Source organism: Myotis nattereri (genome assembly GCF_964212035.1).
Source record: "Myotis nattereri genome assembly, chromosome: 3".
Classification (NCBI taxonomy): domain Eukaryota; kingdom Metazoa; phylum Chordata; class Mammalia; order Chiroptera; family Vespertilionidae; genus Myotis; species Myotis nattereri.
This window is the reverse complement of record NC_138077.1, coordinates 128,934,507-129,222,864: the sequence shown is the minus strand read 5'-3', so window position 1 is coordinate 129,222,864 and position 288,358 is coordinate 128,934,507. Positions and strand designations below refer to the sequence as shown.

The 288,358-nt window shown below is 38.4% G+C and overlaps 1 pseudogene across 1 annotated transcript; it reads left to right on the top strand.

The window, feature by feature from the left end:
• The first annotated feature begins 85,976 nt into the window (after window positions 1–85,976).
• On the top strand, window positions 85,977–86,614 carry LOC308515483 (mediator of RNA polymerase II transcription subunit 22-like; annotated as a pseudogene). The gene has a single exon. The product of its transcript is annotated as a mediator of RNA polymerase II transcription subunit 22-like (transcript).
• Window positions 86,615–288,358: the final 201,744 nt, after the last annotated feature.

Genomic DNA, 288,358 nt, shown 5'->3' with positions numbered 1-288,358 from the left:
TTTTTTGTTTGTGCTTTAACACACACAGACACACACACACACACCGACACTAATAAAAGAGAAAGATGCAAATTGACCATACCTCCATGACACCCACCAGCCAATCAGGAGTGAGTATGCAAATTAACCCTACAAAGATGGGCAACATGCATGCAGGTGGAGAGAGCTACAGGAGCGGCACTCTGGCTGGAGCAAAGACTGAAGGCTCTGGCCACAGCGAAGGCTCCAGCCTAAGTGAAGACAGAAGGCGGCGGCCAGAGCGAAGGCCTGGGTCCCGAGTGCCAGAGAAAAACAGGTGCCAGCAGCCAGGGGAAGAAAGGCCTACTGCACGAATCTTCATGCAACGGGCCTCTAGTACACATACAATGTTGATATACATACATAATGTAGATGAATGTTCTAAGGTTATATATAATATGTAGTCTATTACAATATAAATAATAGTCTAAAAATATTAATCTATTTTACAACTCAGTAACACATTTTAATATACCTATCCATATAAAAATGGAAGCTAGTCTATCTTTCAATTTATTTCCTTCAGTGTTTTAATTTCTTGATTCCAATTTCTTTTGGGAAGAGATGGTAGAGCTACAAGGCAAAGAGAGGAACTGTTATTAATGGTGGACTTAATATCTGCAAGGATTTCCCACATGGGTTCCTCCTTTAGCCCTGAAAATAATCCTGATGGGTAGATAAAATTCTTCCTGTATCCATTGTGATGCTTTTGGCTCCAAGTAATATAAACCCACCTAGAACTGTCATGTACACAATACATAATTTCATTGGCTCACATAACTGCAAGTCCAGAGATTAGGCATGGGATTGAGGGGACCTATGATCTGTGTAGGATTCAGGAGAGATATGGCCAAGGCTGGAGCTTCTTTTCTCTGTGATCCACCCAGGTCTAATCTTTAGGAAATTTCTGCTTTGTCTTCTGGTTGTCTTCCTTCATGGGTCACAAGATGCCTAGGGTGGCAACTGGGACAGCATGCCTAGATTTATGTATAAGTGAGAGCCTAGGTTCTGAAGAAGAACTAAAATGACTAGCTCAGAAATCTCCAGAAATGTTTTACTGCATCTCTTTGACGATTATTAGGTCACATGCTTGTTACAGAAAAAAAAGGGGATAGGATACCTCTTTGGGCAATCAGATCCTCCCTTACCTTACGTGAAGTTTCCAAACTATTACCAGTAGGGCAAGGATGCCATAGATTCTGCACTTCCATCTGCAGTGCTCATTGCAAATCCTACTCTACTGAAGAAAAAGGACTCTGGCTTTTGACATGATTTGCCCACAGCCAGGAGTGAGAAAACAGCAGAGACAGGGTCTGTACCCAGCATTTCTTCTCATAAGCCCAATATTCTTTCCACTATACCCGGTGAAACTATATTACTATATTTTGTGTTATGTTTTTTAAACCATTGAATGTAATTATAAGTATGCAATTGATAGGTGAAGCATGAAAACCAGCAATATTCTATGCCTATATTACAAAATAATACCACAATTTCTATTAGAAAGTTAAATGTGGGTGTGAAAATAACCTCTCAATACAGTCTTAGCTCTAAAAGGTCCCCTTCACAATATGGAAACACTAGTGTGAGCTTTCTATGTAGAGTACCACTCAAACTCAACAGTGGCTAAAAGTTTAAAAAAATGCCTATTTGCATTTAGCATCCTGGTCAGTGACAGCAACATGGATGAAAAATATTATGTGGTTAATCTATTACTTTAAAGAAAAGGCCAATTCCTCTTTTGCTATTTTAGTTTACTTTTTAAATTCTCTTGACAGGTCATAAACTCATTATTTATTTTGATGAAGGCATAGAGAAACAGGAAGAAAGGGTGACAAAGAAGCAACTCTCAATATTACACTCAGCTTAAAATAAAAAATAACTGTTAGAAGTATTTTACAAACTTATACTTTGGATCTTCACTTAGCTTATTGGTAATTCTGAGCAAGAAAACATATAAACAAACACTATGAATACATATATCAAAAGGGCTCTGTGTCTTACCAGAGATCTCAAAAGGAAACTGCTATGGCTTAGCTTTTCCTGACCCTGTCACTTCCTGCTAGGCCAGGGTCTGTCAGCTCATCGAGGGACAGCCTGCAGACATGGAGGTAAATGTTCAGAAATAAACACATTCCAGTAAAGGTTACTTAATGGATTTCAAAATCACTTTCCAACTATGCAGGACCGAAAAAAAAATTCTGATAATTTATGTTACCCAGATGTTAAGAAACCCAACAGCTTTCACTACTCATAAATTTAACAGCATTAAACACCTGCTGGCTCCAAGCAACAATTCCTGCCAAGAAGGAAGGAAGGAGCTTTGTGATACACTAATAGGCTCCTTCCCTTGCCATCCAAGCTGAGTTCAGGTCCCAGTCCTGTCGCTTCACACCCTCCCCATCTCCCACAGAGAGATCCTGAGGCTCCGCACACCAAGAGCAGCAGCAACCTACTCTGCCAATTCTACACTGGACGCAGGAAGTGGGAATTGGAGTTGAGATATGGCTGTTTCTAAATCTCAAGGAACTCTAGCTGTTAGTGAAATTAGTAAACAAGAGAGGCATTAGAGTGAATTTAGAATAACGAACACTAAAGCTTTAAGAGTAGAATAAAATAGTAAAGGTTAATTCTGATTTTCTCTCATTGTGAGAGCCTTTAAACACATGTAAAACTTTAAAAATTTAGCCCAGAGTTTTACCTTTCTCTTCTGCCAAACCCATTAAAACATGCTAAAATGGTTAGAATTAGGTTGCACTCCTTCTTATTTTCTATTTCCCTTCTTTGATGGAAGTGTTAATGAGCATCAGAATGGCAGTAACATGGGCATATGAGAGGGATTGGATCTGAAACATATTAAAGACCAGGACTAGTGCTAACTGATTCTTATTAAAGTAGATATGGACCAAACCCACCAAAGGAAGTTGCAGATCTATAATAATTCACTTGTCTGTAGGCCTTTCATTTATGTAAGTACCAGACCTAAGCCTGACTCTCTGTCACTTAGTGAGTCAAGTCTAGCCCAAGACTCCAGTAGATATATTTCATCAACTTGAACTTTTTGTGGCAGTTCTGAGTCTTTCCATAAGGTTGGAAGGGAACTATTAGTGGTCACCATATATCTGCTCCCTCTAAGAAAGCACCAATAGGATTGATCCATTTCCCTAGTGAAGATGTGCATTATTCCATGACGGGGATCACCATCTGATATAAATGTTTGAATGAGTTTGTAACTTAAAAACATTTTTTTTCCTTAGAGACTCTAGGGATCAAATTGTATCTCCTTCCTACTGTGCCATCATCATTTGTTCATCGATGGAGAACAATATATGAAGTTCCTGCTAGTCAACCTGGAGATACAGGTATTAATCTCTAGCTGCCTGGTTTTAAAAGTATAGTTGGAGAAGCAGAAAAATAACTTTTACATGTATAGGCTGAGTGTAGTGAAAACTGTTCTAGGGGTAAAAATGCAATGCAATGGGGTAATGAGAAAATTTTAAAAGATGCAATTACTTTTGGGAGAAAATAGATTCAATCATTTTTATTGGAAAGATTGTCAATGTATTCATTTATCATAAGAACCAATATATTTAAATGCTTACATTGTGCTGGGTAGCAGAAAAAATACTTCATACGCATTATATTTGTTAATCCTTATACCAGTGCTATCAAGAATCAGGCCTGAAACTTGAGTAGTTTGCCCAAAAGCATATGGTTGAATTGAGATCTGAACCAATCTGTTATCTCTAGTGACTACTTGATACTGCCTGTGTGAACAGGGAAAATATAGTCAGTATGCACATCTATTAAAATACTTTCTTTTACCTATTACATTTCTTCAAAGATACAACTTGAAATATTTTCAGTTGGTTAAAGTAGCTACATTTGTTCCAAGTATTGCTCTCAACTGTAATGAAATATGTTGTACTAGCAATGTTGTTAGTTAATGTGATTTTCAGCAGAAGATTTGTATAAATTATTATCATTAATCATTCATGGAAAAATGCACACTGAGTGGGTGAAGTTTTAAGAAAGCATTATCTTGGGTTATTAAAATGTAAGATAATTTGTATGCACAGGAGTTACAGGGGTTGGGGAGAGAAGTATAAACTTAAGCAGAAAACAAAATCCAAATTAAATGAGTATTTCTAGTGTACTCCAGGAAAGAGTTCAATATTCAATATTAAATAGACCTTGGAAGATTATGCATTCTAAAGATTAGAATTTTAATCAAAGGAATAGGAAAACATAAATCCAATTAATAATAATAGAAAGCATTTCATCCCAGATATATCTATTACCTCATCTAACTCACTATTACAGATTAAGATAAGCCATTATATCTCTGAAGCACAGAAAGCTTATAGTAAAAAAGTACTAATAATCAGAAGGAAAATAAGACAGAATTTGTATAAATTAAAAATATCCTATATAATAAAAGCCTAATATGTTAAATATCCAGTTGTCCAGTTGGTGGTTCAACCAATCAAAGCATAATATGCTAATGATATGCTAAGGCCGCTCACTATGATGTGCACTGACCACCAGGGGGCAGACACCCCAACTGGTAGGTTAGCTTGCTGCTGGGGTCTGGCTAATCAGGACTGAGCAGGACAGGCCAGACATGCCCTGGAGCCCTTCCGTAGTCCCTCCCTGGCTAGCCAACCTCCCTTGTCCCTCCCCGGCCCCGATCATGCACTGGTGGGGTTCCTTGGTCTGGCCTGTGCCCTCTCGCAATCCAGGACCCCTCAGGGGATGTCGGAGAGCTGGTTTTGGCCTGATCTCTCAGGCCAGGGCGAGAAACTCCACTGGTGCATGAATTCATGCACCAGGCCTCTAGTATATGTATAAAAGTCAACAGAAATTCAGTGTATATACAGATCATAAAATGACTAAATATAATTTTGCAGAATTCTGAGAGAAATACAATTGGTTAGAATTGTATTTACCTCTTGGATGGAAAAGTGCATAGATTAGCACTCAAGAAATTCAACATTTCTACAGTATAATGTTAAAAAGAGTAGAAAGACATTAAAGTAATGGAAATAAAGTCATAATGGGAGGAATTTTCCCAGAATTGAACATTGTTATGAATTAGTCACAAGAGTGAGTCACTTCTCTGAGTTGCTCAGCAGGATCCACAATAAACAATCTGTGTTTGGATACATTCCAGTGAAATTGCAAACATGAAGAGTATATAAAAAAATTTAAAAACTTTAAAAGGATAAATATAGTTTACTTACAGAGAACTAAGTTTCACATTGTCATTAGATTTTGCAAGAGTGACACTAGTTACTAGACATAATGCCTTCAAATTTCCAGGAAAATACCATTAACTTGTACTCAGAATTCTGTAGCCAAATAATCAAATGCAATCTCTCTCTCTCTCTCTCTCTCTCTCTCTCTCTCTCTCTCTCTATATATATATATATATATATATATATATATATATATATATATATATATAAAGGCTAATATACTAAGTGTCCCTCCAACCATCTGACTGGTTGCTATTATGCACACTGACCACCAGGGGGCAGATTCTCAATCCAGGAGCTGCTGTGACATGCACTTGCCATTTACAAAGAAAAGGCACCGCAGACCTGGGGCCCACACATGAACACTCGGCTTCCCCCAAGTGGGACACAGGCCCTGCCACCACCCCAGAGCAACAGCCCAGCAAATCACAGCCAACACTACCAAGACCCCCTGGCACAAAATGCGGTCCACAGCCCAGCCAAGAAACAGTCCCTGGGGCGCCAGGTAATGACATCATGTAGCAACACCTGACTTGCTCTCCCTAGCAACTAGCCTCCTTGGAGTTTCTTCAGCTCAGGAACACGACTTGCTTTACAGCCAGGTGCAAACATTTTACACTTTAATTAAATGTCTGTGAAGTGTTTTCCCATGCCTCATCTCATTTGATCCTCACAGAAGTCCTGGAGTAGATAGACAGGAGACTCAGTAGAATCCCATTTTCTTTTCATTAGCAGGAAAATGGAGATTTAGAAAGTTTAGAAACTTAACCTGACTGAAAAGAAATAAGAAATGGTGACCCTTTAAAATCATTTCAGGTTTTCTCACTATGCAGAATATAGTTAAACACTGCTGCAGTTAAGTATTTACCCTTTGTTCTCCCTGGGTGATCTACAATAATAATCTTCTTTGTGTTGATATTTACTGCTGTGTTGATGACAATTACTTGAAAGAGAAGTTGAGGTGCTTCACTGGGCTGGAAAAAGTTTATCTAAATCAGAAAGCTGGTCTGATTAAGCAAGTTTATTCTATATCTATAAAAGGCTAAGTTGAGTCATGCATGTGCAATACATAGAAAGCTCTCACTGGCGCCAGTTGCATAGGTGTGTTTCTATCTGTCATTGTTGATCATGAATTTGGTTGACACTTCTATTATAGAAAAAGGATGAATAGCAATATTAAAATATTTCTTCTAATTAATTTCCTTTCAATGTGCATGAATCTGTGCACCAGGACACTAGTATAAAACCAAAGGCTAAAATGTAATAACTTGGAATTTAATCTCCTGCTATTCCTTTTTAGAGGAATAAATTAAAAATGTTCTCTTAAAATGGACAAGAATTTTTTATTGATTATTTGATTTGTATACCTGCATTATTACTATAATAATTTTAAAAATGATACTGAAAGAAGAGGGAAATTAAATAAATCATGTTCACAAAAATAGGACATGCGAGAGAGATGTAAACCATGGGTGTCAGTCTGAGTCCTTCAGGAAACGGAGATTTACTGGGGAGTGATGCTTGTGATAGGTAAAAAGAGGAAACAAGAGTGGGCATGGAGAGTCTTCAGGCAGCAGTGCCCTTCTGATACTGTGAAAGGAAAACAGATATTAAAAAGGACTGGGTAGGCAGGGTCTCTGACTATGATATAATTTGGAGAAGTTCTCAGTCAGACCACTGTAGGCCCCAAAGAAAACTCATGGAGAGGTTCTGAATTGACTGGAAATGGCCGGTGCTAATTTGCCACCATGTTTAGTCATTGGTTGAGAGCTGCCCAGCAAAAGCATGGCCTGAGCTTGAATGTGCTGCAGATCCCCCAAACATTGAGGCTGGAGGCTGTCAGCTAACTGCATTCCTCAAAGTAAGCCTGTGGGAGAGAGGTCTGAGCAACACAACCCCAGACTACGTTGGCTTGCTTGCTCTATAGTCCATATTCTCAACCACTGTCCTATGGGTAACCATTCCAAATAGTCTGATTAGAGAATCAATATGAAGTGAATGAAGATTACATTTATTTATTTCTCCTAGAATTCCTAAAATTTCTTGATTAGAGATTAGGTAAAATAATATCTTATCCTAGAAAAGATTAGCAGTATTCTATAAAATATGGCATTACAGAAGGGGGGAGGGGAGGGAGAGAGAGAGAGAGAGAGAGAGAGAGAGAGAGAGAGAGAGAGAGAGAGAGAGAGAGAATTAGAAACTACCAGAATTTCAAGTACTTCAATTTCAATTGTGATAAGGGCTATCTGAAGGAACTCTTAATTCCCTAATAATCATTCAAATTTTGATTTCCATTCCTTAGCTTTTCAATACACTTGTAGACTTAAATAATAATCCTTGGGAAGGTTAGGCTTTCTGAGTCCCTCACACAGAAAGAAGGGAACCTGGAGAATCATCAGGAGTATATTCAACCCTGATCATATGACCTATCTCATTTAATTGTTCTTTGGGTAAGACACTTTTTCTGTGTTCACTCACCAGCTTTGTTCCCCCAACAATTAATTTGTTCTCCCAAACCATCAATATGAGTATCATAAAATAGAATTTATAAGAGTTCATCCTCATATGGGGAAATAGATAAAGCATTATTTTAAAGAACCTGAGATTTCCCTTGCTGAATTTTTAATTAATAACAAATCTACAGTAGGAGCTCAAGGGCCTTAAGAGTCAGAGCTCTGCTCTAGTTTGCCTTCAGATTGGAGCAGAGACATCTGGCAAATGTCTGGCTGAAAAGGTGTTTTGCTTTTCCTGTTCAAGTAAGTCTAGAAGTTTAAGATGATTTTTCCCTCTGATTGGAACTACTTAGTCGGGGCACACATCAGCTGTGCCTAGTCTGCACATGTTCCCAGTGAATCAGAAACAATCAGATCTATGGGGTGGTCTGATGAACAAAGGATGCATACTCTCGGGGCTTGTATGCTGGGTACCTGTAAGAGAAGCACATTGCAGTTTACAGTTGGAGCCTCATCAAGTGTCTTATTTGGGGGAAAGAACCTCTGTCTCAGCATGGCATGCCTAGTCTGTTGGAGCAAGAAAACTATTACCACTTGGACAGAAAAAGTCATCTCTTACCCTCTCTTCACTTGATTGCCAGTTCACAGCCACAGTAATCTCCACTGCTGTGGAATGCTCCTGGTCTCCCAAAGGACTGGAAGCAGCAACCAGGTTGCTAAAGATCATGCACCTAAAAGCTAGAAGCTAGGCCAGCCACTCATGTGAAATATATATATATATATATATATATATATATATATATATATATATATATATATATATATTCACACACACACACACACACACACACACACACACACACACGAGGCCCAGGGCATGAAATTCATGCACGGGGTGAGGGGGTCCCCTCAGCCCAGCCTGCATTCTCTCCAATCTGGGACCCCTCAGGGGATGTCCGACTGCCGATTTAGGCCCAATCAGGCCTAAACCGGCAGTCGGACATCCCTCTCACAATCCGGGACCACTGGCTCCTAACTGCTCACCTGCCTGCCTGCCTGATCACCCCTAACTGCCCCCACCCCTGCCAGCCTGATAACCCCTAATCGCCTCTGCCTACTGGCCTGATCGCTCCTAATTGCCCCCCATGCAGGCCTGGTCACCCCCAACTGTCCCACCTGCCGGGCTGGTGGCCCCATACAGCCTGTTATTCAGTCATTTGGTTGTCCCTCACTAACCCTCCTGCAGGCCTGGTAGCCCTATGCAGCTTGCTGTTCAATATCTGTCTGGTTGTTTTGTTTTGGTCATGACAGCCCCTGGCTTTTTTTGTATTAGGATATATATATATATATATATATATATATATATATATATATATATATATATTAGAGGCCCAGTGCACAAAATTCGTGCACGGGGGGGAGGGGTGGTCCCTCAGCCCAGCCTGCACCTTCTCCAATTCAGGACCTCTCAAGGAATGTCTGGCTGCTAGTTTAGGCCTGATCCCACTGGCAGTCGGACATCCCTCTCATAATCCAGGACTGCTGGCTCCTAACCGCTCGCCTGCCTGCCTGCCTGATTGGCCCTAACCACTCTGCCTGCCAGCCTGATGCCCCTAACTTCTCTCCTGCCAGCCTGATCACCCCTAACCACCTCTGCCTGCTGGCCTGGTTGCCCCTAACTGCCCTCCCCTGCCAACCTGATTGCCCCTAACTGCTCTCCCCTGTCAGCCTGATTGCCCCTAACCACCTCTGCCTCAGCTCCCGCCACCATGGCTTTGTCTGGAAGGACGTCCAGAAGACTTCCAGTCTAATTAGCATATTACCCTTTTATTAATATAGATATTAGGATATATATATAAAAATATAGGATATATATATATATATATATATATATATATATATATATACATATGGAAAGTCCTATGTCTTTTGAATTTGGAATAAAAAAAATCTAACATAACCATTATGGGAATTTCTACTGCTCTCTTGAATTTTTAGGGTTTATTCAGGCACCAAAGATACCGAGACCCAGGCTGGTTCCAGCTATCAGAAAACTTAGCTTTCCATTAGGAAAAACCCACAGATGAACACAATCATATATACACACACATGCACAGACACATACATATATGCACACACACACTTGTTTTTCATATAATATTCCAGAAAAAAAAAGAATAAACTATTTGAGAAAAATTCTTTGAAGACCTATATTTCAATTTTAAAATGTAGCATTTCCAGAGTTTTCCACAATAAGCCAAAGAGCTACGTTATTTACAGATAAGAACTGGTAAAACTGATTCTTCTATAAAACATATCTTTTTAAAAAGTGCTGTCAGTTTACCCACCAATATGACATAGGGTTTCCATAAAACAAATTAATTTTTTCTTGAATTATGTGTTTCTGAAACACATTGCATTTAGAGTTCTAACACATTTCAGCATATATTTTTTTGAGACAGGACACTCATCTTTATGTTTTCACCCTGAAAAGCCAACAAAATGCAAGCAATAGAGCTAATTTGAAGCCAATTAGTATGTTAGTTGAAGGTTGCAAGGGTGGGGGGGGGAGGGGGGAGTGTGAACAGTGTTAACTCTGACTTTGCAAACTCAATTATTGACTAGTTTCTGTTTACAACATAAGTATATATCTCTCTGAGTTTTTACCTGAGTTAGGGATGAACCTGTAGGTATATGTGTTTGTGGTGTGTGTGTGTGTGTGTGTGTGTGTGTGTGTGTGTGTGTAGATGTGGAGAGAGAGAGAGAGAGAGAGAGAGAGAGAGAGAGAGAGAGAGAGAGAGAGAGAGAGAGAATGAGAGGATATGAAAGAGAGAGAGAAAAATATATGGTATTTTATTTAGTGTTCTGTCAGATTTCAGTTTCTCAGAAGATTGGGCTTCCTACACAAGTGAGGCTGGGTTCTTCAAGCCAAACTTAGCTGAAAGTTCAGATATGCATTTATCATAACACTTGAAATCCAATCTCTGTCCCTTTTCCTTTTTCTTTGTAAGAAGTCATTACCAAACATATTGACTTCAAACCCCAGGGACTGAGAACCAGCAAAATTTGGAGCAAGGATAATAGATAACAGGTTTTTGAGAGTTTGCTTCCCTCTTAGTAATAAAGAAAATGAAGAGAATGAGATTTAAAAAAAGAAAAAATGGTGAGCAAAAGCCCAAGACCGATGACCTCATCATTCTACAAATTAGTCCTGCATACTCTCTTTAACGGAAAGTGTCTTAGAATTTCCAGAGACATCAGTATCTTCTTTTATAGATAAGAAATATTCATCATTCACAACAAAGGGCAGTTATTTTCTGTGATGCTCTGTGCTAGACAAATAACAACTGAATTCACAATGGGGGGGGGTGTTAAATGATAGGTAATGATTTTTATTTGAGAAATGTGAACTAATATCACTGAACTGAGCACTAAAGAGAACTTAGTAAATTTAGCTGCCTTCCTAGTTCGTGCCACTGCTGTGGGATCATATTAGTGCGGGCATAGTCAGGCAGCGCCAGCCCAGCACATTCCCTGCCCCCTTTATGGGGTATTAAGAGATGCCATCCATCAGTCATTTACAAGAAGTATTAGCTTTCTGTTTTAGTTTGCACTGGGCTGCACTCTTCCAGAGGGAAGTAGCAAAGAGGGATGCAAGTGTGCAAAAACTGAAACTGCGTGAGGGACTTCAAGGCAGGCAGCAGAAACTACCCAGACCAGTCAGTGAGGCGTCCATAATGCCCCCGGTTCACGGTTCATATTTCCAGGTTTTTCCAATATGAGATATTATGGCTACTGGTAATTTTCTTCATGTCACCATGCACAGTTTTGTGTGTGTGTGTGTGTGTGTGTGTGTGTGTGTGTGTGTGTGTGTTGCAATTTAGCTGTTCACATAGGCTGGGGGGAATGTTTATGCAGTGGCATTTGAAGTGCAACCAAAAACTTTCATAATCAAATATTTTACTCCTAGGAGATACTCAAATTCAATCACTCAGAGATAAATGCTGAGAAAGCCATGTTTAAACATCATTCTTTGCTTGCCTATAGAATATAATCTTTTTTAAGGCTCATTGTTACACTGGGAAAAAATTCCCCGTCACCCATAAACACAACAGCTGCATATAAATCAAGTAAACTAGTTTATCTAAATGAATTGTATGGCATGACACTGGAAGGAAGAGAGATAAGATTTAAAATAGGTGAAAATAGTTTCTGTTTTGATTTAAGCACTGCTCTTCTCTACTGCTTCTACCCTATATCTGCAAGTTCTCAAATCGTATGCATGCTTTATCATTTTACATCAGGTATAAAAGATATCTGCAATGATGTCAGATATGGCATTTATTACATGAGAACTCATGCATCTAATATATATATTTTTAAGTTTGGGAGTTTTTTGTTAGTGTAATGGCGATTCCTAAGGATTTGTCCATCACTTATTATTTGTTTCCTGTTATTTTAAATCAAGACACCAAAAATGTCTTAATGGCCCAATGAAGGTAGCACGGTTGGATTTCAATATATTCTTCCAAATGATCTAACTTCTTGAATTATATTTGGGCATTATCATTCATTACTTTGGTTTCCTATTCTATTCTATCTAAGTACCTGCAATAAAAATGTAAAGTAAAAATTTTGATTGCCAAAGTAGTAGCAATGATATAATTTACTGAATTATTTAAAAAAATTAATGATTCTCTAGATGGAAAGAAAGAAAGAAAAAGAAAGAGGGAGATGGGGAAGGATGGAGGAAAGAAAGTAGGAAATGCACACTTATTAGAGAAAAATCTATTTAGTAGTTTGAAGTGTAGAAGTCTTATTTTATCGAATAGGAAACAAACTTCCTACATTAAAAAATTTGTATGGAAGTATTTTTCTTTGCTTTAAAAAAATAACATGCTAACATAAGACTAACTTTGCAGAAAATACAGAATTTTGTAAATGTCTTCTTATGATATATCCTCTTATTATCCATATTTCTGGCCATCAGTAAAATATTTTTCTTGATCTGAGGAAATATCATTTAAAAAAATTACTGGAGTTTTAAGGTTACATTAGCTACTCAATTAATTATAGTCACTATTAATTTTCCTAGAATTTAAAATAATAACTCAAAATGTTCTGTTTTTTTTATGAATGCGTGGTTTGGGTACCTCAAGTTTTTTTTTTTTTTTTTTAAGAGTCTTAATAACCTGCCTAGGATAAGCAGTTTCTATTTGAAAATCAATAGAGGCTGTTTGCATGTATACTATTGTTTTATAATAGAAATCTTGCTCTTCATTAAGGAGGATAAGAAGCTACCTGCACCACTGACTGCCTGAAATGAAAGAATAAGGTACGATTATACTCAGAGTAAATTAAGATGTCTTAAGAGCATGGAGCTTTAGGTAATAGTTAAATTAGGGTTCTCAGGTATGCATTTAATTAAGATATTTGATTTGAAATGTCTGTGATTTCCTTTAATTCCAATTGATCATTAAAAATAGATTTCTTTATTAAAAGAAATTAAAAGGTGAGTCGAGGATGACACGGAGTAAATGACATCAAACATTTATTCAGGACACTGCAATGATCAAAACAATGCAGCGCTGTCTGCGCCCACTCAGAAAGTTCTTCCTGTGACCTGATGCAGCCAGGCTCATGCAAAAGAAGTCAGATTCTAGAGTCCCCCCTCCTCCCACCTCCCTTAGTCACCTCCTAGAACTCCATGTACTCAGAGAAGAAAAGATGACTATGGGGAAGCATACAGACACATTTTAGTGGTAGACACATAAAGACAGCGGTGGAAGAAATGGCCCAGTACAAATCATGTTCCAAGGAGTTAGTAAGAAGATACAGTTATAAGTATAGGCCAGGGCCAAGGTGAAGACTTCAAAAGGCACTTCAGGTTGTACAGCTTTTGTCTGAAGGCCGTGGGGAGTCACTAAGATTCTCTCGTTTGTGCAGACAGGATGAAAGCAGTCCATCCACAGCTTGTTCTGGCAGGGAAGAGAGAATGATTAGATCCTACCTGGATGCTAACACCCATCAATTATTTGTTACGGGCACTCCATTTAGCTTGAAGTTCTTTTCTACATCAATGACATCTATGACACCAGGATTTTAATTTTTTTTTTTCTTGATCCATTATTTTTCTCTTTATATTCTGAATGAATGACAAAACCATACTTGGGTTATTTCTTCTCTGAAAAAGGGAGATGGTGTTGGGTCTCAGAAGACTGAAAATCTGGGTTAAAATCTGGATATCAGTACTTTGTTGTTTTTTGTTTGTATTTAATTTATCTTTATTGTTGAAAGTATTACAGATGAACTCCTCCACCCCCCACTTGACCCTCCCAGGCCCTCACCTGACTATTGCCTGTGCCCATGGGCTATGCATATATGCATGTACACGTTTCCCTGATTAATCTCTCTCCCCCTCCCACAGTCCCTCTGAAACTCATTAGTGAGCATTAGTTAACCCTTCTATTCATCAGTGTTTTTTACAAAAATCAGGAAAACTATAAAATGATAGTCTTAATGGTGAAATGAAAATATGTGAGTGTTTAAACATTGTAAAGACCTATCCTATCTAATAAAAGAGTAATATGCAAATTACTGCCACTCCCTCACTCCATCACTCCGTCACAAAGATGGTGGCGGCCACAGAGCTGGAGTGAGCAGGAGGCTTGGGTTGCCCCTGGCGATGGAGGAAGCCAAGCTTCCTGCCTGCCTTGCTGGCCCTGAGCTCCACTCAAGGCTACAAAGTTTCAATTATAGAAGATAAATAAATCCCAGATACCTGCTTCTAGCCCACGAGCGTAGCCAGCCTGAAAACGGCCAGCAGCACCTCACCCAGACTGGCCAGGCACCCCAGTGAGGAGCCCCACCCTGATCCAGGACACCCTTCAGGGCAAAAAAGCCAGGCTCCACCCATGCACCAGGCCTCTATCTACACTAATAAAAGACAAAGATGGTAATTGACCATACCTTCGCTATGCCCAAGCCAAGCCCACCAGCCAAGCAGAGCGACTATATGCAAATTAACCTAACCAAGACGGCTGCTGGCAGCCACAGAGCTGGAGCAAGCAGGAGGCTTGGTTGCCCAGGCAATGGAGGAAGCCAAGCTTCCCACCTGCTCTGGCTGGCTGTGGCCTCCGCAAAAGGTAACAAAGTTTCAATTATAGAAGCTAAGTAAATCCCAGATACCTGCTTCCAGCCAGCCTCCACTGGGAGCTTGGGTGGCTGGGGGCTGTGGCCAGCCTGCAAACAGTCATCAGCTCCTCACCCAGGTGGGCCAGGCACCCCAGGGGGGACCCCCACCGTGAAGGGGCTGTGGCCAACCTGCAAACATCCATCAGCCCATCATCCAGACTGACTAGGCACCCCAGCGGGGACCCCCACCCTGAAGGGACTGTAGCCAGCCTCCAAACAGCCATCAGCCACTCACCCAGGCTGGCCAGGCACCCTAGTAGGACCCCCCTCCATGAAGGGGATGTGGCCAGCCTGAAAACGGCCCTCAGCCCCTCACCCACGCTGGCCAGGCACCCCAGCAGGACTCCCACCCTGATCCAGGACACCCTACAGGGCAAACCAGCCAGTCCCCCACCCATGCACCAGGCCTCTATCCTATATAATAAAAGGGTAATATGCAAATTGACCCCAACAGCAGAGTGACTGGGAATCACTGGTCACTATGACACACACTGACCACCAAGGGCAGACACTCAATGCAGGAGCTGCCCCCTGGTGGTCAGTGTGCTCCCACAGGGGGAACTCTGCTCAGCCACACGCCAGGCTTATGGCTGCCAGTACAGCAGTGGTGGTGGAAGCCTCTCCCGCCTCCTCAGCAGCGCTAAGGATGTCAGACTGCAGCTAGGCCTGCTCCCTGCTGGCAAGTGGACATCCCCTGAGGACTCCCAGGCTGCCAGAGGAATGTCTGACTGCCAGCTTAGGCCTAATCCCCTAGGGAGCGGGCCTAAGCCAGCAGGTGGTCATTCCCCGAGGTGTCCCAGAATGTGAGAGGGCACAGGCCAGGCTGAGGGACCCTCCAGAATGCACAGATTTTTGTGCACCGGGTCTCTAGTCCTATATAATAAAAGGGTAATATGCAAATTGAGCCTAACAGCAGAACGATTGGAAATGACTGGTCACTATGACACACACTGACCCCCAGGGGGCAGATGCTCAATGCAGGAAATGTCCCCTGGTGGTCAGTGTGCTCCCACAGGGGGAGCTCTGCTCAGCCATAAGCCAGGCTGCCAGCTGCCAGCACAGTGGTGGTGGCGGCAGCCTCTCCTGCCTCCTCAGCAGCACTAAGGATGTCAGACTGCAGCTAGGCCTGCTCCCCAGTGGCAAGTAGACATCCCCCGAGGGCTGCTGGGCTGCCAGAGGGATGTCTTACTGCCAGCTTAAGCCTGATCCCCTGGGGAGAGGGCCTAAGCCGGCAGGATGACATCCCCTGAGGGGTCCCAGACTGTGAGAGGGCACAGGTAGGGCTGAGGGACCCCCACGGGTGCCTCTAGTCTATATATATAAAAGCCTAATCAAATGGCCAATAGGTCGACTGGCTGACCGCCAGGTAGTAGACGCTCAATGCAGGAGCTATTGAGTGACAGCAACTTTGCAGAGTGCCATCTCACACTCTGGGACCCCTCAGGGGATGTCAGACTGCCGGTTTCAGCCTGATCCCTGCAGGCCAGGCCTAGGGAGCCCACCAGTGCATGAACCCATGCACCGGGTCTCTAGTCTGACAATAACAGCCAGCAGTGGTTTGCTGCTTAATGTGTGGCAGGAGCTGAGCTGAGTAGTAGATCTACCCAAGGATATTGATTTCAGGCACTTACCTAAGTACACACAGGTATGTATGGCAAGGAGTATCAATGAGGCATGTTCTTTCCCTAGCCTCGGTGAGCAAGTAAAAGGTAGAGCAGGGTTTTGACTACAATTTGGTCTCATTCTGAAGACTACAATCCTGTCTATTATACCAGATAGCGTCTTCATTATTGACTGGTTGTTAGGACTTTATTCTCCAAACAGCCTCTCTTTGACAGTGACTACCTGCATACTGTACATTTTATTCATAACACAACTGCTTCACATTTTATTGTCTCCAACAGCTTCCTCTGCACTAAGTACTTTATCTGGCTCCAGATTATTCTTCTGAAATTGCTGTGTTGCTCATGTCATTCCACTGCTTAAAATCTTTAATTGACTTCCTGCTTCCCATTACCTGTAGAACAGCACAGAAATCCCTTCACATGATTGTCAAGGTCCTCAAATAGATTGGTTCGTTTTCATAGCTGTGTCTCTCTATACCTGTGGACACAAACCTCCTCTGCATTAACCAGTTTTCTACTTCACTGCTTCAATATGCCTGAAACTTTCTTATCAATAAGTCTTACTTGTGCCATTTCTACCCCCAGGCATATCTCCTATCGTTGGCCATATCTATCAAATGCCAGAGGAACATAGGTACCAAATGCATCAAGCCCTTTTATAAAAGTGATCAAGACATTCCCACTAGACTAGAAGATCCATTAGGGCAGTGGATGAGTTTGTCTTGGTTACCGCCACTATATTCCTAGTATCTAGCCTGGCCCATAATAAGATATACACACACATGCACAGATATATATCTATATTTGTATCTATATCTATATAATCTATAGCTATCTATATCATATATTTAATCCAATCTATCTATATTTATGCCTTCATAGTTGACCCTGTAACAACATGGGTTTAACTGTACCAGTCAACTTATATGCATTTTTTTTCAATAAATACAGGAAATATATTTTGTCTTCCTTATGATTTTCTTAATAACATTTTCTGTTTTATAGATTGCTTTATTGTAAGAATAGAGTATATAATACATATAACATAAAATATGTGCTAATTAACTGTGTGTTATTGTGAGGCTTCTGTTCCATAGTAGGCTATTAGTAGTCAAATTTAGGTGTAGTGAAAAGTTATATGCAGATTTTCTACTTTTCAGGGTCATCACCACCAACCCAGTGTGGGTCAACTGTATACACACACACACACACACACACACACACATGTGCGCACACACATGTGCATGCAAGAACTTTCCCCCCTGTATCCTCAGCTAATTTTATGCCTGAACATGTAAACAAGGCTTCCTTCATGTTCCTTGTTATCACAGCTACTGTTTCCATTCACCACCATTCCACCCAAGTCCACAGCAGCTATCACTCAGAAAGTATCAGATTGATGGCCTAGGGGAGCTCACTGAGCTTACTAATATCCTTGTCACCTTTCAGAGACTCCTAGGAGGCAAAGCCAGACCATGTTGCATGACGCTAGGCAATGGGTTGAGATCTCTGAAGATTGAGATATGAAGCAATTATTCCTTCAGTTTACCTTCTCGATGACAAACTAAAGGATAAGAACCTGCTAGGAACACAAGGACCTGTAAGAGCCTTTTAGACAGAGCAGAAATGTCATGTTAATCCTGATATTGTTTGGGGATACAAGCAGGCTTTAATATAATAAAGGAAAAAATACATGTGAAATTATGGAGACAATACAAAATGGTTCAAGAAGTAGGTCAATCAAACAGACCCAATGTGGAAAGTCAGCGAGCACCCAGGAGGTAACAGTGTAGCAGGTGGCTCAGCGGAAGATATAAACAGCTGACCATCCAAGGCAGAGGCCACTGAGCATTTGACAAAAGGTGCTGATGTTTTGTACAACAAAAATCCATTAAGGACACTGGGAGCGAGAGAGAGTGCGAGAGAGAGAGGAGGAGGAGGAGGAGGGCAGCTCACTGGCAGGCACAAACATAATTACAGCTATTACATTTTTTCCTAAAGTAGTTATTTGTGGTGACTCCAAACTCTAATGTGTTTTTATGTTGCAGCCTGTTGTGATTGGGGCAGGCTGCTTGACATTTGCAAGGTTCCATTGCTATTAAAAAGAATGATGTTATCAAGAGGAAAGCGAGGCGACAAAGCAAAATTAATTAATGCCACCATCTAACAAAGCAAAATAAATTAAACGATGGTTGACTTGCATTGTGTACTTCTAAATGGTTACTGAGGGAAAACCAAAGCTTTTAACCCCCTCCGCTCTGAGCTTAGCACTGAGGCAGACTGGGCTCCAGTGCATTGAAGGACGCTCTGTGCTCCCTGCTTGCAGGCAGGCAAGCAGATGGGTGAGCCACTCATATCCTCCAATAATAAAACTGCTGTTTTTGCCTTCCACGTAGAGGGCAGCAGATGGAAAACAGTAGGGGATGTCTTCCCAAAATTTTTTATTTCCGCCAAGCACACTTAAAAGAAATATTATTAGTTTTGCCACACGTTGAACACAGTTACAAAGCAGCTGATAAATTTTAAAACAATTGGAGTCCACTATGCTCTCAGATTCCTTGGGTTCTGTGGTCACAGTGATCTGTCACTTTGCACATGCCAGTGTACCACTAATGGCTTGAACAAGTTGCTTGGAGCTACCACAAAAATAAATAAATAAATAAATAAATAAATAAATAAATAAATAAATAAAACACATTGGCTTTCTAGAAAAACCCTATGTGGCGACATAGAAATGAATTATGTTATAAGTCAGTCATTGAATGGGAATGTATTGAATGTGTTCTCAGTGACCAGAACTGTTTTACATATGGAGAGGGACATAAGGGAAGTATAAGCCACAGCACATGGGAGCTTACCACTTGGTTACAATGCTGAGATAAGGATAGGTGCAACAAACAGAACAAATGGTCACATATATAAATACTAGAGGCCTGATGCACAGAATTTGTGCAAGGGGCTCAGCCCTCACAGCCCTGGCTGCCTCACGGCCCCGCGGCCCCACGGCCCCACCTCCTGCCCACTGGTCATTCCAGAAGGTTGTTCCAATGTCTGGTTTAATTAGCATATTAGCTCTTTATTATATAGAAAAGATGATATATACAATTTTATTAATGTATTTATAGAGAAATCATCTGTAATCTTATTAACCAACTAGGGGCCCGGTGCACGAAATTCGTGCACTGGGTGGGGGGGGGGGGAGTGTCCCTCAGCCCAGCCTGCCCCCTCTCACATACTGGGAGCCCTCAGGCGTTGACCCCCATCACCCTCCGATCGCCTGATCGGCCCCTTGCCCAGGCCTGACGCCTCCGCCAGAGGTGTCAGGCTTGGACAGGGGACCCCCATCTACCCCCGATCACTGGCTCTGGCCCACGTGAAGGCCTGAGGCCTCTGGCCCAGGAATCATGCCTGGGCAGGGGACCCCCATCTCCCTCTGATCGCTTGCTCCACCCCCCGCCCAAGCCTGACGCCTCTGACCCAGGCTTCAGGCCTGGGCAAGGGGACCATCATATCCCCCCAATCCCTGGCTCCGCCCCCTACCCAGGCCTGATGCCTCGGCCAGAGGAGTTGACCCTCATCACCCTCCGATCACCAATCACCGGATCGGACCCTTGACCAGGTCTGAGGCCACCGGCAGAGGTGTCAGGCCTGGGCAGGGGACCCCCAGCTCCCTGCGGTTGCAGGCTCTGCCCCTGCCCAGGCCTAACCCCTCTGGCCTAGGCGTCCGGCCCAGGCAGAGGGGACCTGCAGTGGCAGCGCGTGGTGCCGCGATCGTGGGCTTCGCTTTAGGCCCAGGCAAGGGACCCCTAGCTCCTGGGACTGCCAGCTTCGACCTTGCCCAGGTCCCATCACTGGCTCCACCCCTACTTCCTGCTATCACTGGCCAGGGCGGCAAAGGGGCCTGATTCTCCGATCATGGTTGGGGGGCAGGGCAAAGGCGGCCCCAGGGCCGCCTTTGCCCTGCCCCCCAGCTCTTAGCTCCCCCCTGGGTTTCAGATCACTGTCAGTGGCAGGAGGCTTCTTCCTGCTTTCCCTTTTGCCTCCCTGCATTGTGCCTGCATATGCAAATTAGCCGCCATCTTGTTGGCAGTTAACTGCCAATCTTAGTTGGCAGTTAACTGCCAATCTTAGTTGGCAGTTAACTGCCAATCTTAGTTGGCAGTTAATTTGCATATAGCCCTGATTAGCCAATGAAAAAGGTATCGCCATGCGCCAATTACCATTTTTCTCTTTTATTAGTGTAGATGTCACCCCAATAAATTTAATTACAAATTTTAAATGTCAATGAGAAGAAGGAGATCAGTATAAGTTGACAACATCAGGGCATTTTACAGAGGAGAAACACAAGGTATTTTTGGTAGCAGACACAAGTAAAGGTAAAATCTTTCCTGGCCCTGGGTTCTATCCTTGGGGAACCACTCTGATCAGATATAACCATCTGCTCCTTACAATGATTTTGTGTATTTCATCAGACATAACAGGTGCTCCTTTTTAAAATTAGTCATAAAATAGCTATTTGTTATTTAATAGGTACGTATAAAATTCCCAGAAAATAAATTTCCAAGTAAAAATGTAATGGTAAATATTTGCACATTAATAAGAATGAGTTTTTCCTAACGTCCATCAAATAATCTCAAGCCAAAGATCAATAATGTCTCTATTCCTCAAGATATTTCAGTGCCAGTAGTTTACTTATCCATTGTACCTCTAGCCAAATAACATTACCTTTTGGAGGAACTTATTCCAAAGTCTATCATGCAAAGCTATAAAAATTCTATTGTCCTATTGGAAAATTTCCAGAGCTTATTTATAAAAAAAATATATTTCTTATGTTTATTGCAATAATGAAAAAAATAGATGCAAAATACCTCCAAGTGTGTAGGAATTTTACCTATCATCAAGTCAATTATTGATCAAAGAGAACAAACAGGGGTAAGAAAATATGATTATTTATATGCAGGTTATTACTAGACGGCACTCATTAAGTTAAAAACCCCTGACGCAGTATATTTTAGAAGTTATAAAATATAGGCTATGCTTTCCAGGAATTTGTTTCCTAGTGTGTGTATGTGTGTGTGTGTTTCTTATATCTTTGCTCTTTCAAGTCTATTTTGGTCTTTATATCTCATTTTCTTATCTTACAGAGCAGACATTATTTGTGCTAATTTTTTTTAAGCTTATCCAGTTATTAAAATTGTTTAAGGAGATACAATGATTCTGCAGTATCCTCTTTGTCAAACAAGTCTCTCTTTGTCATATGGGTGTTAAAATTGAAGATAAGTGTGACCTAGTTTTGACACGTTTAGTTCCTAATTTAGAAATGGAAATGCCTTAGTTGCACTACCTATGAAATGGAAATAAGTATTTAAAGAATTCCTTAGAGTTTTATATATGAAACATGTATATATCCTCACAGACAAATGTAGGATAATAATACAAAGCATCCACCACTCTAATGCCCCTTATGTGTGTCTGATTTTTTTTTCATATTCTCAAATGGAAAACAGTACCTATTTGTTTCTCTGTATTTCATATTTCTCTATTTTTGTTTCATTGAAAACATTATGTAATAGTCTGATCATTATTTAATTTTATAATTATATTCGACTTAGCTAAAGTTAAAATCCACTTGTTTTATTTGAATATAGAGAAAGTGCCTGAAGAACAATCATTCATTGGGGAGATAATTTAAAAAGTATTTACCAAATAGCCGACCAAATAGAGGTCTGGCTTGTGCTTAGCCATGCTTTATTTTTATACAATTAGCCACAAGTAGCCCAACATCCCCTCATATGTGAACCCATTCAGATATATATATATATATACCTTCTTGCTTAACTCTATGTCAACAACAACAACAAAAACACAGAAAACACAATAATAACATTATAAATATTGATTTTAAAATATTTTGGGACCTCTGTATTTGTAAATTTGGAGACATGAAGAAAGAGGAATAGATTTGATGAAGGAATTATAATTTCTGATTTGTGAGGGCAAAGAAATTTAATATACAAATAAAATTATACTGTGTAATTATATTCACTCACTCACTCATTTACCCATCATGCATTCGAGAGCCTATTATGAATTAACTGTGACTTGCATGGTGTGTAAGTTTCCCAGGACTGGTGTAATAAACTGTCACTAACTTTGACAGCGTAAGACAACAGGACATAATTTTTTTTCAGTTCTGGGGGCTAGAAATCCAAACTCAAGATGTCAGCAGAGCCATGTTTCCACTGAGACTCTGGATAAAACCCTTCCCTGCCTTTTTCTAGCATCTAGTGGTGGCCATCAGCGGTGGGTGTTTCTTGGTTTTCAGTTGCCTCACTTCAATATCTCTGTTATTGCATAGTAATGTCATTGAGTGTCTCTGTCTTCATGTGGGATTTTCTTCTTATAGAGACACAGTCATATTCAAGTAGGGCCCTTCCTAATCAAGAATAATTACATCTTAACTTGATTACATCTGCATGAACAAATCCTAATTCCAAATAACATTGCATTTATAGATACCAGGGCGTTGGGATTTCAGCATATCTTTTTTTTTGCGGGGGGGTGGGGTGGGTGGCACACAATTCAATCAATTCAACCCACTGTCCATTGCAAGAAGATTAGATTGTATATAAGATTAACTTGTTTTCTGACCTGGCTGGTGTGACTCAGCTGGTTGAGCATCCTCTCATGCATCAAGACGTCACTGGTCTGATTCCTGGTCAGGGCACAAGCTCAGGTTGCAGGGTTCGATCCCCAATAGGGGGCATGCAGGAGGCAGCCTATCAATGATACTCTCTCATCATTGACGTTTCTATCTCTCTCTCCCTCTCCCTTCCTTCCTCTCCAAAATCAGTAAAAAAAGTGTATTAAAAAAAGAAACAGTGCTAACATTAAAAAATATTGAGTTTAAATATTTTAGCTATACTGTATGTATAAATTTGGAGACATAAATAAAGAGGAATATATTTGATGAAGGCATTACAATTTCTATTTGTGAGGATAGGAAAGTTTAATCAACATATGAATTTTCAAAATTCCTGAAGATGATGGTGGGGATATTTTCATGTATGATTGAGTTATGCTCTCCATGTGTGGTCTGTGATTTGAAAAGAAGTACGGAATCCATTACAACCAGTTTGCATGGCAAGGGGAGCCATGAAAAATGTTAGGAATTATATAAATAAGGATTATTTGCTCCAAGTTGGGGCAGCAGCAGAGTAAATTCTTTTTCTAAAGGAAATTCATGATATCTTTTTCATAATTTTTTCTATATTTTGTCATTTTTTTATTAATTTTGGGGGGTAACATTGATTAATAATCCTATATAATAAAAGCCTAATATGCAAATCAACTGAATGGCAGAATGACTGGTGGAATGACTGGTCGCTATGATGTACACTGTCCACCAGGGGGCAGACGCTCAATGCAGGAGCTGCCCCCAGCCCACAGGCCCAAGGCTAGCCAAGGTGAGAGCCAGTGGAGGGTGGGGGGTGGGGAGGGGGGCAATTGCCCCACCAGTCTCCCTGCAGATCAACCCTGATGCTGGCCAGGCTTAGGGACCCCATCCATGCACGAATTTCATGCATCAGGCCTCTAGTATTATATACATTTCAGGTGTATAACTTTATAATAGGACATCTGTATACTCTATTGTATCCTCACCACGCCAAGCCTGATCTTCCATCACCAGGCAGTCACTATGTATTTGATCCCCTTTATGCTCTTTATCTTCCCCTTCCCCTCTCCCCCTCTGGTAACCACCATTCTGTTGTGTGTATCTATGAGTTTGCTTTGTTTGTTTATTATTTTTTGTTTTTCAAAGTAAACATAGGTCCGAGGTTCTCAAAGCCTAGATTGTGCATGTGTACTAGCATAATACTGAAAACCTTTAATGATTCCCGCATATTTGCAAGATTTTTTTGCCCCTAACAAGTCTTAGGTAGGACTGCTTACTGAAATGGATATATTTCCAAATGTAGCCTATTGACTAACTGAGATTTTAAATACTTCCACTCTAAGTTTTCTGCCTTTCCCTGCTTGGATAAATACAAATTTGGACTGCTATAATAGTCACTGTTTTCAGGAATTGTCACTGAATACAGCATATGACAACTAAATTTGAAAACTATAGGATACTATACATACTTATGCAGGTATTATCTTGGTCCCATGCTTTTGTCTTTGTATATTCTTGCATCTTACTTTAAAATCAGATTAAACATTATTACTATGTCTTTAAAATTCCTCACTAAAGTATTTTAATGTTAATAGTTCATAAATGCATCTACTGAGATCTTTATTTTTAATGGCGCCTACCCAAATATTTCTCAAAAGTATTACAAGCTTAAAAATGCAGGCAACAGATATATTAATAATTGCCTCACTATCTCAGTTTAATCTCATACTTCAATTTCTAGTTTACTTTTTCAAAATGCTACTCCTTTGGAAAGCTAATTACAATCAATGATCAGTTTTTCCTGTATAAATTGTTTTCTATTTAGAGCATCTCTTGGATATGAAGAATGCTTATCCTCCATGAAAGCATATCTGTCCCTGGGACTTACTAAACAGGAAAATAAAGTTCCAAGCTCGGAGGAGACACATTTTTGAGGGGCCCTTTTGTTAATTGATTGATTTTGACAAAGTCTATTTGATTCACAGTTTAGTTCTATGTATTTTGGGAAGGGACTTCTCCTCCCTTCAAAATGCATGTGCACAGCTACCCTGTAGAGAGTTAGTGAAAGGTGTCCACTTATACACAGCAGAAAAGGGATGTAATGAATCAGAAAGGGATGTGTTTTATGCAGTAAGCACTTTCCACACTCTTTCCTGCACTGCTACATTTATGCTGAAACGGTCCATTTATTTTAATCCTAAATAGGGTCCCTAGACAAGAGCTGAGAATAGAATGAAGTAAAAGGAAAAAGAGAAGGATTTCTATTTCAGAACAAACTTAATTCAGAATAAGGAAAAAAACATAACACTCATTTAGCCCTTGGTAAAATTGAATTTTTATGGCACCTACTCTTTCCCACTATAGGAATTTGCTTTCAAAGCTCCTCCCTGACCCTCCAATCTTGATGGGCTTGCAACTAAATAAATCATCCCCGCTCTCTCATCACAAGTAGATCTAGAGTGCAGTTCTACATCTTGGAAGAATGATGGAAGGCCAAGTTAAAACCATATTTTTGAGGTACAGACCTTCAATTTTGGGTTCTAGAATGTGGGTATCAGCAGCACCTACAAAATAATCTTATATTTATCCCAATGGAGTCCATGCTCAGAGCTCACAGTACTTAATAAACCAGCCTAATTCACAATCAGAAAAGAAAGATTACTCCAGATAAAAATTCAGATGTTAGCACTGTAAGGTACCAGCCCTCTCTATACCAAATAGAAAAGTTTAAAAAAGTGTCCAGTTAATATTTATAGAAGTTAGACAGGTGGCATAACATAGAGGAGATTCAGGACATGGTAGCATATAATTACCATTATTAGGTAGACATACTTGTATCAAAGTTACAATAAATTGCCTCTCTAACTGCTACTCAGTGGTTAACTACTAAACTGTAGTAGTTGTGGTGGTTAATTTGGAAGGAAAGTAACTAATCTTTCTTACATTTATAACAGTATTTGTGCATGTAGTGGAAATTTGTCATTTTGGACTTCCCAGCACATGAACTCATTCCTATTTTGGAGGAATCTCCATTGTGAGAACCTTTGTGAAAGGAAGTCACACCTTCTTATACATCTCCACACCCCAGGCATGTGCCCCGGAAGAGACAATTAGATGCTTCCAGCTAAAACTCTGAAACTTAAGTAATATTAATATGAAGTCAGGGTTAGAATCCATTAATAGCTCCAGCACACAGCAGTCAGAGTGGTGAAGCAGTTTTGAGCAGTGGTAGCTGGAGTGTCCAGAAGGAGAAGAGGAAAAGTGCCAACAGTAGCAGCCTATTCAGGTGGTTTCTGTAGTAGAACCCTTCTGTTCTTACCACTTAGTCTTCCTTAGTTTCTGTTAATGTTATGGGCATTCTGTTGGTTTCTGTAAGCTACTAAATAATGTTCCAGCAAGTTAGTTTTCAGATTAACTTAGTATGGCTATGCTCTGTTGCATGCACTCATGAAACTACTGCATGATTTGTACAAAAGAAAACCTCAGAAACATGTAAGGATTACGACATTCGTTGTCTGTCCTAGCTGACACAAAAAGATATTCAAAGTCATCAATATTCCAGGATGGTAACATGAAGCCCAGGATACACAGTGGTTAAAAATAAGTAACTTGGAATCAAATTCCCTACAACCAAGACTTTGAGAAACCACATAATGGATTCAAAAAAGCTATAAAAAGAGTCTAAGGATTTAGGAACAACAAGGTAACAACTTAAAGAAAGAAAAGAACAATTTCAAGTCCCCATCCTTCACTAAAGCATAGAGCTTGCCCACATATCTTAAGTCTCATAACGTGTCTTACATTGCTGAAGCTAAACTCAATTACAGCAACTAGTTGCTGAATTACAACAATTGAATTCCACTTTACCATTTCTTGGTGAAAATAAGAGCACTGATTTAAGGTGAGTAGAACTTCTAGATTTTGAAAAGCATTTTGAAACCACAAAGCCCAAGAAAAGTATTTCCCTGAAAAGCATCCCCTTTTCTTATGTGGTTATTTTCCATTCGGAAGGAAGCCAGTGCTAATGTCCCAGCACCTTACTCATGTCCATATGTGTAATCAAACCCAAAGCCCAACATGCTCCAAGGAGCTAATTAAAAGCCAAATTGAGCCATAACCGGTTTAGCTCAGTGGATAGAGCGTCAGCCTGCGGACTGAAGGGTCCCAGGTTTGATTCCAGTCAAGGGCATGTACCTGGGTTGCGGGCACAACCCCACTAGGGGGCGTGCAGGAGGCAGCTGATCAATGTTTCTCTCTCATTGATATTTCTTTTCTTTTCTTTTTTTTAAAAATATATTTTATTGATTTTATACAGAGAGGAAGGGAGAGAGACAGAGAGTCATAAACATCGATGGGAGAGAAACATCGATCAGCTGCCTCCTGCACATCTCCTACTGGGGATGTGCCCGCAACCCAGATACATGCCCTTGACCGGAATCGAACCTGGGACCTTTCAGTCTGCAGGCCGACGCTCTATCCACTGAGCCAAACCGGTTTTTGCTCATTGGTATTTCTAACTCTCTATCCCTCTCCCTTCCTCTCTGTATAAAATCAATAAAATATATATTAAAAAAAAATTAAAAGCCAAATTGAGTAGGAGAAATCTTGTGTACATCGATGTATTCTTGTACTTGGCTGATTTAGATTATTGCAAAATTTACTAGTGGGAGTGTATTCTGAGGATGCCAAAAGTGGAATGTACAAATGTAACCCTAAACCCAAGACAGAGAGTGTCTGATGTGTAAGTGTGGTCCACACTAAGCAATATCACATAGCCCGTCCCAAGTAAAGGCAAAGTGTCAAAAATGTATTTGCTTGATATAGAGAAGAGAACTCACATGTAAGAGATAACATGCAGTATTTGTGTTTCTCCTTCTAGTTAATTTCACTTCGCATAATGCCCTCCAAGTTTACCCATGTTGTTGCAAATGGCAAGATTTACTTCCTTTTATGGCTGAATAATATATCACATATATAATATTTCATCCACTGATGGACACATGAACACTTAGGTTGTTTCCATATTATTTTGGCTATTGTGGATGATGTGGCAACAAACTTAGGAGAAATGGGAAGATGTAGGTCAAAGGAAACAATCTTTCAGTTATAAAATGAATAAGTTCTGAGGATCTGATGCACAGCATAATAACTATAGCTCATAATATGGAGCTGTATACTTGAAAAATGCTGAGAGTAGATTTTAGGCAATTTCATCACACATACACAAAAAAGAATGATGAAATAATCGGTATTAGACTCAGTAAGACTCTCATCAAGGAGAGAACCCCTTCTCAAATTGGGAAGTGATCTTATAAAATGCAATATATACTCAGACACCATAAACAATATATGGTGTTATTTTTCCATAGTCAGAATATAGGTTTCTAGGATTCAAGGGAGAGAAGTGTGAATATTCACTCTTAGGGAAGTGAGCCATTTACACACTTTTTTCATTCAGCTTTTTCTATGTTGAGCTCTTTGAAGTTTAGAGGTTTTAGCAATCAAGAGAGATTTCCACTGATACAAGATAATGCTTTAAGTTAGAATCTGAGACTGCTACTTAGACATTTCTGACACCCTAAACTCATGAGTACACCAGCACAACATAATAGTTGTTATATTGTTGTTTTCTGTTACTGATTTTGACTACATAAAATAATTAGAATTGCTTTGTACAATGCAGAGGGGCATGTAAATGGAATCTAGGTGAGCCTTTAGGGTTATTATCTTACTACTCTGCCCGGTGGCAAAAGATGTTGGACCATTACAATCCCATATTGAGAAGACCACCAAGGTTTGGGTTTCCACACTGGATAAAAAATCTGATCAAATGAGGTGCTAAGTAGATGCAATTGATGTGGAGAAAAGGGGAGGATGAAGTAACAGCTATCCCTCATTGTGTTCCATAACCTCTGGAGCTTTTTCTATAACTCCTCTTTTTGTTGTGCATATATGCTTTCATATACCTTAATTCCCATTTTTTTGTTTCTATCTCTATGCCCCACAGTTGTGTATAGAGATTGTTGGCTCTAGTTAACTTTACATGTTTCAAGGGTTTCAGAATGATCAGTATCATGGCAGAATAAGGAAAGGCATGACAATGACCTAGGAGATCATAACTTGGAGCCATAGCAAATATTGATGAGACATTGGGATATCTCTCCTTGGAAAGATAGATAAATATATTTAGTTCCCCATGGAGTTACAGTATATTGGGAAAGGTTTGTTTTAATATAATTGTGAGAAGAAATATGTATTTGAGAATTGGACAACTAAATAAGTTTACTATGGTTGACACTGGCTGCCTGCTAGAAACCCCCTTCCCATTGTGAGGAATTCCCCACTGGGTGAGTCCATTCACAGCCATAGCATTCAACACAAAGGGGCTGAGCAGTAATGGTAACATTAACTTCCAGCCTTGCCGAAGTATGCCTGCAGGGGTACTCGAAACAGAATGTAACCACAGGATTACCTCAGCTGTGTGCCAGGTTTCTAACCTCTCTGAATTCCTGTCCATTTCCTGGAACCAATTCTCCAATATCTCACTATTTATAAGGCTCACCTGATATACCTCCAGTCACCCATTATATTATGGGTTATCTGAAATTTATTTTCTGCTTAAATTAATAGGAGTTGCCTTCTATTGTCTGTATCTAAATCTCTTCACTATTACATAGGTATGTGTGTGAGATTCAGGATTCCTGTGTCTGCAGTGGTATACATTGGGAAGGAAAATATTCAGGGCTATGATGCTATGATTAGAGGGAAGATAAAAGTCATGTGTGTGTTTGTTTGTGTGTTTTAACTATCTAAAGAGATATTTCTTAAAGACAAGAAATATAATCAATTAAATTATTATTAGTGGATATCTGAAGTATATGTTTAATAAAATTATGGATAGCACAAAGCAAAATACAGGAAAGAGTGGGAATAGACTATGGATTACAGAACACAGTGAATAACTAAATCAGAATGAAATAGATTCACAATTGGCTTGAATCAAGGTCCAAACATAATAAGATGAAATATAGTATATATATATATGTGTGTATATATATATATATATATATATATATATATATATATATACACAAAGCAGCTACATAAGTATAATAGTATGGGAAGGAAAGAGGCAGGAGGTTTTGTCTAATCACAGTGGTTGTTTGTTTTTACATGGAGGTTGAATAATAATCCCTGAATGTGCCCACACCATACATGTTCCCTTCCCAAGTTGCTTGATGCTTGAATATCAGTTTTCTTAACCAGCTCCTCCAGTGACAGCCACTGAAAGGAAAGTGGAAAAGGCTATGTCTCCAGAGATTTTGCCTTAAGAAACACTCCTGCTCACTATTCATAGAATAGTAAGTCTCTTCCCACCTCTCTCTCTCTCTCTCTCTCTCTCTCTCTCTCTCTCTCTCTCTCTTTCTCTCTCGCCCCCGTATCTCTGTGGGCACTAATGACTTTCTGGTGTAGAATCCTGAGTATTCTTGACAGCAATTGTTGGGATTCTGTTATGCTGTTGCTTCTCATCCTGCTGGTTTGCATGCTGCTCTTCTCAGGAATGCCGAGCTGCCATGAGCTGCTTTCTTCAGAAGCCCTGGGCTCCTCTCCTCACTCTGTGACTCCATGGCAATCACTGGAGACTGTTTTCTCATGTTCCTTCTACTAAATGTCTATTCACTTCTAACAGAGCACAGTACTTCTAACATAGGCCTTAAAAAGTTCCAAGTGGGTTATTTCCATATTGGATAGGAAAAGTACCTTATCCTAATATATTATCTGTACTATCTCAATTTTGATAGAATCTAGCAAATTTTCAGTGTTTCTTTGTTCTATCCTTCCTTGTCACCACTCTGTCTCCCACCTTAAACCCATTTCTCAATGGGTATTTTTACTAAATAATATTGAATTTAACACTAAACTTTTATTTCCCATCTTCTGGTTCCTTGGGTGGGTTACTCAGAGATAAACTCTGAGAGGAAAATTTGGGCATAGGAGATTTATTGAATAGTACTCTCATGTGCACCATCCCAAAAGAAATGAGAAAGGCAAAATCTGTCAGAGAAAGTGGTCTGTGATGCATTTGCAACAGCGACCTCAGTGCATCACACAGGGTTGTGGGGCACCCTAAGCTGAGAGGATCCTCCAACGTTATCTCAGACTGAGGCAAGGCGGCTCAGCCTTTGTCCTCTCCCTACACTGAGCAGTTATCAGAAGCAGAGCATCTCAAGGAAGAGTATAACCTGAATAAGGCAACTCCCTTAAGCTGAGAGTAATTCCAAGAGAGGAACTGGACTTAAAACACGGGGAGCCATTGATGAATAAATGTCTCTGTACTGAAGGGGGCATACGAGCAGCACACTACGGCATCCACTACATCTAGAAAATATGACCCTAGTGCCCTGATGAAGAAATATTCGTTCTACAGCCATCTTGTCATAAGAGCGAGCCATACCCCTTCTCACCCCAGTGAAATTCATCATACTATTCACCCAAAGTACTCCTCTTCTTAGGATGATTCCATTTCCCTGAAAATTGTTTAATTATCCTAATGTTAGATATTTCCAGTCAGCTATCTCAGGTAGCTGTATGCAGTATGAAAGAACTGGAAAATGTATTAGTGTTTAACTCTATAAGGTGTCTGAGTAAAACTCAGCAGAGATGAACTTTCACTATGTATTTCACTGTTATATGTGTTTTTCTGTAAAAAAAGTTTAAGAAATGTCTCAGCTTTATTGTTTTTCTCAAGCTTCAGAAAACTCACAGCCAAGGTATATAACAGCAATAGAAGAACCTTAGAGATCACCGTGGCTGATCCATTTGTTTTCAGATGCTCAAAGATGAAACGCCTTACCAAAGGCCACACATCTACTTAGCACTAAAATCAAAACTATAACCCTAGTTGAGTGCTCTTTTTTCTTTCAGGAAACAATGGTGTGATGCTAGTGCTATAACATACAGCTCATTAAGTTCAGAGGTAAATGTCGTGTCTCCTCAGTGAGGCAGCAAGCTGAGACATTTCTTAAACTTTTTTTACAGAAAAACACATATAACAGTGAAATACATAGTGAAAGTTCATCTCTGCTGAGTTTTACTCAGACACCTTATAGAGTTAAACACTAATACATTTTCCAGTTCTTTCATACTGCACACTGGTGATTTTCTGGCTATAAGTTATAACAAAGTTTATCATTCAAATGGGCCCCTAAAGTGCAAGTTGTCTTAGAGGAATAAATAGTGTCTAATATATCTGTTTTTCTGGTAAAGGAGAGAAAAAAATAAAACAGAATAATATGAAAAAGAAACAGGAGGAAAAATTAAAAACACAAGTAGCAGTGGTTTTAGCCCCAGTGGAAAACATACATTTATTGGGAAGAATTCTCAGCAGAAACGGTAGAAATCTTACATTTTCTAGTTCAATTACAACATCAGGATCTTAGATATTGGTAAGAGGCTTGTTTCCAAGAACTTTGATGCTGAATCAATATAGTCCTAAGTGATGAATTAAAAGTACCGCAGAAAATGTCCTACCATTATTAATAAATTGTTCCATAACCTTCAATGTATTTTTTCTTACACATTTAGTCATTGTTTAAATTACTGTTTTACTGAAATTAAATCATGAATGTTGGGAATTTAGGAAAAATAATGTTGCAATTGTAAGCCAGCCAGTCTGGCTGTTCTGTCAACATATTTCTACAGAGGTATTAGGTGAACCACCAATTTATGATACACAATGGGTTCTTCTAGAAAATTCCAGGTCAGTCGTTTGTTATGAAAATATGCTGTCCTTTGAATTTAAATTTGAGAATACTATCCAGATATTAACTGAATATGCTTCTCTGTTGCTTTTAATGAGATTGCACTGCATCAGGCAACACTCTCCTGTGTTGAATGCCTTTGGCCTTTGGCAAATGAAAAGATCTATTCTGCTTACTACCAGCACATGAGAAAGTGCCTCTTAGACCTTTTTTGAATGCCTGATTTTTCTCCTGACATCAGCCATCTCTGAACTATGAAGTCAAGCTTTCACTCCATAGTTACAAATAAGGCTCAGAATCAAATGCCTCTGAGAGAAGAAGTTATTGGCATGAGTCTTCCAGGATACCTTTGAAGTAACATGGGGAAATGATGCAGCCCACTCTGGACTTTGAGCAGAGACAACATATGTTAAGTACTTTGACACAACATCTTGTATATTTAGTAGTAGGTATTGAAAAAAGTTCTCTTCAAATAATTAAAAAATTGAATATAGATAGGTATATTCATGTTTGCTCAAAATCTGTACTTAAAGAGTACTATGTAATGGAAAGATGTCACTGAGCAGGAACTCTCTGACATGTCACAGGAAATCTATATATTAGAGATTCAGACTTATTGTTTCTGGTAGACTATGTTTTAAAGGGATCCAGGATAGACCATTTAGTCATTATTCTCTCTTCTAGCAGCCTTTGACAGACAAGTTAATATGAATTTTACATTGTCACATAAAATTAACCTTAAAACGGAAAGTTAATAGTTTGGATACATAGACAGAGAGCCTGGTAAAGTTAATCTTATGGCTAGTTTGGCTTGGAGAAGTGAGGAGCATTAAAATTCTCTGCCTAGAATCCAAAAATATGGCCAAAAATATTATACCCTTTAAAGCAAAGTTTGATTCAAGATGGACTTGGTGTCAGAGAAAAGCACAAACCGAACTGACTTCTCTTTCCATGAACACAATCAGTTCTATTTAATTTGCAAAGACTCATAGAAGAAGAATTCTTTAGAGGCCACCTGTTTTGACTGCGTCATATCATGAATGAATGAACTGAGGTTCAGACTTATCAAAGATCGCACATCAGCCTAAGTGGGCATAGACACATTTATAATCTTACTTGGCACTAATTCACACCTACCGTTGCCTTTCAAGTTTCCTGTTTATAAGTAAAGCTTCTTTCCACTGGAGGGTGACAATGAATTAAGGGTAAATAAGTCAATTCTGAATTTATGTGTGAAGGACTAGAATGAAATCTTAAGCCTTGTATTTTATTTATACATTATCACCAAAGAACCAATGTTCAGAAACAACAGACAATAAAATATTCTGCAGGCCAGTTCTATTGGAGAAATAAGTGAGACCACTTAATGTTATCCACAGTGGATGAGAAGCAAATGGGCAAGGGTTATTAAGGATCTCAAAAGAAAAGAAAAATGATGGCATCTTGCTTTATTCTGCCCTATTCATACCTTGGGCCAAAATAATTTTCCAACTTAATTGTGTGTCAGTAAATTAGAAAGGTGTAATTATTTCCATTTTGCAGAGAATAAACTGAGGTAGTGGGAAGCAAGAGCATTTGTTTCTGGGGAGACATTACTCCGACAAGGTCAACAGAACACAGTGCTCTGAAACAAGAGAAAGTATACATGCTTCCGAGGACTCTCTCATAAGCCTCAGCCAGAAGTTTTCCTGGAAAGGGTAATGTGACCTTTAGAGGGAATTTCTGCCTCAAGTCCAAGAAGAGCAAGAAGTTCTCTGGCTTCAGAAAGACAACACGGATTTGTAGTGTGCTCTGAGAGAAATCCTATAGAAATGTGTTTGGGAATGAGATTCTTTGAAGAAAATTTTATGAGCAAAAGAGATGCTCCCTTGCCTTTGGGTTGTTAGCAATATAAGATTATGAGATGCCAGAACTGAACATTTTAATAATTCCCACAAATGTTAACTTTGTCACTTCCTTTTAACCTAACTTATAGTAAATTATTTCCTATCCTAATTGAACAATTTTTTTATATCTTCCATGTGTCAGATTTGTTTAGAATACTGAAGATTCAAAGATGCAAAGATCCCAGGCTTTGACAAACACACAGCCTAGCACCTCAAAATATGCTACAGGCTCCTGTAAACCAGTTGTTTAAACTTCTAACACTGGAAAAGGCGTAAACTGTGATGTGCAGCAGAGTTCTATGTCATTGTTACAAAAGTTAGGAATGGCCCTAGTTAAGAATGCAAAATAATGTCTCAGAAGCAACCTGATGAATTCGCAAGGGTGAATGAAATATCTCATGAGAAAAGAAGTTACGGCAAAATGGAAATAATTACACCTTTCTAATTTACTGGTTGATGGTAAAGGATCGTGGATCCTTCTGCTCATAGAGGTTTCAAGAGACCCACGTCCAGGGCTGTGAGAGAAGCTTTCGGTTCCTTGTTGCTTCTGTAATTTCAGATTTAGATGTTCCCTTTTTCTGAAACCCAAGCTACAGGTACATTTATAAATTACCTTCTCAGAGGAGGTAAATTTAGCCCTTTGAGGATGACAAGCAGAGTTTGCAAATCTTTTTCTTTCTTGCTTAATCCCTGGATTTTACCTATACTCTGAATGCAAGTAATGCACATTAGTCAATTAATAGGCTGTTAAATGACAACAGTTCCGGGCAATTTAATTACTGTTGGTAAAATAAGAAATGAATGATTGCATGTCAGTAACCAATTCCAGTTCCTTTCCTTGTAACAGATTAACTTTGAATCATGATAGTTTCTCTGGAAAATATTGATTGTTTCTGTGAACACATTGGTTGCCATGTCATGTATTACAGAAATTTGAGTTTTGGGGTGGTATTTCTTATCTAGATGGAATGTGGAACATTTATAACAACAACATTTTTAAAATAAAATAACACTAGCTACTTGAAAATAAATTACAATTGTTGGTAGAAAAGACAATGAGAGTCCTTTGACTTTCTGTCTAGTGTTTGTACCTCCCAAATCCCTGACAATTCCAGACCATTCTCTTGATTTTATTTTAAATAATTAAATAAAATCAAGAGAAATATCAAGGAGCACCAATCTGGGTTTTGGTGATTATTTCACTCATTTAACATTGTTGGTGGGGTCTGGTTTCCATATTTTTACGTTTGATTTGTTTAGTCTGTTTTCCCTCCCTGAGTCAAAATCTGATGAGGACAGTGACTTTATCTGTTTGGTTCACTGTTTATTTGAGGGTCTGGAATAGGGCCTGGCCCCAAACAGATGTTTAGAATATGTTTATTGAATGAATTGAGTAGAACAAAGAAAAGACAATGCATCAATAATTACCTATGGCTTTTAAAGTGAGCTCTGAATTGTATGGAGACTAGAGAAAAGTGAATATCTAAAACCACAACTTAGAAAAAGAAAATGGAAAATTCTACATCCTGCTAATGAAAGGAAGAATTGGATTGCATTATCTATAAAAGATAACTTGTATCTAACTAACGCTGTCAATCATCTGTTTCTACCCACCCAAAGATTAGAAGAGAATCACTTGCATCTCAGTTATCATGTAGGTTGATAAGTACACTTCGGCAGCAATTAGGTGTGTTAATACCTAGGTCTGAAGATACTTTTTTTTAGAGCAATCAAAATTTTGTAAATATATCCTTCCTCTACAATCCCCTATTATTAAATGTTCATGAAAAGCAAAGGAGATTTGTAGTTACATTTAGAAAGGATTATGGGTTTATAGTTAACTGGAACTAAACTGCATAATATCTATTTTTAATGATTGGATCAACTTGTCTTACAATTACTGTACTGCATTGACACCTGGAAGTAGAATTCTTGGATAAAGTGCCAATAAATTCACACGCATTCTCGTTCATTTTAACAGTCCTTTCATATAACATCCTATCACTGAAAGACCCCTGCATACTAGGTGTACTGCTGGATACTACACAGACAGATGTGAGTCCATCACTTCTGCCTTGGGGGGATCACTACAAAGACCTCATAACTGGTCCCTCTCTCTCCAGAAAAACCTTTGTCCAAAGTGTCCTCCCTATTTCAGAGAGTTCTCATTCTAAAATGCAGATCTGATTAGGACTCAAAATTATATCCTCGCATACTATTGGTGTAAAAATAAAATAAGTCCCTACATGTAAAGCCTTATAGAATAGTGCCTACTACTTAGTAAGTGGTCAGAAAATGTTAGTTGTTATCACTGTAATCATCTCCATTTTACAGATAAGGAAACTGAGGTTTAGAACAGTTAAATCACCTGCCAAATTTCATAAGGCTGACAGAACTTGGAAAAGAGCCACTCTGTCTAATTTTAACCACTGCCCTATATCAATATTAACATCCTCTTCTGTACCCCAGCCCCAAATCTTTTCTCAGACAATTCTGAGCCAAATGGTACACATGTATGTGTATAAGCAAAATCTCTGAAATCTGCCAGATGATATTTAGGTCATAAACGAAAAAAATTATATGTTGTTTACCTGAAATTCAAATCTGACTGATTGTCTCCTATTTGTATTTGTCAAACCTTGCCACACCACTATTTGTGTATGGTATGCTTGTGTGTGTGTGTGTGTGTGTGTGTAAAGTTGGTTGGGCTATAAAAAATATAACTCTAGGGGAGAGACAGTTCTCTGTGGTTACCTTATTGCTAGCTCTCTGGGGGTCAGCTTAAATTACAGGGCAAAGATGAAGGCAGCTATCCTGTTTCTCCCTTGTTCCAGGAGGTGCTCAGAGACGTCAGTGAGTATCGTTGATGCTAAATGAGGATAAATGGCAGAAGACACTGGTGCACACTAGCTGAAGATGGCTTAGCAAACCCATTCCAGAAAGAAGAGGTATCTGATTTCCTGAAAGTAGCTCGGGAATAACTTCAGCTCAAATGCATCATGTGGTTTTATGAGATTTCCTGTTGCAGAATATTTTAACAATGTTTATTTTTCCCTTGGCTTCCGAGATTTGATGTATGCTTATAAGTTGTGAAGAATGTGGTAACTTCTTGGTCTGCCCATTAAAACAATTTTTCCTGATGTTTATTGATTAAATGAAAGGTAACACCTTCCTAAAGTAATCTATACCCTCAAGTTCATGAACATTCTGACACTAGATTTATTTTTCGTTTCTTTCAGGGAACTCAGAGTTTTCCCAGATACCACATGAAACATCTAGACTGCTTTTATTGCAGAAGTATCATACAAAAATTTTACTTATACTAAACGGACATCCAGATATCCCACTGCTATATTCAGAAACCTAGACTCTAACAGAGAAGGTTGTTATTAGGTATGTCATATACATGTCAAAGAGTAGCATCCTTTTAAGATTTTGGGAAGAGTTTTGTAGGCTATTAAACACGATGTTTGCTTCAGAGTTCTCCCTAAGTTCTCACACTTGTTCTTCATCAGGTCAAAGATGCTGGTTCTTACTCTGAGCCTCACTAAGTGCTTCAGAACTTTATATTTTTACCTCTGCGTTCTACCTCTGCTCATTCCCTACCTGTGGGTTTCTTAGGATTCCTATTTCTTCTATTAGAGCACTTATAATGTGCTCCACAGGTGTAGAAATCTGAAGGTCCAGGCTCTTTTGGACTTCTAGCCGCCTGGCCTACCTTCTCAGGGCAGAGATTCTGCCCTCACAAGGAGAAGGGAGACCTCTCAGAGGAGAGAATGGCCATCAGAGCCGCTCTAAGCCTGGTGGTATTACCATAAAGAAGACAGACTGGTCACCTGGGTTTTCTCATTACTGCACTCAGCTGTTGTCATTGTTTTGGTCCAATTGGAAGGTATATCTGCTATTTACAAACAGTCTGATGTAAATTAACGGCAAATTATTGTTAACATTTGTATTGTACTATCTCTAGGATATCTAGTTAAGTATGATATTCTAAACAATTGCTTACTTTGAATTGTTTTAATATTTTAAAATTTTGTTTTTAAAGAAATCAAACCCAGCATCTAAGGCATGTGTGCAAATATGTAAGAAATTAATGAATAAAGTTAGGAAGGTTGCTTATTTCTCTTATCCTGTCATCTCTTACATTCTTCCATTTCAAATTCTCTGACTTAGCTTCCCTTTTTGTTACAAATTGGGTCTGAAACCTTTAATAACTGCTTTTCTTAGATAATGTTCTCTTCAGTTCCTTGGAACAGAGACTTACATCTTAGCTATCTTTTGTGAAGAACTGGTTTCCAATAATTTATTTGGGGACATTGAAATCTCAGGTCTCCTGAGTTACCCCTATTCTAGTCATAATGATGTTTTTCCCCAACTATATAAGCAAAACTTGGAAGGCTTCTCAAACAGTATCAAGCTACACAAAATAGAAGTTGGTGTTCAGCTGATAGCTGCTGACCCAATGTGAGTCATAATCATAGAGTAAAATGCAGTGGGCTCAATGGTGAGGACAACATAAAATTACCTTTTCTTGACAAGATAATGACTTTGCCTTTGCTGTGGTGTTCAGTTTGCTTCTGGCATCATGAATGGAGGAAAAGGGAAAGGATGTGTTAGGGGAGGGGGAGGAGCTGGGGGAGAACTGGGGAAAATAAGCCAGAAACATACTTTTTAAAATGCTTCAATAAAGAGCTGCTAAGGTCTTTTGATAAAGCAGGCCTAATTATTTCACTTTTATGCTTCAAGATCTCCATTAGGTCTTTTTTTTTTTTTTTTTTTTTTGGTAAAAGAAAAGTCCAAATACTTTGCATGGCTGATGAGGCACTTCAAAGCCCAGCCTGGGGCTACCTCTACAGTTGCATCTCCTCAGCCTCATCCATATGCCACTAGGCATCTTTTCCATAGAGCAGTGGTTCTCAACCTTCCTAATGCCTCGACCCTTTAATACAGTTCCTCATGTTGTGGTGACCCCCAATTTCATTGTTACAAATTGAACATAATTAAAGCACAGTGATTAATCACAAAAACAATATGTAATTATGTATGTGTTTTCCGATGGTCTTAGGCTAACCCTGAGAAAGGTTCGTTTGACCCCCAAAGGGGTCGCGACCCACAGGTTGAGAACCGATGCCATAGAGAGTCACCACTTCCCAGCTAAGATTTGGTTGACACCCCTGCTTCTTTACCTTCCACATTACAGACATTAGTGTAATTAGTGCCTTAACAATCTGTTTTCATGTCTGTTGTCCAGTGTAAACTGAAGAATATTTTCCAAAATCAAAGCAAGTTTCACTATCAATACCACTAAGAAACATATTGCCACACCCACTTCCGGCCACATTTTATTTGAATTCTGATTTCCTCATAACTAGAGCTGGGGCATGTTCATTTCCTATTGTTCATCTAGGGACAGACAGGCAGAACTTTCTTTAAAGTAGAACATTAATTCTGAGCCATGATCCTTCATTAGGCTGAGATCTTGCAGGAGCCTTCAGGATTGCTTCTGAAAATATTTCCTTAGAGATCATACCATATTTTTCAATTGTTCTTGTTTTTCTCTCTCCTCTAGTTATCATTAATAAGGTTCACCTAGTTTGTCAACTGGGCCACTTTGGTTTATTTTAGAGAAGTGGAAAAGGTACATTTTTAATTCAATATTTCAAAAAAAGATAAAATTAAATATTATATAAGTTTATTCACAATAACAACAATTATAATTAAAACTGACTTTTATCAAAAAGTGCAGGAATGTGGGGAGCCGGCACGGCCATGGAATACTCATGCCAGCTCAGCCTGGTTCGGTGACCCTGAGTGGGGGCGATGAAAGGCTTAGAAAAGATAGACAAGAGAATGAAAGCTGGGTCTCAGTGGGACACTGCCCCTCTGATGAACAGCGCCAGCACCCACAAGCCGTGTCTTTATTTTATAGCTGATGCCATGAGACAAAGTAAGGGTGTGATCAAGATGTTTACAACATTCTTATGGGTTTCAACCCTACTCAACTACATGCACCTGAACTCTATCACTCAGGCACGTGGGGCCACGTGTTCGGACCACAGGCTCGAGCTTATAACTCTAGCTGTTGGCTACAATTATGCTGGGAAGGCTCTGCCCTCCAAGCTGGGACTTGCACGTGGCAGTGAGAGGGCTATGCCCTCTCCTGAGTCCAAGGCTTGAACCTGTCCAAACACTGTAGCCGCGCCCCACATATCTCCCTTTACTTTTGTTTTTAAACACGTCTATTTACATTACCTAAAAACTCTAAACAAATTATTCAGCATAATCAGAACATCAAAACCAACTTCTGGCTATTAACAAAACCATAAGCACAGCAGTGTAAATACAGCAACAAGAGAGAACAAAACTCTGGTTAATAACAAAGCAATACTAATGCAAAACCAAACTTCATACATATTAACGTTTTCAGGATATCTTACTTAGAGTTCTTAGATTTAGCTCCGCAAGATTTTATAGAAAACTGGCAGTTCACCAACACTAGCATAGCTTCCACTTCTTGCTTTTCTAACATCTGCTTGGCCTCAGACGCCATCTTCTTCAGCTGTCTTCATGTTGATATGCCGCCGATGTGAAGATGTCCTTGATACGAAACTAGTCCCCTGGATCAGGCTGTTTGGATGGTTGGCCTTGGCACTGAGTCGGCACCAGTCCCAGTCAAATCAGCCCTGTCCACGCCGGGGGAAGTCTGGTCCCTTCACAGCTTCTTTCTTTAGCCACTGCTGCATGGAAACGAGCAGCCCTTAGTCCTGCAGAGCTGGAGACTTCCAACTCTGAGTCTGGCGTCTCACAAAGACCCAAAGTCCCAGGGAGCTATCACGTCACACACGCAAAAATAACCAAAGCCCAGAAACAAAACTGCTGCAAGGGCTTACAATCTAGGTCTAAAATAAAAGTTACTTCCTCAAACAAAATCAACCAAAGCCATTTTTTGCTTTACAGTAGCTTAAAAAAAACCTAGGAGATTTCTACCTTATTTTGTATCTCCTATTTTCTACTTTCTACCTATTTCTACCTCCTATTTCTACTACTTATTTCTACCGCTTATTTCTACCACTTATTTCTGTTTCTACTGCTTGCTTTCTGCTGCTTGCTTTCTACCACTTGTTTCCTACTTAATTTCTCCTTAAGAAATTTAAAAATGCTTCAATAAGCATTACTTTTAATGATCCCCTTCCTGGGATCCTGAATTTCCCAAGTTTTACACTGAGCTAATTTACCACACCTCTGCTCCCTACCTTACTTTCTTTTTACTTTTACTTTGCTTATCTTTACTTATTTCTCTATTTCTCTGCACGTGCCTCATTGGAGCCTCCTTTCACCTGACCACTTTTAATTTCCCCCTGAACTCAGGCCCTGTTCGGGCGCCATATGTGGGGAGCCCGAACTCAGGCCCTGTTCCTCATAACTCAGTCCCTGGTCCCAGAACTCAGTCCCTGGACCTAGAACTCAGTCCCTGTTCAGGTGCCATATGTGGGTAGCTGGCACGGCCATGGAATATTCATGCCAGCTCAGCCTGGTTCAGTGACCCTGAGTGGGGGCGATGAAAGGCTTAGAAAAGACAGACAAGAGAATGAAAGCTGGGTCTCAGTGGGACGCTGCCCCTCTGATGGACAGCACCGACACCCACAAGCCGTGTCTTTATTTTATAGCTGATGCCATGAGACAAAGTAGGGGCATGATCAAGATGTTTACAACATTCTTGTGGGTTTCAATCCCACTCCACTACATGCACCTGAACTCTATCACTCAGGCACGTGGGGCCACGTGTTCGGACCACAGGCTCGAGCTTATAACTCTAGCTGTTGGCTACAATTATGCTGGGAAGGCTCTGCCCTCCAAGCTGGGACTTGCACGTGGCAGTGAGAGGACTGTGCCCTCTCCTCAGTCCAAGGCTTGAACCTGTCCAAACACTGTAGCCGCGCCCCACACAGGAACCTTATGAAAAACATTGCAAAACTTTTTTGGATGGCGCAGCAATGACCTAGAATGAGGAGTGACAACCTTCATGAAAAAAAAAATCTACTAAGTAAAAAAATAATGTTGCTGTGAGGAAAATCAAGGTCCACAGGACTGGTTCTCTAGTGACAGGATAAAAGTTTTACAGGGGCAGGTCACACATCCACGCTGCTTCAGATTTACAGAATCGCCTTCTTTAAAAGTACTTTTCAGCTGAATGACACTTTATGTAAGATTTTTGTTCATTAAGAATATCATCCAACACCACAGAAAGTTTGACCATCATTTCAACTAAGAAACTAGTTGTGACACCCATCCCCTGATGCATTTTTTAATAGTATTTTTAAAATTCTTTATTGTTTAAAGTATTACATAAGTCTCCTTTTTCCCCCATTGACTTCTCCCTGGCTACTCCCACTCCCGAGCACATGCCCTCATCCCGCTACTGTCTGTGTCCATGGGCTATGCTTTATGCATGCATACAAGTCCTTTGATCTTACCCCCCTTCCCCTCCCTTGCCTTGCCTCTGAGGTGGGTTGGTCTGTTTGATGCTTCTGTGTCTCTGGATCTATTTTTGTTCACCAGTTTATGTTGTTCATTATATTCCACAAATGAGTGAGATCATGTGTTACAGTGGGGCCTTGACTTATGAGTTTAAATTGTTCCGTGACGGAGCTCGTAACTCAAATTACTCCTATGTCAAATCAAAAAGTGAACGAGTGAGACACGTGATGCTGGGCTGATGTTGTGGCGTTCACTGTGACGTTCGCTGCGCCAACTAGCATTGGGGTATCTGAACCTGGCTCGTAACCCAAATTTTAGCTCGCAACTCAATGCAAAAAATCGGCCTAGAGACGGCTCATATCTTGAAAAACTCGTTAGTCGGGACACTCGTAAGTCAAGGCCCCACTGCATTTGTCTTTCTCGAACTGGCTTATATAGCTTAGCATAGTGCTCTCCAGGTCCATCCATGCTGTTGCAAGTGGTAAGAGTTCCCTTTTCCTTTTTTACAGCAGTGTAGTATTCCATTGTGAGATGTACCACAGTTTGTTTGTTTTTAAATATATTTTATTGATTTTTTACAGAGAGGAAGGGAGAGGGGCAGACAGTTAGAAATATCGATGAAAGAGAAACATCGATCAGCTGCCTCCTGCATCCCCTACTGGGGATGTGCCCGCAACCAAGGTACATGCCCTTGATTGGAATTGAACCTGGGACCCTTTAGTCCGCATGCTGATGCTCTAACCACTGAGGCAAACTGATCAGGGCATACCACAGTTTTTTAATCCACTCATCTGTGGATGGGCACTTAGGCTGTTTCCAGATCTTAGCGATTGTAAATTGTGCTGCTATGAACATAGGGGTGCATATATCCTTTCTGATTGGTATTTCTGATTTCTTAGGATATATTCTTAGAAGTAGGATTACTGGATCAAATGGGAGTTCCATTTTTAATTTTTTGAGGAAACTCCATACTGTTTTCCACAGTGACTGTACCAGTCTGCATTCCCACCAACAGTGCACGAGGGTTCCTTTTTCTTCACATCCTCTCCAGCAGTTGTCATTTGTTGATGATAGCCATTTTGACAGGTGTGAGATGGTACCTCATTGTAATTTTGATTTGCATCTCTTGGATGATTAGTGACTTTGAGCATGTTTTCTTATGTCTCTTGGCCTTCTGTATGGCCTCTTTCAAAAAGTGTCTATTTAGGTTCTTTGACCATTTTTTGATTGGATCATTTATCTTCCTTTTGTTAAGTTGAATAAGTTCCCTATACATTTTGGAGATTAAGCACTTATCGAAAATAACGTTTAAATCTTAATTCTGATGTCTATAATTGTTTATTTTTTTACTGAAAGAATTGACCTTGTAAATGGGAGACCATAAACAAAACAGAGCTGTGTACCTCTCCATTTATTCTTTCAACAGATATTTACTGAATGCCAACAATACACCCTGCACAATTCCAATGTGAAGCAGTCAAAATTGTTTTTAACACCTCGGGTCTTTTTTGAATATCCAGTTACATGAACCCCACTAACCGATTTTGATTCCCAGAGCGAATCAGTCTCCCCTGCTCAAGAGTATCATCTTGCTCTTGAAGATGGTGTGGAAACCCAACACTGTGACTGCAGTTGGGACACAAATATTGCTGAAACTAGGAGGAAGCCAAATTATAGAGAGCATGTTCTTGTTGCTGCATCAATTCAGGTCTTTAACATGATTCAGCACAAGACACATGCTATTGAGATGTGCATTTTTGATGGAATTAATGAAATGTTGTACAGAGTTTTCAAAAAGTAAAAAAGCAGAAAACAAAAAGTATATTGTTTGAAATATGAGTAGAGAAGTAAAACGTGTGCCTCTAATTAAAAATTTGGGGATGAGACTGACATTATGCTTGTAGACTAAACCACAAATTATAAAATGATTAACTGTATATCAAACATACAATTCTCTGTGAATCAAGGTTGCAAGTCAAAATTTAGCAGGAAGTCTCCATATGCCTTCTCAGCTAAATATGCATAGGAAACATATAATGGGATTAATCGATAACTTCAAAAAGACTGTCATTAGGCAAAAAACACAAGACAACATCATCAAGTACAAAATACCTGCTCCAAACAGTAGAAATAATATGGGGAGAACAGAGGGTGAAGGAAGGCTGAGATTGTCAAAATGGCTTTGAAGAGGAGATGAGACTAATACAAAGGATGAATTGAGGGTTAAAAATGGGCATGAGACACCTAGGGCACTAAATAGGGAATCAGCCAGCTTGGAGAGAAAGCAGGAGTAAGAGCCTCTTACATAAAGGGCAGCCACATTCCAGAAAACCTTTTCAGTCAGCATTTGCCCTTTGGCATTTATACCTTTCTTGTCCTTTCACTGTCATATAAAAAATGCCAAATGCTGAAGGATATGAAAATGCATAGAATCAAGATTATGTTTTATATTAAAACCTGAAAGCTTCCATAGTAGAAACTGTTTACACTGGTTGCTATAGTTTTAATAAAAATAGCCCCCAAATTCTTTACACATGTCTGCTTGACACCTTTTGCCATGCCTTTTTAATGAATCTGATGTTTAGTTTACTTTCTCTCTGAGTTTGATACATTGTGGGGCATGAAATGAGGCTATTAACATTTATAATTTGGGGCCTATGAACTTGCATGGACAAAAGAGTACATTTTCATTTTCACTAATCTTTAACCAAAAGTTAGGATTCCCATTGATTATATTGGTAGACAAAAAAGTCACTTTAGTATGAGGTACACTGTGACTGCTGTATGTCAGCTGTGGAAATCACAGGGGTCTATTCCATTAGGTCGCTGAAGTTATCTTAAAATACTTCTTATATTTATCACTGCTTTGAATTGTTACTAGACTTCCCACATCGGTATTCCTGTTGGATGCATTAATGAAGTTACATATAACTATATAGTAATTTGTGAATATTGTTAACTATCTCAATAAAATTGATTTTCTTAGTAATCTTACCAAAGATGTATTTTATACTTTTAACATATGATTCTGAGAAGAATTCCAAGGGCCTCACCAGACTGCCCGAGGGAGCCATGCATAAGATGGGTTGAAGGCCCCCAACTTAGTCTATTATATGGGAGTGGTAGGGGTGCCTTCCTCAGAGGGTAGTCGTGATGATCAGATAAGCACCTACACATGAAGTACTCTGATAGTATAGCTAGTTGAGACATTGCTCATTACAACTGCTAATTATTATTATTATTATTATTATTATTATTATTATTATCTCAAGTAAAAATAAAGTCCTAATGTATCTAATGTCACTCTTTGAAAGACATAAGTATTGATTGAAATTCTTCGTCTTCCTTAGAAAGAAAGCTTAAAAGGGGACGTTGGCATGATGCCAGCTAGCTGATATGTGAAACTACTTAAATGACAATCAGGAGATAGTTTTCCATGCATCTTTTAAAAAGAAATCAACTTCTTAATCAATTTGCTCAAAACAATCCCTTTTCATTCTACCTAGTAGTGACAAAGCCTGTCAGACAAAGCAAGGTAATAAAAAGAATGTATAGTGCAATCATGAAAAGTGAGGATGCAATTTCTTTTATCTACCCTATTGTTTTTATAAAATTGAGTTAAGCTCTGTTTTTTTTTTTCCTGCTCATCTTTGTTGTCATACTTGAGAAATTTAGCATTTAGCTTAAAATGCTTCGCATGATGAATTATTAAAAATCTTTAACTGCTGGACAACCTTCCCATGGTATAAGGGTGTTTTGTTTTGTTTTGTTTCTTAAAAAAATTACCCTGTGTTTTTGCTGTGAGGGGAGACAGCTAATGAAAAATGGCCCAGAATTATTGTGAAACAATTGTCTGTAGTGTAATCAAGTCTGTTTCTGCCCTCCAACTACTCCAGGATATAATGACACATGTATCATTAAGCAGCTGCTATGGATGCCTGAGGAAACTGGTAGAAATTTGTACCTATTGTTTTCCTTTCTCCAGCCTCTCTTTCCCAGCATCACCCATATTCTCTCATCTCTCTTGTGCTTTTTGGAATATGACTGCGAAAATTTTGTAAAAAACAATCATGCATCTTCGCACATATAAATTCATGCATACACACAGGTATGTATATATTTTTCCTTTTCAAAAAGCAACAACACAATAAAACCATAGTTTTCTGGGAACTTTTTATAATTACGAAACGCATAAAGTAAGCTTTTTAGGGTGGTGCATTTTAACTCAGGAAGCAGCGATCAAGGGAGAGTGTGTGACTAATGTTCAATTAGAACAAGCTTCTAAAATAAAGCAATTATTTGTTTAATGGCTGCTAAATTTTGTGTAGCAGAAAGGCTCACACTTGATCTCTCCACTGGCTTCTCTCATGGTGTGTGTGTGTGTGTGTGTGTGAGAGAGAGAGAGAGAGAGAGAGAGAAAGAGAGAGAGAGAGAGAGAGAAAGAGAGAGATCAGGCAATTCTAAGTGTTTTTTTTTTTTTTTAATGGGGTTTAAGTCAGCATTTTTTTAATATATATTTTATTGATTTTTTACAGAGAGGAAGGAGAGGGATAGAGAGTTAGAAACATCGATGAGAGCAAAACATCCATCAGCTGCCTCCTGCACACCCCCCCGGGGATGTGCCCGCAACCAAGGTACATGCCCTTGACCAGGATCGAACCTGGGACCTTTCAGTCCGCAGGCCGATGCTCTATCTACTGAGCCAAACCAGTTAGGGCTTAAGTCAGCATTTTTAATACTACAGTCTTCCAACCCAGAGTCATACAAAGTGGGACAGATTTACCCAACAATCTCTTGCATGATAATTATAAGTTAACATCATTGGGATTACAAGTGGCCACAGCTCTTTTTCATTTTCTGTGATGGTTCCCATGCTACCAAATGTTGTAGAAAGAAGCAACATGGGACAGAGAGGGAGACAAAGCAATTCCATTTGGAGTAGATTCCTCTTGACTAGGATATAGCACAGGATGTATACATCAAAAGATTTTTCATTGAATGTTTTATATTTTCCTATATTTTCATAATCATGATAGGTCCTGATTATAAGAAAGTAATATGTTTTTAATAACAAGATGAGCATGAAGAGCATTCAATGTGATATTTGTGCAAAATGTGTTTTGGGAAAATTCGAATTATCCTGGGACAGATTTACCTTGTGCATTTATATTTGTGTTTTGTCTCTACAGCTAAAGCACACCTACTATGTGTATACAAGTGCCTTTTCATTTCCGATACATGTGTGCCTAAACTAGCCTGATTCATCTTTCAGCGATGTAAACAGTTGCCCGTTTAAACCAGTCATTTAGAACTCTGCAGAGATGCACACTGAGACAATATGGGAAACAAGCAACCTTTTAAGTGATTTGTAAATTGCCCAAGGATTTTCAAATCTTTAGGTGGACAAATCTTCCTAAAATATAACTTAATTTTAATACAAAATTTAATGTAGAGAGTAGAGTGTAGGCAGCATTTTTCAGCAACATCCAGCTTAACTAAAATGTCTCCATGTGAGGTCCCATTTGAGAAAGGGTATCTATATATACAAAAGCCTATGCTACCGACAGACTGTTAAACCATCTGGTAGCTATGATGTGCAATGGCCACCAGGGGGCAGATGCTCAACACAGGAGCTGCCAACTATGGTGACTTGGCAGCTGAGGTTGTTGGGGTGACACACCAGGAACCAGAGAGGAGGAGACCGGTTCCAGGGTGCATCACCAAGAACTGCCCTCTCGCAATCTGGGACTCCTCAGGGGATGTCAAAGAGCCAGTTTCGGCCTGATCCCTGCAGACCAGGCGGAGGAACCCCACCAGGGCACGAATCCTTGAACCGGGCCTCTAATTATAATATATTCACACATTCAGTATTAAAAAATATTACAAGAAATGGTATTTCATTATTATTTTTGCAATGACATTCAGTAATAAGAAACCAAGGGACAACTAACCCAACCAAATAAATAGTTAGATTTTAAATATGCATGAGTTAGAATATCAGCTTTAGTACTTTTGGGAATCAGAGTGCTAAAGCATAAGGTACATTCTTTAAATTCTATTATGAAGACCAGAAAAGTAGGGGAGAACAGAGGCTGAAGTGGGAAATACTATCAGAAAAGTCTCTAATCCAAACCACAGTGCTCATGGTTCACAGAGATGTTCGTCTTCAGAGGAGATTCAGTGTACCATTCAATCACCTCCTGCCAAGTCAAGAGACCAAGTGAGCCTCCAGTACGGCTCAGCCATGCTCAGCACTTCCTGTGCAGCAGTGCCAGACGGCTCCAAGCAGCTGCCCCTTTAGCAGCTATTTCTCATGTGGAGTGATAATGGTTTCTCATATCCATACCTCCTCTGACTCACATTCAAGAAGCACTAGCCACCCTCCAAAAGCATGAGAAGAGATGCTAAAGCACCATCACTGATTTTTTTTTTTTAAATAAGTCTCTTATCCTCTTATTTCAGTGTCTTATCTCATTTGTCAGAACTGATTATCACTAGCTTTGAAATTTGAATTGGTATCTAGGCCTCTGAGAAACCATAAATGTGCTATATAATTAGAAGGTTCAAAAATACTATCATCTAAAGTAAAACAGAAGTTAACTTACTATATAGGAAATATAGTAGATGTAGTCACTATGTCTCAATATTTTTTTTGAAGTCAGGTCTTAGAATAAAACTGTTATATAGTCAAAGTTGAAACTTCAGGAAAAATGTATACCTTAGCTGGACTTTCAGCCAAAGGGACAGTTTGAACTTCAAATTTCACACTGTATGTAATGGACATTTTAGGAAAATCAAATCCCAAATTTATTCAAAACTTGATTCATCTGATGAATCAAGGGGCTTTATATAAGTAACAGGTTTGAGCCTTTATTGATGCAGTGAAGCTCTGAATCAAATACCGTAATAGCAAAAGAAAAAATATGAGGGGAGAACAGTCATTCCACCAATATCCTCTGGCATTATACCATATAACCAAATCATGGGAAAGAATACTGGGTCATGAACCCCACTAAATAAATATTTAATATGATAATTGAATTCAAGAATTTACTAAAACAATGGATTTCAATAGAAAGAATAATGCCTAAGTATACTAGTTGAAATATAGCCATATATTTTCTAAAATTACTGAATAGTAACAGAATTGGAATATATGTCCCAAACCAAACCTGAGCCAATCCTCTCTCTTATTCTTCCAAAATCGAGGTCTAGATTATAAAAGTAAAATAATTAAGGGCAGGCTTAATTATCCTCTCTCTCTCTTCCTCAAGCCTACTGAAAGAAGATGGAATGCTGTGTCGAAATAGCTGGAATGCCATTCAGATGTTAGTAGAGAGATCTTCTACAATACATCAACATTTAATCTTTTGTGGTTTGTGGGAATGGAAAAACAAACACCAAATAAGCCCTGGTATTTGGAAGATGGCAGCAGGGGACATTTAGAAAATTCTCTCATGAAGGCAATTTCACAAAGACCAAAGAGCACAGAGAACCTAGCCTGGGAACGGGGTACTTGTGGCAACGAGGGCCATCAGAAAGGTTTTGCTCTCATCATAGGATTCATTGCACATGGTCCCAAATGAAAAGCTGTATTTGTAGACAAATGATACATTTCAGAGAAATTACATCTACTATAGCTATGCAAGAGTTTCAATCTCACTCACCTAAGAAATCATGAATTTTAGTACTTTTTCACACAATCAATAAAAATTGTGGGAAGTGGAACTTGGGACTGCATATTAATCTTGCATCCAGCTCCTTGCTAGCTTTCAACAGCAACTATTCATCTTGTTGAGCTTATAGAAGTGATTTGTTTCATCTGCACACTCCATGCACAGCTAAATATAAAATCAACTTCTATTTAACCAAGTGGACTAACAGCATGAGGCCTATCAGGATAGCCTACAACCTTGGTGTAATAGTGCAAATGCCTGCAGCGTGTCAGCACTGAAGCCAAGCCATTAGAATGTTGTTTAATAATGAAGCCTTATTGATAGGTTGACTAATAGGAATTTTCCATCTTAAGTTGCTGACAGACCTGGCTTTGGTTTCTTTCCAAAATACTACAGCAACTATTCTGCTGTGTGTTAAAGTTGTTCAATGACTTAATCCACTTTTTGGAAATCAAGTTAAAATTATCCTTTAAGCAAATGACTCATTCTCATTGGCTAAATAAGGAGTGCAAATGGACTTCACCTTTCACAGAAAGTGAATGCTGCTATAGCACATGTTTTCCAGTCTTTATCTGCCCTGCTGTTACTGCCTTTAATAATGGCCTTAGACCCTTGACAAGTCTGAAAATAGATTGGGATGTTGAACACCTTCCTGGAAGACTCTATTTGACTTGATACGAACATTTTTTTTGCTACTTTCAACCCTGGAGAGAAAGAGTAGATCACAATGATTGTCACCTCTCAAAACTCATCTGGGTTTTGTAAACCCACCATGACTCTCACATTCTCTAATTTACAGTGTAAGCAGCTACTCTCACATGTATACTCACACGCATGCATGCATGCATGCACACATGCACATGCATGCACACAGACACACACACACACCACAGCCTTTATTTTTTCTCATTAAAAATATGGTGCTGTAGAAGCAGTTGTAATTGCCAGCTATGATCCAAAATAAATGAGGATTTGTGGAAGGAGAGATTGATTTCAGAGTGGTTCCCATAAGTAAATGTAAGGATATTTGCAACTCATATTACAAAGCAGATAAGCAGATCTATTTTGTGTGTTTCCTGGGCAGTTGCTCTGCTGGTTTTGCCTGGGCTCACTCATATGGCTATAGACAGCAGCTTGAGGATCAGTTGGGCTGGTAGGTCCAAGATGTTTATTCACATGCATAGCTGTTGGTGCACCTTGGTTACTTGTTCTACAAGAAGCTAGACTTGTTTCCTTATGTGGTGGATTAAAAGAGACAAAAGAGGTGAAAACTAAATGCATTTCTAAGGGTGTCCCAAGCCTAAGTTCTACCCTTGGAATTTGTACCATGTCATTTCTGCCACATTTTGTCTGCCAAAGCAGTTAAAGTCCAGTCTGGAATTAAGAGATGGAGCAATAAACTGCACCACTGGATGGAAGGAGCAGCAAAGACACATAACAAGGTGTGGGGAGGGGGAGTTCAGTCTAGAATTAAATAATTGTGGCCATAATTTTCAGTCCAGAGCAATATAGAAGTTGAAGTTGAGAGAACTGTTTCTTGGGTAAGATGAACTACCTGAACACCCTCCCTTGTGGTGCTACAGTGAAGTAGAGGATCAGCATTGTCCCTTGATATTTTTTGCTATGCGGTGGCTCCAATATACTTATTAGAGGTCTGGTGTGGTCTAAAGAGGAATTAAAGTACAATTATAACTTTGTAAGCCTGTCTTTGGTTTAGGGTAGGAACTGAGCACTTTGCACAGACCCTGCCACCTAGGGTGGGGCTTAGTATAGATTTGTTAAATAAACAAATAAAAAGAGTGATGAGGTCACCACAAGGATACCTTAGTGACCCTTTCTTTCTCTGGTAGTTTAAAATTTTCAAAAACAAGGATCATGTTTATCAGAATCAAATTCAACAAAAATGTATTATAGAACCAACATTTGTCCATTAAGTACATCATCCCACTTTTATCCAAAAGGCCAATGTGCCCAGTTCTATCATGTAATTAACATGAATGGAGACATCTGAGAGGAGGAGAAGTCTAAGAAAGCATTGTTCTGGTCTTGAATGCATTACATTCCCTCCAGTCTACTCATCTCAGCTTCAGACTGACTACCAAACCATCTCACCCAACACACAATTTGGATCAATTCCCAGGGCTAATTTTATGTTTGCATTTTATCTCTTTTTGTGTTAATAGATGAAGCATACTAAGTTTATCTTACTACATAAGCATTCTATGAAATCTTTTCTTTTATCTTGCCTTACATTTTTAAAAATTGATATTTATGTGATTTATATAAGATCATCATATTATGTTTAATCCTTGAAGATTTTCTTTCAAATCAGAAAAAGTAAAAAAAAAAAGAATTCAAGAGGGTTGCTACTCAACTCAGGGAAAAGTAAAATTAAAGAGCAAAATTTTGTGCGTTACTTAAGAGAAAATAAAACCTAGTACTAAAGGGGCTGAAGAGAGAGGAGAATACAGAGATAAGTTTTCTAAAAGAGAGGTTCACCAATGGAAAATTTAATAGGATTGTGCATGTGTCTGTGTGCTTGCTAAAGAACCTAACACAATATACAACTTTTTAAGAAAATAATTTATAATACATCAGTTATTCACTTTGATGTGTTTGTCTCAGGGAACTAGGAAACAGTACCATCAAACATTATCATTTGGAGAAAGTCATGTGAAAACAACACTGTCAAGAGATTTTAAAATGAAATGATGATTTGTATGCACTTGATTCACTTCAAACAGAGACTTATATTGAAATTTTCCTAATATTGTTTATATTTCTTAAAAATGTTTTTAAGAACTGGAAAATAAGAAGACCTTGAGGTGATTGAAATCAGCACCTTAAGTGATGCCTAAAAGTACACTTACAAAATTCTCTCCAAGACATGTGTTCTTTTATAACAGCTTACTTCATCATTCTGGAGTAACTGAAGGTTCCTGCTAGTTTTCTAGAGACACCCAAAGAGATGCAAGTTGTTTAATTAAGTTATTATATAATGAAAATCCACAGGCTATAGGTCTTAAGAAACAGCATAAAGATCTCAAAGGCAGGAGCAACTACAGTTGACTTATAACCAACCTCCTTGTTCAAAGGATAAGGTCAAGCTCACACATATCTACTGCTGATCTCAGGAAATTAACGTTTTTAGGGAGGCATTCTATAGATAAAACATTTACTTTCAATTGCAGATTCCATTAGTTTCCCTTCTGATGATGTCACCTAAAATTTTTAATGAAGGATTTTATAAAACTTTGGAACAAGGAGAAGAAATATGCCCTGACCTTTATTAAATATAAAATACATCAGTGTAGTAACAACTTGACTAAACAGTATGGCTCCTGGCCTAAGCAGCATCTCCCAAGCTTCCAGTTGATTCAAATCAGTCAGAGGCCTTGTTTACACAGTTCCTGGGCCACCACCCTAGAGTTTCTGGACTTGATATTCCTGGAATGGGGGCTGAAATTTGAAGTTTTCAACAAGTTTTCAGGTGATACTGATGCTATTGGTCCCAGACACAAACTTTTAGAGCTACTGAGCTAGTGCCCCCTATAACTCAAAAGTTTTCACTGTTGTGACATTAGAATCACCTAGGGGAATGTTAAAATTATAACATCTGGCCTGGCCAGTGTGGCTCAGTTGTTGAACATCTACCTATGAACCAGGAAGCCACATTTTTGATTCCCAGTCAAGGTACATGCCCAGGTTGGAGACTTCATCCCCATAGTGGTTGTGCAGGAGGCAGCCAATCAATGATTCTCTCTCCCTCTCCCTTCCTCTCTAAAATCAAAAATAAAAAGAACAAAAACTCTAACATCTGAACTCCAACCTGGAGTAAGTCAATGAGTACGCTGTTGGGTGCAGATAATGGCATGTTAATGATTTCTCCCTATGGCTCCAATATACACATAGGGAAGAAATTCACTGATATAACTCAAAGCTGTTTGTATGATTTTTTTTTTCAGTTGTTTTGAGCTTAGCACACAAAACATCTTGTTGCTTGTTTCATTGCTGTCCCATTACCATACTCCTTGTCCTCATATACCTGTCCACCTTTCTCTCCTCCCATTCTCAGCTTTCTCTCTTCTTTTTGTTGCTTTCCCTACTCTTATCTTTTGATTTGGTGGCTTCCCCATCCTTGGTTCCACTGCCCATGTATTCATTCGCCAATGCAGGGCACCAGCCTAGAAAAGGAAGGCACTACACCAAGCACTAAGGCGCTCAAACTCTAGCTTCAGCTTTGCTATCAAACACCTTAGAACATTTGGGGAACCTTTGCACAGTAGATTTTCAACCATATAAAAGGGTAGGTGGGTTTCTTTTAAAGTTATGTAATTATTTTTTAACAGTCCATCAACTGAGAAGCGAGTCAAGTGACCTTTGGTTCAGCAGGGAGGGAGAGCCAGGGCATTAGTGACTCAAGGAGCCCCTTCTCCCCCTGCCCTGTGCCAGTGTGGGAGGCCGAGGCCGGCTGCTTCCTCCTAACTCTGTTATTATCCTGCCTTTGGCTTAGAAATCTAACTTTAAACTCCTGGCTTAGAAATCTAACTTTAAACTCCTGGGTGCTTGTCTTCATTCTGGATTAGATCCTCTGCTTCATCTATAGTCAATGTGTGTGTGTGTGTGTGTGTGTGTGTGTGTGTGTGTGTGTGTAACCACAGTCTAATGACCTAACCTGACTCCAGATTGCTCTCTGTTCTTGGGCATTTTGTTGTGGCATTTTGACTCTCCAATAAACTAGCTTGTTTTTATTTATTTTATTTTTAATCATGAAACCTTATCATTAGGTGATGGATTTCCTTATATTTATCATTAAAACCTGGGTTAGAACTGGGCTGGAGCCATTTATTAGCTCATTCCTCCATTTCCTAAGCCACGATTTCTCATCTGGAAACCAGGGAGAATAGTATCCATAAAGTAGGACTATTATGAAGACTTACTGAGGCAACATAATATAAGATAAATGGAAGTATTTCTTGTATTGAACCTGATACAAGACGATACTTGTAAAAATATCAGAAGCTGATAAAACTCCCCCCCCCCAAAAAAAAAAAAAACTAAACACACACACACACACACACACACACACACACACACCTCTTTCTCTCCTTCCCATTGACCAAAATGGTTGTCAGCCTTCAGCTGGGGTGATCATTGTGGGTTCCAGGTAGGCTATAGAGTGGGAACAGCATTTAAGCTGTGTAAGAATGAATTGAATTTAGGGAAAAACAAACAAACGAAAAACATAAGAAAGACTCTATTACTGCTTAGGTTAGGGAAGAACATGAGCCAACATAGCAGAAGTGATGTGCACTGGAGGAGAAGTGTAACTGGCTTCTGAATGGTGGAGAGACCTGATTTTTAAAATATATTTTTATTGATTTCAGAGAGAAAGGGAGAGGGAGAGAGAGATAGAAACATCAATGATGAGAGTCATATTGATGGGCTGCCTCCTGCATGCCCCCTATTGGGGATCGAGCCTGCAACCCAGGCATGTGCCCTGACCAGAAACAAACCATGGCCTCCTGATTGATAGGTCAATGCTCAACCACTAAGCCATACCCAGCCAGGCTGGGGAGATCTGAATTTTAAGCAGATATGTATGCTAAGTATGTGGCTAAATTCCATTTAGCCCTCATTCTGTGCTTGGTAGCAGCATGCTAAAGAATTTACATATGTCACTTGAATTCAAGTCTCACTATACCCCATGAATTTTTCCCCATTGTGGAGAGAAAATCTAAGCTTACAAAGGTTATATGACTTGCTGCAGGTCAAAGAGTTAAAAAACTCAAGGTCAGTTTTTAACCCTCACCCTCACATTGAAAACCTGTGGGAGTTTATACTTGATATACTACTTGAAAGAGGGAGAGAGAGAGAGAGAGAGAGAGAGAGAGAGAGAGAGAGAGAGAGAGAGAGAGACTCTTTATTTAGAAAGCAATACAGTGAAAGCAGTAGTTAAAATGAGGAGCTAGTCTATATGGCTACCTAGTTCTAGTTGCCTCTTCTTGAGAGTAATAGTCACCTTTTCATCATTCTGCACTGAGTGGCTACTGTGACTTAATAAATCGATAGCTTCTCTCAAGGGTCTAGTAGGGGAGCTCAAAGTAAATAAGTAAACAAAGAAAATAAATAAAAACAGGTGATGTGATCTAGAGAGGAATGAGCAGGGTGATATCATAGAGAAAATGTCTGAGGAGGTAACAGTGAACTGAGTCACAAGGGTAGAAATGAATCAGAAATGGCAAAAGCTGGAAAAATAATTGTCCAGGTAGGAGGAAGAGCTGAGTAAGGAAAGGACTTATTTTGTTCCAGAAACAGAAGTGAGGGTCAGTGGATCACAAAGAGCAAGAAGTATGGTATGGAATGGCTTTGGAGAAATAAGGCAAGACCCAAATTACACACGATCTTGTAGACCTAACAGCAATGAAAAGTTTATATTAAAGAGTTTGAGCAGGGGAGTTATACCACCTCACTGTGTCAGAAAAAGATCACTCTGGCTGCTGTGTAGAGAGGGCTCAGGGGAGAGAAACCAAAGCAGTAGTCCAGACAAGAAATGAAATAAGCATTGAGGAGAAAAACTTGACAACTTAAGGAGGACCAAGGTTACAGAGGACTAGAGAGGTGGGTTGAGAGATGAATATAGTGAGAATCTAGGAGTGCAACAACTGTGGAAAATACTAGTGGATTGTCAGAAATTCTCCTAAGGTAGAATAGCCAGGAGACAAGAAGATGAACTAAGGGCTGTCCCTGAGGGAGAAGATTCATGGGACCCACACACTAAGAACCAGATGCTTCAGGCACATTATAAACAAGCCATAATATTTAATATTTATTAGCACATTCAAATTTACATATGTATTGCCTATTTGAATCCCCACAATACTTTGCAAAGTAGAGATGATATTTATCATTCTTGCTTATAGCTGAAAAAGAAAAAGACTGATTTAACAGAAGTATGATGCCCTAGACAATGGAAGGAATATCCCAACTATACCATGATCTAAAGATAGCTTTGTCCTATTTCTTTAACAAAATATTTGACATGTCTTAATCCCACTGATAGATTTACTCACTTTAATACAATAGTTTCTAAACCAGTAGTTGTTGTTGACGACGAACCTGAAAAACAGGGCTAAATTGGGGATAATCCTTTATAATTTTTTTTTTTGTTTGTTTGTTTTGTTGTTTTTTTTTTAATTTTTTTATTGCTTAAAGTATTACAAAGGGTATTACATATGTGTCCATTTTATCCCCCCGCCCTAGACAGTCCCCCAGCCTCCCCTATCCCCCAGTGTCTTATGTCCATTGGTTATGCTTATATGCATGCATACAAGTCCTTTAGTTGATCTCTTACCCCCCTACCTCCTGCCCCCCAACCCTCCCCGGCCTTCCCACTGCAGTCTGACAATCTGTTTGAGGCAGCTCTGCCTCTGAATCTATTATTGTTCAAAAGTTTATAATGGTCTCTATTATCCATGAATGAGTGAGATCATGTGGTATTTTTCCTTCATTGACTGGCTTATTTCACTTAGCATAATGCTCTCCAGTTCCATCCATGACGTTGCAAATGGTAAGAGTCCCTTCCTTTTTAGAGCAGCATAGTATTCCATCGTGTAGATGTACCACAGTTTTCTAATCCATTCATCTACTGATGGGCACTTAGGCTGTTTCCAAATCTTAGCTATGGTGAATTGTGCTGCTATGAACATAGGGGTGCATATATCTTTTCTGATTGGTGTTTCTGGTTTCTTGGGATATATTCCTAGAAGTGGGATCACAGGGTCAAATGGGAGTTCCATTTTCAGTTTTTTAAGGAAACTCCATACTGTCTTCCATAGTGGCTGCACCAGTCTGCATTCCCACCAGCAGTGCACAAGTGTTCCTTTTTCTCCACATCCTCTCCAGCACTTGTCGTTTGCTGATTTGTTGATGATAGCCAGTCTGACAGGTGTGAGATGGTACCTCATTGTTGTTTTGATTTGCATCTCTCGGATGATTAGTGACTTTGAGCATGTTTTCATATGTCTCTTGGCTTTCTGAATGTCCTCTTTTGTGAGGTGTCTATTTAGGTCCTTTGCCCATTTTTTGATTGGATTGTTTATCTTCCTTTTGTTAAGTTGTATGAGTTCCCTATAGATTTTGGAGATTAGGCCCTTATCAGATATGACATTGGCAAATATGTTTTCCCACACAGTGGGTTTTCTCGTTGTTTTGTTGATGGTTTCTTTTGCTGTGCAGAAGCTTTTTATTTTGATGTAGTCCCATTTGTTCATTTTCTCTTTAGTTTCAAGTGCCCTAGGAGCTGTATCAGTGAAGAAATTGCTTCGGCATATGTCTGAGATTTTGTTGCCTTTCGATTCTTCTAGAATTTTTATGGTTTCCTGTCGTACATTTAAGTCCTTTATCCATTTTGAGTTTATTTTTGTGTATGGTGTAAGTTGGTGGTCTAGTTTCATATTCTTGCATATATCTGTCCAATTTTCCCAACACCATTTATTGAAGAGACTATCTTGGCTCCATTGTATGTTCTTGCCTCCTTTGTCAAATATTAATTGAGCATATTGGTTCGGGCCGATTTCTGGGCTCTCTATTCTATTCCATTGATCTATATGCCTATTCTTGTGCCAGTACCAGGCAGTTTTGAGAACAGTGGCTTTGTAATACAACTTGATATCTGGTATTGAGATCCCACCTACTTTGTTCTTTTTCAGGATTGCTGCAGCTATTCGGGGTCTTTTTTTATTCCAGATGAATTTTTGGAGAGTTCGTTCTAGATCTCTGAAGTATGCTGTTGGTATTTTAATGGGAAGTGCATTGAATTTATAGATTGCTTTGGGTAGTATGGACATTTTAATGATGTTGATTCTACCAATCCATGAACACGGTATGTTCTTCCATCTGTTTATGTCTTCCTCTATATCTTTTTTCAACGTCCTGTAGTTTTCTGAGTAGAGGTCTTTTACCTCTTTAGTTAAGATTATTCCTAGGTAGCTTAGTTTTTTTGGTGCGATGGTAAACGGGATTGTTTTTATAATCTCTCTTTCTGAAAGTTCACTATTGGTGTATAGAAATGCCTCAGATTTCTTCGGGTTAATTTTGTATCCTGCTACATTGCCAAATTCATGTATTAAGTCTAGTAGCTTTTTGATGGAGTCTCTAGGGTTTTGTATGTATAATATCATGTCGTCTGCAAATAAGGACAGTTTTACTTCCTCTTTTCCAATTTGGATGCCTTTTATTTCTTCTTCTTGCCGAATTGCAATGGCTAACACTTCCAGTACTATGTTGAACAGGAGTGGTGAGAGGGGGCATCCCTGTCTTGTTCCTGTTCTTAGGGGAAATGGTGTAAGTTTTTGTCCATTGAGAATGATGTTGGCTGTGGGCCTGTCATATATGGCTTTTATTATGTTGAGGTATGATCCTCCTACTCCCACCTTGCTGAGAGTTTTTATCAAAAATGGGTGTTGAATTTTGTCAAATGCTTTTTCTGCATCAATTGATATGACCATGTGGTTTTTTTCTTTCAATTTGTTTATGTGATGTATCACGTTTATTGATTTGCGGATATTGTACCATCCTTGCATCCCTGGGATAAATCCTACTTGGTCATGGTGTATGATCTTTCTGATGTACTGCTGGATCCGATTTGCTAAGATTTTGTTGAGGATTTTGGCATCTATGTTCATGAGGGATATTGGCCTGTAATTCTCTTTCATTGTGTTGTCTTTACCTGGTTTTGGTATTAGGGTGATGCTGGCTTCATAGAATGAGCTTGGAAGTGTTCCTTCCTCTTGAATTTTTTGTAGTAGTCTGAGGAGGATAGGTTTTAGTTCTTCCTTGAATGTTTGGTAAAACTCCCCTGTGAAGCCGTCTGGTCCTGGGCTTTTGTTTGCTGGAAGCTTTTTGATGACTGCTTCAATTTCTTCCATAGTTATTGGCCTGTTGAGATTTTTAGATTCTTCCTGATTGAGTTTTGGAATGTTGTATTTTTCTAGGAATTTGTCCATTTCCTCCAGGTTGTCTAGTTTGTTGGAGTAGAGCTGTCCATAGTATTTTTTAACAATCATTTGTATTTCTGTGGGGTCTGTTGTTATTTCACCTCTTTCATTTCTGATTTTGTTTATTTGGGTCCTCTCTCTTTGCTTCTTGGTGAGTCTGGCTAGAGGTTTGTCAATCTTGTTTATCCTTTCGAAGAACCAGCTCTTGGTTTCATTGATTTTCTGTATTATTTTTTTGGTCTCTATGTTATTTATTTCTGCTCTAATCTTTATTATCTCCTTCCTTCTGCTCACTCTGGGGTTTTCTTGTTGCTCTCTTTCTAATTCTTTGAGTTGTAGAGTTAGCTGATTTACTACCATTTTTTCTTGTTTTTTGAGATAGGCCTGTAGAGCTATAAACTTCCCTCTCAGGACTGCTTTCATTGTGTCCCATAGGTTTTGGATTGTTGTGTTTTCATTGTCATTAGTTTCCAGGATGTTTTGAATTTCTTCTTTGATTTCATTGGTAACCCAATCAATATTTAATAGCATGCTATTCAGCTTCCAGGTGTTTGAGTATTTTGGGTTGTTTTTATTGCAGTTTATTTCTAATATTATGCCATCGTGGTCTGCGAAGACGCTTTTTATGATTTCAATCTTCTTGAATTTGGGGATACTTTGCTTGTGACCCAATATATGGTCTATTTTTGAATATGTGTCATGAGCACTTGAGTAGAATGTATATTCCGTGGCACTGGGGTGAAGTGTTCTGAAGATGTCTATTAAGTCCATCTGATCTAGTGAGTCATTTAGTATTGCTGTATCTTTGCTGATTGTTTGTCTAGAGGACTTATCCAGTGATGACAGTGGTGTATTAAAGTCCCCTACTATGATTGTATTGTTGTCGATCTCTCCTTTGATATCTTCCAGAAGATTTTTTATGTATTTGGGTGCTCCTGCATTGGGTGCATATATGTTTATCAGGGTTATATCTTCTTGTTGTATTGATCCTTTTAGTATTATGAAGTGGCCTTCCGTATCTCTTGTTATGGCCTTCACTTTGAGGTCTATTTTGTCCGATATAAGTATTGCTACCCCAGCTTTCTTTTCTTTTCCATTAGCCTGAAAGATAGTTTTCCATCCCTTCACTTTCAGTCTGTGTGAGTCCTTTCTAATGAGGTGGGTCTCTTGTAGACAGCAAATGTATGGGTCATGATTTTTTATCCATTCAGCCACTCGATATCTTTTGGTTGGAGCATTTAGCCCGTTTACATTTAAAGTTATTATTGAAAGGTACTTGTTTGTAGCCATTTCTTTTTTTGTGTGTGTGGCTGTTTTCTTTCTGGGATTTTTATTTCTTCTTTTTACACCAGTCCCTTTAGCATTTCTTGCATTGCTGGCTTGGTGGTGATAAACTCCCTTAGCCTTTTTTTGTCTGTGAAGCTTCTTATTTCCCCTTCAATTTTGAATGATAGCCTTGCTGGATAGAGTATTCTTGGATTCAGTCCTTTTCTTTGCATCACTTTGTAAATTTCCGTCCATTCTTTTCTGGCCTGATGTGTTTCTGTTGAGAAATCATTTGATAATCTAATGGGAGATCCCTTGTATGTAACTTTCCGTCTCTCTCTTGCAGCCTGTAAGATTCTCTCTTTGTCCTGAACATTTGCCATGGTAATTATGATGTGTCTTGGTGTGGGTCTTTTCGGGTTCACCTTGTTTGGGACTCTCTGGGCTTGTGTGACTTTTTTCTTCCCCACCTCAGGGAAGTTTTCTGATATTATTTCTTCCAATAGGTTTTCTAATCCTTGTTCCTCTTTCTGTTGTTCTGGCACCCCTATTATTCGTATGTTGTTTCGTTTCATGTTGTCCCAAAGCTCCCTTAGGCTCTCCTCCTGTCTTTTAATTTTTTTCTCCAACTGAAGTACAGTTTGGGTGTGTTTTGCTTCCCTGTCTTCTAATTCACTAATTCGGTCTTCCGCTTCTCCTAGTCTACTGTTGATACTTTCAATGGTGTTCTTTATTGCAGCTATATCGCACTTCATTTCTTCTTGGGTCTTAGTTAAGTTGTCGATTTTTTCATCTGTTTCTTCTTGCTTCTTGGATAAGTTGTCGATTTTTTCCTCCATCCGGTGTATGCACTCTAGGACCCTTATTCTGAATTCTTTTTCTGTCATGTTGTATGCCTCTGTATCACTTAGCTGCTTTTCTGGTGAGTCCTCCTTTTCTTTCCTTTGGGGATTTCTTTGTCTACCCATGTTTGATCTCACTGACGTATATAGATATTGAGTCGTTCAGTGGCTGCTCCCTAGGTGGCAGTGGCTCCTCGGGCTGTGGTTGCTCCTTGGGCGGTTGTGGTAGCAGCTGCTCCTCTGTTGTTAGCGGGTCTTCTGATGGGTGCTGTTCACAGCTGTTGTGGCTCTTCTGGCTGGTGGAGGGAGGCTTCACCCACAGCAGCTGTTCCTCAGACAGAGCGTGTGGAGATCAGGAGGCCGCTGTTGCTTGGATCTGCTTTCTGTGGGGAGAAGCCGAGTTCCTCTGAGTTCACGTAGTCGCGCTCAATCCTTTATAATTTAACTAGGAGTCCAGTGCATGAATTTGTGTACCTTGAAAGGAACTGTGGGCCACTAGGCTGTGGTGGGCACAGGAGCGGGTCTCCACCCATCCTCCGTGCCCCCGCCCGGCCCCTCCTGTAGTGGCCTCCAGTCCCTTGTCTGCCAGCGGCTCTGGTGCTGGCAGTGGGTGCAAGCGGGGCCGTCCCCGGCATCGGGTGTGAGCGCCTGGTGAGACCACAGAGAGCGGGAGCAAAGATTTTCCAGTAACCACCAGAGGGTCGCCCTGATTACAGCAACTGGTGTCCTGCCTTGGTCTGGCTCCCCACTCACTTGCTCCACCATCCTGCCATGGCTGATGCCTGCTATCTTCCACGTGTACTCCCTGGTGGTCAGTGCATGTAATAGTGGCTGGTTGTTTGGTTGTTCAGTTGATCCACTGTTTGGTCTATTTGTATATTAGGGTTATATATATATATATATATATATATATATATATATATATATATAGATGAAGGGATTGAATCTCAGTAACTTCTTTTCACTCTCTAGTCCAACAGATTCAAAGTGTGGATACTAGACTAGCGGCATAAGCATCACCTTGGAACTTGTTAAAATGCAGATTCTCAGGTTCTGCCCTCAACTTACTAAATAAGAATCTCGGGGGGGGGGGGGGCGGGGCAGCAATATGCATTTTAACCAGTCTTCCAGGTGGTTCTGATGTAGGCTCCAGTTTGAGAATCACTGCTTTTCTTCAACACTATTTCCTTGACAAGGACAAGGGAGATGCAAGAGGGATGGGAGATGAGAAAAGAAATGAAAGTGACAAGCTGAAAATGCAGACACCAGCACAAAGAGGTTCTAGAAGATATAAAAGAAAAAATAAAACAAAGGCTTTGGGGAGGAGATGGATTTCAAGAGACTTCTGTTCTTATGCAGCATTCCTGATTAGGCAAAGTGCAAATTTCCTGTTGCCTTTGGAATAGGCAGTTGCAACCTTTAAAAGAAAAAGAAAGGAAGAAAGATAAAATTTCATGCAACCATATATGTACCACATAACAATGCTCCTTCCATTTTTGACAAGGATTTGTTATTTAACTTGAACCTTGAACTACACCAATCAAATTATACATCTTAGAGTATAAGTTGGATTAAACACAAAGAAAAGTAGGTGGTCTTTCTTTTCCCTTGAACTAAGAGACCTAGTAAACTTGGTACCATAGCAGCCACTTAAACGATGTGTATGTACAGACACGGTTGGGTAAACAACCTCCCCATGGAGGGAGAAAAAGAAACTCAATGAATATTTAGAAAACAGAAATGTCATTAGTTGTGTGGGTCCTGTAACTTTTTTTTGTTTCTGGTTTCACCTCTTACCTGGATTCTGTGAGCTATTCTTGTAGAGTTCAAACAAACTCTCCATTTTTACTTGTTCAAATAGACTTTTACTACTGAAGTCCAAATCATTCCTGTTACCTGGGAGCTAAATAGCTGAAGTTTTACATCTATATTAACATTCATTTTAAAAGTCATGTTGAAGCCTGTGTTGATGAAAAATAAAAAACTCATATTGTTTTGTCAGACAAAAAGAAATAGGCACCCACATCTTTGTTCAGTTTTACATCAGTCTTGTGGGCACTAGTTATAAGAAAGAAATTCTAATAACTTTTCTCCATCTCTTATGCACATGAGTTGAAAATGGCCTAAGCTAATAATAAAGCTTCCAAATTTCCATTTCTTCAGCAGAACTTGAATGCACCTGGAACTCTCTTTCAAGTTAATAGGAGCCCTAAATGTAAGCTGGCTATGCAAAGCAGCACAGAAAGTTGGCACTCCATCACAAGTGTTCTCTGTGTGTGAGCCCTTGAAAGGTGTGGTAGAGGAAAGCAAGGTGTTAATGCTTAATGTTCAATTTCCTTCTTTAGTAGAGTCAAACTGTACACACATGGTCTCATAAAATGTTTAATTCAAATTTCTATGAAATTGAAAGGGCAAGATCCTTAATTATCTTACTTATGGAAAAACCTGTCTAAAACTATATATATATATTACATTAGAAAGATCAAGATTAGCATTTTTTAACAGAATATATATTTAGTAAAGTGTATCTCAGTGGTTTATTTTCCTAAAAATATTACAAGAGTCTTTTGGTGTGTTTCTGCTGTTAGAAGCTGGACACATCTGCCATGCATATAGCTAGACATCTAATGTATGTTGGCCCCATCAACAATAGCCTTCCTTTTCATGGAACTACAGAGTTTCTTCGTGGATAGAATGTCTAATTTCAAAACCCCTCAAAACAGGTGAATCTTGGGCACATGCAAATTTTGAAACATTCTATAACCTTTAAAACGCATCCTTCACTATAGTTATTCTTCATTCACTATATATTGTGACTTCTTTATTAAGCACCTATCCCATGCAAAGCATTGAGTTGGTTGAGCCTTTTATGCCCAGTGACAAAGAAAAATCTAAAAGTGCTTGAAGTTTAACAGAGTTATGGCAGCACTGATAGAGGAACAATGTAAGCACTTATTGGAATTAAAATGTGGAATGATGTATATTTTTATGACCAGCCCCTCTTAATCTTGTAGAATATTGGCACATTTGTTTGGCTGAGAATCTATGGTTTCCTCAGGAACTTGTGTGCTCTGATCCACTTAAGAGTATTCAGTCAGCACTTTAGTTTTTATCAATTTCCTTAAGAAAACAAATGTGAAATGACATACTATTCTACTTGGTAATTAGGATTGTATTTATTTTTAAATGGATGGCATTAGTAAACACTTGAAGTAGAAACAGTGAAATGAACAAAAACAGGAGGGAAGTTTGCATAGCAACTGTATGGACCAAAGACCAACTTATACAGCTTCAGCCTTCAAATGAGATGGTTTGGTTTCCAAGTCTAAGTCTGTGCATGTTGTGCTAAGCAGGACAGGGGGGAGTGGGAGAACAGCCTGTGCAGTCAGCTATCGGACACACAGGAACTGTTTATGGGAACATCGATTTACCCAAACACTTGGGGATTTAAATGTCATCCTATTTAGCATGATTCAGATAATATGTGAGACTTTACACTAAACCCAGCCTCTCTTGGGTGATTTGATTAACCTGATGCCACCTCCATCAACACACACACACACACACACACACACACACACACACACAGACATACACACTTGTAGGGTTTTTATGCAGAACAGTGGCATAACCACTAGGCCAGTGGTCGGCAAACTCATTAGTCAACAGAGCCAAATATCAACAGTACAACGATTGAAATTTCTTTTGAGAGCCAAATTTTTTAAACTTAAACTATATAGGTAGGTACGTTGTTATTAACTTAATTAGGGTACTCCTAAGGCTTAGGAAGAGCCACAGTCAAGGGGCCAAAGAGCCGCAGTTTGCTGACCATGGCACTAGGCTATCCTGGAAAGGCTAATCTGACTACTCACCACTGAGAGGAACTAAAGGGGACTGAGGCTAGAATTGTGTAGTAAATCATTTATTCATCTAGATTTGAGATGAAACAGACCTACACCTGGGAAGTGGCAGTGACTACAGCAAAGAAAAAAAATCCAGAGGACTTGAATTCAGAAACTGGAGGGATATGTAAAAAAAAAAACACACGCTAAAACTAATTCCAAGATGTGGGTTCTTTGGTTTCTTAACCCTTCCTAAAATCTTGGAAACCTGCCAGTTCCCAAGTTTGCTTGCAAAACTGCATTCAGTTTCTGCTCCCCTCCTTTCCTTCAGCTGGTTGATTCTGGCTCAGGGATCTGCCTACAAAACTTGCAGACCTTTGTTCATTGAGATTTGTTTAGAGAGGCTGTTGTGAAAGATCAGAACTTTGTTTTATATGTCTGGTGAAGAGGTCCTCCTGGACCTGGTGAGACTGGATGCCTTGTTCTTTCAGCAACCTTGGCTCAAAGAGCAAGAGAGAGTGTTCTGTTTTATTTCTCCCTGAGACAGAAGAAGCTGTTGGAGCACCAGGAGGAAGCATCGCGAAGGCTCTTTGTGGCCCTGACTAGGAGCCTCTGGATCACGTAGATGCGCAGAGCGGCTGAGGCAAAGCCTCGCCATGGGAGTGTTGGAGTTTTCCAGTGTGTGCAGCAGCTTGCAGCTTCCATAAAGCTTTCAGAGGGGAAACGCACTCGCTGCTATCCAAGTTGTCTTCTCGGGGGTAAATTCTCTGCTTAATGTACAATTTAAATATGCAGCTCACAGTTATGAATAAAGGAACAAGGTTGAAAGAGAGAAGGAAATGAGAAGATGTGCAGATAACTAGAGAGAACAGAAGCTTATATTTGCATGCATTAATTTAATAAGAAAATTGCCTTAGAGTGAGAGGTCACTAAACCTTCCATAGTTGCAACATTTTCTTTCTGCCAACAGATTTAGTGTTGGTTTTTTGAAGCTTTTTTCCATAGAGTAGCATGAAGCCATGTAAACCAAAACCATTGTGAATTATTCTAACAGGAGACAACTACTTGGGCTTTTTTTGGTGAAAAATGGTTGATATAATTAGGATCCATTTCTAGTTATTGGCATACAAGGCCAGGGGCAGAGGGCACTTTTCCAAGTGGGGAGAGAGGAAAAGCCAAAGGCAACTATTAGAAGAGACTATTATACAATTTTAAGCTAACATATGGAATCAATAGCCAACATGAGCAGCTGTGCTCGGCTATGGAAAAGCCTGAAACAGTGGAGTCGCACTGTAACCAATAAAACAAATTATTGACTAAAAGAGAAAGCGTGTGTGTGGAGAGACAGGGCTCCAAAGCAGAATTAAGGGATGCATTTACTCTCAAGAAGTAGAGTACTAGGAAACAAACTGTGTCATGGTTTGCCTCTTGATTGACAGTAGGAACATAGCAGAGCCAGTGTTGAGAAAAGGTCTGGACCAGAGTTCTGCGGTTAATTTCCTATTCCAAGTTCACTAGAGTGCAGAATGCTTCCCCTGCCAGAAAGCAGAAATAAGCACAACGAGACGTTGCTAACATACTATGCACCCTGGATATGTTCTACCACCCAACAGAAGTACTGAAACATCACAAAATATCTTAGTCATATAAGAAGGGGAAAGAAAAACAAAAAAGGGACATGCATTATCCCAAGATGGAGTACTCTCTTTCTTAAGAACTCAGATTTGACTATTGATACATTTCACTACTAAGGGAAAGCTACCCTTATTGATGCTGTCAAAACAAAACATTAGTTTTGTGTGTTCACATGAACATTTATTTGGTAATCATTTAGCTTGGATTATACTTCCTATGTGTGCCATGACTTCTGATGTATAGTATAATGCCCAAAAGCTTATTCAAATATAGGAAGCTATAGAAAGTTTATAAACATCTTAGGAGGGAATGAAATATACATTTCCAATATCATATATATTACTTCTAGGAAAAATAATGCATGCATACATCAGTATTCCACATTAAATAACTGCTATTCTTTTTTTAAAGAGTGCTTTTATTTTCTTTATTAGAGGGTTTAACATAATTTACATTCTTTATGCATAAGCTGATAGAGCATTCACATGACTAATTACTGCCTGAATGGGATATGCTGTGATTTAGTTATATTCTATGCCTTCTGAGCGAGACTCATGGCCATGGCAAGCCAAGAACTAACTGCATTTGTTTTTTACCAAATGGGGTACTTTCTGCGCTCAAACAAGTATAAACCTCTGCACCTGTGTTTAAAAACTCTGTAAAACTCAGAGGTTGTAATCACACTGGAGTGAAAAATATTGCCTATGCATCCTTGATCCTCTCCATCAATTTTCTGTTGGTTTCTTGCCTGAAGCTATCAATAAGGAACCAATAAGCCTGAAAAATACTAAACATCAGAAAATTGGTAAACAGGTTGTTAAAAAATCATTGAAACTTCTATTTCCACTGCCCATTCGGCAAGTTTATTTGCACATGATCACTCCTCATCATGCACCTCTGATGCATGGGCAGAGCACAGGTAATTAAAACATGGCCATAAAATAATAAATTACTTAAAGTGAAGGTGTGACTAGTCCAGGTCATAGAGAAGATTCTAATCCTCAGTTTCAGATTCTCATTCTTTTCCTGGAAACACACTATGCCTAGTTCTTCAGAGCCTCTGTGAGCTGCTAAATACTCTTCATCTTTGCTGTTAGAGTTAAGGATGCATTTCCAAGTTTGAAGTATTTGATCCCTTATTATGCAATGTCCACATGCTTCACTGCCCATAAGGACGAATGTACCTAAAGACAAGGCCCATCTCAATGGGTTCTCGCACTGGGACTGTGGAACAAAAAATCCCAAGCATTTGTCCAAGTATACAGTAATAACACATTCACAAAAGGCCCAAGCTATATTATTCTGCTATTTCTTTGCTATGAAAATAGTTGATGAGGGGAGGGCAGGGAGAAGGAACAGGCTAAGCTTCAGTAATTGTTTGTGTGGGACATTTTGTGTTGAGTTTACAAGCCTCCTAAGGGCTACTGATTTCCCTATTCAATTCACAAAATTTTGGTAGGTCCTCAGTTTATTTGGACTCTCAGAGAAGAAAAATTAGTCACAAAAAAATGTTTTAGTTGCTCAAACCTGATGTTATAAACTGATTATTTTTGTTCTTCTCAAATTCATGTGTTGAAATTAGGAGCTGAGGTTTTGAGAAGGTGATTAGATTATGAGGGTGGAGACCTCATGAATGGGATTAGTGCCCTTATAAAAGGAACCCCAGAGAGCTCTCTTTCCCCTTTTGCCATGTGAGGACACTGAAAAAAAAGGGGTCTATGAACTAGAAAGGGGGCTCTCACCAGACAATCGGTCAGCTCCTTGATCTTGGACTTCCAGGCTCCAGAATTGTGCAAAATAAATTTATTTTATAAATTTCTTTATTAACCACCTAATTTATGGTATTCTGTTATAGCAGCCTGAATGAACTAAGACACCTAATATAGTGTATTGTGTACAATAGAATTTCATTCATTTACATAATAAGTTCATATAATTGAGGGGTCACCTACCTGATGACAGTCACTATGCAGGAACAAATAATCCTATATAATAATAGACAAACATGGTAATTAACCATACCTCCAACATGCTTCCCATTGGCTAAGCAGGGTGATATGCAAATTAACTGACAACCAAGATGGCGGCTGGCAGTCAGGCAGCTGAAGCGAACAGGAGGCTTGCTTGCTCCAGTGATGGAGGAAGCCAAGGTTCACCGCCTGTGGCAGCCAGGCCCTGAGCTGCACTCTAAGCAACAATGTTGTAATTATAGAAGCTAAACAATCCCCAGATACCTGCTTTCAGCCAGCTGGCCTCAGAGCTAGAGCCGCAACAAAGTTTCAATTACAGAAGGTAAATAAATCCCAGAATAAAAAAATAAATAAAAAAAGGAGAGACTGGGAGCTTCAGTTGCAGGCTTGGCCCGCCTGAAAACAGCCCTCAGCCCCTCATCCAGGCTGGCCAGGCACCTCAGTGGGGACCCCCACCCTGAAGGGGGTGCGGGCAGCCTGAAAACAGCCCTCAGCCCCTCATCCAGGCTGGCCAGGCACCCCGGTGGGGACCCCCACCCTGATCCTGGACACCTTCAGGGCAAACCAGCCGGCCCCCACCCATGCACCAGGCCTCTATCCTATATAGTAAAAGGATAATATGCAAACTGACCCCAACAGCAGAAAGACTGGGAATAACTGGTCACTATGACACACATTGACCACCAGGGGGAAGACACTCAATGCAAGAGCTGCCCTCTGGTGGTCAGTGCGCTCCCACATGGGGAAGCTCTGCTTAGCCACAAGCCAGGCTGATGGCTGCCAGTACAGTGGTGGTGGTGGGAGCCTCTCCTGCCTCCTCAGCAGCGCTAAGGATGTCCGACTGCAGCTTAGATCTGCTCCCCGCTGGCAACTGGACATCCCCAAGGGCTGCCAGAGGGATGTCTGATTGCCAGCTTAGGCCCAATCCCCTAAGGAGCAGGCCTTGGCCAGCAGATGGTCATCCCCCAAGGGGTCCCAGACTGTGAGAGGGTACAGGCCGGGCTCAGCGCCCCCCCCCCCCCACCGAGTGCACAAATTTTTGTGTACCGGGCCTCTAGTCCATATAATAAAAGCCTAAGTGACTGTTACGGCAGAAGAACCAGAACAATCGGTCACTATGATGCACACTGACCACCAGGGGGCAAACGCTCAACACAGGAGCTGCCCCCTGGTGGTCAGTGCACTGCCATAGTGGGAGTGCCACTCAGCAAGAAGTCCGGCTCACATCTGGCAAGTGCAGTGGCAGTGGCGGGAGCCTCTCCAGCCTCTGCAGCAGCGCTAAGGAGTAGCCAGACGAGCAGTAAGTTGCAGCTAGCAGGCAGGCGGTAAAGAGTGAGGGATCCTGGACAGTGAGAGGGATGTCTGCCTTCAGGCTTAGTTCTGATTCCCGGGGGGATAGGGCCTAAGCCAGCAGGCGAACATCCCTCAAGTGGTCCTTGACTGTGTGAGGGTGCAGGCTGGGCTGAGGGACCCTCCTACCCAGTGCATGAATTTCATGCACCGGGCCTCTAGCAAAAAATATAAATTTCATCTCTGTCCTTGAGTAATTTATGAGCAAGTTGGGCTTGATCAATGTCTGAGATAATACCAATTTATATTTGATTAATTTGTTTTGGTTTTCATCAAATAGATACAGCAAATTTTGAGTGGGATGCCTTTTGAATATATACTTTAAGCAGTTAAAATTAAATACTAGTGTGTTTTTGTTTTGTTTTTGAAAAGCAGACTTTGGGCACTTGATACATATCTTACTTATTTTTTGAAGTGACTTTGATATCCTAAGGAATTGGGGATTGCTAAGTTAAGTGAATGCCTTTAGTCTGTGTCTTCTGCAAAGCCCTCTCAGCACATTCCATACCATCTGAAGCTATAACAACTTCCTAAAGAGCTTCCTTTTAAAAAAAATAATTATTTATTTATTTATTTATTTTCTTTATTGATTAAGGTATTATATATGTGACCTTATCCCTCCCATTGCCCCCTCACTCATGCCTTCACCCCCCTAGTGTCTGTGTCCATTGGTTATGCTTATATGCATGCATACAAGTCCTTTGGTTGATCTTCCCCTTCCTTCACCCTCCCCTGCCTCCCCTCTGCAGTTTGATGGTCTGATCAATGCTTCTCTGTCTTTGGATCTGTTTTGTTCATCAGTTTGTGTTGTTCATTATATTCAACAAATGATTGACATCATCTTATATTTATCTTTCTCCAACTGACTTATTTCGCTTAGCATAATGCTCTCCAGGTCTATCCATGCTGTTGCAAATGGTAAGAGTTTCTTCCTTTTTACAGCAGCATAGTATTCCATTGTGTAGATGTACCATAATTTTTTAATCCACTCATCTGCTGATGGGCACTTAGGCTGTTTCCAAATCTTAGCTATTGTAAATTGTGTCGCTATGAACACAGAGGTTCATATATCCTTTCCGATTGGTGTTTCTGGTTTCTTGGGATATATTCCTAGAAGTGGTATCACTGGGTCAAATGGGAGTTCTACTTTTAGGTTTTTGAGGAAACTCCATATTGTTCTCCACAATGGCTGCACCAGTCTGCATTCCCACCAGCAATGCATTAGGGTTCCTTTTTCTCTGCATCATAGCTAGGACTTGTGGTTTGTTGATTTGTTGATGATAGCCATTCTGACAGGTGTGAGATGGTACTTCATTGTTGTTTTGATTTGCATCTCTTGGATGGCTAGTGATTTTGAGCATGTTTTCATATGTCTCTTGGCCTTCTGTATGTCTTCTTTTGAAAATATCTATTTAGGTACGTTTAGAGAGCTTCTTGCTGGTCTTCCTACTTAGATTCTAAATCTTTTGAAATCAGAAACTCATTTGTTGATGTAACAGATATTTAATGAGTAGTTACTGTGTCATGTGTGATGCTGAGTGCTAGGGCTATACAAATGGACAAGGGAGCAACATAACCTGAAGTGCCTGGTTCATAATTCTCTACAGTTTTTGTAGTGTTAACACAAACTTAGTGTTTATTAATGATTGATAAGCTGAGTTGCAGTTAATTGAAAACCTTTGTAATTCCAGTCATGATATAAGACAAGAAGGGGAGATGGTGAGATTCCTAAGAGAAAAGTATTCTAGAGTTACTCCAGCACTACACTTGGAAGAAAATCTTCATCAACATCAACAAAAGGAGAGGATTTTGTCTCTAACTCTTTTGCCAGTCTCTGACTTCTAAGGTCAAAGAGTTACCCTGTTTGAAGCCCATATGTTGTACTTTCTTAACACTGTTAAGTAATGTAAGGGGTAGAGGGGAGGAACCTTACATTTTAAGACTAAATATGTTTTTAAAGATTTTAAATGATCTCAGTGAAAACTAGGTATGTCCTAATGTCACCATTTTACTGATTCTTAAAGCATTTTATAAACATACTAGAGGTCTGAAATTCATGCACAGTGGGTGGGGTAAGGGGGTGGTCCCCCAGCCAGGCTGCACCCTCTTCAATTGGGACCCCTCAGGGAATGTCCAACTGCCTCTCGCAATCCGGGACCACTGGCTCCTAACCACTCACCTGCCTGCCTGCCTGATTGTCCCTAACCCCTCTGCCTGCCTGCCTGATTGCCCCTAAACACCTCTGCCTGCCTGGCTGATCACCCCTAACTGCCCCCCTGCTGGCCTGATTGCCCCTAACTATCTCTGCCTTGCCCCAAACCTGGGACCCAGGATTCCCACCTCTGGCCAGTCACAGGCACCCAGGACCCTAGCTTCCCTCCATCTGGCCAGCTGCAGACACCCAGGACCTGGGCCGGCTTTGGCCTGGCTGGCCGCAGCAGCAGGGGGCCATGGGTGGGTGGCTTCGCCTGGACTGAAGCCACAGATGCCTGGGACTGCAGGGCAGGTGGCTTGTTCCCTCTCCTGGGCCACAGGTGCAGATGCAGCTGCTGGCACCTGGGACCACAGGGTGGGAAACTTGTCCCTCTCCCGGGCCTCAGGCTGGCTGGTCCCCATTCCTCTCTCATGAGCTCATTTGTGCCTGGCTGGTGCCCATTCCTCTCTCCCCAGTGTTGAGTGTCTGAGCCGTTAAGGCATGCCAGCATGAGGGAGTGATGACCATTTGCATATTAGCTCTTTATTATATAGGATATAAAAGTAAATTAAGTTCCATCTAAAAACTATATTAAAAGAAAATTAAAAAGAGAAACTATGTTGAACTTCTTCCTGCAAGAATACACCCTAGGTTTTTACCTGTGCTTCTTCATTTATAGATTTAGCAATAAAAGTATCTCTAGGGAGATGAAAATTATTTGTTATTTCATAGTACAGTTTTTTATATTTTAAATGTTTACATGTAAAGATAGTTCAACTGTTCTAAAATACAAGGACATTAAAAGATGATACTATCAACAATCAATAATTTGTTTGCTGTTTGTCCTACTTTTATTTCAATAGCAACAATAGAGTAAACCATGACAGCTGATCAATGTGGACTTTCCTAATGTCAGGCAACTGGGAAAGTCTTATCATTAAAAGATTATCATAATTTAATCCACAGTATTCTTGAATTGAGAATTTTTAAAGGTAGTCAGCCCTTTTAAATGTTCTATATTGTTTCCATTCTCTGTGGGATTACTGTAACAGAGTTATGTGTATCTTAAGCTCCTTTTGAAAGATCACCCAATTATTTTGTAACAGTATTGAACTACCAATCAGAAGACCAATTACACATGTGTACCAACTTGTTCATTCAGCAAATGGGTGCATACATGGTGAAAGGAATACAAAAATGAAAAAGATGTGCCTGCTGATCTAAAAAGCTCAAATATTAGTGGGTGATGGATATGTAAATTGATAATTAATATGCATGATATTAATTTGTGTAGGAACTCTACCAATATACACAGCCTCACTGTATAATATTTAAAAAATTAAAGGCTATCTTTTTTCATTAAAATTGTTACAAAACCTGGAAAATTATTAATTTAATAAAATTAGTTAATTATTTTGAAGGAAAAGAATTTATTTTAAGATATAGAATTTTCAATGATTCATTATTCTAATAAAATTTTCCTTTTGCATTATTTTAGTTCTACTTTTCATAAAAGACAATACGTATAAGAACAATACATGTAGTATCTTGAGAAATTTTTTTATTTTAATTCATTTAATTAATTTACTTTATTTTATTATTGGCCAAATCTCAGTTTAGTCTATTATAGGCTGAGGTTATATATGCATATTTATATACTTTTTTTCAGTACATTCTATTAAGTACTTGCTATGTACAAATTTCTGTGTTTAAAACTGTGACATACACATACAGAAAGTGAATATTGTCTACCTTCAAGAATTCCTTAAACTGTAAGAAGAAAGCACATTCACAGGCTTACAGTTAAAGGTGGATGATTACACACATAGATCTTATTTTGCTTTCTTGAAACTTCACTAAAATTATTGTAAAAAAGTTGTTTTTTGAAAGAATAGGAAAAATAAGAGAGAATCAAAAGAAAATAAAGAGGAAGCTAGAGATCAGATGATGAATAAATTCAACTTAGCTGAATCCTACACCAACAATGAAGGAAAATCTAAGAACTAGTAACATTTACAATAAATAATATCCAATATTTCAAGGGTTTTTAGTACCATGTGCTAAAAGGGGGTAAAGATTGTTCTAAAATAATAAAAAAATCACTAAATGCTTTTTAAGAAGCAGTTCCAGCCGTAAATACTCTTCTGCCAAATTTTGGTAGACTCTTCTCCCACTCAGCCCAGCAGAACCCTGGGAGTTATTCTTCAGAGAGGATGAAGTTGTTTTTCTGTTTGGATGATTAAGACCCAGTTGATAGTGGAGTTGACTATTGACAGCTGAAGTATAGCGTAAAAGTGAACATGTGCACATTGAATGCGTAGGCCCCAGGCAGGATTTTGTCTTCTAGGCTGGAGGCTGTCCTGGAGAATCCGGCTCTCAGAGTGGACAAGCTCCACCAGGGGATCATAGTTTCCAATTTAATCCTCATTTTAAGGACATTAAAATGAAATAAGGTCTAATAGATATTAGAGGAAAGTCACTGACATAAAATTTGGTGACTAATACAAACAGGGAACCAAAACACATAGGAAACTGAAATTGTGCAAGCAGAAGAAATCTTTTTCCAAAAAAAACATTGTTAATATCTTCAGAAAGATTTGTTTTTTCATTATAGCAACTGGAAATAAGAACAAAATACTATTAAAAAGGGACAATGAAAACAAAGAAACAACAACAACAAAAAGAGCTCTCAGAAATTTTACATTTATAAAAATTAATCAAAAGGAAAAAGGTCAACAAAAGAGTTATAAGATAGTTAAAGAGTTTCTACCAAAAATGAATAATAAGAGATGAGATGAATATAGAAGAATAAAAGATAAAAATATTAGATAGGCAGCTTAGGAAATTCAGTACTCCCCAAAATAGAGCTTCCAAACATGTAGACCAGAAAAAAATGGGGTAAAATAATACCAAAACATTTCAGAGAAAAAAACAAGTAACACAAAAAGTATTGGAATTAAGAATGTCCTGGGATAATCTTGATGGCAGCATAGAAGCTAAGAAATAATGAAACACAGTTTCAAAATTCTGAAGAAAAATAGTTTCCAACCTAGAATTCCATACCCAGGTAACCTATGCATCATGTGTAGGGCAAATCAAAGATATTTTCATGCCCAGAAGGCACAATAGCTTATCATGCCCCCTTGCTAAAAAAACTACTAGTGCTTGTCCTATACATAAACAAAGAAGCTAAATCAAGAAAAGGGGTTGTGTGGCAGGCTGCTCATAGCATAATGTGGGGACCAGGTGGTACACTCCCTGGTAAGTTCACAAACTTGGGCATGTTGCTTTATCGCCATAAACCTAGGCTTCCATTTTAGTGAAACAGAGATAACAATCAATAGCACAACATGGGCATTGTGAGATAAAATGAGATCATGCACAGTGCTCCTTAATTGAGTCAATATTTGGTAAATAATGATCATGCTAGCACATCACTATTTCTTTCCATAAGCCTCTCTTTCGAATGTCCTTTGATGATTATTTTATTAGGAAAATTCCTCGAGTAAGCATTATATCCATTCTAGTCTACAAAACCTGGTTTCAATTTGAAATATCTCAATCTATCATGAGGATAGTATTTTAAAATGTCCTAATATAAGAGAATCTCTTGAAGTTATGTTTCTTTAATAAGAAGGGTCATTTACATGTTTTAAAAATATTATATATGAAATTTTATACTTAACCAGTTTTGTTTTGTTTTTTTTTGCTGTTATATTCCAAGTCCATCTTGTTTTCAATGATATCAGCAGCATATATTGTACAACAAGCACTCATACCAGCTTAATTTTTTTTCAATTTCTCTTACTGAAAATATTATGAAACAACATCATGCTCAGAGCTGAATACATGTTTTTGTTATCCTTCTTTCCTTTTTAATTTTTTTCCTGGAGCCTACTTCGATATTGGAAATGAAAATTTAATAAAAAAAATATAGAAGCCAATGTGTTTTTCAAGGAAATTTAATCTGTATGTTCTGATTCATTTCCATTTAAATCATCAAAATGTTACTTTATGGGAACCATTTTAAATCTAAAGAGACTATTGTGCCATTTTAGCTGTATTTTATTTTTATTAGAAAATGCACTCTCTGTTGCCTAATATACATTTGCCATGCAGTTTGGGACAAGCCCCATTCTGCTGCCCATAAGGGTTCTAAACTGGGGCAAAGTGATTCCAGACCAGTTTGCATTTCATGCTGGTATAAATTTCCCTTGGTGAGCAGTTTTACCTCACATGACGAGTGCATCCCTCTTACAAACATAGGAACTAAGAACTAATTTCGAACTCCTTCTTTTGTCTTTACTTTGCCAGACACTCAAACACAGACATTCTTCATTCTCTGATAAATGCTTGGTGTCACTCCATCCCTCCTGGGAGGTCAGGCACACAGTAGCTGGTCCAGCGACTCAGGAGTTTGCTCGGTAAGACTCCTGCAGGGCTGCCTAGCTGCTGTGCATGCTAAGGAGGCCCTGATCTCTCCAGAGGCACTTCCCTCCAGGCCTCAGGGTGCTGATTTGAGAAGCCCAATTACTCTGCTTCTTACTCCTCTACCATCGCAGAGGCTCAGAAAGAGGGATTGGTTTCTCCAAATTTATTTGTAAATAAAGCAAAAGTCAGAATTGCATGCACTTCCATAGACCAAAGATTCTACCTCTGGATATGGAGACATTCCAAGCACTGAATCATAAGGATCAGAGTGCAGAACTTTGGCTTCAACACTAATTATCCTCCTAGTAAAAAGGCATACACTGTCTTCTTATTCTTTTTGTCTCATTTTAAATGGTTTTATAATAACTTTAAAATAAGAGTTGTACTGTTTTTATGCTGCTTAATGTATGTGTTTTTAAAAACTTCCAAATTATTACCCTATGCTTTAAGAGAACCTGAAAAACTGTTTCTACTATAAGTTGGTTTAGCCAGTATTTATCTATTGACTACTTCATTATGTTATGCATTGGAATATGTAAAGTAAAACTGTAATAGAGAAATTCTGAAAATATTTTGCATCATCAAATTATTTTAATGTATTCAGTTCAGTTTTATCACTGATTATATACTCAGGGAGGAAGGAATTTCAGAGAGGAAGGGACAGGGAGAGAGAGATGAAACATCAATGATGAGAATCATTGATCGACTGCCTCCTGCACGCCCCCAACTGGGGATTGAACCCACAACCTGGGCATGTGCCCTTGAGCAGACTTGAACTTGGGACCCTTCAGTCCACAGGCAGACGCTTCACTCACCAAGCCAAACTGGCTAGGGCACTGAGTATATTTTTAAATGCTATTTATTTGAAAATTGGAAACTATAGAAGCTCTAGTTAATAATTCTCCTACCAAATAGAATTTTGGATTAGGTAGATCTTTCTTTTTTACTATAACTGCTATACTGTGCTGCCTTAATAATAACAATAGTAATTGTGGTAATGGCCAACATTTGTGGAGTTTTACCATGTCCAAGGTCCTGAGCTAAGCGGTTTACATGCTCCATCTCATATATCTGTCACAACATGCTGTGATGGTTACCAATTTTACATTTCCTTTCACAGGAGACAAAATTGAGTCCTGAAAAAATTAAGCAATTGGATAGTTTGAATTATTGTTCAACAAATATTCTTGTCATATCACAGGTAATGGAAGGGATGTATTTCCCCTGCACGTTGAATTTGGGCTTGGCCTCAGAACTTGCACTAGAACAGGGGAAGCTGGGCTTGAAATGCACTGTCACAGGGTAACTTTTCCTCTTGAGCATGTGTCGTTGCAACAGTAGAACTCAAGAACCCAGGCAAGTTCACACATCTTGCATGCTCACTGTGTCCCATGCACTGAGATAGCCCAGTCACAGCACTTACATCCCTTAACTTATCCAAGCCTCACAACAGCCCTATCTTACAGAGGAGGAAATGGAGGCATCATAGGGTACATATCTCAATAGTTTGTATAACTATTAAGTAGTGGAGCTGGCCTTAACCTCAGAAAGTCTGCTCCGAAGTATACTTATTCAACCACCACATTGCTGCCCTCAGAAACCAAGTATTACTTCAAAAACAATATCAGAATATGCTAAATTCAAGGCTAAATCTAACCCTTTTTGTGTGGAAGATACTCTGAACCTCAAAATTCTCCTCAGTAAAATCGTGATATTAATGGTACCCAGCAGTGAAGACTATTTTGAAAAATAATTGAGATTACGCAAAATATGTCCAATACATACTTAGCCATTATTATTATAGTATTATTATTGTTATATAACAAATTTAATAGAGTAAAATCCTAGTGCAAAGTGCTCTGCTAATCCAGAGACCTGACTATGCTACAGGGCACATCCGCCTTCCTCCCCCTATGTAATAGCTATAACCGAATGAATGAAGCAGGTACCATTTTGTACTCCAATCTTTGAATTATAAAACGGCTAACTCTGTTAGAAACCATTAGGAAATCTTATTATGAATGTCCATTCTTTATATATCCATGGAAACCCAGTTGGCTCCCTTGGCTGTGTTATCTGTGCTTTCAGCAACCCATTAAAAGACCAGCGAGTGCATCTGAAAGTTCTTTTGCTCAATCAATGAGCTTGTTGCCATGGCAGGCTAACACGAGGTGCCACTGATGATGACTTGATTTCCTCTCGCATCTGAAGTGGAAAGGGAGAAGACAGACTAAATGAAATCCCATCCATCTTAATGAAATACAATTATATTCTCCTTATTAATCATTTAAGAATCAATATGTCTCTTCTTGGTGAACCTCACCAGAATTTGTCATTCCATGCCAGGCCTCAATACATCTTGTCTTGTAGTGATTTTTATAAGTTCAGTCACCTGTGTCCCAGGGTAAATAACAGTGTTTTCTTGTACTGTGGAGAGCAGGCGGGAATGGCAATGACAGCGTGGATCGCAGAAATCCCCTTTGAATGTTAAGCAGCCAGCTGAATATTGCCTGCCTTCACGTGCATAATTTAAAAATGTGCTTTGTTTTATTTTTAAATAGCATGAAGGAAAATGGATTACCTTAGAGAGAGGCTTATTCTAGTAACATTAAGTGGGGAAAACTCTTGGGTATTCTTACCCATTGAATGCTATAATTTCACATAGGCTTATTAACATATTATATGTACATATATACATGTAATCTTTATATCTTCTTAATATGGTTGTAAAACTAGAATTGGAATTTATGCATTCTGTAGCTGCCTAATTGCTACTGTTTAATTAATGAGAACAAAAATAAAAATAAAGAAAAATAGGAAAAGATAGAGAAAGAAGTAAAGACAGGAATTCAGGCAGGCAGGAGAGCGAAGCAGATTGTTTTAAAGATTAAATTGGTTTTATGAGTGAGACATATATATAAAGCATTAATACAGATTAGCTATCTTTCACATCTAGGGTACATACTATCTATATATCTATTTTTACCTGCATGTTTATCTGTATCTATAGGTATTTAACAGTTTTAACAGGACTAAATTCCACTTCTTCTATAATTTAAATAAAAAAAAACTAAAGTATAATAATGTCTCCTGTTTTTAAAGTTGAAGCTTTACTCCAAGATGTGAAAATAAACACCTCACACAGAACAGCCTTTGGTGCGGCTGAGCAGTTTCCCAGAATTGTCCTCCTTGAACAACAGAAATGCAGCTGGTGAAGCATGACGGCAATGCACACCGAAGCCAATAGACTTCCAGGGCAGTGATTTTAAAAAGTAGCTGAAAAATCTGAAAAGATTGGTGCAGTTAGTTCAGCTGCAACTATCGCGCTGAGTAGGTGACTTTTATGGGTCCCATACCAGCGACTCTGAAGGGTCTGTGAAATATTTCCTCTCCTTCTGCCGTGTCACTATTCCCACCGCACCAACACTCAGCCTACCGGTGCTCTAAACGGGAGCACTCCAGTTGGTGAGGGTGAATTAACTCAATTACATGACTAGCCCATTAGTGACCTAGACCAAGGGTAAAATCCAAGAAATGCATGAATAAAACAACACAGAATGCCTTTGACCTTTCCAATGCCTGCTGTGACACCTGCCTTCTCTTCTACAAAACCTGTTTCCCATCCTCTCTGGACTTCCTGGGTGCAGCTCTCAGCCTCCTTCCATGGCTTTCTCCCAATCCATTCTTATAATGGGAAATCCCAAGACATGTGGGTGGGTAAGAGAAACATATTTTGTCTCAGCAAAAGAAAGAAAAATAAGTGATCAACAGGACAATAGGTCTTAGAAGTGACACTCTAACATCTATGCTCCAGCCCGGTGTTTAATGAATACCCACAAACTCTCCTCCAGGAAACTTTCTTGGATTTCTTTGAACAAAAAATACAGCCCAGCCAGCATGACTCAGTAGTTGAGTGTCAACCTATGAACCAGATCATGGTTGGATTCCCAGTTGGGGCACATGCCCAGATTGTGGGCTTGATCTCCAGTGTGGGGCATGCAGAAGGCAGCCAATCAAATGATTCTCTCATCATTAATGCTTATATTCTCTCTCTCCCTCTCTGAAAATCAATTAAAAATACATTTAAAAGAGATACAAAAGAACCAGAGTCTACTACAGCCCTCCAATTGACAGTCTATAAAAACCTTTTCAAAAGAGACTTTGAAGATGTTAAAAAAGGAGAAAGAATTGTCTTAGAATGTAGTGATCCTTAGAAGGTCAAATTTGGAATAACCCTGTAAATGTATTCCACTGGGGTTTATAGTGAATGCCCTGCAAATACAGTTGGGTAAAAGCCTTTCGCTGGGTAGAGAAATGCAAAGTTATTAAATAAAATGAAAATTTTCACATTTTATTTTTGAAGGAAAACTGATCACTATGCTTTATACTCTTTAGTGGCTAATTTATCCTGCCATAGATCATATGTAAATCCCTTAGTCACATGATGAGAGAAGAAAGTTCCACCTTCTGAGAAATGTCATGCTAGGAGGAAGGCTCCCCATCCCTTCTCATAGTCTGTGTGGTAATTCCCTTGTTGTCCCTGACCTTAGGGATGGTGATTAGTTTATTTTCTCTCACCAACTCCATGAGATAAGAGATTGCAATTCATCTCTGTACCCCTGACACATATCATACTACTGGGCTAATAGTATAAACTGTTAACTTAATAAACAAATATATGGCAAATGATTGTACTCCATGTAAGGCATGGTTTAATAAATGTTTTTTTTCATAGTAGGCACCATCCCTGTAGAATGGACATAACCATAATCAGCCACACTCTAAAGTGAGACATCCCACACATTAATTTTATTTGTTTTTAGTGTAGATGCAGACAATCATAAAGTTTTAAGACAAATCTAGATCATCACTCTCAATTAAAAAAAAAAGGAATGAAGTTCCTAAACTCCAGTATCCAAAAAAATCCAAGAGACTTCTTATTTCTTGTTCATAGTCCCAAACCTTTGACCTACTTTATTTGCAGGGTTATAAAACTACAGTTGGAATTGGTTTGCCTTCTCTGTGGTACCTATCATCACAGCTAAAGAGCATGAACTTAATCCACAAACAAATGAGGATCTGTTTTCCCATTGTCCCAAATAATAAAGGAGGTTTTACAATGGCAAATGGTTTACTGTGTTCAAACAGTCCCTGTACATCCATGTTTCACATGCAAGTCTTATTTATCCAGAGTTCCAACATCAAGAAAATCTAATTGTTTAGGGTCAAAATAAAGATGCTTTTCAAATGCCAAAGGAAGAGACCAGGGTTAGTCTACTTTGATGTTAATACCATGCCTTTTATAGTTTTCCTGTTTGTTTGTTTTCATCTTCCACTGTCAACATGTCACCAGATTTTATAGGCAGCTTAACACAGAGCAGATGCTGATTAAAAGAGTTGTGGTTTGAGTGTGACATTAAAAAATATCACTCTCTCTTGTCTTTATACTATAGTTCTAATGGGTTTAATTTTTATTAACTGATATATAAAAAAAACAATAAGCATACATATTATCTTAACTGAACCATGCACAACTCAATAACTGGACCATGAATAAGACAAGTAAGATTCATATTTCAATATTTCCAAAAAAAGAAGAAACAATTTTCTACTTTGTGCAAATAGTATTTGTTTCTTGACCTCTTAGCATTTTCATTAACTGTGCAAACATAACTGGTTTAACCATGGTAAAAATAGTACTGAATGTAATTTTTAAATCATCCTTAACTATAATTGTAACAAGGGTCTTTCTCCTGTTCTGATGAATGATGGCATACCAAGAGCAACATTGGGAGCCATAAATCTGAAATAAATGCGACAAAGATAAAAGTAGAGTTGGACCTTCAAAAGAGAAAAAAACAAACAAAAATATCCAATGACTTTATATAGACAACCTTCCTGCTGGAATCAGTGGCTGTATTCGACACAATTGACCACTCAGGTGCTAGAGGCATTTCCAACTGACTGAGCCAAGAAAACAATGCATTCCTACTTTTGCTGATACAGGCTTGAAAGCTTTGATGAGTAGCTGAGATAAGATACTTGACCTCAATGACCCATGACACCAAAGTAAATGATTGAGAAAGGCAAATTTTGCACACTTGGAACCAGACACTGTGTAAGGACCATAGCAAAGTGCCCATGTGATCAATATACTTTCAATGCCTGAACTTAACCCTTATGCCACATACTGTACCTAGAAATGTTCTTTTGAACTCAGATCTGTGGATAGAGCATCAGCCTGCAGACTGAAGGGTCCTGGGTTTGATTCCAGGGGCATGTACCTCGTTTTCAGGCTCCTCCTTGGCCTGGGCTCCTGCAGGAGGCAATCGATTGATGTGTTTCTTTCACACCAATGTTTCTCTCTGTTTTTCCCTCTCTCTTCCACTCTCTTTAAAAATCAATGGAAAATTATCCTCGGGTGAGGATTAAAAAAAAAAAAGTGCCTTGAAGTTTTAGCCAGTTGTAACTGAACCTTTATAGATATAGATTGGGTCTTCAATTAGCTGAAACAGCACAAAAGAAAAAAAAAAAGTGAGGTACCACCCACTTTGGCAAATTAGAGGATAATTTATCTTTCTGAGGGAGAATCTATCTTCCTGAGGAAAATACTGGCGCAAGGATACTTTTTGAAGATGTCTTTACAGCATCTGGTGTAGACTTCACATGATGATTCATGGAGCCCTAGAAAATGTAGCAGGGACTGTTTTGCATGTGAATTTATAATGTTTAGGGGAAAGTCCCATTAGTATCATCAGAAATCCCGAAAGAGTACATGATGATCCCAAGATGGTTAGAAACTACAGAAATTAAAGCAGACCCAATATTTGCAGAAGTATCCCAGAAGAAAACACACTCCATCACCCAGTATTTACATTGTGTTTCAAAGGTTTGCTGGCTTTTTCATAATTCAAGTAACTGATGAGATGTTTAAAAAATAAAAGGGAAATTACAGTATTTTAAATATTATAGATCTGTACTAAGGTAAGTGTAGCAGCTTGATTTTTTTAAATAACTGCAATGTTACCTAGGAAATATTTTCTAGTAGTGTGAACCAATTTGGGGCAAATATTAAATTCTCTAAAACGTTGCTGTAAACTGAATACTCCCCCCCAACCCCCCCACCCCCAGCCCCAGTAATATGTTTAAACCTAATCCCTTATATGATGGTATTTGGAAGTAGGGCCTTTGGGAGGTGATTAGGTCATGAGGGTGAAGACCTCATGAATGAGATTAGAGCCTTTATAAAAGGACCCCAGGCTCCGGGTGCTGAGTGGCGCCCGGAAGCCCGCACTTCCTGGGGGGTGCTTGCTTGTCCCCAGGCCCATCCTGGCCAGGTGCCCGCGGGGCCCAAGGTGTGCGGACAAGGTGCTGCCTCGTGGCCCGCGGCCCCTGCTGCCTGCACTGAGGGAGGCCCGCCATGGCCCAGCAGAGAGCCCTGCCGCAGAGCAAAGAGACGCTGCTGCAGTCCGACAACAAGCGGCTCAAGGACGACATCAAGTCAATGATGAACAACTTCACCGAGATCATCAAGACCGCCAAGATTCAGGATGAGACCCAGGTGTCCGGGGCCACCCACGGCGAGCAGGACAATTACAAGATGCACGTGCGAGCCTCCAACATCGTCAGAGCCGGTGAGTCCCTGATGAAGCTGGTCTCTGACCTCAAGCAGCTCCTGATCCTGAACGACTTCCCGTCGGTGAATGAGGCCGTCGACCAGCGCAACCAGCAGCCCTGGGCGCAGCAGGAGGAGCGCGACCGCAAGCTCACCGCCCCGCGAGACCAGGTCTCCATGGACCTCTAGGAGGGGAGGAGGCGTACTGCTCGTCCAGCTCCAGTCCCCGCGAAGCAAACGATCTGCCTCTGTGCGAAGCGAACTGGAGGCTGGACCTCGACACAGACGCTGCCGATGGCCTCGCGGCCCCCCTGCGGGCCTCCCCAGAGCCCAGCGCTGGCCCCCTGCAGCCCGCTGCCCCGGCCCACTCCCACGCTAGCGGGCGTGGCCCCACAGAGCGTGCCGGAGCCTCTCCGCTCCCTCCACCAGCCCCGGGATCTTAGCAACAAAATCTGGCGCCCCGCTCGGCCTTGGCTGCGGCTGGGGAGCGGCTGTGGCCTCCTTGGGAACCCCGTCGGCCAGGGACAGCCCTTCCAGGAGTGTGGAGGGAGAGTAGATCCCCCCATTTCCAGAGTGGCCCACTCTTCCTCCAGGCACCTCTGTTCACTACCTTCCGGGCTGCTGCTGGGACCTGAGCCTGCTGTTTAACGTGGGGAGGGGCGCTGGGTGGACAGTCCTGGCCGAGTCCACACCAGGCCCCTGTGCAGCCACCGTGCGCCTCGCCCGGGGGCCCCTGCAGCGCTGGGGCTGGGGGTGTGGTTCACACAGGAGCTGGCGCGGGCTCCTTCCTGGTTCTGCGGTACACATCCTGGTTGTTCATTTGTGTGCAAGACGGTTGAATAAAGACAGCGCTGCCCTTCAAAAAAAATTTTATATATATATATATATATATATATATCCCAGAGAGTTCCCTTGCCCCTTCTATTGTGTGAGACAGTTAGAAGGCAGCTATTTATAATCCAGAAAGTAGGCTGTTGCCAGACACCAAATCTGCCAGTGCCTTCCTCCTGGACTTCCCAGCCCACAGAACCGTAGAAATAAGTTTCTGCTGTTTATATGCTATCCAGTCTGCAATATTTTTGTTATAAAAGCCCCAAAAGACTAAGATATATGTATTTTTTCATTTATCTTTATCAAGTAATTTTCTTCACATAAATGCAGGGCTCTCTATGAGCATAATAAATAGTCACATACGTGGTAATACTTAAGAGGCATCAATATCTCTTCTGCCACAACCAATCTGTCACATTTCCACCAGGATTCCATTTATGCTCTAGTATTCCTTCTGAACTGGGCAGTATTTTCCACAGTTGGATTTTAGAAATACAAATCTACAGAAATTCATTTAAGACAAAGAAGTTTCCTGTCAAGTATGTTTAAGAAACCCCATTTGAAGATTCCCGGTGTACAGGCCTATATTAAAGGACCTGACAAGTCCTGTAGACATAAATATTTCACTAAACTTAACCCATCATTTCTTAAACCTATTTAAATCACTTATTTATTTATTTTTATTTAAACAAATGTCTAATGCAATTTATGAAATCATGCGATAGAAACAAGAAGATCCTGATAAAATGTGAACATGTTATCTGGAAGAGTGGCGCTAAATTATACCGAAAGTCTTAATGTTGTCCATAGGTTCTTGGACCGGTGGGAAAAGATGTATAATGAAACCACAGTTTTATCATAGGCTGATCAATATAAACAAGAGTTTGATTCTTACAGCATTTCATCAACGTTACAGTGAAATAACGCTGAACAAAATGACTTATTGGAGAACCTGCTGTAGCTATGAACACTTCTACAAGTCACCATGTAACACAGTGAGAGAAAGTGACCCTGAGAGAAAGAAGTCAGTCCTTCGTTGATGTTACCATGATTCCTCCTCAGAGCAGCCTGGGATAAGACGCGGGGCAGTGATTCACAGGCTTAGAAGGACAGACAATCACCGTGTGGATATATGAACCATGCAGATCCCCAGGCCCAATTTTATACACCCTGATTCAGAAGCACAGAGGTGGTGCTGGGAATCTCCCGTTTTTAGGAAGCATATCAGTGACTTAGAAGCAGGTGGTGGGTGGACACACTTTGAGAAACACTGTATGCAGGATGAAGTGGAGAAAAAAGGGAACAATAGAGAAGAAACAGCAAGAGCTGGAAGCAGCTGCCTTATTTTTTCAACCATTCAGGAAGTTCACATAGAACTTTTGCTGGGCCCAGGGAAGCTAATTGGGGTCCTTGCCATTGTCTGTCCAAGTCCTACTGGGCTGCTTCACACTGTTAAATCCAGCCTCAGCCATGGGTCATCATTTCCAAGATGATACAGAAACTCTTACGTGAGCCGATTTATTGTTACCAATATTTTCATTTAAGCACTTTGATCAATACCCAACAACTCAATTAAAGCACACAAATGCCTCCCCAGGGAAGCCCACTAAATATCCCCCCCCCAACTTCGTTTTTAAAGCTTATTTAATTTTTTAAGGAAACGCAACTTTCTAAAATGTGTGTATCCTTCTGATTCTGGTTTTAGAAGGGAAATGAAATTTGTCACACTGCCATACATCATTTCCCTCGCAGTACAATGTCCCATCTGTGTGTCAAGTACAAAAGAAAAGCATTTTGTGAAAAATTGCTAAAGAAGTAATGATTTTTGTCCTCAACTCTTTGTTTTGCCTTTCAATAAAGAAGGCGACATGTGCCACAAATGATGTATTATTGTTTAGGTACAACCCCGGTAACACAGTGCATAAGCAAAACCATGTTTCACAGCAGAGAAACTATAGTTTACTGCCCCTATGGCTCTGATGAGAATATAATGTTCTACAGTTTATAAATGCTCTGAGGTCAATACATATTTGCTTCAGCTTGTTCATCCAATGAGCAGGGGATCCAAAAATACATCAGGCTTTTAGACAGCTCCCTGGAAGCTGGACTGGGGCAGGAGTGATGGAAACGTTCCATGGAAACAAACCCCTTTGTCAGCCGGAGATGAGATAATTAGATCCAGGTAATACATTGGAGCCCCAACAGGGAGCCGCCAAGCAAACATGTCATCTTTATGGACCTTTCTTGCCCTGCACAGCAACTGTGGCCTGAGACAGTAAGCATAGAGGGATCCATTGGTGTCCAGCAATGCCCCCTGTCCCTCAGTGACCCTTACTCTCAGGAGACCTTTCCTCCTATGGACTAAACCAAAAAGGCAGAACAACAGGACCGCCTCTTTTTAATTAATTACTTTTCTTCAGTCCTCCACCAATATTTTGTTTTCTTTTTCTTTACAATATGTCTTCAGTACGATGCTTAGATTCACCTGAGACTCTAGTTATATAGGTTTTGAAAAATCCTCTCTCTCTTCTTTAAAATGGCTCTCATGTTGGGAATGCTTGTAACCTGCAGACAGAAACAGTCACTTTTGCAACTCTTTGAATTGAGTATAAAAGAACATTTTTTTTTCCTTTCACAATGATTTCAATTGGATAGTTATCAGCACGGTACCAAGCTAGGGATACAGAAATAAAAATGAGCACACTCAAGTTGGGGAAGATTTTACAATAGCATTTTGTAAGTAATAAATTTATTATGTTTGTAAGAAGCACAATGAAAGAAGCATACAGGTGCTTTCCAGGAGAGAATTAGGGACTGTTTGCGAAACCAGGGACTGCTTTCCGGAGAAAATGATGTTAGACTAAAACCTAAAGGTAAAGTAAGACTTATGTTAAGGAGGATGAATGAAAGAATGATAGCCCTTGGAATGAGGGAACTTACCTTAACAGAGGTAAATTCATGTATAAAATGCAGAGAGGTAGGAAGAGCTAGCACCAGCATCACCACCACCGTCATCATTACCACCAGTATCACTATCATTATTATCAACATTAAATTGTAGTAAAGCTACTAAAAGTCATCTCTAAAGCTTAATATTCCCTTGAAAGAGAGGTATTATGGTCCCAATTAAAAATAGGAATAATTTTCACTTTTTTTTATGTTTTAACTTGCATAGGTTAACTTGGTCATGTGTGGCAGATTGTATATTTTAACCAAATAAGTCTGATTTCGAAACTTGTGAGCTCATAATATTAATATACATTTTAAGTATAACAGGTTTCTAATACTACTTTAAATTAATATTATTGCATTTTAAATCTCAAATGCTAACCAATGTTGCATATTTAAGACATTTATTTAACTTCTTCATTACTATTATTTGACTTGAAAGTTTTCTGTAAACTTTTTCAAATGCCAAATATAAGGACTTTGACATCACTAAATAAATGTGAATACATATGCGTTGGATATTGTGAGTTGTAAAACTTAAAAAAATATAAACAAGATTGTGTAAAAGTATAAAATGTGTCTTATTAATTGAACACTCAAACACATAATTATATAGAGAGGATTTTGAAAATGACATATTACATATGATTCTAAGTAGGATATTATCTGCAATATATAATGGTATTCATTTTTTTTTTTAATTTGGATGAAACCTGGGAAGGAAAGTGACTCATATATGATCATTTCAGTTTGAGGATTTATGACAATTTATTAAGCACTTACCATGTCCTAGACTGAGTTATACAGTGGGGCTGAAATGATGACTAGAATGAGGCCCCTGCCCTTGAAAAGTTTATCATCTATCGTAGAGAAAGAATGAATTAAGACAACTTCTTTAAGATGTGATGTTAGGATAAAATTTGCAGCATGCTTTGGAAACAGAAAGAATGGACATGAGAATTTAACCAGAAGAGAAGGAATCTTTCATCCAAGCAGAGTCTAGCTTGAGTATGAATGCAAGGAAGTTCATAGAGCTTAAGGAACGAAAGCAGGCTGGTGTGCTAAAGCATGAAGAGACATGAAGAGAGGACAATAGCGAAGGTTTTAGAGACCATGACAAGCTGCTTAGACTCAGCAGTGGCAGCCCCTGAGTAGTTTTCAGCTGGAAGTGGACAGACCATATCTGTTTCTTCAGTAAACGGAAGAGATTGTATAGTGGTGCGAAGCGGAGGTCAGATTTGAAAAGGGCTAGCCTGGAGTCATTATGTCCAATTAAGAGCCAGGTGCAGTCACCCAGGCATAGAATAAAAGCAATGAGAGCAAACATGGAGATGAGATGTCCCACTGAAGAAATATAGAGAGGTAATGTCGATAGGATTTAATATTTTTATTTGAACGATTAGGTAGAGGGTGGTACATAGGGGAAAAAGAAGCATATTTAAGAGCAAAAGCATAAATGGTGGACATTTATGTTTTATGAAGTTTGGATGCCTGTAGGACTTCCAAAAATACATCAAGCAGGCAATTTACTATATAAATATTAGTCAAACATCAGTGGGAGAGCCAAGTTACACACAGAGCTCTTGATTTCCAGTCTATTATTCATTCCAATATAATTTACTATCTTCTAGGGTCACCAAGGTTTCCCCTAAGCTGCTTTTTAAGAGCTGGGATTAGAGTGTCATCTAATAAGACAACAGAAATCATATAATGAAATCGTCACTTAGCTCTTACCCATAATAAAGACTGGAAAATAAATAACTCAATGTCTCTGTGTTTGGCTCACAGTGATTGCCTTTTAGAATCAGGGCAAAACTTGTAGAATAGTCTAGTGTGCCAATTAATTAACACTCAAAAATAAATAGATGAATCTACGTATAACCCAGTTATACTGTTTGGATGGTCCCAATCCCTCTGGATATTTGAAATTGTACAATCCTTTAAAAACAAAATAAAATAGCGGGAGTCACCATCCCATGCACGGTGGGAGAATTAATGTTCTCCCTAAGATTACTATTGATGACTCAGAACAATATAGCTTTGTGGTTTAAAAGCCAGTTTTCAGGGTCAGATTGTGTTTCAATCCATAATATGCTATTTACAGCTGTGTGATTCTGAGTAAGTTTCTGACGCTCTATGTGCCTCAGTTTTCTTATATGTAAAATAAAAATATATTACCTACCAAATAAGTTTTTCAGGGGTTAAAAGAGAGATCTGTTTGGAGTGATCAGAAAAATGTCTGGAACATAGCAAACACTCAATGAATGTAACTTATGATGTTCTCATGTCACTTCTTTTACTTGTTTCCTCTGTACACTAAGTCTTAGCTCTTAGTAATGTTCCCTTCTCTTTCACTAGTCCTTGAAAACATGTCCTTCAGACTCCCCAGCCTCTATTAAAAGCACCTCTCACTTTAAGACCCAGAGAGATTTGGCTTTAATCATTCAGAATGTGCTTGAAACGTAGAAAAGGGAGGCTGCCTCTTCCATTACCATCAATGCCCATAAGGTGGTTTTCCTAGAAAAAGGGGGTGTTCTCGTCCCTGGGAGGAGGCAGAGCAGTTGATCCATAGGCCTGTGCTTTGTTTCCCTCCCTGGGGACCAAGCTTGGTGACTCCAGTCCAGGGTTATTTCTGAGACTGGGCACTGCCTTTTCCCTGTGCTTGACAACTGATGCCGATCCTGTAGCTGTTGATACAATCTGTGCATAAACTGAGGTTTCATGAAAATAAATTGATTGAGATGGAAATCTGTGAATTTTGTAAAAGTGTGTATTTTTGACAAAAGTTACATTATATAAAGGACAGAGCAGAGATATGGAATAATTTATAAGGATGATCCCAGGGGATAGTAAATAAATGACAGAGTAAAGCCTGAGCCAAACTATCTTCCATTAAAGTCTCTTCATTGTTATTCAACTGCATTTCCTCCCACTCCCAAGTGGAAACTATTTGCACAAAACAAAAATATTAGAAGTAGAATCCTAGGCATTTGGGCAGTGAAAGAAAACCTTGTTAAAACTTGAGAGTAGAGTTGGCTTTAGGCAAAATTGTCAAGATTCTCTTTGTCACCTTTCTGCATCTCTCTCATTTCCTCATTCTTTTCAAACTTTCCTCTCTCTCAGATGTCTTCATTTTCCCAGTCCAGTATGCCTGTTAATAATTAGTAATTCCTTTGGCATTAAGTGCTAGGCATTAGGTACTGGGAACACGTAGGCATATGTGTTCAGGCCTTCCAAGAGCTTCCATCAACATGTAAAAACCCAGCTAAGCTGAAAAACACAAGAAAAAATGAAACAAAACAAAATATACATACAGAGAGATATCAATAAAGCTCAGAGAAACACAGAGTTGTCCGTTGTGGTGTCAGAGTTTTTTTGTTATTCTGTGTTTGTTTAGTTGATTGGTATTCATTTTTTATTTGTTTGTTTTGTTATCTTGGTCTGGGAAATGAGCCTCTAAGATGAAAATAATCAATCTCCTTTCTCACTGGCTTTCAGATAACTGAAGAAATACCCCTGGGCTTATAATCAGTGGATTTGTCCATCCCAAAGTAAGAAGTTACTATTTTTATATCTTTAAATATTTTCAGCATCTAATGCAAGGAATAGACCTTGTGATTCTTCACTCAGCCAATCAATAGCCTGGCTGGCACACACACACAAGAGGCAAACTGAAAGCCAGTAGAATTCCACGAGTATACAAGTTGTTTACTTGCAACAAATTTGATTGATATCTTTATCTAAAAATAATTTACAGCAATTAATTTTAAAAATCACTAACATTTTAAAAACAAACAAGATACATAAAAAAGTAAAATAATAAACAAATACAATCACTAAACATTATTTATTATTTATATTTAATACATTACATTAAATTAATAAGAAACTCTATCCACTTATGAAACCAGAACAGTTTTTTATACCATACATCTTTATATGAGAACATTATACATTCCACTAAAACACATTAAAGCAAGAGAAGTAAAAGCATATAAAATTATTGTGATATTGTATCCTTTTCATTCATATGTCAAGAACTACATAATATAAATCTGTCTCATTTCTGGTGGCTTCAGCTTTAATTATTTGGTTAAGGATGTGTCTGATAGTTTTCTCTACTGTAAAGTAGCTATTTTTCCTTTGTAATTAACAAATTATTTGTAGAGCAATATTTTGATATATTTAGAAATGTTTGATATGTAAATATCATGTATCTCATTAGCATCAGCCACCAGTGTTAGCATCCATTTCCTAGTCTGAATCAAGTATTTCTATAATGATTGTCCTAGATGGTGATTTTCTAATTGCATTATTTCTTCTACATTTATCAGTTGGCATTCACATTTCCAATAGCTTTAATGTACATATATGAAATATATAATGAGAAAAAAAATAAATGCTGTTAAAATTATGAATGAACATATCGTACCTCTTTATCTGTTATAAAGTTGAGAATTCTTCATTATTTTTATTAGCAAATTAATTGACTAAAAAAAGAGATAATTCAGTCATTTAACTTCTGTTACACCAAGTCATCTATTTGAATCCCACCTCCTCTTGATTGTTTATGAGATTACTTTTTTTTATTGTTTAAAGTATTACGTGTCTCCTTTTTTCCCCGATTAACCACCCCCTCGCCAATCCCACCCCCGAGAGCAAACCCCCACCGCCCAGTGTCTGTGTCCATTGGTTATGCTAATATGCATGTATACAAGTTCTTTGGTTGATCTCTAGCCCCCCCTCCCCTGTCTTCTCCGCAAGGTTGGATGGTCTGCTCAGTGCCACCTTGTCTCTGGATCCATTTTTGTTCATCAGCTTATGTTGATCATTATATCCCCCATATGAGTGAAGTCATGTGATATTTATCTTTCTCTGACTGGCTTATTTCACTTTGCATAATGCTCTCCCAGTTCCATCCATGGAGAGCAAGAATTCCTAGTTCCAAGGCAAAATATTTATAGCATGACAACAACCAAGGAGTAGCTGACAAAGGCAGCAGTAGCATTTGTCTTTAAATTTGTCTTTATTTGCTGTTGCAAATTGTAAAAGTTCCTTCTTTTTTTATAGCAGTGTAGTATTCCATTGTGTAGATGTACCACAGCTTTCTAATCCACTCATCTGCTGATGGGCACTTAGGCTGTTTCCAGATGTTAGCTATGATGAATTGTGCTGCTATGAACATAGGGGTGCATATAACCTTTCTGATTGGTGTTTCTGGTTTCTTGGGATATAGTCCTAGACATGGGATTACTGGGTCAAATGGGAGTTCCATTTTTTTGAGGAAACTCCATACTGTTTTCCACAGTGGCTGCACCAATCTGCATTCCCACCAGCAGTGCAAGAGTGTTCCTTTTTCACCACATCCTTGCCAGCACTTGTCATTTTTTGTTTGATTTGTTGATGATAGTCATTCTGATAGGTGTGAGATGGTACCCCATTGTTGTTTTGATTTGCATCTCTTGGATGATTAGTGACTTTGAGCATGTTTTCATATGTCTCTCGGCCTTCTTTATGTCCTCTTTCGAAAAGTGTCTATTTAGGTCCTTTGCCCATTTTTTGATTGAATTGTAGGAGTTCCTGTAAATGTTGGAGATTAAACCCTTATCAGATATAACATTGGCAAATATGTTCTCCCATGCAGAGGGCTTTCTTGTTGTTTTGTTGATGGTTTCTTTTGATGTGAAGAAGCTTTTTATTTTGATGTAGCCCCATTTGCTTATTTTTTTCCTTAGTTTCCATTGACCTAGGAGCTGTATGTTGTGTCCCAGATGAAAGGAGAAACGTCTTTAAGGTAGAAGCAAGAATTTCTAGTTCCAAGGCAAAATATTTATAGCATGACAACAACCAAGGAGTAGCTGACAAAGGCAGCAGTAGCATTTGTCTTTAAATTATTTCCTAGACTAGATAGTAGGGCATGGGTCTTATTTATTGCAAATGCTGTGTAAGCAACATGACTCCTGAACTCCAGGTTGCTTCTTGCCTGTATTCTGGAAGAGTTCAACCTGCATATGGGAAATATACTGGGGAAAAATATGTTGAGATTTAATAGGAGCTACATTTTTACAGTGAGTCTAGGAAAGCCTTGCTATGCTAGCCAAAGATGTGCCTATTGAGAAAGTGAGTACTATCTGGTGCAGTTCTGCATATCTCACTCCTTTAATCAAGCCAGGACAAGTGATGACTAAAATCTGACCACACACTCTTTTAAAATGTCCTGTTCTCTCACCATTCTGGTCATCCTAGGGAAGGGATCTAAGTGTTTTGCTTTGTTTCTTCTCATCATATTATTTTGGGTGTTATTGGTGTAGATATAATGATAGAGATAGGGATAGGGACATAAACATTTTAATTGATTGTTCCTTTTAAATGTTTGCTATTTGAAGATGGGTTCATAAAGTTAATCAACATAGGTTCATTGTATAGAATTATGAGGTAAAGAGGTAAGAACAGGAAGGGCAAGTAGATGCCATCTAGTGCACCCGTCTCACTTACAAAAATAATAATAATAAGGAAATTGAGGCTCAGAAAATGAGATGTGCACAACTCATGGTGTGAAATGGAGGTAGTAATTGAGGTGCCCGTCACCTGCTACAAGGCTCAAGAACTGCCATACCTATGGCTCATCTGAACCAGGCACAACGCACCTCTGGAGCTACATTAAGAAAGTCCAACTTTCTGCAGAGGTGACGTATAAATTCACCAATTAGGATTGTCATATAAAATGAAGGATGTCCACTTATATTTGAATTTAAAATTAAAATAAAATAATTTCAGTAAGTTCTAAATATTTTATGGGACATATTTATGTTTTAAAAATTATTTCTTGTGTATATGAAACATAAAAAATAAAATGGTTACCAATAATAAATTAGTTCAAGAAACTGAAGATCACAACTTGAAAAAATACTGTTATCATTAAAAGTTATGTACAGAAAGATGAAACTTTTAAAAATATGTATTTTTAATTGATTTCAGAACAGGAGAGAGAGAGAGAGAGAGAGAGAGAGAGAGAGAGAGAGAGAGAGAGAGAGAAACATCAATAATGAGAGAGAACCATTGATCATTGATCAGCTGCCTCCTGCACTGCCCACACTGGGTATTGAGCCTGCAATCGTGCCAATGCCCTGACCAGGAATCGAACCGTGACCTGCTGGTTCATAGGTCAACACTCAACCACTGATGATCCCACTTACATGTGAAATCTAATGAACAACATAAATTAATGAACAAAACAGGTGCAGAGGCAGGAAAGCATGGAATAGACTGATGAATCTCAGAGGGAAGGGGGTAGAGATTAATAACCAAAGAACTTATATGCATATATACATAACCCATAGACACAGATGATAGTGTGGAGAAGGCCTGGGGGGCGGGCTGGACTGGGGTGGAGCAGGTCAATGGGGGAGAAAGAGGGATATCTCTAATACTTTCAAAAATCAAGACAACTAAAAAGAAATAAAGATGAAACTCAACTAACTCAGATCATTTTAATGATAAGAGAAAAGTTTATCATAATTATTTGTAATTATTTAAATGAAAATGTTATATCCAAAAAGTGGAACTATTAGTTATTTTTAACTTGTTGTTAATGCTTTTAAATTTTTTACAATACACTTTGCTAGTCAGAAAAAATCTTATATTTACTTTATGAATTTCATCAAATAAAGAAATGAACTTAATCATGCTATAGGCTTGGAAAAGTAGAATTAGAGCAATTGGGACCTCAGTCCTAAAGTACTAAAACTAAGAAACTAATTTTGCAGTTATATGATACTCTGAAGTTGTAAAAGTTTCATAGTTACTTTAGAATAGGAAATTTTCTCATGCTTGCAGATGATGATGTAAATCTTACTCTGGGGTCTTTTTACCTCTCTGTATATTTCTCATGGTGCCTAATAAATTGGTCACTGCTAAACACAAGTAGTATCTTAATGTTATAATTTTAATACAATTTGACTTAGCAAACTGTTCCTAGGCACATAGAGGATATAAAGATGAGAATTTAAATGATGCCAATTTGTACATGGGAGCATGTGAGTTGGTTAGAAGTGTTGCTCAAGTATGGATGGGAGAGTCTTCTTTTAAACACTTTCCAGAGCAGCATCTAATTTCAATAAATCCAAACTTCTCAGAGAGCAGGATGGGTGATGTCAGGAAAGAAGGCAAAAGAAAAACAACCCCTCTATCCAAGCAGGTAGAGAGTCTTTATCTTTAGAAATAGAAAGCTACAAATGAATGCAGGAAAGATCAGCTCGCCATTGGCTCACTGTCTACATGGAAGCAGCCAAGTCCTATTCAAACTGTAGAAGTGTTAAATGGCAGAGCTTTCCATTAGTACTTGCCCCCCACCCCCAAACTTGGCTGATACAAATGCCTACAAATATATATTAAAATGATGTATGTCCCAGCTCCTAGTGGGTTTAGGGAACCAAGATTAGCTGTAAATTAAAACCATACTTACTCTATCAAGCAGAGAGAGGCTCACAGTTGGCCTGATCAGGTTCTGGGTTTAGGTTTTACAGGGCTGAATCCAAGGTAATTCTGCCAGACAAATAAGAAGCAAAATCCAGAAGGCAGGCCAGGAAAAGACTGCAAGGTGGGGAAGAGGTGTGGGGGGTGAGGGGAGAGAACCATACAGTGAGAGGAGGCAAAGTGAGATGCCAAACCTAGAAGTCAGTGGTAGGAGGTCAAGTCCCAAAGTTAGGTCAGAACCAACTGATTAGGGAGTGAAATGACAGGTATGTAGTTCAGAAATGGGCTTGATTTGCTTGCGGTTCCAGGGCTAGCAGGCACCTTCATCATTAGGATAAGTCACGTTTTTCCTCTGGGTCTCAGTCTCTTCACTAATAAAAGAACAAAATATCAACTGCCCTCTTTTTCACTCCATAGTTATTTAGAAAACAAGTCTCTTAAAAAGTAAAGAGTAAGGAATTTCCTATAAAAGGAATAATGATAATTCTAATTCAAAATGTGAATATGACAGTTCAATTATTTTTAATTATTGAACACATTATAAGCTAAAAATCCCTTACCTCCTCACTCCTTGTCCCCCACCATTTGACTTTCCATCACCAAAAAGTGGCCCCTTTCCTCCTAGACAAAGTCCATCAATCTAGATTTACTGAGGATCATGCCCCTTATTCACTTATTACTTAGCTAGAGGCCCAGTGCACGAAATTTGTGCGGGGGGTCGGGGGGAGGGGGCCCTCAGCCCAGCCTGCACCCTCTCCAATCCAGGACCCCTCGGGGAATGTTTGACTGCCGGTTTAGGCCCAATCCCACAGGGATCCCACAGGGATCAGGCCTAAACTGACAGTTGGACATCCCTCTCACAATCATGGACCACTGGCTCCTAATCGCTCACCTGCCTGCCTGGTTGCCCCTAACTTCCCCCCGCTGCCGGCCAGGTTGCCCCCAACTGACCCCTCCATGCCAGCCTGGTTGACCTTAAATGCCTCCCTGCTGTCCTGGTCACCCCCAACTGCCCCCCCCCCCTGCTGGCCTGGTCACCCTCAACTGCCCCCCCTGCTGACCTTGTCACCCCTCATGACCACCCCCCACCAGCCTGGTTGCCCCACACAGCCTGCTGTTCAGTCATTTGGTCATCCCTCACTAAGCTCCCTGCCGGCCTGTCACCTCACGCAGCCTGTTCAGTCGTCCGTTTGGTTATTTCAGTTGCGTTGGTCGCTTAGGCTTTTATATATATAGATTCAACAGATCTTTCTCTCTTAATTCATTCTTTTCTTCAACTTTTTCCTCTCTTCTTGCTCCTTTTCAGAATATAAAAATGCTTATTACTCTCATCTAAAAAAATAAAAAGGTTTGTTTTGCTTGCATCTATTATAATTGCTCCATTTTTCAAATTTTTCAGAAGGACTAGTGGACAATCTTGGTTGTTTCAGAAACTGCATTATGGGTTCTGCACTCAACTTACTAAAATGATTATCACTAGAATAAAAACTAATAATGACAATAATTACAATGGTAAAGAAGCCAGCAATAAATTATACTATGTGGGAAGTACCATGAAAATGTCTCCATAGCAGCTCTAAAAAAGTAGGCAAAAATTTTACTTCCTTTTACAAATGAGGACTTGAGACCTAAAATGTTGAGATAACGCCTAAAGACACAGAACTAATCGGTGTTGGAACCAGGACTGGACCTCAGGCCTACCAAATGAATGTTTCCTCCTAAATTCCCTATTTATACAGATCCCTACTGTCCATCTTCCTCAGGCATAGCAATCTCAACAAGTCCAAAATCAAATCCATAATCTCCTCTCTAGATCTGTATCCTTTGCAAGAGACCTCACACTGCCTATCCTTTTGAAAGGTACTGATACCATTGTAATTAACCTAGTTATTTATAACAGGAAAGGAACAAAGGGAAGGCCAGATATTATAGACATATTCCCTGCAATACTTGTTTGTCAATCACACATGGGAACAAAGGTCATTGGTCAGATGGGTGTGGCCACTGCAAACACTCATAGATTTGGGATATTCAATCCCTTGAACAAAGGAATTCACTCTCTTGTGCTTTCGGGACCCCTGGGACTTTTGCTACATGGGCTGTGCTCTCCTGTATTCTTCTGTGTAGCCCATGGCTATGCAGACCCCCACACACAATGGAATAATGGATGCAACTACCTGATGCTGTACTGCACCCAATTGCAACATGGAACAGAAACTCTGGACTCTGACTTTGCTTCTGGCTTTACTGAAACTCCGGCTGCACTTCATCTATGACTGGACTAAGAGAAATGGGACTTTAGAAGCCCATTGATGTAATTCCAGGCAAGTGAAAAATCACTCATTGCCCCCCTTCCTCCAACAACAGTACCACCTTTCATGTATTCCTTCATGTGTTCAGCTCTTCCCAGTCCTACAAGAGAGCCACATGCTATTCCTAATTTTCCCTTATCTTTGAGGATTCTTCTATAATTTAATTTCACAAAACTTATTGACCAGCTGCTATGTGGGGCGGAGTTTAGAGACTACTGATACCAACCGATATAAAACATGATCTTTATACTCAACAAATATATAGTATAATCAACTGAGTTAGAAACAGCAACTCAGAATGCTTGGAGGAAACTGTACAAGTCACTTAGTTTAACCTGAAACATAACATAGAAATCCACTTTCTGATGCCCCTAATGAACGGGCATCTTCATTTTGCTTGGGCATGACCAATGAAGAGTAACCTGGGAAGTCTTCACATTAGAAATCTCTTTTTTATCCTGTGCTGATTCGTTTTGTTGTTGTTCTACCCCCTGAAACTACCAATAATAAATGTAAGCACCTTATTCTTCTTTTCCTTTAATGATTCAAAGCAGAAAACTACTGAGCCCTGCAATTATGCTTCTGGATTTCTTTATAATTCTGATTGAGCCAATGTGATAAAATACACCATATTATCATAATTATCAGTAATTATTAATTGAACCCCACTACAAGCCAAGAACTGTGCTAAGACATGTAGCATAGCTATGTACTCATATCTACTTATATAAAAACCATGGTGGTGTTCGTCACATACAGAGGAACAGCAACCAAGCCGAAGGAAGTCTGTCCTACAGGGGTTGTCTTGGCAATGGCTGCGCCCTCCCCCAAGCTGTTTCTGGGAGCTGTTTCCTGTTTGAGGCAGGAACCCGCCCTGGGAGCATGGAGGCAGATCTTTCTAAAGTGTGCCGTGCCAGCACGGGGTGAACCTGAGTGGGGAGGCTGAAAGGCTTAGAAAAGACAGACAAGAGAATGAAAGCTGGGTGTCTGTGGGACTCTGCTTCTCTGAGAGACAGCGGTCATGCCCACAGCCATGCCTTTATTTTATAGCAGATGCTACCAGGCAAAGTAAGGGCGTGACCAAGATGTTTACAAACATTCTCCTGGGTTTCAATCCTACTCAACTACATGCACCTGAATTCTATCAAGCCCACATCACTCAGGCATGTGGGGCCACACGTTCGGACCATAGGTTCAAGCTTACAACTACAACTATTGGCTATAATTGTGCTGGGAGGGCCCTGCCCTCCAAGCTGGGACTTGCAAGTGGCAATGAGAAGACTTTGCCCTCTCATCAGTCCAAGACTTGAACCTGTCCAAAACACTATAGCGGCTCCCCACAATCAAGTTTTAATTCTGTTTCTTTATTACTAATGTTGTGGCCCCACCCCATAACAATAAAACAAAGGAAAATTTCCCCATCGAATTTCTGAATAGTATTACTCCTTCGGGAATGCCGTGTCATAAATTAAAATTGAAAGTGGGTGCAATCATCATGCTATTGAGAAATCTCAATAGTAAACGGGGTCTTTGTAATGGTACCAGATTTATTATCAAAAGATTATGACCTAACATTATCGAAGCTGAAGTATTAACAGGATCTGCAGAGGGAGAGGCTGTTCTGATTCCAAGAATTAATTTGTCCCCATCTGACACTGGCCTCCCATTTAAATTGATTCTATGACGGTTTCCCGTGATGCCAGCATTTGTGATGACTATTGATAAATCACAAGGACAAACTCTAGACAAAGTAGGCATGTTCCTACCTGAACCTGTTTTTGCACATGGTCAGTTATATGTTGCTTTCTCTCGAGTTTAAAGAGCATGTGACATTACAGTTAAAGTTCTAAGTACTTCATCACAAGGGAATTAGTCAAGCACTCTGAAAGTGTTTTCACTCTTAATGTGGGGTACAGAGAGATATTAGAATAAGTTTAATCACTTTATCAATCATTGTTTGCAGCCTGTTGTTTTTATATCATGTTTTTGTTGTTTTCATATCATGTTTTTGTCATTTTTATATCATGCCTTTGTTGTTGTTATATCCTTTTGTTACTGTTTATTTATTCATAAACTTATATATTATTTTCATATACATTTTACTAATTTTCTTTCATCTCTCACATTTCTATTATAGAGAAATGGCAAATAGCAATGTTAAAATATCTCTGCTAATTAATTCCCTTTTTAAAAAAATATATTTTATTGATTTTTTTACAGAGAGGAAGGGAGAGGGATAGAGAGTTAGAAACAACAATGAGAGAGAAACATCTATCAGCTGCCTCCTGCAAACTCCCCACTGGGGATGTGCCCGCAACCAAGGTACATGCCCTTGACCGGAATCGAACCCGGGACCCTTGAGTCCGCAGGCCGATGCTCTATCCACTGAGCCAAACCGGTTAGGGCAGTAAATTCCCTTTTAGTGTGCATGAATTTTGTGCACCAGGCTACTAGTATCTATATGAGACCTAGCTCTTGTCCTCAAAGATGTTATAGTGAATTTGGAGTGATAGCATATGTACACAAAACCAGATACTACCAATGATGAAAACTGAACTAAATGTCTTGTAAGCATAATAATCTGCTCTGAGAAGAGTCAGCTGTGATCAAACATGAAATAAGTACAAGATCTGGAATAATCATTACCCAAGAGAATGTAATAGGCACTTTTACTTTTTAAACTATATTTATTTATAATATACTAGAGGCCCAGTGCACAAAATTTGTGCACTCAGGGGATGGGGGGTGGGAATCCCTCAGCCCTGCCTGCATCCTCTTGCAGTCCAGGAGCCCTTGGGGGATATCCGGCTGCTGCAGAGGTGGGAGAGGCTCCCACCACCGCTGCTGCGCTTGCCACCCGTGAGCCCAGCTTCTCGTGCTCCCCCTATGGGAGTGCACTGACCACCTGGGGGCAGTTCTTGCATTGATCATCTGCCCCCTGGTGGTCAGCGAGCATCATAGCGACTGGTCATTCTGCCATTTGGTCAATTTGCATATTAGCCTTTTATTATATAGGATGTAAGTACATATAACATATATAATACTAGAGGCCTGGTGCATGGATTTGCGCACATTGAAAGAAAATTAATTAGAAGGTGGCTGGCAGGGCAGCACTGGGGCTCAAAGGCATCGGCAGAGTAAGCAGGGTCCCTCTGGCAGGTGGGGTCCTTCGGCCCAGACTGCAGGGATTGGGTCAAAACCGGCAGTCCAACATCCCCCGAGGGGTCCTGTATTGTGAGAGGGCACTCGGCAAAGTTGCTGTTGCTTGATAGCTCCTGTGTTGAGCATCTGCCCCCTGGTGGTCAGTGCACTTCATATCTACCGGTCAGATGGTCAAATGGTCAGGCAGTTGCTTAGGCTTTTATATATATAGCTATTTATTTTATATATCTATCTTTATTACTATTTTTCTATCTACCTACCTACCTGTCTATTTATATCTTGTATGTAGAATGCTTAAAATCCAGGTTCAGTTTTGAAATACACACTTTCTAATTCTCAGAAAATCCTCAATCACCCTTGCCCATTAACACCAGGTAGTGGTTCCAACTCAATTATTCTAAGACAAAAGGTTTATAAATATAACACTTTGTATGCATATAGCAACGTCCATGCAGGAAATGAAATGGATCCTCATTAATTAAAAATCCTTTGACAAGCAAGATATAAAGAGTCAATAAAGAAAGATTAGAAAAAGGGAAAGGCTTTCTACTGGCATTACTTTGCAAACCTATCACAATATCTGTATATAAGAGTCAGGTTTGGAATTGTAATGAAATTTCTTGGAAGGTACCCATCTTTTGAAATAAAGGGTCAGGCCAATTTCAAAATCTCAAATGATTATTTGCCAAAGTAAAACAAAAACAAAGCAAGCAAAGTCATTTCCTTCATGGTAGAATGAAAACTTTAGTTTATATGAAATAAATTAAAACAATATCAAAATAAATTTCAACTTTTTTATAGATAAACATGTTTCTCCAATATAGACAGTACAAACATTTGGTACCACGTCAGTTTTCAAAAGTAAATAATAAATATAATAAAACACCTATTTGTCATAATTTCTTTCAAATATTAACTGTACATAGGAATGTCAGGTAAACTATTCATTAAAACATGAGGATAAATGTTCTAATGAGTTAAAATTGTCAGATAATATATTGAAAGAAATAAAAAAGAAGATACATATTACCATAACAAAATTAAGTTATATATTAAAAACATACTTATTTTTTTGTTTGACTTCAATTTTCTAAACTCTAATACACATTAACAAAGGCCATCTTTATTGTGGAATGATAAATCTTTTTGCGTATTTATTTTTTGTATCTCTGTGTCTTAAAAATTTAATTTAAAATAAAAAATATATATGAATAAATATATTAGTCATCTCTGTTATAAGAAAAATGACCCCAGAATTTTAAGTGGCTTTTACTTACTATTTCTTAGTCATGTCAAATGTTGGAAGCTGAGTTTCCTGTGGTTCTTCTCCATGAAACTTAACATTCTGGACTAATGAAGCACTTCTTATTTGGGACGTATATCCTCATGGCAGAGAGAAAAAGCAAGAGAACTGGCAAAAACATACAATGGCTTACCAAGTTTCTACCACACGGGCCTTCTAACTGCCTGCTCACCATCATTTCTAAGGCAAGTTCCATGACCAGGCCCAACTTCTGGAGCCCACGGGAGGCACAGATGTCACATGGCAATGAGTGGGTACTGGAAACAGTAAGGATACTGAGTGAAATAACAGCACCTACCAGAGAGTATAACTATTCCATTCTGAGGGAATTTCTAGATTGAGTAAAGTGTGTTGATCATAAAGGGAACTTTAAAAAAAAAGGATACACATATATATTTTTTAATATGATGTAAAATGTATCTAGCAAGAATAAAAACCTAAAATTATGGCCCATTAGCTCATTCAGTTGGTTAGAGCAGTGGCCGGCAAACTCATTAGTCAACAGAGCCAAATATCAACAGTACAACGATTGAAATTTCTTTTGAGAGCCAAATTTTTTACACTTAAACTGTATAGGTAGATGCACTGTTATTAACTTAATTAGGGTACTCCTAAGGCTTAGGAAGAGCCACACTCAAGGGGTCAAAGAGCCGCATGTGGCTCGCGAGCCGCAGTTTGCCGACCATGGGGTCAGAGCACCATCTCCATGTGCCAATGTTGAGGGTTCAATCTCCAGTTAGGGCACATACAAGAAGCAACCAACGAGCACTTAAATAAGTGGACTGATAAATCAATGCTTCTCTCTCTAAAAATTAATAAATTGAAATAAAAAAATAAAACAGTACACACTCTTAAAAGGGAATGAAGACACAGGGCAGTGAGACGGAGCTGGGTGCCCAGGTCCCACTGAAGAAACCCCAGCACCATAGATGGCAGAGAACAGCCGCCCTCCCCACTAGAGAAAGTCACCGTGCTGCCTTTTCCTCCCCATCATAGATATGCTCATCAACCTTAAGGAAGGTGCTCAAAGGCCACGGTCCAGCCTGACACCTGAAATACATATTGTTCGCTTTGTTAGGAAACACGACCACACATGTATAAGCTCCAAGCCACAGGTGGCCAAAGAAGGCAATGTTTGATATGAAGAAGGTATAAGCACTTGTTAAAATGGAAAGTGAGAAACACCTAAATAAACTCACTAATGTTCTTAAAGTTCTCTTATTTACTGCATATGGGGAAGATCCATGTCTTCATGCTTGTGCAGCAGGTATAGCTAAGAGATGTGGACTTAGAATTAAATGATAAAAGAAGCATAATTATAAACTTGGAAATAATTTGAATATTTTTAAAACTATTTAGAATGTGAAAACTGTTGTGATTTGCAAGTTAGAGCTGGCAGACTCAAGTCAGAGCCTTGAAAAAAGTTGCATCAAAGAATAAAAGAAAAAGAAAAAAAGATGAGAGGAATGAAAATACATATAATTTTTATTCGTTTTTTTTTTAAAATCCTGCACTCTTTAAAGGTAAGCTTTGCTTAAATACGATGCTCAGGAAGAACAGACAAATCTGATGTTGCCCTCTTTGTTTTAGGGGTGTCAAGCTGCAACGAGGAGCTTCGAAGCCTTCCATTGCATTCTTATCATAAACTATCTCATTTTTAAGTGGTTTATACCCTGTCATAAGATTTCACTCTGAAATGAGAACATAAGGTTTAAGGAGAAGCAATATTTTCATAAATGTTTAAAGATATTCCAGGCCCTGTCCAGTGTGGCTAATTGGTTGTGTGTCATCCTGGGCACCAAAAGGTAGCCCTTTCATTTTCTGGTCTGGGCACATGCGCAGGTTGTGGGCTTGATCACCAGTAGGAGGCATAGGAGAGGCAGTCGATTGATGTTTCCCTCTCCCTTCCCCTTTCTCTAAAATCAACAAAAACATATTTTTTAAAAAAATCAAAATTTTAAAGATATTCCAGGCCATTTTAGATACAAATAAAGTAGTAACTGAAAGATTGACAACTATGATTGAATTCCTTTGGGAAATCCTATGGTCTCCAGAGAAGCAGGAGAAAGTGTTTGACTTCACATCATTTTATACCAAATGGCAGTTCTGCTTTACACTTTCATGAGTTTATACAACACCATCCATTTTCTCCCCAAGACTTGTTCCTCAAAGATTAGCAGGGATCTGTTTAAAACTAAGTTATTTGGGGATTGGCTCTTCTGCCTCGCAGAATAGAATTTTATCAGATTGCTCTATCCTGGCAATTATGTCCAAGAGCAACTCACAGGCCAATAAAACAAGGTTGGCAGGCCACAATGAGAGCAACTATTTTTAATCTCAGTCCATGTTATGTCAGGGTTAATATGTGAGCATCAGTATTTTTAGGGACCTGCCCAATAGCAAAGCAAAGCAAAGCAAAGAATAATAAATATTATTATTAATTAATTAAATTTATATGTCAAATATAAATATAGTCTGTAGCTAAACTGAACTCCCCAACTGAGCCATATTAGACGTTTACATTCTTGCTCATCCTTAAGAACACAGATGAGCGAATGATGGCAATAAATCCAAGTATTTGATATCAGTGAGACAACCTCTTACTCTGTCTTCTGGTCATTGTCAGCAAACCTTGAATACATCTTCAGTAAATGCTATACAGAAAAGGTAAGAGTGAATATAGGAAACGACCCAGATGTAGTTTCAGCTCCTACGCTGCTATTGTTAGTTGAATGTTCATATGATTTTGTTGGGGGTTTCTTTTCCTGGTTTATCTTTTTAAGCCTTGATTTCTTCCCCTATAAAATAGGATTATTGAACAGGATTCTAAGTATTTTAAGCTCTAAAAATATCAGTTACCATACTTCTAGATGTTATTTCCTCCAAGAATTAGATATACAGGAGGAACTATCACATTTTTAGCAACAAAGGTATTGTGAAATTGCATTTCTTCATTTGTAAATTGGCCTATTATAAATGAAGTAATTGGACATAGATCTATATAATTGCAATCATTAAAAGTTTTTCCTGGGTCCATCTCATTGTGCTCAATAAGCCCTTATTTGTTCATAGGTGCATTGCCATAGTATTTTGCACATAGGATGAGCTCAGAATATGTGTTGAATACATAAGACATTAAAGAAATGAATGAGCCCAGGCCCTTGCAGAGTATTGTCTTTATTTGGCATCTGTAAAAATCAGGAGAGAGAGCTTACCCACAGCAATTTAATGAAAAGGAGATCTAAGGCCACCAAATTGTACTTTTTGTTAAACTATGTTGTTGACAGACCCTACTCAGGATAGTTGGCTTAGCATGAACTACCCAGACACATTATGTCCCAAGACACTCTGACCTTGACATTCCTACTGACCTTGTGTGACCCTGGCACCACACGCCACATGGCCACCATGGAGGTGCTATGAGAAATGAGAAATCCTGGAGGCAAAATCTGTTTGCAGGTGCAAAGGAATGGATGCCTCTTACCTGTCCACAGCAGGATCTCTGTGCAAGTAAAAATACTACCAATGTTTACCTAAAATCTGCTCTCCTTTTGGAAGGCACCTATTACTGACATCCAGTCATAAACAACACTTCTTATTTCACTCCGATCAAAAAGTTCAAGAGATCAAACCCACTGTTCTCTTCTGTTTGAATGACAATCCACTTTTTATTTCTTGATCAGGAAATATATGAAGGCAACACATTAAGCTCTTGTTGCCTTGTCTCACGTCCACTGTCTTCAGAGTCATACATGTATTTATCATGTCTCAATACATAAAATGAGGAAAGAGAAAAAGAAAGAAAAACTAAAAGAGAGAGAAAAAATTCTCTGTTTCAAATAATGAGCATAGCACCTTTTTGCCTCAGGCCTTCATACACAATTTAGCTAGGAAGCCAGGGTAGATCATGATTTAGCTTTTGACATCTCCTGCCTTCAGGCCAGGAGAGACTAATACCGATTTCTGACTCTGAGCACGCCACAGGAAAAAAAGTGAGAGAGAGAGAGGCCTTTTATTGACTAAATGATAAAGAGGTTTGTAATGATAAATAACAGTCATTTTATTGTGGAATTCCCCAGAAAAGATGCATTCTGCAGTATCTGAAGGAGCCTAAAAGCTGAGGTTGGTTCCCTATGGAGCCGAACCTGTTAAACTCCAATTTTTACAGCCGGGGATAGGGGTCACAAATTGCGGGGACCTCTGGCTATTGAAACTGCACACGCACACACTACATATTCCTGGTTGCAGCCTGCTCCTTGGCTCAAGGAAAATTCCCACAGGCTGCATCCCAGGATGACTGGGGGAGGGTGTGTCTGTCTGTCAGTCTGTTACCTGTCTGTCTGCGGCACCTTCTGGCTGCACACACTCAGGTTCTGAGGCAGTACAGTGCCTCTTTGCTCAGGCTGCTGGAGGAATCGCTGCCAGTTTTGATCGATAGTTTAATTGTAAACTTTGGGAACAATAATGGATAATTTAGCTTGAACTGTCCATTATGAGCAGTGTTGTCTAGGAGAAAGCCTTCAAAATTAAACAAGAGTTGGGCCACATTATTGCATTTGTACAACTCACCCAGAGTTAAATAAATTCCCTTTACAAATGCTGTCTTGGCATTCTATGGAGTTCAATAAACATAGGCCCAAGCACAGAAGAGAAAGGAAAATAGCAAAATAGACCACAGTTAAAACTATTTACCTACTCATTTCTTCTGAAATTTATTATTACAATAATTTTTAAGTACTCTTTAAATAATAAAAAATCAAAATAAGTGGCTGAATTATTTTTAATGGAAATTGAAGTCAATAAAATTAACAAAAGGTGGATATAAGTTAACTTAGAAAAAGATCCTAAAATAGCTATAGCATTGATAACTACCATAGAACAGACTTCTTGGAGAAATGTGTAAGACCATTTGGGCATCAGCTATTTCTTCATAAAGAAACTATATGTTAAAAAAAATAAGATAGCAAGGGGATTATTTAGTTACATCCAGAGTTTAGAACTAGAATCCCCAAATCACATGTTTATTCTGGAGACTCTACCATCTCTTTATGTGTGGGTGACAGGGGACGAGAAGATAAAGGAGTCTCAGTTCCAAAGTTCAGTGGGGATTTATCTCGGTGTCTCACAGGAGCATTTTCCCCAAGGAAATATCTATCAAGAGATTGAAAAAATCGAGTATGCAGAATAGAAGGACTCAATAATGTAGGAAAAAGGAAAGGGGTCTCTGGAGACACCAAGGTCCATGTGCCAGCTCCAGGGTCACCAACTGCATGACTCTGGCAAGCAGCTTAGCCTGTCTGTGCCTCAGCTTACCCAGAATGATAAGAGTACTTAGTGCATGTGGTCATCAGGAGCATTGAATACATTAAAACATGAAAAGCACATAGAACAGTAAAAGGCACATAATAACTGCTGACTTGAAGAATAAATATTATTCCTAAAGGGATGAGCTGAAAGTTTTCAACAATTTATTTTTTAAAGTCTTTGTATTTTGTCCTGGCCAGGTGGCTCGTAGTCTGGTACACCAAAAGGTTGCTAGTTGATTCCAGTCAGGGCACATACCTGAGTTTTGGGTTGGATCCGGATCCCAGCTTGGGGCACATACAAGAGGCACCAAATGATGTTTCTCTCTCACATCCATGTCTCTCTCCTCCTCCTCCTCCTCCTCCTCCTCCTCCTCCTCCTCCTCCTCCTCCTCCTCCGCTTCCTCTCTCTAAAATCAATGAAAAACATATTCTTGGGTGAAGAATAAATAAATAAATAAATAAATAAATAAATAAATAAATAAATATCTCTATTTCTGATCACAAAGATTATATCCTCCCTTTGGTGTGGGTGGAGGAGAAATTTTCTTTTGACATATTTCCATGTTTTAACCATACTGATGCTAACCTCTTCTACTGAAGCCAACATTCTAAGTTGTTACAAGATAGGAATTAAGAGTATTAATGGTTTATCTTGTACAAGGCACTCCATGTCATCCTTGTGGTTCAGTAATATCACATTGACTAGTGTGATAGTAAAATTACCTTGTTGGTTAAGTGCTAAACTTGAGTCTCCACAGGCCCCCAGCTCCTACATTCTCCCTGCTTAACCAGCTCTGATCCACAGACACCTGTCTTCACACTCAGGGCAGCTTCCAGATCCCTGGATCAATTGCAAGGTGAGGAAGCCATATTTAAGAGGCTTTGTGCACTCTGGTTATGAACAAGGGCTCCAGAAACATGTTGACCTTCCTGGGTTCCAGCTTGACTAGCTGTGTGACCTTGGTCATGTACTTTACTACTGTGAAGTCCAGTTTCCTCACTTATAAATGAAGGATAATGATACCTACCTCTCAGTACTGTAATAAGTATTCAAAAGCAATCAAGTAGATGAAACATGAAGTTATAAAATAGCAATTGGTTATTGTTATGATTAGAATTATATCTTTGATCAATAAAGTTTTATTTTAGCTAGACTCTGAGGCAATGTTCTATTATAAGGTTGTGCATTGTTCCTGGGTTCGAATTCATGCCCTGCTCTTTGTTTCTCCTAATGGGGCTTGTGCCTGTGTCCATATTCTAGAGTTCCTATGCTGGCACTATGTCCAATGTCTTTATTGAGAAAAGCAGAGTAGAGTTCACATCACTAGTACCCTGTGAATCTATGTCATAGATAACTAATAATAAGATAAAGGAAATTTCTGTTGCACTTATAGTGCCTGAATAAATAAAGGTGGAGATGCTTAGCTCTCAATGGTCAAAATACACATGGAAGATGAGGCTCCAAGTGTGAAGTGGCACCATAAAATTGAATTATGTGCAGAAGAGGGTCACCAAAATGGGAAAGGGTTTGGGAACCACACTATATAAGGAGCCATTATAAGGAGAAATAGGAGGAAATCTGGGGGCCTGGTGAGGGGGGTGGGGAGAGTTAATAGCTATCTTAAGGAGCTGTGATGGGAATTTAGATAGATGTAACTATAGTCTGAACTAATATCAATAGAAAGAAGGAGATCTCTTCAACACTGAGAGAATGAGCACCAGTAAAAATGTCTGCCCCAGAGCTAAGAGACAGCACCTTTCCTGGAGATCGCCTGCCGTGCCAGCACATGGACTGGTGTGGAGACTCTTATTTTAAGGAGAGGAATGGGATTAGATGACCCCAAATGCCAGTGTAACTCTCAGACTTTATGATCTGATCATGCTTCGGGGAATTAATGCCTTAGAGTGCTTTGCCGAGTCTTGGGAGGGAGTACTATATAATGGATTTGACATCTAAGGGCAAGAAGCGTGCAAATATCCCATGCATTTCTCAGAGCCCCTGTGACAGGCTCAGGTACAGACGTGTTTTTTTTCCTGGACCATCACAAGGTGAAGTAGGCAAAGTGACAGCAGCGTGCATGGATAATCAAAGGAAGAGCTCCTGACTCTAAAATGTTTTTCTATCCTTGGCAACTGTGCACACAAAACATTATCATTTTATTAAAATTTGCATCAAAAATATCTCACTGTGAAGAGTATGTATGTAGAATAGCATTAAATTAATTCTGTAAAAGATTTTCAATACTCTCCTAACTTGAGTACTCTTAAGAAAAACCTCCTTTGCTCTATTTGAGAAGATCTTTACTCATACACTTATTTTTCTTCATTCCTCAAAGCTCTCTTTCTATGTTATTTAAGGACATGAATCTTCCCCTAGACACAGAGATATCAAATACCTTCCATAACCAGATTTAATCGTAGACATCCTCTTCTCTTCTTCCCTTTATACACATTTGATTTAGCTTCACCCACACAGGAGCTCAGGTTGGACAAGCTATTTTTTGCATTATTATTGACAAATATTTACTTGTTATTGCAATAGATGATGGCAATAAGTTATTTTCTATTGACCAAATGTTGACAGTGCCATAAAAAATTTTAACATGAACTGACATGGGAGTAGATGATCATGCAGTCATTTCTCCTAAATAGTACCCCTGGGTGTCTAGATCCTCTTTTCCCAGAATAAAAATCCCTCCAGGGATTTGAGATGAAGGACCATTACTAACAAGATGTAACCACTCTGTAAGCTTTTTATGAAATTGTATTAAAAATGCATGTAAAATCGGAATGTTTGCAAACAGGCCTTGCCGTTCCTGATTTTTATGAGACAGCAAATTAAGGTGCTCCCTGTAGGAATGTTTGCTAAAAATACTTCTACTTGGCCTCCTTACTTGGGTGACTGACACATACATGAATCTAGTAAATTAAATCCTGTGGTCAAAAGTCTTCAAACTGCATTCAACCAAACAGTGGCCTGTGAGAATTCTCAAAAGAGCCAGGCAATGCGGTTTTGGGGTTAAATAAATGTCTTGGCTTTCGTTTATAAATGCTTTGCTTTTCCTTCTTAAGGTGGGAATCTTGAAAATCTGTTGATTTTTTTTTTTTTTTTGGTTTGTTTTCAATGGTGAGTTAAAATTTCCAACTCGTTCAGAATCAATTGGTTTCATAATTAATTGTGTTTAATTAAGGCAGACATCTTAGACAATTTTTTCACTTCTCCCTTTTTCTCTGGAACTTTAATTCTATGAACAGTTCCTCCACAGCTACAAAAGCCTTCATATCTGGAGATTCCCCAGAATAAATGGCTGCACAGGTCGCAGTGGGATGTGCTCACGGACTCCTTTGTTGCTCTCACTGAGAGACCATAGAAATTTGTCCTCATCATGGTCATGGGTATTGCATCTGAGAAAAAAAGCAAGGCTTTTGATATGTTAATTTTAGTTCCTTTTTAATGGAATATCTTTCTGCTAGAGATAATTTTTCCCAGGTGCCAAATATTTTATATTCATTTTGCTCAAAAACCAGTATGTTATAAATAATATGCCATTTAATGGAGACCCATTGGATATTGTAACTTAGAAAAATAAGTTACCAAGATACTGAAGTTCTGTGTGTTCTATTTTAAGCCCTTTGTTGGCATTTCTCACTCTAGTGGGGATAGGAGGAATATATTTACACTCAGACACACATACTTCCCAAAAGTATATAATGACATGCCCCATTGAAGTTTGGACAAAGTTTGACTAAGCAAGATTTGTCCATGGCCTTATTCATTTTCTTTTTATGTATCATTTTATACTTTTTGAGCATCATTTCTCCTTCCTGCATTCTCTAAATATCTACCCTTCCCTCCTATTTGGTAATTTTTTCTCTAATTTTTTTTTTTCTTCTTTCCAGACTATTTGGGATTGTCAGGGCACAACAAGAGTATAGCATGAGCACTGGTGCTCTGAGTCCATATATCCTTCCGAATCCTACTAATGACTCTGCCAACTGTCAGGGCAAGTTCCTTCTCAAACCCTGCTGGCTACACTAACTGTTGAGTCCAAGCCCCTCTGCCATGGACTTGATCTTCTTGGGTGCCAGGTCTTAGGCAGAGAAGCCATGAGAAGTTGTGGGTGTGTAAGAATGAGTCTTTATTGTAGGAGCCAGTGGCCACATAGCCATCAAAACAGTCTTCAAGCAGTCCATACAACAGGCAGCTGCACACCAGCTGGTGAACAAAATACATCTTTCCCATAAAAGCAGGATTAGCCTCTGTACCCACAGCTATTACCTGTGCAGCCACACGCTGCCCCTACACTCACTGTCTCACATAGTAGCAGCATCTGAGCTCTCCATTCTTGCCTCTCTGGCCTCTCCCCTCTCCCCAGCCTTTCCTGTACTCCTCTCACAGCAGCAGCAGCAGCAGTATGCTGGCTGGTCAGTACTATGTATTATACCACTTAGACAAAAGAGGCCTCGTGCCAATAGTAACATCATATTTTTGGTTTATAGGAGGACACAATGTACCGTGTGTCCTTGTACCTGTGTATGGCATCTTAGCCTTGAACATTCTGATTAAGATTCCCATATTCAGAGTGGCCTTGGCCATCTGGTGTGCTATCAACAAGGCCTCTATGTTCTAATTAGTCTTGGCTGTCTGGTGACTCTGGCATGGTTCCTGCAGGGATATATCAAGAAAGCTATAGGATCTCTCTCCAGAAAATGCACCTATTTCGAAATCCTGTGGACTTGATAATTTCTCTATTACTTTCGTTTTCTTGTTTCCAGAAAACTTAGAATATTTCAAGAAAGCTATAGCTTCCCTCCCCAGAAAATGCACATACCCACAAATCCTGTTGACAGCTTTCGGATGGTTACAAACACCTGTGCCAGAGACATCTTGATGGCCTAAGAACCTATATTCTCAACAGAAAGATTAAAAGTCTGCTATGAAATACCCTCCTAAAATTACTTTCAAAATTTAATTACTGCTTAAAGGAGCATCACAGAGATCATATGAGTAACATCCAAGGGTTTCCCAAGAATCCTAAAAATATACATATAATACAGAGTATTCAGTTCCAAAACTGTCCTGGGTTCTAATGGACTGATTTTTGAGTTGATAAAGCATGAGATAGAAGCTAATATAACTTAAAAGATTAATTTCATTTCATTTATTGAATGGTTACTGTGTGCTGAGTTGTTGAGAAATGTGGATAATGTGGCCTTGCTCTCTTAGGGACCTTTATTTTTTTTCAAATATGTTTTTTTTTTAATTTTAGAAAGAGAGGGAAGGAGAGGGAGAGAGAAAGATAGAAATATCAATGATGAGAGAGAATTATTAATTGGCTGGCCCTACTGGTGTTTGAGCCTGCAACCTGGGCATATGCCATGACCAGGAATCCAATTGTGACCTCCTGGTTCGTGGGTCAAGGCTTAACCACTGAGCAACACTAGCCAGACTCATAGGGGCCTTAATCTAGAGTGGTGCTTGATGAGTCAATAGGTAATTCTTGCTGCTTGTTGGTAGGTCTTTGATAGGGATATGTTGGGAACACTGGTGCACCCAGAAGGGCTCAGGGATGGCTCACTATGTGTGAAGTATCAGTAAAAGTTAGCCTGGCACTCTATATTGAATGTTTGTGTCCCCCCAAATGTCATGTTAAATCCTAAGGCCCAATGTGATAGTGATAGGAGGTAGAGTCCTTAGGAGATAATTAGATCATAAAGGTGGAGCCCATAAGGTTGAGAGCTCTCTTACCCCTTCTGCTGTGTGAAAACACAGTAGGAAGATGACTATCTTCAACTGGAAACTCTCACCAGACACCAAATATACCAGCACCTTCATCTTGGATTTCCAGTCCTTCTAAATGGTCAGGAATAAATCTTTGTTGTTTATGAGCCATTCAGCCTACAGTAGTCTGTTATAGCAGTCCAAACGAACTAAGATTATCTGGTTGAGAGGGAGTGAAGCAGTGTGTGTGTGTGTGTGTGTGTGTGTGTGTGTGTGTGTGTGTGTGTGCTGGGGGAGGAATGGCCTCCAGAGAGGGGGGAATTGTTCCCTTACGTGGTGGTATGAAACAACACGGTGACCCAAACAGCCATGAGTAAATAGAATTACCAGAGCACCAAGTTTAAAGGAAATAGAGATGGAAAATAAGAGGAGATATTTTGACAGTATTTTTATTTCATATTAAGAGGCTTTAAAATTTAAAAATATATGGCATGAAGATATTTGTGGGATTTTAAAGGCAAATGGCATAATGGAACTTTCACTCTACTTGCATGTCCATGGCCATGTGGCAAATCTAAATAAAGGAGCCCGTATTGGAAACAAGCAAATGATGAAGAGACAGATGCAATACAATTACCTCCTGCTAGGAAATGTTTCTTTTGCATGATGAATCATCACAAAGGACTCCGTTCTTTATGTGATAGAAAAGACTTAGAAATACAAAGAAAGTGTGTTTCTCTTTCTTCAAAGAGAGAAATTCTCTTTTGCTATTTTTAGTGTCTGCTAAAATCTTGGTCACAAGTCTTGTATTTTTTATATATTTATATGTTTTAAAGCAACTAAACATCCTTGACAGAACACCTTTGATCTTTAATGCTCCATCATTTAAATAATGGCTTTCTCCCACACATACAGAGACCTTTTCTGACAAGTGGCAATTACAGGATTATTCTCTCCTGCAAACATGGATTCTTTGAGCACTGCTCTGGTCTTTCTTTGTTTAATTGATAATTATATTTTTAAGATGCCTTCACCTGCTTTCTGGTAATGGATACTGGGATTTAATTTTTTTCTTCTTTTTCAAAGGTTTAATATAAAAATTTGTGCCATTCTGGGAATCCTGACCAGGAAGCAATTTATCTTCTAAAGTCCATCCTGTTGTTCCATCAGATGAATCTTCTAAATTGAACTAAATCTGAAAGTGAGAGAAAAAGGAGGGGAAGGAGGAAGAGAAGAAGGAGGATGGCTGGACACAAAAATAGCAGATTTTAATAGAAAATGTGGGGCAAAGAATTATTCCCCGTAACCATTCCAGGTAATAGACTACCAACAGCAGGGGCATTTTGAGGATATGAGACTGGTTACAGCTTTTATTTACCTACATTCCTCAGAAAAGACGCATTGGCTTCAGGCCTATGACCAGCTTCCTTCCCTGATACTCTAATCATCGGGACACAGTAGGATGCTGGTTATTCTTCTATAAACACCCCTGTTGAGTGCCCCAAAGGGCCCCTCAAATCTTTTCAAGTTACCTCTAGCCAAGACCTGAAGCATCCTCTTTTGTTTTATTTTGTTTTTTAACTTTTGATTTCAAATTGATTATAGATTTAACAAAGTTGCAAAATAATACAAAGATGTCTCATATACACTTACCTAGTTTTTGCCAATAGTAACAACTCATATAAGCATAGTGCCATATTCAAACCAGAAAACTAACATCAATGTTTATGTTCTTTGTCATTCTACTACATTTGAAGATTCCTATACCCACCATGCAATCCAGAGACAGAACTCTTCTATTACCATGAAGATGCTACAGCTTTATAGTAATACCCAGTGCCACTGCCCAATATCCCTACATCTTGACAACCACTAATCTGTATTTCTATAATTTCATCATTTTTAAAATACTATATAATCTACACTAATAAAAGTGAAAGATGCAAATTGACCATCCCTTCACGACACCCACCAGCCATTCAGGAGTGAGTATGCAAATTAACCCAACAAAGATGGTGGGTTAATTTGCATATGCACGTGCTGAGTGGCCGGGTGTGGGTGCTATGCGTCCCACACCTTCCCAGCCTCTCTGGGCCTCTGGGCAGCATGGGAAGGCAGAAAGGTGGCTCCAGCTGGAGCAAAGGTGGTGCGGCAGCCAGGGGAAGGAAGGCCCATTCTTGTATGAATCTTCGTGCATTGGGCCTCTAGTGTTATATAAATGGGAGCCTGCATTTATATAACCTGTTATAATTACCTCTTTCATTCAGCATAATGCCTTTGAGAGCCATCCAAGCGGTTGTTGTTACTACTAATTCTTCATTTTTTCTTATAAATATAATTTATTTTAAAAGCAATTTCAGAGCAATATTGAGCAGAAAGTACATATGAAAAACTCCCCACATATGAAAAACTTTCCCCACTATCAGTACCAAAGTAATACATTTGTTACAATCAATGAAGCTACATTGATATCATTATCACCTAAAGTCCAAAGTTGATATCAGGGTTCACACTTGGTGTTTGTACATACTATGGATTTGGACAAATGAGTAATGAACTGTACCCACCATTTTAGAATCATATAGAATAGTTCGTACTTCCCTAAAAATCCTATGTACTTTGCCAATTCATCCTTCCCTCCCCTTAATCCCTCATAACCACTGATCTTTTTTACTGTCTCCATTGTTTTGCCTTTTCCAAAATATCCTCGAGTTGGAATCATACACCGTGTAGCTTCTTTCACCTTGTAGTAAACATGAAAAGTTCCTACTTATCTTTTCAAGCTTGCTACCTTATTTCATTTTAATGCTGAATAATATTACATTTGTTGCATGTCCTAGATTTTAAAAATGTATTCACCTACTAAAGGACATCTTGGTTGCTTCTGAGTTTGACACTTATGAATAAAGCTGCTCTAAACATCTGTGTGTAGGTTTCTGTGTGTACATAACTTTTCAACTCATTTGAATAAACACCAAGAAGCGTAATTGCTAGGTTGTATGGTAAGAATATGCTTAGTTTTGTAAGGAACATCCTAACTGTCTTTAAAATTGGCTTTGACATTTTGCATTCCCACCAGCAATGAATGAGAGTTCCTGTTGCTCCACATACACCCTGGCATTTGATGTTGTCAATCAATCTTCTGGATTCTGGTTATTCTAATGTGTATAGTGGTATCTTATTGTTGTTTTAATTAGAAGTCCCCTGATGATGTGTGCAATTGGGCAGCTTTTCATATGCTTGTTTGTCATCTGTATATCTTCTTTGATGAGATCTCTGAGGTCTTTTGCCAGTTTTTAAATTGGGTTGTTGGTTTTCTTATTGTAGAGTTTTAACAATTCTCTGCATATTTCAGATAACAATCCTTTATTAGACATGCCTTTTGCACATATTTTTCCAAGTCTGTGGCTCGTCTTCTCATTCTATTGACAATGTGTTTCACAGAACAGAAGTTTTTAATTTTAATGAGGTCCAGCTTATCAATTTTTTCTTTTATGAGTACTCTTAGTGTTGTATCTAAAAAGTCAGAAACATGTCCAAGGTAATTTAGATTTTCTCATATGTTTTCTTCTTGGATTTATATAGAGTTGGATTTTATATTTAAATCTATAATCCGTTTTGGATTACATTTTGGAAAGAATGTAAGGTCTATATATAAATGTATATTTTTGCACATGGGTGTACTGTTTTTCCTATACATTAGTTTAAAAAGGCTACCTTTTATTCATTTCATTGCCATTGCTCCTTTGTAAAGATCATTTGGCTATATTTATGTGGGTCTATGTCGGGGCTCACTATTCCATTCCATTGATCTATTTGGCTATTCTTTGATCAATGCCACACTGTTTTAATCCCTGTAGCTTTACAGTAAGTATTGAAGTTGGGTAGTGTCCATTCTTCAGCTTTGTTTATCTCCTTCAATATTGTGTTGGCTAGTCTCTTTCTTGCCTTTCCATGCACAGTTGACCCTTGAACAACAGGGGTACAATCTGCCTGCACATTAGAAGCTCTGTGTATAATTTAACTCAGCCCTCCACATGGATTCCCAGCCCTTGAACAAGCATGGGTTTGAACTGCACCAGTCAATTGAACTGCCCTCTCAACACTTCAGGTCAAGGCCCTACAGAGGAGACATATGTTTCTATGTGCCTTGTTTCTGAGCTTAGCTGGAAAGCCTCTAGTTTCTCATCATTAAGTTTGATGTTAGCTGTAGGGTTTTTTTAATAAGCATTACTTATCAAGTTGAAGATCTAGCTATTACTAGTTTGCTGAGAGGTTTTTTGTTTTGTTTTGTTTTGTTTTTGTTTTTGTTTTGTTATGAATGGATATTGGATTTTGTCAAATGTCTTTTCTATATCTATTGTTAGGGTCATATGATTTTTCCCTTCAACTTGTTGATATAATAGATTGCATTAATTGATTATCAGATGTTGAACTAGTGTGCATACCTAAGATAAACTCACTTGGTCAAGGTGTATAATTCCTTTTATACACTGTTATATTCTATTTGCTAATATTTTATTGAGGTTTTGCTTCTATGTTCATGATAGATATTGGTCTGCAAGTTTTCTTATATTATATTTTTCTGTTTTTGATATTAGGGTAATACTGGCCTCATAGAATGAATTAGAAAGTGTATCCAGAAATTTCAAAAAAAACTATTTTTCTTTAATTAGTGCATGTATGTGTACACTTATTTTTCTACACCCCGTATACAAAGCACCTAAAATTTGTAAGACTATACAATAAAATAAACCAATTTTCTTACCAATTTATCCAGTGCATGCCAACATTCTTTGCATATTTATTTTTCTATCACTAAGAGGTCTACCTATAATAGATTCCCTCTCTCATTTACTACCTCTTCACTGCTTTCTCCCATGTAGAAAGTAGTTATAAACTAGGAGAGCAGTACACTATATTCCCTAATTGTCAGATAAGATGGAGAATATTCTTGTTCCATTAAATTAGATTTGTGCTACAGCTACTAGAATGTAACTTGAAATAATTAAGCAACGGGTTGATAAATCCTGAAAGTGAAAGAATGTTGGGGAAGAGAATAAAGAAAGAAATGAAAAGCACAATTGAAGAAATAATATTCAGGTGTGAATTTAAGAATAGCAACTAGATCTGTGATTGATTGCATTTAAAGTTAGTAAGGCAAAATTGCTGGATTAAAAATAATACAACTCAGTTTTAAAAATATACATTGACTTTAGGAAGGAATTCAATTGTGGTTGGGAAAAATAGAGAAAATAAAAGAAATTACTGACTCCCTTCTAAATTAAAATAATAATTAAAAATATTCAGAGATAAAATAGCAAAAATGAAGAAAATTATATTATAAATTATTATGTTTACTGTACATTTTACATGTTTCTATTTTCAATTTAATAACCTAAAAGAACAAACTCCTATAAGAAGTTCTTTAATCTGAGCAATGATTTGTATGAAAACCTAATATAATATGATTCCCTTTTTCTGTGTATTTTTTTAAAATATGTTTTTATTGATTTCAGAGAGAGGAAGAGAGGAGAGGGAGAGATAGAAACATTAATGATGACAGTGAATTATCAGTTGGTTGCTTCCTTCACACCCACTACTGGGGATTGAGCCCACAACCCTAGTATACGCCCTGACCAGAAATTGAACTGAGACCTCTTGATTCGTGGGTCAATACTCAATCACTGAGCCAAGTTGACTAGGCTGGTTTCTTATCACATACTTTTTTTAAAAATTTTATTTATTGATTAAGGTATTACATGTGTCCTTATCCCCTCATTACCCCTCCATCCCCCCCACTCATGCCCTCACCCATCTGTTGTCTGTGTCCATTGGTTAGGCTTATACGCATGCATACAGGTCCTTTGGTTGATTTCTCCCCCTTACCCCCACCCTCCCTCCCCTACCTTCCCTCTAAGGTGTGACGGTCTGATCGATGTTTCTCTGTCTCTAGCTCTGTTTTTATTCATCAGTTTATGTTTATTATATTCCATAAGTGAGTGAAATCATGTAATATTTATCTTTCTCTGATTGGCTTATTTCACTTAGCATAATGCTCTCCAGTTCCATCCAGGCTGTTGCAAATGGTAAAAACTCATTCTTTTTTATCTCAGCATACTATTCCATCATGTAGATGTACCACGGTTTTTTAATCCACTCATCTGCTGATGGGCACTTAGGCTATTTCCAAATCTTAGCTATGGTGAACTGTGCTGCTATGAACATAGGGGTGCATATATCCTTTCTAATTGGTGTTTCTAATTTCTTGGGATATATTCCTAGAAGTAGGATCACTGAGTCAAATGGGAGTTCTATTTTTAGTTTTTTGAGGAAACTCCGTACTGTTTTCCATAGTGGCTGCACCATTCTGCATTCCCACCAGCAGTGCACGAGGGTTCCTTTTTCTCCACATCCTCACCAGCACTTGTCATTTGTTGATTTGTTCATGATAGCCATTGTGACAGGTGTGAGACAGTACCGCATTGTCATTTTGATTTGCATCTCTCAGATGGTTAGTGACTTTGAGCATGCTTTCATATGTCTCTTGGCCTTCCTTCTGTCTTCTTTCAAAAAGTATCTATTTAGGTCCGTTGCCCATTTTTTGTATACTTTTTAAAATGCAAATTTTTTAAAAGAAGTCAAAACTTGAATAAGAAACCACAAAACCATAAGTGTAAGGACACTTCAATGTAACAGATACCTTTTCTACAAATTAGAAAAGGCGACAAAAACATTTTTTTGTGGTTTGTTTGTTTTGTCATTATTTCCAGAGCAAAGAAGGTGATGACTACACTGTTCTGGTTCCACTACCTAGGGATCATTGCGTCAGGTCTGTGTGTCTGGATTCAACAGGTCTTTGACGAACAAAAGTCTGAATAACAGTTGAAAAATTTAGGATGTTTAATAGGAGATGGGAAATAATGGAAATGTAAGAGCCATTTCCCAATATCTGAAGCATCATCAGGTTTAACAGACATTAGGTTTATTTATTGGGACCCTTGGAGGGCAGCATGAAAACCAAACAGTTAAAAATCGCAGAAAGATAGTATTAGTAACTCCTTGTAAAAGAAAACTGTCTAAAATTTATTTTGTCTGAAAATATGTCTAGCTTTTAAGGGACAGGGTACATTTCTCATCACTAGAAATATAAAGTGAACTTTTTTAATGAATGTTACAGAGAGTACTTATTCATCTGGTAAAATTGTACTACTAAATAATCTTGATGTTTCCTACCAAATCCAAGTTCCTGTATGTGTAAAATGGTTATTTAAAGTATATTAAATGTTTTAAATTATTTAAAATTATTCTTTTGTTTAAAAAAATCCTCAGTCCATCATTTTCTAGATTGCTGAATGAAGAAAGCTTTTGCATTATATGAAATTCTCCTAACTTTCTGTTTTGAACCTCAGTACTTTATGTAATTTGTATATAATATGATAGATAGATAGATAGATAGAGTCATTTAGTTATACTTTATATGGAATTATTCAGGCTAATAAACTAAATAAAGCAATAAAAATCAAGATTATAATTTCCATTTCACATAGCTTTATGTTACAATTTTGTTGTTGTTGTTGAAGTATATACAAGACCTAAAATAAACAAGCTTATACCCATTTTCAATTAAAAAATTTTAAATATATTTTCTAAATAAAGATTTTTGTTGTTAATAACTGAACTAATTTATGCAGAATTCCAGAAAGGTTCATAGAAAGTTACTATTTTGTGAGGGGTTTATCCTATTTACACTTAAATCTTTTCTCTTTATTTTGTTTTTAAACAGTCACATACTGGTTCCATGTTTTCACTATTTCTGTCTCTGGGAAAAGGGATATCAGAAAATACAAACAACTGGGGCTTATATAGAAAAAATAAGAATAAGGGTGGGAGGAAAGACCACTTCCAAGTCATTATTCCAGCATCTTTGGTTTCTATTTTCTCATTTATTGAAGATGAATGAGAATGAGACACTGAACTGCCCTATCAGGGACCATCATTGTCCAAAGAATTGATATAATATGAAATGATCAGAGCCAAGACTTAAAGAAAGCCAAATAAGGAATATAGATTGCAGCAGATGCCTAATGAATCAACAATATACTGTGTACCAAAACTAGTTATCACATGTAGTACTTATAAAGCAGTAGAAAATAAATCAGTTTCCAACAAATGTAAGATAACTAGGAGAACAGTCCCCAATTATGCAAGATATGGGGACTTCTAAACTGTAATTCTCAGCTACAGTCTTTTATATATATACTAGAGGCCTGGTAAACAAAAATTTGTGCACTCGCGGGGGCGGGGGGGGGTGGGGGGGTGGTGTCCCTCAGCCCGGCCTGTGCCTTCTCGCAGTCTGGGACTCCTCAGGGGATGACCAACTGCTGGCTTAGGCCCACTCCCCGGGGGATTGGGCCTAAGATGGCAATCAGACATCCCTCTGGCAGCCAGGCAGCCCTCGGGGGATGTCCACTTGCCAGCGGGGAGCAGGCCTAAACTGCAGTCAGACATCCTTAGCACTGCTGAGGAGGCAGGAGAGGCTCCCACCACCACCGCTGTACTGGTAGCCATCAGCCTGGCTTGTGGCTGAGCAGAGCTCCTCCCATGTGAGAGCGACCTGACCACCAGAGGGCAGCTCCTGCATTGAGCGTCTGCCCCCTGGTGGTCAGTGTGTGTCATAGTGAACAGTCATTCCCAGTCGTTCTGCTGTTAGGGTCAGTTTGCATATTACCCTTTTACTATATAGGATAGAGGCCTGGTGCATGGGTGGGGGCCAGCTGGTTTGCCCTGAAGGGTGTCCTGGATCAGGGTGCGGGTCCCGCTTGAGTGCCTGGCCAGCCTCAATGAGGGGATGATGGGTATTTGCAGTTGGTCACACCCCCTTCAGGGTGGCGGTCCCCACTGGGGTGCCTGGCCTGTCTGGGTGAGGGGCTGAGGGCCGTTTTCAGGATGGCGGGTGACTGAAGTGCCCAACCTCTCCTTTTTTTCTTTTTTTTTTTTTATTCTGGGATTTATTTACCTTCTATGGCTGTCACTGGAGCTGAGAGCCGGCTTTAGCTCTGAGGCTCGGCTCCAGCCCTGAGACCTCAGCTGCTGAAAGCAGGTATTTGAGCTTTGTTTGGGTTCTATAATTGTAACACTCTTGCGTCCCTGCTCACTCCAGGTCTGATGGCTGAAAGCAGGTTTCTGGGGTTTATTTACCTTCTATAATTGCAACATTGTTTCTTAGAGTGCAAGCTCAGAGCCGAGCAGCGGCAGGCGGGGAACCTTGGCTTCTTCCTTCACTGGAACAAGCAAGCCTCCTGTTCACTTCAGCTGCCTGGCTGCCGGCTGCCATCTTGGTTGGCAGTTAATTTGCATATCTCCCTGATTAGCCAATGGGAAGGGTAGTGAAATTATGGTTAATTACCATGTTTCTCTATTATTAGATAGGAGATATATATATAATTGATTTTTTTACAGAGAGGAAGGGAGAAGGATAGAAAGTTAGAAACATTGCTGAAACCGGTTTGGCTCAGTGGATAGAGCGTCAGCCTGCGGACTGAAAGGTCCCAGGTTCGATTCCAGTCAAGGGCATGTACCTGGGTTGCGGGCACATCTTCAGTAGGAGATGTGCAGTAGGCAGCTGATCGATGTTTCTCTCTCATCGATGTTTCTAACTCTCTATCTCTCTCCCTTCCTCTCTGTAAAAAATCAATAAAATATATTTAAAAAAAAAAAAGAAAGTTAGAAACATTGATGGGAGAGAAACATCGATCAGCTGACTCTTGCACACCCCCTACTGGGGATGTGCCTGCAATCAAGGTACATGCTCTTGACAGGAATCAAACCTGGGACCTTTCAGTCTGTAGGCCAGCGCTCTATCCACTGAGCAAAACCAGTTAGATCTCAGCTACAGTCTTGATACAAACATTTAAAGTAGTAGAAAAGGGGGAGGAGCTATACCTATATTTAATGGGCATTGTGTGTCACCAAAGCTCATCTTACCTATGTAACTCATCTATGGGACTACCTATGCTGCAATGATGATAATGATAAGGTGAAAATGACAAATGAACAAATTATTTAATAACCTAATGTGCTCATGAAGGTGTGCCTCTCATTTGAGCACTTTTCTTATTGGTGTCATGGAAAAAATAAAAATGCTTCCATAATACACAATCTGAAAAAATATAATTAAAATTTAGACCAAGAATCCATTTCCAATTACTGTTGTGTGAGAATATGAAGATTTTTATGTCTTCGGGCTTTGAAGAGTACTTTGCACCAACCAATGTTTGTTAAGCAACCTAAAGATACCTACTTCCTCTGTTCTCCACATCCAGAGATAACATTCTCAAACTTATACCTAATTAGGCTCTTCTAGTTCAACCCTTCAAAGTCCTCTCATTGTCATGGTCAATCAGACGCTCCACCTCTCACCACTATCCCTTTTATACTCTACTAGAAGCTCAGTGCACACATTCGTGCACTGGTGGGGTCCTCGGTCTGACCTGTGGGTATCAGTGGATCTCCGTGCTGCTGCGGCCTGGCCTTACCCGCCAGCTTGTCAGGCTCCAGTGCTATGCATGGTGATCCTGCAGAGCACAAAGTAGGGCACCGGAAGCAGCAGGTGGCCAGGGAGGAGCCTGAGCCTGGGCTGGGCACCGCACTGCTCTTACTCATCTCAGCCCCTGCTGCGCCTGTTGCTGCCGCCACTCAGTAGACTGGCTGCCGCTCTGCTGCAGCCTCTGCACCTGTCATAGGGTGATACCAGCACACCCATGACCGCACAGCCACTCGTCATCGCAGCCTCGCTCCTTGTGCGGTGCTGGAGAAGCTGCAGTGGGCTCACGCCCAGTCAGTCCCAATGCCAGGACCAGGAGCCATGAACCCAGGTGCCCATTAGTCAGCTAAGTGGTGCCCCCGCTACTGTGACCACCAGGGGGCAGCTCCTGCACTGAGCATATGGTGCCTGGTGGTCAGTGTGCAACATAGCTACCGGTCGAGCAGTCAAGCAATTGACTGGTCTTTTAGGCTTTTATATATATATAGATTATTCATGTTCTGAATTTCTCTTACCTTATGTTTCTTAGGTAAGAGAAATTCTCTCACCTTTACACTATTGCACAACCAGTTTCCTCTATATAAGACATTTTACTTCCCTTTGACTAATTCTTCTCTTTTAGGTTTCTGTCTAAATGCCCCTTTCCAGGACTTCTCGATACTCTCAACTGGAATAAACAGGCCTGCCATGCACTCCTAAAGTAGCCTGAAAGGAACCTACAAAGGCATCTAACATTTTATTATTTGATCCATATATTTTTTTATATTTATTGAAAAAGAATTATCTGATAAATGGAATGCCTTATCTCCAGTGCTTAGCACAGAGCTTACTACAAAATTGGAATACAAATATATATATTTGTTGAAAGGTGAATAAGTGAATTGAGTGGAGAAATAGAAAATATAAGTGTGGAAAAAAATGAGTTGGTTTCACAGCTGAGTGTATTTTGTCATCCATATGTAACGCATTATCCTCTTTCCTAAGAGTTTAGCCACAAGAATAGTCCTTGCAAAAAAGAAAAATGGAGGCAGAACACTTGATTGCCTCTTCTAAATCACACAATTAATTATTGGCAGAGATGGGATAAGGACACATGTCTCCAGACACTTTCTGCCCCTCCCACCAAACTTAGATTTATTTTAGTCATGCTGTCACAAAGATACCATTCCTTGGATTAACTTCCTCCAAAAAAAGAGGGGAAAGATAAATGGATCAATGTAGAAGCAAGATGTAAATGTAGAGGCTTTAGTTTCACTAACTCATTTAGGGAGGAAAAGTATTGCACAAATAATCCATGGCTATGAAATGATCCTGGTGTTGAAGGGAACTGAGAAAAGGGCTGAATTTGCCAGAGGGATTTCCAGATTAACCTGTCAGCACATCCTTTCTCCAATGGAATAGGAAGCATCAGAAATAGACATGCCCCAAACCTGATTTTTAATAACTTGATAGCTTATCAGATTTCTGGCATCATTATGTTTTCATAATTAAGCTAAATAGGCTTGCTTACACATTATAACTACATTCTACATTCAGAACACTGTGTTCTCAATTTAACAGGACTAGCTGGTGTGAAAGGAAAGAGCACTCTGGTGAGCATAAAACAAACCATACACTGCCCTCTGGTCTTGCTCTGATGATCTTATCTGCCCATTCAGATTATCCACTCCATAGGACTTTGGGCACTCATTCATTTTTGCAGCTGGTTACCTTTATGGTATAATCTGAGATCAAATATAGGAGGGAAGGAGAAATAAAAGAACGGTACTTAAAATATAATAGCCCCACTAGGAGATGTGCAACACTTAAACCTTGAACACCAATAGCCATGCAAAATGCTACCATGGTCTGAGCATCAGTCAAACACATGGCTGCGACTATTATTTATGTACCCAAAAGGCTCCCTGGTGAAAGATAAGAATCTACCCTTTTCTTTTTATACAAATTCAGTAGAAAAAAGATTAGCCTTAAAGTTGTAGCAGGAAAAAACCAAAACATTTAAAATATGTTTTCAGAAATTTGTATGAAAATGTCATACTAGATTTGTGCCCAGCAATCTATAGGCAAATGTCTAGGACTTTGGCAGGCTGAAGTTTACCATGAAGACTTAGGCACTGTTGCTTTATCCTGAGAATGTTACTCATAGCTTCTCAGAAATTTATAGCATTGGACACTTAACCCATTGCACCCTTAATACTTAATTCAGGTATTCTGGGTGGCCACAGATAGATGTTTCATGAGCTTGTTTGTTCCTCTCACTTAAAGCTGTTGCAACATGTTATGAGCATTGAGTTCGGGAAGTCTGGATGACCAAAATTGACTAGATTACTCTGACCCAGGCCATCATGTCTCTTTGGCATCTAGTAATAGTTCTATGAGAAATTTCACTAGGCTAAACCAATATTGTTTTTCAAATGCTTATTAATCCTTAAAAGAATTTCATTCTTGAAAATGTACTATAAAAACCAATAACTTATGGTGTTCCTCCATAGAGCATTACAAATTTTCAAATGGCCCTTAGTCATCTTGTTGGTGCCAATTATAGCCACTAATTTTACACCAGAATTTATTTAAACATATTAATTTACATTTGAGGATTTTTCAACACTTTCACGATGAAGAAAATTACCTGTTTCATTTCAAATTTATTTTGGTCTTTAGCTCTTTAATTATTGCTAGGGTAATAAAATAAACATTTAGTCAAAAAGATAAAAGAGGGTGGGGGAGAAACCATTCTAGGTCCATGTTTCCTACCTTATCTGTGGCAACTATTTTTGAAAACTTAATATGGTGCTCAGAAATAACTGAGTAGAGGTATTCAAAGGTTTACCAGTGAATCCAAGAAAAGAAACATAGACATATTTTATAGTGAGCCATTTTCCTCTCAGGAAAGATTAGAGAAGATGGTTTGTAATAAATGTTCATTTTCATACACACATTAAAAAATTTCATTGGTATCTATCACCCAGAGAGAAAAATTGAGTTTTCTTCTTTCAGCAATTAAGATTATCTGAGAAAATAAATATTAAATTTAGTCTTAAAGCTCTCTCCACATGTAATGGGATTTACTCTCACACATTGAACTGGCACTAACCAAGAGAATTATCTTGATTTCAGTAGGTGACACAGTGAAATGGGACAGTGTTCAAAATATCTAAATAGCATATGTTGTGTTTGTTGAACTTGTTTTGGAAGAGGATTATGTCTTCCTCTTGAGAGGAAGTATTATGAATATATGAAGTTGAAAATGTAGTCTTGTAGTCTCTGGATGTCAAGTGTTAGAATGAGCTATAATTGGTTAAAATTTTAATTTGAGCAACTTTATTCTCTAATTGAATGTCCTCTAAATCAGCCTTCATATTTGACTTCTTAAATAATCAGAAGATATTTACATTTTAACTCAGGTGGTAAAAAATAACTGGAAATATCTCTGTTATTTCCTAACTTACACCCCATGACCACCTCTCTGCACCGTGGACTTCACTCCCCAAGGCCTTGCTCAGGATGGGGCTGCTGTGGTCGTGGGAATTGCCCAGGGAAAACTCAGGATCAGCCACTGATCTAGTACTTGGTATTTTTTCTCTCACTCATGTGCGAACATTAGAAAAACCTGAACTCTATCTCTCCCTTCCCATCACTCTGTCCTCCCTAGAAGTTCAAGCAGGCCTTCCGTGGGGATCTTCATAAGCACAAGAGGAACATGAGGAGGGGCCCGGGACACTCAGAGGTTTGCAGATAAAATGCTAACAGGGCAAAGTGAGATTTCCAAAGATGAATTTCATGTCAACTTCGTGTTTAGGGTTGTTTCTGTGTTCACCAAAAAAGGAGAAAATTTTCCTTTCCCATCTTATTTTTATGGCATTTTTACTTGGAACTAAAAAGCAAACAAACAAACAAACAAAAAAAACCCACAATATGTATTACCCTTAAGAGTTTTCTGAGTGCTTCCACACATATCTTTAAGTTGAATCTGAGGATGGATGAAAAAGTTTTTCCATTTTAAAAATCTTAATTCCATTTACCAGCTGTGAGACATGGAGCAAATTATTTAACCTCTCTGTGTCTCATGTTTCTCTAAATAAAATTGTAGTACTTACCTTAGGTAATACTTACTTAGGTAAGTATTACCTAAGGTAATACTTACCTTAGAGAACTGTAAGTATTAAAAAATGCATAAAATACCAATAACCATGTCTGGTACATCCAAAGAGTTAGAGCATGGTTAATGGTATTATTATTATTATTAACAAATGAAGTTTATGAAACATGATTTAGTGAGAACCTTGTTCTCATGTTACCAAACTCATCTTCTCTCCACTGTCTCAGACTGCCTGTGGTATCCTTCCTAAATCTGCCAGATCGCTTCAGTGTACTAACTTCAAATTTAGCCATCTTTATAACATTATCTGCTGAGACCATGGGTTTGATTCCCAAACAACTTTGAAAATATAAATCATTAAAATCAGGAAGTGCTCTCTGTACTGTCATACCTGACATGTAACATAGTGTGGAGGCTAAAGGAGAAGGAATAGGAAAACCTTTTATAGCAGAAGCAACCACTGCATTAATACAAACATTTCAGAAAATCACCACATGAGTGAATCTGATAGCAAGCTTTGCGCATCAAGGGTTCTGACGAACTCTACCAGTTTGTACAAAGTAGTTACAGTTCAGTTTCATAAGTGCTTCCCAAGCATTTGGTCAAGTTCACCCCTTAGCTTTGTCCTTGTCCTAATCAAAAGCAGCACAGATGCATTTAGTCAGAACCTCTGGCTAACAATGGACCTTGCAACACTGATTATGATTTTCTTTCCTTGCAATTGTAGATGGATGGATAGGATCTCTGTGATGTGTTGAGGACCTCAGTTGTTTAATTCAAGTGAATTAAAAATTTAATAATTGAGTATTTACTATAGATTTCACTTTTTTTAAAACACAAAAGGTGCTTTAAACTCACCTTTTCCCCCTGTTCTGGTATACAGTGGGGCCTTGACTTACAAGTTTAATTCGTTCCAAGACTGAGCTCGTTAAGGAGCTCATTAAAGAGCTCGTTAACTCAAATTACTCTGTCAACTCAATGCAAAAAATCCGCCGAGAGACAGCTGGTATCTCAAAAAACTCGTTAGTTGGGACACTTGTAAGTCAAGGCCCCACTGTATACCTTTTCTGGGGCGGAGCAATAGGATACTCTGAAAAGAGCTTGGCCTTTGGAGTTTCTCAGACCTGCATGTGAATCCTATTTCTGCACCTTTGTAGCTGTGGGACTTCCAGAAATTTGCTCTCAGCTTCCCTGAGCCTGTTTTCTAAACTATAAAACAGAAGTGGAAACAGTCCATGTGAGGATTGCTGTGAGCTTTGAATGAGTGGTAACACCTGGGCTGATGCCTGACTCATGATAGGCATTTCAGACGTGCTCCTCTCCAGTCCTTTTCTCCTGTCACTAGCTGAAGTGCAGCTCCCAAGGGGGTGAGTACAGGAAAGGTATTTGTTGCCCCATTGGTCTAGAGCAGTGCTGTCAGGCCACATTCACCTATAACAACAATAGCAACAACAAAACAGGTTGTACATTCTCCCAAGCTATTTTAGTCCTCCCGATGCCACCTGCAAAGCAAAAGCCTTCCTAAGCACCTCAAATGTTTCTCAGATCCTAGAGAAAAATAATCTATTTCTACCCAGATCAAAATAGTGGCTCTTCCATTTGGACTATATGACATTTGGAAAGTTACTTAAGTTCTCTATGCTCCATTGCCTTATCTAATGGAAATAATAGACCAACCACAGAATTGTTTAGAGTATTACAAAGTTAATACAGGTAAAGCACTTAGAGCATTTCCCAGTGCATAATCAGTGCTCATTTAGTGGTCATTCTTAATATTCTGCTTCAGCTCCCTACCTGGATTTAGTGTTTGTTTGTTTTCTGTGTATTTATTAAAATCTAGTTGGCATACAGTATTCTATTAGTTTCAGGTGTACAACCTTTATATTCCTTATGATAAGATCACCACAACAAGTATAGTAACCTCTATCACCATACAAAGTTATTATAGTAATAACTAGTGTCCCAGTGCATGGATTCATGCACATTGAAAGGCAGTTAATTACAAGAAATATTTTAATATCACTATTCATCCTTACTCCATAATAGAAGAGTCAACCAAATTCATGATCAACAATGACAGATCAAAACACAGGCATGCGATTGGCGCCAGCAAGAGCTTTATATGTATTGCGCATGTGCAAATCAACTTAGCCTTTTCTATATAGAGAATAAACTTCCTTAATTAGACCTATTTTCTGATTTAGCTAAACTTTTTCTAGCCCAGTGAAGCACCACAACTTCTCTTTCAGGTAATTGTCAGCAACACAGCAGTAAATACCACATGAAGTAAATTATTATTGTAGATCATGCAGGGAGAACAAAGGGTAAAATATTTAACTATAGCAGTGTTTGACTACTATAGTATATTCTGTGCAGTGAGAAAACCTGAAGTCATTTTCAAGTTCCACCATTTCTTACTTCTTTTCAGTCAGGTTAAGTTTCTAAACATTCTAAATCTCCATTTTTCAGCTAATGAAAAGAAAATAGGATTCCACCGAGTCACCTATCCTCCTACTCCAGGACTTCTGTGAGGATCAAATGAGATGAGGCACGGGAAAATGCTTCACAGACATTTGGTTAAACTGTAAAATGTTTGCACCTGGTTATAAAGCAAGTCGTGTTCCTGGGCTGAAGAAACTCCAAGGAGGCTAGTCGCTAGGGAGAGGAAGCCAGGCGTTGCTACATGACATCATTACCTGGCGCCCACAGTCACTGTTTCTGGGCTGGGCTGGGCTATGGGCCACATTTTGCACCAGGTGGTCTTAGCAGCATTGGCTATGATTTAGTGGGGTGTCTCTCTGGGGTGGTGGCGGGGCCTGTGTCCCACTTGGGCGAAGCCGAGTGTTGTTTTGTCGGTGCTAGGTCCGCGGTACCTTTCCTTTGTAAATGGCCAATGCATGTCATGGAAGCTCCTTTGTTGAGCATCTGGCCCCTGGTGGTCAGTGCGTGTCATAGCTACCAGTCAGAAGGATGGACACTTAGCATTCTCTCTCTCTCTCTCTCTCTCTCTCTCTCTCTCTCTCTCTCTCTCTCTCTCATATATATATATATATATATATATAATTATTTTGCCTATGCTGTATGTGGATTTTTCTCAATAGATGGAGTTACACATATGTTGATATCTATGCCATTTGATATGTATGCTATTTTTTTGTATTGACAGCAAGCTTCAAAACTTCATATGTCAAATTTGCTGAAGGGGTTAACATCATAGATATTTTATGCTTAAAAATGTCAAATTTCATGCCAAAAAAAAAGAGCATTTGCAGGAAGTTTTAATTCATTATTTTGAAGAAAAGTGCTACTGAAAGTTATCATATACTTTGGGAAGCTTATGGTGAGCATGCTCCATCTCAAGATACTTGTGAACACTGGTTTAAACGCTTTAAAAGTGATGATTTTGATGTGGAAGACAAAGAAAGTCCAGGTCAACTGAAAAAGTTTGAAGACCAACAGTTATAAACATTATTGGATGAAGATGCATGTCAAACTCAAAAACACCTTGCAGAAAAATGAAACGTTGTTCAGCAAACAATTTCTGATCATTTACAAGTAATGGGAAAGATTTTAACGGAAGGAAAATGAGTGCCACATCAATTGAATGAAAAGACAAATGGAAAACCGAAAAGTCATCAGTAAATTGTTCCTTCAAGGGCAAAAAGAAAGTCTCTTTTGCACTGAATTGTGACTGGTGATGAAAAGTGGATTTATTTTGAGAATCCCAAATGCACAAAATCATGGGTTAATCCAGGTCAACCACCAACATCAACTGCAAGGTCAAATCTCTTCAGAAAGAAGACAATGCTCTGCGTTTGGTGGGATCAGGAAGGTGTGGTGTATGATGAGCTTCTAAAACCAGGTGAAACTGTTAATACTGATCACTACCGACAACAAACAATTAATTTGAACCATGCTTTGATGGTGAAACAACCAGAATGTTCCAGAAGACATGGCAAAGTAATTTTGCTTCATGATGACACACCATCACACACTTCAAAACCAGTTAAAGACACATTAAAAGATCTTGCCTATGAAGTATTAGCCCACCCGCCGTATTCACCAGCCCTTGCTCCTTCAGATTACCACTTGTTCCAATCGATGGCACACGCACATTTTGAGCAGCACTTCAAAATGTATGAAGAAGTAGAAAATTGGGTCTCTGAATGGTTTGCCTCAAAACAAGGAAAGTTCTATTGGGATGGCATCCACAAATTACCTGAAAGATGGGGGATATGTGCAGCTAGTGATAGACATTACTTTGAATAAAGCACTTTGATGTTTCTCTTGAAATTATCATGTTTTCTTTGATTACAAAATCTACATTATTAACTGGCACACCTACTATATCCCATGACTGGTTTTACAAACTGGAGGTTTGTACCTCTTAATGATTTTTCCTTGGTTTTGATGCTGCTAACATTTCCCTGCACTTACTTTGTGTAACCAGAAACTCTCCAAATTGAACCTAACTGTAGCCACTGATGCCTCTAATTCAGGGATGGGTCTTTAGGGCCTATGAGTTGAGCTTTCTGCTACCTAGAGACAGCCTGTTGCTACCACATGGTCACCCACTCCAAAGCCTTTACAGCCATGCAGCTGTGTTCCCGCAACATAGAAACATTTATTTCTGAGCTTGTGTCCCTCTTTCATAGCTCCCTTCCTAACACTCAGGCATGATCCTGTGGGGTTGGACCAGGGGGCGATTTGGATGACAAACCCTCATACAATCGCAGAATCACCCTTCCTGAACATGAGGCACTTTCCTTGGCTTCAACTTCTGTGCTTTGATTTCCCCCATCCTGGGGGCGAGCTTATTAGGAAGCCTCTTTATTACTTCCTGCAAATAAGGCTACTTCAGGTTGGCCCCACATGTCTGAGTCCTGAGTCCCCATATACTTGATGTTGCTCTTCTTGTGATGCAAGTCAGTGAAATCCCAAGCAGGAGTCTGGGGCACAAATATCCTTATTAGAAAAATAAAATATCATTTCCAGAAGCAGCCAGTGTACCTACTACTAATATAAAAAATGTAGAGGAAGCCATGGTAGATGTTACAGAAAAAGATTGTTTTCTCCCCTTTTCATATGGTCAACTTCAGTCTAATCTCAGAGAAGAATCACACATGCCTTGTATTGACATCTATATACAGACGGTCATTGGCATGTGCTAAGTTGTTGCCTAAACAGCAGAGCCCTCACCTAGAAATCTGAGCATGAGCCAATATTAACCTTGCAGGCATCCACAGCTTGTTCCTGGCAAAGGGCAAAGGAAACCATGAGCACCTAAAAGAGAAAAAGATTATCTTCTCAATTACCTTGAAGTTTAGTTTGAAACTCATATTTTTGTCAAAATTTCACCATTACAATGTGATTCCCACTAGGGCAAGAAGTTAGTCTATTATGCTTACTACATAATGGCCAACATCTAGACTGATTATTTTTGTTTATTTAGAGCTAATGATATTATCATATATGAGGTACATTCCAGGTGTATATAATTTCACCCATACTCACTTATTCTTCTGCATTCAGCAAGTATTTATTTAGAACCTAACAAAAGAACATAGAAGAATAAATGAATTAAGTGAATGAATGAGTGAAGTTTTAAATACTGAATTTAGGAAGTTTTACACATGAATTTATGAATATTTTGAACCAGTTTGGCCTCAAAATTTAGGACCCTAGAGTGATTTTTGTAAATGCTCATTCAGAGATATTGATTATTTCAAATATAAAAGGAAAACACTAAATAAAGTAACAAATGCAGTTAGTAATTGTATTTCAGAGGTAGCATCCAGCAAGATATAGGTCATATGTGTCAGAAACTAAACCTAAATATTTAACATCTATTTAATTTCAAATCTGGAAAGGTTGTGATCCAAAAATATCAAATGCACAAGTTCTTATTAAAAAATCAATGATTACTACAAGATATTGACAAACCAATGACATTATCGAACTGTCATAGAACGTGGACATGCGGCACTCTACCTTAACTCTGGATTTCCATTCTTCAGTTAGTTCTAGCTCTGATTGTAAAATATACGTGCATGAATGCTCAGTGGGAATAAAAAATTAAAGACATTGTCTTTCCTTTATTCGTCTTAGTAAGGAAAAATCTGGTTTTGACAGGTCTTACGTTTATGTGGCATTAGTAGACTTACAACTTGAATATTGCCCTGTGATATCAATGCTGTGTTTTGGTTTCATTTGCTGTTCTATTGCAATCATGGGGTAATGTTAAATTAACCATTTTAAAAAGAAATTATAGCATTTATGTGAGACATTTTTGTTAAAAACAATGATGAAAATCCTAAATAAGAAAATGAATGCTTACTTGATTATTAAATAATTTTAATTTAAAATATATCTTATACTTAATGTTCTATATTGATTCACTTTTGTCTTTATTCTTCAAAGCTGCCCATTTTCATATAATATAAAACGTTTCAATAGCTGCTTTGGTGATTATATTAAACTAAAGTAAGTTTTAATATGCAGGAGTCTTTGCAGCCTTACAGAGTTGCAGATTTAAATGTGACTTGGGGAAATGTCTTTGTTTTGACTGTGAATCTTTTCTATCTACTTGCCCTTCCTCGTGTGTGAAATTGGCTCAGTTAAAAGACATTGAGTGAAAGATGATCTGACATCTACAGAAATCTAAGATAAATACTAAAAGAGGATATCAAGCAAAAGAGTCCCAATTAAGCTTGTTTTGATTTAGCTACTTAAATAGCTAATCTCACTTTTTTTTTATATCTGTCACATTTTATACCAATCGAAAAATCTTCCAAATTATAACTGTTATCAATCTAAAAATATTTGTTCCTAACTTTTTATTAACATTGACTCCAGTACCTCTGTTACCACAATGAAATACTACTTCACATGCACAACTGAACATTTGAATGATGTGGCTTTCCAGTTCTTCTTTCTGTTATCTTTTTCCTTTTACTGAGCTCCCCCCTCCCCTCTTCTTCCTGCCTCCTCTCACTGCATGTCCCTGTTATTGAGCAAATGATTACACAGTAGAATAATGTAGAATAATAATCAGATCACAGATATGATAGAATGACCACCTGGTTCAGGTTTATTTCTCAGAAGACTGGAACACTGGCTTAGTCCCTTGTAGAAACTCCTTTCTAGGTTTGATTGGCTTTGCATAACTGGGTGCAATTTCAATTCTACTTCAAACACGGGGACCCTCAGGCACACATGGCTCATTATATATTGTCTTCTTAGAGATTTTCAAAATGCCTCTCTGTCCTCCATTAGCCAAAGGAAGCTCTTCAGACCCTAGTTTTAAGTCAGAACTGGTTGATTAGGTAAGTAAATATAAAAAATGAAGAATTGGGTTATTTCTTAAAGGTGACAAAAGAATTTGTTTTAATTGGCCCTCAAATTTAAAAAGAGATTATATATATATCATACATACATTTTTCTAAAAATCATAAAAGAAGTTGAATTGTTTTCCAGGAGAGAAGTCTTGCATATTTTTGGAATAAACATATTTAGAATTCCTAACACACATTTTTTTCTGAGAATAGACATTCTCTCTAAACTAAGCATGTTTTTGTTTGTCAGAGTAAATGAAGTGTAGCTTTATTTCCAAACTACAGAATTTCCCTAAGTTTCCCAGAAATTGGCATGTATACAGTAAGGTTCTCATTTCTTCCATACACTCAGGACCATTCTGTTCAAATGGTCTGCACTGACTATCTGTTGGAGGAAATAGCAGAACTATGAAGCTCAGTAACATACAATCCTTACCCATAAGGACCTCGCATAAATAGATGTCAGCGACTCAAATAAGCAAGGTAGAGGCTAGTTGGACAAGGAGCTCTTCTGTAGAAGTAGCTCAACCTTTCCACAACTTGCTATTCCATATAAAAACAGGAACAAAACTGTTTCCTGCCCTCTTTCCAGGGGCTACAGAGATAATGTTCATAACCTTTCAAAGAGTAATTGCTATCATAATTTGTCTTCATTTACTTGAATTAAGTTACACTTTGCCAACGTGTTGTCAGTGTGGAATACACATATACACACACACTCCTTCTGAAAAAAATTTGCATCACATCCGCCTAGCTGATTAGCTTAAAGGAGCATCATTAGAATACTTGATAGAATGTGTTTGGTGTGTGAAGTTAATTTATATTTTCCCCCACTGTTGCTCTTTAAACATGATTTCATTGTATGAACATGTGTACACATGCGTCTCTGCATAGAGCCCTAAATTTAAATTGACTTGCTGGCTAAAGTTAGAGCAAATCCTTTCCTAGCTTCTTTCTATCACTCAATAAATTATTACAGTCTGTGCACAAAACACAAATTACATGCTTTATTAGTGTGTTCTGTGGTAACCTCAAAACCACAAGTGTTTACATGTGCTGCACGCATGCACTTTGGGGCTTTTTAATAGCTGGTTGACAAGAGATTAAAGGCAGAAATATGGCATTTTATTAAAGAAAACATATCAGCATGCCTACCATGATAAAATGATCTAGTTTTCTTCAGACACAAAAGTTTCTGTTGAGTGATACCTTTGAAATTCCTTGAGGGCACCCTATTATTCACTTTCTTCAACACAGAGCAGCTGCAAATGGTCTCCAATTTTCAAAGAGTATTGCCTGGTCATTCTTTACTGTCAAAATGAAGAAGAGCATAAAAGTTAAGTCAATAAAGTAATATAAAATGCTTAATATAAAAATTCAGGAATGAATGATTAACCATTAAAAACTTACAGTAGCTATTTCATCCAGGAAAAAAAAAATTAACATTTCCCCTGAAACCTATTAACACTCCTTGTAAACAATATTCTTTTTTGAAATATATGACCTTTCCTAATGCTCTCCACACACATGGCATTTTTCTTATATCCACTTTCCGCTGCTGATATGAAGTTGAATTCCTCAGGAGAGAGTGTTCTGAGCCCCTGCCTCAGATATATGCAGTCTTCTACTAAATATTCCACATGGATGTACCGGTCAGTGTTGAATGCTAACTCTCACAACCTGTTGGTGCTGATTCAACTCCCAAATTATAGACTATGCCAGTGGAAAAACAGGAGACAGAATATACTGCCCACCTTTAAACCCATGGCTTTCCTATTAATTCAAAAAAAATTGACAAATTAATAATTTATACAAATTAATAAAAATTAGTATAAATGCCTCTCTTTTCTTGGTCACAGCCATTTCTCACTGATGTCTCTTAATACCTATGAATGTTGCATAGAGGGCTATATGCAGAGAAAGCAAAAGTAAAAATGTTTCTTTACATTTTTGAGGAAACTGTTTGAAAGATCAGGGCCTTAGTTTAGTCTAGGACTTCTTTTCAGAAATAAATCTTTAAAAAGTAAGACTGTTCAGGACCTATCCTAAAGCTAATCCTCACTACCCTGACCTGGCTAAGAAAAATAATACTCTGGAAATAATGTATATGCAGAATGACTTGGTTGCAAAATTGTAAAGTGAAATGACCAGGGTCAGTAAGACTGACTGCCCTCGGAGGCCGCTGAAGGTTCTCTATGCAATGTCTCCAGAGTCACTGAGGAAGACCCACCACGTCATCCTGAGAAAACCTTCCCCAGGCTTGTAGCAAGTTGGTTAGCCTGAGAGATGAGTGTGATTTGGTCTGGGAATAAACTCACATTGCAGGAATTTTAAGGATTTTTCTAAATATCTCCTTTCACAGAATTCACTTGCTCTAACAGATTATATGAACTGCCCTTTCCCAGAAGTTTTCTGTCAAAATATCCAGGCCATGCTCACTAACGAGGGGAAGCATATTTATAGGTGTCTTTATTAGGTTATTAAGTGTTTGTTTTGTCCCTAAGAAGGGATGGCAAAACACCTCAAAGAGAAAAGATGCCTGGAAGAGAAATAACTAAAAAGTGCACTCAAATGCTTTCAGTAGATATAGATGGGAAATGTGTCCTATATTTGTTTGCCTGATGTTGACATTTTAATAAATCCAATAGTAGGTTTGCTTCATGAGATCTACAACTTACTGCTCACAGCACTGAGGAACCTGAGCTGGCTATCCTTACCCTCTAGGAGTGATTTCCATGGTTTCTTCCTGGGCGACAGTGGGGAGGTATTATCTTGGTATGGTATCACTTATATGTGGAATTTATTTTTTAATTTAATTTCCCATCATCATTTATTCCACCTTCATACCCTCTTCCACCTCTATCCCAATCACCACTGTTGCTCATGTCAGAGTCCTTTCTCTCTCTCTGTTTTTTATTATTTTTTTTATTTTTATTGATTTCAGAGAGGAAGGGAGAGGGAGAGATTGAAACATTAATGATGCGAGAGAATCATTGACTGGCTGCCTCCTGCACACCCCTTACTGGGGTCTGAGCCCACAACCCGGGCCTGTGCTCTTGACTGGAATCAAACCTGGGACTCTTAAATCAGAGGCCAACGCTCTATCCCCTGAGACAAACCAGCTAGGGCTCTCTTTTTTTTCTTATTTTTCTCAGTCTCTCTACCCCACAGCTGTCAGCCTGCTCTCTATGTGATTCTTTGGTAAGCCATTTTAATGCAATTTTAAAATGATAAACTTTATTTATACAATCACTTTTTATTTCTCACACATTTGACTAATTGAAACACTGCTTTGCTGATGGCAAAGGAAAGTTCACCAGATGAAAATGATCCCCAGGATGAGAAGATCTCTTCCAAGATCTGCTTCTGTCAGATGGACACAAGTCACATGCTTCCTGCGAAGAGTACTGAACTACACCACTGATCATCTCTGAACTGGATACACCAGGGTACCCATCCCCTCAGTGAATGTATCTGGCCCCAATGGAAGCTGCCTCACCCAATGGCATGCCGTTTTCATGGAGGCCTCATTAAATGGCTAATCTGAGGTGCCCAGAGGCCCAGCCATGTTGTTCAAATCAAGGCAGAAGGATTATTCCTAATAGGTTGTAGTTATTTTGTAAGGTTTTATTTTGTGGGTGGTGGTAGTGCTGTTGTGTGTGCATATATATGTGTGTGTGTGTGTGTGTGTGTGTGTGTGTATGTTTTTGTGACATACTTTGTGCTACATATATAGAAGAATAAAACCAATTGCAGCAGTGAGACTGTCTAAAATCTGATTAAAACTTCAAATGCTTCTCTATAAGCCATTATGAAAATTCTGGTATTTTGCTGCCTAGGGATCCTTCTAAGATTTTTATGGTTTCTTGCTTTATGTTTAAGTCCTTTATCCATTTTGAGTTTATTTTTGTGTATGGTGTAAGTTGGTAGTCTAGTTTTATTTTTATTTTTTTGCATGGATCTGTCCAATCTTCCCAACACCCTTTATTGAAGAGACTGTCTTGACTCTATTGTAGGTTCTTGCCTCCTTTCTATTAATTGAGCATAATGACTTGGGTCGATTTCTGGGTTCTCTGTTTTGTTCCATTGGTCTATATGTCTGTCCTTGTGCCAGTACCAGGCAGTTTTAAGAACAGTGGCTTTGTAATATAGCTTGATATCTGGTATTGTGATCCCTCCAACTTTGTTCTTCTTTCTCAGGATTGCTGTAGCTATTTGGGGTCTTTTTTTTTTTTATTCCATATAAGTTTTTGGAGAGTTCATTCTAAGTCTGTGAAATATGCCATTGGTATTTTAATGGGGATTGCATTAAATCTATAGATTGCTTTGGGTATACCAATCCATGAACATGGTATATTCTTCCACTTGTTTATATCTTCCTCTATTTCTTTTTTCAAAGTCCTGTAGTTTTCCAAGTAGTGTGCTGCTGTAAGAAAGAAAGGTCTATCCATGCTATTTGCAACAGCATGGATGGACCTGGAGAGCATTATGCTAAGTGAAATAAGCCAGTCAGAGAAAGATAAATATCACATGATCTCACTCATTTGTGGAATATAATGAACACCATAAACTGATTAACTAAAATAGAACCAGATACATAGAAGTATCAAACAGACCACCGAGCCTTGGAGGGAAGGCAGGGGAGGATGGAAGAGGTGGGTAAGAGATCAACCAAAGGACTTGTATGCATGCATATAAGCATAATCAAAGGGCACTGACAGTAGTGGGCAGGGAAATGTGCTGGGGGGTAGGGGGTAGCTGGGGAGATGTCAATGGGGGAAAAGAAGACATATGTAATACTTTCAACAATAAAGAATTTAAATAAAAGCAATCTGGTAAGATTTTTCTCCCATATCTGTAACAGAGTCTCCAAAAATGTATGTTTGTGTTTTCTTATAATTTACATTCCTTATCAAACCAAAGAAACATCATAGTTATTTCTAAATGTTGCATGGTTAAATTATAAATTTAGCAAATGATATCAATTTCTTCTTTCACTTTTCTGATACTCTTTTTCTTCACAGAATGTTTTTATGCACAAACATGTTAGTCATGGTTCTAGATGTTGAAAACACAAAGGCAAATTAAACATAGAGCTGGAACTCAAAGAAATTATAGCCCAGTTTGCTAATTATTATAATAAAAATAAGTAAAAGTTTATGTAAGGTAAGTCCCAAGGATTGTTTACTGAGCTCCTGTTTTAAGATACACAGTACAATAAGTGGTTTATATGTTATACAATTTAATCCTCAGAAGTAAGAAGGATATAGTGAGAAGAAGGAAGGCCCTTTCAAAGAGGGCCTTTGGAAACGCTACCATATTTGAAGAGAAGCTCGCAAAAGAGACCAAGAATGAATTGACATGGAGGGAGAACTAAAAGTCATGCAACTCAAAGGTAAATGGCTTTGGCCCTGAAAAGGAATATACCTTCCAAGAATTACTCCTTTTTCTTATTTGAGCTCAAATTCATAATCACAGTCTCTCAGCTATTGCTGGTAGAGACCCCTATGCACTCTTCATTTCAGGAAAAATCCACAGACTAAGCTGCCAGCCTCCTGCACTGTGTTCCTGCTGTGAGTCAATCCTTAAAAGAGAGTTTCTGGAATCTATTTCAACTAATGGGCTGAGACCTTCCCTGTCTAATAAAAGTTGCACAGAGATACACAGATTTGCAAATTTACCAATCAATCCGAGTGGCTGCATAGTGACCAATCAGAACACACGATTCCAACCAATCAGGACAGTGCAATTGCAAACTGTTACGGCCAAAGGTGATCCTGAGTTGGGGGGGGTGGGGTGAAAGGATTGAGAAAAGACAGACAAGAGAATGAAAGCTGGGTCTCGGTGGGACGCTGCTCCCTGATGAGGCGACAACGCCAGTGCCCACAAGCCGTGTCTTTATTTTATAGCAGATGCCAAGAGGCAAAGTAGGGGCGTGATCACGTTGTTTACAGCATTCTCGTGAGCTCCAACCCTGCTCAACTACATGCACCTGAACTCTAGCACAAGGCAAGTGTTGAACCACAAGTTCAAGCTTACAACCACAGCCATTGGCTATGATTGTGCTGGGAGGGCCCTGCCCTTCCAGCTGGGACTTGCACGTGGCAATGAGAGGACCCTGTCCTTTCATTAGTCCGAGGCTTGAACCTGGCCAAAACACTGTAGCCGTGCCCTATAGCAAACAATCAAATGGTGCAAATGTGGATTCCATATTTTCACTTAAAAGGGCTAATCAGGGAACCAGGGCAGCCACTTCCTCTATAAAGGAAATGGGCCTCCTCTCTCTCTAAGGGGAGCACACTTTTGGCTTCCTCTGGGAGCTGCATTTCCCTAGTTTGCAAGTTATTTATCTGAATAAAGTCTCGCCTTTTTCTGCACCTCAGACCAGGGCTTTAGCTTGGTGGCAATGAACTTCTGTTGGCAAAATAAGTGATATCAAGGGCTGTGGAAAGATCAGAAATTCAAAAGGCAGTGAAGCCCGGCTGGCGTGGCTCAGTGGTTGAGCGTTGGCCTATGAACCAGGAGGTCACTGGTTCGATTCCCGGTCACAAACCCAGGTTTCCAGCTCTATCCTCAGTAGGGGGAGGGCAGGAGGCAGCCGATCAATGATTCTCTCTCATCATTGATGTTTCTATCTCTCACTCTCTCCCTTCCTTTCTGAAATCAATAAAAAGGCAGTGAAGCAATGATTTGAGGGGAAAGAAGCCATGTGTTAACCTTTGAGAAAGGAATGGAATGGAAACATTTGATTAATCATGGCAAGGAAAACAGAGATATTTATCTTTGCTCTCATAAAATTGTATTAAAATGTCTATAAAAATTAAAAACACCACAAAATAAAAAAATTGTGGAAAACATGATAACAAATGAGAAATTTTAAGAATTCCAGAAAGTTGAAAAATCAGTAGCTGTGTGATAAGCATTGTAAGTATTACTATTCTCCACTCTATTAAGGGTTTCAAGTAGAAGCAAGTTAATTCTTACCAAGCAAATCCAGAATATCTCAAAAATTTGAGGCAGCTGATACATATAAAGGCAAGGACACCCTTGGCCCATGTGGCTCAGTTGGTTGGAGCATTGCCCTGTAGACCAAAGGGTGGCAGGTTTGATTCCCAGTCAGGGCACATATCCAGGTTTCGGTTGGATCCCTGTGGGGGTGCGTGCAGGAGGTAACCAATCGATGTCTCTCTCACATCCATGTTTCGCTCTCCCTTCTTCTCTCTCTAAAAACAACAACAACAATAACAACACACACACACACACACACACACACACACCACCACCACCACCACCAACAACAACAAAAAAAACCCACCCATATCCTCAAGTGAGCATTAATGGGGAAAATTTTTAAAAACAAAATAAAATAAAAGCAAGGGCATAAGACGGGAAGAAGTAAAGGGAAATTGGTTTTTACTAATATAAACAGTAACCACACCCAGGTTCCCTCCTCCGTATGATTCCTGCATCTCTGCCACCCTACAAATGGGAGTGGAAATATTTTAAACTTGAAAAGCTCTGGGCTAACAGACAGCAGACACAGCTGAGCATAATAATAAAATACCAAGAAGAGGGAGAATAAATTATAGCGTTAAACTATGAACTTACCCCTCCCCCCCTCTTTCCCTTGTCTAGCACTCAGAACCCTGGCAGCCGAGCTAAAATTATACTCTCTCCTCTAGCCACCCTTACCCTAACCTCTCAGGCTAGAGAAGGGATTTCATTTTTCTGGGAAAATATCCCAGTCCAATAGGTAATACCAATACAGACTAGTATTTGGAAGCCTCCAACCAATAGACTGAGTTCCCATACATTCAACAAACCTACCCATTCAACCACTAGAACTTCCTGTTAGTGTATCACTGTAGCATTTGAAATATGAACAGAGAGCTAGAGATAAAAGACATTTTTAAAGCTTCCAACATGAAAGACAACAATAATGAAACACAGAGAAAATAAGACCATGAAGAAAGAGGGAAAACTGGGGGGGAAAAATAATAAAAAAAACCTTGGAATTGATGAGCTAGGGAAAAATATTAATAAAATGAGAGATGATTTATTAAACAAAGTAGGACCAGATACTATTTAAAAATATGCATAAGACAATAACTCTTGGAAATTAATAACTAGCACAAGAGAAACTAAAAAATAAATGTAAGCACTGGGAGATAAAATGGAAGAACTCTCTTAGAAGATAGAACAAACATGTATGGAAATTAAAAAATGTATAAGAAAAGAATCAATCTAGGAGTTACAGGACAAGAAAACAACGAACAGAAGGAAGAAGTTCTTCAAAATATAATTCAAGTAAATTTCTCAGAACTAAAAATAATCTAAAACATCGATTACCAGATTGAAGGGTCTGTGAAATACTCAATAAATGAAAAAGAACTCAACTAAAATCTATCATTAAAAATGTTCAGACCACCAGAGGAAAAAGATCTTGAATGTTCACAGGTGGATGTCTTCAAAGGAAACCTCAGTATAGTAATAGGTATGTGAAGGTCCTGTCAGAGAATCTGAATATAAATTATGAATATATATATATATATGAATATATATATATATATATATGAAACAACACAAAATAAGGCAATTATTAACTTTCAGAGCAGTATAAGAAAGGGTGTAATTGTAGTACTCTGCATTACTTAAATGGAAAAATATGCATATAGTCATAATGGTGTAAACAGTGACTAGTGAATATCACAAAAATTGCAATTGAAATATAGCAGACTGGGAAATAGAAGATGACAGGGTTTAGGAAGCTTCTTTGAAACAATAAGTTGCATTCTTCTGCTGTAAGAAATCAACAGACAGTCTTTCAAATAAGGAAGTCTAAAAATAGCAGTAATAAGTGTTATTTTGAAAAACAGATTTTAGTTCAAAAGGAATGTCCAAAAGAGTTTCTGAAGAGCAGTTTAGGGCAGGATGGGGCCATAAACTGCTGTTTTTATTTTTAAGCCCTTATGGTAGTGGGTAACATACATATATTAGCTAAATAAAAAAATTGAAAACATTGAATAAAGTATATATAAATTCATTGATGTCATACTATATTTAAGATATTAAGTTATATTAAGTGAGTGACAGAAAAATATAGTTGTATGATCCCAGTTTCCTTGTTAAAATTATATATTTAGATATTTACTTATATATATGTTTTTGCCTTGAAAATGGCTTAGAAGGAGCCACATCAAGCTGGGATGGTGACCCAATGGGAGGAATTTTGATTTAACTCAATATAGGTTTGATTACTTGATGTTTTTTATTTTTACAATGATTTTGAATATCACAAGTATGATTTTTAAATATTTGAAGATTTTAAATAATATTCAGTGCATATGAAACTATATGTGTATGTGCATAGGGGAACATATAAAATCATGGTCTTTGAAATACTGAGATGTGCCCTGGCCGGTTTGGCTCAGTGGATAGAGCGTCAGCCTGCGGACTGAAGGGTCCCAGGTTTGATTCCGGTCAAGGGCATGTACCTCCGTTGTGGGCACATCCCCAGGGAGGGGTGTGCGGGAGGCAGCTGACCGATGTTTCTCTCTCATCGATGTTTCTAACTCTCTATCCCTCTCCCTTCCTCTCTGTTAAAAAATCAATAAAATATATTTTTAAAAAATACTGAGATGCTGTCTCATGGTAAAGTTCACTGAATATTTACTCTGCTTTCACTATTCTCTATTGTTTTTTGTTTTTTTTGAAAAGGATAAAGCAAAAGTTAGCACACATGAGGATAAGGCAGCAATGATTTCAATATAAGCTATGATATGAGAGTATGTATACATCTAAGTAACTCCTGGAAAGAATGATAAAAAATAAACAGTTGTATTAAGATAGTATGATTATAAATAATATTTTTTAAAATCTGCCTATAATTTGCATATGTGACACTTACACAAAGAAAGAATGGCTTTGCCCCAGTAAAACAAATTTAAATAAACAGCAAAAAGACTTGGTGAATGTGGAGAGAAAATAGGGGGGTAGTGAACAGAAGAACGCATGCTTGTTTAATATTGACTATATGCTAAATATATGCTAAGCACTCTGCTAAGTATATGTTGGTGGCAGGGACAGTGGCATACACACAGGTTTTTCTCCAGTGCATTAGCATAGTGTCAGATGTTGAATAGACATCTTAGTGAAGCATTGTATTTAAGGGGGGGAGGGGAGGTAGAGGGGAGGAGAGGAAAAGATTAACCAAGAAGTTATATGCACATATGCATAACCCATGGACACAAACAATAGTGTGGTGAAGACTTGGGGAGGGTGCAAGAGCAGGAAGAAGGGAGTCAATGGGGGGAGCGTGAGGAGGGGAAATCTGAAATACTTTCAACAACAAAGATAACTTAAAAATATATATGCAAAAATAAAATAAAAACAAAACAAAAATGAATCAATACACCAATGATTTAAGGGATTTTTTTTTTTAATTTGGCAAGAAAAGAAAGAAGGAAAATGATGGTGCTGTAAGAGTAGTAATGAGTAATAGCAATATTAAGTAATGAGGTTTTGTTTGATTTTTTCAGGAGAATGAAAGCTGATTATGTTAAAGAAAGAGGGATTCCATAGATGGTTGAGATGCAGTTGTAGATGAGGTCCTGAAAGCATTTCAGAGACAGACGCAGAGCAAAAGGGAAGGGACAAGTGATACGGCAGTTGCCCAATATAAGGACAGTTACATGTGAAGGTGATCGAAGGTCTTTGGGAGAGTTCACTTTAGATTTCTCAAGCTTCACCAACTGTGCTTGGGAAGTGAGAAAAATATAAAATACATGTGTGTGTTTTTAAATCTCAAAAACTAATGTTCGTGGAATGGCTTTAAAATGTAGCTGCCAAAATAACCTTAGAAACTGTTAAGAAATGAAAATTCCAAAAACCTGGAAATGAGCTTTCACTATCAGGTTTGATAACTGTAAGGCTGTCTGTTTTGAAAAGCACATTAGATTGTATTAAATAATTTAGATATTTTGTCATAAATGCAGATTTATTTTATTGCTACCAATCAGAAGATAGAGAATCATGAAATTTAATACTGCTTTACTTCTTTCATGTAAACTATTAATAAAATTTGATATTCACTTAGGATTCATGTTAAACTCTTTAGAATTTTTATAATCTCATCTGTAAATTAGAACCCCCTCAGCTATTAGCTTTAACAGCCATAACTATGACTATAAATGGACATTATCAAAGAAATCCTTCAATAATCCCAAAATATAATAAGGGCACTTACAACACTTTCAGCTCACAGGTGAGAAATGTAACCTATAAAGGAATGTAGGCATATGATTTAGACATGGATATGATTTAGATTAAGGATGTGATAACTGTGGGGAGAATGGGAGAGATCAATAAAATCTCTCAATGACTGAATATTAAATTGAATGAAATTATTATTAATATGCAGTTGACTGAAATATTCTTGAAGATATATATCTGAGGAATGCTTTCCCTGAGCTTCTGGTTTTTAGGTGCCCTCCCAAATTTAGAACTGAAGATGTGGCCAGTGATTAAAGTAATGAGTCCCTTTAAATGAATAGATTATATGGAAATAGAGCTAAACTCAATTAAAAATAAAATAACTGAGATATTGGACATAGATCATGTGCTTATGCATTTATTTATATTTTAAAATATTCTGATTATATTCATCACTACTTCAAATTTCCTGATAATTATAACATTTAACACAAATTTTATATTTTGAATTTCAATTTTTAATGATTAGAAAAACTGGGTTAATTAAAATGGCCAATGGAAGGACAACTCTCCTATAATCTACAAATAAGGCAAAGAGGACCACAGAGAAGAATAAAGACTCTACCAATTGTCAAGATTGGAAAGATAGCATGTAAAACATCAGAAAATGATGTATTTATTTTTAAAACAGACTAAACATATTATAAGCATGACATCATGATAGAATCTGATTAAGGCTAGGATAGCATCAAACACTGACATAATAGTTCATGTCACAGGATATAAGACTTTGGAGAACATTTGGAATACTTACCAAGGACATGAACTAACTTTAAAAGTCCCATGATAAGGTATGTGTGAATAACAATAGGACTTTGTAATTTAACTGGAAATGTATTTTAACCAGGTAGTAATATTATAGGTCCCACTCAAATGCTCTTGCATGCTGAAGTTTAGAGCGATTTAAGCTTTTTTCTGTATAGTAGGTACAGATCATAGATTCTATCTTGGACTGGTATATCTCCTGGGTGTTCAGTAGACATTGCTACTTTTCTGATAGGGAAAATGAGGTTACAAAATTGCTATACTATCACTTACTCTTAGATGGAACAGGTAAAAATCCTTAGGGAAATCATGTTCATGGTCTACAGGTTTTCTAGAATTTAGCTATATGCTTGGAAAAAGAGTAGAATGCAAACTTTAGATTTGAAAAACACCCCCTTTCCAATTCCTATCATGGCAGTGTGGTTTGGTGAGATACTTTTAAATTTTGAAAAGCAGAGCCAGAAAGTACATCTTTTTAAAATAAATGTATTCAACTGAAAGCAATTTATTTTTCTTGTCATTGGTGTTCAATATAGACTTTTTGATAAAGGGACTGCTTAAAGCCAGGTATAGCTTCTTGTATGGTGATTGAGACAAATTCTTATCTTATGAGAAGATTAGAGTATGTTAAGATTTCAAATAAAACTCAGTCAGTCCATCCCAAATCCTGTAAGCAATACAGAACAGAAAAGGAGGAGGGAAAAAAGAAAAATGTTTTTTGAGCAAGGGAAGTAAAATAAACAGAAACTAATTAAAATGGGGAAAAATATAAACATTTACAACTTTCCTGTAAAACTGCTTATTCAAGCTGATTCATTTCTTTAATGGAAAAGGAACAAAGGCATTGCTTTAGTTATCTGTCTAACATAAATATCATTAGCATATCATTAGCACATGGGAAAGTTTACATCTTTACTTGCAAGCACATGGTTTGGATGGTTTTCATCAGCAATCTGTTTTAAAATTTTGTGCATGTTTGTGTATTTAATATTCCCAAATTTTCTTTCCTGAAATATCCTTCTCCAGAAAAACTACTGAATGTAGAACTCCCATTTACATTGACTTTGGAAGAAAGGCTGCCTCTTTAAATCCCTCATTTAAGGACATACAATGAAATGCCTCGTTAAGAACCTTAATTTAAAGCAGCACACAGTTCTGTGTGTCAGAGGTAATAATTACCTTCTTTAATGAGCCTGACTTTTCCCTGTGATGAGTAAGACTCTGCCTTGTTTATAGTAACTGTAAATTTATTTCTGGCTTTCTTCAAGTGCTCTTATTTTTTTTAAAAAAAATTAACATTATGTCTGTCTTCCCAGGGTCAAATTCTGCCTACTCTATACTCAAACCATGTGCAGTTCAAGCATGGTTTAAAACAATTACCTATATAACCCTGGGACATTCAGGAGACTAAAGGACTCACAATCCATACCCCAGCTTCCAACCAGAGCTACAAACTATTTCAGGCTGACAAGGGTCTACCCTATGATTTTAAATAATTTCCATGTGAAGTATATATATTTAAAATGTCCCAGCAAATCTAAGCAATAACATTGAAAGGCTCTTGAACAAATTGATTTTCTAAACATCTGTTATAATCTTAAGAATTTAAGATATATTTTTGCAGTCTGAGGATGGCTCAAAGACTGGTGCCCGAACATATGGGAAATTATCTGACAACTTGCTTAAATTATAATCTTTAGTATTTCTTGATTTTCTCAATATAGATATATCTTACCCCCATCTCACCAGCTAACCCTAGTGTTCTACCAACTTTTATTTGCAATTCATACAAAATAACTGAGAATTTAAAAAATTGTTTTTAGATTTTAGTTATTGAGTTTAAGTCATATAATATAATTCCTTTGGTTTCCAGATAGAAACCAAATAAAAAGATATTACATGATCTCACTTATATGTGGAATCTAACAAACAAAATAAACTGATGAACAAAAAAGATTGAGAGACATTGAAACATGCAACAGACTGAGTTATGTTGGGGGGTAGGAAGAGTTTAACCAATGAATTTATATCCATATATGCATAGCACAGGTACAGACAATAATAGACAATAGGGCAGGGAAGGCCTGAGGAGGGATATGGGGCCAATGGGGGTGGGGAGAAGAGACATCTGTGATACTTTCAACAATAAAGTTAAATTTAAAAAACAGTATACAATTATATACAGTACATAATACTTGATAATGATAATAAACAACTATATTGCTGGAAAATCCTATATAATAAAAGCCTAATATGCAAATTGTCCCCTTGGGCGGTCGTTTGACTAGGAATTTGACAGGGAGACTGGGAGCTCCACGGCTCCCTATGACGTGTGCTTACCACCAGGGGGCAGCATGGAACATGGTGAGTGTTGGTGATGTGGTATAGGCAGCAGGTGCCAGCCGGCTCCTATAGGCCCCTATGAGAGCAGGACCATGGTGGGATGGCGGAGCAGGTGAGCAGGCAGCACCAGGCCAAGATGGGGTGCCAGGAGGGGCTGCAGGGCTGTGATGCTGGGGCCCGATCCCTGTAGGCCACCCCGAGGGACCCCACCCGTGCATGAATTCGTGCACCGGGCCTCTAGTAAAAAATAAAGTCATATGTATGTAACAGAAGCAGAACTTGAACCCAGATATTTAGTATTTAGTATTTGTATCCAAAGTGCTCTAGTCCATTAAAATCTGCCCTTTTTTTAAGGGAAAAGAGCAAAGACAATTATTATTATTTCTAGTGTTTTTGCAAGATACATAACATCAGGTTAGGTTCACTTAAAAGAAAAGTTTTATTGTTTTCCAATTTGAAACTAGGAGTCAGGGCCATTCATTTCTTATCTCTTGTACCCTAGTGTCAAGTCAGACCCAGAATCGCAGAGTTTGGAGTTGAGAAAACCTTGCAAAGTGAAAATAAAATTGTAAAATTGACAATAATGTGCATTAAAGTGACTCTAACCCCCTAGCTCTTGTACTGGATGCAGAAGGTGCCAGCATGGATTTGCTGTAACTCCCTTTGTCCTTTGGTATTATTCCTAGTCAACCACAATAAAGTTGCTATATGAAAAGAATAAGCCAATCTGAGAAAGGTAAGTATCACATGATCTCACTCATACATGGAATCTAATAAAAAACATAAACTGATGAAAAGGGGACATATGTAATACTTTAAAAAATAAAGATTTAAAAAACAAAAATAAACTAATGAACATAATAGATACAGAGACATAGAAGCATGGAACAGATTTAGGATTCTCAGAAGGAAGGTGGGGGTGGGGGTCAAAGATTAACCACGGGAACTTATATGCGTATATGCACAGCCCATAGACACTGACAATTGTGTAGTGAAGGTCCTGGGCCGGGGGCAATGGGGAAAGGAAAGGGGGGATATTTTTAATACTTTCAATAATAAAGATAAATTTAAAAAAAGAAAGTTTGTTCTTTAAACCTCATGAATTGATCCATCCTTTTCAATATATCCTCTGGTTCTTTCACTTTAGTATTATATCAATTCTCAAAAGAGCATTGGACTTTAATTGTACTCTTCTACTACTAAAGGTGAAAAAAACATTTTAAAATCTCTTGGTGCTATAGGCTTTGTTTTAAAATTTAGAATTTAATACAGAAATCTGGAATATTATATCTCAAAAGTATCTCAATTTCAAATCTATTAACTTCAGTCTCAAAGTCAAATAGGATGTAAAGTGAAAACACTAATTAAAGGGTTCCTGTTTGCCAGTATCAACCCTGTGCATGGCTATTCTGTCTATATAGGGTTTGGCAAAAGGAGGTTTACAGTTGTGAGTATGTGAAACACAGAATTTATTCTTGTATTATTATTATTTATTAATTATTGTATTGTTTTCCATATAAACAACTGTAAATCTACTTTTGTTCCACCCTGCATTTAGAACTTATTGGGAGTGGATGATGTTGGGTGGGGACTGGAAGGATTGAGAAAAAAAAAGAGAGAGAGAGAGAGAGAGAGAGAGAGAGAGAGAGAGAGAGAAAACTTATGGACATGGACAACAGTGTGGTAATTGTGAGGTGGGGGGATGGAGGTGGAAAGGGCATAGAGGGGATAAATGGTGATGGGAAAAATAAATAGACAAGAGTGCTAAAGTTAGAATTTTCTAAAGCCTCCAAAACTGGCAGCTAAATCTGTAATGTTTGGAGAAATGAGATCACCTTAAAATGCAACTAACATTAGAATTGTTCAATTGTCTGATATTATTCTATATTAAAAAAAAGGTAATATGCAAATTGACCTTAAAGGTGGAACGTTCAGAACGACTGCTGGACCAGTCACTATGAGGTGCACTGACCACCTCTCGGTTCCTTTCCCGGCCAGGGGGCTCCAATCGCCTGATGATGAACAAGGAACCGGGAGTGGGTAGCAGGGGATGTGGGCTGTGCCAGGCCAAAGCCCCTGCCCCGCCGGTCGCCCCACACACAGAGGGCAACACACAGCAAGGGCGGGGCAGGTGAGCTGGCAGTAACAGCTGACCTCTCAGTCCCATCCCCCAGCCAGCAGGCACTGATCACCCTATGGCAAATGGGGAGCCAGGGGTGGGTGGTGGTGGGAGGTGGGTGGCAGCAGGTTTTGGGGCCGGCTATGGGCAGCCGGGAAGGATGGCCCTGATTGCAGGCCAGGCTTAGAGACCCTCACACAAAATTCGTGCACTGGGCCTCTAGTTGCTTTATAATTTTGGTGTCTCGGCAAGTTAAGTAACAAAATCCACAGAGTAATAAATATTGTGTTGGACCATCCTTGGCTGGCTAAAAGACAGGGCTCTTAAATTTTAGAAGTTAGGACCTAATTCAAGAATCAGCAGCTGACATAAATATATATATATATATATATATATATATATATATATATATATATATATATATATATATATTGCTTTTTATAATTCAATTCCTAGCCAATGGACTAACACATGGGATAATATGAAATAGCACAGAATTGAATTTAATAGAACTGTGCTTGAAACCCAATTTTGTTGCTCCCAGCTACAGGATTTAGGAAACTTTTCTAAGTCTCAGTTTCCTCATCCATAAATTAGAGATAAATACCTAATGTATACGATTTCTGTGAAGGAGAAATAAGGTAATTGATATGAAATGGTCAAACACAGTATTTGGCATGTGGTAGAAAGTGTCTGAAAGCCATGACCCAAGATTCATTTTAAAAGGAGTGGTAACATTTATAATCTAAACTAGAGGCCCAGTGTATGGACTCATGAACTGGTGGGTCCCTCAGCCTGGCCTGCACCCTCTCATAATCCGGGACCCCTCAGGAGATGTCAGATAGCCAGTTTGGCCCGATCTCTGCAGGCCTGATCTAGACAGGAGGGAGTCGGATCCTGTGCATTGAGTGTCCGTCCCCTGTTGGTCAGTGCACATCATAGCAATCGGTCGTTCCACTGTTCAGTTGATTTGCATATTCAGATTTTATTATATAGGATAATTGACATGTGTATGGTAACCTCTGATTTTCCAACAGCAGGATGTTCATTAGTCTGAAAAAAAAGGATCCAACTCCAGACTTATTTTTCTTCTCTATTTGGGTTTGAAAGTAGCAAAGCCAATCTATATAAACCTGCAGAGTTTTTGTGTGTTTTTCAGCCTGTTTATCTGAAATAATATACACTTGCATTGACATAACATTGGGTTATATATTAAATATAAATAACTTTGAAATATATACAACAAAATGCAATTCTAATCACTAAGTTGGAATCATTCAACATCAACAAATGCTTAAAATATGCATTACAACATCTAGCCCCAGCTCAGCAGAGCCTTTGCTCATGATCACCAAAGGTGTACAGCTCGGTGCCAAATAACTTAGCAGATAAGCTCAAGCACCTGGCCCCGAGTAAAATAATGGTGGTTATCAGTGCCCAAATGTGGCTTCCTGGTGTCTACATTTATATCCTTCTAGAGAAATACCAACAATAGCATCAACATATAAATACTTCAATATTTGTTAAAACAACAAGAATTTTTTTTTAAACTTTAGCCACAGCACTTGACATCTGACAGAGGCTATGCCCATATGTAATTACTTTAGAAGTTATTAACCTTTTGGCAACCAGCTACTGAAAAAAAAAAAATCACACACAGTGAAATCCACCAACTATTAAGATACAATAAGAAATTTAATTATAGCTTCCAACATTTGGAGAAAGTACAGGCTAGCATTATCCAAAATTAATTTGTATATTCAATGAAACAAATTTATTTTCTGGAACTTGATAACTTTCCCTTAATGTTTATATGAAAGAACTAAAAGGCCACCAATGGTCAATACTATTTTGAAAAAGAAAGTGGTGAGGAATTTGAACTATCAGATACAAGATGTTCCAGAAGGAGGAAGAGGAAAGAAGCAGAAGAAGGAAAAAAAGGCTCATGTAACCTAAAATGTGTGCTTATTTAGGGCTAGGAAAATAGACCAAAGGAACAGAACAAAGAGCCCAGCAATGTTTACATGGAATATCTGGTTTAGTATTCATAATATAAAAATAAAATCTACAAGAAAGGCTCAAAAGAAACCCTCTCTAGTTGTAAGTGAAATAAAAATTAAAAATACCTTTCCACACTAATCAGACTGGCCAACATTAAAAGTTGTTTTAAAAAGTTAAAAAAAGGATATGGAGAAATAGTAGAACTCTAGAGAGTTGCAAAAGGGGAATAACCCACATAGTGGAGGAGGTCATCAAGAGGACATGACCTCTGGTTGACTCTTAGGCTCAGCCTGGGCCATAGGAGGCCCCTCATTTCTCCCCTGTCCTTAGAATGTTACTTTCCATCTACAGTCCTGCATTAAGAACCATTCCAAGGACACAGCTTTGAGAGAGCAATATGTTGTTCAGAACATCTGGACTAAATACATGACTGAGCCCTGTTAAAACCTCTATATAAACTCTTAAGATTCTGGTGGGTGGGTGCAGATATCTATTTGTCTTACAGTTGACCCAACTTACAAGACTTGCATGTAAATTTTCTTATTTTTTTGAAACTGCCACCTACCAAACTAGAGCCCCTATCGTCAGTCTCTTTTTGCTCTCCTTACATAGAGACTGGTTTTAAATTTCACCTTGGAAACTCACAAGATTTCAAACCAGCCCTAGAACCAAGGCTTCCCTAATGCTAGGACCACATCCAAGCACCAGGGAAGCCTTGGATGTGGATATAAGAAAACATACCTAAGAATATTTATTGCATTATTGGTTATAATTAGAGAGTAAATGGGGCAATGAGATTGCCTAGGGCTATAATCCTGGTATCAATACTTACTAGCTCTATGAATTTAGGCAAGTTACCAATGTCCTTGTGCTGTAGTTTCCTCATGTCTAAAATAATTTCATAGTGGTTTTTTGAGGAATAGGTCTTCCACATATAATTTTAATTCTTTTTAAATATTATACTTTTTAACTAGTTTTGTTATTTATCCTTACCAGTTTTATCCACACAACGTGACAGAAAAAAATATTTATACATCTTACCCATCATTTCCTGCTCCATTGGGTCTTCACGGCTTCAACATTCATTTCAGCTTCAGAAAACCTTCTTCAACAAAAGCTTAAGTAGAAGCAGGTAACAGATTCCATGCCAGGCCTCATCTTACATAAGTCAGCATTATGTGGTTAATCTACATTAGATCACCCAACTATCAGAAATAAGCACGATTAAAGAAAACCAAATGTACCAAATCCTAAAACTAAGAACTGGAGAGATAAGGGAATGCTTTGTACTTTTTTTAAAAAGAACCACCCATTTTTCAAAAACCAAAAATTCCCATACTTAGTTTATAATGTGATTTGGTTTGCAAAAATGCACACATAAACATACAATTTGCAAAAAAAAAAAAATTAAAACTGTGCAATTCAGTGGTGATGTTTTTATGCTTTGGACTATTTCTTATATAATTACAAACATAATAGAAAATTTAAAATATTAAAAATTGAGATCTATAGAGAGTAAAAAGAATAAAAGCGTCTCTAAACTTCTTTCCTTCACTCTGAAGATGTCCTTCCTTGACATTATGCACACACACACACACACATACACGCTACATTAAATGCACATTGGATTGCAATATTCATCACATATGTATAGGACCAATTTTTGCTTTATCCTCTATTTTTTAACAGTATATTGCTCTCTTATTATGTAGATTATATATAAGGTAGGGTTGTAAATTTTTATCCATAAGTGTATTCAAGTATCTTAATATCATTTATTAAATGATTTTCCTACCGATTTAAAATGCCATTTTTACCATAGACATAGTCTCTGAAATCTAGTCTATTATACTGATCTATTTATTATTCAATTTTATGCTAAAACCATATTATTCTATTTGCTGCAGTTTTATATTATATTTTTGTATGTGTAGAAAAAGCTCCCCCTCATTTGTCCTTTAACATTTTTTTGGCATATTTCTATGCCTTCCTTCCTCTAAATAATCATTATAATTTACTTATAAAATTTCATAAAGTGTATTTTGGATATTTAGATTGGCATTTCTTTAAATTTATTGATATATTTGTAAAAATGGGATATTTTCAATATCCTAAGATTCTGTAAAAAGAATAAAGTGGATTATAAAAAAGTATACCTTTCTTGACTATTGAATGTCAAAGAAAGGTAATTTTCTAAAGATAGATAAGTAAAGGTACTCATTTTTATTGTGAAATAAGAAGAAAAGGATAAAGTGAAAAATAAAAGTGCAAACAATAAAATACATTATAGTTTAGCAGATTTGATTTTAAGGCAAGTCTATTTTACTGTGTCTGGACCAAAATGTTCTCATCTATTAAATAAGAAAGTTGGACAGGTTAAGATCTAAGGCCTTTTCCAGCTCTATAGTCTGTAATGCCCCAATTCTAGACAGTACAAATTCATAAGCCAAACCAGAAGGAGCTGAATAGAAACCCAGACAAACTTGTGTTTGGCTATACTCATACCTTATTCTGGGAGGGGAAAAAAATCTGTTGTCCTCCATACATTTGTGCTCAACCAACCTAAAAGAAGGTATTATTAATCTGATTGTTCACTTGAGAATATTGAAGTTTAGAGGGGTTAGTATGTTTTCCAAGAGCACACAGCTAGCAAAACATCATTTTAATATTAGATGTGTAACTCCAAGGCTGATTTGGTTTTCTTTCCACTGTGTGGAACAATTCTGAGTGCTTGGTAAAGCGATAATTGAATAAATTGATGGATGAATGAATTGGATTGAGGGGTGGATTGGGGGATGAAAAAATGGATGGATGGATGAAATTATCACATTTCTATTATGTGTCTCCTGATTTCAATGTAAATAAAAGAGGAAAATAAATAATATACCTTGTCTACCTAAATTTCAGATGAATATTTTTTTTTAAAAAAATATATTCTATTGATTTCAGAGAGGAAGGGAAAGGGAGAGAGAGATAGAAACATCAATGGTGAGAGAGAATCATTGATCAGCTGCCTCCTGCATGTCCCAGACTGAGGATGGAGCATGAAACCTGGACATGTGCCCTGACTGGGAATTGAGCCATCATTTCCTGGTTCATAGGTCAACACTCAATCACTGACCCATGTCGGCTGGCTAATGTTGATTTTAAATCCTCTTTAGGATTCAAACTACTATAGTCAATGCACCACTTATTTTCTGCACCCTAGAACAGGCTGTACCCCCTGACTCTATCCCCAGTGGTATAACACTCTAACTGGCAAACTGGCTGCAATCCCACACAAGAGACAACTGGATATTATAATCTCCCAATTAAAGTATAGAACACTAGTTAATAGTATTTCTTGGGGGGCGGGGGGAAACTTGCATCTATTCAAACTTACAGACCCAGCTATCAATTTGTAGGAAGCATAGGGTTCAGAACCTGCTAAATGGCATCATAAGAGACAATTGGCCAAATTCAAACTATGAGCAACTTCAAATAACAAATGATACAGATTTTTAATAAATTAATTGATGAGTGACAGAAAGGGAGAGACAGAGAAAGAAAAAGAAAGAAAGAGAGAAGGGAGAGACTTGAGATATATTAAATAATTGATATATTAAATAATTAGGTATAATCTTATTTTAATATTGATTCAAACACTCTAAAAATTACCTGAGACAATTGAGAAAATTTGAATAGTACATATACATTTAATGGTTATTAAAGCATATTGTTAATTTTATAGGCTGACAATGGCTCTGTTGTTATGTTTAATAAAAGAGTCCCTTATTTTTGTGATAAGTACTAGGAATGATATAATGATATAATACAATATAATATTTGTTTCAAAATAATCTGACATGAGGCAATCAGTGGAAGTATAGATGGAACAAAATTGGCTATGAGTTGGTGACTGTTAAAGTTGAGTGTTACATAAATGGGGATCATTATTCTATTCTCCCCACTTATGTATATACATAAAATTTCCCATAATAAAATGTTAAAAAATATTTTCCAAAGATCACAAAGCTGATGGCAATTTGAATGAAATGCAATTTGATTTTTTTAAGGGGAAGTAGATGAGAAGTTAAATAAAGGAGAAAAGGTCATTGATAGTGGAAGACCCCAGAGTAAGAAGGAGAGGATAGGACCAGGGCTCCATGGGAGGGTTAACCTTGCACTTTACAACTGAGGAAGAACACTTCTTTCTTGAAATGGGAGAGAAGAAAAGAAGAACTTGTGAGGATACTGACATGTCTATTTGTTGGGGAAAGAGAGGGGATGTGGGAAGCTTGGATGCCTTGAGCAATTCACCTCACCTCTTTGAATCTGAGGAAAGGTAGGTAAATGAGGAAAAGGGGTTCACCAGATGATCTGCAAGTCTCTTCCTACAAGTCCATCACATTTGAGTCTCTGATGTCAGTGACAGAGAATAGAACTCCTACCTTTTGAATTTCAGACTTTTTTTGTAATTACTTTGAAGGTCAGTGATTACTTTCACTGTAAACTACATCATTTTCCCCCTATTTCTCACAATATCTAGTAGAAGTTACCACGAATATTCTCCGAGAATCATCTTTTGGTGATTGAAAGTTTGTTCATTGATCTGTTATTGATTTTTGTTTACTATTAGATAATAACTTGAATTTATTACTTTACTTGGATAGTTGATAAAAACCAGGCTTCCCATCATTGGTAATTCATGAAACAGAAGGTCATCCTTGAAATAACTTCTAGCAAATTCTGACAGATATTTTTTATGGTTAGTAGAAACTGGTAAGGTTGGTTTTGTGGCAGAGATTTCAGCCCTAAAACAAGGCCCTTTGCCTGCAAACATCTGAGAACAAATGAAGTATAATTTTCATGTGGCATTTTCAGAGCACCTGAGGCAAAACTCACTGAGAAGACGGCCTGACCTACCTGAAAATTCTGAATTCATTGCTTTCCATCTACAACAGCCGTGGGAAGTGCAGCAAAGGCAACACTATTCCTGCGCCACCAAAAATATATGTTGTAGTATTTTACCTCAGGATTCAGGAGTGGAGTCCTTATAGAGACTGACACTCTGATCATGCAAACGTTGACACATCACATTGCATCACATCTCCTGAACTAAATAGGCGAAGGAAATCAGGAAAGGGTGGCCACATTCAATGATCTGAATTCTTTGGCGACAGCTCAGTACTCTGCAAGTCAAAAGAGGAATAAATTATTATAGAAGACTTCCCAAAGCAGCTGCTTCATATTAAGCACTGTCAAATAACTCCCAACTTTCTTTGATCTGAATGAATTCTCTATATTACTTTGGTGACCCCTAACACATCTCTCCTTAACTTCTAGTCTTTTCTATTTTATTCTATTTCTGCCTATAAACGTTCATTTTCACGGAGAGAGAGGACTAGAGAGATTGATCCATTATTTAGTTAGTTTTATTTTCTGGATATATAAAAACAAATAAGTGGTTTAATAACTTGAAAAAATGATAAAGGTACAAGAAATAAAAATATAATGTCCTGAGTAGTCTCCCTATAATGCAGCGGTTCTCAACCTGTGGGTCGCGAGCCCTTTGGGGGTCGAACGACCCTTTCACAGGGGTCGCCTAAGACCATCGGAAAACACATATATAATTACATATTGTTTTGTGATTAATCACTATGCTTTAATTATGTTCAATTTGTAACAATGAAAATACATCCTGCATATCAGATATTTACGATTCATAACAGTAGCAAAATTACATTTATGAAGTAGCAACGAAAATAATTTTATGGTTGGGGGTCACCACAACATGAGGAACTGTATTAAAGGGTCACGGCATTAGGAAGGCTGAGAACCACTGCTATAATGGTTTGTGGTTTAAAAAAGAAAATCAGCAAAATGTGTATCTAATGACTTAGACTTTTCCTAGGAGTAGCAATGATTCTAAACCTTCAGAAAAATTGATAAAAAAAACTATAGAGGGACACAACAGAGGATATTGAAAATAAATGCAGTGCTCTGTGGAAAATAGAAATAAAAAGGTTATACATACACCAAGAAAGAAAAAGGAGAAAACAAATTCTACAAAGTGGATTCTGTTATTTAATCCCTAAGAATGTCTGAGAATTGTAAGAACAGTATCATTTATTACAGTATGACAAATTAGCAGTTATGGCATGTTAAATATTTTATTGTTACATTTAATATCAATTTTATGCAACCCATTGCTTAAAAATAATATAAATCAATGAGTAATACATTTGTATCACGTACTAGTATTGTGGGTTAAAAGCATATCTAAGAATAACAAGAACTGTTTTTTGAAACTATTTTTTCAAACAGTGAAAATACATGACCAGTTTAAAAGTTTTAACAGGTTTTCATCTTGTTTTAAAAATCATTCGTAAGAGCTAAATAATTTTTCTGGAGTGGGAGAATGAATTTCTGTTTAAAATAAACTCAGAACAGTAATAGCCTTTGAATACATGTTTCCATATTATCTGCATGCAGGAATAAGTTATAAACATAATAAATCTAATTCACTTTTGGCAAGTATTATACTAAAAATACTAAACTATGTTAAAAATTTAGAACTGCAAATGAGTTATTTGTATAATAGATACTAAATGTACATCCAGAACTAAGTTATAATTTGGTCAGGAGTTAAAAAAAAAGATGTCATTGCCCCTATCTTCATATCACATATTGATGCCAAAACATTTCACTTAAGGTGGGCAGACAGGGGCATGGGGGAGCATCTGTAATATTGTATCAGTAAACAATTTTAAAAACTGTTAGGTATTATCACATCATTCAATAAAATTTAAGATATCCTTTTTTTTTTTAAAGGACTCCATTATTTGCCATATGCAGATAGATGACACCTAATACTCATAACATAGTCACTATTCTGTGAGACCATTATTCCTTTTAAATCAGGACAACTTTGCTCTGGCAAACATGCTGGAAATGATACATATACAATAAGTTAATATGAGTAATCTGATCAATTACAACTAAACATTTTATTTTCCTCCTCCCCATCACTTATTTACTTTTCAGTAGTTTTAAATGAAAACTAAAATGACTTTACAGTGAACATTGAGTTTTGAATAGTACATTTATCTTATCCTTGGGATACTGTTAAGAATTTTAATCCTTACTAATAAAAGCCTAAGTAGTTGTGATGCCGTGATGCCCTCACTCCGTCACAAGATGGCTGTGCGCACAGAGGGCACCACAGGTGAGCAGGGCTAGGCTTGACGCTGCATGCACTGAAAGGAGCCTGCCTGGGAGTCCCACCTCCTCCCAGCTCTGTGTGCGGAGCCAGGAGGAGGCGGGGCCCCCAGACCTGCCTGGGGGTCCCCCAGCTCTGTGTGGCGAGGCCTGCCTGAGGGTCGGCCTCCTCCCAGCTCTGCATGGTGCGGAGATGGGACCCCCGGCTTTGGCCTACCTCTTTGGGGCAATCCATCAGGAGCCCCAGATGGGTGGGTGGGGCCTACCTCGCTGGGGTTATAGATCGTGGGGCTCCTGCACTGTGACAGGGCACAGGCCAGGCTGCCCCCCCCCAAGTGTATGAATTTCATGCACTGGGCCTCTAGTTAGTTAATAATTATGAATCCTTTTTAGACCCTTACATGGAAGAAAGTACAGCATCTAAATTATTATCATCATTACAAAATTGTAAGTATAACACTGCATTAATTATAGTTTTACATAGACTATAATTATAAGGCATTTAACTCTGGAGATAATTTCAATGTTGGCAGTCCTCTTAATTTGTGAATTCATACACAATTGTTGTTGCTAGAAATGCTATACTATGGTCTTTATTAACCCATAGTGTCTCTGATTTGGTATAAATTTCTAATGTATTTTTAAACCAAGATAATGTTCTGCTATAAACTTTTTTTCTCCCAAATTCTTTCTCTCAACAACTCAATGGGGTTTTGTCATGGGAAGTAACTCTAGAATTAATTAAATTGCCTCATTGGTTTTATATCTTTTGCCAGCACTGTTTTATGTTTCTTTTTTTTTTTTTTAATATATTTTATTGATTTTCCACAGAGAGGAAGGGAGAGAGACAGAGAGTTAGAAACATCGATGAGAGAGAAACATCGATCAGCTGCCTCCTGCACATCCCCCACCGGGGATGTGCCCGCAACCCAAGCACATGCCCTTGACCGGAACCGAACCCGCGACCCCCCAGTCCGCAGGCCGACGCTCCATCCACCGAGCCAAACCGGTTTCGGCTGTTTTATGTTTCTTATACTTGAAATTAGCAGTGTTGGCCTTTTTTGTTGGGATTTGTTTCACCTACAGGGTTGATGGCATCAACACATAATTTAAGTGCCTCAGAACAATGCTATTATCATCATACTAGAGGCCCAGTGCACAAAATCCATGCACTGGTAGGATCCCTAGTGGCTTCTGGCTGCCACCCGGGGCCTCCCTCCCTTTCCCCTGCCAACCCTGGCCCCTGGTCGAACTCACAGACGAACTCCCCATTAAAGGGACAATTTGCATACTACGCTTTATTATATAGTATAAAAATACCCACTGAAGTAATATTTAACTTATACAAATCTCTTCTTCCAATTTTTTTGATTAAAATCCTTTAGTGGCTTTTCATTCCAGTAGAATAAAGTGTTAATATAAAAGAGCTTTTAACCTTGGGACCCAACCTATCTTCAATTTCTGGTGTTTCTCCATTTTATCACTTCTTCAAAATCCCCTGCATAAGTGTATGAGCACAGGTATGCACACACACACACACACACATACACACTCACAAATGTTTCAAGAATATGAGATGGCCCATGTTCCCTTGATTAGTCGTAAACTTCCTTCTCCTTAGTCTCCATAGTATCTTCTCTTTTACAAAGACTTCCTCAACATCCCAAGAAGAATCCATCCATTATGCTTTCCTATAACGTCCAGTTTACACCTCTGTCAAGCAGTTATTAATTAACTAGAGGCCCGATGCATGAAATTCATTCAAGGGGCTCAGCCCTTGCAGCTGTGGTGGCTTGCCTCAGCCCTCTGCAGCACCAGCTTCATCCAGAAGATTGTCCGGAAGGACATCTGGTCTAATTAGCATATTATGCCTTTATTATAGATATTATAACCTTACATTTTTTTCCTATTATGTCTACATCTACTCTTAATTTAGGATGTCTTGAGGAACAAGAAAGAAGGATAAAACTAATCATGTTAAGTACCTAACTAACTTTGAAATAAGCAGTATATTTCTCTTTTCCTGGAATGAAACTGAATGACATGAAGTCCAGTAATGACCAACATCACATAGCTAGTAGGTAGCAGAGTCAGAATCTTGAATTCAAGTTCATCTGACTCCCCACTTTATGACCTTCCACTGTGAAAATATGATTGCCTCTAGTTCATTTTGAACCCCAAGTCCTTTGCACAATGCCTAGAAAATAACACTAGATAACAGAGAAGATGGATGGGTAAATAAATTCCTAGAACATGAACTAGACTACCAACATGGTACGCTTGGAGGTCTCCAGGAACAAGTGAGAAGACCATAGTGATATCCAGGTCCCAAGCTCTGCTTTTAACCAGCCCAGCCCTGTACTGAGTGTTAGCATTCCCCGGATGTCACCCTTCTCCAGGAGACCCAGGACAGGGTGATGATTATTGTTCCTTAAGCCACTGCCACTTTGGCAGCATTCCATATTGGACTCCTCTTCTTCCAAACCTACATATTTTTGCACATATTCCACCACTTTATAGTTTTTCTAAAGGCAATATGAAGTTATGAAAAAAGTATTAATAATGATTCCTTCATCCTAACTCTACCCCTCACTGGCTGAATAGCCTTCAATAGGTTGCTTAACATTTCTACGTGTCCTTTTTCTCAGTGTAAAATGAGAGTAACAGTACATACTTAAGAGGGTAGTTAGGAGAATTCTATGGAAAAATGCATAAAAATTGCCCAATATAGCTCCTAAGGTAAAGTAGACCCTTCTTAAATATTAGCTTTTCGCTAGTAATCTTAAGACCATTCCTAGGCTGTGTTTCATAATTTAAATTATGTGGTGCATCACAGTGGTCTGTTTCCTACTGTCAGCCAGGTGCAGAACTTGAGCAAATTTAGTGACGTGATCATGAGCAGCTGCCGAAGATCAGGCCCAGGAAAAGACAGTGAGTACATTTATTAAAGACAGAGTTCAGAGAGAGGCCTGACCAGGGCACAATTGCTTCATCTGTTTCAACAAATTTGAGTCTCAATACAAAATCTATGTTAGATTAATAATTTTTACCTTAAGGAGGAAAAGATAGTTTAAATGAGGAATCCCCAAATGAAAGCACTGCTCATCACCTTACCGTTCCCCTCAGGAGACTCTATATCCTCCTGAGAATTCATCTATTGATCTTGTCTGAGAACTCTCCTATTGATCTTGCCTATTCAACAAAGTTATAAATCTTCCAGATGCAAATAAACTGTTACTCACTGTTCACCTCCTTATTCCCAAATACCCCAAAGTAAGTCAGGCGACTCCCGTATTATGTCTTGCTTTCACCCCTTGCCTCCTTATGCATTCAAATTGACAAATGTCCTTGTACATTATTTTTAACCTGCCCATATCTAATGCATCAGTATCTTGTTATGTTTCCTTTGATTTCATTGTTTGCAATACTAGTATAAGCAGCACAGAATTGCCAAGGCACTAAGCAGTCCAATTTTTCTTTAATTTCTCAGAAAATTGACAGTTTTATGAACTGTCTCTTTACCTATGCCTCATAAACATGTCAGGCTGTGGAAAACTATTCTAATTAAATCCCAGGGGAGCCACAATGGAAGATTATAGCTGCTTGGCAGGTTATTAAAAAACAGTTGTTCATATATACACACGTATGTGTACTGAAGCCTAACATTTGACACAACAGTCAAGGAGTTAACCCCACCGGCAACTTCAGCTAAACTTGGCTAAAGAATAAATGAGCACAGTGAATGGAAGAAGACTGTTCTATTCAGGCTTTTATTTTTATATCCTTTTTGAGTGCCTCTAGATTACCAGATAATTTAAAAAGTGTCCGGGATCATCACCTTTCTCAATGAATTTTAAATACCTGCTCAAGAAAACTTATTCAGCTTTGTCTTTCCAATGAGTAATTGCTGATACCAGGATTCTCTTGAGATACAGATAATTGCACCAGCAGAAAAGGAAACACAATAAGAAGAGCTTTTCTCTCTCACAAAGTGAGAAATCTCTAGTATATTGGAAAGTTGAATCTAAGGAGAATACAAGATAATTTTTGTTCATGTGAATATTTCCTAGCATTTCCATTCTTACCAAATGAACTATGCACTCTAACTGGATAGGTAAATATTTTAACCTAATTGGAGACAGCCATTTCTCAGATGGTTAAGTTTAAACCTCACATCAAGAAGAATGATCCAGGAAGCTTTCTCTGGGGTATATGATTTACAAAATAAGTATATTTTAATTAATTAAACTGGGAATTGTGTATCAGCTAAATGATGATTCTGGTTGACATATTCAAGAGTGGTTGAAATGTGATCCTAATACCTCCCTACTTCCCATTGAAAACAGCCTGGTGGATAAGACAGCATGCTCCTGAGTTTTCATATTCAGTCTCTAACCAGGACAGTTCCCTTTTTATCTTTCATTACCATAGAGTATACCAAAAATTTTGGCAACTATACAAAATATTCATGCCCTAGCCATTTTGGCTCAGTGGATAGAGTGTCAGCCTATGGACCAAAGGGTCCCAGGTTCGATTCTGGTCGAGGACACACACCTTGGTTGCAGGCTCCTCCCCGGCCCGGGTCCTGGTCAGTGCTCATGAAGGAGGCAACCAATCAATGTGTTTCTCTCACATCGATGCTTCTCTCTGTCTTTCCCTCTCTCTTTCACTCTCCCTAAAAATCAATGGAAAAATGTCCTCAGGTGAGGATTAACAAAATATTCATGGCCATGGTCTACAGGAAAATTGAATAAGAATTTTTGGCTGGCTCTTGCAAATTCATCATCACCTAGAATCTGAGCCAGTTGCCATATGATACTTTTATTTTTTTATTTCTATTTTTTTTTTACTTTTTTCTTTATTGATTAAGGTATGAAGAAAGTTTCCCTAAATCTGCACCGTCCAACAAAATAGCCATTAGATTCATGTGGCTATACCACTTGACATGTGGTTAGCATGGCTAAAGAACTGAAAGTTTAATTTTATTATATATTTTTATAGTAATCACTTTAATTAAATTGCCAATGTGACTAATGGTTACAGTATTGGACAGTACAAATCTAAATAATTGCTTCCATCCTTGACTTTTAATAATTAATTAGTATAGACATTTTCAGTAACAAAACGCACAAGCAAAGAACACAAACAGACAATTTACAACTAAAAATATAAAAATAAGAACTATTAACCATCTATATATTCTAAGCACTATCCTAAGATCTTTATATACATTATCTGATTTAATACACAGAATATTTATATGACTTTGGTGCTGTAAATATTTGGATTTCACAAACCAGGAAGGAATCACAGAGAAGTTAATTATACCATCTAGTAATTGGCAGTCAAGATTTGAACTCAAGTGGTCATGAAATTGGTTCTTTACCACTACATTTGCTGATGAAAAACTGCCTCACCTTCTTATTAATCAAAGAATCATAGGTAAATTAAAATAAAACAGGTCATAACTTGTCATCCATTAAATTAGTAAACACTTAGATTATAGGATCCAATAAATAAACTTATTTATTGCAGTTAGAAGATATATAACCAATTATTCTAATTTGGCAATAAGAACTAAGAATCACAATAATGCCCATAACTTTTCTCAGCTCTCATTTCTGGAAATTCATTCTAGAGTTTAAAAAAGACCACGAATACTTAAAATAGACCCAAATATTCAGGTTTATCAATAAGTATAAATTTATAGGGCATGCATTCAATGACAAGTTAACAGTTAAGTGACTACGATGCCCAAAAGAATATTAAACACATAATAAAAATAATAGTGAAGTAATATTATTCCCTTCAAAAATTTTAAAATATTGTTTCTAGCAATATTACAAGAGTAATAACTTTTGTTGGTAGACATTAGGAAGTAAAACCTGTGCTTACTATGATAACAACTTTGAAAAGGAATGATTATTCATGAAATTGTGATAATTACGCTGTAGTATAAGAAACAAAATGCTTTTCTTCCCCTTTCCAAATTATGACCACAGACATGGTTTTGAGGATGTTATTTAACTCAGAGCTATCATTGGAAAATATGTATCTTGCTACTGAAGTGAAGTTAACTTGAGAAATATTTAGAAATGCAGAAACCCAGGTTCCACTACAGAATTACTAAAACAGAATCTGCCATTTTAACAAGATTGCAGGTAACTTTTATTCCCATTAAAGTTTGAAAAACACAGATGTAGTGTGCTACAGGTAATTAGCACTCTTGCTGCTTCCTGGAATCTATCTCCAAGCTATGATAAGTAGCCACGTATTGAAGTCAATTCCATTAATTATGGAGGACTTATTTCCGTAGAGGATATCTTTATAAATGAGTACTAATCTTGCCACCACTCTTGGGAACATTACTATGTATGTAGATAATCCATGAAACACCCTGGACTTTCAGAATCTTGAACTTCTTAACTTCAAATGTTTTCTCCAGTCCACTTCCTTGCCTTACTCCAGTGGCTTGATCCTAGATATGGATCAATAAACAGGAGCTGTAAAGCCTTTACTAAAACTAGACATCCATCCTATTTTATTCATCCTACATAGAATTGCCATAAAATTCTTCTTAAAATGATGTAATATTTTACCAAGATTGCTTTTGGTTCACTTTATTTCCTTTACAGCATCTATCAGATAATTCAGTAATTTTTGTGCTTACTATATCTATTTATTTCCCCTTCCCATCTCCCAATGCTTAGGTCATAGGACGATGTTCTATCATCTGTGACAGAAATGTCTAACCCAATTCCTGTCTCAAAGAAAGTACTTAGCTTTTGAAGAATGAACATAGGCATATGTTTTGAGTATTTTCCCACTTTCAAGAACCTTTACCCTCAGCTATGTGGACCAAATACAATTATCCTTATTTAGTAAATGAGGAAAATGATGCCCATGACTTGCCAAAGATTAGAAATAAAATGATACCTAAAATTCTGCTACATGTTACTTAATACTGCCCAATTTTAGTGTCTTTCTTACTTTTCACAGCTCCAATATGCAAAATTATAATTATCTTATTTAGTTAAATAACACCAATTTCCCCAACAACAACGTTAATTTCAGTTAACGTGGCATATTAGCTGTGAGTAATTGCATAACGTAAAATTGCTGCTAACTCTCTAATTAATAAATCAATATGTAAATAACAGATGTGCATCGTGCTCAGTGACCAACCCCTTCATTTCCTTTGGAGTCTGTGTGCCTGTTACCAGTTCACAAAAAGACAGCAAAGCATGTAGTTGTATTGACTCCTTTTTTCTCAGTGATAAAACCAAGTGACATTTTACAAAAATGGATAACCATTTCCTAAAAGAGGGAATTGATTAGCAAAGATGAACATGTAGCAAAGAAATAAAAAGTGGTAACACCGAAAGCGAAAGTAGAATCAGATATAAATGGAGTTAAGGGAAAAAATAGCCGACCCTGAGAATATTGGCACTGCTATTTTTCAACATGTTCTACATATACAGCTGGAAAAACTTAGTGAAGAACAACTTATTGACACAGATGAAGAAAGTGGTTGTAATGAAAGGATGAAGGAGCTGGCAAAAAATAACTTTACAGATATTTAAAAAATGCAAAGGATAAAATATGAGAAGTTGATCCAAACTTAGAAAAGAGCATGACTATTTGCCAAGTCATAGAAGAGAAGCGTATGCTAAGAGAACAATGCAAGCACTGTCCACACCACTTGATACTTTTTATAAATAAATAAATACTTTTATTCATAATATTTTAATGTTTTCAAATACACTGTACTAAAAAATTATTAGCTTTACTAATGTTTATTCCTCTATACAGTACAAGAGTTCTAAATGTGTTAATGCTATAGGACAATGTAAATTTTTTCTACTGATTACTAAACTCTCTTTGCATGCACCACATAGGAAAAATCATCAGATTGAAAATGCAATCTGAACAACTATAGAGAATATTTGTAAACTATGTGCCTGATAAGGGATTAATGTCCAAAATACACAAGGCACTCAACTCAGCAAAAGAAAACAAATTGAATAGAAATTTCTCAAAACAAGATATACAAATGGTCATCAGGTACAGGGAAAATGCTCAACATCACTAATCACCAGGTAAAACCACAAATTAAAACCACAAATATATCACTTCACCCTGTTAGAATGACCAAAAAGACAAATGTGTTGGTGAGAATGTGGAAAAAAGGAGAACCCTGTACCCTGTTGGTGGGAATGCAAATTAGCACAGCCATTGTGGAAAACAGTATGGAGGTTGTCAAAAACTTAAAACTAGCACTACCATAGATCCAGCAATCTCACTTATGGGTATATACCAAAGGAAATGGTGGTTGCCAAGGGCAAAGGGGGAAATGGGAGATGTTGGTCAAACAGTACAAAGTTTTAGTTATGCAAGTTAACTAAATTCTAGACATCAAATGCATATCATGGTTACTATAGTCCACAATACTGTATTGCATACTTAAAATTTGCTAAAAGAGTAAATATTGCATTCTTACCACAAAAAAGGAACTATGTGAGCTAATTGATTGTAGTGATCATTCCACAGTGTATAAGTATATCAAATCATCACAATGTATAGCTTAAATAGGTACAGTTTCTTTTTGTCAACTATACCCCAGTGAAACTGAAAAGAAAAGATTTTTTGCATAAATAGTTTCAGCTTGCATATCCATATTATGGTTTCACGCTGCCAGGGAAAATGAGGACTACCTCTATTTGATTTTTATGTATCTTTGTTCTGTCTTCTTCTCAACTAGACTGTGAACTACTTGAGAATGTTAGGTAGCCTTTAATAATTTTTTAAACTGAGGGAAAGTTTACATAACATAAAAGTCATCATTTTAATCACTTTAAACTATACAAGTCAGTGGCTTCTGGGACATTCACAATGTTGTGCAACCTTCACTGCAATTTAGTTCAATAACATTTTCCTCACCTTAAAGAAACCCAATACCCATTAATTAGTCATTCTACATTCCCCCTCTTTCTTGCCCCTTGCCACCCACTAATCTACTTTTTATCTATTTGGATTTGCATATTTTGAACATTTTATATAAATGGAATCAGACAAAAAAATGTGTTGTGCCTCGCTTCTTTCATGTAGCATAATATTTTCAAGTTTCATCCATGTGATAGCATGTATCAGGTACTTCATTCCTTTTTATGGCTGAGTAATATTCTATTGTATGGATATACCATATTTGGTTTATGCATTCAAAATATGTTGGATATTGTTATTTGCCTTTTGGCAATTTCAAATTAATACTGCTATTAACATCTGTGTACATGTTTTCACTTGAATATGTTTTTAGTTCTCTTGGGTACTAGTACATGCCTAGAAGTGGAATTTCCAGGACACATAGTAATTCTATGTACAACTTTTTAGAACCATCAAACTGTTTTTCATATCAGCTGAACCAATTTAAATTCCCACCAACAATGTATAAGTGTCCTAATTTTTCCACATCACTGACAACACTTGCTATTTTCAAGTTTTTTATTATAACCATTTTACTGGCTGCAATGTGGTATCTGATTATGGTTTTGATTTGCAGCTCCTTAATGACTAAGAATGTTGAGCATATTTTTAGGTGTTGGCCATCTGCATCTTGTTTGGTGAAATGTCTATGCAAATCTTTTGCCCATTTTTAAATTGAGTTGTTTGCCTTTTTGTTGAGTTGTAGGAGTTCTTCATATATTTTAGATGATAGACTCTCATCATATATATGATTTGCAATATTTCTGTCATCTGTTTGTTGCCACTTGCTTTAAAGTGTCATTTAATGAACATGAGTATTTAATTTTGATGAAGTCAAATTTATATAACTTTAATTTTCTTGCTTCTGCTTTTGATGTCATATGTAAGAAACCATTGCCAATTATAAAGTCATGATGATGTACTCCTATGTTTTCTTCTAAGAATTTTATGTTTTAGTTCTTATATTAAAGTCATGTATATATTTAGAGTTAATTTTTGTATAACATTTTAGATAAGGGTTCAAATTCACTTTTGGCATGTGGCTATCCAGTTGCACCATTTGTTCACATGATATTTTTTCTCCACTGAATGGTATTGGTGCCTGAGTCTAACATGAAATGACTAAATAATGTGAGTTTATTTCTGGACTTTCAAATCTATTTCATTTATCTTTATCTTTATGTCCACAGTGATTTGAGTACTGTAGTTTGTAGTGAGTTTTGAAATTGTGAGATGTGAGCCCTCCAACTTTGTTATTTTTCAATATTATTTTGGATATTTGAGGTCTCTTGAAATTCCACACAAATTTTAAAATCAGCTTGTCTATATTTGAATAAAAAATATTGGGGAATTTTGATGGGTATTATATTAAATGCATAGTCTAATTTGGGGAGTATTGTTATCTTAACAATATGAAATCTTCCAATCCATTAACACAAGATGTGTTTTCATTTATTCAGGTCTTTCAATTTTTTTTCATCAATGTCATATAGTATTCAGTGTGTAAATTTTTCACATTTGGGTAAAATTTATTCCTGGATAATTTATACTTTTTGATACGAATGTAAATGGAATTTTTTGTAATAAAGCTTAATATCTGGTATTGAGATCCCACCTACTTTGTTCTTTCTCAGGATCGCTGCAGCTATTCGGGGTCGTTTTTTATTCCAGATGAATTTTTGGAGAGTTCGTTCTAGGTCTGTGAAATATGCCATTGGTATTTTAATGGGAAGTGCGTTGAATTTATAGATTGCTTTGGGCAGTATGGACATTTTAATGATGTTGATTCTACCAATCCAAGAACATGGTATGTTCTTCCATCTCTTTATGTCTTCCTCTCTCTCTTTTTTCAACGTCCTGTAGTTTTCTGAGTAGAGGTTTTTTACCTCTTTAGTTAAGTTTATTTCTAGGTAGCTTATTTTTTTTTGGTATGATGGTAAATGGGATTGCTTTTTTAGTCTCTCTTTCTGCACATTAACTATTGGTGTATAGAAATTCCATAGATTTCTTGGCATTAATTTTGTATCCTGCTACATTGCCGAATTCTTTTATTAAGTCTAATAGTTTATTGATGGAGTCTTTAGGGATTTTTAAGTATAATATCATGTCATCTGCAAATAAGGACAGTTTTAATTCTTCTTTTCCAATTTGGATGCTTTTTATTTCTTCTTCTTTTCTAATTGCAATGGCTAATACTTCCAGTACTATGTCTAACAGGAGTGGTGAGAGTGGGCATCCCTGTCTTGTTCCTGTTCTTAGGGGAAATGGTGTTAGTTTTTGTCCATTGAGTATGATGTTGGCTGTGGGCCTGTCATATATGGCTTTTATTATGTTGAGGTATGATCCTTCAATTCCCACCTTGCAGAGAGTTTTTATCAAAAATGAGTGTTGAATTTTGTCAAACGCTTTTTCTGCATCAATTGATATGACTATGTGTTTTTTTTCTTTCAATTTGTTTATGTGATGTATCACGTTTATTGATTTGCGGATATTGTACCATCCTTGCATCCCTGGGATAAATCCTACTTGGTCATGGTGTATGATCTTTCTGATGTACTGCTGGATCCGATTTGCTAAGGTTTTGTTGAGGATTTTGGCATCTATGTTCATGAGGGATATTGGCCTGTAATTCTCTTTCATTGTGTTGTCTTTACCTGGTTTTGGTATTAGGGTGATGCTGGCTTCAAAGAATGAGCTTGGAAGCGTTCCTTCCTCTTGGATTTTTGTAGTAGTCTGAGGAGGATAGGTTTTAGTTCTTCCTTGAATGTTTGGTAAAACTCCCCTGTGAAACCGTCTGGTCCTGGGCTTTTGTTTGCTGGAAGCTTTTTGATGACTGCTTCAATTTCATCCCTAGTTATTGGCCTATTGAGATTTTTAGATTCTTCCTGATTAAGTTTTGGAATGTTGTATTTTTCTAGAAATATGTCCATTTCCTCCAGATTGTCTAGTTTGTTGGAGTAGATTTGTCCATAGTATTTTTTAACAATCATTTGTATTTCTGTGGGATCTGTTGTTATTTCTCCTCTATCATTTCTGATTTTGTTTATTTGGGTCCTTTCTCTTTGCTTCTTGGTGAGCCTGGCTAGAGGTTTGTCAATCTTGTTTATCCTTTCAAAGAACCAGCTCTTTGTTTCACTGATTTTCTGTATTTTTTTTTTTGGTCTCTATGTCATTTATTTCTGCTCTAATCTTTATTATCTCCTTCCTTCTGCTCACTCTGGGCTTTTCTTGTTGCTCTCTTTCTAATTCTTTGAGCTGTAGATTTAGATGATTTACAACCATTTTTTCTTGTTTTTTGAGATAGGCCTGTAGAGCTATAAACTACCCTCTCAGGACTGCTTTCATTGTGTCCCAAAGGTTTTGGATTGTTGTGTTTTCATTGTCATTAGTTTCCAGGATGTTTTTAATTTCTTCTTTGATCTCATTGGTAACCCAATCAATATTTAATAACATGCTATTCAGCTTCCAAGTGTTTGAGTATTTTGAGTTGTTTTTATTGTAGTTTATTTCTAATTTTATGGCCTTGTGGTCTGAGAAGATGCTTGGTATGATTTCAATCTTCTTGAGTTTGGGGAGACTTTGTTTGTGACCCAATATGTGGTCTATTTTTTAAGATGTCCCATGAGCACTTGAGAAGAACGTATGTTTTGTAGCTTTGGGGTGAAGTGTTCTGAAGATATTGATTAAGTCCATCTGATCTAGTGAGTCATTTAGGATTGCTGTTTCTTTGCTGAGTTTTTGTCTAGCGGATTTATCCAGTGATGTCAGTGGTATATTAAAGTCCCTTACTATGATTGTATTGTTGTCGATTTCTCCCCTGATATCTTCCAGGAGTTTTCTTATGTATGTGGGTGCTCCTGCATTGGGTGCGTATATGTTTATCAGGGTTCTCTCCTCTTGTTGTATTGATCCCTTTAGTATTATGAAGTGGCCTTCCTTATCTCTTGTTATGGCCTTCACTTTGAGGTCTATTTTGTCCAATATAAGTATTGCTACCCCACATTTTTCTTTCATTTCCATTTCCCTGAAAGATATTTTTCCATCCCTTTACTTTCAGTCTGTGTGAGTCCCTTCTAATGAGGTGGGTCTCTTGTAAACAGCAAATATATGGGTTATGTATTTTTATCCATTCAGCCCTCGATGCCTTTTGATTGGACCATTTAATCCATTTACGTTTAAAGTTATTATTGAAAGGTACTTGTTTGTAGCCATTTGTATTTTATTTTTTTGTAGCTGTTTTCTTTCTGGGGTTTTTAGTTCTTCTTTTTACACCAGTCCCTTTAGCATTTCTTGCATTGCTGGCTTTGTAGTGATAAACTCCCTTAGCCTTTTTTTTTCTGTGAAGCTTCTTATTTCCCCTTCAATTTTGAATGATAGCCTTGCTGGATAGAGTATTCTTGGATTCAGTCCTTTGCTTTGCATCACTTTGTAAATTTCTGTCCATTCTTTTCTGGCCTGATGTGTTTCTGTTGAGAAATCATTTGATAATCTGATGGGGGATCCTTTGTAGGTAACTCTCTGTTTCTCTCTTGCAGCCTTTAAGATTCTCTCTTTGTCTTGTACATTTGCCATCGTTATTATGACATGTCTTGTTGTGGGTCTTTTGGGGTTCATCTTGCCTGGGACTCTCTGTACTTGTGTAACTTTTTTCTTCCCCATATCTGGGAAGTTTTCTGACATTATTTCTTCAAATAGATTTTCTAATCCTTGCTGCTCTTCTTGTCCTTCTTGCAGCCCTATTATGCGTATGTTACTTTGTTTCATGTTCTCCCGAAGCTCCCTTAGGCTCTCCTCCTGCTTTTTAATTTTTTTCTCCAGTTGCTGTTCAGATTGAGCTTGTTTCTCTGCCTTATCTTCTAATTCACTAATTCGGTCCTCTGCTTCTTCTAGTCTGCTGTTGAAACTTTCCATGGTGTTTTTGATTGTAGCTATATCACTTTTCATTTCTTCCTGATTCTTGCATAGGTTGTTGATTTTCTCATCCATCCGGTGAATGAATTGTACAACCATTATTCTGAATTCTTTTTCTGTCATGTTGCATGCTTCAACTTCATTAATTTCCTTTCTTGGCGACTCCTCATTGTCTTTCCTCTGGGTGTTGTGTCGTCTCTTCATTCTGATTATCTCCTGATGGTTCAAACGTCGAGTTGTGTGGGCCTGGGCCTTGTGCAGTGGGAGCCTCCCGCCACCCTAGTGTCACTGAAGAGCTCTGCCACTAAGATGCGTGGTTGTTGTGGGTTGGTGGGAACCAGGCTCGCTCAGATTCAGTGTTGTCAGCGCTCAATGTGGCCTCATGCGAGCCCTTAGAATCAGGGACCCTGCCTGCACCGTGCTGAAACAGAGACCCCCCTGAAGCGTGTTGAAAACCAGAGCCCCCTAGCATGCACCAGGAGTCAGAGTTCCCCAAGAATCCAGTATCAGAGTCTCTGTTGCTTCGCGCGACCTTGCCTTGAGAATCAGGGTCCCTGTGTGCCCTTGCACCAGGAATTGGAGTCACTGGCTCTTAGTATGAATGCACAGGGAATCAGGATCTCAGGCGCAGGTGATAAGAAACAGTCAAGTCACTGGTGCTTGGTGCTGCCTCCTGCCCAGAGAATTGGGGTCCCTGGGCCTGTGATACGCGGGACAAATTCCAGGTGTTCACCCAGCCCAGGGCTCTGAAGCCGGCAGTGCAGGTAGGATCAGCTCCCGGTGTTCACGCATTTGCTCCCAGCCCAAGGCTCCTGGGGCAGGCAGTGTGAGCAGGACCAGATCCCGGTGTTCTCAGGATTGCTCCCAGCCCAGGGCTCCGAAGCCTGCAGAGCACGTAGGACCAGTTCCCGGTGTTCGCAGGATTGCTCCCAGCCTAGTACTCCTTTACCCGGCCCTATGCGGGATCAGTTCCAAGGTGCTCGCTCACATCCAGGCTAAAGTTCCTGGAGCGCTGAGGCCCAGGCAAGGGGTGGGTCTATCAGTTAGTTATTCTGGAGTGCCCACAAGCCTGCGGGAAGGGGGGATGGCCTCTGTTACTCACGGATCTGCCGCGGGGATCTCTGAACTTTTGGTGTCCGCAGATCTGTAGCTGTGGTCATAGGTCTCTGTCCCCAGTGGCTGCAGGGTCCTGGTATGCGTCTGAGATCAGACTGGGTGATGCTGAGGCCAGGATCCTAGTCTCAAGCAGCTCTGTTTCCCCTAAATGGAATTTTTTAAAATTTAATTTTGAATTGTCTATTGATAGTTTACAGAAATACAATCTTTTCTTTAAACTGATTTGAGAGAGACAGAGAGAGACAGACTGATGTGAGAAACATCTATCGGTTGCCTCCCTCGCGTGCCCTAAGCGGAAATCAAATCCACAACCTTTTGGTGTACCTGATAATACTCCATCCAACTCAGCCACACCAGCAGACACAGCCAATTTTTGTATATTGGTCTTGTATACTGCAACTTTTATAAATTTGTGTATTAGCTCTAATAGTTTTTTGTTGTAGGGGTGGGAAGATTTTCTCTATACAAGATCATGCCATCACTAAATAGTGTTAGTTTTACTTCTTTCTTTCCAATATGATTATTTCTTTCCTTTTCCCCATTGCTCTGGCCGTAAGGGCCAGTGTAATGTTGAATAGAAGTGGCTAGAGCACTTATTTTCCCCCTGTTCCTGATCTTATGGGGAAAACTTTCACTCTTTCACTATTGACTGTGCATTTTTCATAGATGTCCTTTATTTTATTTAGGAAGTTTCCTTCTATTCTGTTATGGTTTTTCCTATCATGAAAGGGTATTGAATTGTGTCAGATGCCTTGTCTGCATCCATTGAGAGGATCATGAGTTGTTGTTTTTTAAACTTCACTCTATTAAAGTGGTGTATTACATTGATTTATGTTAGTGTATTGAACCACCAGTGCATTCTTGGGGTAAATCCCACTGGTATAATCCTTTTAATATGTTATTGAAATCAATCTGCTAGGATTTTTTGCATCTCTATGCATAAGTTATATTAGTCTGTGGTTCTTTTCTTCTGATGCCTTTGTCTGGCTTTGATATCAAAGAAATGCTGGCTTCAAAATGAGTTATAAACTAGTTAGAGTTCGAGAAGGATTGTGTTAATTCTTTGTACATTTAAATTAAAAATGTTATCATATTTTTCAGTTTGTGTGTATGTGTGTGTGTGTGCGTGTGTGTGTGTGTGTGTGTGTGTGTGTGTGTGTGTGTGTGTGACTCGCTGTGCTTAGAAGGGCACTAGGCATAGAAAAAGAAATACATAATGTGTAGAGAACTTCTATCCAAGTAAGAAAAAAATAAGTTAAATCAATTTAAAGATACAAAACTTCCTGTCATTATATCTATTGTATGAGTATGTTCATCTAACACCATCCCAGCCAGTCCTGAAATCAATTTTAAAAAGGCTAGTATGCAAGAGTGTCACAAACATTTACTATGGACAGAAAAAAAGAGAGAAATAAGCTGTACTCAGTGGCTTGAAAGAAAAACTCCATGGTAATAGACTCAACATACAAGGAGAATCTATGTAAAATTCTTAAATGGATTAAGGAGCAGAGCTGTGGCTGAAGAAAACCAGATTAGCTCAGCCAAAGATGATAGCTGTAAAATGCACCAAGAAGATGTCCAACAATAGAAATAGAAATTGTTTGCCAGTAAAAATTCATGATTCTGAAAGTGGACACCACCAGCCAGATTTAATAATTGTTGGATCCTTGATGGAAAGAAGAAGCAGGATATGATTGAATGTTTTTTTAAATTTTAATTAAAACTTAAATGGTACTTATTCCTTTGCTCCTCCATGATTCAAGCAGTTTCACAATGTACCAACTGTGAGAGGCAATGATTCCCCACACTTTCAGAAGGGGATTTTAAGAATCAAAGAAACATGGTAATTACAAGGAATAAAGTTCCACATGATCTGTCCCTGTCTGACTACTGCCTGCACGCTTCTGCAGCACCGCACATCCGCAGTGCGCCTGGCGTGAGGGCGGCCTCCTGCCTGCCGCAGTGAACCTGGGCAACGCTGCCATCGCCAGGCCTTCATTTCTCCCTGGGAAGAAGAGCGTTTTCTCTTCCATGCCCAGGAAGGAAACTTATAAGATCTCCCTCAGACATAAAGGGAAGCCAAGATTCTAAGGAGTAATTTTGGTCTGCTTGATATTTAGTGAGATATGAACCCCACTGTTAGATGTTTCTCTTTTCACTACCTGCTGGAAGAAAACAGGACCACATGCTAATTGCCAAATCCCTTTTTGAAAATCTTCTGATTCGCATGCTGTTCTTATCACTTGTCCTTAGCAGGCATCAGTCAAAATTTGTTAGCATTACTAGATGTTAGAGAACAGTTTGAAAAACTAATTTCTGTTTTAAAAAGCACTTTACAGCACCAAAAAATGTGGGGGGAGAGAGGAGGCAAATGGCCAGTGAAAATGGTTGGTAATAGGACAGCAACAGCTTTATTAGGTTTGGTGCAGTTTGAAATGATCCGGAAGCAAACATCCATGGCTTATTTGCTGTTGCAGATTTCTGAGGCCCATCTCTCATAGCTCTCAGCTTTTGGTTAAGGAAGTCAAGTTTATTCGTACGTGATTTACCAAAAAGGAGCTGGGTTGGACACAATAAATAAACTTTTGTGTGAGGTCTCTAAAAAGTGCCAACTAGAAACTTCAAGTTCTGCTCCAGGAAATTAAAGGTATTAATAAAATATATTTTTATTAAAATTTCTATTGGATTTTAGTTTGTAGAGATCTGATTCTTAAAATTAAATAAATAAGTAAAACAAAAAGCACAGAGTATGCAAATTTTGAATTGAAAATGAATCATCCAAAGAATTTTCTAAATTGGAAGAAAGGGCAAACTATACACTGATTAAATGATGTGTTCAAAGTTTATATCAATTAGTGGCAAGGACTATGGGGTCTGAGAGTTTATTAGTTAGTATATCAGATAAAAATTTAAAATTTGTCAAAATATTTCCTATTAATTAGTTAAATCAATTTCTTTATAAAGGTTTGACCAGTTCATTAACCAGTTAACTGCCACGCGTCCAAAGCTCGAACCATCCTTGCGTCTATAGATGCTTATGACATACAAAGGGTTAAACTATCTGGTTAGACACCCTTTTTGTAAGTTACATTCTTCTCCCCCTGCCCCAATTCATTGTACTTATGGTGTATGAATGGCACATATACTTACAGTGTATTAATTGACTGGTTATGAATGACAACAATCTATTCAGGCAAGTTGTAACTTAATGATAATGTAAGTATGTATATGGCATAGGTCTGTAAACTTCCACTGCCTGCCTTCCACAGCCATTATCAATCCACTTTTGTGGTATTTTGCAATAATTTACCCTTTTAGTTAATAAGACTTTTTTCATTCACATTGTCTACTTTGAACGCAGGCAATTCTTATTATCATTTTAGCAGTGGTAAAAACTAGGAGAAATTGTCTGTTCTACTAGAACTCCCCTACCTTTTGGTTTAGTGGCTCTTCTTGACACATGGTGAAGTGATTCAGAGCACGTAGACACCCGGGGCAGTCTGCTCAGTTTAAATACTGGTTCTACAATTTTCTGGCCCTATATCTTGGGAAGCTATTTAACCTCTTAATTCCTCAGTTTCCTCCCCATAAATAGGGGCAGTCACAGAACCAATCTAGCTAGAGCTGTTATTAGTTAACATTGGTAGAGTGCTTAGAACAGAACATGTCACCAGTGAAGCTCTATTCATGTGTTTATTAAATAAAATGATCTGTAAACACTTGAACTATGTTGCATTTTTTGTTTACCATGGAAACTTTATGAACTAGCTTATCTTCTGTGCTCCTTGCACTTTTATTCACTTTTTGGCCATCCACCAAGAACTCAAATTAAGAAAGATAAAACATCTAAACTAATGCAAATTTCACTTGCCAACCCTCTGCTTCTAACATCAGCATGTCACTTAGGTAGTTTCCCAAGCCATTGGTATTTTCTTCACCATCAACATAATAAATAGCATCTCCATCAGTTAAATCTTTGCAGCTGCAGTTGCCAGGCCAGAACCCTCTCCTAGGTGTGTCCAGAGACTGTGGGTATAATTTGGTGGTGGGTAAGGAGGTGACACGAGAGGCGAGGTAAGATTTTACCAGATACTACTAAGATTCGTGCAGGCAGTGGAAGGAAGCACTGATTACCAGATTGACTTCTCCCTCCTTTCTATCCATTTTCCCTAAAGCACATCCTAAAGTTAAAGATGCTATTAGATGCATGAGTAGTAGAAAGACTCACCTCCTTAACACCCAGTTAACTCTTTCACATTCTCTGGTGTTTTTTATTTTGGCCTAAATCACTCAGATCACAATTTTACAATAGCTAAAATAACTGAAATCAGGAGGTCATTTTCCTCACAGGCTAGAAGGGAAATTTAAACAGAGCACCAGTCACAGCAGCACAGTGAACTAAGAAGTGCTCAGTAAGCCACATATACACCTGTTTACAAAGTGAAAGCATCTTATAAAACCTCCTTGGCACTTTTGAGGAGAAAATAATTTCTGCCACTTTTCTAAATATCTTCTTCAATGTGCAAATAAAGCAAAAAGAAACGGACTCTGTGATTTAGACAAAACTGAAGTTAATGGCCTAAGTACTCTGTTTCTTCTTGGCCATAGAAAATCTATATGTATAAAAAGCTAATACGCTAAGTGTCCAACCATCTGACCAGTCGTTATGATGCACACTGACCCTCAGGGGGCAGACACTCAATGCAGGAGCTGCCGTGATGTGCACTGGCCATTTACAGAGAAACTTGGTGCCCACAAAGCAACTCTCAGCTTCCCCCAAGTGGGACCCAGGACCCGCCACCACCCCAGAGCAACAGCCCACCAAATCACAGCCAACTCTGTTGAGTCCCCATGGCGCAAAATGCGGCCCACAGCCCAGCCCAGCCTAGAAACAGTCACTGTGGGCACCAGGTAATGATGTCACATAGCAACACCTGGCTTCTGCTCCCTAGCAACTAGCCTCCTTGGAGTTTCTTCAGCCCAGGAACATGACTTGCTTTATAGCCAGGTGATAACATTTGACACTTTAACCAAATGTCTGTGAAGCATTTTCCCATGCCTCATCTCATTTTATCCTCATAGGAGGCCTGGATTAGGTAGATAGGAGTCTTGGTAAAATCCTATTTTCTTTTCATTAACTGAAAAACAGAGATTTAGAAAGTTTAGTAAGTTGACCGGACTGAAAAGAAGTAAGAAATGGTGGAACTTGAAAATGACTTCAGGTTTTCTCACTATGCAGAATATAGTCAAACACTGCTACAGTTAAGTTTACCCTTTCTTCTCCCTGCGTGATCTACAATAATAATCTACTTTTTGTTGATATTTACTGCTGTGTTGCTGACAATTACCTGAAAGAGAAGTTGGGGTGCTTCACTGGGCTGGAAAGAGCTTAGCTAAATCAGAAAGCAGGTCTAATTAAGCAAGTTTATTCTATATCTATAAAAGGCTAAGTTGACTTGCGCATGCACAATACATATAAAGCTCTTGCTGAAGCCAATCTCACGCATGTGTTTCCATCTGTTGTTGTCAATCATGAATTTGGTTGACACGTCTATTATAGAGAAAGAGCCAATAGCAATATTAAAATATTTCTTCTAATTAATTTCCTTTTAATGTGCACGAATTTGTGCACCAGGCCACTAATGACACTCTTTGTTGATGGGAAAGGATATATAAAATTGAAGGTTCAAATCTGGATTGTTATGTTAACTTCCTTAAAAGACAAGATGGGGTGTTGATGTAAATATAAAGCATGCATAGATCCCAAGTAGGCACAGTAGGCTTTAAGTTTTTCTCTTTATAGTCCCCAGTGTCTGCCTGGTATTCTGTACATAGTAGATACTCTGTAATGTATCAGTGTTAGTTGATTTGGTGCATAAATACTAACAATAATATGTTGTCTTTACTTGCATTGTCATGGCAGCTATATTAATAGTTAAATTGCTTATATTTTCTCCAATGATGTCAAATGAAATGTCAAATGAGATGTGTTGTTGAATGAACATACAATACAAGGATGAATGAGCACAGAGATATCTCTAGAAGTCATATTTAATTGGCTTAAAGGGACAATCACCCCTCACACCTCTATTTTATATACATGAAGATAATATTTCAGCATATATTTTCCAGTGTAGTGTAAATTGAAAGACTCAGAAAATATCTACACTAATAAAAGACAAAGATGCTAATTGACTGTACCTTTGCTACACCCACCAGCCAATCAGAGCAACTATATGCAAACTAACCCAACCAAGATGGCGGTTAATTTGCATATACTGGCTGGGAGCGAAGACTGAAGACAATGGAAAAGGAAGCCAAGCCCTGCAGAAGGGAGCAAAGTAGAGGTGGCGGAGACAGGAATGGAGCCAAGGCGGTGGAGGTGGGAGGCGGGAGCGGAGCCAGGGCGCTGTGGGCTGCTGGGGTGCAGTGGGTGGCAGGGGCACAGGGGGAGGGGGTGGCGGGAGGCAGCAGGGAGGCAGAATAGGCCCTTGAAGTCAGGGAGGGGTGGGACCTGAGCTCTTGGCGCAGAGGGATAGGACAGTCTCCATGGGAGGGAACAGAGTGGAGCTGCGCTCACACTCAGCCTCTGACTTGAGTTTCCTGGTGTGTCAGGTGGCCCTCCCTGCCTTCACCAGGTTACAAGGTTCAGTTCAAAAGACTGAGAGCCTCCAGGGTGTTTGGGTAGGCAGTTGCGGGGGGTGGGGCGGGGAGAGGCCGGTGGGGGAGTAGATTGGCTGGAGGTGAGGCAGCAGGGCTCCCGGATTGGCTGGATTCAACAGGGCGGGGCAAACCTTTGAGAGGTGTGAGGGGGAGTGTAAGGGAGTGTGCACTCGCGTGTGCCACTGGCCTGCTGGCTTTACTCTTGCACGGTGATTGTGGTGGTGGCAGCAGTTACTACCTGAGCCCAGACGGAGCAGAGGCTGGTGGAGCAAAAGGACACCCCAGCATCCCAATATCAGATGGCATGGCCCGCGGGTCATGGCCAAAGAGGAGGGCACGGAGAGCGGCTCCACAATGCAATGGGATTGCTGCCTACAAGTGGGTGAATGACAGGTCCAGGGAAGGTGAGAACCTGGCATCTGGTGGAAGGCAAGGGGCGGCAGCATCCGCGGAGCATGTGAGGTATCGGGGGAAGTGGACATGGCCCTGATGGTAGGCTAGACCTAGGGGACCCTACACATGCACGATTTAATCATGCACTGGGACTCTAGTCTATATATATATATATATATATATATATATATATATATATATATGCCTAAGTGACTGGTTGACCAGTAGCTATGATGTGCACTGACCTCCAGGGGGCAGAAACTCAACACAGGAGCTACTCCCTGGTGGTCAGTGTACTCCCACAGTGGGAGTGCGGCTCAGCTGACCCAAGGGCGCTGGGCTAATGTTTCCCGCTCCAGGCATCTGGACTGACTGGGCACGAGACCATGGCTGCTTCTCTGGCACCGCACAAGGAGCGAGGCTACAATAACAAATGGTAGCTGCATGGTCATGGGCTCACCAGTCACCCTAGGACAGGCATGCAGAGACCGCAGCGAAACAGCAGCGAGCCTACTGAGTGGCAGCAGTGGTGGGTGCAGCAGCCAGGATGAGTGGGAGCGGCACGGCGTCCCGCCCAGGGTTGGGCACCTCCCAGGCCACCTGCTACTTCGCACACTACTTTGATGCAGACAGCAGGCTGGAGCCTGCCGAGCTGGTGGGGAAGGCCAGGCTGTGGCAGCACAGAGGTACACTGATCCCCTCAGGCCAGGTCGAGGTACCACACTGGTGCAGGAATCTGTGCACCAGGCCTCTAGTATTAAAATAAAACCATATTTGAAGCAAACCAGGCAGCATATATAAGTAGTAAACTTTTTTATATATCTTTCTAATGAATGAGCCTAGCTCCAAGAGTTAATCTATCAGATCCCCATAATCTGTTTTCTTTCCATCCATGGAGTCCATCAATCAGCTTCAAGCAATAGTTTTCAAACAAAGGCAATAGGGCTTTGCTGCTGGCTAAATTAACATAGGGCTGTTTAATCTTTTTTCCACGGGGTCTTTACCTCCAAATTCTAGATTCAGATCTCACTGGTTTTAAAATTTGATTGATTTCTCTGTTATCACTTTTCTGTGGCTTTCAAATTTTGTCAATGAGCCTGTGAATGATACCACATTTATATAGGTAAAGTAGATGTAATGGATTACTATAATAGAAATCAGGGATTGAATTTAATTTTCTACTGTTTCTATTTTGCCATGTTAATATAACATGAATAAATAATTTGTATATCAACCTGACAAGTGGGTAATGATTGAGATATGATATGGCTTATTAAAAATAAAATAAAAAAATAAGAATCTCTTGTTGAGTGTTTCCTTCCACGACTCGCGTGGAGTAGGGTTCGGTATCTGAAAGAGGAGCCGCACAGCAAATGAGAGAAAAAGACACGAGATAATTTTGCAATATTGGGGGACCAGGCGGCAAGTCCCGAAGGACTTCTCCCTGTGCTCAGGCCTCACCAAGCTTTTATTCATCTGGGATGCACCCATAGCATAGCCCTAGGCAGGTGACCCCCTAGTAACAAGCAGACTAGCCCATCAGCAAGGATTTACATAATAATAAATGGGGGAGTAGTTTCAGCTACCACTGTCTGGACAAACAGAGGTGGCGCCTAGCTCAGACCTTTGCTAGGGCTGCAAAGGCACCCAGCCTTCAGGGGGTTTCTCTGTCTATGCTTATCAGATAGTGAAGGCAACAAACAGTTTCCCAATCTCTTACCCTTTGAAACAGCATGGAGGGACCTGAAGAGTATTATGCTAAGTGAAATGAGCCAATCAGAGAAAGTTACATGATCCCACTCATATGTGGCATCTAGTGAACAAAATAAACTAATGAACAAAATAGATCCAGAGACATAGAAGAATAGAACAGACTGATGAATATCAGGGGAAAAGTGGAGGTGGGTGGTGCATGGGGAGAGATTATGTAGGAACTTATATGCATATGTGCATAGCCCACGGACACAGACAATAAGGTGGTGACGGCCTGGAAGGGCAAATGCAGGGTAGAGGGGGTTCATGGGAAAAATGGTGGGACATCTGTAATACATTCAACAATAAAGATAAATTTTTTAAAAAAGTAAAATAAAACAAAAAAAATATGATGCTGGAATAGAACTAGGGCTGGTTAATTATTTTTTTAATAATAATATCTCAAAATAAATTCAATATGTAGCTTTTAAATAAAAGTTTTCATAAAATTAAGGCTGAAGCTAAAATGGTTTGATATACATGGATTGGGATTTTACTATTGTGAAGTTATAGGTTTAAATCTATACATTTTTTTTCTTTAAATAAAGTTTTATTTTTCATTTACAATTCACATACAATACTGTATTAGTTTTGGGTGGATAGCCCAGTAATTAGACATTACATAAATTACTAAGTGATCACTCCTATAACTCTAGTACCCATTTGACACAATATATAGTTATTAAAATATTATTGATTATATTCCCTATGCTGTACTTTACATCCTTGTGACTATTCTATAACTACCAATTTGTATTTCTTAAGTCTGTTACCTTTTGCCCATTCCCCAAACCCTCTCCCATCTGGCAACTGTCAAAATATTCTCAGTATCTATGAGTCTGTTTCTGTTTTATTTGTTTGATTATTTTGTTCTTTAAATTGCACTTATAAATGAAATCATATGGCCTTTGTCTTCCTCTGTCTGACTTATTTCACTCAGCACAAAATCCTCTAGTTCCACCCATGTGGTTGCAGATGGCAAGATTTTTTTTTTTATGGCTGAGCCATATTCCATTGTATATATGCACCATTTCCTCTTTATCTATTCATACATTTTTAAATTAAATTTATTGGGTGACATTGGTTAATAAGATTATATAGGTTTCAAGTGTACAATTCTCTATATATTTAATTGAGAGCCCACCATTCAAAGTCAAATCATATTTCATCACCATATACTTGGCCCCCTTTACCTTTACTAACTTCCCAACCTCCTTCCCTCTGATAATCACCACCATGTTGTCTATGTCTTTGAGTTTCAGTTTTATATCCCATATATGAGTGAAAACACACAGTTATTAGCTTTTTCTGACTGACTTATTTCGCTTTGATGATATTCTCAAGGTCCATCCATGTCGCAAATGGCAGTGTTTCATTTTTTTCTTATGGCTGAGTACTATCCCATTGTGTGTACGTATCTCTCCTTTCATATCTGGGTGAATACTTAGGTTGTTTCTATGTCTTGGTTATTGTAACTAATGCTGCAATGAGCATATGAATGTATATGTCTTTTTGATTTAGTATTAGGGGTTTCTCTGGATAAATACCCAGAGGTGGAATTGCTGTGTTCTTTCTTTGTCTCTTGCTATATAGACTTTGCTTTAAAGTCTATTTATATGGTATAAGTATTTCTACCTACCATTTTTTGGTTGTTGGTTTGTTTCCATTATTATGAAATATAGTTTTCCATCGCTTCATGTTCAGTCTATCTTTCAATCTGAAGTGAGTCTCTTGTAGACAGCATAAGTAGGGATCTTGTTTGTTTATCCATTCAGTCTCCTTGTGTCTTTTGTTTGGAGCATTTAATTCATTTTCATTTAACGTTATTGTTATGTATTTATTGCCATTTTATTATTCATATTTTATCTTTTTTTAATTTTCTTTTTAAAGAAGCTCATTTAACATTTTTGGTAATACTAGTTTGGTGGTGATAGACTCCTTTAGGATTTTCTAGACTGGGAAGCTCTTCATCTATCCTTTGATTCTAAATAATAGTTTTGCTGGGTAGAATAACCTTGGTTGTAGATTCTTGTTTTTCATCATTTTGAATATTTCTTGCCAATCCCTTGTGGCCTGCAAATTTTCTCTTGAGAAATCAGCTGACAGTCATATGGGAGCTCTCTTATAAATAACTAACTGCCTTCCTCTTTCTGCTTTCAAGATCGTCTCTCTGTCTTTAACCCTTGGCATTTTAATTATGATGTGTCTTGTTGTGGACCTCTTCAGATTCATCTTGTTTGGGACTCTCTTTGCTCCCTGAACTTGTAAGTCTATTTCCTTCATCAAGTCAAGGAAGTTTTCCATCCTTATTTTTTCACATAGATTTCTCAATTTATTGCTCTCTCTCTCTTCTACGTCTGGCACCACCACTCCCCCCACCCCCATTATGTGAATGTTGGCATGCTTGAAGTTGTTCCAGAGGCTCCTTATAGTATCACCAAATGTTGCTTTTTTTTCTGTTCTGGTTGTGTATCTTCTGCTTTTTTATCTTCCAACTCTCTGATTAGATCCTCTGCTTCATCTAGTCCACTGTTGGGTCCCTGTAATGTATTCTTCATTAAAGATAGTGTATTCTTCATTATTGATTAGCTCTTTTTTATGTTTTCTATCTCCATTTTTATGTTTCTTATCTCTTTGTTGAAGTTCTCACTAATTTCATCGACTCTTCCCTAAGTTCATTGATCATCCTTATAAGCAGTGTTTTGAACTCTATGTCTAGTAGATTCGCTTGCCCCTATTCTGTTTAGTTCTTTTTCTGGAGTTTTGTTCAGTTCTTTCATTTGGGACATATTTATTTGTGTCTTCATTTTGGCTACCTCCCTGCTTTTGTTTCTATGTATTAGGTAGAGCTGCTACATCTCTGGGTTGGTAGAGGGGCTTTAGTAGTAGGTCTCTTGTAAGTTCCATTGGCACAGCCTTTCTGATCACCTAACTAAGCATTCCAGGTGCACCCCTCTCCTGTGTGGGTTGTGTACATCCTCCTGTTGTAGTAGAGCTTTGATTGCTGTTGGCACCTCAAAGGGAAGGATGTATCCCCAGGCTGATTGGCTGCAAGGACCCGCTGTGACCACTGTGGAGGATCAGTTATGTAGGAGCTGACCTCACAAAGCAGGAATTACTTTGGTGGGCCTGCTGAGTCTGCCCCTTGAGCATGTCACTTGTGAAGGAGATTGGGTGGTATTTCAACATGTTCTGAAGCTTTCCACTGGGTGTATTGTTTATGGGGCCTTCCAGGATGTGCAGCCAAGGTCAGGGGACACCAGGCATGAGCTACAAAGTGATATTTGTCTGGGCTTGGAGGTGCCCAGAAGAGACAGAGTTGTGAGCCAAGGCTGGCTTCCCCTAGTGCTGAGCTGGGGCCACTTAGCAAAATGCATGTGGCATGTCAAGGCCAGATATTGCTTGTTTGAGATACTCTAGGAAAATGTAAAGTATGAACCAAAACAGGCTGTTTGTGAAAAAGCCACTGGAAGTGGCTTAAATTGGGCCCACAAGTTGGATGGGGAAAGGTCTCAAGGAATCATCAGAGCAGGGCTCACAGTGTTAGCCAGGTTGATGGAGATTCAGATATGGTGCCTCTCTGCCTGTTCAGTATAGCTGAGAAAAGGAACAGTGGCCTCCGCCAATACTTCTCTCTGAGAGAAAGTTGCCCCTCCAGCTCTTGCCCTGATCCCTGACAACTTAGCTCCTCCTCATATATCCCTAGTGCCCCAGTGCTGAAGCTCAAGTGAGTGAGTCCAAGTAAGTTGATGTATAGGCTCTTTAAGAGGAATGCATGGAACTCCAGAAGCCTTCCATCTCACTCAGCCACATTCCCCACTGGTTTTTATAGCCAGAAGTTATGAGGACTCCTCTTCCTGGCACTGGAACCCTGGGCTGGGGAGCTGAGATTACTGCTCCTCAAGGGAACCTCTGCATCTGAGACATCCCTCCTGATTATTACCAGACACACATGTGTATGGGCCCAACCCATTCGTCCATTCATGTCTCCAACCTTTCTACCCATCTGATGTGGCTTCTTCTTTATATCCTTAGTTGTAGGACTTCTGTTCTGAATGATGGTTGATCTATAGCTTACTGGTAATTTTGATGTTGTGGGCAGTTCCAAGTATAGCATTTACTTATGCAGCCATGACCTAAACCTAAATCCTGGCTTGATGCAGCAGCAGTGGCTTTTTTATTTCCTGAGAAGATGAAAAATGCCACACTGCCCCTGACCCAGGACAGAGAGGCAGGGGAGGCAATAGGTGGGCAATGGTACCCAAGGCTCCCAGTTAGGAACCTTGACTATGTGTGGGCATGTGGACAGGGAGAGGTTGAAGCTTTAAATCTGTAAGTTTTATAGATCCTTGTTTATACACTTAGACAATATAAGTTCACTATGACCATATGTAATACAATATTTATCAAAATTTTAAGGCCATAAAGTCACCTATTATTAATTAAAAAGAGACCTTAACACTGCAAATACCACTCAGAACAGCTGGGTGAAAAATTTTGTCATGTCAGGGTCCTACTACTGGCAATGTTGAGCACATAGCAGCATAAGGATACCCCTGCTAAAAACAATTAGAAAAGTCAGATAAAACACACAGTCAAGACTTGAAAGACATCACAAAGCTTCTAAGACAACCACAGTTTGGGGGACCAAGAAGGTAGAGAGAAGGAAACCCAAGAGAGATAAACCTATCTCTTTGGCTCCTTTTTTATCTTGGGGCATTTGCTCAGATAGGTAGAAAGTTAAAAATCGGAGTGCAACATCTCAGCCAGGAAGCAAAGGGCCAGGAAAGCATCTGCCAATCTCACAGTAATGGATAGACAAAAATTGGAGTTTAGGATCTTCAGGGCAACCTAGAATTGAGAGAAACGGGATGAGTAAAAAGTGAGTGGAACCTTTGTGGTTATCTCCTCAAGGCCTTTACCAAATTGTTTAGCTGTGAGGCAAGAGGTGAAGAAGCTAAGCTGAGGCACTCTGAAAATCAGACAGAGCTTTTAGCAGTTTTACAAGGCTTAGAAAAGAAATTTTGTAGTTTAGAACCCACCAAGGACTTGGGGACTCTGGTAAACACCCAAATCTCTTGCCAATTTACCCATGGAGACAGAGTGGACTAGACATTGAAGAAGCCATACCAAAACCTCAACTTGACTCAAGGAACTCAGTGTTTGACAGATAGAAATAAAAGGTCCACTTGTGCCCTAACTGGTTTGGCTCAGTGGATAGAGCATCGGCCTGCAGACTAAAGGGTCCCAGGTTCGATTCCGGTCAAGGGCATGTACCTTGGTTGCGGGCACATCCCAAGTAGTGGGTATGCAGGAGGCAGCTGATTGATGTTTCTCTCTCATCGATGTTTCTAACTCTCTATCCCTCTACCTTCCTCTCTGTAAAAAAATCAATAAAATATAATTTTAAAAAAAAGGTCCACTTGCCATAACATATTTAGCTATATTATAAAATTTGCATATAATACTTTTTAATATGGGTATTTAAATAATTGATTTCAGTCTTTGTTTTGCTAAAATACGCATTTATATACAGGGGTGGGGATCAAGCCTGCAATTTGAGCATGTGCCCTCTCCAGGAATTGAATTGCAACTTCCTGGTTCATGGGTCAAAGCTCAACCACTGAGCCACACCAGCCAGGCTTGTGCCTATCTTTAAAGAAAGATTTCTGCCCCACCAGAGTTCAGTTCTATATTGCAATCAGTGTTAAATACCTCCTGCTAAAATAGTTACACTGTATGCAGGTTCTTCTTTCCAGTTCTTTTTCTCATTTGTTGTTTTTAAGGACATACCAACAGTCTGCTTTCACTTCCGTGAATACTCAATTACTAGTAGGTTCACTCTAAACAATCATAATGTTGCTTTCCCTGGACATCAATAAATTTGATATATTTTTACTATCTCGAAGGCAAAGAATATCCTTTTACAAAGTGTGTTTCATGAATTAGGTCAAATTACATTTGGGCCGATTCAGAGCTGCAGAGAAAGGTGCCAAACATTTGATATAACACAACACTGTATTTATCTTCAGGGGAAACTTCTGATTCTCTCATAAAAAGTAAAGGCAGCCCAGCCTGTGTGACTCAGTGGTTGAGTGTCAACCTATGAACCAGGAGGTCACGGTTTGATTCCCAGTCAAGGCATATGCCCAGGTTGCGAGCTCAATCCCCAGTAAGGGGCATGCAGGAGGCAACCAATCAATGATTATCACTCATCATTGATGTTTCTATCTTTCTTTCCCCCTCCCTTCCTCTCTCTTAAATAAATAAAAACATATTAAACAAATAAATAAATAAAGGCACAATAGAACAAGGATATGCAATGTCAGATTTGCTTTATTTCAGTCTCCTTGTTTATTAGGAAGGAATAGAAAACAATGCCTGAAAAATTTATGAGGAATAAGCTATTTGACATGTTTTCATAGTTATTATAGAATAGGGGAGAAACCATACTCAGTTCTCAGGGAAGATCAAGACAAAGAGATCATCTGAAACTATAAGAAATTCCTCATCATAACACAGGACCTACTGAATTATAATTCTGGAGGAAAGGATGACAATTTGGGCATTGAGGGATGAATAAAGGGCCTGTATATGTGATACAGGCAACCAAAACCTTCCTTTCAAGACAACATGGCCTTCCTGAATCAAGTGAATTAAAGCAGGTCATCGTAAGGAACATCAAGAGAGCAAAAGATGGTGGTATGAACCTATGGGTTCATAAGTTGTAGAAACAAATTTGCATATGTCTTGCAAACTAACTCTGAAAAAATCATTGGATAAGCCTAGAATTGCAAAATGAAATATCTATTCTTTTGTTCACATTAAACAAAATAAATTAATCAGAATAATTAATTACTAAAACTTTAGGTCCCAAAGGAAATAATCTCTAAAATTAGTAATTTTCCACAATACATACATCCAAATCACCACTGACATTAAAATAAGTGTATCACTTCTTGTTACGATTCAGTGCTTTATGGCTTTGCCTCCTCTAATTGTGCTAACATTTTTTTCTTTTTTTATTGTTTAAAGTATTACAAATACAAGTACATATGTCTCCTTTTCCTCCCATTAACCTCCCATCAGTCTCCCCCAGCACATGCTCTCACAGTGTCTGTGTCCATTTGTTATGCTTATATGCATGCATACAAGTCCTTCAATTGACCCAGTAGTATCACTTCTAGAAATATATCCCAAGAAACCAGAAACACCAATCAGAAAGGATATATGCACCTCTATGTTCATAGAAGCACAATTTACAATAGCTAAGATCTGGAAACAGCCTAAGTGCCCATCAGCAGATGAATGGATTAGAAAACTGTGGTACATCTACACAATGGAATACGACACTGCTGTAAAAAAAAAAAAAAAAAAAAAAAAAAAGAGTTCTTAACATTTGCAACAGCATGGATGGAACTGGAGAGCATTATACTAAGCAAATAAGCCAGTCAGAGAAAGATAAATATCACATGATCTTACTCATTTGTGAACTATAAAGAACATCATAAATTAATGAACAAAAATAGATACAGAGACAAAGAAGCATCAAACAAACTGTCAAACTACAGTGGGAAGGCAGGGGAGGGTTGGGCGGGTAGGAGATGAACTGGACTTGTACTAACATTTTATTAAAATATTTGATCTTTTCTCCTTACTAGATCAGTCTTCTTCCAAATGTTTATCTCTTTTCTATACTGGAGTCAGGAAGATTCCATTTCCGGTTCAAGCACATCTTTTATATCAGAACAAAACGTTTTCTCAACAAAGATTCACAGGATGCTAGAAATGGTACAATTCTTGGAGGTAACTAATTTCAATTGATTCATTTAACTAGTGTGGGAACTCAGACAATGAAAATTTAAGAGGTTAAATGATGTTCCCTCTGTGGAAGACATTTCACATGGCTCTCTTGAGGTCCCACACATCTTGCTGGCTATGCTAAAAATGCAGGACTGTCACCACGCCACCAGGGCCATTTCACAGGATCATGTTTGCTGTGGGAAGTCTTGAGAGATGAGGTAACATCCTCCATTAGGAAAAACAGTAGGATTGTTTCCTGCTCACTACAAAACTGTGCTTTCCCAAGTTTAGAATTCCTCTCTGATAATGTAACCCACTGCATGTGCAGGCACACATCTAGGCCTTCTGCATTATCCCATGAAACTTGGGGATAAGGGTAGACTTGTGCAAATATACTGATGCTCATGCTGTTTGCTGTGTTGTAATAAAGTCCTTTGTCTCTGAGCTATGAGTCTCATGTCTTCTGTGAGTATTCATGAAATGATCATGACTTATAAACTAGGTAAAATCAAACCCCAGAGCTGACACCCAGTGGAAAAGAGAAAAAAAAAATAGAGCCATCATCTTCAGAAATCTCTTTTTTTCCATTAGAAATAATGCTACACATTGTGGTCACGAGAAATCAAAATGTTAGTATCTGGAGCCTATTAAGAAAAGAAATAATTTAAATACATTTTTGTCCATATGGTTTTATAAAAATTAAGGGGAATATCCTCAATGGAGAAAATATTGTTCTGTTTTACAATATAAAATAACTAGAGGCCTGATGCACAAAATTTGTGCAAGGGGCTTGGCCCTCGCAGCCCCAGCTTTGTCTGGAAGGATAGCTGGTCTAATTAGCATAATAACGCTTTTGTTATTATAGATATGAAATAGTAGCACACACAAAGGAATATATTTTTACTCTTAAATTGTAAATTCACTTTTAAATTTTCTATTTGGTTTATTTCCCAATCTTCTCTCTTTGTTTCCATAATATCAATAGCATCCATTGTTTTCATCTATGAATAATATTAATATCATTTAAATTTATTTTCAGATTTCTCTGTTAACTCTAGTGCTAAGAGTAAGGATTTTCCTTTTGGTTGCATTTACTTTTTTTGTTTCCATTTGGGTTTTAGTTTATAGTTTTAGCTTCTTGGCTATGTTACTGAACCTATCACACAGTGGGCTTAAAATTCTAGTTTCTCACAGAGGACTCTGTTCCGTCTCTGATTAAAGGTGAAAGTAAGGCTTCCTGAAGACTTCCACAAACATTCGATTTGGTGTTTTGATTCCAGTTAAAAGATAAAATAGCCATTCCTAGTTCCAGAGAGGGGCTTAGACCTGATTTCTGTTAGTATTAAAACCCAAGCACTTAAAAAAAAATCTAGTCTGATACCCCTGAAACCCTTCTCACAAACTATAGTTCATTCCTCAGACTCTCAAATTCCTTTCCATTTCTGGGAACTCAAGGTTTCCCTTTGATGTTTTTGAGCTCAGGCCACTTTTTATTTTTACACGGCCTTATTTTGTACAGAATTTTTATATTTATACTATCTAGGATAAGAGGGTACCTTCCCAAGTCAACTTTGTCTGCCATAGACATACCAAAGAGAGGCAACAATGCTACTGTCTCTTTTTCTTTACCATCAATGTGTTTTTTATATGTAAAAGCCAGTCTATTCAGTAAAATCAGAAAAATATTCTAACAGCAAAATGGAAATGGGAAACATTTCCAAGGTCCATGGGTCATAGGCAGATATTTGTTAAAATAATTGTAGAAGTTGAAATGTGTAATAGCTATCAGATAGAAGCAATGGCTAATCCTCAAAAGGGAGAAAAGTTCTATTCATTGAAAAGGTATTCAGAGAATATTAAATAATAGTATAACCTTGGATAAACAACATGGTAAGCATTTTAAGCATTTCATGATGGTGCTGTTTGGGGGTGATTCATGTGTATGTGTGTGTGAGAGAGAGAGAGACAGTGAGAAAGAGAGAGAGAGAGAGAGAGAGAGAGAGAGAGAGAGAGAGAGAAGTATTCTGTTTTGATTTTTGTTTTTCAAGTTCATTTCTTTTTTTTAATCAACATATTTTTTCCTGGATTGGTTTTCCTTAGTCAGTCTTAGTTCACTGAGATTTTTTTTCTTAAAACAAGAAATAATGTCCTGGCCAGTGGGTCTCTGTGGTTAGACTGGCCCAGGCACCAAAGGGTTACCTGTTCAATTCCCGGGTTCCCAGTCAAGGGCATGTACCTGGGTTGCAGGTTCAATCCCCACCTATGGAGGCTGTGTGTGGGAGGCAACCAATTGATGTGACTTTCTCACATGGATGTTTGTCTCTCTCCTATCTCTCTCCTGGTCTCCACCCTCCCCCCCTTCCACTTTCTAAATATCAATGGAAAAAAGTATCCTCAGGTGAAGGTAAATAAACAAGTAATAGTTTTCCTCTTCGATTCATTCTTTTAGACCAAGACTGAAATTAGACTGCATATCAAAGGCCATGGCAAAAAATTCCTGACATTGGAAATTGTCTTCACAGACATCCATGTGCCCTATCCCCCTCTACACATTCCATTTTCTACCTGACAATGTTTAAATTGTTTTATTTTTCTTCATTAAAACCACCACACCTCTTTATTTAACTCCTGTTTTAGTACCTTGATTCAGCAGGATCATAAAAACTTTTATTTTTGTTGTCTCTGCTTCTTTTTTGCCGCAGGGAGAAGTAAAAAGAAACAAGTTAAAGAATAAACAGTCAACCCTTCTTTAAAAATATATAACTAGATTTCTAAAGAAATGAAAAAATATGATACTAGTGGGAAAACATTGCAGTCAAATCTATATTTAACTTGAAATAACATAACTTTTTGTGGGTATATTTGACATTCCCTCATAACTGCTACAACCTCTGTGAGTCCTCAATAAATATTAATTATGGATAATTGACAATTCCCTCTTCTAATGGAAGCTACAGAACTAATTTCCAAGTTTCCACTTTGTGCCAGTGCAGCAAAGGGCAGCCTTCGAAATGGTCTTTCCTGTCGCAGAGCATAAACATGATCTTCTATGAGAAAGTGTGCACATTTTTCAAAAGGAAGTCAAGTTTCCATACAGAATCAAAACCTCAAACAAACCAGAAAACCTATTTTCTCTCTTTATTTAAAGAAAAATAATTAAGTTAGATTCCGAGCAGCCATTCTATGTTAAAATACACTTTCGATTTTATAAGAAGTTCTACTGAAGTGAATGCCTTTAATTGACCAGCCTGCAAATGACTTAAACTGTTACAATCTCCTAATTAGGAGAATATAATGGCAGTGGCAAATGTCACCAGAGTGCTTTAATCTATTTCTTACCAATTCCACCTGATCAATCTGTTACATTTGCCGTATATCTAACTTACTGATCAGTGAATAACATAAATTCATCGCTTCAGCTCATTTAATATATTTTACAATGAGCATGGGTGCATTTTTAAATTGGACACAAACACAAATATATGTGTATATACACATATATACATATGTGTATATATGTAAACAAATACATACATATGCTATATGTATAACATATAACATATTATATATGATGTTGTATATAAGGTACTTCTATAATCTTTCCAAATAAGTTGTATTAGATTTAGCTTCAGAATAAGAGAAAACTATAGCATGCATTTCTACTATGATTTTCAGGTAAATAAAAAGCTCCATAGAAATACTTAAATCACTATTTTTTAAAGGTTTAATTTATTGACAAGTTTTCAGAGACATACCTATTTTCTCAAGTGAGGTTCACCGTTGTTTGCTTTCTTCATCATAAACTGCATGCTTACCTGAGAGTTTTCTTTCTCATGTGCCAACTGAGCAGTGTCAGACATAGAAATTGCTTTCATGTGGATTGATCATTTCAACTGGAATTTGTGTTTCTAACCCAAAACTTTGGGTAAGAATTTAGGTCATGTCATTTAGCCTGTTCATTGTACTTAGTCAAATGTGTCCAACTCACACACTTTCAGTAAATAGCATGAACTAACACTCCCAGCTCATAGGATCCGGTGGGAGTGAGAGTAAGAAGGAGCACTGCCCGCTGGTCCAGGAGGGGAACTGGGAAGACTTGGCTCGTCTGCCTTCTATGGGAGCTCACCAAGCATCCAGGCCTTCACTTTACCCCTCTACCATTCACATAAAACTCCAACTCAAAAAAAGAAAGAAAATGCCCGACTGACACACGTGCCTTCCCAAAATAATATGAGTGAGGATTGTTAACACTTACAGAGAGCTTCCTAGGTAGGTGCCAGGCACTGTTCTAAATACTTAGCACATTTTATCTCCTTTTATCTCCTATTATCTTCATAATAATCTAGTGAAGCAGGTGCTATTATTTTCCTAAGACTTAAAGATAAGAACACTGTGGTGCAACAACGTTAAAGTAATTTGTTGAAGATCACACTGAAAGGAAATTCCATTTGCATGTTTCAGTCATATTAAATGGCATTGTGGGAGGGTAGCATGTAACTTCATTTCGTGTATTACATGCCCAGACTCAAACAGGGTCAGGTGCAATTATATTAGGACCGTCTAGAGCAGTGGTTCTCAACCTGTGGGTCGCGACCCCTTTGGTGATCAAACAACCCTTTCACAGGGGTCGCCTAAGACCATCCTGCATATCAGATATTTACATTACGATTCATAACAGTAGCAACATTACAGTTATGAAGTAGCAACGAAAATAATTTTATGTTTGGGTCACAACATAAGGAACTGTATTTAAAGGGCCAGAAGGTTGAGAACCACTGGGATAGAGTGAGGAAAGTGCCGGGTCAGGATCAGCGGCCTTGTTTTCAGCATCACTTCCAGCCTCCCACCCAACCAGCGTTTAACCTTGAACAAGTCAATTAACTCCTGGGCCCAAATTTCCAACTTGCAAAAGGAGAGATTAGGTGTTCTCAAGGCCTTTTCAACCACAAAAACATATTTCACTATGAATAATGGCTGAAAGAAATGCCACAATGATCTGATGACTTGGTGTATGACCCATGTTAATATTAAAAGTATTAAAATGAGTGCATCTGCTTTTTAAATAGAGATTCAGCCACAATTCCTTCAGATCAACAGGACTAGAAAAAAAGCATCCTGGTTTCTAAAGCGGTAGGTCTTTGATATTTTTTAAATATATTTTATTGATTTTTTTACAGAGAAGAAGGGAGAGGGATAGAGAGTTAGAAACATCGATGAGAGAGAAACATTAATCAGCTGCCTCCTGCACACCCGCTACTTGGGATGTGCCCGCAACCAAGGTACATGCCCTTGACCGGAATCGAACCTGGGACCCTTCAGTCCACAGGCCGATGCTCTAGCCACTGAGTCAAACTGGTCAGGGCAGTCTTTGATATTTTTACCAGCACCAGTACAGGAGATATGTTGTTCTAGTCACTGGACTACAAAGGATGAATAAAACAAATGCAATTTCTGCTCCCAAGAAGCTATGCATACATACACACATATGTAAACATATATACAACACATATATAAGTGAATGTGTAAACACTGATGTACAATAGAGATTGTGATAAATTCCAGAAGACTGTACATAGAAGACTTCCTGTAGATGGATTTTTTAAATTGGGATAAAATAACAATACTGTATTATACACTTAAAAATTGTCAACAGAATAGATCTCATGTTAATTATTCTTACCACAACAACAAAAAAGCACAAAAAAACTTATAGAGGTGATGGATATTCCTTTTATCTTAATTGTGGTGATGGTTTCATGGGTGTATACATATGTTCAAACTCATCAAATGTCACACATTAAATATGTACTTTTTCTATATCAATTATATCTCAAGCCATTTTTAAAATTAAAAACTAAAAGAAAATTTGAATATAGTTGTGAATGACTGTTCAGCAATTCCATCAAAATAAAAAAGACTTAGTGTGCTGCACCTGTCACAGGCCCTTAATGTTATCAATAATTAGTATTTATTTTATCCATATCTGAAGATTCTATATTGTGAAGACTTTCTTCCCATTACAACATTCAAAAACAGGTATGAGCCACCTTATTTACTGAATTTCTAGGGTAATTCTAAACCACTGTTTACCTGAGTTAGAAAATTGTCCTTAGTTCATGATGCATGTGGTAATTTCTCAAGCTTAAGCATGCATCAGAATCACCTAGAAAGCTTGTTAAAATGTGGGTGGTGGGCCCACTCCCAGACATCTAATTGGTCAGGTCAGGTGTGGGGCCAAGAACTTGCATTTCTGACTATTTTCCAGATGATGCTCATGCTTCTGGTCCGAGGTCCACACTACCCCATGACACTATTTTTCACACACTGTTGAAGATATTTATGTGCCATGAAATATTGATTCTCGAAGCTATTCGGTAAAGTGGCATTAGAATAACCCATTTATGATGGTAAAGTGAAACCCAGAGATTATAAGAAAGTTGACCAGTGTCTTAGAGTTCCTAGTTAGCAGCTCAGTTTGTCTGTCCTGGGGGTCATCATGGAATGTATTGTGCAAAGCTGAGTTCTAACTTTAAATTTAGTGACAAATCTAAATGATGCCCTAGACAGACCTTGGGCCCCAGTGAAATACTAACAGGACTGTGATATTTATTTCATTTTGCAAATAAAAGAAAACTGAAACTCAGGAGGCTCTCTGCTACAATTAGATGTGCTGTCTAATACCTAAAGTTAAAGACCCATCAATCAAATAAAAAATATTCATTTAGCTTTCCATTTTGTTTCTTTATAATGTAAACTCTTACCTGAGTCTTGAAAAATATTTTCCATATAAAGGCAGATAATGAATGATATTGAGGTCAAGTATACTATAATCCCAATATTTATAAAGTATTATATTTTAATTGAAAAGCAACAACAGCTAGAAAGATTTGAGTCCAGTGTAATATGTGTCTTGAGTTTTGGTGACACCTGAGTCAAAATGAAGACTTTTCCTGTTTGTTTGTTTTGGTTAACCCTCACCCCAGGATATTTTTTCCATTGATTTTTAGAGAGAGTGGAAGGGAGGAGAGATATTGATGTGAGAGACACTTAATCTACCCCCTCCCCTCCCCCGCCCCCATGTGCTGGAGATCAAACCAGCAACCCAGGTACGTGCCCTTGACTGGGAATGGAACCTGAGACCCTTTGATGCACGCACTCTATCCATTGAGGTACACCAGCCAGGGCAAGACATTCTTATAAATCCTGGAGTATTACTAAGCTAGAACAGAATATACTACCAACAAAAATCCTGAAATGGGCAGTCTCTCAATTTAATTTTAATAGAAATACATTTTTCATAGTTACACCTTGTTCTTTAAATATATGTAAAATGCAATAATTTTACACTAATATTGAAAGTAAAGGGAAAAGACAACAAGCTCCCTTTCTTGGGGTCACAGTCCAGAAACCTAGCTTAGTAAATGGTTGGCATCTCACAAAGTGAGAGCAGGCATTTGTTTAGGCTTTTTCCCCTAGAGAGGGATCCTTATTTGCACGTATCATTTACAGCTTTGCCATGTGGGTTCAGATGAAAATGGAACTCAGTCGGGGGCCAAAATTAATTGAATCAACTCAAGTCCTTTGACATGCAAGTAAAAACTACTTTGGATTATAGAGTTCCAGTTCTTGTATTGATTCCACTTAAGAGAAAAACATGCTGACATTCCAAAAATGTGTGACCCCATTCAAGTGAATGAAAACTTCAGAACTAAAGACAAAGTGTGCATTTAACTGTTTATTAAAATGTCCTTGATACTTTTAATGAATATTTTCCTCATTTGCATATCTTCTTCCATTTGGCTCTAAACACCAAAACAAGTGCCACAAAACTCTCCAAAACAGAATGCAGAAAAGTATTTTATTTATTTATTTTGCTCAAATCAATTCCAGAACTTTAAGTTCTATTATGGTGAGCTAAGGTAATCAGTTAGCCTGCTTTTTTCTTTGTTTTAAATTATATTTCTCCATTGCAGCCTATTATTTAGCTTGTACCAAAACTTTAGTTTCCCATGAAGCAGAAGGTATATAGTTACATGAACCCTGCTTACAGAACCCAAAAGGAGATCCCTTTGAGTGAAGGAAATGAAGTGAAATAAAAGGAAATATGAGGAATTACTTAAACATCCTTACTTTAATTTTAGGAACAATAAAGAACCAACAAGACTATGTAAAAGTTCCAGAGGGTGTTGTGAGCTTACATGAGATGCTGAGTTGAAGAACAAGTGAATGGACACCTCGATATCAGCTGGAGCCACTGAGAGCCCTGAGTGGCACAGTGCTATTGGAGGGAAGAAGGAAAGACGTGCAGCATGCATGCTTTGAGCCAATAGTTGGTAGGCACTGTGATTGTAAGGTAGCTACAGTAATACATGAAGTATTATCCCAGGCCTTGATGAGCTCAAATGTGGTGACAGTCACCTACTTATACTATCACATAGAAATTAACGCAAAGATGCCACTTTCTCATATTTAAAAACTAATCTACGTATCAGTTCAGCTATGTGAGTCATTGACATCTTCCACTTACATATGTAAGAACAGATTCTGAACATGTCCAATTAATGGAGCTAGTATTCTCTTCTTGCTTCCTCTCCTAAAGGTCTTGTAAGGTGAAACTTATAAGAGTGATAGGTAAGAGAACAAGATAAGTGAGAGAGATAAGGGAACAATGTTTATTAAGGGCTTGCTATGCTGTTTGTTTTATATAAATCACCTCTCCTGTGAGAATAGGGTAGAAGGGCAGGTCAAAAAAGACTCCATAGGGAAATTTACATTAATGTTGGGTCTTAAATTAAGTAAGATTCATCGTATTCTGATCTGTTTTAAGCCCAAGGGAACACAAGAGGGCAAATGGGTGTAAGTTAAGTAGATTGGCAAGAATGCAGACTGTGGGAGCAAGGGGCAGAGGAAGAAACTGGAAAGATTGGCTAAGGACAAGTTGAGAAGAGCTTTAATATCTTGCTAAGTACTGAACTTTGTACAGTAGGCAGAACTGAACTGGAAAGATTGGCTAAGGACAAGTTGAGAAGAGCTTTAATATCTTGCTAAGTACTGAACTTTGTACAGTAGGCAGAACTGAGCATGAGGCAACAGTGAAGAGCTATAATTTACACCTTTACACCTAATTTATATGCCTATAACCCTAATACACAGACTAGTGCATACAGTCAATGAATAATTGTCAAATTGCATTACAGACTGTGCTATTGTATCATAAGTAAAGAGATGGTGTTAACTTATTGTAGTATTAATAATAACTAGTACAATTTATTTAGTGCCTCTCAAGTGGCAGACACTTTTAATAAATTATCTATTATTATTATTGTTCCATATAACAATTCAGTAAGTTTGTTATTATTATCTACAAGTTATACATAAAAAAGCTAAGTTTATGTGACCTCCTAAGGGTAAGCGTCTAATAAGTAGTAGAAACCTAGATTTGAATGCTAGTTTTCTGATTCTAATATCTATGCTCTGTCTACTCTGCTTTACAGTTTTTTCCAGGCGCAATGATAAATTTGTACAAATCTATCCAAAATAGATGCCTCCCCTCTGACTCCAAACCTCCCTTCCTCCCCTCACCATGATGTGAACAAGCCAAGTGCAAAATGGCAGCTTGGGTTGGAAATGAAACCTGTGGTGGTAACACAGCCAAGGTAATTGACCCCTATGGGGATTAGCAGTATTACTTTGTTCCTAAAATAGTGAAAAGGGCAAGTGGAAACAGATGCAGTGAACCAGACTGTGAACTCAGAGTGAAGGAGAGAGATTTAAGGAAGAGAAGGGGTTGCGGGTGGGGGGGGCAGTGGTTAGTGCCAACAGGAGATAATGGTGACAGAACACCAAGACACTCAAAGCAATCACAACATACGTGTTATCCTCTAGTTTTGCAAAAGAGAGTATGCACCTGACTGATGATTTACTACCACAGAGGAACTGTGGATTTGGGAAGAGAAAGAACCTAACTTAAGAGAAACAAAGCCTCACAGGAGGCCCACAGAGCTCCGAGGGAAAACTGGGGGAAGCCAGGTGCTTGTTAGTTAATTCTCAGTCCAAACTGTGCATAGTCGGATACAGCAGTTCCTTGAATAATCTCCTTTTCTTCAATGTCCTTTCATTATAACATTGATAAGAAAACAATAATTTGATTCCCAGCCGGGGCCACCCTCTGAGGAGGGTGCATGTTCTGCCACGATGGGTAGGTTTTCTCTGGGTCCTCTGGATGTTAATGTGAGGTGAACGGGCGTGTCCACATTGTCCAATCTGAGTGGGTGTGTGTGTGAGTGGCCCTTCCAAGCACCACCCCTTGCACCCCAACCTGCCAAGAGAGACTCTGATCACCCACCACCCTGAATTTGAATATGGGGATTGAAAAAAAGTATCTCACTTGTTTTAATTAAATGTTCCTAAATGGATGTGTAGCTCACATTTATTTCACTGTTTAACACTGGGAGTGTTTTGGTGAAGAGGGCCTAATAGATGGTGATGGAAAATGATTTGACTTTGGGAGGTGGGCACAAGTACAATATACAGATCTGGTCGTGTAGAAGTCCACACCTGAAACCTATGTGATCCTATTAACCAATGTCACCCAAATAAATTAATTTAAAAAATAGAAGTGTTTTGAGTGTTTATTTAAAAGTTTGGTGATGTTTTTCGTGACCAGAAATATGCCATAGAAATTTAACTCTTGTTTATATCAATTAGCCTATGATAAAATTCTTTTTTTATACATTGTTTTGCTTAAAGTTGTAGTTTTCAAGAACCTATCAAAGACGTTAAGCAAGGACTTACTGTACATGTGTTTGTGGCTAACTTGAACCAACATCAAGTGGTGCTTTCAGTCTTGGAATGGAAAAAAAGACAGAGGTTCAGGGTGCGTCACTGGTGTATTTGAAAAAGCAAAGAGATATGAAAACATTTAGGACGACAAGGGGGAGATTTTTATCTGGAGAATCATCTGTTCCCTTCTAATGTCTCTTCTCCAGGATGAACAGCCTAGGAGGATAAACCTGAAATAAACTAGCAAACAAAACTTTCTAAAAGTGGCTGAAGCAGAGAACCTTAAGAAACGGCCAGGCCTCAATTATAACTTCAACAAATAACATTATCTGAAAGGACATTGACTTTCATTTTCTTACCAATGTCTTTTATTAAAAATACAAAACAAAACAAATAAATAAGAAAACCCACAAAGCAAATTTGTGAAAATGTATCTCCAAAGGTAAATTATTTTTTAAAAAATAAATCTTTATTGTTGAAAGTATTACATATGCTCCCTCTATCCCCCATTGATCCCCTCTAGCCTGCCCCTGCCCCCCACCCCAGGTCTTCATCACCCTATTATCTGTGTCCATGGGTTATGCATATATGCATACAAGGTCTTTGGTTGATTACCTCCCACCCACTAAGGTAAATTATTGTGGTATTACTTAGCTACTTGGGAAGACATTTTTTGAAATTTTACTTAGGTGTAATCACAGTCTTTGGTTTTTAAATGCTATGTAATATATTCTGTTCTCAAGGAGCAGCTTTATTGTTCTACAAAAGTACTGTCAGTATAGAAACATAGATGTTAGAGTTTGCAGGAAGATTAAATCACCTAGGTTCACTTTAGAATTTTCACTGAGGAAAACACCAGCCCAGAGAGGTAGTGATGGAGACCCTGTGCAGCTGGCTGCTGGTGGCAGAGGGCACCTGGCAACCCTGCATACGGAGCCCATGTTTACAGCTCTGTCCAATACAATAGCTGGGAACCATTTTAAGGTTTAGAGAAACTGTGCTTATGAAAGAATGCTTCCTCCCCCTATTTTTAGAGTTATTACCAACCACTTCTGGAATAGAAAGCCACACCCAGACCTCCAACTATTCATAAACACCTGAATAATATAGCAGGTTTTTTGTAGGAACCACTGAGTGAAGATTATATTTATAGAAGACTATTCAGGAAATACAAACTATAAAAGATTCATGATTTTCTAATATTTTTTCCCAGAATATGTTTCCCATCACTCCACCCATAACCCTTTCATATAATTGCAGTCATAGTCCCCCATTCTTGGTAGTCTGAGAGTTTATAGTTACTAATTTTGAATAAATAAATAAATAAATAAATACATAAATAATCCTACTAGAAGACTTGTTCAATTTTTTTAATGTAAAAAAGGTTTTTTTTTTCTTTATGTCCTGATTAGAATTTAAAAACGAAGAATTTAAGAATTTAAAATTTCCTCACTTAAAAATTCTGAGCTTGCCCACAGCACTAAAGAAGATGGGGACCTTTACTAAGTCAGACAGCCTTAATCCATGATGCCAGTCCACTTCCCTGGCTCTGTTTCTGTTGAGCTCTCTACCCTCTAATAATAAAAGTAAACAACTACAGTATTTGAGCTTTTGCTGGCTGACCAGGTTTTACATTCAGCAGTGTGCGTGGAGAAGACCAAAGAAAGGGCGCTTAGAGTCACCATCTCTGAAGTGTCCACATGATTTAATAACATCAGTTTCTCTAGTTTTCATTCCCTTCAGCCAAGATGGGAGTAGCCTCTGAAATAAGATCTTAAATGAGAAAAACAGGAAACAGAAAATCTGGTTCAAACTTAATGCTTCATAATTCCTAGTCCATAATTTCTTTAGAAAAATAATGCAACCCTGTGATTCTGAGCCACCTGCAAGAGAAGCTTCAGAGAGAGGTGTAAGCATCCTCTTATCAATACTCAAAGTCATGAGAGTCGACTCTGAAATTTAATGGTTTGCTGAACTACCAGTTGTTTTTTAAAGATTTCTTTTTCCTCAGCAAATTCATAATTAGCTCGTGAAGTGATCTAAAAGTCAGTAGCCAGAGTTCATGACCTGGTGTCTGTTCCTTCTCCTGAGTCACCAAAAGTTCAGGTAATACAACACCTGACAAGCAGTAAACATTCTCAGGAAACATCTAAGTATCATGGCTATTCAACATGTAAGAAATTTGTTTGTTTTGAATTAAATAAAAACTTCCCCTGAGTCATTCCTCATAAACAGAATAGCAGACATTAAAGGAAACTATGAATAATCTGCTTTGACTTGGAAATGACATTGAGAAAATGCCAAAGAGATTTTTTTTTCTTTAATTGATGTTCCAAGTTGATTTGAAACAGGCCCACTGCTTTCAAACATACATGTTAATAGACTGGTACTCTACTCTCTTCAATCAAAATAATCCACTGGTCCACCAACTTCCTAATAAACGCATAAGCCTTCAATATCACATAGCTCACTCTGTCATTGAAAAAATGAGTCTATTCTCTAGGATCAATGGCCCTCTCACTTGGTGTGAATATCATGAGTAAATGGAAGCTAATTTCATCCTGTTAACTTATTCTATTGTCAGTTAAATCAAATTGTCAAAAAGTTCAGAAAATCCTTTATATATTAAATCAAAATATGACTCCTTATAGTATCCACACACTGATCCTAGATAAGCCATCTGGAAATTATTCTCCAAACAGGTCTACTTCTTTTACATAATAGATTTTCAAATACTAGAAGACAAGTCTCACTCTCAAAATAAATTTTCTTTTCTTATCTGTAACAGTGTCAATGACAAGAGAGAGAGGGAGAGAGAGAGTTAGAACTTTCAGTCCCACATCCTGACCTCCCGGGAGGCAGAAGGAGTTGGAGATTGAATCAATTGTTACTGACCAATGATTTAACCAAACAGGCCTATGCCATGAAGCCTCCGTCAAAACCCAAAAAGACTGGGTTCAGAGAGCATCTGAGTCTATGAACACGTGGAGGTTTGGGGAGAGACATGCGCATGGAGAGGAGGCTTTGTGCTCTTTCCCATGCCTTGCACTGTGCATCCCTTCTGTGGACAAAAAAGAGGCCACATACTCAACCTGACAAGTTCAGGGGAGGCCTGCGTGGTGGCCTTACAAACTCAAAGACCAAAAGTAACCATTAATTAATTAACTAATCAATCAATCAATTTTTTCTTCTCAACAAAATTTATTCTCAGAGATTCATAGTTTCTCTGACTCTCAGCATTCTCTCAACCAATTCTGAGTTTTCCCTATGGCAGGTATGATATTGTGATCTTCATCCAGTTTCTGACTTAAAGCTCCTGAAAACCTTGGAATACAATAAACAATGGGAACCATAAAGGTGTCTTTTTTATGTTAAGGAGGTGACTTTTGTCTAGGGATGAGAGCTGGTTGCCAGGAGAACCAAACAAGTAATTAAAAGATTGGAACTTTCAGTGTCACCCCTCCTCCACCCCCCCCCACACACACACACACACACTCCGGGAAGGAAGCAGGACTGGAGGTTGAATCAATCACCAATGACAATGATTTAATCAATCATGGCTACATAATAAATCCTCCATAAAAATCAAAGAGGAAAGAGTTTGAAAAGCTTTCCAGTAGGTAGACAGGTTGAAGGGCTGGGAGGCTGGTGGACCCAGAGACAGCATGGGAGCTCTGTACTCCTAGTAACAAACCTTTCCCATGCACCTTTTCATCTGGTTGTTGATGTGTATCCTTTACTATCCTTTGTAATTAGTTGGTAATCTAGTGAGTAAACAGGTTCCTTGAATTTGGGGAGCCTCTATCAAATTAATCAAACCCAAAGTGGGGATCATGGAAACTTCTGACGTATAACCAGTCAAAAGTACAGATAACAACCTGGACTAACTGGTGTTGAAATTCCAAGAAGTGGCTTGTGGAAACCTCTAATCTGTAGCCAGTTGGTAAGAAGCACAGGTAACAACCAGGGCTTGCAATTGGCTGCGAAGTGAAAGAAAGCTTTATGCAACTAAGTCCCCTGACCTCTAGGATCTGATGCTCTCTAGGTAGGTGGTGTCAGAACTGAATTGCTTACTGGTTGGGGGAAACTCTAACCTCTCCTCTTATGCCACATGAATCAGAGACAATACCAAAATGAGAATTCCAAAAAGAGAAAAGTTTAGAGAAAGCCCATATATACAAATTTACGGCTGGCCTTGTACAGGTTGAACCGCTTTGCTTCAAAACCATTTAACAAAAACAAAACCCTAGGGAAGCTATTAACAAAGCAACATTTTCAAAGCATAAGAATGTGAATTTATCTTTAAAAGAAAATAGTCTAACTTCTTGAAGATAAAATTCAAATGTTATACTTCAGCAAATAGAACAACTAGACTATTGAATTTTCCTTGATGTGATTGCTTTAGAAGTTTAAATATCATTACAAATTAGGTTTATATCAGTGTGATGGTTAATTTTGTGTCAGTTTGACTGGGCTTGGGTGCCCAGATATTTAGTCAAACATTATTCTGTGTTTGTGTGTGCTGTGTGTCTGTGTGGGTGGGTTTGGATAAAATTAATAATTGAATTGATAGACTTGGTAAATCAGATTGCCCTCCCTGATGTGGTGGGACTTATTCAATCAGTTAAAGGTGTTAATAGAACACCTCTCCTGTTGACCATATTGACTTCAGACTCAAACAGAAACATGACTCCTCCTTTGTATCAAGCCTGGAGGATTTCAGACTGTAACCTGCACCATACCAATTGCCAAGCTTAGGACTTCTCAGTCTCCATAATCAATTTCTTATAATAAATCTATTATTTATCTATCTCTCATCTATCAATGTCTCCTAATGGTTCTGTTTCTCTGAAAAAAAACCTAATACAATCAGTATTATTAATGTTTACTTAACCTTTCTAGCTATTAGTTTATTTATCTGTAAGTTAATTCTAAACTTTTTTCAGCCATTATTTTATAGTTTTCTAATTCTATAACAGTCATATCAAATGATACTGTTATCTCTGGTTTTTACTGAATGAGCATTTACACTGTCCCAATACTGAGCTAGAACATGTTTATGTATTTACTAATTTCATCTCATAAGAACCTGAGGTATTACTATTTCTTATTTTTATATGTGAAGACAGACAGACATTCAGCAATTTGCCCAAGATCTCAAATCTTGGGAATGGAAGAGCCAGAGGAACTCAGACATATTGCCTTGGAAAGGTTATTTTAAACTAAACAAAATAAAATAAAGAACTTGAGGAAAATATTAGAAAGTAAAAAGTAGCCGAGTTAGGAAAGACTTTTGTTTTCAACAGAAGTTTATTGCTTATAGTTGTGGAGGCTGAAGTTTGAGATCCGGTGTCAACATGGTCTACTTTTGGTGAGAACTTTCTTTCTGGGTCACAGCTGGCGCCTTCTTGCTGTGTCCTCTCAGGGTGGAAGGAAAGACCTCATCTGAAGATATGTTTTATTGATCTTAGAGAGAGAGAAAGGAATGAAGAGAGAGAGAGAGAGAGGGAGAGAGAGAGAGACCAATCTGTTGCTTCCTGTACAAGCTGCAGCCAGAGCCACTGGGCCATGACAGGAAAGATCCTGATACTTCAACACAGCCCACTGGGTCAGCTCCTCTAAACTTACTTTTGTCCTAATAAACAAGTTCCGCTCTCTAAAAATCTTTTACAAAAGAAGGTTTTAGGTTTATGAAAGTGATTATTATTTTAATGCCCAAACACTAATTCTTTATGTTCTGACCACCATTCTCACATGATAAAAAAACTCTACCTATTAAAAGAAAGAGGTTTATGTGACTTTGGGCAAATACTTTATTTTAATGCCTTTATTTCCCAGTTTTTCCTGAAAATGTACCCTCCTCACTGATTATTCAAATCATTGGTTAAGTAATGAAATAAAATATACAAGCACACACAAACCCACACACAGGAAGACTTATATAAGATCTTATTTTTCTCTTCTTCAACAAATTGGTGAAATTAGTGTTCTTATAGATGGTCCTAAATTTTCCTGCACTTCCTTTGGTGTGCATTCTATTTTAGGCAGATTTATCCACCTAATTTTGTTTGGTTTATGGTATTATTAATATTCACTATATTTTTTAATGTGAGGGGGACGTGGGGAAAAAGTAAATTTGTTGGAAAATATATCTACAGTCATCAATATCTAATATCAATAATGGAACATTTATTGTGTCAGGCTGTATTATAATAGCTACTGCTTCCTGGGTGGCAGACTCTGTGAAGAATTTTATTTTATTGTCTCCATTTTGCAGTTGCTAAAAGTGAAGTTTAGCAAGGTCAAGTAATGAATAATACCTCAAAGAAGGGATGAAATTAGCTAGTCTAGGATTTACACCTAAAATTGGGAAATGCAGTTTTCACAAAATTCCACAAAGCAGAATAATTACTATAATGTTATATTCTGATAACGTGCCTTATTTTAATGCTACAATCACTGCAAGTAGAGCAAAGATTCCTCAGAATTATTGACTCCTTCTCCACTAAGTAAAATGTTTTAGCTATTCCTTCCCTGCTTAAAATACACTTTCTTGTTTTAAATATTTTATGTGTATACAAGTTTATATAACTAATTCTAAGAGTCTGCAGTAGAAAAGAAAGGCAAACCAACTTAAACACTCTCATTTTCCATGATGTCTAAAAAATCCTGAATAGGATCTACCATTTGACAAACATAAGGAGTGGTATCCTTTCAGACAGGCTGAGAAATTTGCCCATATAGTAGTTTCCTTTTCAGTTTGAAATCACCTCACTCCCTGCCTCAGATTTTCCAGAGGTCCTGGGCAGAAAGAAAGGTGAAAATTCGCTAAAAACCTGAAGCACCATTAACCTGTGGTACATATCAAAGCTTCTACTTATACATTTAAACATAATAAATTTCTCAGAAAGGCAAGGATTAGAGGCACTAACTTCACCAGGAGGCACAGGAGGCAAAGACAGTTGAGTGGCAGTTTGCTTGGTTCTGTGAGTATGAATTGTGCACAAATGATCCCCTCCTTGCTTCTGAGCAGGACAGCAGCCCAGTTCAAACAAAGCACTTACACAGCTGCACCTGTGGGTTGCCAGAGCTTCCAGGACAGGATCCTGGCTGCCAGACAAACTCTGACGGAAGGTTCATTTAATAAATGCTTCCAAGTCAAAAAGCCATTTTTACTGGGCTAGTTTCAAGCAAATCACTGCCAAGGCTTAAATTCCCCATCTCACACTGCCATCTACTGTCTAATGCCTGGTGCTCAGAAGAAAGGAAAAAAAAAAAAAAAAAAAAAAGGAACACAGCACTTTGGCCATCATGAGATTACTCATGAACTCATTTCAGTCTGATTTTAATTATAATAGAATATGACCATTTTTATGTTCACCAACAACACTACTTTTCACTGAACAGAGTCATATAAAATGTACATGGACCAAAACCACACTATTCAACCTCATGTGAGGTACAAATAGTATTGTCTTTATTTTAAAATAATTAGAACCACCAAATAATATTTAGGGACAATAGACCCAAGAGATCTTGACTGAGAATCTTTGCTTCATTGTTTTAACATAGGAAAACAAAGCTGCTTAAACTACTGGACTTCCTTAGCATTAATGTGGCCCTCAAGTTTTAACCATACTAGACCTTGGCTAACAAGAGTCTCCATTAATAGATGGCCAGGACTAGGCAATGTCAGTTAGCCACCAGCAGTTAAGGCTGCATTCACTCATTGCAGACTATTGGTTCATTTGAGCCTCCCCAATCAATTTCCTCCTTTCACCACTGGTAAGATCATTTCCTAAGACTGGGCTCTTCCACTTTTATTTTTCTTTCTTTTTACATTTTTTTTCCAGAGAGGATGGGAGAGGGAAAGAGAGATGAGAGAATATCGTTGAGCGTCTGCCTCCTGCATGCCCCACACTGGGGATTGAGCCCGAGACCTGGGCATGTGCCCTGACAGGGAGTCGAATCATGATCTCCTGGTTCACGGGTCGATCCTCAACCACTGAGCTACACGAGTTGAGCAAAGGCTCTCCCACTTTTAGATCAGCTGGCCCCAAACCAGCTGCACCATCATATCCTTCAAAGAGGGAATTCCCAACCATCACTGCCACATAAAAGTATTTTGCGGTATAACTCTATTACTCACTCACAATTTCAACAAGCACCAGCTCTTAGTTGTTGTTGTTGCTTATGTTTTGTTCTGTTCTTTATGAAGGGCATCATGGAGTCATAAAAGAAGTTCTATATTAGGAGGCCATAGAGCTGGTCTTCATCATGGCTCTGCCAATTACCATAGGTATTTATGACTTTGAGTAAGACACTCTTTTACAAATCTCAGTGTCAGTTTTACTACTTTAACATAAAAACAATAATTATTTCTCTTCCTGCATCATTGGTTGAAATAACACAATTTAAATAAGCAATACAAAAGTAAACTATCATTAATATTGATATCATAACATGGCTTTTCATGTGTGTTTTTTCATTTAGTTTAAGTTCTACCTCCAATTCCACCACAGAATCTAGAACTGTGTTTTGACCTGAGCTGGTTTGGCTCAGTGGATAGAGTGTTGGCCTGCGGACTGAAGGGTCCCAGGTTCCATTCCGGTTAAGGGCACATGCCCAGGTTTACAGCCTCGATTCCTAGTAGGGGGCATGCAGGAGACAGCCAATCAATGATTCTCTCTCATCATTGATGTTTCTATCTCTCTCTCCCTCTCCCTTCCTCTCTGAAATCAATATAAATAAGTAAATAAATAAATAAATAAATAAATAAATAAATAGTATTTAGAACTGTGTTTTGCATGAAGTTGGCATTTCTCACACATATCATAAATTGATATTCTCTGAAATTTACTAGGAAATCCAACTCTCTACATGGTAGCACTTGTGTTCTCTAGAGAGTATTGATATTAATATTTTAACTTTAAATAATGCCCTGGTAAATAAAAAAGAGCTCACATAAGGACGAAACAAGATGTTTTTCATTGAAAAACTTTTACTATTCTAATTTTCAAAATCCATTTTAACTCCTATCAAATGTGCTTTTTAAAAGGTCTCCAAAAAAGAACAATAAGATACCTTTATTTGTTTTGAGTTAAAATATAGCAAGCCTTTCTTCTTTGCAAAACCACAATTGTGCAATAAGGGAAAAGTCGGAATTTCCAGAGTTGCAAACTAAGATTTTTAGGCCACCCATTACAAAGTAAACAGTTTTAAAAATATTGAAACAACTGACAAATATATTTTAAAAACCAGTATGTATTAAATAATAAAAATAGAGTCTGTGTATATGTATGTATATGTGTGTGTGCATGGAATGGTTATTCCAGGAAGAAATCTATGTTAATGTACATAGATTCATTTATTTCCATTTAGATTATAGTTACACATTCTCAAGACACAATGGGTTAAAATTATAGTCAATAACTCTGAAATTGACAAAGAAGAAGAACAGCCTTTAATGGGTTCAAACCCATGTCACTGACATCACCATCATGCTATTTGCTGAAAATCTTTACTACTAACAATTATCTGCTAAATTTGTTCTAAATTCCTATTGCTTTCCATTTAAACTAGTGAATTCTACTCTCCTTACTATTAATTAAGTCTATATATGACATAAATAGGCTCACCTATGAGAACTGGCTAACATAAAAAGAGGGAAACACAGGAAGCCAGGGGAGGGAGGCAAGACAGGACACGGAGGCCTTTTCTGGCTCCAGGCTTGCCTGTAAAGCGGCCAGCTAGTGATCTAAAATCACACCATTCAGTGGGCTGTGCAACTGTTAGACAAGATCCCATGTTTCAGGAACTGGAACTGAGTCAGATTTGACTCTGAATTAGGTAGTACCTGCAGCTGGAAGAAATCTATATTGGGAAAGATGAGGGGATGTGGCGTCTAAACCAGTGTTCCCCAACAGGAGACAGTGAGTGTCAGAGTCCCCAGGTGGGCTTCTTAAAACACAGATTGCTGAGCCCCAACTCTGGAGTCTCTGACTCAGTAACCTGAGGAGGGGCCTAGTATTTGCATTTCTATCAACTCCCTAGGTGGTGGTCTCTAGAGCACATTTTGAGTGCCACTGACTTAGGATAAAATCACTTTGGAGACCCCTGCCCATAATAGTAGGCTGGACAATGTTACCACTATTCTGAATATTTCTGAAATATCTCAGCAAAGTACTCCTTATTTTTCCTATGTAAACTATGTATAGTAGCTACTGTTCCTTTATTTTGAACCATGAACTATATTGTAACAATAAAGACTTTCAATTATATATTAGAACTAGAAGGGAGAAACAAGAAGTTAGGGACAGGTCTTTTTTATTATTTTCATTTATCTTTTTTCTTACTTTTTTACTCTACTATATTTTAACTAGAGGCCCGATGCATGAAATTTGTGTAAGGGGCTCAGCCCTCGCAGCTGCGATGGCTTGCCTCAGCCCTCACAGCCCTGGCTTTGACCAGAAGGTCGTACGGAAGATTGTGCAGCTGTCAGGTCTAATTAAGATATTACACTTTTATTAATATTATAGACTAGAGGCCTGGTGCATAAAAGTTGTGCACTGGGGGGAGGTATCTCTCAGCCCAGCTTGCACCCTCTCTAATCAGGAACCCCTCAGGGGATGTCCAACTGCTGGTTTAGGCCTGATTGTGGGATTGGGCCTAAACCGGCAGTCGGACATCCCTCTCACAATTCGGGACCGCTGGCTCCCAACTGCTCAACTGCCTGCCTGTCTGATTGCCCCTAACTGCTTCTGCCTGCCAGCTTGATCACCCCCTAACCACTCCCCTGCCAGCCTGATCAATGCCTATTTGCTCCCCTGCCAGCACGATCATCCCCAACTGCCCTCCTCTGCAGGCCTGTTTGCCCCCAACTGCCCTCTTCTGCAGGCCTGGTTTCCCCCAACTACTCTCCCCTACAGGCCTGTTCCCTCCCACCTGCCCTCCCCTGCCGCCATCTTGTGGCAGCCATCTTATGACCACATGGGGGGGCGGCCATCTTGTGTGAGGGTGTAATGGTCAATTTGCATATTACCTCTTTATTATATAGGATTATCTTTTACCTTGATTCTTTCTTACATTAAGGAATATTGTCTTTTGTGTCTAATGTACTGGCCTAATCCAATAGCAAATAGTTTAATAAAACTTTATAAAAAAATTAATTTTAAGTAAATTTAAATGCATGAAAGTATGAATGAATGAAATAACCAATTGAAGGCCTATATTTATTGGAAAAATAAACAGAGATGCATCCTGTGTTAAGAGCTAGGGATGAATGGTTAAAAAAAAAAAAAAAAGATGCAGTTTGGATTCTCATTTAGTTTGTAGCCTAGTGGAGAAAGATACATTAAAGACATAATTACTAATGTCAAAATGAACTGCGAAGAAGAAACCCATGGTGCATGGAAACACAGGTCTGCTATAGCAGTGTGGGCAGGCATGGAATGTTCCTTTGAGTTCTGAGCAATAAGTGAGAATTCTCCAGACTTAAGTTGTAAATAAGTGAATATGAAAATGAAAATTTTCCTATATATGAAATATAAAATATGTGAATTTATAGTATAAGTAATGCCACTAATAAATGTTGGCCTAGAACCAGAAGACCACATGTTCTTCCAAATGTCATCAGGTTAATAGATATTACTACTCAATAGGAAGTCTATATTTTTGTTAATCTTATCAAAATTAAAACATTGTAGGGGAAAAAAACCCCAAAGTTACTAGTGAGTGCTTAGTTGTGAGAAAGAGAAAAGGAATAGCAGTAAAAAGAATAGCAGTAACATGTTTATTATAACTGGTATTTATTGTCTCAAATCATGTTAAAGCATGGATTACTTCAAATACTCTAATTATATGCTCTGGATCAGATATAACTCTTGCTAAGACTATTACAGTAAAATAAAAGCATAATGAATCTAATTCTATCGTTAGTTTGGCTCTTGCTAGCACAACTTAAAAGTTTATTTAAAACCAAGCAAATTCTACTTTTAGGGGACATTTTTGGCAGAAAGGCCATATTAAGCACAATGATGTGATAATCCACCATAAAAAAAGAACTTGACTTATTATAAAAAGAAAAGTTAAGTTAATATTGGCTTATAAAAATTGTGTTATTCAAACAAATTTATTCTCTGGACAGCTGATGTTCCACTGCTTCCAAATGAAAATAATTGATAGTTTGCACCTGATTAATTGAAAACCTATTAAAAAGAAGAAAAACATATATTGGGAATTTTTTAAATTAATATATGTTACTATTCTGCTTTTATGTTTTGTCAGAACTTTAGCAAGCTTCCCATAACACATTGTATTAAATAAATTGAAAAAAAATAAAAGATTTCTCTGGAATTTCATGATCAGGAATAAATTTCAGACTCCATTATTTTAATGAGCATTCACTACTGAACACCTGTTTGAACAAGGTGCTTGGTTAGCCACAGGGAAATGGGGTAACATTTAAGGTGTAGGCAAAAGTATGCAAAGGCTTATAAAGTTAAAAAGACAATGATACACTCAAGAAATTAGTATGGCCAGAAAATAAGGTTAGTGTGGGAATGAAGTGACTGTTGATTGAGGAAAATAACCTGCAGAGGGAAGTAAAGGGTAGATCATCAATTATATTATAAGTCATATTTCATAGTTTGTGTTTCCCCAAGCACAGACCCTGAGACAAGACCCTGGATATGGGTAGTTTATTGAAGAGTTAATTTCAGGATACACAAGTGAGAAAGAGGAGGAAGTGAGATAAGGAAATAATAAATTAAAAAAAGGTCTGTTAATTTGGTGGTTATGGCTATGGGCAGCAGGTCTGAGAATCATCACACAGAAGGTATTGGAGCTGCAATGGCTGGGGCATTTATTCATTGTTTAAGGGTGACCCTAGAGGGGCCACTGAGCATTGAGCTAGTTGCCATTGTACTAGGGAAAGCCCTCATGTAGGGATTAGCAGAAATAGATCATTTGCATGATAGGGGAAGGCACCAGCTTGCCAAAAACTATCCACAAATTCAGGAATTCTGATGAGTTAAAAAAAAAAATACAGGGTGGGCTGGGCATTAAAAATACTGCTACATCATGTTACTGTTTTAATGTTAAAGGGTTTTAAGCAATGAAGAGACATAATCAGAATTATGATTTGGCAAGTTTATTCTAGCTGCAATGAAATCACTCAACTGAAGCTGAGCAATATAGGAGACAATAACTTGTTAGAATCCAAGTAAGTTATAATGATCCTAGCTAGAATGAAGTAGACTGATTCATGATCTAGTTTGAGACAGGATTGATTATATTGTGGATGAAGAATAAGGAGAAGTTAGAAGTGACCCCACATTTACACACCAACTAGAAGATGTTAGCATATCCTTTGCTTTTCCTTCTGCTGCCATGGGTGAAATGTCTATGTTCCTTCGTTTGTACTCTAGATATCCTCTGTTCTAGTAATTCTACCCTCTCTTTTCCCTTCATAATCAAGTTTTTCCTTTATCCTGAATAATTCCAATTAACATACAAACATGCCATTATTAGCATTTTCAAAAAACAACCTAATCCTCCTATTTCCTCTTAGGTAACCATGTCATTCTCTTCTCCTTTCACTGTAAATTTCTCAAAGGAATTGTCTATTTTTCCCATCCCTAAATTGCCTGTTTTTATTCCCTATTGTACCCAATTCACCCACCCCAGTTTTATCACTCCAGTTTTCTCTACCAAAACTGCTCAAGGTTTTCATGATAATGCCTACATTCTAAAATCAGCAGCCAATTCCCAGCACTTATCCTGCTAGGCAATACAGTTCGTCACTCTCAATTTCTTGAAAGATTTTCTTCACTTGACTTTTAATTCACCATACTCATTTTATTTTCATTTTTGTCTGCATTTGGGATCTTATTCACAACATATATTTCCACCTTTATTGTCAAGGGTTAGAAAGGTGAAAACAGAGGTGAACTTAACATGGAACTTATGCAGGAATCCAAGTGAAGGCTAAAGGACATTACAACACAGAGCAAAGGTTCCATGGTGGTTTGGATGGATCAAAATGGGGAGGAAATTGACCCATTTCTGGCAAATTAAATGGGCATGCCAAACTTGAAAATCTGCCGTAACACCCAGTTCCATGTTCCCATTACAGAAGATGATTTAGTCTCAGCAAAGCATCATCTGCCAAATGAATCAATCTTAGTAATTCGAATACTATTGCTTTCATAATTTTGAACAACCTTAAGTCTTATGATTTTTGATTTGCTATTTGTAATTTTTATAGATGCACTAGAGGCCTGGCCCAGGCCAGGCTGAAGGTCCCTAACAGTGTGCAAATCCGTGCACTGGGACTCTACTATGCACATAAGATCTTTGGTTAATCTCTTCCCACCCACCCTCCTCCCCCCTTCCCTCTGAGAGTCATCAGTCTGTTCCATGTTTCCATGCCTGTGCATTGAACATCTACCCCCTGGTGGTCAGTGTGCATCATAGCTACCGGTTGAACAGTCACTTAGGCTTTTATATATATACTAGGGGCCCGGTGCACGAAATTCGTGCACTGGGTGTGGGGGTGGGGGGGAGAGTGTCCCTCAGCCCAGCCTGCCCCCTCTCACATACTGGGAGCCCTCAGGCGTTGACCCCCATCACCCTCCGATCGCCTGATCGGCCCCTTGCCCAGGCCTGACACCTCCGCCAGAGGTGTCAGGCTTGGGCAGGGGACCCCCATCTCCCCCCATCACTGGCTCTGGCCCCTGCCCAGGCCTGAGGCCTCTGGCCCAGGAATCAGGCCTGGGCAGGGGACCCCCATCTCCCTCTGATCACTTGCTCCACCCCCCGCCCAAGCCTGACGCCTCTGACCCAGGCTTCAGGCCTGGGCAAGGGGACCATCATATCCTCCCAATCCCCGGCTCCGCCCCCCACCCAGGCCTGATGCCTCAGCCAGAGGAGTTGACCCATATCACCCTCTGATCACCAATCACTGGATCAGCCCCTTGACCAGGCCTGAGGCCTCCGGCAGAGGTGTCAGGCCTGGGCAGGGGACCCCCAGCTCCCCGCGGTTGCAGGCTCCGCCCCTGCCCAGGCCTAATGCCTCTGGCCTAGGCGTCCGGCCCAGGCAGCGGGGACCTGCAGTGGCAGTGGGGGGCGCCGCGATCGTGGGCTTCGCTTTAGGCCCAGGCAAGGGACCCCTAGCTCCTGGGACTGCCAGCTTCGACCTTGCCCAGCTCCCATCCCTGGCTCCACCCCTACTTCCTGCTATCACTGGCCAGGGCGGCAAAGGCGCCTGATTCTCCGATCATGGCTGGGGGGCAGGGCAAAGGCGGCCCCAGGGCCTTTGCCCTGCCCCCCAGCTCTTAGCTCCCCCCTGGGTTTCAGATCACTGTCAGTGGCAGGGGGCTTCTTCCTGCTTTCCCTTTCGCCTTCCTGCATTGTGCCTACATATGCAAATTAGCCGCCATCTTGTTGGCAGTTAACTGCCAATCTTACTTGGCAGTTAACTGCCAATCTTAGTTAGCAGTTAATTTGCATATAGCCCTGATTAGCCAATGAAAACGGTATCGCCGTACGCCAATTACCATTTTTCTCTTTTATTAGTGTAGATAGATAAGAACTATAAGAACAAGAAGATTTTAACTTTTTATTGGCACAAACTTGAATGATATTACACTGAAACTAATTCTTAGTCAATAATGGGTATTTCCTAGAAGTTCTGTTGTGATTATATATTCATTACACAAATTTGAAAAAAACTTTGAATATCTGGTTGTCATTTTATGCTACAAATACACTAAGAACACAATTAGGACTTCCAGTATAATGCATTTATGAAACTATATATGTTTGAACAGTTTACAGCATTCTAATATATATCTTATCATAGGTTCATATCTTGTGCCCTAGTTATTCCTCATGCAAACTCAGAAAAAAACATTTTAAATATTTATATATTTAAAATTTAATATTATTGAAATTCACCTTTTTCTTCTTTTAGTAACTAATTAAAATGTTCAAATTCAAGTGTGAGAGTCAGAATTCTAACAACAAACACCATGAGAATAACTGGTTATTAAACTGTCAGAAAAGCAACATCACTAATATTAATGAAACACCAAATAGAAAATAAAATATAATAAAAAGCCAAACTAAATGTGCCTTTGACTACTCTCTTAACATAAAATAACCATTGCGGCTCAATTTTACAGCACTCTGTAAGTAGTTATTTAACACATGTTAGGTCCCCAAATTAGATGTAAAAAACAAGTTTTATGACCACTCAGGAATATTTTAAGATTTTAAAAAACTGCTCTATTATGTATTAAATACAACAATAGAAAGAATTAATAATTATGTAATGATGGCCAGCACCCATTTAATCCCTTATAATTCACTATAAAAGCTTAATTCATTCTCTCACTTTCTTGGTTTCATACAGCCTCCCTTTGCCTTTAGCATACCACCAAAAACGTATGCTACTACAGGCACTGTTGAGAAGAATAGCACTGTAATATCCTCAACTAAGTCACAAAGGCAGGCATGACTCATACATAGTGTCAGTAGTCACTCCGCCCTCAGTATAACTTTGGAGCATCCAGAAATGTCTCCGAACAAAACAAATAACTAGATAAGATAAAATAAAATAAAGAGACCCCCCCCATCCATCTGTTCAATGATGATTAAAATTTGTTGATCAAGAAAAAAATTAACTGTGATGTTTATAATGTACAATTCATCCTACAAAGTATTTCTCAAAAATATCATCGTTCTCCACTATATTGCCCAAATCTAGACCAAAGTAACTTGATTTATGTCCTGAAAAACTTCTATCACAAGTCAACTGGCCTCCTTGAAACCTTACCCTTTCCCCACTTGCAACTTGTTCTGCACAACAAACAGAAAGAGATTTTAAAAACCCAGTTTTGATCATGTAACTCTACTGTTTAAAATTTTTTCATGGTTTCCTATTGACCCTAGAATAAGGAACAAACTCATGACCCTAAAATAAGGAACAAACTCATTTACATGGCCTATAAAAGCCTATCTCCTGACTATTTTGTGAGCTTCATGTTATATTGCTCTCCCTCTTGCCCTCAGTCCTCCTACCCCGGCATCTAATTTTTCATTTCTCACACCTGGATGCATATTCCTACTGCTGGGACTTTTCAGTATATCTTCAGTTCTGTGCATTCATTCTTCTCTTGTTTACTTAGTTGCCTCCTACTCATCTTCCAGACTTTAGCTCAGTTCCTTGGTACAACTCAAATACTAGCAGGAAGAGAGAACACATTCAACAAATACCTGTTCAATGCCTGACAAAATTAAAACAAGGTCAACAGAAGGAAAACATATAAAAACGGAAATTTACTTTTACCCACATTCAGAGATTTTTGTTAGAGAAGATTTAGGAAAAGAAGGTGTAAGGAGAGTGCTAGATGGCACTGAGTACAGGTCTCTCTCAGTGCTGTCTAAGACAGATAACCTATAAACCAAGAGCGTGTCAGAAGCAGAGGCAAAGGTACCTGCGAACATGGTTTTGCTGCAATATAATTGCATGATTTATAATTAGGCACCAATGTACTACCAAGTCAAGTAACTCAGAGAGAAAAGCCTTCCTGGCTATACACCACATAAGCGTAGGTAGACAGGGCTTATTCACTGACTCCAGGGCAAAGTTTGTTTACAAATCAGACCCAGAGACATCAATGGCCAGATGTGGGGTACCTGTATAGTGATTTAACATGCATGTCTTCATGCCTGGCATACCTCTGCCACTCCCAGCCCTACTTCCTATCACTGCCTTTATACTCCTAAAGCTCGTGTTGAGGGGAGTAGCCTCGCTGCCCGCTAGGAGTCATTCATGAAGCTGGAAACCTGAAAAGAGCATCTTCAAGACTGCTATATTTTCAAGAAAAAAAGCAAGAATATATTTACACATCCACATTTCTGCTCTTACTTCTTTTCCAGTTGAAATATTAAGTCTTATAAATTACCAAGTGAAATACTTTCGCTATGCAGATAAGAAGATTGGGTTCAGAAAGCCGACTTTCCCACACTCAGATCCCCAAACTGTGCGGTCCCATTCTACTCTCCTGAAGACAATGTCAGCGAGGTTGCTCTCCTGCAGTCCATTAATGTTTAAAGATTTAATCTTTTTTTTTTTTTTCAAAAACTGAATACTCATGTGCAGTTTTCTTTCACATTACCATCTCATTTTAATCCAATTTATCTCAGTACATGCTCTTTTAAATTATTTTCTTCCTTTAAAATGATGACTTTTGTACCATACATTTTTGCAATCCAGGGTACATTTTCCATTTTACCCCATGCACGGCATCCTTATCTGAGATGCAGTTCCTCAGTTTTGCATTTTAGTGTGAATATTTGTCTTTAATAAATAAATACAATAGAAGTGAACTTGCTAAAATAACACGACTATTTTCTTATTTGTCTCAGTATAACAAGAGGATACTATATAATTTGCACTTACCTCAAATAGAATAAATTAAATTAAAATTTCATTAAAATAGTAATAAATCTATACTCCCTAAAGGCAGTACAAGTGTTTCAGCTTCATCTAATATCTTTTCATAGTTCTCTTCAAATACATATTTTGGAATTAATTAATAGCAAGAATAATATTTATTTAGTTTTACTATATTCCAGATTCTTATCTAGATATTCCACGCATAGTATCCCATTCGATTCTCACAAAGGCTGTGTGTATAGAGTTGTTATAAGTACATTTTGCAAGTAAGAAAACCAAGGTCCCGAGAGGTTGAAATACCTGCCTAATATCGCGCAGATGGAGCCAGGATTTGAGCGCAGGTGGCTTCACTCCAGGGCCTACACTCTGATCCGCTATGCTGAATTCTGAGTAGAAGTTATAGGAGGTGTTTCTTAAACGCTTCTGATGCCTTCTCTTCTGTAATAATTTTGTGGGTAAGTAACATCAAAGACAATTTGTATTTCTTAAAAATAACGCAGACTCAGCAATTTAATGTGTTATTTTTCTCCCCAATTTCATAGTTGTGATATATCTGAGCTATAAAAGAAAACAAACACACAAAAAAATGACTTTTACCTTGACCTCATCATATCTTCTTTATCTTCTCTTGACATATACTCTCTATTTTAATTGGTTCATAATTAATCCTTGTGCTTCGGGATTTGAATAGCATTAGAGTATTGGTAGTCAGTTTCTACTCGCTCATTTTTTTAAACAATGTTGATTGAAAATTAATTCAATGTGGAAGAAAATGACGATGTAGCAAAGTGGCCTGTGGGTGCTCTAATTTAAAAATCCTGTCAATTAGGGTCATAATTTCAACTAAAGTTTGCATATAGACACTAAAAATGGGTGGTCCTAGAGCCTAAAGAGACAGTCCATGCTCAGAAGAATCCCTTGTGTCAGTCAATAGAGATATTATTCTTTGTTTGGAAAGAAGACAACATATGTGTTACTGGCTTTGAATTTCTAGTTACATAATATGAAACTGTTGAATATAGTTGTGTCCTCCATGAGATCTTTAAAGCAATATTTGAGACCTAAGGAAAAAAACACACACAAACACACAACTTTCTGAATGTTCCTGTAAAGCCAGCTCCCAGCCACAAAGACTTGAACATTTGATTAAGAATTAGATCTTATTGCTTTTCTCTTACCCAGTGGGAGTCATTGTATTTTTTATCTTCACAGAGTGAATAATTTCTAGTAAACCATATTCAGATCATTCATAACAATCAGGTAATTATTATTTTTCTTATTCATAGATTTGATTTTCTTCTTTCAATATTTTAAAATTCATGTTTATCCTTTGTACTTGAATTTCTCTCTTATAAATCTAAATATGTTACATGGTAGATATGTGTTAATGATTCAATTGCTTTGGCAATGGGCAATAACAAATAGAAAAAAGTATTCTTGGTTTACTTAATGCAAATCACAAACACACAAAAACTTTTTATATTTTTTCTTAGTTTCTGATATTGAAACATCATGCTAATACATTTAACAGCATATGCATTATTAAACCTAAATGCTAGTTTTATTTTTATTCCAAGTTACATCAAAATACGCAGAAACTAGACAAATTTTGAAATATAAAATCTTATTTTTTAAACTATAAATCATATGTATGTCATGAACATATTATTTACAAATCAGTACATGTAGCTATATCTAGTTCTGAGCAAGGATAAATATTTAATAAAATTATGGGAAACATTGCAGTTATTAATATTAATTACTTCTGTCCCCATTTTTAGAGATGCTAGTTGCCCATTCAAAAGCCATTTCCATATTCTTAAGTAGTTGAACAGTGGAGTTGTGCCCCCTTTTTACATCTTGCAACTAGATCTGAACAAATGACTAACTTCTGATCCATAGCTTAGATTATTGGTCATCCTGCAGGCACATAAAACTGCTGGAAAGTCTCTTTTAAAAAGGGAGTTCACTTAAGGCATGTTTTTCCTTATGCTTATTTTGTTTTCCCTTCTCTCTTCTCCCTTCAATGTGGATGCGATAGCTGGATCTCCAGCAGCGACCTTGAACTATGAGGCAATCTTGATATTTAAAACCACATGCTAAAAATGACAATATAGAATGAAAGAGCCAGGTACCCAATAATATCATAGAAGGTGCTTGCTCTTATTTTTGTGTGAAATAAAAATTCTTATATTTTTAGATTATTTTTATTTTCTTAGGGTTTTTGTCCTCTTCTGGTATGCAGTAAAACAATTCAAACTGATGTATTCCTCCACCACAAAAGATAAAATGTTGTATGTAATTATGCCATTTTAAAATAAAATATATATAGTATAGCTTATGACTGGAGTAATAGATATGTGACACTTACAAGTTTAGTATTATATTTCTCTGTAACTTATTAAGTTGGGCTCTACCAATATTTGGATATATATTTGTGAGGCATGAGGGTTGAACAAGATCGCATTCTCTGCTATTCTACCAACCTGGCATACTAGCCTATCAGACTTGGCCTGGTAGATAGGGCTTTACAGTTGTGTGTAACTCAGAAGTGAGCACGTTTAGGAGTAAGTTGAAAATAGTTACCCAAATGCTGATTTTGAGGATTCTTTATCTCTCCCACAAATACTAAATGTGCAAATTCCTGTGTCTCATTTTGTATATTGAATGTGAAAATTTCCTATCTTTCATTTTGTCCTTTCTTTTTTATTTTTCCCTCCAGAAGAGTATATTTTTTCATTGGTTATATACTATATTGAATGGGAGATTTGCCTCTTTGTGTCATAAAATAGTTATGTAGTCAATCTCCTCACTAGCTGCTTCCTGTCACCATGATCTACTTAGCCTCTAACAAGAAAATCAGGATAACCTTTCATGCATTTCTAACCTGTGTAGTATAGAGTTGCCAAGGCACAGGTTAAAACTCAGGAAGGCTGACCCCATGGTGCAGAAAAAGATCAAGCAAGGTGGGAGTTATTGGTAACAGTTTTAATATTCCTCTGGTTATAGTGTGGGAGAAGAGCAAGGGCTCTCAAGTCAGACCTAATCTGAATTTTAACTTAAACTTGTGCAAGTTATTTAATTTCTTCAAAGCTTAATCTTTTATATGTAGGAGTGCAGGAAACAATATCTTTAGAGGGGTCCTTTGAAAATTAAATGAGATAAAGTATATAGAATCGGCACAGATGTGGCAAATGGAAGCTATTGTATATAGGCTCTTTTATTCCTCATTTGACATGTTTGCATATCCACTTCTTCTATACTGGTTTTATCACTACCCTTCTATTCCAGATCCTTGTTTCGATATAACAAGAGGATACTATATACTAGTAATTTGTACTTACCTCAAATAGAGGTAAACCTATGGTGTTATAGATTAGCTAGCCGCTTAACCAGCAAAACCAAAAAACTTAATACAGTAATCATTAATGGACAATTTTGATATTAAGTGATTTGTCCTGTTCCGTCTTGCTTCTGTGAATAGTGGCTGACTGAGCTATATTGGATCAACTCTGTTCTACACAGTCTCTCTGCCACAGCTGCCTATCACAGGTTCATGGCACTGGCCCAGAGTTTCCAGGTAGCAAGATCCGTAAAGGCCTAAGCTTGAAACTGCCACAGAGTCTACCAATATCCTTGGCCACAGCAAGTCACAAGGCCAGCCGACATCCAGGAAGTGGAGAAATAGGCAAATCCTGGTAAAAGAGCTTTAAAATAAAGTTATAAAGGGCAAGATATAGGGAGAAGTAGGGAATTATGATGAGCATTTCTGTAATCTACCATAGCTCTCATCAACTTATTGGTCCTTCAGCCTTTTAATCTCTCTTCCCAATAGCTTATTTTTTGCACTATTATTTCTCTAATTGGAGCCCACAAATACTCAGGAGTCTAGGAGTTTAAATTAAAAATTTAATGTTTATTTTGTATAACAATCTAAAAAGGATATTGACAATTTTGAAAGATAAAATACCTACTTTGCAATGACATCTTCCAATTTAAAGGCATCTTTGGACATCTTTTTGTTCTTCATCTGGGTTCCCCCAGATGCCAGGCCTAAGACAAAGTTTTGCTTGTAGTTTCTCATTGAGGAATGTGATTTCAGGTGGAGGAATCACATGCTGTGGAAATAACATTCTTGAAATAAAAATATTATATAAATAAACATCCCCCACACACCTATTAGAATGCCCAAAATCTGGAACATTGACAACACCAAAGCTGGTGAAGATGTGGAGTAACAGGAATGCTCATTTATTGCAGGTGGGAATGCGAAATGATACCATCACTTTGGAAGACAGCTTGATGGTTTCTTATAAAACTAAACATGCTCCTGCCTATGACCCAGCAATCATGTTCCTTGGTATTTATCCAGAAGAGTTTAAAACTCACGTCACACAGAAACCTGCACATGAATGTTTATAGCAGCTTTATTCATAATCACCAAAATATAAAGGAAACCAAGATATCCTCTACTAGGTAAATGAATAAATAAATTTTCATACATCCAGACAATAGAATATTACTCATAACTAAAAAAAAAATGAGCTATCAAGCCATAAAAAGACATGGAGGACACTTAAATGTATATTACTAAGTGTAAAAAAGCCAATCTGAAAAGGCTATATACTACATATATGATTCCATACTGTATGATATGACGTTCTCCAATGGCTATGGAGACAGTGAAAATATCAGTGATTGCAAGTGGTTGGAGGGTAGAGAGGAGAGGAGTGAATAGGCAAAGCACAAAGGACTTTCTGAGCAGTGAAAATGCCCTATATGATACCATAATGAAAGGTATGTATCATTATGCACTAAACCCGTAGAATGTACTACAAAAGAGTGAACCTGAACTATAATGTAATCTATGGCCTTTGAGTAACTATGTGTCAATGTAGGCTCACCAGTTGTAACCGATGTGCCATTCTGGTAGTAAATATTGACAACTAGAGGCCCAATGCATGAGATTTATGCAAAAGTAGGCCTTCCTTCCCATGGCTGCCAGAACCGGCTTCCCTCTGGCACCTGGAACCTGGGCTTCCCTTGCAGCCCCGGCTTTGTCCAGAAGGCCATCTGGTCTAATTAGCATACTATGCTTTTATTATTATAGATGAGGGAGGCCGTGCATTTGGGGTACAGGGATAATGGGAAACATCTGTACCATCCTCTTAACTTTGCTGTGAGCCTAAAACTGCTCTAAAAGAATAGTCTTTAAACTACACACACACACACACTCACACACACACACACACACTTATATAAAATATAGAAATAAATATATAAAATAATTTATATAATTATATAAAACATATATCCTATCATATATATGTTGCTAGGGATTAAGGAGGAAGAGGGGGTGGAAGGGAAATAGGGATAGCAATAAAAAGTATCCTTGTGGTAACGAAAATGTTTTCTATCTTAACAGTATTAATGTCAACATCCTGGCTGTGAGTGTGTACAATAGGGCTATAACATGTTACCATTAAGGTAAACTGGGTAAAGGGCACATGGAATCTTCATATATTATATCTTATACTGCTTATGAATCTACTCCTATCCTATATAATAAAAGCCCAGCAAAACAGCGGAACAACTAGAAAGACCAGAGACCAGAAGGATTGGGGGCATGGGCGGCCTGCAAACCACCCGTGGCTCCTCACTCAGGCTGGCCCCGCCCCCTAGCGGGGACCCCTACCCTGATCCGGGGCTCCCATCAGGGCAGGTCAGCCAGCCCCCACCTGTGCACCAGGCCTCTATCCTATATAATAAAAAGGTTATATGCAAATTGACCCCAACAGTGGAATGACCAGAACGATCACTGGACCAGTCACTATGAGGCTCACTGGCCACCTCTTAGTCCTTTTCCCCAGCAGGCAGGCTCTGATCGCCTGATGGCAAATGGGGAACTGGGGGTGGGTGGTGGGGGATGCGGGGGGCACCAGACCAAGGCTCCCCCACCAGTTGCCCCACACACAGAAGGTGACCCACTGTGGGGGCGGGCTGGCAAGCAGGCAGGAACATCTAACCTCTCGGCCCTTCTCCCAGCCGTCAGGCACCAATCCCCCAATGGTGAACTGGGGGGCGGGCTGACTGTGGGCAGCTGGGAAAGATGGTCCTGATCACAGGCCAGATCTAGGGACTATACCTGTGCATGAACTTCATGCACCAGGCCTCTATTCTTAAAAATAAAAAGTTTAATTTAAAAAAGTATATATGTCAACAATAATCTCATTTTTTTCTACTATGATGTGTCTAAATAATTTTTATTTGTTGCTAAGTTATAACCAAGTAAGGTTATGTTTACCGCTTCCAGAATATACTATATCTCATTGTATAAAGAGTTTGAAACGATTTTCAAGAAGAGAGAGATTGACAAACAGGCAGATGAGGAGAGGGAGAGAGGCAGGAAAAAACAACCAAAACTCAGACCATCACTACTTTATTATTTTCTTTTTGTTAATTTTATAGTAAATTATTTAAAGACATCTTTTTTTCTGTACTTTTTCCCAGTGGTAATTTTGTATTTAATTCAAATACAAGTATTTTAAGAAGCATAATATGCTCTATTTTATTCTAATGATTAAGAATAGAAATAAATGGCATTATAAATCTTTTCTACCAGGCTTAATAGAATACAATGACTATTAATATGTGGAATTAAGTTTTAATCATGGAAGAATTGATTGACTAAATCTCAGACTTTTCTTCCAGTATTAAAATATAATTGAAACAGTAGAAAAACGGCATTACTTTTATTGAATTATGTTCAGTAAGATCAACTGCATTTCAGTAATGAAATACATTATCTATGGAACACATTGGGTTTTACTCAATATAAAAGTAATTGTAAGTTTTTTGGTTGAGGTAGGCTTTTCGGGTTGTTATTCTTCTTTTTTTTGTATTTACTACAAAAAGTTAAGCACTTAATAAATACGTATAAATACATATTCTCTTTATGAAGTTAGTTGTGAAACAGCTTATCTTCTCAGGAACTCCAAACAAAGATTTTCCCCATGCAGTCATACCATATAGGGATCATAACTCAGTTTTATCAAATACAGTGCCCAGGTGAACACTGTCCTAACACTACACAATTACTTAGAAAATCCCATCAAGGTCAATCCTGTGGCTCAGAGGGTTTTGTCAAGTGGTGCAAAGTAGACTCTTTGAGCAGCACTTCAGGGTCTATGGATTAGGGATGAGGTTAGGGAAAGCCTTGTAGTTTGCATATCTTTCCTGCAATAAATTATCACTAACAAAGGGAAAGTAGAAAATGAAAGGATAAGAGGAAATAAAAAGAAAGGCAAAGAAAAGGGCAAAGACAGTCTATCCCGATCAATGAGGATTGGTCTGTGTTTTAGCCCATTTAAATTATAAATATAATCTCAGTACTTTTGATTTACTTTATTATGCTGGAGTTATTCACAGAGGGTGTTCAAATGTTAATTTGTTGTTGTTGTTTTAAATATGCTTAGGCAATCCTTTTAAATAGGTCCTTGGGCTTTTCCTGAATAATTTAATATAAACTATTTTCTTTACTATTTTGCACAAAGTGATATGCAAATTTATGCCCAATGTTAGATTTAACACATTATCATTAATTATTAACAAATTTATAGATAATTCTACATGCAAATGTTACATTTATAAGCAATACCTCTAATCGTGTATTCTATTCTTCACTCATCAAAAAATTTCAGAGAAATCAAAATTACAGAAAAATTTAGAGATCCTATTCTAATGAAATACCTGCTGAGTCCATCATATATACACCTGTGCATGATAAACTTAATCTGTATACTTCTTAGGATACCTTTTAAGTAACTCTACAATGGGGAACCACATAGATTACCGAGTTTCAAAATGTAGGATGCGATTTACACTCATTTTATTATTTTCTCTAATTAAAAGTTTAGTTGCTAGAAATGTGGGCATTGATTGGTGGCAAATATCTAGGATGGGTAATAATATGAGTTTTCAATATTTGAGAATTGCCATATTCCAGCAATGTAATTTAGCAAGTTAAATAATCCTTATATAATTTTAGAAAGGAACAAAAATATATTTATATAAATGCCTGAATAATAAATTGTGAAAATAATTTTTTTTTTGCAGCAAGTATGAACCACTTACATCAGATACTGGGTAAGGCACATACCCAAGATTATGAATCTGTAAGATTACTCTTCCAATGCCTAGCTTGTTGCTAGCCCTGCCATTCCCATTTCTGTTAATGCCACATCACCTTCACTCTCGCAGGCATGGAAATGGGTACTTAAATGCCTTTTAGATTCTCCCTCCACCTTTCCTGTAATAAACTGAATCCCCTTGGCTGTTTAACACTCTGATTCTCAGTGAGTTGACCCTACACTCATCTGCCTTCCCTATTCAGTTCTGATTTCCTCTCACCTGAGTGACTGTGATGTCCGCTGTCTCCTCAGGTCTGAGTCTCCCTTCTTTCTTCATTCACGCTATACCTCATAGGATTAATTTCCTTGAAACATATTTTAACATTATCCTCTCCTGCTCAACAACCTTCTATAACTTCCCAATGAATAGAAAATTATTAAAATTGTTCAGCTTGGCACTGAAGGCCCCATTGATCTGAATTTCCTCCCACTTCCCCACTCGTGCCTGCCTGCTCTCCAGAGGGTTCCCACCTGGGTCTCTTCAGCCTTTGCCCACAGGACGGTCCCCTCGGAAAATGCTTTCCCCACAGATGTGGGAACTCTTTGGTGTTTCCTACAGCTGTAGGTAATGTCTTCCTTCTCTGGCACGATATGTACATCTGCCAGAGATGTAGTAATACTCTTATTTCTGCATGTGCTTTTCCTTCCTCGGTGGACGGACTGACTCTATGCTCCCTGAAGGTAGGTACCATGCCATAGTCATCATTGTGTGATTCACAGAATCTAACAAATAGCAGGGTAGAAATTAACAAACATGTGTTGGATGGCTTCATACATTCTCATTTAGAATATTAGAATATGTCCTTTAGAAATAAAATTTAAATTAAAAAACTCATAAATAAAATTAACACTTAGGTTGCAATTCTAATCTATTCCTATCTCTTACATTTTATTTGTCAGGTAAATGTAGGATGTCATAGAGTTTTATAGCCATCTTCCTTAAATCAGGTGTCCCTGTGAAGGCATTGTGAAGATGTTAATAATTTCAGCCTTTTTTGTAAAACAAAAAACTAAAAAGTGCTTTTTTTCAGGAATTTTGCAATCTAATTGCAACAAAACATAAACTTAGTCAATAAAATGGGGATGAAATAATAATCATTAGAAAAATTTTCTTTAAAGAATTCTTTTAGATGCGATTTTAGAGATTGCACTTTTTTCTGTGTAAAAAGGACTTTTAAAAATGTTTCTGTTAGAACTGTAAAAGAATATTAAAAGAGTTTAAGATAAATTCATTTGAGCAATTCCCTGCTCTGAGAGGACTATCTAGAAGTCTATGAACAGAAAAGAGGCCATGTATTAGACCTGACAGTTTGGGGGAACCACCTGGAAGGTCTAACAAGCTCAGGAACCAAAAGTACCCACACAGAGTGGTCTGATCACAAATTTCTAATTGGACAGATCAGAGTGTGTAGTCACATCCCAGGCCTATAGCTGCCTTAGCAAAGATCAATCTCTCTTTAAATGATTCCTGTCCATTGTTCGTATGCATTTAGGATAGCATACCTTTGAAATGTCAAAGTAATTTTCTTTTCCTACCCAGCCAAGACACTTCCGCAGGCTCCAGAGCATAAGACCACGGTACCCCTCATTGTTATCTTGTTCCACACATGCCACTCTGTGTGCTGTAAATGTTAACTATCCTGTCCCCACCAATGTAAAAAATATATGTTTCCCCATTTTGCCTTTTATTCCTGTTATGCTTTTTCCTGCTTCCTTAATTGACCACCGATCGATTGCATGCACCTTCCTCATGTCGTCTCCTTTGATACTAATGTATGAGCTGCCATACTGCCATTCTTGAGAGCATTTGAGATTTTGCTCCCCGGTACATTTCGTCAGTTGGCTCAAATAAACTCAAAATTTCTGTACAGGTTTGGACATTTCTTATGTCAACAAGCCCAACTAGAAAGATAGATAATTTTCAAAATAAGGAAGGGAGACAATAGACCTGAACTTGATTTTAAGGTTCCTTGATACAGGCAGGTGTTTAAACATAGTTTAGAGTTGAGAGTATCCTTTCCCTATTTAAATACTCTGCACTTCATTTTCATGAACATTTATAGTCCACTATAAATTATTTCTTTTATCTGTGTTCGTACTAAGACTTTTAATGAAATTCAATCCACAGTAGTACAAACTTACATAAGACTTGAATTACTACAGCATTTACTACAGTGTGCTTCAAATAATTAGTTTCTGAGTACATTTACAATACCATTCGATTTATATTTCTCAGAAGCACATTTGTTATGCAAAGAGGGGTATACCTGTAATTAGATGTTAGGTTACATGGAATCTATGTAAAATTAAATGAATAAAAGATTTAAAAACTCACCACAATTGCAATAAATACAATAAAAGCTCTGGAAGCTAGAATCTGTTGAAATTAATAGGGAGAGAAAAGAGACTAATAATCATTGAAAATTGACGTTACTGGCTGCTACCAGTGGAATCAGAGAACTGATTAAAACCATAGGCACCCTATCCAGATGCCTTTTAAAAATATTCAGAGAGCTAATTCTGTATAATTATAATACTAGGGTAAAGACTTTGAAGCAATTGTTAATTTTTATTGTAATATTTCACTCTACTGACATATTGCTCTATGCAAATAAACCAATTACTCAGGCTTCCTTTCTTTCTTTAAACATATCATATTGGAACATCCATTTCAATGGTCATATGTAGATTTGAAAACTAAATGCCACCAAATAGCTACAGCATGTTTTTTATCCATCCCGTTTTCATCTGAAATTGTGCCACTATATCTGTGCATGGCATTGATTTCTGAATAAGCAGCCCAGTTGAGGTGTGATCAGTTATATAGACAGGCTCACTGCGCTTTCTTATATCTGAAACATCCCTGGAGGCTCTTACAATTTCTCAATGTCATGGAGTCTAATCTTTATGGATCTTGTCTAAAATTAGAAAACACAGAATACCATGATTACCTACAATATGAAATATTTACAAGTATAAGTAAAACTCCATTTGTTTACATAGAGAAGCACTTCACAATAAACTGCAACATCAACCACCTTCTCTATAGTGACTTGCTTTTTTAAAAATTACCAAATATGGAAAAAGTTTAAATTTTCTATTTAATTTTTTTGAGGTCACACTTCACAACATTTAAGCTATTATTCTAATAGACGTTGTTTGCTTCCATGTGAGGTCAGTAGTTACAGCTCAATCAAACTCCTAATAAATCTCAGTATAGTAAATTCTAAAATTGCATGTGTTGCCTTGACATCTTCTAGTCTCACAAGGCCCCAAAGCCTCAACCAGGAGTTCCCCTGCACTCACCAGACTGACTCCTCTGCCCCCAGGGGAAAGGATACCCACCCAGCTAGTTCCCCTGTCACTCCATTCAGTCCTGGCCTAACAGGTTTCACGGGTCAGCCAGCCTGGGAATTACTCAAAGAAGTCAATCACAGCCTCCCCCAGGGACCAGGGCTCACCCTTCCTTCTTGTTCCTACAGAGTCTGCTCCTCACAGCCTCTCCTGGGTTGCTCTGCTCCTGAGTGCAACCCCTATGTGGCTCTGGATGGCATATGGTGTCCTCCTCCCCGGACTCTGAGTGAAATTGTATTTTTATTCTATGGCTATAAATATGCATTGATTCCAAAATAATTTCAACTAGTGGAATTTCTTGATGATTTTAATATGAGTTGTCTCTTAGCCTTGTTTTCATTGTTGCTAGTAACTAACTATCCATCTCTTCAATTTAAAAAGGAAGTTGTACATTACCAGACCATTTCTTGTGTTTAAAACATCAAAAGATCTAAATCAACTGTGATGTTGGCAAATAGAATCTCAACCAATAAGTACTTAAAGAAAAGATGGCTCTTCCAACGTAGATGGATTTTAGTAAGAGGATAATAATGCTCTCACATTATGCTTTTAACTGTTATTTTGGTCCAGATCCAAAAATACAGACCCTCTTCCCCCCAATAAAATACAAGGGAACATCTTTAAAGTTATAAAACTAGGAAAATTGTTAATGATAATCAGGTGATCCCCAAAGAGTTCATATGTCCTTTTTGAATGAAAAAAAAAAAAATTACTTAGATGAAAGAGCAAGATCAAATTTCTATTTAATTGCAGAGCCCTATTACCCTTTGAGGAATACACAGCCTGTGTTAGCCTAAGTGTGGCAACTCAAGTGGTACCTGCAAACTAAGATTTCACAGGGGAGAAAGAGAAATAAGCTCTTGATAATGAGCCACAAAAATGTCAGGGCTAAATGTGGGTCCAAAAGAGGCACCTATGATCCCACCCAAATTAAAAATCACTGAAAGAAGCAGTGGCTGATGGCTCAGCAGACATTTTTCCACATCACTCATTTGCATAACCTACTTCATTGGGAGATGAGAGGGTCGTTCTATTTCATCAACATCAGCATCACCTTCATAAAAATATTTCCATATAACTCTTCACACACATATTTGTTGCACATTCCACAGCGTGACAGTGTGAGTTTTTTCTATATGAGTACTTTCCACCTAAATGCCACTTTCTTGAAACAAAAACTTGTCTAATCCGTATATGTTCTCCAACCAGAGGCAGTCATTTATAACATTCAAAAATAAATAAATTTAGGATCTATCAGTTATTCCACTTAATGTTTAGTGAACATGATAAATAATAATTCTGATCTATCTAGCAAGAGTTTTCATAATATTCTTGATGCACACAGAAAAAATAAATTGTTATTGCCTTTGAGTCAGATATATTTTATTCTTTGCACTATCTTATTTGGCATTATGTTTTCTAAAACCCAAAATATTACACATCTTTGTTTTTGTTTGATACTCTACTCTTGTTTTTTCACTTCTCCAGCCTCTTACATTCTTCGTGTCTTTTGAAGGTTCTTTTCTACTGCCAGTGCCTTAGGTATTGATGTTCCTTGGGCCCTTCCCTATGCCATCTTATCCTTATTCTAGATATTTTTCTTGAATAATTTCCAATACTTTACTATCCACCAGCTATTGAATATAAAGTGTTTTATTCCAGATCATATTTGTCTTATAAGCTTCAGATCTGCTTATTAGAATCTCTGCTATATCCCATGAGCCCCTCAAACTCAGCAGATGCAAAACTGGGCTTATCATCCTCTGCCCCCCAAACCAGCTTTCCCACCTGTGTTTCCTTTTCTTAGATACAGTAACCATACCCACTCCAGCTTATCCAATCTGGACACCCTGCCATCTTTACTGAGTCTTGCTCCTTATTCACTTACCTGTTTACAATCAAACAACAAGTTCAGTCTGGCCTTCTGGTCTTTCTCAAGTCTTCCCATTCTCTTCATTCCCATAGCTCTCCTAGTCCTTGCTGACATCACTAGGTTATACATGCTCTTCTCTCCTTTTAGTTGGCTAATCAATGCAGGGCTGTGCTCAGCAAATGCTAAGCAAATAGGCTAAAGATTTACAGATTTAGGAGGTTAATTTCATACATATTTTTAAAACGACCTACTTAAGCTTATGAATAATTGACAAACCCTTGGGAAAATACATTTATAAATTCAGATCTCTCCACACTTTGGAACTATGCATCCATTTCTTTTTACAAGTATTAAAAGCTGAGTAATTTGATGGGCACAATACCAGAGTAGGCTGCTGAAACATTTTAAATATGTTTATTGGGGAAAAATTAATATATTTTTATGAAATATATGATTATATATGTGTGCTTACATATGTTTCTGCATATATATAATATATTTGTGTGTGTGTATATATATACACACACACACATAAATTAAATGTGTGTGTATATATATATATATATATATACACACACATAAATTAAATATATTTGTCAGACCTTAATTACCAAAGTTTGTTCCTAAGTTAAATGTCTGTTTCAGAATAGGGAGGGTATTTTTTCCAATGTATAATGACTAAAATGCAAGAAGCCACGTATCACATTGCTCCTACTATATTTTCATTCCTAAAATTTGAAAGATCTCTGTTCTGCTGTTGGTCAACTGGTATTTCTAATAGAATCAAGTTTCTGTTTGATGGATATTTTAAAAATTTGAATAAAATTAATTTAATCTGGTATCAGATTTCCTATGTCTAGCTCATAGAAAGAAAAATCTAGCAGATCATGGGTTTCCTATGTACAATAGTTTATGGGTACCATATAGCACTTTGCTTTTCCCTCACAGATTAAAAATTAACAGTGACAAAATAATGATGTATAGATTCAAAATTTCTCTCAGAAAAGATCTGGGACAATCCTTCAGGATAGCCTGAATTTAATTCTTCTAGTTTTGAGATCACTTTGGGTAGTTCTAGGGAGTTACAAAATCAGTGACAATATTGAAAGCAATTCCTAAAACACATAATAATTATAATTAATTAAAATTCACCTTCTCTTATAAACACGTGGTAGGCTACACTTCTCAGAGATAAGGTGGAGTTAGGAAATTGAGCATTACTCAGAGAAGAATGTTGGACTCAGTTCCTGGACGTGAGTGCCCTTCAGAGCCTTTGCAGTGTCCAGGATGCATTTCACCACAGGGGCCCAGGATGATCTCCGCTAGCTGAAGTGATGTCATTCACAACAGTGATCCTAACCCTGTGAGGACTGACAAGCCAGAGCACAGACAAACTTGTTGAGTGTTCTTTATTTTCCTAGTTTATCCCCACTTCTCAATTGTGCTATTGGCTTTAAATACTGTTACTTAATTTGAGGAATTCAAAATTCCTAGTTCTAATCCTGGCTCATTTCTAAAGGGATATTTACTATTGGTCCCCATACTTGCTTCATTGTCTTAAACTATTTTCCTAAATCCTACCTCATATAAAATACTCAACTTTATCTCTAAGGACATCAGCACTCCAGAAAGAGTAGAATTTTCTGCATCATAATATGCCATTAGGCTAAACAAGAAAACAATGAGTTGGTTTATCATGTTGTTTAAATTTGAAAATCTTGGGTTCTTATTACCACATTTTACTGTAATTATTTGTTTATTCCCCTTCTTCCCCACCCACCCCATGCCTCCTGCTGCCCTAGACAGTTAGTTTCTTAAACACAAAGAGCAGGTCATATGTGGTTTGTGTGTATCTGACTCAGCAGGATATGTAAGATTTGAACTTTTTTTCAAATTGCAATTATTGAAAATAGGATGTCATCAAAATGTGTCCTCACAAAAGTAAGGGAGGAAATGAATACATTTTAAAATAAGAGTTAAACTGTTATACAAAATTACATTTTGAAATTCTAAAGTTGCTCTGAAATATCTCATCCAAAAATATCTCAAGGAATATTACACACACACACACACACACACACACACACACACACATATTCTATAATAATAAAAGCATAATATGCAAATCGACCAAATGACTGAACAGCAGAACGGCCATCTGGACAACCTTCCAGACGACCATGCTATGACATGTACTAGGGCCAGGTCAGCCAAGGCAGATGTGATGCGATTGGTCAGGGGTCAGGGAGGCCCTGCCATCAACCTGTAATCGCCCCACAGAGGGAGGCCTAGGCCACCCTCTGCCCAGCGATCAATTGCAGAGCCCCGGCCGTATGGGCAGGGCCTCCCTGTGCACAGAGATCAATCACGGAACCCCACAATTGATCGCCTCAAAGAAGGAGGCCCAGGCCACCAGCCAGCAATGTGGTGGTGGGGGGGGGGGGGGCGGGCTGGCCAGTGATTCCCCGCAGAGGGAGGCCCAGGCCAGCCAAGTGATCACACCCCATGCCTGTTGCCAGCAGAGGGAGGTGACAGGTGGTGGGGGTGGGGAAGGCAGGGCCGGACAGATGGCAAGCAGTGGTAGCAGTGGAGTGGGGCCAGCTGCCAGCAGCTGGGGGAAGGAAAGCCCCGATAGATCCTGATCGCCAGCCAGGCCTAAGGACCCTATCCTAGGGGTTCTGAATTGCGAGAGGGCACAGGCCGGGCTGAGGGACAGCCCTGCCTCCCCCGTTCACAGATTTCATGCAACAGGCCTGAGAGAGAGAGAGAGAAATCTGTTGATGTCCCCTTTTCTCCCCATTGACCCTTCTAACCCACACCTGCACCCCGCCTCAGGCGCCTTCACCACACTATTGTCTGTGCCCATGGGTTATGCAAATACACACCCTTGACTTCCCTCTGAGATTTCACAGTCTGTTCCATGCTTCTGTGTCTCTGGATCTATTTTGTTCATCAGCTTATTTTGTCCTTTAGATTCTACATATGAGTGGTATCATGTGATACTTGTCTTTCTCTGACTGGCTTATTTTGCTTAGCATAATACTTTCCAGGTTCCTTCATGCTGTCTCAAAGGGTAAGAGATCCTTCTTTTTTATTGCCACATAGTATTCCATGGTGTAAATGTACCACAGCTTTTTAATCTACTCATCCACTGATGGGCACTTGGGCTGTTTCCAGATCTTAGCTATTGTAAATTGTGCTGCTATGAACATAGGGATGCAGATATTCTTTCTGATTGGTGTTTCGGGTTTCTTAAGATATATTCTAGAAGTGGAATCACTGGTTCAAATGGCAGGTCCATTATGGAAAACAGTATGGAGTTTCCTTACAAAATTTATATCTTAATTGTAAAAATTTATACTCTATATGAGAATGAAATTAAATTAAGAAATGCTTTCTTTGTAATATCTAATTTTGGCTAATGGTTCAAGTAATCACAAAAAAAGATAAATTATTTGATAAGACTTATAAAGTACTTGTCAAAAATATCCTCTGAATTACATATTTGTTATGCAATATTTGTACATTTTAATACAAGAACTTAGAAATGTATACTATCCTCTGCTAAGCAGAATTTTCTTAGACATTACCAGGCATCTTGATAACGATAAAGAAAATATTTTCTTAATTAGAAATGGTAAGGTCTTGACAACTTAAAAACAACAACTACAAAACTTAATTTTAGCCCTAACCTGTCTGGCTCAGTGGATAGAGCGTCGACCTGTGGACTGAAGGGTCCCAGGTTTGATTCCGGTCAAGGGCATGTACCTTGATTGCAGACATATCCCCAGTGGAGGGTGTGCAGGAGGCAGCTGATCAATGTTTCTCTCCCATCAGTGTTTCTCTCTATTCCTCTCTCTTCCTCTCTGTAAAAATCAATAAAATATTTTTAAAAACTTAATTTTAAAAATGAGCAAAGGACTTGAATATCTATTTCTCTAAAGAGCACATACAAATAGCCAAAAAGCATATTAAAAGATGCTCATATCACTAAACATCAGGGAAATGTAAGTCAAAACCACAATGAGATATCATCTCACACCAATCAAGATGGCTGAGATCTAAATAACAAATGCTATACGATTCCATTATGTGAGGGCCCTGGGGTAGCCAAATTCATGGAGACAGAAAGTAGAGTGGTGGGTTTCAAGGGCTGGGTGGGAGGGACAATAGGAGTTATTCTTTAACAGGTATACAGTTTCTGCTTGGAGTAATAAAAATGATTGGAAATGGATCCTGGTGATGATTACACAATATAGGGTGGGGAAAGGTAGGTTTACAGTTGTTTGTACACAAAGCACAGAGCTTATTCTGGTACTGTTATTTATTTCTTATTGTATTATCCATACAAACCATTGTAAGCCTACTTTTGCCCACGCCTGTATTGTAAATATACTTAATGCCGCTGAACTGTACACTTAAAAGTGATTAAAATTATTTTGTGTATTTTAGCACAATTTAAACATTTTTTTAATTTTTTTTAATATTGAGGTCTACAGAGGAAAGTCCATTATCTTCAAATTTATTAACTATAAAATACTAACATTATAGACCCAATACTTTGTGCCAGGCCCTAAGACATTTTACATATATTAGATAATTAATTCTAACCATAATCTATGGGATATATTGGTATTATCCATAGTTGATATATAATGAAATAGGCATGAAGAGGCTACAAATTTGCCCAAGATATACCTCTGGTGGGTAGTGAGCCTGGGATTCCAATGTGAGCAATCTGGCTCATCAGTGTGTAGTCTTAGCATTATTAGCTTTTCCAATCTGAGTCTGTAAGATCTTTATCCAAGATCATACATGTGGTAAGTATTATTTCATTTATACTTTTACTCACCAATTTGTGGCTGTGATGCACAAAAAATAATTAAAAATCATAGTTTCTTTAACAGTGTAGTCTTCATCTATCATATGAACTGAGGAAAGAGTGCTTTCCTATAAGTCAAACACTGCATGAAAAAGCTGACTTCTTTTTCTTAAATATATTTTTATTGATTTCAGAGAGGAAGGGAGAGGGAAATAGAAACATCAATGATGAAAGAGAACCATTGATATGCTGCCTCCTGCACACCCCCTACTGGGGATGGAGCCCACAACCTGGGCATGTGCCCTGACCAGGAATTGAATCATGACCTCCTGGTTCCTAAGTTGATCTCAACCACTGAGCCATACTGATCGGGCTAAGCTGACTTCTTAAACAGGCCAGGAAATCATAAGTCCTACATTACATATTCAACAATAGAACCTTTAGATTTGTAAAGTATTTTCACAGTAAAAATATAAGTTAGCATGGCCTTGGTTAAATTATGCATTATGAGCATTCTGTAATAATTTCATTATTAACAGTAATGACAAATTATAATTGCAGACTCTTCCAGCTTTCTAATGTATCACTTCATCTATTGTCTCTAATTTTATCCTCAATGCAACCTTGTACAAATGAAGATAGGGTATTGAGCAATTTGCTTAATGGCAGATCTGGGAATAAAACCCAGATTCTCTTGGGTGTGTTCAATAATTACTTGTTTATACACTGACCTCTTGGGATTCTCCTAAAGAAAAAGTGCTGTGAATCTTAGGTCAGCTCATAGACTCCCTTATGTCAATTTAAGTTAAAACAAAGTTACCCATTTAAAACATTTTTTGATTATGTGATAATTTTATTCATAAAACACCCCCAATTATGGTAACCAAATTAAGTAAAAAATTCAATCTCAACTCACCCTTTGAAATCTCAAATTTTGAATGCATTACAATAATCTGTGCCACAGACAAGCTATACCTAGAAGGATGTTAAATGTAGGCATAAGCCTTATTAAAACATTAAAAAAAAATAATGAACTATAAACTAATCAGAGATTAAACAAAAAATGTTATTTTATTTTTAAAATAAAATATTCAGATATAATGACTATTGATAAAAAGATATATGTGATAACAATTTGCAAAGCTAATTTTGGAGTCTGGAAAATGAAAACAAAGAAAAAATTCATAATAGGTAAAGTAGAAGGAAGACCATCTATGAAATCCATTGGAACATCTAAAAACTAGAAAGGTGATTTTTATATATGTAATAAGATGGATATTAGAAACCCAAGAAAAATGATATGTAGATTTATTTTATAAATAAGAGTTTAGAAATTAATATCTAAACCAGAATTTGAGCAGAAGTAGAATTGAGGCAGAACTCTGTAAATATCACAAGTTTTATGTTTCAAAATATGTTAACAGGCTTCAAATTATGTATTTTTTTGTATAATATAAGACATTTGAGACCCTTATAAGCTTATTAATTAGCCCTAAGTCACACAGGTGGACTCAACCCAGGATTCTTATACAGACTTGCCCTAATACATTCAGGGCTTGGCACAAAGGACACAAGCCACAACCCCCAGCCTGATTGGCTCTCTTCTCTTCTCTTCTCTTCTCTTCTCTTCTCTTCTCTTCTCTTCTCTTCTCTTCTCTTCTCTTCTCAAGCTTCTCTTCTCAAGCTTCTCTTCTCAAGCTCCTCTTCTCAAGCTTCTTTCTGCACCATGAGGGAAAACTCAAATACACACACACATGCATACACACACACATGCACACACATACACACACCCCTGCATACAAGAACATGGCCACACAAGCTCATACACACCTCAGCTCACAAATCCAAGGTCTGCCCAAGCACTCTCCCCAGAACCACCCCCCTCTTGTGTTCCCCTCAGAAGTAAACCTCTCCATGGTGCAGGCTGGGAGGTCAAGGTAGGCTCTGAAAGCAAAGGGCTCTTTGGGTAGGGAGTTCAGGATCCCAGAAACCTAGATCATAGTGTAAAAGCTGCTGCTTGGGCTCTGGATGGGAACTTCTCCTTAACCCCAAGGATTCCTCCTGCTGTCGTGCTGTGGGGCAGAACTAGAATATGTTAAAGTAGGTCTTCTGAAATATGTTAATGTAGTCCTAGCCTTCCTTTCCTAGGTCTAAGGGTAGGACCTTTTTTGTAATCCTCACCTAAGGACATGCTTAGAGAAAGGGAGAGAGAGAGAGAGAGAGAGAGAGAGAGAGAGAGAGAGAGAGAGAGAGAGAGAGAAATGATGTGAGAGAGAAACATTGATTGGTTGCATTCCATATGTGTCCTGACCTTTCAGTGCACAACACTCAACCAACTGAGCCATTTTGACAGGGCAAGAGTGGGACTTTTTATAAACCCCTTATGTTTGTACAGGGTTCATGATAAATGAAGCAGTTTCACACATATGATCTCATTTGGTCATGCAAGGATCCCATGATGTAAAAAAGGTTAGGTGTCAGTGAAAAACCTAAGGATCAGAGCTGATAGACTCAATGTCCCAAAGCTAGAAAGGAGCAGAGCTCAAGTCATACACTACTCACTTCTGCTCTGTTTCCATTTCTACCATTCAGTATCTACTCACCAAGCCATTCTCCGTTGTGTGAAAGACCATGCTAGATCATAACCAACATGGAGGGTCCAGAGCTCAGGACCTCAGGATTCTGGAGATATTTGAGCTGAATAAAATTATGATTCCTCATGCCCTAGCACAGATTACTAATTAATCATCTTGGTCTTCTTGGGCTGTCATAACAAAATACTACAGACTGGGTTGTTTAAATAACAGTTATAGAGACTTAGAGTCCTAGATCAAGATGTCTGCAAATTTGGTTTCTGGTGGGAGTTCTCTTCCAGGCTTCTCAACAGCCACCTTCATGTGCTGGCCTCACACGGCCTGTCCTCAGGGCATAGCATTTCCATCATTGAGCATTCTGGGGTCTCTTCTTATGAGGACACTAATCTTACGGAATCAGAGCCCCACTTTAATGACCTCATCTAACCTTTATCACCTCCTCACAGATCTTATTTCCAAATACAGTCCCACTGAAGGCTAAGGCTTCAACCTATGAATTTTGAGGGAACACAAACATGTTATCTATAACATTAATTCAAATATGACATTTCTATTACAAAGGTAATGCCCAATAAGTCATTTATTTATCCCCCTATTGAACTGATTAAACTTCACAAACATCTGATTACATTTTTTGTGACAAAGTACTTGAAGAGCTTCATATTCTAGACTGATCTACATATAATTGCAAAAATGTGCTAAGTGTGGTGATAGACATGCAGGACATGCCATGGGTGTCTGTCCCTCCTGTTGATGTCATGAGCAACACCTGGTGCTGACACCTTCATCTCTGCCCACCAGCCCTGGGTGGGGCTTCCCAGCTGCTAATGTGTCCACCCTAACGATGAACTAGAGGAGGCGACTTTTATCCCAATGGTAAACATACTTAAAATGACACTCTATATACCATTTTATATTCTGACACATTTAACCATTATTTATATATTATAGTCAGCAAACATTTATTGTGCTGGGGATAATATGGAGAACCAAACAAACAGGGGGCCTGCTCTCATGAAGCTCAGTCTATTGATTACATTGCAAGCATTTTTCTATGCCAAGGGAAACCTTTCTGCCGTGATAAGTTTATGCTTCCATTGCCCAAATGTATGAAAATCTGTCCTAATGTTGAACATTCATGCTGTTTATAGTAATTATGTAGCTATGATCAATAGCATTGCTTACATTTTTATTCTTTCCTTGAGATAGTCTTCCTCTTCCCTGCTTTTAGATTTTAATATGGATTAATTCCAACATCAATGGAAGTACTCTTTATTTGACACAAGATAATGTATTATGAACACTTGTATAATGCAAAATATTTTTTCTTTTACTTTGACAAAAGAAAGACAACATGGCCAGATATATAATTGCTGAGACAGAACTTCTTCTCAAGGTTCAGTGGCCAATCTGCCACTCTTTTAGCCATTTAGCTTTGCGGAGATGTCTGATTCTGCTTGTTTCCCCCTTTTTTAATAGTAACTTTGTTGTTGTTCTGCCTGGACGCTTTGAGGATTTATTTTTAAGGTATTCTTACAATTAAGAGTTTGTGCAGTCTCTATCCCCCTTACTGGGTTTCACTGACACACACATGGAAACTCTTGGATCTGCATCCTTAGATCTTTTTTCCACAAGTGAAGCTGTCAAAAATGATTCTGAATATTTGTTTGCTTTCCCCCTTATGGGTAGCTATATTTCTTAAGTTTACATCTCCACTCTGTAGTCTTCAGACAGGTCATCTTCTTGAAATATTCAAATTGACTTTCGTTGTTTACTTGTTTTATAGAAGTTCTTTCCAAATGTGTCCCTCAGCTCAATGATAAAATTTTCCAAGTGTCAGCTCTGCCCTTCTCTGCACCCAGTACAGATTTTAGTTATTTTTCCCAATCTTTCATGGTACAGAAATGCATCTTCATCTCACCTGTCTTCTATGTGCACCGTTTGCCTTTCAGTTAGCTTTTTCTCTTCTTGTCATTTTCTGGGACTGTTCCAGAAAAGCTGAATCCTCACTTATCGTACTGTTGATACCTAAATAGTTTTATTTTATCTAGTTACTCACACAAATTATTTTCATAATTTACTTAGTCTGTCTTTTAAGAAATATGATCCTTTACTTTGATGTGACAGTGTTTTATATAGCTCCCACATATGTTTTGTTTTTGTTGCTTTCTGCTGATTTATCCAGTAATTAGGAAATAACTGTGCAGACATATTCAATGTTTATCAGTGAACAGCAAAAGTATTTTACCTATTAATATGCTCTCTCTGGTTGCATGCTCTTCTTGAATCTACAGGGCCTAATTACCAGTTTCCAGTAGAATTTTGTCTGGTAGAGTCTCTCTAAACTTCACATCCATTACCTAGTTCTTTTCACCACAGATGAGTGAAGGGCATAGAATGCTATAATAGTACAAATGCCACCCACACACACCCCACCCAATGTTCTCTTGCAGCAACTATACTACTCAAAATGCAATTTATTTATATCGATTCTCCAACCCCAAGCTACTGTCCGCCTGGTTGTTTTGTGAGGCCTTGTATTTCTGACTGGGAAGAAATAAGACTGGTGGCCTATATACTGCTTCCAAGAGTGATGATTATATGAGACGATTATCTCACAAAGAAGTAGACACAGGCGGGCGGGGAGGGGAAACGGATATCCACACTTTAAATGGAATTGTTTTTATTAAGATTAGACCATGTTTGCTTTTTCAGTCCAAGTACATCTTCCTTGCAGTTACTAGATCATCCTTCCTGATTCCAGTGATAGGAAGGATTATTGCTAGTGTTGTTTGTTTTTCTTCTTTGTTTATTTGTTTGTTTGCTTTGCTGTTGTCAATTTTTAGCTTTGAATATCTCAGAGGAACTTGGAAAATTTTTATATCAGGGGCTGCTAGCTACATGCTATGTTAAACCTGAGAAATAAAAAAATTCAATTTGAAATTGTATTTACACAGATAAACACACAAAGAATTTTTTTTTGACCCCTGTGATTAGACAAAGTCTCTCAAGGTTAGGCTACCATTTTAAACTAGTTACAGGGTATGTGAATAAAGGCCTTGCCAAATCAGATCTAAATGCACAGGCCCCTTGTTGTTCAATTACTAGTCAAACCCAAGATGTTAGTGTATTGTGATTAAAATGATAGAAATATTTTTATCCCTGAGGATTTATCCTTGTGTGCTTTTTAAAAGACCCCTTGACCATCACTTCATACCATCTGGGAACCACTTTAAAGTTATGCCAGTTCTAAGGAAAGAGTAAGGATCAATGATAATCTGTTGAACCTCTCCCTCAACTATGCACACACACAAATATGCACACACAAGTTCACACACACACGCTCACATAAGCACTGTTGAGAGAACAAATACAGAGTTAGTCAAGCGTAAGCTCATCACATGAGGGCAGCGTTATCAGCACATTGCAAAACCCACTCCCATTAGCATATCCCCAAGAAAATAAAGAAATTACCTCCTTCAGGGACAATTGTAGTTCCATAAGGGAAGCTTGACAATATTATGAGTCACTCCAAGAAAGTCTGTCATCATGTTTAATTATATTTTCAACTATTAAAATAAAACATGCCCCCCCAAAATAGCATAAGCAACAACATTTATCTTTCCATTATGTGAGAAAGCATAAAAGAAGAGAGTATAATACCATAAATGACACCATTCAAGTTTGCATCTTTATTCCCGAAACCCACTTACGAAACAATAGGACAGGGCACCATGGGAATAAAGGATCATTTTCCGTTATACTTTAGTAACATAATTAAAAGCATGACTGGAGCACAGTTCCTGGGTTCTATTTCCAGGAGATTATATCAAAATGATACAGAATAGTTCATATCCTTTCTTATTTGCAAATATTATTATAATAAATTCCTTGTCAGATCATTGCATAATATACCAATTAATTTTAGTGATTGGCTAAGTGATGACAATCTCTCACATAATGAATAATGTTGCACAAGAATAACATCTCAGATTTACGATTGTAACTGTTTCTTTAACTTTGTTTCTTTTTTATTTTACCTCCCACAGCTAAAGGTCAGAAAGTGGTTAGAATGATACAGACAAAAATAAAAGAAATGTCAAAATAATGGATGTGAAACTTTTAAAAAATAGCCTTTATTTTGAAGCTTTTCATGGGTTTTTATACAAACAACAGAAAAAGAAAGACTAAATGTCTGCCCAGCTCTGGGCCTGATGTGCAGCAGACTACATGGCAAACAAGCTTCTGGATTTTTGAAGGGTATCAGTCCTTATCCCAGAGCCTGGCACGTTGTACGTACTAAAAAGTTATTAAATGCACTTTAATTGATCAATTACTTTTGTTTTAGAAGCTTCTATTCAACAAGAACATTTAATTCATTAACCAAAAATACATTTATTGGAATTGTTTCTGTAAAAATTATTTTCTTTCTGGCTATGTTCCCCTATCTTTTCAAATGAGGCAAACCAGTTTGTCTAACATCACAGATACTTCTAATTTGTATTAGTGTCCAATTATGTACATTACTAAAGGCATATTATCTGCCTGTAGCCCTGCACTTTTTGCTTTAGAAAACCATGGCAATCCCATTTAAATTATTTTAACCTGTTCACTTCTGGTAGTTGTAATGGCAGAGCCTTCTGGGCTCTGTAACATAATAGCTTCCCTTTATCACGCTGAATGGTTTATTAGAGCCTGCTTGTGCCTGCTTGTGGCGATGATGTAGCTTTACCAGGGTGAGGCCACCCCTCCAGGGCTTTCCACTCTGTTTGGGGACTCTTCTGTCATTTTAATGTTTAGGTGTTTGTTTGTTTTCTTGTGGAAGGGACTTCCACTTAATTTTAGCATTATTTACATTATTTATTATTGGGAGACAAATTGAAGACTGGGGGATTGGGAACAGCGCGCTGTGCTTCAGAACCGCGCTGCAGTCTGGGGCAGACCCGTGTCACTGCGGACATTCCGTCCCTCCGGGTCATCCCACAGACTCGCTCAAACGCACGCTGCTGCTTTCCGTTACAGAAACAAATGGAGAAATGATGCTTGGCCTCTTTCAAAACCTGAATTTCACAAATCCAACTGCTCTCCCACTCTTAGCAGACCTGCAGACTCCGCCCATTTCCCTTTGTCTTTTTCATCTCTGGGCTCTGGCCCCGGGCCAGAAACACAGCAGCCTGGGTTTGAGGTTGTGGTACCCAATTCTGAGTGAGATTAAAGCCCTTGCTCCTTCTGGCTTCTGACTCCACGCTAAGGCCCAGACTTCTGCCTCGCACTCTGTTCTGCAGCCTGCCGCGATTCTCTGCCCCATACTTCCATCTCAGAAGGAGGGACCTTTTATGGAACCTCAGCCCACAAGACATCAGGGGGCTCAGCCTCTTTTTGGGTTTAATTCTCTCCAGTCTGTTTTGCGAATTCAGCAACTGAGGTTATGCTTTTCCTGGCTGTTTTCCCCACTATCTAAAAGGGACTTTTGTTATCAATCAGGTTCACCCTCAGAAGACCTGTGAGATAATGACTAATCTAATGACACGAAAGGGAGCTAGAAAAAAAAATGTTACTTTCCCAAAAGAAATATAATTTTCATAAATTAAACATATCATGACTGAAAAAGTATGGTATTACTTAATTGATGTAACTTCAGAAAAGGAAGAACATAATATTCCAAATTGAATTTGATAAGGATTGATTGACTGATCTCAGCTTCCTTTCAACCACAGGCATCAGAAATACCTTGGTGTTTTTTCAGGTCACTTCTGAAATCAGACAAAAGAAAAGTAGTTACTAAATAGTAATGTAAAGGGTCAGTGAGTGTAACTAACAAAAAACCTTGTCATTTTCAGATCAATCAACAAAACCCAAAGGCTACAATCATGCCTTCCTTAACAATGTCAATGAGTTGAAAGATTTAATTAGAAGTAAAATACAATGATCAAGAAACATGAAAATAAAAAATACTGTGGATAATGATAAAAAACTAAATACCTATAAAACCGTCTCCCGGTAACTTTGCCACAGATTAGATTGATCTGGAATTGTAGGCCTTCAACAGCCCTTGAAATGGTGAAATTATTTGTATATCACCCTTCAGAGACCCCTTTATTCCAGTGAGAATCAGGAAAGAATATAGAAAATCAATGGGGCTGAATTCTTCCAAATTTAGGCAGGCTGCAACACAAAGATACCCTTCCTGGTGACACATCCAAATGAACTCCATCCAAAATCAAACCTTTTTGGGTAAAAAAGCTAATGAATAAATTCCAGCACCACTTTTTTTCTGGTATGCAAATTTTCTTTGGCAAAAGAAAATTTCTGTATAACAAAAATCTCATTGAATTTAGTGAAATCCATGCAGCAGCCAAAAGTCAATACCATTTAGATGCCAAATGTTACAATCACTTTTATTGTTTGATTGACTTCAAACACTAACCCACAAAATATCCTTAATCTCTATTCAGTTTCTGGGAATTTCAGAAAAAATTCTAGTTAATGGTTTAGTAATATGCATTTATACTTATTTTATTCAGAGTCAGAAAATACTAAAGTCACTGATATGTGAATTGTTCCATAAATGATTTTTCTCCAAATATATACTGACTACAGTGAAACTTCATCCGTTCTTTTAATATCTGAGTTGTTTAATCAAACACTAGGCTCAAAACACTTGATTCTCTCAACTTTGTGATCAACTCATTCAAAGCAGTAAGTAGCATGTAATAATGTAAGAATCCAAACAGGATGCTGAGATATCTATAATTCCTCACTCACTAAATCTTGACCTGAAACATAAATTAAAAGAAACTGCTCAAAACAATGGAACTATTTCTGCTTTTCTGCATATAGCTTCCAATTTGTGTTTGGTCTGAGTTTGAAAACAAAACAAAACTTCACACTAATGTTTAAGATAACTAAAATCAGATCTCACTTCTTAGTAATAGATCCTTAGAGTCCATACTGTGATGCAAATAGGCTTCCCTACTGGAGATAACAGGACCTGCTAAGAGGCTGGCTGCCTATTAGAACAAGGCCTTCCAGGGTTTCAGTTCAAAGCTGCAGAAATTTCCCCTCATTTCACTTACTATGATCTAGGTTTTAGAGAATTACGTAATTTTAAGTAACAAGATGTATCAATCTGGCTTTCTAGGACTAGTTTTGTTTTTAATACTCGCTATCCTTAGCATATAGCAGGATGTCCAGCCTGTAGTAGTACTTGGTAAATATCTGATAAATGAATAAGCACATAAAATGAATAAGTATCTTAGGTAATCTTGTTACTTCTTAAGTGATGGACAGCTTTTTAAAAATTCATATCCTTGAAAAAAGTTTCTACAAATACAGGGGATATCGTCCCCAAATATTTAATGTGGGAGTGGGAAGCATATTTAACTAAACATATGAAAAAGAAATTTCTCAAGCAGGAATCTAAGCAGTATTTCTGGTTCAGCTTCCTTAATTCTATGTCATAAAATATTTAGGTCCCATTATTAGTTTTTTTAAAGCACTGCAGATTTCACAAACCAATGGTTCATCATTTATTTTAATACTTTATAGTTTTAAGAGAGATAAAAGGAAGAAGCCAAAAGCCACTCATGTCCTTTGCCTTCAAAGCATAATGTTAATTAATATAAAGAATCAACGTAAACACAGACAGAAGATGATATCAGCTTCATGTATCCTCAGAAAGTTGTTACTATTGCCCTACCACATATACACACACCACCCAAAGAATCAGTCTGCACCACTTTCAATTCTATCCTCAGAACAATATATAACAATGGTATTCTCCAGTAAGAAGAAAGTTGGTGTCAAAAAACATAGAAATAATAGTTAAGAAGCATAGTTATGAATATAGTTAGAAGTCTGTGTGTGAATCATATGTAATAGTATTGATTTTAGGGACTGGTCACCCTTCCTTTCACCTTAGCACCACCAATTCATAATTGTGTGATTTAATATGCTTTCTCATCTCTAAAGTTGGCCAATAATGCCAGCTCCATAAGATTGCTTATAACATTGAATGGTCAGGCACCTCGTAAATGTGAAATGTCTATACTTCTTGCATGCACACATATGTGTGTATATGCTGTTTTGAATAATTTTTTAAAATCTAAATATTTTTTCTAAAATTTGTATTATTCAGGATTTTAAAGCAAAAGAATGTGCCCTAATGACGATATGCCTGATGGTTAACAGAAAAAAATTTATCTGTCTAAATATAGAGGCTATTTATAAAATGAAATTGTATCTTATTATTGAGACTGTAGTCTAACATTTAAAATATTGTAAATCAACAATATATACTTTCATCTTTATATTTTATTCCTATATAGCCTAACATGTTATGATTAATTCTGAGCACCTATAACATAATCTTAAACTCTAATGTGACAAGTCAGAAAAATGAAAGAGTTTTTTTTAATCCAGACTTTCATAATTTAAAATGTAACCTTTTGGTTTACATGATGCCTGCAAGCAGTGACATGGCTGTTGACGACATCAATATCACTATTTCTGTCACTAAAATCTATAGCAAATACATTAGCAGCCACAAACGGAGGTAGTTTTTCAGGGTTTACTAATTGAATTGCTGTTGTGAACTTAGTTTTGCAGTGTTAATACATAAAAATACATAGCTGAGAAAGAAACTCAAATCCTGGGAAGATACCTGAACAGATTGATAGCTGCCTTTGAATCTATGTACTTGTGTTTAAGTAACATACTGTGTTCTTATTATTGATATTGTGGAATGACATTCCCCAAATGGTGATCAAATAGACAAAGGCTATCTGTTTGAGACACAACAATTTACCAAACATCCTAAAGTAAAGAAAAAAATCATTCTAATGTCTCTACTCCCCAATTTTGCCATTATTTAATAGGATTAAAAGCTGAAAGTCACTTTCTTTACTCAATCTATTATGAGTCCCAGATATTTAGAACTGGATAGTTTTTCTGCCACTGCTTACCGGCCTTCTCATTCTGTATGTGGGGAAAATGGGGTAGGGAGGTGATGAGCATGAGGATGGCCTCATTCAGAGTCATGAGTTGATTGGTGGCCCAAGACGCCTGGCTCCTGGACCCTGGCTCATTCCACCTCCTGTCTCAGCAGTGTCCCAATGATGGGTTTCCTAAAATTCAATGTTTCTTATACACCTTCAGAGAAAACATAGACAGTATTCATTAGATATCATTGCCTTAGTTATTATCCAAGTTGTAAACGAATAAAGACATTTTGTTTAAAGCAGAATTTTACACCATTGGGCATTGGTCACAAATTCAATATTCTTCTAAGAATTAATCTAAGAATAGGAAAAGACAAATACACTTTTATTTTATAGTACATCTGTACTATTAAAAGAAGAAACTCTCCAAGTAAAACAAGTTATTGGCAGTAAAATGTGGGGTTTCCCCATCAATTTTAATATCAAATACCGTATTGGGAAGCCCCAACTGCTGGCATCAAGAGAACAAAAGGATTCATAAATGGGATGTTGTTCCAATGTGCCTTTGTCAATGGCTCTCTCTTTTTCCATTTATGCTCTGTTCTTTGTAATTACCTAAACAACAAAACATAATCTTAATTTTATATATTTGACTTTGTGATTAACTTGTTCCATGTGGAACTTAAAGGTATATCACATAACCTCTAAGAACTCATTCATCCTTCCTAAGGTTATTTAAATAATACTAATTCTAAATCCCCACATATTATGATTTGCCCTGAGGTGGTAACTGAAAAGTTAAGAAAAAATAAAATGACTCATGAATAATTGGACATTTGATATTTAATATTTTAAGCTTCTCAGAATAGTTGAGACTTTGTTCCTACCAATAATGTTTCATGTACTTGAATAAAATAATATCAGAGTTTGCTAAACACCAAACTTTATTCATTTCATTTCTATATTAAACAAAGGGGAAGGGCATATATTAAAACAAAGGGGAAGTTGATAACATTTTTTAAAAGGGGGTTTACTTTTATTCTTATTTGAAATGCATTATCAAAATGAACATAGCCCTGGCCAGGTAGCATAGTTGGTTGGAGCATTGTCCCATACATGAGAAGGTTATGGATTTGATTCCCAGTCAGGGCATATACCTAGGTTGTGGTTTTGCTCCCCAGTCACTAGGATAGCATACAGGAAGCAACTGATCAATGTTTCTCTTTAAGTCAATAAACATATCCTCAGGGGTGGGGGGTGTCAAATGAACAAAAAAAATAAGAAAACACCAAAAATGCTGTAATTTAATCTTAGATGTAATAATGGAATATTTTTACATATCTATATTTTTCTTGAATATCAATTAGGATATTTTACTGCATTGCCCTCTTACTGTTGATCTTCAACCTTTGTAAGTTCCTTAAAATTGTACATTGTATTTTGTTTCATAATGATGTGTACAATCTACATATATAAAAGGCTAATATGCTAAGTGTCTGTCTGGGTAATGATGTTACATAGCAATACTCAGCTTCCTCTCCCTAGCGACTAGCCTCCTTACAGTTTCTTCAGCCCAGTAACACGACTTGCTTTATAGCCAGGTGCAAACATTTCACATTGTAATCAAATGTCTGTGAAGCATTTTTCCTCATCTCATTTGATCCTTACAGAAGTCCTGGAGTAGGTAGATAGGAGACTTGGTGGAATCCTATTTTCTTTTCATTAGCCGGAAAACAGAGATTTAGAACAGCGGTCGCCAACTTTTAGGACCTCACAGACCAGTGGTCTGCGGACCACCAGTTAGCAACCACTGATTTAGAAAGTTTAGAAACTTGATCTGACTGAAAAAAGTAAGAAATAGTAGACCTTGAAAATGACTTCAGGTTATCTTACTATGCAGAATATAGTCAAACACTGCTGCAGTTAAATATTTTACTCTTTGTTCTCCCTGGGTGATCTTCAACAATAATCTGCTTTGTGTTGATATTTACTGCTGTGTTGCTAACAATTACCTGAAAGAGAAGTTGGGGTGCTTCACTGGGCTGGAAAAAGTTTAGCTACATCAGAAAGCAGGTCTAATAAAGCAAGTTTATTCTATATCTATAAAAGGCTAAGTTGACACGTGTATGCGTGGTACATATAAAGCTCTCGCTGGCGCCAATCACATGCGTGTGTTTCCATTTGTCATTGTTGATCGTGAATTTGGTTGACACTTCTATTATAGAGAAAGGGCGAATAGCGATATTAAAATATTGCTCCTAATTCATTTCCTTTCAATGTGCACAAATCCGTGCACTGGGCCACTATTAGAGATCATAAAATCAGACTGTGAGAGAATGTGAGTCAGAGGAACCTAATAGATTTTGATCTAATGGGAAAAGTATAAATCTGGATTTCTTGCTTCCATCAAATGTATAAACTCAGCTTCACTGCTTTGAGCCTTGGTTTCCTTTCCTATATAGAGGGGAGTGATAATACCTGCTGATTTTAATGAGGATTAAGGGACTATAGGTCTAGCATTCAACATTGGTATTCTTACTGTTACTTTCTAATCCCCACTTCTTGGAAATGGGAAAGTCTGACAGCCATAGGGAGAAATCCTAAACAAAGGTCACGAGGTCTTCAGCTCATGTATTCAGGTTATGATCCCACCTCCCGGGGGAGTTAGCTTCATCTGTTTCAAATACACCTTTATGCCAGGCTTTCTGGTTAGGCTTTATAAATAAAGGGGGGAAATCTTTCCATGGTAAAAACTGACTTGATTCCCACTCTTGATAGCTGAATACTAGAAAGACAGGACCAGTAGTCCTCCGGGGACTAGCAATAAGGGACTATAGGAACATGAGACCTACACTACCTCAACACATTTCTTCTGCTTACTTCATGTGTCATGGCTAAACTCAGGAAGCCTCTCCCTGAATGGTTATCAATAGGGAGCATTACCTCCACCACAGGAAAGAAAATTGGTGGGACTGGGGACTGCACTCTGACACTGTTCTCTGCCTCCTTGCTTCGCTCTGCTCTGTCTTATCTATTCCTCCAAAGAACGTTTTTGCAGCTTAGTTAGATATTAACAGCAAAGTGCCAATTATCCTCATCAAGGTCAATGGTTATTTACTTTCAATCTTCTGTGGCATATTTGCTCAGAAATCTAGATAAGTCTCCAGTGGCCCACATTCCAGGCAATGTGAAGGAGCTGTTTGTAAGTGGTGTCTGCTGGTCCCCACATTGAAAAATTGGAAGCACAAGGAGTCCAGTGAAGCTAACTTTGCACATAAAACGTGACTGCCCTGGTACTTCCCAACGGGAAGCTGGCTTCCCACTGGAAGGCTGGTCTGTTTATTTATAAAACTCATATGGCTCATGAAATTTGCTTTCTTTGAGCTCATTAAAGCTTTTATTTCTTAAGAAAGAAAAGGGAGGGGTGCTCCCAGCATTCATTTCTTTGCTGGTAGCTCTTTAGGGATTCCACTCTCCCTTCTGAATTGTGCTCCTTTGACATGGATTCCCAGATGATCTGCTGATTCACCACCACCCTGGCTCCTTTCCTGACAGCTGGTCTGCACTTTGTTATGGGAGTTCCCTAAGTCCGAGCTGGCACACTTTATGGTTGTTAATTTATAGTGCCACAGGTGTGTTTCTGAACAATTTAATAAGTGTAATTGAATCCATTATATACCAAACAAGTTGTTTCACAAAGTTTTATTCATAGGGTTGCCATCTACTGAGGGACACTAGTAATTACTCTTATGTTGTGTAATAATTAATCTAGATATTCCCACAAAAACAGAAAAATCATCTTGACACCTGTTTTTCTTCAAATTAATACAGTGATCACTGGCTTGGAGCCAATGACAAAGAATGCATTAAAAGATAAAAGTATACTAAGGACTTCCCTAGTTTGTTTTGGAAAGGGACTGCATTGAATAGCACACCTTGTATATATTCAGAAAAGACCAGAGCATTATATGCACCCATTTGTTTTGGAGCACTGTTATGCCTCAACCATTTGAAAAAGTTTAATTCTTTATCTTGTGTGGGGGAAGAATAAAAGTTACATGGCTATCTAAAGATGCTGCTAATGTAGGTTAAAATACTTTTCCATGAGTGTTTTTGAGATTTAATGTTAATATGCAGTATTATTAGTCCATAGAAGGGAAATAAAATGTAGTGCTGAGAACTTAATGCCCCAACGTATTAAATAGAAACCAAAGAAGAATTCTGCTTCATGGACAAAAATTGTCACTGAGATGATAATTTGCATTTGTTTGTTCAAACACTGTGGAGTACTTAGGATGCATGATCATTGTGGGCTCCTCTTGAAAGTGTTCGTACTTTCAATAAGTCAAACAATTTCGATGACTAATGTTAGGAGAGGTGGCTAAATTTATTAGACTAGATTCTTAGTAGAAGAAATATCAGAGATCGGCATTGACTGAACTAGTTTGTGAGAGAAATTTCTAAGATTTGTGGTTTAATCACAGACTCAATGGCAGAGGATGAGAAGCAGTTGGAGGTAAAGAAAAGAAGCCTGAATCAGACATGCCGTCTCGGTCCAGCTTCTGCGGCTAATGAGCTAGGCCATCTGGACCTCCATTTTTTTACATGTACAATGAACTGCTCAGACAAGATGATCTCTCAGGCCCCTTCAGTCTTTAAAATACCTCAGGGTCAAAGCTGCCATACATGCCACTTGCCAATGTTAAAGTTTCTGGGATGACAAGGAAGTCATTTGGTGTCTAAGTTGCCCTAAGACTGAACAGCTGCTTTTAAACCTGGCTGGACCTGCTGGTTCACAAACCTTAGTCTTTTTAAAAATTTATTTTTATTGTTGAAAGAATTACAGATGTCCCCCTTGTCCTCCCATTCACTACCTCCACTCTGAACCCACAACTCTGGGCCTTCACCACATTATTATCTGTATCCATGGGCTATCTATGTATATGCATATAAGTTCCCCATTAATCTCTCCCCACCCACCCACCTCCGCCTTCCCTCTGAGATTCCACAGTCTGTTCCATGCTTCTGTGTCTCTGGATCTATTTTGTTCATCAGTTTATTTTGTTCATTAGATTCCACATATGAGTGAGATCATGTCATAGTTGTCTTTCTCTGACTGGCTTATTTCACTTAGCATAATACTCTCCAGGTCCCTCCATGCTGTCTCAAAGGGTAAGAGAGCCTTCTTTTTTGTTGCTGCATAGTATTCCACAGTATAAATGTACCAGAGCTTTTTTTATCCACTCATCTACTGATGAGCACTTGGGCTATTTTCAGATCTTAGCTATTGTAAATTGTGTTGTTATGAACATAGGGGTGTATATATTCTTTCTGATTGGTGTTTTAGGTTTCTTAAGATATAGTCCTAGAAGTGGGATCACTGGAACAAATTGTCCATTTTTAACGTTTTGAGGAAACTCCATACTGTTGTCCACAGTGGCTTCAGCAGTCTGCATTCCCACCAGCAGTGACAAACCTTAGTCTTGACCTGGATTTTGAATTTCTAATTCCTAGTGGTATGATTCTCTTCCCAGCAGTATGATTCCCCTTGAGAGCCATTTCTAAATAACTTCATATTAAGTCACTATGGACTTCCATTTTTAAATTACTATGGTAGATAAAAATGGACACTGTTATTATTTTCTACTAGAGGCCCGGTGCATGAGAATCGGGCCTCTCTCAGTCCGGGACCCCTCATGGGATGTCCGCCTGCTGGCTTAGGCCTGATCCCACCTGGGTGGGATCAGGCCTAAGCTGTCAGACGTCCCTCTCGCAGCCCAGGGCTCTCGCAGTCCGGGACCCTCACTCCTTAACGCTGGCCTGCAGTGGAGGTGGGAGAAGCTCCTGCCACCGCCACTGTGCTCGCCAGCCATGAGCCCAGCTTCTGGCTGAGCAGCGCTCCCCTCTGTGGGAGCTCACTGACTGCCAGGGGACAACTCCTGTGTTGAGCGTCTGCCCCCTGGTGGTCAGTGTGCATCATAGCGACTAGTCATTCTGCCGTTTGGTCAATTTGTATAGTACGCTTTTATTATATAGGATTGGTGACAATGCATAATATAGCTGTTTTCAATAAAGATAAATAAATACATATATGTCATATACTTCACATTTGATCTAATCAGAAGAAAATACAAGCATCTTTATTTAAAGTACATATAAGAGTGTTTTTGAAAAAGTCATCTATAATAATAAAAGCATAATATGCTAATTAAACTGGACGTCCTCCTGGACGACCTTCTGGATGAAGCTGGGCTGAGAGGGAAGCCCGGGTTCTGGGTGCCTGCCAGTGGTGGGAGGGAAGCCCAGGTCCCAGGTGCCAGAGGGAAGCAGGTTTCAGCAGCCGGGGAAAGGAAGGCCTACTCTTGCATGAATTTTGTGCATTGGGCCTCTAGTGACTTAATAAGAGGAATGTTCTTTGCCATTCAAGAGAAAGATGCCATTCCTAGGATGACAAGGAAGGATTTGATGAGGTTTTGTCTAAGACAGAATACCTATATTGGTCTTTTAAACCACAACGTTTAAGACTATATTTTATACACACACACACACACACACACACACACACACACACACACTCCAGGCTCTAGGATACACTGCTCAATACTTAATTTAAGGGGGAAAGAAAAATTAAGTACTGAATTTTTTATCTTCTTAAAGGGCAGTTAGAAGCTGCTACTTTGCTCTTTACCTTGACAGTTACATGAATAAAATGTTTAAAGTTCTTTTGGAAAAAAATTAAAACAGCAACTGGTACAATGAAAAAAAGAGTGGCTACCTTTCAAATTGTTGTGAAAAATAATACAAGAGAAATTAAGCATTAAAATAAAAGTATAAATCAAGATGACTAAGGTAGAACAGGCATAATAAAAAACAAAAGGTCTAAATTCCCCGTTTACAAGGCACAATCTTAAAAAATCATTGAAAATAAAATCTAATATTTTATTCTTTACAAGAAACTTTTCAAAAGTAAAACAGCACAAACATATATCATACATAAGGCTCTAGAGCAGTGGTTCTCAACCTTCCTAATGCCTCGACCCTTTAATACAGTTCCTCATGTTGTGGTGACCCCCAACCATAAAATCATTTTTGTTGCTACTTCATAACTGTAATTTTGCTACTGTTATGAATCATAATGTAAATATCTGATATGCAGGTTGTATTTTCATTGTTACAAATTGAACATAATTAAAGCATAGTGATTAATCACAAAAACAATATGTAATTATATATGTGTTTTCCGATGGAGGCGACCCCTGTGAAAGGGTCGTTCGACCCCCAAAGGGGTCGCGACCCACAGGTTGAGAACCGCTGCTCTAGAGTGTGACTCCCTCTCCTATCTGCTCACAAAACAACCCAGGGTAAATGACATCGACATCAGTGTTACTTGTAGAGATGGCTACATTCCCTGTAAGCTCCTTGAGAGCATGAACAATGTGTTTTGTTTATAGGCCTGTTCTCAACAACTAACAGAGTATCTAGAATTTAATCAGAATTCAGGAAATATTTGACTAGTGAATAAGTTAATGAATTAATAATTATTATTTTGTTAAGAAGACAAATGTTAAATTGAGGGATGATTGTATAACATGCTCACTACCTAGTTAATATGCCCCATTAAAGCAAACACAGGTTCTCCTAGAATTCACCATCAGCTTAGATACATTGTTTTACATTATTAATAATTATCATTAACCAAAGGGTCCTGGATTTGATTCTGGTCAAGGGCACCTTCCTCTGTTGCAGGCTCCTCCCCCGGCGGGGCCCTGATCAGGGCTCGCGCAGGAGGCAACCAAGCCGTGTGTTTCTCTCACATTGATAGTTCTCTCTGTCTGTCCCTCTTCTGCTCTCTCTAAAAATCAGTGGAAAAATATCCCTGCATGAGGATTAAAATAACAATAATAATAATCACTACCATTAGCAGCCTTCCTTCATTTACCAATACCTGAATTTCCTTCCCCTTTTATAAGAGCACATTTCTTACCCCCATGATCATTGCTCCATTTTTCTGAACCTGCTTCATGGGCTAGTTTGTAAAGGGCCATTTTTCCTCTGGTAAACAGTTCACAAGCCATCCTAGTTTATATAAGTAATCTGAGAATTATTTTAAGTAATATCCATTCACCCAAAAGTATTCCACTAAAATTAAAGGAAGATAATTGGTAACCATGAGGGCCAAAATAGTGAGAGCTTATCAAAAAATAAACCACTGAGAAAAATGTAGTAATGACCAGGCAATAAATAAAAATGACTTTTATCAGCACAGAATTGTAGGATCTGGAGTAGCAATAAATTGAAGCAGTTGGGTTTGAGCACATTTGTGATTTGACAAAACAGGATGATTTATATAATATACAGTTAGGAATGACTACAGTTAAGAAAGTTGCTATCTTGGAAGATTCAGTGAGCGGGGATACCATTAATAGAAGAAATCTTTTTTTAAGTACAATTTTCTAAAAAATAAAAGTACTTGTTTCTTTTAAAAAAAATGTGTAAAAGTACAGCTTTGAGAAAAAAAATGTTATGCAGAGAGAATTTGATGGACCCATAGAGCACCCAGAATGAGAAATCTAGTAGGTAGTTGAAAAGGATTTGTTTTAAATAATGTAGCTAATCTGGTCACACCTTGGAAGGTTTGGACTGAGCACCATACAAGAAGTGATAATTAAAATAAAAGAAATGACTGGATGTTGTAATTGATTAGAGCAGGGAGGAGGGGTAAATAACTCTTAACTCTGCTCAACAACTGTTACTTTAGTGTCACTTACAGTTCTCAGTGAAAATTGAGTAGGACAATGTCCCATTGGCATGTTCAAAATCTTTAAAAATCTTAGTGATAAATCACCAAAATAGCAATGGTACCATTGTAAAAGTAAATTCAGCTGGATTAACTAGCATCTTCCACTTTTAAATTTCACAAGATTCCTATTATATGTAAGCAACACTTTCCTCATACAAGAGTCTTTTAGGAGCGCTCTATCACATCCATTCCAGCACCATTCTAGCTATGCTATGGATCATCAAGACAGATTGGCTAGAGAGGTAGATCACTTTTGTCAAGGAAAAAAATTTAAAGAGTCAAAGGATCATAACTCTTATCCTATCCAGTAAAAATGGCATTGTTGATGATTTAAGAACTTTGGATGGTGCTATTCAGCCAGGATAATTATAAAAAATACACCACTGCAGAATATTATTCCATAGGTCTGTACATTTTCTGTCCCTTTTCCTATTTCAACTCATCTTACAAACCAGAAAGCTCACATTGTCCATAAAGTGGAAGATATGACATATAACAGTTATATCAAAAGAGATCTTTTATGTGAAATCACTTCATAGAGTGATGGTTCAATTTAAGGTAGTAGTAGTAGTTATTTTAACCTATCATAGGACTAGTGCAGAGGACTTCAAGATTTAGAGTCAAACATTTGTACTCTTTTGCTGGGCTTTTGGAAATAACACAACTGAATTCTAAAATAGATATAAAACAATAGCACAAAATTGTGATAATTACTCTAGAGTTACTGGATTTCATTCTTGCTTCAAATAAAAAGCAGTAAGAACAACTTGGAATTCAGCACTTATTTTCTACTCACTGTCAACTTATTTCAAATTTCATCTTTGATCCTGAAATATAGATTCAGCTTCTTCTTTTGAGTAAGCACATTAACATAGCCTTCCAAGCTCCCCTCTCTATCATTATGTGTCTGTGTTTTATAGCTACTTGAAAAAGTTTTTGTTTCTGGAGACAAATGCATAAAATGGGGGACCCAATTGAGAGGATGAATTAAAAATATACACTGTCTATTTTATTTTAATTTAGTTTAATTCTAGTCTTAGTTTTGATAATGTAGTATTAGTCCTTTCAAACCTTGCTCTTTGCAAGCATCATAATTCAAGAAGAAAGTGCAAATAAGTTGTGATTCTTAAAAAACAACTCTGTTCTTAGTTTGTTGACATAAAAATCTTGCTTGACTTGAGTTACTGTTGTTGTTGTCATTGTGATGACTGAAGCAAAGCATCTTCTCACATATACTTCAGGGTGTCTTCCAATGTACTACCCAATGTACATGTATTTCTAAGAAGAGGAAACAAAGAGTTTTAAGGGGACTTTCACCACCAAACATTAATCATTTTACCTACTATCTGCTCTATTAGTTGTAACATTATTTTTAGGGGCAAGACTAGGTTGTTCTATATGTGTATGTATGAGCTCTGATGTGTCTAGAATTTGTAAGTTGCTGAGCAAAAATGAAGAATGGGTGTCTCCATTTTTTAATGGTAAAAATTAGTCCCTATAAAAGAAGCAACATGATACAGCTCTATCTTTTACTCTCATTCTATTACCTGCCTTGTGTTAATTTTCAGTGCTTTAGAACCTAAACAAGAATGAACAATCAGATTGATTTTTAGCAAATAAATAAATTCTTTTCTGAACAGTGGAGACTGTGAGCTAGCTCTGGTGGGTATTCTATTTTCTATAATGATCTAAGAAGACTATGTGGTCTCTGAGAAGATAAAATATTTAGTAGCACACAAAAAGGTAGAATATCATTTTGTGTGATTTTTTTTTGCACGGTGTGGTAAAATTGCAATGGGTATGTTCCAAGATCCCCAGTGGATGCCTGTAACTTTGGATAGCACTAAACCCTTTATATATTACTTTTTTCCTGTACATACATACCTATTATAAAGTCTAATTTATAAATTAGGCATAGTCAGAGATTAACAATAACTACTAATACAATAGAATAGTTGTAGAGTTGTAGCAATATATGGTAATAAAAGTTATATACAATATACACGTGATAATATTACAGAATTGTACACATGAAATATATAATTTTATTAACCAATGTCACATCAATAAATTCAATAATTTTTTTAAAAAAATATTATGCGATTGTGGCATTATTAAGTACAATAAGGGTTACTTGAACACAAGCACTGTGATACAAAAAGTGTCCATCTGTAACCAACTGAGGTGGCTAAAAGTGACAGCCAGGGAGAGTCTAGTGTGGATATATAAGACAAAGGGATGATTCACATCTTGTTGGGGGACTGGTTGGCATCAGCTTTCGTCAAGCTATTCAGAACAGTGCACGATTTAAAACTTATAAATTCTTTACTTCTGGAATTGTCCATTTAATATTTTTGGACTGCCGTTGACTTCAGGGAACTGAAACTACAGAAAGTGAAATCACAGAAAAGGGGAGACTACTGTATTTAAGGTAAGCTGGAACTCCGTTTCCAAGGATTCCCTTCTCTGCTGAGCTCTGAGTTGAGGGCAGAGCAGAAGAGACCACTTGCACCAGCTTTGGAATGGAAATGTGAGGCAGCAGCCTTATCTTGTATGCTGTGACGGCCTGTGTGGGTGCCAGGTGCTGTTGTAGGTCACACATGTTGGTTCTATGTGGCTCAGCTGGTTGACACTGGAAGCACCCAGGTGCAGCTGCTTACCTCCTTCCTGCTCTCCTCCTCCAGCTTGGCCCACACCTGGGGATGGTGCATATTGGGATCCACAAAAATTGGTCTCAATTTCTCCCGCAGGTCACTCCCATCATCAAAGTTGGAGGCTCAAAGGTGTTAAGAGAAGCAAGTGGGTTCCAGCGGGTCCTTGTAGAGTGCACCTCAGCCTTAGCAGCTCCAGTTTGTAGAGCAGTGGTTCTCAACCTTGGCTGCACATTAGAATCACCTGGGAATCTTTTTAAAATCCTGATTTCTGGGCCTCATCCTCGTGAAATTCTGTTTCTTTGTTACTAATGTTGTGGCCCCACCCCATAACAAAGAAACAGGATTTCCGGAGGATGAGGCCCAGAAACCAGGATTTTAAAAAGATTCCCAGGTGATTCTAATGTGCAGCCAAGGTTGAGAACCACTGTTAGAGCGTCTCCCACTTCATACCCATCTTGCCTTCCTGGCTGCCTGGCCTCGGGAATCAGGCTCCAGCATCAGACACTGAAGCAACAGCCTCGCAGCAACTGCTCAGCTGGTTCCCACTCCTAGTGCGCCTGCTTCTGAGATCCAATCCTGCGTGCTCCCCTCTGCTGCTGTCTTCTTTATGACTTCTCTTATTTGTTTACTTTTCTCTTTCCCCTACTCTGTGTCTCTCAAAAGCTGATGTAACCTTACAGAAATGGCTCAAGGCCCACCTTTTGCAAGAAGCCTTTCCTGATATTTATGTATGGTAAAATGAACAACTTTCTCCTGCCAGCTCCCTAAGTACTTTTGCTGTATCTCCTCAAACACTTAATGCATCCTGCCTTGTGTGCAGTTCTGTATGTCTCTGTCTTCCCTTAGAAATTCCTCAGAGGCAGACATGATGCGCCCCTCATGTTAGTATCCCCAAAAGCAACTATCACAGTGCCTGATGCAGAACTGGAGTTCAATAAATATCTGTTGACTTGAAGTCTGGTTTAGTTTGCTTTACCCTCTGGCCCTCTCGGGGACTGCTTGGATTGTCACCATGACTGTATCTAAAAGAAAACTTTGACCCTTCTGGGCTCTCTGCTCTTATTCTATCTAGTTTTACAATGTGTTCGTACTTAGTCCCTGCTTTATGCCGGAAGCTAAGCACGTTGGTGATCCATTTTCAGTGGGGGTGGTTTTCTCAAGTGGAAAGTCCTCACCAGATGTGTTAAAAGTTGTATTGTGAAACCTTATCATGAAAATAAATGAGTAAATAACTGGGTCCAATGAAGCACTGAATGTAGCAGTGTACCCAGCACAGAGCAAACTCTCAGGAAACATGGGTTAAATGACTGAGGGAATAAATCAATGGATTTACTTAATGAAAACCTACCCAAGGGAAAACCTATCAGGTATGAGTATAGCATTTCCATTTTTAATGATACAACTTGAGACTCTTCCAATGAGAAGTAGATAATTTACCTACCTGGATTTACTCACAACAATAGGCAGGGGCTTCTCGCCTTTGAGTTGCATTAGTTATCATCCTTGTTTAGAGTTTGCCATAAGTAATAGTAAATAATGAATTATAAATTTTCTAATATTTTATGAAATTGCTAAATATATAATAATATTATAAGAATTCTTCAATTCCCATCTGCCTATGAGCTTTAGAAAAAGTTGCTGTGTATTTCACTAGAAAATGGGTACAGCTTTGTCTGAAAGCTTTATGTCACAAAACATTTTTTCTCACAAAGTTCTTTTTATAGGCTCATAGGAACCAAGTAAAAGTCTAATATAAAATAAGAATTATTTATTTATTATCTCAGTAAGTAAATTGTCAGGATAAAACTTCTTTAGGGAAAAGCTAGCTCTTTTTATTTGTAAGGGGCAGGGGGTGGGGGGAAAGAGAGATAAAGAGACTCCAGAAAACTTTTAAAAGATTAAACTCCTACTCAGTTTCTTAAAATAAAACTAAGAAAAAAAATAATTCATTAAAAGTAAAAGTTTCTTGGTTCAATGTGTGGCCACCTTTATGTACTATGTATATGTCACTTTGAGAATATCCTTGCCTGCACTTTAAATTTCTTCAGTTTATTGTGCTAGCATAGGTGTCTTCACAGATATTGTTTTTGTAATTCAGCGTTTTGTAGCATTTCTGTTGCCTTACTACCTGACAATTTATCCAACCAACCAATTAAAATTAAAAAGGGCCAGTAAATATTTTATAAATTGTTCATTCAACAGACCTTATTGAGTATTAATAAAGAATTGGCTGTGGTTTATAGTTTAGGTACAGGGCACGGACACACCCTCAAGATACAATATGCCACAGGTACTCTCAGAAAGTCTCCAGAGACACGAGGAGGTCAGGAAAGACAATAATTAAAGGAGTACATCTAAAGTAAATCTTGATATATCATCCCTGTTCATTAAACAAAAAAGAGCCCAGGGTAGGAAAAAAGATCTGTCATACAAAGGATACAGAGTGCACAAAGTGTAAGGTGTGAAACTCTTTTTTTTAATATATTTTTATAGTTTTCAGAGAGGAAGGTAGAGGGAGAGAGAGATAGAAACATCAATAATGAGAGAGAATCATTTATTGGCTGCCTCCTGCATGCCCCCAACTGGGGAATGAACCTGAAACCTGGGCATGTGCCCTGACCAGGAATCGAACCAGTGACCTCTTGGTTCAAAGGTTGACACTCAACCACTGAACCATGCTGGCCAGGCAAGGTATGAAACTCTTTGATGTAATACATAAAATACCAGGAATGGATGTTGCTTGTCAGGAAGAAGGAAGAAAATGTAAGATGTGTCATGGGCTGAATTTTGTCCCTACCTCCTAGTTAATATATTGAAGCTCTAACTCCCAGTACCTAAGAAGAGGGGTTTTTAAAGAGGTGATTAAGGTAAAATGAGGCTGTGAGGGTAGGCCTAGTCTACTCTGACTTGTGTCCTTAAGAGGAGATTAGGACACTCAGAGAGACATCAGGGATGCAGCTACACAGAACAAAGGCCATGTTAGGACACAGGAGAAGACAATTATCTGCAAGACACAGAGTGAGGTTTCAAGAAATACCAACCCTGCCTACACCTTGATCTTGGACATCCAGACTCCAGAACTGTGAGTAATGAATTTCTGTTGATTAAATCACCGGCCTGTGGGACTTGGTTATGTCAGCTCTAGCAAACTAATAGAAGAGACTGGACAGAGGGTGTGGAACCTTTTTGTGGGTGGCTTTATAGATAACGAGATGTCTGTACATCCTACAGGCTATGCGGATCATTAAGCAATTATAACCAGGAAACTAGACATATCTTAATGATAAGCTTTATTTTATAAAAATATCATTCTGAAAACCATGTACAGAAATACTTCAGAGATACTACAGGTTTGGTTCCAGACCACCAAAATAAAGTGAGTATCACAATAAAACATGTCATAATCTTTTTGCTGATGGAGGACTGTCTTTAATTTGAAAAAAAAAAAAGCAACATCTGTGAAAGACAATAAAGTGTAATATAACAAGGTATGCCCATATAAGATACAAGACATAGGAAAACTAGAGATGAGAAGGTCAATAGGTGAGAGAAGTGCAGGAGAGAAGAGTCAGGAGAAGAGAGGACTGATATGAGAGGCGCTTCAAATGCAGATTCAGCAGAAGCTGGATCCAAAGTTGATGTCATGTTTTATCAATGAGAATAACATTGAGATCTGATATAATGTTGGGATCCATAATATAGGAAGTCAGTAAGCATTTATGAATGAATGAATGAATAAATGAATGAATGAATGATAAATGAAAAGAAAAGCCAGTTATTCTTTTCATTAGGTGTGCATCTTAGAATATATCCAAACATAACAATAATATTTATACTATTACCCTTCTTAAATTTCAATTTGTTATCACTTAATATGCAATTGAGTGTTACCTCTAGATATACAGGAACAATACCCATGCAGCCTTGTATGATTTGTACAATGTCTGTTTTCCTATAACATATGTTTATTGATTACCCAGTAGGCACACAACTGTGTGCTTGTTTGGTTAAGGAGTGATAAAGTAACAAAGAATAGACTTTTGCACTAAAAGGGCTTTAAAAATTTCTGGACTACAAAACCTTTATTCTTTAAAATGTATGTAGCAGCCAGGCCAGTGTGGCTCAGTGGTTGAGCATCGACCTATGAACCCGGAGGTCCCGGTTTGATTCCCAGTCAGGGCACATGCCCAGGTTGTAGGCTCCATCCCCAGAAGGGGACGTGGAGGAGGCAGCTTATCAGTGATTCTCTCTCATCATTGATGTTTCTGTCTTTCTCTCCCTCTATCTTTCTCTCTGAAATCAATAAAAAAAAATTTAAAAAGTAAAATGTATGTAGCAAAGGAAAAGGCGTTACAAAGTATCAGAGGGGAAGTGTGGTTGATGTGACCCAGACATGCATTGTTCTAACGTGCTTAATATAGAAAAACATCAGTATATGACATAAGTGGTAGAGGAAAAGTTTAATTGAATTGGTACAACTTAAATTGATATTGAGGGATAGATATATTTACTAGATTTGGTTTCTCTAGAATTTTTAAAAAATCACACAAAATAAAAATAAGAAAAAATTATTACAGAAGACCCATCTGGCTAGTGTGGAAAGAAGCATAGGCATCATCTCATTTACCAACTGTAGTTAGAACAGGGCCAGCAAGTTGTGGTCTCACCAGCTGACTGCTTTTGCACAGCCTGTGAGCTAAGAATAGTTTTTTATATTTTTAATAGGTAGAAAAATTAAAAGAAGAATATTTATTGATACATGAAATCATACTCATTTAGTCTCCTATATTGTCTACAGTTGCTTTTGTTCTGTAAGGGAAGAATTGAGTATGTAGTTTTGACAGTTCTGTATGGTTTGCATAGCCAAAAATATTTATGTTGCCCATTACAGAAAAAAATTTTCAACCCCTGGCTCGGAGCAAGAAAATAAGATCAAAGACCTAGATTGTTATTGTCTTTTTACAAATACTGAATCCCCAGTGTCTTACAATATTGTTGAGATGATCATCTTATAAACAGGACCTGTGTGTGGCTCAAATAAGCATTTGTGAAATTAGCATTATAAAATGTGTGCTGCATTTAAATTAAGTTCCAAAGAATAATAAAGGTAGTCAAATGGGAAAAAAATAGGATGTTTCAAGGTTTTGATATGCTAAAATAAATTTTAGATCTACAAACATTTGTCTAACATGTTCTACCCTGACATTTTTTTTTTCTACTCTACCCTACTTTTCAACATGGGACATCAAATAGGACTATTATACCTTGAAATAGAATTTAGATAATACTTCACCTGTGTGAAGATGGTAATGATGAAAAACATTTTAAATACTCCCTAAATTATTCAAAAATTTAACCACAAAATCAAGTAATACATATTATACTGAGACTCTGTAATCTTAAAAGTTGCATTGTGATATTAACATTGCCAAAGCATACCATATACTTTTTGATGACCTGCAAGAGGCAAATTCTTGGCAAAGAAATACAGCTTCTGAAGGTAAAGAAAGTCTGCAGACATTAGTGCGTTTAAAGCAGACCAAAAGGGTTTAATGCAGCAGAAAGCCAAGGTAGCTAGGTTATCAACCACCACAGATTTCTCTCAGAGCCTCTAATCAGCAGGACCACTTGGAAAAACAAACAGCTTGCGAGGGATAATCACTACTTGGAAGTCTAGTTATGCAAAATATGTTCCCTTTATGTGAATGCAAGTCCCAAAATTGGCTCCTGATAGAGACAGCCATTGAGGCTGATAGAATTTTCTCACTTGCTGATTTCTACGGTTTGGGATTATTCCTAAAACCTTAACTTCTTTTCTTAATTTTATATCATGGAGAGAAGTGCTGACAAGTGAGGGAACAGGATAAGAAATACACTCCTCAAAACAAAAAAGGAAGTGCTGCCAGTTTGTTGACTGGCTTACCAGTGTGGTGCTTTTTATTATTTTGCCACATACTTTCTCCACAGTTTTAGTTCACATTCCCAAAGAAAGATTCACATGCCTAGAAAGCATCAGCCTCAATATTTCTGTGAATAGCAGATTAAACCACATACAGAGCTACTCCCCGACCCCCATCCCAAGGGCTTGTCTACAAGCAATAGGGCACTTTTGGGAAATCACGGAGAGTTTAGATAGATACACATAGGAGATCTGAGTTTTCACCAGCTAAGGTGACCCTAAATGGGGGTGTCTAGTTGCCCGCCTTTGATATACTATGGCTTCTATACAATTTTTAATTTCCTTGAAGAGTTTATCTCTTTATCAAGAAATTTTAAAAATTGTGAACAAAGATTTTCCTTGTGGAAGAAAAATGAGAATAAAAACTACATATATTCTAAGGCTGTTGTAAGGACTAAGTGAATTCTAAAAATATATATTCATGAGTGTGTGAGTATGTGTGTGTATGTATGTGTCTTTAAAAGTGTCTGGCACAAAGTAAGCCCTATAGAAGTGTTATTTATTAAAATTGTCATCATCATCATCATCAGAGAAATTTCAAGAAAAACCTCAATTTAAATTGCCATGAAGTAACAACTCTAAAATAATCTAGTTGGTAATTTCTGAAGTTTATGTATTATGCTAATATTCTTAAAATATGGCAAAACAGTGCAAAATGGACAAAATGCATCATAATAGATGCTATCATTTTATTAATTTCCACATAAAAATCCAAGGATGGGTTGCCGAGATACCTATCCTATACAATAAAAGCCTAATATGCAAATTGTCCCCTCCATCAGGAGTTCGACCAGGAGTTCGACCGCTCGCTATGACGCACTGACCACAAGGGGGTGGCACAGAACATGGCAGGCATCTGCACTGTGGCTCTGGAAGCAGGCGGCAGTGGAGGTGCTACCAGCCCTGATGGGCCCTGATGAGAGCTGGACCGCAGTGGGACGGTGGAGCAGGTAAGTGGATGGTGCCAGGCCAAGGCAGGTGTGAGCAGGGGCCCGATCGCCCTGCCAATCACCCTGCGGACGGCGACCAATGCCCATTACAGATAAAGAACAAATAGTAATATTAAAATATTTCTTCTGCCCTAGCTGATTTGGCTCAGTGAATAGAGTGTTGGCCTGCGGACTGAAGGGTCCCAGGTTCAATTCCAGTCAAGGGCACATGCCCGGGTTGTGGGCTCGATCCCCAGTGGAAGGCATGCAGGAGGCAGCCAATCAATGATTCTCTCATTATTGATGTTTCTATCTCTCTCTCCCTCTTCCTTCCTCTCTGAAATTAATAAAAATATATTTTAAAAAATAATAAATAAATAAAATATATTTCTTCTAATTATTCTAATTATTTTCCTTTCAATGTGCACTAATCCATGCACTGGGCCACTAGTAGAAAATAATCTTCAGAAAATTCTAGAAGAAAAGTGAAAGTATGTGGTTTGCCCTGAATGAAACCCAGTGACCTTCTGACACAGACATTGATTTTTATTTGGCATCTAACTCATCATCAGTTCGTATGGTCTCAGTGTTGACTAATGAGGGAGCCAAACGTGTTACATTTTCCCCTAAGCCCAGATCATGTTGGTAAGGAGTTCAAGCTGGTTGAATCAGTCTCTCAGAACTCGGTGATACTACTGAAAAACTTTGCTGCAAGAATAGGAATGCCTTGGATCAAGTAGTGATAGGAGGGTTAAAGGTTTGCCAGCTTTTGATAAAGCCAAAAAGGAAAGTACAGCCACCCTACTGTGGCATGGCTCAGTCCTTGGGGACGCCTCGACTCTCATGCTGTGCTCCAGCTACCTCAACCTACAGACTTCTCCCCTGGTATCCTGCCCTCTTTCCCTAGCAGATGCTTGTTAGGTCAATGTCAAGAGGAACCAGGCTGAATGAAATTAAAAAGCAAAATTTATAAATTTATTGTTACATCTGTGAACAGAAGGGCTGAGACCAAAGTGGTATCAGCCAGCAAGAGTAGAGAGGGCGGGGATGTATGTCTCTTATGTGGGTCAAGGTTAGCAGTTAAGCCTGATGCAAGTGCAGGCAGTTGCAGGGAGCTGGGTCTACAGCTGCTCTTCTTGGCTGCCTAGCTCTCTCTGGTGACACCTGAAATGTGTCACAGTGTGTCACAGGAGAGAGCTAGGTAATCCGCAGACAGGGCAGAAAGCAGGGCACAATGAAAAAGTCCTGAGTGCAGGGGAGAAACTGAATGCAGAATATGCCTAATGCTAACCCTTAGTGGCCCGCAGGACTTAAACTTGAGACTGCCTCACTTAAAGATCCTGCCCTGGGAGTCTGGCTCTCAAAGCCCTCATGATGCTATATTTTTATTCTGTTTTCCCCCATCACATTTTGAGCTGCTGGAAATTAAAATCTGTGTCTGTGGTCAAAGTTATATCCTAGTGTTTTGAACAGTGCCTGCCATAAAATAAGCACTCATAAATTTGCATTTAGCGAATGAATGAATAAATCATATTTTTATTTCAACCTTTTAAATTTATATAACAATTCTTTCCTTATATGCATAATGTAATAAGAACATTCTTAATAAGTTTGATGAAGTGAATATATGTGTCCATTTTAGAATTTGGCAGAAAAAGAGAAACATAAAAATTACAATAACTCACCAATTTTCAGATTATACAGCTAAAGAAGGTTTTATTTTTGCTGACTTTCTCTAACTTTTGAAAAGCAATTTTTCCATTTTTCATTTAAAGCACCACTTTAATCTTTTTGAATACTTGATCTACATTTTAAAATACTCACCGAAGATTGAAGAAACAGTTTGAATTCAGTGAGAAACAGACCAGACTTTTGCAAAAGCTTTGCTTATTCAAACAAAAACAGTTCTGTGAATCCCCCCAAAGGGAGATTGGGTGCTGACCTAATCTTGTTTGCTTTCCTGTTCAGTATTCTTCCCTACCAGCCTCCCTCAGGGCCTTAAAAGGAATTACCAACTGCACAAAGAACTCCCTTGATGGTCACGCTTACTTGGTGTTTCTGGTCCAATGGAAGAGTGATATTGAAATAACAGAAAAGTACATTTTTTTCATTTTTATTTTGATAGCTTAACATTTTGAGGAAGTTTGTCTTCCTTTTCTAAAGAAGTATCACATAGAAACAGCAAGTTGAATGTTTAATGAAAAAAATACTGCCCGGCTGGTGTGGCTCAGTGGCTGTGCCACAACCTATAAGCCAGGTGATCACGGTTCAATTCCCAGTCAGGGCACATGTCCATGTTGTGGGCTCAATTCCCAGTAGGGAGCCTTCAAGAGGCAGGTGATTAATGAGTCTCTCTCATCATTGATGTTTCTATCTCTCTCTGCTTCTCCCTTCCTCTCTGAAATCAATAAAAATATATATCTTTAAAAATACCATAATATTCCTTGGAAGAAACCAAAATGACCATTATTTTAAATAATAGTATCTTCCTGTTACTGGAGACTTACTATATAGGCTAAACAGGCACTAGAAAAAAATGAATTTTCTCATTTACTCCACTCTAAACAAAGTTCTAGAAATCCTTCCTTCCCCCTTGTTCATCATGTAGAACATCCTCAAATAACCTTCTTAACATATTGCTTTGATAACACACCTTCCCTAGACAAAAACAAATTGATGACTCTCATTGCCCTCAGAACATGGATCAAATTTCTTTGTCTGACATTCAAGGCCCTCATGCTCTGCCTTGGCCTACATATCTGGTCTTTCCTATCAAATGGTCCTTATACCCAAGGCCATAGCATAAGATTCTACACTGAAAGACTGATCAGCTATGTGCATAGACCCTGCTTTACAGAGCCTGAATGCCAGCCCATCTGTCTGCTCTTTGTTTTGAAACATCCCTTGGGCTCTCCAACTCCATTCCCATCTCATCTCTCTTGAATGCCTCCCACTGCCACTGTCTATCCAGCTCTTATCATATTCAAATGACCACTCAACTTGAATAAGTTGATCTTGTCTTTGATCTTGTCTTTCCTGACCACCTAGGTCAGAAGTAATTTCCCTCTTCAACATTCAGATAAAATTTATTTTGAGCCATATATATGCTGTCTCATATTGCTTTGAATAGTACAGTGTCTAATCTCTTTTTCTAGATTTCTATAATCTTGAATATAAGGAATTGTAAGAGTCAGGATAGGTTAGGTTATAGTGCAGTTATCAAAAAAATTCACTGGGTTACAATTGCAAATGTATATTTCTATTTTGTAATACTAGAGGCCCAGTGCACGAAATTCATGCACGGGTAGGGTCCTCAGTGGCTGCCGGCTAGAGGAAGGGCCTCCCTTCCCCCAGCCACTTGCCACAACCACCGCTGCCACTGGCCCCACTCCAGGCCCCGCCCCCTGGTCGAACTCCTGGTCAAGGGGACAATTTGCATATTAGACTTTTATTATATAGGATATATACATCAGCTCTGAACTTGACTTCTATAGTATTATCTTCTACCATGTGGAAAGTGGCCTGTTGTAATAACAAGGGGGAACATTAGGGTAAATTGAACAATAGAATTCAGAGCTTTTACTTAGAAGTGACATATAACACATATATCTATTACAATTTACTGTGCAATCCAAGTAATTGGTCAAGGATAACTTCAAGAAGAGTGCGGACTTTCAAATGCACCATGGTCCTGAAAAGAGGAAAAATTGAATATTTATAAACTTCCATGATGACCACCACAACCATCTTACCATCTATGGGCACAAAAAGAATGAAGATCTCCACCTGCTTCTGGATTTCAGACATGACTCATCAAGGCTATCTTCTCTATCACAGTCACTATGCAAAGATGGCACTGACTAGGCAAATATGCTCCCTGATTTGGCTCTAAGTGTCTTATAACCATAAAGTATAAAGGCAGAAAAAACAGACAATTGTACCAGCACAACCCCAGTTGCCATATGGACTGTTTCACACAGAACCAATATTATTATACTGATAATTAAAAGGAAGGATCTAGCTGATTTCTCAGCTGTTGACACATCCAAAATCTCAGTGATATACAAAAATAAGCATATATTTCTCACACCATGCCTGTTGGGGTTTAGCCAATGTAAGCTGGCCTTAACTGGGTCTGGGTCTAAGCTTCAGCTTGGGTGCAGCTTCTTCCATGTATCTCTCATCCTCTCAGAATGCTACTCAAAGCATATTCTCCTCATGATAAAAGGTAGGAGCATAGGAGTGCAAGCCCAACTTTGCCAAGACAAGTTATGCCTCCACTCAGATTACATCTGATAACATTCATTTGGCCAAAGTGAAACACATGGGCAAGCCCCAAATAAAGGATGGGGAAGAACAGGCCCTGCATGAGGAGATAAAGCAAATCACAGGGCAAAGGGAAAGGTACAATAGTCCTCCCATGGATGAAGTGGGAGGAGAGTGGACATTGGTGAGCAATGATTTTTTTTAAGCTTCACCCGAAGATATTTTCCCATTGATTTTTGGAGAGAGTGGGAAAAAGGGAGACAGGGAGAGAAACATCCATGTAAGAGAGACACACTGACTGGTTACCTCCTGCATGTGCCTCAACCAGGGATTGCACCTGCTACCAGGTACTGCCCTTGACCAAGAATCAAACTGTCAGCCCTTCGGTGTGCAGGCCAATTCTTTCACCACTGAGAAACATGGGCCAGGGCATGGACAATGATCTCAACCATTCCATCTGATGTAAAAGTAGAAGCAAATACAACATGAGTTTTAAGGTAAAATTTTTTTAATATATTTTTTATTGAAGGGAACAGAGAGAGAAATAGAAACATCAATGATGAGAGAGAATCACTGATCAGCTGCCCTTTGCATGCCCCCCACTGGGGATCAAGCCTGCAGCCTGGGCATGTGCCCTTGACCAGAATGGAATCCAGGACCCGTCAGTCCGCAGTTCTATCTACTGAATCAAACCAGTAAGGGCTAGGGTAACATTTTTGATGCTCAAACAATATTTCCTGCAGGACTTCTCCAAGCTAGAAGGATAGATGGATGCCTAGTCATAGAGCTATGTTCAAGCTGTGTACTTTGAATTCCAGAACTGAATTTTGATAGTGAATTAAATAATGTTCTCCCAATGCCAACGACAAAAAGAAAGTGTTAGACTACTAGAAGTTAGAAAGCTTTGTGATATGTTAGAACTTGAAGGTGGGGAAGAGGGGGAGGATGCTGTGTGGCACTCCAAGCCTAAATTATTTGGAGCATATATGTTAGGTGTGATGTGGTAGTAACACCAATGTTACAGAGCTCTACATATACCAGAAGACACTTAATGATAGACAGAAATCAGGGCGATAAGAGAAATCTTAAAGGGGAGTAGATTCTTCTTGCTTTTACAAGCAGATTGAGGCATTTACACTCTGAGGAGGCCCTAGAGTAGCTCCCTAATTGTATAGAGTGGCACCTGCTGACATATATAATCACCATTTTCAGAATATGAAGTTTATAGTGACCCAAGGATAACCAATATATTTAGAATAATAGGGGGCAAAAAGAGAGAAAAGAAAGCTGATACAAAAAAATAGTAATGAAAATCAGACTGTAGGGAAGAGTCTTAAGAAAAGAGAATCTGTCTATACTAATAATAGGGTAATATGCAAATTGGTCAGGACACCGTCACAGTAAAGACAGATCAGCAGGCTACTGGCACAAGCAGGCACAGGTGGGCGGGAACTTGCAGCATTAGGGATGGGGGCAGGGCTGCAGCGTAGAGGCCTCTGTACCATGGCCCAGCTGGGGGTCCACAGGTGCGCAAAGAGGCCCCTAAACAGCAGGCCCAGCCTGGTGGGCGGGGACTTGCAGAGTGGGGGTGGGGGAGGACAGAGGGGGCAACCTGAACTCCCCACATGGCTACAGCAGCTGTGAGCGGCACCAAGTGGAGCCTGTGGGCTGAGCTGAAGCAGCACCTGCAGGCCATCAGCATCGAGAAGCGAATGCACCAGTCCTGCCTCCTGACCCAGAAGGTGCGCAAACACAGGGACAGCCACAGTGGCAGGCCAGATTGACTTCCTCCTGGCCACGCCACACGGGTTTGCAGATCTGCGTAGGCGCAGGCCTATGGTGCTCGCATCCTCTCTCCACCTCATGTGTGAACATCCCCCAGCATACTGTCACCCATGCGCTGGCGCAACAGTCCCGGACCACGGTGCACGCACATTCCCCCCACCCTCCACAGCACTTTTGTCAACCTGCAATGTGTGCAAGTCCCTTCCAGAAAGCTCAGGTCCTTTGGAGCGTGTCTGGGTGCTCGGGGCAGGTGGCTGTGAGACGACAGTGAGAGGACAGAGTGGTGACGCCCTGTTCCCGTGGAGGCCAGTGGGACTAATTCAGGTGCTGAGGCAGGAGCAGGTGCAGACAGACACACCTGGTAGGTGTGGGCGGCCTTCGCTGAGGTGCCTTCAGTCAGCGTTCAAGGTCAGGAACCCAGAGGAGGCAAGGAGGTATGTCCTCTCAGTGAAACAGCAGAGTTGGGGAGACTGCAGAGAAGGAATGTGCATTCAGGGTGCTGGTGCCCATGAGTGAAGGCTGCCCTGACTGAGCCTCGCTCAACTCAGGGCCTAGCGCACTCCTGCCGGGCAGCAGGTGACAGGATGTGCTTTTCTGAGTTAATGAGAGAAAACATTGATTTTCCTGCTGCCCACGAAGGTGGAAAGCGGAGTGGGGAGACATGCAGGGAGTGAGCGAGGTTCCCTGTCTGGGGTTCCAAACCCGCTGTTGTTTCCTTTCACTGCTGACTAGAGATATACAGGGTGTCCTCCCAAAATGTATACATACTTTGAATACCTACTAATTCCAATGAGTTTAAGTATGAAAAGAAAGAAACAACAATGGAGCTGTCATCTGTTAAAAGTGTGGGCCTAAATCAGCAGTTGGACATCCCCCAAGGGGTCCCAGATTGGAGAGGGTGCAGGCCAGGCTGAGGGACCCCACCCCCCTGCACAAATTTCATGCACTGGGCCTCTAGAGATATATAAATGTTTAAAATAACCCATTTGGACAATTCAATGTGGAAGGTGCAGGAAACTGAGACATTCAAATGTTTCTGGACACAAAATTTAACTCGAGGGAAAACTACATTGACGTGCAGGAGCAGTGGAACTTCAGCTTCTAAGGGTCTGGGTAAAGCAGGTGAGAACAAATTTGTAGAGAAAATTGGACTATTAAGCTCTGTACTTATCATAAATTATATTGTTCAAATTGTATAGTATGCAGTAAGGTAAATTTTCACCCTTCTGGTCTTAAAAATGGCTGCACGTGTTCTGGTGTGTATTCTGCCACATAAAAGCAGGATGTGAGCTGGTCATAGGACTGGGTTGACCTTCCAGGGTGTGAAGAATGCATTCTCTTTTCATCTCTTCAGAGCTGGAAGTGAAAGTGGGGTAAGTAGAGTGAATGCTTTTCACTGCTGTTCTGAACTCGGCCCCCACCATTTGCATTCAAGAACAGTGCCGACCAAGGGAGCTCTCCACAATGGCAATGATGGGAATGTTCCCTCTGTGCTGCCAATGAAGTAGCCACCAGCCACATGTGACTAGTGAACACTTGACCTGTGGTTACTGTGATTTAGAAAATGAATCTCTGATTTTATTGAATTTTAATTAACTTCAATTTAAATAGCTACACGTGGCAAGTGGCTACCATATTAGCTAGCACAAGTCTAGAATTATAGGGTCCTCTGAGCCTCTATACTCTTTTAAGTACCCAAAAGCAGTTCAAATGGCCCCCAGTCTGCAAACTCACACTCTCACTGCCAGTAAGTTAGTGCCCAGCAGCAAATGGCGGTATCTTAGCAGCTCTATCAGTTGTCAGAAGAAAAAAGAAATTCTGCTTCTGGGCAGACATCTGACTGTGTAACTGTTGCAGAGAGACAATTGAGTTCAGAATTATGTGCCACCCTGACTCTACCTGGCAGGTGCCTTCTGTGCTGGCTTTTCTGTCTGAAAACTTGAAAAAGATGACAGGGTTTTAAATGATTAACTCCTCTGGGCCACATTACTTAATTATACAGTACATCCAGGGATAGGCACATGGGTCTTTTATGGTAAATGATATGACGGTCTTAAAAACTCATTAATATGTCATTAACCAAGCAGACATTTACTAATTAAACAATTAGCCCCTCTGTTCTTTTCCTTTGTTCCTCCTAGAGATGCTTGGTTACCCAGATCCCCAATTTAGCAAAAGGTTCCCCTTTTTTTCCCAGAGAAAATCTCTCAGAACACAAACTCTGAGACTAAATGATTCACCATGTTTTGTGTGTGTTTTTTTAAGTTGGCTACAAAAAGAAAATCACAACTGATTTCCATAGTATAAAGTAATGTGAGTGTTTATTTATTTTAAATAAATCATCTTGATCTGTAAACCAATTTTAGATATATGTGAAATAGCACCCACTGAAACTGGCATAAACAGAAAACATAACAAAACTACATATCCCAGTTAAATAAATACAGAAAGACAAGATTAACAGCTTGAAATTGGCTGTTATGATTCATCATATCACATCAATACAAAGAAATGTGCAATGTTCTTAACTTTGTCTCTCAGAAGGTTTTTAGCATCCATTATGCTCTCTACTAATTTAGGCTTAATCATATGTGCTGTGCTGAAACAATGCTAAACTGCAGTACAAGGGGGATTGTCTAGCACATGAAAATGAAATATAGCAAATGTCTTCTGAAACAGGGTTTGACATATTAAAAAATAAACATAAAATAGTTTTACATTCAGAGTAACAATCTCTAAGACCACTCAGAAACATTAAAACACATGCATACTGTTTCCAGCTACATTTTGGCTATATATTTTATGGTTCAACTCCACACTTTCCATGATTTTTATAAATATCCTGCTGACCTGAAGTGTTGAACATTAACAAAGGGTCCAAAGCTGGGTCATGATTAGAATGGTCCAGGTGATGATAAAAGAATACAGTGGAAATGGTGGAGCTCAGATGAGAGGTAATTCTAAAGCTGGCACATTCGCTTGGAGTTGGCTGACTGTCTTTTACTTTCCTAGTTTTTCTGTTGGCTGCTCTTTCTTCCTCTCACATAGATAACAATCTGAGTGAGCATTAACACAATCTGGTTATAATGTGAGTGAACAAAACCACAAACTGGTTTTGTTATATTAACAGAAGAATGTGTCCAGATAAGAACCTCAGAAGACCTAATCTTGTGGAGGACCAGTGCACTGATTATTCCCTCCATGGAATGGGTTTGGATTGGATTTTGAGACCACTTAGAGCTGCACCCAGGGCACCAATAGCACAAAGGAAGCCTACTTCACGGAGGCAATATTGGCTCTCAAACTTTGTCTCAGACCAGAGGCAGCTTTTCATGGGAGTTGATGAAAATTAAACTTCAGGACCCCTCACTGGCACAGGCTCTTGTAAGTACTAGGGATTAGTGCTAGGCTGCTAATAGGAAGCATTCTTTATGAATATTTCTGGTAAATTGCAAAAAGTAATTTCAGAAGACAGAGGCACGAATCTCCAATGCTCCCTTTACTTGTTGAGATTTCATCTCCTTTTCTAAATAAGTGTGAACTTTGATATTAATTTCTATTTGTAACTTCAAATACTTTTTTGTAGAACTCAAATTTTGTAACCTAAGAATGCACAAAACCTGGACCTACTATGAGCTAACCAACACGTTCACTGCTAAAACTAAATAATGAACCTCCATTATGAGAATCTATTATAAGATGCTATCTGATTTGGCACAAAGTCATATTATAGTAATTGTGTGAGCGCTTAGGAGTGTTCTGCGAAGAGCATCACAGTTTCATTGCTCTTTACCCAATAGAACAGGCCTGGATAACTCTGTCTCCATGTAGAAAATACCTGACTGAAGGACTAGAAGACGTTATTGTCTTCATATCTTTGTCGCTAAGTAGCTGTGAGGCCTTGGGAAAGTCATTGTCTCTAGCATTCACTGTGCTCCTCTGTAAAGAGATGGAAAAGTAAAGCATGGACTAAGTCCTTGGTGCTCAAAGTGTGGTTGAAGAAAGAATTTTGGAAATGCAAAATCTCAAGCCCCAGCCTAGACCTCCTGAATCAAAATTGGCATTTTAACCTGAGATTCCTATTTACATTAAAGTTGGGGAAGTGTAAGCACTGGATGGTCACCTTTTAAAGTCCATTTCAAGTCTACAATTTTGATACTGATAGATGGAAATTAACAAAAAAAAATTTAATGTAAACTTTTGTGTAATTTACCCTTCCATCACTACCCACTCATCCCCAAGCACACTCTAATTTCCTTTATCTTAAAGCCCAATTGCAATATGCCTATCACCCATATTGTTTGATTCATCTACTCTCTTATTTAATCAACCATTGTGATCTTTTACAGCTGCAGTTCAAAGACTGAAGACTCAAGAAATAAATCAATTGAAAATGATATCTAGTCTTTTATTCGCAGTGATTTTCTATAAAAAGCAAAATACAGATTATAAAATTCAGGTCAAGATGGTGAAGTAGATAAACACTGTATTCACCTCTCTCAAGACCACATCAAAATTGCAAATAAACTACAGAACAACCATTATTTAGAACCACCTGAAGTCTAACTGAACAGGACTCCTATAACTAAGGATATTGTGGGGAGCCGCTATAGGGTTAAACCTCAGACTGACCTGTTGACAAAGTCACAAACAAGTCCCAGCTTAGAGGGCACAGTCCTCTTAGCATAATTAGACTTGTCCTTATGATGCTTCCTAGATCTTATCTGGGAATCTAATGGGCTGAGGGAAGTGCAGCAAGAACAAGAACAAAAACAAGTGAAACTCACAAGAACAGTGTAACTTTGGTGACCACTACCTTGTTTACCTCTGACTATAAAATAAAGGCTCAGTTTGCCTCAGGATCTTTCTCTGTGGCCTCAGCCAGGCACAGGAAGATCCACGGAGACTAAATAAAGCTAGAGAGCTATGAATGCTGTCTCTGTGTAAATCATTCTTCGCCGACTCCGTCCACACCTTTGGGAACCTCTGGACCGCTGGGGCTGGATCCCGGCAGGATATAAAGAAGAAACCATGTCCAGACTGGTAGGCGAGACAGATGTGAAATGGGCTGGTCCCACACCCATGAGTGGCAATTAAAAATCAGACGGGCTATCTTATCTGTGGAGGTCCCCCCTAAGGAGTGAGGGTTCCCAGCCCCACTTTAGGTGGGGTTCCCAACCCAGGCCTCCAGTTCCAGGAAGAGAAGTCCCAATAACTTCTGGCTATGAAAACAAGCAGGCGTTATGGCTGAGTGAGAAGGAGGGCTGCTGGAGCCCCAGGTGTTCTTCTTAAAGGTCCTGTGTACAGACTTACTTGATGACAGACCCACTCACTCTGGGCTCCAGCTATGGGAAAACAGCTCAAAAAGCACCATAGACATATGGGGAGTAACTGAATTGTCTGATTTCAGGACAAGACCAAAAGGGGCAGCTTTCTCCCAGAAGTGCTGGCAGAAGCCATTGTTTCTTTGTTGAGCCCTCCCACCACCCAGTCTGTAGGCACAGGCCTGAGCCACTTCATCAACCTGGCTAACACCATTGGCCCAGCCATGGTGACTCCCTGAGACCCTACCCCACCCAAGCCCATCCCAGTGGCTTTTCCATACAAGTGGTTTGTTTTGGCTTAAGCTGTGGATTTCCTAAAATCTCTCAAAAGTTCACAAACCTCTAACAAGCAGCTTTGGGCCTTGATGTGCCCCCTACCTCTTGCTAAATAATCTCAAGCCTGGCAATAACAGCAGACAGCCTTGGTTCACAGTCAGCTTAGCCTCTCCCAGGCATGTCCAAGCCCAGCATAAGTAGCAACCATCTGCAAATCACTTTGTAGCTCATACCACATAGCCTTGGGCAGGGCACAGGCAGCAGCTAATATTGGCCTGCCCCAGAGACCCTCCCAAGAGGCCCTATAAACAAAATATCCAATGGCCAACTTCAGACCATACCAGAGCAACACCCAACCACCTCCAAATATGACACACCCAAGGGGAAGACTCGGCAGGCACCACAGCCTTGATGAAGTGACTCCTACTCCATGAGATCAGCCTCTGCACAACAGCTCCTCCACTGCAGTCACAACTAATTCTCACAACCAATCAGCCTAAAGATCAATCCCTCTCATTGGCATGCCTATAACAATCACAGCTCCATTATAACTGGGAGGCACACACTGCCCACACAAGGGACACACCTGGATTGCCTGGATCAGGGGACCAGGTAGACTGCACCACTGGACCCTACTGCATAAGGTCACTCTCCCAGGATAAAGAGACATAGCAATTCTACCTAATACATAGAAATAAACAGAGGGAGGCAGCAAAATTGAGGAGACAAAGAAACATGACCCAAATGTAAAAAATCAAAAACAAAAAACAAACAAAAACAACAACAAAAGAACAAAACTCCAGATATAAAAAATAAATAAAATGGGGACAAGCAATCAGAGTTCAAACACTAGCTATAAGGATGCTCAATGAACTTAGGTGAAGAATAGACTATTTCAGTGAGAACTTCAACATAAAAATGAAAATAAAAAATAAAAAATAACTGGTAGAAATGAAGAATATGATAACTGCAATGAAGAATACATTATAGGGAATCAACAGGAGATTAGATTTGCTAAAGTATTAAATCAGCAATTTGGACAATAAGGTAGCAGAAAACACCCAATCAGAACAGCAAAAAGAAAAATAATCCTTAATAATGAGAACAGTTCAAGAGGCCTCTGGGAAAATCATCAAGCATAACAACATTTGCATCATAGGGGTACCAGAAGAAGAAGAAAGAGTGCAAGAAATTGAAAAACTATTTGAAGAAACAATGGCAGAAAATATCTCCAACCTGGCAAAGAAAATAGGCATATAAGTCCAGGAAGTAGCATCCCAAACAAGATGAACCCGAAGAGGCCCACACCAAGACACGTAAGAATTAAAATGACAAAGGTTAAAGACAGAGAGAGAATCTTAAAAGCAGTAGGAGAAAAGCAATTAGCTACTTATAGGGAGCTCCCAAAAGACTGTTAGCAATTTCTCAACAGAAATTTTGCAGGCCAGAAAGGCTTGGCACACAATATTCAGGGTAAAGAAAAGCAAGGAGCTACAACCAAGATTACTCTACCCAGCAAAACTATCATTTTGAATGGAAGGACAGGTAAAGAGCTTCCCAGACAAGAAAAAGCTAAAGGAGTTCACCACCAAACCAGCATTATAAGAAACATTAAAAAGATTTCTTCAAGAAAAAGAAGGGAAAAATCAATTAAAAATATGAGTAATAAAATGACAATAACTACATACCTGTCAATAATTAATTTAAATGTAAGTGGATTAAGTGTTCCAATCAAATGATATACAGTGGATGAATGGGTAAGAAAACAAGACTCATATATATGCTGCATAGAAGAGATTCACTTTAGATTGAAAGAAACAGAGACTAAAAATAAAGGGATGGAAAATAATATTTCATGAAAATGGTAACAGAAAATTAAAATTGGGTTAGCAATACTTATATCAGATAAAATAGGCTTTATTAATTTGGGGAGGCCTTTTTTAAAATAAATTTTTATTTTATGTTTTATCTTTATTGTTAAAAGTATCACAGATGTCTCCTTCCTCCTCCAATAACTCTTTCCAGCCACTCCTTCCTCACAGCCCTTCACTGCACTATTGTCTGTGTCCATGAGTAATTCATATAAGTTTTTTGATTATTTTGTTCATTAGCTTTCACATTTAAGTGAGGTCATGTGATAGTTGTCTATTTTTTTTTTTTTACTGGTTTATTTCACTTAGCATAATACTCTCTAGGACCCTCCAAGCTGTCTCAAAGGGTAAGAGATAGACTTTAAAACAAAAGCTATAATGAGACAAAGAAGGACTCAGCAATTCCATTCTGGGTATTTATACAAAGAAACCCGGAATACTAAATGGAAAATACCCATGCATCCCTATGTTTATTGCAGCATTATTTACAGTAACCAAGATATAGAAGCAACCTAAGTGTATTGTTATACAAATTGATAATAAAGAGGCGATGCATATATACAATAGAATATTACTCAGCTGTAAAATAGGATGAAATTGTGCCATTTGCTACATGAATGTACTTAGAGGCTGTTATGCTAAGTGAAATAAGTCTAACATAGAAAGATAAATGCCATATGATTTCACATATATATGGTATCTCAAAAAAATAATATAAATAAACAAACAAAAAGAAACAGCTCATAGATACAGAGAACCATTTGATAGTTGCCAGATGTGAGGGGGCAAAGGGGAATGGGTGAAAAGGGGGGAGGGGTTAAGATGTGAAAATTGTCAGTTATAAAAACAGTCACTGGTATGTAAAGTACAGCATACAGTCAACGGTATTATACTGCTAATAGCTATGTATGGTGTCAGATGGGTACTAGACTTATTGTGATGATTACTTCATAAGTTATGTAAATGTCTAATCACCATGTTGTACACCTGAAAGTAATATATTGTATGTCAAGTGTTTTTGAAAAATAAAAAAGCTATTTTTTTTAAAAAAAAGAGGTTATAATTCCATTCATCGACATTTCCTCATGTCCTTTAACACTGTTCTCTGCCTCTTTCTCTCTCTCATAATAATGTCTCCTCACTTTGGAAGAAAATGATATCAAAAGTCACTCATACCAAAACAAACTTAAGAGGTAGAATGTTTGAAGATATGGCTCAAGTTTTCAGTTACAAGCCTTTCCTTAGTACTAACTAAACCCCACAAAACCACTGGGTTGTATTGGTTAAAGAACTCTGTTAATCACATGGACTATAAGTTTATAAGAATTTTTTTTATAAAAGAAAATGTAATCCTGAAAAAGGTTATATTTCTTATTTGTGAAACTAACAGGTACTCACTTGCATAAGTAGCTATTCTTACATTACATGCACACAGGATTAGAGATAATTTAAGAACTCTAATCAGTGTGTACTTTGAATAACTTTGATCCCTAAGGAGGGAAATGGACGTCATCAATAAACTGGGTTCTGACTTGCATTAGCCATGGATTCAGAGAATCATGAGCTCAGATTCCAGTAAATACCTGTAAAACAGGAGAAAAGCCATTCGACATTTCAACACTGGAAAACATTTGTGTGAGAAACTTTTTCATAAAGAGAAGATCAATCTCCCCATCACTGACTGAAGACAAAATTAATTACCACAGTTGGCAGAAGATAAATGGTTTCAATGTACAAAATTGTGTAATTATAGCAGCTGCAGAGCTGAAAACCAGCTCCTAACTTTGAACCTCAACCCCAGCTTGACATTTCTCCCCACGTTCAGTTCTGCCACTAGCAAGCATGTTGAAAGTTCCCTGGCCTTGCCTCTATAATTGCACGTTGGGGTTCAGAAGTAATAATTGGCTCCATTGCGTACATGAAACCTTATCATCCTCTGGTTTGCTAAA